The following is a 288358-nucleotide window of genomic DNA, read 5'->3' as shown; positions in this document are numbered from 1 at the left end:
ACATAAAGGTGATCAGCAGAGACATCACACCTGGGAGAGAGACTCTCATCCGCTTCAGCCCCATCTTCAGGACCCGTCCCCAGAGCCACGCTTGCAGTCACAGAACCACAGGTGAGCCGCATCCACGTGCTCCAGCCAGCCTTGCCTTTTAAGGGGATTACAGGAAGGAGAGGGGAGTGGGGAAACGTTGCAGTTATTTTTCCACAGTAGACTTACCGTCTGTTCGCCCCTTAGGTTTCCACAACACCCCATAGAACACACGTGACGCTAGTTCCGAACACTCCCAGGCCCCTTCCAACCTCACGGCCCCCTGGAGATTTTTCCTCCAGGCGACAGGTGAGGGAAGGCGTGGCTGGGACATACGACCGGGTGAAGGGGACCAGTAAGGGGGCCACTCTGCAGTACAGTCCGGACCAGGCACTCCTGCAGGGCACCATAGGTAAGCGTGACAGTTACTTCTCATTCCTTGACTCTCATTGACATTCTGTGTCACGATGTGCACACTCCGGCACAGCCTTGTCTACCTTCTCTGATTCATTCCTTCTCCCTGTGTCCTTCGCTGCGCCTTGGATTCTCCTTACCTCCTTCTTGGTCACTCTCTTATTCCCGATACTTCCACTGTGTCTGATGCTACCTTTTGGAGCGACATCCTTCTCTTCGTTTCGCCTGGAGGCTGGTTTTTCCTGCTAACCATTTGCCTATTCCACATAGGATCCTGCCTTCATCCTCTTCTTTACATCATCGTGGACAAGGGTTTTTCTTCCCTTTGCAGCAGGCCTGGCTCCAGCAGGAGGGCCATGGGGGCCAGACCCCCCCCAAGGCCACCCCCTGATCCCCCCTAGGAAGGTGGCCATGCCAGTAGTGTTGAACACCGCTGGAACCCAAAGGAATAGGGGTGTGGGGCGGTGAATTTCATCGCTAAACATGCTACAGAAACCTCAGAGACATCATTCTGAGAGGCTGCACTGCAGGAGGCCCGGGCAGGATTTGTTTGCTTGGCCTAGACAATGATTCATGCCCCATAACCATAAAATGACCAGGGAGATGGAGGGCAATTCACAACTATAACTGAGGTAGCACACTTATTCAAGCTGACTGTCTACTACTATGTTCTCAAAAATAAACTCACAATTTTGGTTTCTGTAAGTTAAAGTATATTTCTCTTTTGTGGGAATATAGCATCTTTTCATATCATGCTTAATAAAATAGTCAACCATATCAAACAATAAATGACAGTTGATGTTGCCTGAACATAGATTTCAGCAGAAGGTGCATCATCTAGCTGGGGGCCCTCACAAATTCCATTCAAATTATATTTTCTGCTGCATTAAATACTTAAGCATACGTGAAAACATAAGTGTTGCGTAGTACGCAATCTGTGTGGGCATGCACAAGCCTCGTTCCGGCTCGCACATGTGCTTTGTTAATAAAGGAGGCCCCAGTCGCCAGTTGCACACATCCCGTGTCTGTCCTTGACTGAATGCGTGTGCATGTGCTTGTATGTTCGTGGGCCCTGGGGGTCACACGCTGCATCCAACACTGGCATCCAACACTGGCAACGAGGATCCGCCATGGAGGGGAACGCGAAATTGCTCCGGCTGAATTTGTCGGAGAAAGTGTTTCTCCCCAAGCGGTCACGGACCTACGCAGTTGGCCGGCGGCCATCTTTGAAGCATGCGGATCACGGCGGTTGTGGCCCACATGGGTGCTTGTGCGCTGGCCGTGATCCAGCCTTCATAATTCAATTTCTGGACACTCCATGGCCCTAAAACAAAAGAGGCCGTGGTTTTTCAACTTGGGAAAACCCAAAGGCTTCCCCTGCTGCAGTTGCACACCCACTCCATCAGCAACCTGGGCCATCTGATCCTGTGCACCTCTCACATTCCAGAGAAGGTTAGTGAGGAACATCCCTGGGCTGACACACTCTCACCCCAAACACCACCAGGGGTGAAGAGGATGGAGAAGAGGGGGGCCCCCATGCCAGTCCCCCGCAGGATGCACAGCACCTTGGCACCCATGCCTGAGTTTGACACTTCAGGTCCGCTGTCCAAACTGGTGCCGAAGTGGCTACTGTGAAGAAACTGGAGATGTTCTTCAGGGCCTCGGTGAGACTGATGATGATGGGAAGGTGGCCACGATGGTGTACTCAGCTGGCACAGAGGTCCACCGGATTTTCGACTCGCTAGAGCTCCAGGTGGTCACCAACGATGCAGTGAAAATGGCCCTCCAGGACCACTTTCTCCCCATGGCGAATGTCTACTTCGACAGATTCGTGATGTGTGCCGAGAAGCAACAAGGGGAGGAATCTTTGGACCAGTTCTGTGCAAGGTTGAGGCACTTCGCAAGCACCTGCAGGTGGGTGAATGAGGAGGAGATGGTGCGGAACCAGTTAATACAGGGGTGCAGCTCTGGGAAATTGTGGAGGAAAGTGCTTAGGGAACCAGGCCTGACGCTGGCACAAATCCTGGACAATGGGCGTGCATATGAACTGGCGGAGTCTAGAGGCGCGAAGATGGATGTGGCGGTGCATCCTGGGAAAAGTGAGGATGCCTTTGCCATTGGGCGCTTTGCCCCAGGGAGGTCGCACTGGGGTCTCAAGAGAGCAGACGGTCCCTCGATGCCCGGGAACCCGCAGTCCTGCCCGTACTGTGGTTACGACCTGCCACATGCTGGGGACTGCCCTGCAAAGACAAGGATCTGCCGAAGGTGCAGTATGCCAGGACACTGCGCGAGGGTGTGTAGGGCCACAACCCCAGTAGCTGCATCCAGGGGGCCGGCAAGAGCAGGCAGGGGTAACCCCAAACGTTTGAGAAGTGAGTCTACGATTGGGCAAGGGGTGCAGGATTTGGACATTGCGGAAGAGGAAGATGAAGAGGAAATCTTTTTCATCTCTAGCATTTCCACTGGAGCGAAGCAGAGCAGGCAACCGACATGCACAGTGAACATTGGAGATGTGCCCACTCCCGCCTTGTTCGACACAGGAGCGTCGGTCTGCATCCTAGCAGCTGAACACTATGAGGCTCTCCCAGGCCCCCCCAAGCTGGAAGAGTCCAAAGCTTGGATATACTCCTTTGGTGGGGACACGCCCCTGCCAATTCAGGGGGTCTTCTTGGCCCCAGTGTCACATGGGCTGAACAAAATCAAGGACAGGTTCTTTGTGACTCGTGTAAGCCCACACTCCCTGCTGAGCTGTGCTGCCTCCGAAGCCCTGGACATTGTACATTTCACTCTGGCAGTATACCATACAGACATTGATCGCCTGCTGCATCGGTTCGAAAGCATCTTCCAGGGCGTGGGCAAGTTGAAAGGCGACCCTATTAGGCTCAACATTGATGGATCAGTGAGGCCGACGCCCCTCAAGCACCAAAGAATTCCATTTAATCTGAGGGCGCAGGTGGAAAAGGAACTCCAATCGCTCATGGACCTGGACATCATTGAGACAGTGGAGGGCCCAACTCCGTGGGTCTCCCCCAAAGTGGTAGCACCAAAGCCCAAGCAACCAGGGGCTGTCCGCATCTGTGTGGACATGAGACTGCTGAATGCTGCCATAAAGAGGGAGCATCACCTCACGCCTACGCTGGATGATATAGTGGGCGAGCTGCAGGGGGCGAAAGTCTTTTCCAAGCTTGATCTGAGGTCTGGGTACCACCAGCTGGAACTCCACCCGGAGTCACATTACATTACTACATTTACGACCCACGAAGTACCAGTTTAAAAGGCTCAGTTTTGGCATCTCGTCAGCGGCGGAAATTTTCCAGAATGTCATCTGTGGAGCCCTGGCGGGACTAAAAGGCTTCATTAATATGTCTGATGACATTCTGGTCTTTGCCCAGTCGGAGTCTGAGCACCTGAAGAAGCTGGAACGAGCGCTGGAAAGACTGAAAAGTCTAGGGCTGACACTACACCGAAAGAAATGTGAGTTCCTTAAGGACCGGATAGAGTTCTTCGAGTTTGTAATCCATGCAGGAGGCATCTCGCCCGACCTGGAGAAGGTGAGAGACATACGCAAGGCAGCCCCCCCTCCCCGTAGTCACCGGCCAAGAAAAGAAGCTTTCTTGGCATGGTGAACTACTGCGGGCGTTTCATTCGCGATTTGGCATCGCTGTTAGAGCCCTTGCGTGCACTGACTAGGAACAATGTGGCGTGGGCAAGGACACCCAAGGAATAAAGGGCATTCGTTGAGGTCAAGAATGCTCTGTCGGGTCAAGAAACCATGGCATATTTTAACCCAGACTGGGAGTCGGAGATAGTCGTGGATGCCAGCCCGGTCGGGCTAGGCGCAGTGCTGATGCAGGCGGACTCACAAGGACTTATGCGCCCGATAGCATATGCCAGCAAGGCGCTCACAGAAATGGAGAAAAGGTACTCACAGATTGAGCGGGAGGCCCTGGCCATTCTGTGGGGCTGCAAGCACTTTAGGATATACATCTTAGGAAAGCCTGTTGTGGTAATCACCGACCACAAGCCACTCATTCCGATCATGGCGGGCGCCTCCTCCAAACCACCTCCACGCATAAAACGGTGGATGCTGTCGCTGATTGAATATGGCGTCAAATTGCAGTATCGCCCGGGCACCCATAACCCGGCAGACTACTTGTCCAGACATCCAGGGGCCGGGCTCCCCAGGGACACCGCTGAAGTAGTGGACTGCATTGAGATGGTGCACAATGTTGTGGAGGCGGCCCTGCCAGTGGCCCTGGCACTCCAGGAAATTGTGGACACTTCAAAAGAAGACGACATTTTCCTGGTTATCATGGAAGCGATGGACAGCGGTGAATGGAGAGAAGTGCTCGCCAACAACGCCAGACGGGAGGCCGGAGCTCAAAAGGACCTCCAAGCGCTGTGGAAGGTGCGCAACGAGCTCTCGGTAACGGAGGACGGCCTTCTGTTGGTAAGCCGCCAGATCATCATACCGAGAACATTGGTGACCAAGGTGCTACATTTGGCGCACAAGGGACATCAGGCAGCCGCCAAGACTAAAGCGTGCCTAAGACTGAAGGTGTGGTTCCCTGACCTGGAGCAAAGGCTGGATGAATTTGTGCGCACATGCATTTCGTGCCAGGCGGCCAGTCCGGCAGAAAGGGGTCCACCAATCAGAGCCATGGAAAGGAGTGAGCAGCCGTGGGGCACTGTGCCCGCCGACTTTGGATCCACAGGTCGAGGCCTGTACTTTCTGGCGGTTGTGGATCAGTGGTCACGGTATCCAGGGGTCGAGCTGGTAGAGTCTACAGCCAGCGACCACACCATCTTGGCACTGGAGAAGATGTTTGCCACCTACGTGTTTCCCACAGAGATATGCTCAGACAATTGCCAGGTACTGTGAGGAGCGAGGGATCAAACACTGGAAAGTTACCCCGCTCTGGCCCAGGGTGAGCGGTGAGGCTGAGCGCTTCATGCGAACACTCAACAAGATCTTCAGAATCTCGCTGGATGGGGGAGGGGAACTGCGTCAGAACATCTTTGAGTTCCTGCGAGAGTATTGGGCAGCCTCCCATCAGTCCACTGGGGTTGCGCCGCCGAAGCACTTTTTAACCGGTGCCCCAGAGGGCTGCTGCCTGAGGTAGAGGGGCGCCGCCTCGGGGTGATTGACAACAACCGCGTACACTAAGAGCGAAGGATCAAGAACGAATGGGAAAGTGAACGCCGTAACCTGCAGGAGAAGATGATCAAAGTAGGGGGCACTGTACTGGTCCGAAACAGGCATCCGGAAGGAAGGTTATCCCTCACATATGAGGCGCAGCCACTAGGAGTGACACATGTCAAAGGGTCGATGGTTATGGCGGCCAATGAGAGGGGAACGATCACGAGAAACATATCCTACTTCAAGAGGATCGTGGCAGGCCCGCAGGAGGCCCCACCAGGGGCCCCGCCAGAGGCGTCCTCCCCAGGGCCACGACCAGCGGCACCGCCGGTGGATGAAGGGCCTCCAGAGGTCCTGGGGACACCGAGACCACCTCGAGAGGATGGCAGAAGGGACCCGAGCCGGGAGGGGCGCTATCACCCATCGAGGTTCCAAGACTTCATGGTGGACCCGGTCTCGTAAGAGGTCGAGAACTGTTCCTGTGCATCCAGGTTTTGTTTTTTTATGGTTCTGGTTTAAACATGTTCATTGTTTGGGGGAAAAGGAGGCATGTTGTGTAGTACGCAATCTGTGTGAGCATGCGCGAGCCTCGTTCCGGCTCGCGCATGCGCTTTGTTAATAAAGGAGGTCCCGGTCGCCAGTTGCAGCCGGAACCCCGTACCAGCAACACACGTCCCGTGTCTGTCCTTGACTGAATGCGTGTGCGTGTGTTTGTGTGTTCGGGGGTCACATGCCGCATCCAACAATAAGGACGGTAGTAACAAAAATGTAATTCAGGAGGGGAAGAGTGTAGTAAACTCAAATAGTGATAGATGTGAGGCTTTGAATTCAACATTACCACTACCGTTGCTCTACACAACATTCCATGCCATAATTCTCTAGTATGTCTGTGCCATTACAGAAGGGGACAAGCCATTAGGAAAATGACTGTTGGTGCTGCCACCAAAAGGTGCAGTCCAATCTCAATTGCTTGGCCATGTCCCCTCTGCACTGGAACACAAGCAACCACATGTGTGTTTAGGCCTTGTGGTCCAGCAGTTTGGGATTAGTGATCTGGCCAAGGCTGATTTGAAAACAATGGTAGGGATGGCTGGGCAGAGCAATGCAAGTGGTTATAATTTATTCAGAGACATTTGCCTATTAGGTGCCAGCCAGAACTCATGCAGTGGAACACGGATATGATGGAGATAACATTTGAGGAGAAACACACATCCTATGGGTGAGTTTGGTCATTTACCCAGCTAATGACTAGCCAGGTCTATGTTAATGCCTATGGCATTACTACCAACTGCATGCCCCTCACCACCAAAATGTAATTTTTCTGGAACTCTTTGAGCAAGCTCCATTACAAAGCAACACAAAACGTGCTGCAGTATAGTGCTGTCCAGTGTTCTAGCTAAGCATTCTTTTGAATGTTTAATTACTTAATTGCCTCTGTAAATGAGTTCCTGGTGTAGTAAAAATCTCTTAATGTGCGTCTTCAGCCAGTTGATTTTGTAAGCAATATCGTTGTCAATGCCTCTGTTCCTTGCACTGAAATCCTGTCTTAAACATGCAATCACAAAGCCAGCAGTTTTGGCTTGCATATAGGTATTAGACATTTGCCAAGAAATGCCATTATATGCCCTGGTACTCGCACTGTTTTCCAGCTTTTCCCATTTTACGACCATGTGGTTCTTGTGATGATTCACGGGTTGTCATCACTTCTCCCCAGAGGGTAGCCCGTCCCTATTAGGCTAGGGAGGCGAGGCTGCTACCCAATAGTCCCCCTAGAGGTGGTAAAAAGTGTGAGGACCTCATATAGAGAGTCACCCCTCATGGGGATGAGGACTCCCGTCCCGTAAAAAACTCCCTGGACCCTTGTTCCCTGCAGCCATGGCTCTATTAACTCTTTCTTCCTCGCAACCTGAATCTACTAATGTGTGTTATTGTGAAGGCTCTACCATTGCATCTCTAAGACCAGACAGGACTGAGATGAGGAAAAGACAAAGAAACACTCAGAACAACAGTAGCAGAAATTACCAAAGAGCCGTGATGAGGTGGCCACTGGGAGGCATGAAGGTAACTTCAAAGGCATTGACGACAAACATTGATGCTGCACTGGGGCAGGCCCAGCAATATAAAGTAAAGACCAAGGAAGGACTAAGTGTGTTCGGGAGTAGGAAGAGCAGTGAGGAAAGCTGGTGTCTGTCCTGAAGGGTCTGAGAAATTCAAACTCACGTTGCCCAAAGCGCCGAGAGACAGTCGGTCTCCAAAGAAGAAGCTGAAAGGAATTACGCGAGCCAGAGCAAATCCGACTCGGTGCTGAAGCAGGAAGAATCCAGCAGTGTTGTGACCTCTCCGACGTGGACTGTGTGGCCCATAAAACACATTGAGACTGCTGCAGTAACAGCTCAGCAGAACTACACAGACCAAAAAGGAGGAAAGGAGTAATATGTGTTGAACACATGCTAAACCGACAGTGACGTGAGACCCTGGGAAGAACCGGTTGCACTCCCAAGTCAAGATACAGGTAACGGGAGTTGAGAGAAAGGTGGGTGGGGTTCACTGAGCCCGAAGAGTCAAGTATTCCACAGGAGTTATCTCCCTAAGTACAGTAGTGATACCAAAAGAACCTAGAGTTAAGTACTCTTCAGGAGTGCTCTCCCTCGTCACAGTAGTGATACCCAAAGAACCAGCGGTCAAGTATTCCTCTGGAGTGATCTCCATCACACTGTGATGACATAAAGCATAAATCTCAAGAGTGCCTCGGGAGTGAACTCCCACTACCTTGTCACAGTTGGCAACTCAACACATGTGAAAAGTACCAAAAGGATCAAGAACTCGCAGGGAGTAATCTCCCCAATAGTCAAGATATAAAAAGTCCTGAAAAAGTGCCAGCAATAAGAAGAAGAGATGATAAAGTCTTAGCTCTGTTAATCAATTCTTGGGGGTTAGTAGACTTCTAAAGACTTGTACGTACAAAGAACTATCAAGGAACAATCTCCAAGGTTCTACCAGATAGACCAGGAAAAGGGAGTCATTCGTCTGGTCCTGTTATATTTGGTAAATCAGACCTTGATAAAAAAGAGACTGCGGTAAAGTCAACCTTTTTTTCTTGGTTTATTTGTTAGTGGTGGGGATAGAGTAGTTTGTTTGGACAGAGGATGGTATATTGGTTCCTTTTGACTTACATCCTGATGAGCACTCAATGTAGTTTGTGTTGAGGTAGGGAAAACCCTCTTGAAATAGGGAGAGACAGGTTCTTTTCTTTATTTGAATAAAAGTCTATAGCCTAAATGATACCACCTTGTCCAACTCCTTACTTCATCATGCCACATACCCTTATGGCAGTGTCTGGCAAATGCCTATCCATGCCTAATCAAACTCCACCAATGCATGTTGGCTTCAGTTTGTCTCCGTAAGTGAATGTGTATATGACCAGATATGGGTGCCATGCTTGCTACACCTAGGAAATCAAGCTGCACCTCACTGAGTTGGTCCAGCAAGGTCCTGCCTTCAAAGGATAAGGCTAGCATGGCAAGCATAGACTAGTCTCAGATTTTCTCATGATTACTTTCCAGTGGGGGTCTGACCTAAATAGAATGTATCTTTGTCTGTGTGGAAGCCTAGTCTACTTTGCCGGAATGTTTCATGATTCAAACTGACTTGAGATTGCATTCTAACAGAATACATCATGTGTATTGTGGGTCTTGATTGGAAAGTATGATGTAAATCCTGGGTGCTCAGTGTTTAGGTAGTGCCGGAAATTAAACATGAACACCTGTAAAATAAATTGAAAGAAGAGCGTTTCCTATATTGTTGCGGAAAAGTGTAAAATGTGTTCTTCTTATAAAGCTAAAAAGCAGTATTTAGGTGCAATCAGACATTTGGACACAGAACAAATGCCCATAGCCCCCTGCTTTGCCTCTCTCCCATCAAATACAAACAGCCAAGGCTTTGCAGTTCCTCCCAGTCAGGTGGTCTCTCTTTGACGTGTCTCAGAGGCAGATTATTTCCAACAGGAAGTGATCAGAGGTGACCAAAAGGTAACATCCAATGACCATTGCTGTGGCACTTTTTTCTTAAAATGATATAAAGGGTTTTAACAATCTATTTAAAGTGTGATTGTTGGGTGATTGGAAACTAAGGGAATACAGAACAAGCTGTGTGAAACAATTACCTTGATATGCTTTTAATTTCACTACGTGTCTGTAGGAGATGTTCTCATTAATTTCTAAGCTGGAGCTTGTAGGCTTCCATTCAGGATAGGGAAAATAAAGCTACAATCATAGGGGGTCATTTTCCAAGTCCAGCGGAGTCGAAGAAATGGTGCTCAATGCATTTATAGCCACTTCTTATGTGCTACAGGATTTTGAATGATCTGGCAGTGAATTTGGAGAGCAGATCAAAGTTAACAAGGTTCCCCTACCAAAGCCGATTGGCTTTCCACCAGCATGTATTTTTAAGTTGTCGGAAAACCAATGAATTACTATGGCACCACTGTGGCATTAACAACTGGTAAAAGCAGGCAGATTCCAAAGGAAATCATTGTGGATGACTCCCACAATCATTAATTGTGGAAGTGATTTACACTTTTCCAGACATGTAGTTGAAAAGTGAAGAGCAAAGGCGATCTTTACCTCTGTTTTACTCTTTGCCTTTCCAGTACTTGGTGGAAACATTAACATTAATGAAAGGTCCCTTTTGAAAAAAGTGGAAACCGGAGTGGTCCCTTCCTGTGCAATTTAGGATTCTAAATAAAATGGCTCCTTACTCTTTTCATCAACAAGTTTCTACAGTGATGAAAGCATTGTCAGGTTGGTTTATCATGTGACTTGTGCATTTTTAAAGTGATCTGTATCAAATGGAGTATTATTTTAGGCATTCCAAACCCAACTTCTACACATATTTGTACCAACTTGAGCTTGGAATATGTGTGGTCAAGAATCTAAATTTCAGGCGAGGCTCAAATGATCCTGGATAAATTATGTAATTTTACTATGCCTTGCCTGCTAAAAAATAGCTGCCCCTAGAAGTGATTCAGTTCGCATTACAAGCTAACCCAAAAAGTCTCACTCAAGGTTTAATAGATGGGCAGCACAGGCATTTGGACCCACCAAGAAAACACATCCACATCTTTCTTTGAAAACATCAGGCCACATTTATTGAGCAAAATTGTGTAATTCAATACCATATCGGAGTAAACACATCAAACACAAAGTAATCACGGACAATTGCATATTATAAACAGTATGTAAATAGTAGATAACAGACAATGATGTACAGGGGCATGGCAGGAGAGCAAGGCCCTCTCCTCCCTCCCACACCCACCAGGAGGGATATCAAGAGGCTGGACACCCCTCAACCTGCACCATCTGCCGGCTGATGCAGTTCTCCCAGCCCTAGCATTCTATCCTACATGCTAGCACTCTCTTGCATCCTCACCTTAATTAAAATGCGCTGCAAAAATGCAACAAAATATAAAATGTCTGTTTAAAATGTAATTTTGTAAGAAACAAAATCTCCTATTCCTTGCTTCCGTATTCTAGCAGGGGAGGCTCTATCTTTCACAACAAGATGGAGGGTGCACAGACACCTCATCCTGCGCCTGCTGGGAGTAGCCATAGTGTTCAGAAAAGCATTGTTGGGTGAACACCATCTGAGATGTTACAAAGACTGGGGGGCCACACTGCTCAGCCCTTTCAGAGGAGGAGGCATCCCCCCTCGATTTTCCCTGGCCAGACCAAGAAAGCCATGCTGGGGGCTGGTGGAAGTAGGGGGAGTGGAGGTAACTGGAAATGGTGGTTAGAGAAGCTGAAGGCAGGTGACCTGGGGGTGAAAGGTGAAGGAGAATCTGATATAATAGAAAGGGGAGAGCAGATGTGAAGGGAAGATAGGTAGATTGATGTTGCAACACTATTTTAGTTGCTGCTCTTTTTGCTCTGTACTGTTTTTTTATAGAGGGGTGCAAATGTATTTTTCCAGATTTTGCAATACATTTTCTGCTGGATGACGGATGTGGGAAATCTGGTACAGAACCAGCACTTTATTTAGGGAACTCCGAGACCCACACCGAACGGAATTTGGGCCTCCCTAGTCACAAACCGGGCCCACCCAGTTGAAAATTCCTGGAGCCGGGCCTGCTTTGCAGGGTTTTTCCCCTTTGGGGCTTGTCCCACGCAGCATCCCTTCTTGCCCTGTTCCCATAGGGCTCATAGGAGACTTTGTGGGCTTAGTCTTATTGCTGCTAACATCGGATTAAATAGTGGAGGAGTCATCACTGCTTGATCAGGTCAGACACAGATACTGAAACCTAATACTGCTTCCTAAAGTCTTCTGAAAGTTAGGAATAGCTTTGTTCATTGTAGCATAACCCTTCCTGACTCTTGGAACTTGTTTCACCCCTTCAGAATTCTGTCCCTAAATTTTTCCAACATTCTAAAAGGTACTTTGTGACTTTTACACGCGCATCGAACAATGAGCACAAGGCACCATTCATCATAGGGCTGGACTTGGAAAGTTAGGATTATCATTTCTGAAGTTTGTCTATGCTCTAAAGGTTATTCACCCTCTTCTCTTATATGAATTGGTGGAGTTATTAACTTTGTCGCATTGACTCCAGTGATTTAATATATTTTACAGAGTGTGTTGCTTGTGTGGTATTTTGCTAAGGCTTTTTGTTATTTATTTGTGTTGATTCTTGGGCCCCTAACAAATAGTATATTTTGGTATACACCCACAAAGGTTTCTCAATTAAAGAATCATAATTTGTTGATAACCTTCAAGTCATTGCTTCAGTATTACTACTTCTTGCTGCGTGCCTTCTCACTGATTCATCTTCAGAAAGGCGCTGCTGACCTTCAGCGGCCTCTAATGCCTGACTACACAATTCTGCATGCCTTTTTATAACCAGTGTCCTCCCACAGGAAATAAATAGCTGCACATCTCCACTTTTTCTTCTATGTGCTCAACTGGGTGCCCTCGCCCGGCAGGGACTCAAGAGCCCTCTCAACATGAGAGTAGACCAGCAGAGAGTTTCTCAACCATTGTGTTGTAACCATTGCCCCTCAAATGCCCAGCATTGAGAAGACCAACCGGAAAGGGGCCCCTAGGGGACCCTGACGTCTATGGAAACAAGGCGAGTCACCACACACGATAGATACGCCAGACATGAGGTTGTATTCTCAAAGCTAGGGTTTATTGCAAAGCAAAATTCTCAGTTGGCCAACTCGGTCTCACGCAGCGCGACGTGTATCTCTAGACATCGAGGGACGCAAGAGAGTGAATTACGTACATCAGTTACATATATACAAAATGCATATCAAACAATCAGCTATGACATGTTTAACACCCCCCTTTTATTGGGTTTCTTTGAACTTGGTGTGATGATGGACATCTCCGACAACTATGACACCTTCAAACATCTATTCTAGTAACAATTTACAATTTGTGAGTGCGAAGGCATCTTTCAGTTGTTGAATAGAACACAGCGCTTCTGTTCTTGGAAGCAAGCTTCATACGGGGGGAAGAGTTGCATTCTGGACCTTACTATCTATTAGGTGCTATTCGTGTCCTGGGAGCCGACACGCTCTAGCGGGCTCAGCAAAGGGGGGCCGTAAGAAAAGCATAATTCAAGCCTTTAGCGGTATTATTCTAACATATTCTACCATATAACGAGACTGGCTGGCAGCTGCGAAATGATTAAATGCCCTGCAGCTCTGCTTCAAGGCTACATTCGGGAGGGAGCCGGGCATTCTTCCTGGCGCTGCCTACTTTTATGTTTCAACGAACTCTTGTTATCCTCTCGGCCCTGCGGCCTTGTCCTTTTCACATACAGACAACAATGTTTTACAGTCGAGCAGTGTAAGTGGAAAATATACTGCGACGCAATAGGAACAGAAAGCAATGAGCAATGGTTAGAAAACAAAATGGCGATTCTTGTTACATCCAAATGGCCGTTCATTGGCATACTCGAAAACCTATATTCTGTCATATCGTGCATGAGACGTTGGCCCACAGCCACCAAAATACGTTTGCTGTCACAAAGTAGAGCTATCCATTTTTCTAGACTGACAAACCCTCCTTTGGCCGTATGCCAAACGTCTCATCTATTTATTGAAACCTCCTCTAGTGATGATGAATCTGAAGTACTTATGTCTGAATTTTGCATGCTATCATAAACATCATCGTCTTCATCAATATCTATTGCCATCAACTCTTTTACTGCTCCCATCTCATGTGGGTCTTGGTCAGTTCGACCATGAGGTTGTTTTTTCTTTGTCATCATATGCATACATCCTTCCGTACATCCCTCAGTTAGATCAGCGCAAACTATGGGTAGACAATGTATACAACAACAGCACGTTAGGAATATTCCAAACACCACTACTAATATTGAGATCAACTTCCATCCCCAAGAACGTAGTATTCCCCAAAACCAAGATCCTATTCCCCAGCTCCCTTCTCCAGTAGGGAGTTCAGAGCTTAGGACCTGCATTTTCTTTATTGCTTCAAAGATCGTGGGGGAATAGTCATCGACATAAACGCAACACTCTGATCCCACTATTTTGCTAATTCCCCCACGATCAACCAGGATCACATCGAGAGCCATTCTATTTTGCAGCGTCATTAACCTGATTCCTCTTTCTTCCAACGTCATGTTAAATAGTATATCTGCTGTTGTGTTTATTGTATTTTTTAGGATTCTGGACAGTTGCCTCATATTATAGGAGTTCACTATCTGCCCTAAGAATGGAATGAATGATTTTGCTACATCAGTTGCTATTACAACACCCTTGTCAGTCCTTTTGACTCTAGTTCTGGATAATCTGGCCATGGCTGCTGTTTCTAAGAGGAATACTCCTGGGAACAGTAGACCTAGGTAACATGTACCTCCCCAGATCCTGGGCAACCAAAGATATGCTTTCTCTCCACATATAAAATAAACTGGATCACCTACATATACTGGTTCTATTTCCCATTTTAATACCACTGTATTCATGCAACCAGTATATGTTCCGACTGAAAAAGAGCCTTTCTTTTTTAGACAAAAAGGGACAGTTCTTGGGCTATAATTCACTGTGTAAGATGGCGGAATTGCATCTTTGGCCCCTTCTGTTCTTACACGAAACGTCATTACAGATGTTTTTCTGGTGGGGACAATCTATCTCGTCTATTTTGTCGTGTTATCTTTCGTGTATTTTTCCTCGTGGGCTCTGGGGCTATTACTTGTGCTTTATGGAAAATGGAACAACCCACAGGCTTCATTATTATCTCCTCAAACCCATTCATGTTGGTTCTGTCTAATTGACCCGTATTACTCTCATTCCATTTCCCATAGAACATTGCACCTAAAGATGCACTACATGCAGAACTTAATGGTAGTGGCTGCACATACCACCCTATTCCTTTCCCAGCATGCTGTGGTAAATGGGCACATACCCAGCAATTTGTTTTCTTCAGAATTACATGTGTCATGTTCATGATCAATAGCAAAGTATTATTTCCAAAACCTTTCCTGTGTCTTTCTTCCATTTGAGGCAGGGTATAAGTGATCACCTGAACCGGGCTTTCAGTAGTGGATATATTAATTATTATTAAAAACATTTCTAATGGGTGTATTGCTTCCAAACGCCATAGTATTAGGGCTGTCGATATTGGTGCTACCACGCTCATAAAGCACATTATTATTGTCAGTACCAGCATACAATTTGTTTTACTATGCGTTTTTCTTAAGCTTACAGTCTTTATAATTGACCCATTCTCAGCGGTGGTGGTGCAGGAGGAGGCTGGAACTGGTCCCGGCATGTTTCTCGTCGTCGTCCTTCTTTCTTATCACAGTTCGTTGTGGATATCTCTCTTCGTCACGCTTGCTCTGATGTCAATAAGTTCAACGGAATTGTCACAGTTCAGTTCGGCCTGTCCTTTTTTAGCCTGGATTTGATTATTCGTTTTAGGCGAGATCACTTGTCCTTTCTTATACTGCTCAGAGGACCTTTGATCAGATATCTTATAGCCTTAGTATCATGTGCGCCCAGCTTGTCCGCTCTGGTTCCTGACACATGTACTTTTCATCAGTTATCTCATTTGCCATAGTACCATGTGCGCCCAGCTTGTCCGCTCTGGTTCCTGACACATGTACTTTTATGATCGCACCGAGGAGCCGCGAGTCTTGAATTGTCCGAATTGCACAATTCTCACGCTTCTCTCCTCTACACCTCTAGTTCCTTCTCCGTCCACGAGCTGAACCAGAGGTTGACATAAAGACCAAAAAGAACTGCGGATCACTTTGCCTTTCGAGGCCGCAAGTTGTATCGCCTTACTCCTGGTATCGTGTGATCCGTGTGATCCGTGAACATTGCTGGTGCACTTCCAGATTCAGGCTCAAAGTCAGCAATGAAGCAGATCCGTTCTTTGGCGTGCGAGCAAGTGCTGGTGGGCGCCAAAGGGGTACACGATTTGTTTCTGCTGGTATTTGCAAGGCAGATTTTGTGTCGGCCAGCAGTGATGTGGGCAACGTTGGGGCACTCTTTGCCCTTCACCCTCTTTGGCAATCGCCTCAGGCTTTGTTTCGAGTTTCACTTCTCGTTTTGGCAGATTAGGTGGCTGCTTACTGGCAACAGTTTCTTTTGTTTCTGGGACCGCTGTCTCTTTCCGGTCATCAGTGTTGGGCAAGTCTTTCAGTGCAGTTGGAATCTTCTTGGCATGGGTGGCATGGATCCACGACTTCCTTCCATCCACCCGTATTGCCGTCTGCGTCGCCAAGAGTACTTGATAAGGCCCGCGCCACCTGGGTGCTAATGATGACTTTCTTTCAAAAGTGTTTAGCAGCACCCAGTCGCCTGGCTCCAGCGCGTGCCCCGGACTGGTGTATCTCACTGGTAATGACTCCTGGACCTGCTGATGAATCAAACGCAATTTCTGCATTAAAAGGCCACAATAAGTACTAAGCACAGGATGTTCTACCTCACTAAGTCGTTTTGGCTGTGGTGCGCACCATACATTTGCCGGCCTCCCCATCACGATCTCGTACGGGGAGAGCCCTGTTTTAGCCTGTACAGACGTACGCATGCATAATAGTGCTATTGGTAATGCATCCACCCAATTCAACTTGCTCCCTGCACAAATCTTGCTAATCTTTTATTTAAGAATCTCGTTGTGCCTCTCCACAAGACCGGCAGAACTTGTATGCCTTGAACTATGGAATCTCTTATCAATCTGAAGACCAGCACATATATGTAATACCACAGCACCCACAAAATGTGGTCCATTATCAGACCATAGGACACGGGGCAAGCCAAATCTGGAAAAGTACTCCTTCAACATTACTTTTGCCGTGCTCATTGCTGTGCAGTCCTTCAAGGGATATGCCTCCACCCACTTACGGAATGCACAGATCACCACCAAGACGTATTTTAAGTTTTGGCACCTCTCCATCTCTATAAAATCAAAATGGATCACCTCAAATGGCATAGAGGGCGGGCCAAAACTGCTTGTTGGAGTCACTGTTCCCTTCCCTACATTGTGTTGCAAACACGTGATACAGTTCTGAACCAACCTCTCTGCATTCTTTTTTATGTTTACATTCTGCCAAACTGTAGAAAGGTGCTGTATTATCTTCTTCGCACAGATGTGCGTAGGGCTGTGGGCCATTGTGACCATTGCAGTCACATACGAATTTGGCAACATCCAGTTTCTAGTTCCCTTGTCCACCCAACAACCCTCCGGATCCAACTCAGCAGATCCCTTTGCCCACCCCTGTATTTCATCGGCCGTAGCTTCGGCCTGCATTTCTTTGACGGTGGCAACTCCACTGTCTATCATACAGGGTACTTCCTCCGTCTGAACCGTCATCATTTTGGTATTCAAATCAGTGGCAGTTTGTTTCGCAATTCTGTCTGCAAACGCGTTTCCCTCTCCTACTTTGCATGTTACTTTTTTATGTGCCTCGCATTTCAGTATTGCTAGGCGCTTTGGAAACGTGAGTGCAGACAGCAATCGTACAATCAAAGGGCCATGTTGAATTCTGGCGCCATGTGATGTCAGAAACCCTCTCTCAGCCCAGAGTCTACCAAAGATATGAACCACTCCAAAAGCATACTGACTATCAGTATATATATTCACATTCAAATTTTCAGAAATCTCGCAGGCTCTTGTTAATGCTATTATTTCTGCGGCTTGTGCTGAATTATAGGGAATTCTTTTGCTTTCTACAACGCTCTCTAGGGTGGTGATAGCATATGCGGCAGTTGTCGTGCCATCTGGTAATTTAAAACATGAGCCGTCACAAAATAACTCTCCATCTGGCTCTTTCTGTGGGATATCACTTAAATCAACTCTCCCCTTGGTTTCTTCCTCAGTGACCATTAAGCAATCGTGGGGGGGAGGGGGGGTTGATTCTTCCTTCCCAATTTCTTTTATGGTTGGTGGCATTAAGTCTGCAGGATTCAAAGCGCTACACCTCATAATTTGGATATGGGGCGCGAACAAGATAATCTCATATCTTGTCAATCTAGCAGAGGTGAGGTGTTGCGTCTGTGTCCTATTTAATAGAACGTCTATGGCATGTGGCACCATCAAAATGAAAGTGTGCCCCAATACCATCCCTTCGGTTTGTTTCACTGACGCAGCAGCCGCTGCGACAGATCGCAAACATCGTGGTAGTGCGCGCGTTACAGGATCCTGCGCAGAAGAAAAATAGCCGCACTGCCTATTTCTTCCACCTTGTTCCTGTGTCAAAACCGCCAATGCACATCCTTCACTTTCACACACAAATAGTCTAAAAATGTTCTTATAATTCGGCGTACCCAAAACTGGAGCCGAGCATAATGCAGTTTTCAATCCATCAAATGCTTTCTGACATTCCTCATCCCACTGCAAAGGCATAACCGCATCCTTTCTAGTTAAATTCACCAACAGCTTCACAATTAACGCAAAATTACCAATACATTGTCGGCAATATGAAGCAATGCCTATTATGGCTCTGACTCCTTTTTGTGTCTTTGGAATAGGCATACAAGAAATACTTTCTATGCGTTTTGGCGTTAGTCTTCTCCCTCCTTTCGAAAGTAGGTAGCCCAAATAAGCCACCTCCTTTCGATTATACTGACATTTCTTCAAACTAGCTTTATGGCCATGTGCCGCTAGATGTGACAGTAGTAATACAGTGCTTTCTTTACAAATCTCCACTGTGTCTGCAGCTAGCAATAGATCTTCTATGTATTGCAAGAGTACACAACCCATGAGTAATTTGAGCATGTCTAGCTGCTCTTTTAATGCTCTACTGTAAATACTTGGACTTTCCGTGTAACCTTGCGCAATCCGCGTAAATGTAAATGATCGTCCTCCTACTGTGAACGCAAACAAATATCTGCTGTCCTTGTCCACTGGAATACTGAAGAACGCGTTTTTCAAATCTACTACACTAAAATATTCTGCTGAAACAGGTATCATTGTCAATATTGTAGTGACATCTGGCACTAGAGGAAATTGTGGATCTACTACCTTATTCAATGCGCGCAAATCAATTATAAAACGGTATGGTACCTCATTGCCTCCTTTTTTATAAACCGGAAGATTCGGGCTGTTGCCTGTACTGCCTGTAATTTCCTCGATTACCCCTAATTGCACCAAATCTGTAACAATACTCTTCAATCCTTTCTCACCTTCAGCCGAAATTCTGTATTGGGGTATTCGCAGTAGGGTAACACCTTCTTTCAAGATGATCTTTACTGGCTCTATCTTTAAACATCCTACATCATTGTCATGCATTGCCCATATACAGGTTGGTACTTTACTTAGTTCCCCTGGTAACAATTCTGACACAGGGGCATCGTGTGGCCAAATCGTTAGAAACACTCCGTCTGCCCTGCAATGTATAACGGAACCTAGTTTCTTCAACAAATTTAATCCCAACAAATTCTCCCCACAATTTTCTGTTAAAAGGAAAGGAGAATGTTCAGTAAATGATCCTATAGTAATTGGGACTGGTTTGGACACTGGGTTTATGACTGGTGTACCTGTGAACCCTACAGAAACATTCTTTTGCCCTGACAGTGGTATATCCGGAACCAAGTGGTAGTCTATTGAACACTTCTGCGCTCCTTTATCTACAAGAAAGCGCTGCTCCTCATTCCCGACTCTCATTTCTACGTAGGGTCCTCTCTGATTCACGGGAATAGACACTGGTTTCGACCCCTGTCCTGGGCTGTCCTTTTGGGGAAATAACACATCGTCCGATGTGTAATCATTACTATTACTGTAATACATGTTTGGCTGTGTATCGAAAACGTTCCCACTCTCGCCTCTATTTCCCCCACTTTGGTTTCCATATTGTTGATTTTGCTGTCCCTGACTCTGGTTTGGGGCATTTTGGTTTTGGCCTTGGTTTTGATTACCTCCGTTATTGTGATGCTGCTGCATACTATTCCTATTTGGTCCATTCGCTCCTGGGTGTCCTCTATGCTGTCTCCTCTGACCAGACCCATTTCTATTCTGTAGATGCGGACACTGCGCTCGCTAATATCCTTCCTCCTTACAATACGCACACTGATTCGGTCCCACTGTTCCCCCATGCATATTCGAATTACTCCTTCCTTGTGTGTTCCCTCGCCCTCTATTATGTCCTACTACTTGCTGCATTAATACCCGTGTTTTCAGATTTACCCTATCCCTCTCTTCTTTTTCTTTTCCCGCAGTCACTCTGTGCTCATAATATTGGGCCATATGTAATACTTCGCCCAACATTTTTGCTTGCCATGCACTCTCTAATGTCATTATTAGATCCTGAATTGCAAGTTTTAACGCCCTCACATATTTGTCAAAAATAACCTCTTTCCCGCTTCCGAGCCCGCATCCAGCCCACTGAAGTCTGTGAATACTTCTTCAAATCTATTAAAATAATCTGTAGCCAACTCATCCTTGCCTTGTACACATGCAGTCAATTTGTCCCATTGAATTCTTTTCTCTGGGACAATTTCTTTTAACTTCTGCACTATACGTGCTGGTAATGCCACCAGGTTCGCTCCTGGTGTCCCTCCAACCGCTTTATTCCTGTCTTCTATTATCAAGTCCGCCCATGTGGCGCCAAAGGCCGTTGTGCCATCTACCTTCCTTATTTGTTTCCATATGTCTGCTGGCAGGATCACCGGGAATATTAGGTCTATATCACCCATGGTAAGCACTTGTAAAACCCTGCAGGATTCTTTCTTATATCAGGAATCGTCTGCTTTATGTTGTTCACCTCCTGTCTGGAAAAGGGGACATGCACATATTGGGCGGTGTAATGGGCTGGTGTTACCTGCGCCGCTGCACCGCCCACTGCGGGAACCTCCACCTTGGGCACAAAAGTAGGTGGGACCTCTCTCATAGGAAATGCCCCACTTACCGTCCCCCCCCCCTCTCTTAGATGTAACAATATTCCCAGATCCAACGATAGGGCTGTTTCTCCTGTCCCTCGCTCTAGTGCTCTTCTATATACTGCCATTATTTCGGGTGGGCTGGCCTTATCGTTTTTTATATCTTTCTCTAATAAATGTTCAGCCATCGACTGTAGTGCTTTTCTTTTCATGGGCATGGAATATTCATCAAATATCTCGTGTATCTCCATTGTGGGAATACTGGGATCCAACATCCATCTAAACGCTTCTCGTATACATACTTTTAATTTGTCGCCCCTTTGCACTGACGACATTGAATGTCGTCGTTGTATATATGGCTCTACCGTTTCCTTCCTATTTTTCCCGATATCCCTACTCCTGTACCCAGGTGTAGCAAACATTTCGGCATAATCATTATCTAATTCATCTTTGAGTTCAAAAAGTCCATATACATGTTCTCTCACTTCTTCATCTCTCTCCCTACAGCGTGCTAATGCATTCAAATCTAACAATCGCTGCGGTGGTAATTTCCCAATTAACTGTTTCCATTTCTCCACCAAATATTCACCCATGCATTCCAACACTACCTGCCTCTCGTTGCCCCTTCGGAAGTCATACATCGAAGCCAATGCTGCCGCCCCATCATTCCCGTCTATATACATCTCTGCCTGTTGCTGCAATTCCACCTTTCTTTCTTTGCTGATTGCGCTGCAAGTTACCCTCGTGCATCCCGCCTCTTGCCCCTGTGGTTTCAATTTCAACCCCAGGAGGAACAGACGGTACCGAGTCTGTGTCTGAGGCAGGAGGTGCGGAGGGGACAATGGGAACAGGGAGTGTCTGTTGTGGGCCTGGTTGGCTAATAGGAAGTGTTACATGTGTGGTCTGAGCCTGTGGGAGGGCTTGAGCTACCGGAGGGGGAGCTTGAGCTATGGGCGGGGTCTGGGCAATAGTTACTGACATGTCTGGTCTTACTTCTGATCTTGGGCCTTGTTTTGTATGGGCCAATATATTTTCTATTAATTCATCTGCTATATGTAATTCCCGTTGTGGCTATATCTTTTCTATATTCAACTGGTCTCGCCTACCTGCCCTTCTTAGACTCTCAGTCCACTCCTCCTCTTCTTTCTCGTCCGCTACTTCACCTTTCGATTTATGCTCTGCTTTTAAATCGGAGCATTGCTTCCTTTCTCCAGTCTTTAATAGTCTCAAATGCTGCAGGACGCGCTTTCTTTCTTATCAACACCCTTTCCAGGTTGTCAATCCTCGCTATCTCAAAACTACCATTAATCGGCCACTGATGGTCTTGTTGCTTTCTAGTTTGCCTATGCCAAGTCTCACAGAATATTATCGCACCCACTCCATACTTCACATACATCTAATACGCCGGCGTTCCCCCAGGTGGTACAATTTGGCCATCCTCCAAAGATTGTCTACCACACCGGAAAAACTCTGCTAAGGTGGACAATACCCCAAGCATGTTTCAACCTTCCCCCTGGTTAATCAACCTTACCTATGGCGTTTGATTTTGCAAAGTCAACTCTCAACCAATATCAGGATTACTTTGAATCGGGGAATGACTCACCTGATAAATCAAGTCGTCTGTATACTGACGCACCAAAGGACGTCGTGTCTGCGTCTCTTGGCTTCCGCCTCGTTTCGGGACCCTCGCCTCTTTGTTCTCTAGCCAGGCACGTCGATCAGGGATCAGATGTGTGCAGATCTGCAAAGGAGTCTCCCATCACTTTTACAGGGCGCCCCGAACACCTCTTGATCCCGGCTCGATCGCCCCGTCCTCGCTGTTCTCCGCCTTACTCAATTACAACGTTATGCGATGGAACAAGTGGGGGAGGGTCCCTATTCGGGCACCATCTTGAAAGGGGCCCCTAGGGGACCCTGACGTCTATGGAAACAAGGCGAGTCACCACACACGATAGATACGCCATTGATGCCAACGGCACCATCGACGCCAGCTGCACCATCGACGCCAGCCGCGCCATCTACACCTATGGCACCTTCGACACCATTGAAGCCTTGGTTGTATTCCCAAAGATAGGGTTTATTGCAAAGCAAAAGTCTCAGTTGGCCAACTCGGTCTCACGCAGCGCGACTTGTATCTCTAGACCTTGAGGGACGCAAGAGAGTGAATTACGTACAACAGTTACATATATACAAAATGCATATCAAACAATCAGCTATGACATGTTTAACACACCCCTTTTATTGGGTTTCTTTGAACTTGGTGTGATGATGGACATCTCCAACAACTATGACACCTTCAAACATCTATTCTAGTAACAATTTGCAATTTGTGAGTGTGAAGGCATCTTTCAGTTGTTGAATAGAACACAGCGCTTCTGTTCTTGGAAGCGAGCTTCAGACGGGGGGAAGAGTTGCATTCCGGACCTTGCTATATATTAGGTGCTATTCGTGTCCTGGGAGCCGACATGCTCTAGCGAGCTCAGCAAAGGGGGGCCGTAAGAAAAGCATAATTCAAGCCTTTAGCGGTATTATTCTAACATATTCTACCATATAACTAGACTGGCTGGCAGCTGCGAAATGATTAAATGCCCTGCAGCTCTGCTTCAAGGCTACATTCAGGAGGGAGCCGGGCATTCTTCCTGGCGCTGCCTACGTTTGTGTTTCAACGAACTCTTGTTATCCTCTCGGCCCTGCGGCCTTGTCCTTTTCATATACAGACTACAATGTTTTACAGTCGAGCAGTGTAAGCGGAAAATATATTGCGAAGCAATAGGAACAGAAAGCAATGAGCAATGGTTAGAAAACAAAATGGTGATTCTTGTTACATCAAAATGGCCGTTCATTGGCAAACTCGAAAACCTATATTCTGTCAGATCGTGCATGAGACGGTTGGCCCACGGCCACCAAAATACGTTTGCGGTCACAAAGTAGAGGTATCCATTTTTCTAGACTGACAAACCTAGCGGAGTTCTTCCCAGCAAAGCACACCAAAATCATCTGCCAGAAGGCAGGACATACGTAACTGCTGCATCATTGGAGGAAGAGAAATTTATACTACAGAGGGAAGTAAGGAATGGGGTTTAAAAAAAAGTTAAGAAAAGGGTTCAGTTCAGTGCCTCATAAATAAGTACTGTAACAAGGAAGGAGGGATGTGGGGTAATGCTAGTTAAGCCCTCATTTTTACTTTGCCTTCTTTCAAAATGTATTTCCAAAGCAGCTGAAGCTGGATATCTGTTTTTCTGAGTAAGCTTACGCTTTGAGAAACTACGGCGCGCTTCTTTTGTTCTATTCGCGTAAATATCTTCTTCCTCGACACCTACTACCCTGAAGACCGGGTTCAAGAGGTTTTTCTGAGTAAGCTTACGCTTTGAGAAACTACAGCAAGCTCCTTTTGTTCTATTCGTGAAAATGTCTTCTTCCTGGTCACCTACTACCCTAAAGACCGGTTCAAGAAGTGTCAGGACTGCGACTCCAAGATGTCAAAAACCGACCCACATCGAGTATGTCTGTGGTGTCTCGGTGTGGAGCACAGGACCTCGGCCTGCTCCAAATGCCAGTCAATAACCAGAAAGGCTCTGAAGGAGCAAAAAGGGAAATTGGCGCTAGGTAAAAAAAAACAAAAATCCCCATCGACTTCTTTGGACGAGCCGAGAGGCGACTCTCCACGAAGGAAGAAGGTTAAAAGAACCAGGTCGAGGAGTGGCTCCCAGCACTCCTCGCGTTCGACTTTATCATCAGACACCTCCCCTGAGAGGGTATCTTGTCCCACAAAGGCCTCCACACCAGCCGAATGGGAAGCATTTACGTCAGAAATGCTTAAATTATTTGAAAGGCAAAAACCCTCAGCAAGCCATGCTCCTTCTGTGCCTTCCAAAGAAGCTGCTAAGGAAAGAGCTGGAGTCAAATTCAGTGCACCCTTGAGCGTGGGACAAAGGCCAGATCCTCTTCGAGAGCCGTTGAGGCCTCGACGTGATGATAAATCATCGAAGGATCCTTCGAGCCGTAAATCGAAGCATAAATCGAGATTGAGGTCGTCGACACCATCGATGCCAGCTGCGCCCTCCACACTGGTGGCACCATTGATGCCAACGGCACCATCGACGCCAGCTGCACCATCGACGCCAGCCGCGCCATCTACACCTATGGCACCTTCGACACCATTGAAGCCTTCGAAGCCGAAGTCGACTTCAGTAAAAATATAGACGACTCCTCGAGATTAGAGTTCAACATTTCTGAAACCTGCAATGCCCATTCCAGATAAGACATATTATCCTTTACCAAGGAAAGATTACTTCAAATCACTAACCTTTGGGCTTCAATATGGTACACCAAACGTGCCTGGGAGTTTTATTTCAGAAGAATTAAGATTAAAAGATCTTTATGACAACCTGCAAACAGCCAGTGGGGTAGACACTTCACCAGAGCTAGAATTTGGTAGACCTGATGCTGGTGAGCATGCAGAGGCATCTTATAGACAGTTGATGTCTAAGGTTGCAGGCTACTTGGGATGAAGTAGGCCTAATCTTCCTTCGAGCAGGATGATCTGACGGACATCCTTGATAAGGTCCCACAAATGGATCCCATTTTACCATTTCAAAGAAGCCATGTACAAGTCTCTTCAGTCAGGTCTGGATTCTACTTGACAGCATCAGCAGAGCCATGGCAACTAGTACCGTAATATGCAGATTTGTGTTGTTGGAGAAGTCGGGATTTGTGCTGGATGTGCAGTCCAGACTTCCTAAAATGCCTTTTGACAGATCTCTCCTTTTTGGCAACAAAGCAGACGAAAGCCTTGCTGAGACTTTGCAGACCTCGAAGGTGGCAGCCAAATCCTTAGGTGCCGCTATTAGGCAGCACCAGCCCTTTCACCCAAGTGGACAGCATTGGAGGGGTAGATCATTTTGCTACTACTCCTCAGTTGGAAGAATGAGAGGAATGGCTGGTCAAAGAGGCCAAAGAAGATTCCCTCGTGGTGAACGAGGGAGAGGTGCAAAGCCCTCTCAAGCAGGGGCATCCTTACTAACAGCCACTGCATCAGCTGCCAAAAACCTTGCTGAGGTCTTGAGTCACGAAACACCAGTGGGAGGCAGGCTGCCTCAGCATCTGAAAGAATGGCGAGACATTACTTTGGATGCTTGGGCATTGGAAACCATAGCCCATGGATCCTACCTTCCCTTCATTCAAAAACCTCAGAACCATCCACTTGGGTGCCACTCTTTGAGAGTTCTAGATCCGCTCATTGTGTAGGAAATGTTGGCGCTGCTAGAAAAAGGTGCTATAGAACCAGTGCCTGTAGTGGAGAGGAACAAGGGATGGTACTCTCCATACTTCCTAATACCCAAGCAGGACGGAGGGCTGAGTGCCACCTTGGACTTGAGATACTTGAACATGTTCTTTAGGAAGGACAAATTCAAGATAGTCACACTTTCTCAGATCATTCAGGCCCTCCAACTCCAGGATTGGATGCTGTAATTGGACCTTCAGGATGCTTACTTTCATGTGGCAATACATCTCAAGCACAGAACGCACCTGATGTTTGCCGTTGGCGGTACTCATCATCAGTTTCGAGTTCTGTTTTTCGGGCTGACCTGCGCCCAAGGGTTTTCCCCAAGTTAATGGCGGTGGTGGCAGCAAGTCTCAGGAGAGGGGGGTTTCACGTCTACTCCTACCTGGACGATTGGCTGATCAGGGCACGTTCTCAAGAACAAGTCCTGGATCATCTCAACGTCACCTGCCACTCTCTTCACAGACTGGGCTTTTCCCTCAATTACAAGAAGTCCCATGTGACACTTTCTCAAAAGCTTTAGTTCATCTGGGCTGTACTCGATACATCCTTGGGAAAGAGCTTGCCAGCCAAGGTGAGGGCTCAAGACATTCTGTAGATGTTCTACAAATTTCAAAGTGCCCAGCGTCTCCCAGCCTTCAATTTTTTTGAGGTTGCTCGGCATCCTGCATTTTTCTGGTGCCAGAGGCTCGCCATGAGATCGCTTCAATGGGCTCTCAGAACACAATGGTCGCAATTCTCTGGAAACATGTCAGACCTACTTCAGGTTCCTAGCAGGGTCGCACAGGATCTCCTCTGGTGGGCCTGCGAGGACAAAATTCTGAAGGGAGAACCATTTTGGCAACCATAGCCGGAGATAACAATCATAACGAATGCCTCACTCATGGGGCGGGGAGCCCACGCCAACGATCTGACAATCAGCGGTTGTTGGTCTCCATCAGAGTCCAAAGTACACATCAATCTTTTGGAGCTGAGGGCAATCAGACTTGCGCTGAAGGCCTTTCTGCCCTCTGTACGGGGAAAGAATGTCCTGATAATGATGGACAACACAATGGCCATGTACTACCTCAACAAGAGAGGAGGCGTAGGGTCACTACCACTGTGCAGAGAAGCAATGCAGCTCTGGTACAGAGCAATTCAAGAAGGAATCTCTCTATCGGAAGTTCACTTAGCCCGAGAGGAGAACACAGCAGCGGATGCTCTAAGCAGGCAGAGCACAGTCTCCCACGAGCGGGAACTAGCTCAGGAAGTCCTTCAAGAGATATTCCCCCTTTGGGTAACTCCACAAGTGAATCTGTTCGCGAACAGTTTCAACTGAAAGTGCAAACTGTACTGCTCCAGGGAATTTCCTCGAAGCGGAGCTCTAGGAGACGCGTTTGTGGTGGACTGGGAATTTCCACTCCTGTACACGTTTCCTTCAGTCCCCGTCATTCCTCATGTGATCAGGAGGTTTAGAAAGTTTGGGAAACACATGATCCTAATTGCCCAGGATTGGTCCAAGAGGACGTGGTACCTGGACCTTCTGGACATGTCCATCTACCCTCCAATAAGTCTTCCACTAAGAGAGGACCTTCTCTTGCGAGAGGAGGGTCGGGTTCTCCAACCAGAACTCAATACACTGAGCCTTCACGCATGGTTTCTGAGAGGCTGAGATACAAGGATTTGGACCTCCCGGATGACGTAATGGAGATTTTGCTTTCAGCTAGAAGGCCAGCAACAAAGTCCTTGTACCGTTGCAGATGGAACAAATTCTGCAGCTGGTGCCAGTACAAGAATATAGACCCTTTACTATGCAAAACACCAGAAGTGTTATCTTTTCTACTATACCTAGCAAATCTGGGGCTCCAGATTGGAACAGTTAAGGACTATTTAGCAGCGCTATCCATCTATAAGCGCTTGTCAGAGGAATCTTCATATTTCAAGATACCACTGGTGACTCAATTTCTAAAGGGTCTCACGTATGTGTTTCCCCCATCTCCTTTCCAGGTTCCAGTTTGGGACCTTAATCTGGTATTAAAATTTCTTGTGTGCACCCTTTGAATCTCTATATTCATGTCAGCTATGGTTGCTAACATTTAAAACTATTCTCTTGGTAGCATTAACTTCAACCTGTAAAGTGAGTGAATTGCATGGGTTTAGGTGTGTTTGACCGTCTGAGAACTGATCGTGGCAAAATGTTAGAGAAAAAAAACAAAACAGCTGACATCCGATCAGTTCTCAGAGGATCTAACGCACCCACACCAAACCCCACCCGCACACCACTTCCCCACTTGCCTGATTCCTGTTGCCTGGTCCACTTCAGCCCTGCAGCGGCAGATCCGTCCCTCTAACGCTGGTGGCATCCGACGCCGCAAGGTCCCTTTTTTCTTTATGTTTTGTCCCCCGCCTCCTATATTGCAGAAGCGGGGGACACCCCTACAAGGCTAATACATACCAAACATGGGGAGCGGGGGACACACCCGCAACCCCCGCTCCACATGTTCGGTATGTATTAGCCTAATTGTTCTTTTTTTTTCCTCGATCAAATGGTACTTACCAAATTCGGTCAAAGGTATCATTTTATCAAAAACAAAACTGACAATTATGCTAATACCAATTGCAGGCACTATCATCCAAGCCACCCTTTACTATTTTCCACAAGGATATGGTTGTTCCGAGGGTTAAGCCTTCATTTTTACCTAAAATCATTTCAGATTTTCATGTAGGACAGAAAATGGTATTGCCCACTTTCTATCCTCCACCTGGCAAGGAGGAGGAGAGATTAGGCAGATTGGATCCACGTAGAGCTCCAAGCCTCTGCATATCTAGATTATCCAAACTTTGTATTGATGATCAGATTTGTATAGGCTATACAGGTCACAAACTTGGTCAGGCTGTGATTAAACAGACCTTATCCAGATGGATCATTCTGGCAATTTCAGAATGCTACAGGCTGGCGGGCAAGGATCCTCCCGAAGGCTTAAGGGCCCATTCCACCACGGACATGACTACTCCTATGGCTCTGCAAAGGGGTGTCCCGATAAAAAACATTTGTGAGGCCGCTATGTGGTCTACTATACACACGTTCACGAAGCATTACTGCCTTGAATCGTCCCTCCGTCAGGATGGAAGCTTTGGAAAGGCTGTCCTCCATTCGGTTCATGGAAACCATTAATAGCTAAATTGTTACTCCCCCCACCAAAACAAACACTGCTTTGGGAGTCTATCAAAGATGAGGCATACGTGGGCGGACACAATCCATTCAAAGAAAAAGTTACTTACCCCTGGTAACGTTCTTTCGACTGGATGATGCTCCCACGTATTCGTCATCGCGCTCCCAGCCTAACCCACAGTAGAATTCCCCATGCTATTACAGCTTTCACTCCTTCAAAGCTCAGTACAGTCAACCCTGTGGTTATGCAGGTAGTTTCTACTGTAAGAAAAACAGAACTGAAGCCAACGGGCGCTGTGTGTGCTATATAGACCTTCGATGACATCACCTATGCAATTATGAATTCAGGACTATGTGATAAGGTCAATACCCTGACCTTGTCAAGAGGGTATGGGAACCCCTCCCAGCCCAGGGTGAGAGGCCTTACAGGAAGAAATCCGGAGCCACATACCTGTGAGAGATCAGAAATGAGAGGCGGACACAAAGTGGTAGTGTTTTCAACATCAAATCATACACACTGCACTGGTGTCCAAAACATTAATCTGACCCTTGCAATAGAAGAAAACAACTAAGGGTATACGGACAGTGTCTCTGATGTAGGTTTAGTAAAAAATGTTAAAAAATAAATAGATAAATCCAACAAAAATAGTCTTTGGATCCAGAGGGTGGTTCCCTTCCCCTGATTATATCATGTAGGATGGCAAAAGTGTCTCTTTCAAACAATGATTCCTTAAAGATGACAAACAGTTCTCTTTCAAGCAACCACTTCTTAAGGATGGCACAAGAGTTTATTTCAAGCAGTAACCTCGTACGGAGTACCTCCTGGTATAATCTCCTGCCAGGAGGCCTTTAGAAAGTTCATCAGATCCCCTGGTATACTCTCCTGCCAGGTATCTGTACACAATGTCTTATTCCTCTGTGTATTTCAAATGGATTACCTGGTGTACTCCCCTGCCAGGAATCCCTTTCTGGGACTTGCAGATACCTTGGTATGCTTCTTTGCTAGCTATCTCCTGCCCGAATTCTCACTGCCTGATGTGTTTCTTTCCCCAGGGCTTCTTTTAATGTTCTCCCTGTCTTTCAGTATCGCACAATTGTATCCCTTTACTATCTATACTTTCTTGGCTTGTGGTACTACTTGTTCCAACTTTCCCCACACTGATATCTCATGTGTGAAGACATTTTCAAGTTCTGTCCTCTTAATTCCTTCACTGGTATTAATTGGCTTGTAGCAATACTTGTTCCAACCTTACAAAACTGACATCTCATACATGAGGATTTGGACAAAATCTGTTTTTATTTTCTACTTGGTCCGTATTTAAAATAAGTTCTTAATTACTTAAATGCCTGTCGGTATGCTCGGGGTACCAACATCTCTGGGCAGACTCACCGGTTTCTGGTAGAATTTCCAGACTGTGGCACGTTTCTGCAGTGAAACTTCCACTTCTGGACGGCGTTCTCTGCTTTGCAGACTTTCTCTCAGTTTTCCTCCCAGCTCTGTGTTCGCCCGCCAGTAAGCCTGCTGATTTTGGACACAACAGTGCTCCCGGTAGCTTTGCTATTGCTGCCTGCTCCCCAAGGTTCTCACCCAGTGCCTGCAGTGTCCCCTGTGGCATTGCTCCACGCCAGCATGTACTGCTTGCAAGCGGCAGTGTGAAAGCATCTGCTTTTTCCAGCATGGTCCGTTCCTGTGCTGTTGCCTACTCCTGTGGTTCTGCTTCCTTCGTCTTCCATTCTGCTTCTCTCTGTTCTTCTAATGCGGACACCACTTTTAAAGTGCCTACACAGTTGGGCCTCATTACAACAACTAACCTGCATGTTCAGCTTGGTGTTTCCTTTGATCCATGTTAACTCATTCTTCTTCTTCCTCGTCTCAGTACATGAGGCTTTATGGGAGTTGGAGTCCATAGGATTCATAGGACTTCTAAGGTGATTTTGTTTAGGATTTGTGGTTAGCACAAAAACATCAGAGACAGGAAATGTTATATGTGTGCTATCTATATATGAGGTGTGAATGGTATTCTGCTCAAAATTACAGTATGCCATCAGAATCCTAGGTGTCATAGGGTTTTCTTCATAAGGGGGAAGAATACTACTTCCCTCCTAATGGAGTCATCACATCTTCCCGGTAGTTTTCCACATGATCCTCCCTCATAATAGCACACCCAGCAGGGTCAGGATCAGGTAGCGGCTGCCGGCCCCAGGCCATGCGGGAGGAGAATCAGTGGTGATTCTGCAGGAATCATCACATACCCCTGAGGTGGACAGTGGCAGTTGGGAAGGCCCCAATTCCTGTCCCTCCCCATATGGCAGTTTGTTGATGTACAATACCAATTTGCATCACCTGTGGAGGATCAGAAGGAGAAGGACACTCTGAGGACATGTTCCATATGTTTCTATTAAAGAATAAGAATAAGGCCTAACTTTCCCTATTGCTATGGTATATTCCCTACCTATATATCTAACTAGGGTTCTTGTCAGTCGTCCGTAAATGTCCAAATGAATGAGCCCGCTGTCCAAAACGTATCTAACTGGCCTATTTTAAATAAAGCAAGGTCAGGAGAATGGCTCCCATCACCTGCCTGATGATACTTCTTGTATCAGACTTTGCATTTCTTCTTAATAGGTAATCTTTAGTCTTTAGTTACTTGCTGTATCTGTTCATGCAGTTATTTTGTGAGATTGTTAGCTTTTCTCTCATCCTGAAGAATATCTTTCTTTAACTTTCTGTACTTTCTTTGATCCTTTTAGAGGACTCAGAACAACCTGGAAGCGTACACTTTTTTCTGTAGTTCTGGCTTTCTAGACAATTGTGGTTGACCTTACTCTGACATTCTCAGTCTTGTTTATTGTTTACTTTCGTGGTCTCTCTGAGCTTCAATTTATAAGAGTCTCTGGGCCTCATTACGAGGCTGGCAGCCGCGGAATGAACGGTGCCGGTACGGGAGCGGCACCGTTCATTCCGGGCCGCCAGATTACGAGGTCTGCATCGGGTCCCGCTTTTCACACCTGGTCAGACCAGATGTGAAAAGCGGGAACCGCTAACAGGCCAGAATGCTAACGACGGGCCCGTCATTAACGGGCCCGTAGTTAGCTTCCTCCCCATTCCCATTGAGCCCTATAGGGGCTCAAATGGGAATGGGGATGTACCGGGACCAGGTCCCGCAAAAGGGATTTACCGGGCCCTCCAAGGTCGGAATGGCCCGGTAAGTCCCCTTTTGCGGGACCAGGACCCGGTTTGGGGGCAGCCATGCCCTTATTAAGGGCATGGCTGCCTCCAAACTCGTAATGAGGACCTCTTTCTAGCTTGCCTGCTTTCCCTCTTCACAGGGTATTGATATCAAACTTCTCTTGTTCTCCCTGTGAGAAACCAGACGGTGTCTCACCCACTAATCCCCGGGGATCTGTCATCCAGGTGGCCAGCACACAGCAAACGCTTTTGGATCTAGTTCCTGGGGGTAGACCAGTGCGGGAGCATCACCCCGGTGAGGGGTCTTTGGGAGTGGCAGTGGAACAGCAGATGGTGAGACGCAGTATCCCCTTCCTTATAACACCTTTACCCCATCCTACCAAGTATGATATTTAGGAACTCAACCCCCCTTTTACAACACAAACACTTTATCACAGACAGCTTGCTATGAGAGAAAACGGACTAACATTCGAGCTGTGTACCTGACGTGTCCCAATACCATGGTCAAGCAAGGTCAGACAATTACTAACCATCACACACCTGACTTCCATTACACTTTCCCACACAGATAAAAGGTGGAGTACGAGAGCACACTCTGAGTAAGGCAAAGCACACGAGGAAACAGTAGTTCCAAGATGGCATTTTGAGAATAGAAAGCATAAAACCAGGAAACCAGGCTGAAGAATCTTGCATTGTGTGTCAGAGGTACCCAGGGACCTCCTGCGTCGATAATAAAGGTGGGGATAATCGCCAGCTGCTGTGGTACTGTCCTGGGCACCAGCAACAAAGCAGCGTCAGTGAAATCAACAAAGCTGGTGAGACCGATACCAGACCAGTCTGTGTTGAAGCCAAGGTTGCAAGCGGAAACATTTTATGGTGAGCTCTGGAGGGAACAGTGTATGAGATGCATGTGAAAATCAACGTGAGAAAGGTTGACCTGTAGATGAGTGACTGAACTTTGAAACCAAGATATGATACCTTTGACAGAGTGGTTCGGCACCATGTGGGTGCTCATTCAAAGGTCTCTGTAAGGTATCCAACTGAGAGTTGACAAAAGTGAAAGCCTGGCAAAGAATTGTGAATCGAAGTGTTCCTCCGATGACTCAAGCTAAATCCTGTGCACAATCAAAAGTGTTTGATGTTGATACAGTAAAGAAGGTTGATGAAGATGTAGATAAAGTTGGTCTGAGCCTGGCAGAGGGAGATTAATTGAAAGCTTTATGTTAAAGCAAGTTTGTGTTAAAGCAGATACATTTGTCCGAGCCCGGCGGAGGGAGACTGATTGAACGTTTTGTGTCAAAACAGATTTGAGTCGGCAGAGGGGGATCCGGGGCGAACCGTGAATCACCAGAGAAACTGGATACGTGACAATCCTGAGAACATTGTGTTGAAGTGGATCTGAGCCCGGCGGAGGGGGGTCTGAGGTGAATAGTAAATCACCTAAGAAAATTGTGTATATGTGAAATACTAAGAGGAAAAGAACTTTATTGTTTGTTTGTTGCATCACGCCCTCTGAAAGAAGAGACTTTGAATGGCAAAGAAACATTGGCACAGAAGGCCATGATGTGCAAGTTTGGAACTGCTCCCTCGGGCTAGAGAAGCCAGAGACTGTACTAAGCTTGCGTGTGTCGCCTTGCCCCGTGATGAAAACGTGGGGAAGGGAAGCCAACAGCTTGAATATCCTGACATATAATTTTTTAACACTTTTCCTTTTACATAACATTGTTTCCCACACTATTTGTATTTCAAGGTAAGGATTGGCAATAGATTTATTAGTATAGGCCCTTTTATTTTGACAGACTCTACTAGGACTGCATTATTATTATTTGATGGTCACAGCTTGCTCCCATCTTTAGAATTAGGATTAGATAGGCGTTTTTCAAACATGATTGAAGTTCAATAAACACCCTTGAACTGTGGTCACTTGTGCCCGTCTTACTGTTGATACCATGCCATCCTTACATGTGATGTCAGGAGTGAGATGTGACTCAATTGAGACAAATTGGGGAACCCCAACAATTTTAGAAGCTTAGTCTTAGAGCCTCAAATCCCTCTTTCACCACGAAAGAATCCACATGCTTTGATATCTGTAGCAGCAGGGAAGCCACTATCCCTCCAGGGAAAAGAGGAATGATTCCCACAGACTTACTGCCTCATCACAAGTTTGGCGATAACCCTTAAATGCAGCTGTAATGCTATTATCGCCGCATTTAAGGGCCCGCCAAATCATGGGATTGGCTGGATTTACCCCCAGCCCTAAGCTGGGGGTAAATCCGCTGCGAAGTAGCCGATTTTTAGCGCTATTACCGCAAGGTAATACCGCTGACGGTAGTAGGGCTAAAAATTCCCCATTGGGCCCAATGGGCCATGAGGAATTCCCGAATGGGCCCAATGAGGAATGGGGAATTACCGTTCCGCCAAACCCACTATCCGGCGGGGATTTGGCAGCAACGCTAATAGCCCTGGCGGTAATACCACCGGGATACCGCCCAACTCATGATGAGGCCCTTAATCTTGATACCCCATCCTGGATATTATATAAGATTGGCTCCAAAATCTGGCCTGGCCTGGAAGTTTGGTCTATATGTTCTAGCCAGCGTCATAGATCCCGACTTCCGGGGAGACAAAAAGGTTCTCCAACAGAACCATGGTGAAATTCCATTTGAAGTACATTGTGGGGACAAGATTGCACAGGGAATTCTTGAAAGGGATCTATTTCCCCGTTTTATGGAGTGAGAACCAGAAGATACTGAGAGAGGTACCTTAGGCTTTGGGGGAGCTGATGAACCATCTACCACTGAAGCAAATAGGGAAGAAGAACCTACCATCTATCCTGACCTAGCCTTCACTCAGCAAAATGATCCAGCACTCGTAGAGGCTTTCTTGCAGGTGATTCCTGAAGGGGAAGGATCAGAGAAGGGAAGTCCCGTTTTCTTCCTAAGGCAAGGAATACTTACTGTACAGAAAAGAAACATCTACAGAAGGCCTAAGTAAAACTCAGCAATTCCCAAAACCCTGCGAAAGATTGTGCTAGAGATTGTACATTCTCATTTGAAAGGCAGACACTTAGGACAATCTAACACACAGGCGCACATCAGTGGGAAGTTTTACTGGCCAGGTATCCATGCTGATATACAGAACTTCATTCAGACATGTGAAATATGTCAGAAAACCAGTACACATATTCCCATGCCTGCCCCTCCGAACCCTTCACCAATAATAGAAGCCCCTTTCTCCCGGATTGGGAGGGATATCATTGGACCATTGGAAACCTCTAGACTGGGTAACAAATACGTCCTCGTAATCGTTGTTTATGCTACCAGATAGCCCGAGGCATTTCCTATGTGGAACAAGACAACCCATCAGATTTTCAAACATCTATCGCCGTATTTTTCCAGGGTTGGTTTTCCTAAGGAAATGCTAATGGATCAGGTATCCAATTATATGAGCAAACTCATGGGTGAGGTCAAAGAATTGCTCTATATTTCTACCTTAAGAACCTCATTTTACCACCCCAAACGGACGTATTGGTAGAAAGATTTAATAAGACACTTAAGGTGATCCTAAGAAAGTTGCTAGACAAGGACAGGAAATATTGGGATCGTATGATTCTCTGGGCCCTTTTTGCAGTGTTAAAGACCCCTCAGGTGTCTACAGGATTCTCTCCTTCCGAACTACTTTACGGTAGAGAGCCAAGCGATGTCCTAGACATGCTGCAGGAGACCTGGGAGGAAAGAAGAGGGGCACATATTTCCCTCTCACAGACAGCTGCCCGATTGCGAGAGCATATGAAACTTGTGTGAAATCTAGTCTATACTCATATGGAAAAACCCAAGCACAACAAAAGTGCACCTACAACAAAAAGGTAAACTTAAGATAATTTTCAATAGGAAAAAAAGTATTAGTCCTCTTACCTACTCTGAAAATAAACTTGTCTATAAGTGGCATGGCCCATATGAAATAATAGAACGAACAGGGACCTGTACCTATAAGATAGCCCAACCTGACAGGAAACAAAAGACCCATCTCTACCATGAAGATCTCTTAAAAGAGAGGAAGGAAAATCCTTCTGCTGCCATTGCCTCAATGCTGTCTTGTTTAGTACCAGAAGAAATAGATCATGTTGTATTAATTCCCGAAGAGCTATCTAGTCGACAACAAGAGGATTTAAAAGATTTAGTCTTAATATTCCATGGTGTATTCTGTGAGAAACCAGGAAGAGTGCACAGCACATATCATTATATCAGAACCCCAAAGGGAAAAGTGGTACATTTGAAACCATATAGACTTCCGGAGGCCCGTAGAAAGGTACTGATTGAAGAAGTGAACAAAATGCTACGGGCAAATATTATCAAACCCTCTTTAAGCCCATGGTCCTCCCCTATTGTGTTGGTCAAAAAAACCTGATAATTCCTGGAGGTTTCGCCTAGACTTCTGCCAAGTCAACGCCATCTCTGACTTCAATGCCTATCCTATACCACGCATCTACAAATTGATTGATAAACTACAAAATGTCACCTTCCTATCAACCCTAGATTTAACCAAGGGGTACTGGCAGGTCCCGGTACATGGACCTCATAAAGAAAAGACAGCTTTTTGACACCCCTGGGACTATTCCAGTTCAGAGTCCTCGCTTTTGGTTTACACGGGGCTCCTGCCACCTTCCAACGGCATATGGACAAGATATTATAGCTCTACTCCGATTTCTATGGGGCTTATATTGACGACATAGGCCCTCATTACGACCCTGGCGGAAAGTAACTGACCGGACCGCCATAGCGTAAATAGCGTTTCTGCCATTGCACGACGGAGTAAAGTGCGGCTAATTCTGACCCATCGGGCACGAGCACTACGCCATGGCGGAAGTGCAAAGTCCGCGATGGCGGAAATGTCCCCAAAACGCCCCTCACCGCCGTCCTACGGCGCCCTAGGTGCAATTCCGCCACCCATCATAGCGGTCACCGTAATGAGCGGTAATCGCAAAATACGGTGACCGTAAATATACGGAAACGGAAGTAAAAACATGGTCCCGGAACGGGAAACAGCACGCCGTACACCTATAAAATCAGAATCCCAACACAACCATCAAAAATCCTACCCTGAGACACATCCCAACCCGTTAGCCACCCTAGTGAAAACAATAAAAATGGGAAAAGTTGCGAAAAAAGCGTGCGATCGCAAGCGGCAGGTCCACTTCTCCCATGAGGAACTCACCGTGCTCACAGAGACCCTCCAGGAGAATGCTGCCGTCGTCTTCTCGACGCAAATGACCAGGACGGCACTTGCGAACAAGAAGGCCATATGGGCCCTGGTGGCACAGCGGGTAAGTGCGGTGGGGACCGCACCCCGCAACCCACAGCAATGCAGAAAGCGATGGGACGACTTGCGGATACGCGTACGGAGCATACTATCTGCCAACCGTAACATTGCCACAGCTACCGGGGGAGGATCGGAATCACCCATCAAGTTGAAACCCTGGGAAGAAATCTGTGCCTCCACCATTGGAATGGAGAGTATAGAGGGAGTCGGAGGGATGGAGAAAGGAGTGCAGACATCCGAAGAATCAGGTAGGTGGGCCAAATAAAACAATGCTAAATCCACAATGTCCAATCATGTGAAGTACCATGTGTCCACATAGTGCAACAGAAACACATGTCCAGGAGAACGTCCACATACATTGGCCTGATAGCGCACTTTAAAACTCACATTAAATACATAAATAATTAAAAATCCTAAAAACACCCTCTACACATGCAGCATGCACACCCTAACTGCAGGCTGCAAAACAACTGCATCCTCAATCCACACAAAAATGAAACCACCTCCAAGGCCCTGACCCAAATCACCCTCAGGTACCACCCCAATGCATGTGATACATTGCCATTCCAATTTCCACAGACCCATAAATAACGCTCGCCCTCCTTTACTCCACCACAGGGTCCGATTCAAACGACGAGCTCCAGGACACCCCTACCAGCACACCTGCAAAGAGGGCCAAGACCAACGGCCAAAGACCCTCCACCTCAGCTGCACGGATCAAGACACAGCAGCAGCACAAATCAAGTTGCAGCACACAGGAGGGGACTTCAACAGGCACCCCAGCAGCCAGCATGCCCACAACAGCAGCACCACAGGTCCCCCCAATGGATGCCACAGAAGGCACTGCTTCTGGTGGCAGCAGCACCATAGGTGACACTGCATTAATGGCAGCATGCTCCGACACAGAAAACGGTGCTGTCGATGTAGGATCCATCCATGACCTGTCTCAATCCCCCTGTTTGTTTCATCCCGTACACCATGAGGATACCACGCAGGGGCACCCACAAGACGACGGCTGGCCATCCCCCACAAACCCTGTGGCAAGGCAACATGAGGTGATCAGCCCCTCTGTGACACCACCGCAAATGGCCATGGCCCAGCAGAGGCAACAGTCCCTCGACCAGGTGATCGTGCAACAGCAGCAACTGGCCACGCTCCTCAAGGAGCATGCTGATGAATGTGGGGGTACTAAGGCAGCCATAGAAACATCAACTGAGACACTTAGGTCAGAAATGGAGAGAAGCACAGAGACACTAAGGGCACAAATGGAGAGAAGCACCGAGAGCCTGAGGGTACAAATGGAAAGAAGCACTGAGAGCCTGAGGGGGGAACTGCATGCGACGTCCAAAGACGTATGTGCTGAACTTGCCGCTGTGCGCCGTGTGCTCGCTGAGCTCTCACAAACCCTTAGGGACATGCATGGACGTGAGCAGGCAGAGACATCATCCGTTGCAAGTTCCGTCCAGGGCAGCCCCCAACGTAGATCTGGGAGGAACCTGCGCTCCACAGGCAGGGGTGCCCCTGATACCCGGAGAGGGGGCTTGCAATAGCGTCTGCCCACTGACAATGAGCATCTTTGGACACTGGTGTTCGGGGGGGAGGTAGGAGGGTGGAGGGGGTGTGTTGGGCTTTCTTGGGTGGCGGGTCGATGGGGTGTGTAACCTAATTTCACATATGCTATAAACATTTCACAATCATCCAATGAGATGTGTGGACATTGATCTTTGTGTACGAGGCCTTTATAGGCGTACAGTCCATATTGTGCATGTTCCAGACACACACAGTGCCACAAGTCCCGTGTCCATGTATCAGCCACCAGGCGTGAGTGCTAGAAGCATGAATCTATGAGAATCTGATGAATTTCACGGCCCTCCTGTGCCTCGCGGACTCCTTGAGGTGCTGCCACATCCCCACCCTCATCATGACCATCTTCAGGTGCTTGCAGTCCTGCGTCAGGGGGCATGGGCACATTTCTACGTACGCACATGTTGTGTAGCATGACACATGCCATGACCATCTTTGCAACCTTCTCATGGCGGTACAGGAGTGCCCCGCCAGACCTGCTGAGGCAGCGGAAACGAGTCTTCAGTAGGCCGAATGCCTGTTCTATGACTACACGGGTACGTGAGTGGGCATGGTTGTAGTCCTCCTCATGCTGGTTCTGTGGGTTCCGGAGTGGTGTAAGGAGCCATCTCTTCAGTGGATACCCGGCATCACCTGTATGTGGACAATAAAGGATGTTTGTGGAATGACATAGCTACGTACGCACCCCCCCCCCTTCCTGCCAGGTCATTGCCGCATCACATACCCCACATTATCATGCATGAAATGAGACTCACCGAGTAGCCAGGATCTGTTCCCTGCGTGTCGCTCCATGTAGCGTGGTATTGTAGAGTTCCTCAAGACCATAGAATCATGGGTTGATCCAGGAAATCAGGCACAACAATGTGTAATGATCCTGTTGGAGTCACACACCATTTGTACATTAAGAGAATGATATTGTTTTCGGTTGCGGTACTGGGCCTCCATGGCATGTGGCACAACCAATTCCACATGGGTGCAGTCGATGGCACCAATACAACCCGGTATGCCGGCAAGTGCATGGAATCCCACTTTCGTGTTCGTAATTTCCTGCTCCGAGCGTGGTAGAGAGATGTAGTGGTCTGCGTGCTTCAGGAGGGCATCGAGCACTTGCGATAGTGTCCGTGACAACAGTGGCTGTGAAATGCCATGCAACTGTCTGACTGTGTGCTGGTAGGTGCCTGTGGCCAGGAAGTGTAGTACAGACACCACCTTCAGTAGGGGTGGGATGGCGGTTGGGCTATCTATCATGCTGGCAAGGTCAGCGTGTGTCATGTCCACAATGGCGGTTATGGTGTCCCAGTCCAAACGGTAGAGGGTGTGGATCTGCTCATCAGTGAGGTTGAACGGATGAGCTCGGAGGCGTGGGATTGCGGGGTGCCTGCGTGGTGGTAGTGGCTGTGCTGGTGGGCCTTGCTGGCCCTGCCTCACCCTCCTCCTCCTCCTCCGTCTCCTCTGTGCGGCCGGTTGTTGTAGTAGTTGGTGTTCGTCTTCTTCTTGAAGTTGGAGTACTTGCAGTGCTATCAGGTCCCCCAGGGCCAACATCGCTAGTCCTGCCGGTAGCATTTTGGAGTGGGTGTGGTTGTGGGAGGGGGTTGGGTGTGCAATTTATGTGTTTTCAGGCTGTATAGCCTCCACCTGTGGTGATTCATTCCACCTGTGCAAGCTGCAATCCCCTTTGGGCGAGCACGTCCCGCACACAACGCTGCAATTCGACGCATGGCATCTTGCTATTACAATCATGTATTTAATCCCGATGGCAGTGGAATATTGGTTCATAGGTTCATTCTGCAATGGTCCCATTGTTTCACATACTATCTTTACAGTCGCGAACAAACTTGTGAAGGGTCAGTGGAATGTAGTACTCGATTAACGCTGGACCCTCATGCAGCACTGTACCGAGGTTCACCGACGGGCGGGGCGTCCCATTTGTGAGTGAAGCCAGTTGCCATTTTCACACACTGCCGCACTACATGGATGAATTTGTGATTTCAAGCGGTCACAGATGCCTTTTCGACGTGATGTTGCAAATGTGGAATTCGAAGGACAGCGCTTTCGGTTTTCAGCTAGCGGCGAGGAGACGCCCACAGGTCTGACTGCAGATATTAAGTTCTATTGTTTAATGTCCTTGGGACAGGGGCCATGGCGAGAATGCAATGATTGATATGAATAGTATGGGATGCGCAATAGCGTAGTGGACGATAAGGCAGGACGTTCCCAAATACATGTTACTTCACAACACTAGAATTCCGGGCTGGAGCACAGTGGATTTTGCAGACTGCATTACGCACAGACTCAATGGAAATTTCACATGTTATGTGAGTAAATAATCAGGCGTTTTCATACCGGGATGAGGGTATGATGTATGGATGCATGGACAGATGATTTAATTGAGAGTTTACCATGTACATGGCTTTTTGGAATCTATCCACTTCCCCTGCGCTATGTGATGCAGAGCTGCCATAGTGGGACCATCGTCTATCTGCCCTTGTTGAACCCTCCCTCTCTCGACGCGCCTTCAAACACTTGTGTCTATGCACGTTACTAATCCCATCTAATGGATTCTGTTTTAACAGACGCATGCACACAAACACTCGTTTGTAATAGTGTATTCACCTCGATTTATATAGTTATGATTCGCAAGTGATTTTTGGGTGTGAATGATCCTTTTGAGTGGGCTAACATGCATATGGCTGTAGATTTAGTGTGATCATTGAAGTGAGTAATTCAAATTAAGTTCTGATGCCCATACCATTCTTTTTCATTTCATTTGGGTGACAGGTATCTCCTCCCCTTTTGCCGCTGCCATCTGTATGCCACTCCTGCAGATGGCTTTTACTCCCGACACCTGCTGCTTCGTGTTAATCAGTGGAGCACCATTACGATCTTATGGGACGATCGCCAATGGGCCACATGCCCTTACGCAGTACTAGTGGCTAGGAGCAACATATCGACCTTTCAGCTGGACTAGTGCCTACCTAATGGGACGGCCCTGCGGTTCTAGGCGCTTCCATGTTGCCTTTTTGAACGTGTATGTAGCCCCTGTGTACCATGAAGGAACAGGGCGTCACACAAGCAGAAGCTGGTCATTTATTGCGGATGCAGCCCACAATACTGAAATGTATTTTGGAGTTCATGACCTAATGGCTGTATGGGCTTGGTGATTTTGTAGTGCATTAAATTTCTATTATGATATTAACCGTGTAGCGTTATTCTTTGCAAGTAATGTAGCATATTCCTATTTGTGGAGCGATGTATTGTGAGTAGATCTGCATTGGGTTCCGGCTTCTGGTTATAGTTGCGTGGTACTGTACTGGGCGCGTTTGCCTACGAAGCCCAGTGAGGTCAGGGATAGGGGCTGCCATTATGACTGTTTTAATGATGTCATGCTCAGGGGCGGGGGATTAGCTTTTGTCTAACAGATGCCGGTCAGCCAGGTGGATTGGTGGAATGATGTGATTATCAGAATATGGCTGGTCACAGGTGCCTGTGTTTGCGTGCGTTTCTTGGAGGGAGACTGAGGTCATGTCCATTGGGATAGCTTCTGTATTCGTGCCATCTGTGCCCTGCAGCTCCCATTGGCCCCTCTTGGGCCTGGCTGCTCAGTCACTCTGCCAACTTGTGTGGTACATGCTTATGCTGATGGTTGGTTTGTTTACTGGCAAGAGTACAGGGCTGGTGCAGTCTCCCTCAGGTTACTGCTTTGAATGTTGCCTTACACTGGTGTCAAGCGATGGGGGCCTGTTGTTGTTTTGTCTCATATTTCAGTTCATATTGCTGTACTTGACCCTTCACGTGCCTGTGCTGCATCAGTACGGCAATGGTGACATGGCAAATATGGATGGCCACTCACAAGGCACTTGGAGCCCCTACATTCATTTGTTCGTTGGCATGCATGGGTGACGTGTACATTTCACTGGTTGCATTGTGTGACTTCATTGCACCTACGAGGAGTTGTGCAATGTGGCCAGGGAGTGGTGTACAGGCACTCAGTAGGGCCATTTACGGTTGGTTCGCGTTGCCGTTCTTCTCACCATGGCGGAATGGTACTTTCCGCCATGCTTGATGGCGTTAGGTAAATATCCGCTAGGGTCAGAATTCGCGTACCGTTGCGCCATGGTGGTAATTACGGTTTCGCATGGCGCGCGTGCGCGTACTTGGTGCAGTTAGCGTTGGCGTTCACTACGGTGTCGCTAATGGCATCGTACTTTACGGTGACGGGTCATAATCGCACCGAGCGCTATTCGATGGCGGTATTGCATTTCCGCCATCGTTTTTCGATTTCCGCCAGGGTCGTAATGAGGGCCATAGTCATTTATTGTAAGACTTGGGAAGACCATCTTTTCCATCTCTTTACTATTATGAGAGGCCTCAGAGAAGCCAGCCTAACTGCCAATCCATCCAAATGTAAGTTGGCTCAATCAGCCGTGAAATACCTCAGCTTCTTTGTAGGGAATGGTAGGGTCCAGCCTCAACAAGAAAAAGTGAAAGTCGTTCGAGAGACCTCGGATCATTCTTAGGGTTAATCGCTTATTACTGTAGGTTTATCCCTAACTTCTTGGACAGAACCCCAGAAAATTCATTGGACGGACTAGGATGATGTATGTTACAACAACTTAAAAAAAAAAACCTGTGCCAGAACCCGATCCTAAATGTAGTCGATTTCTCGAAGGAGTTTGTGTTACAAATGGACGCCTCCCTTGCAGGGTTAGGAGCAGTTTTGTTACAAGTTTGTGATGGATTAGAACACCCTATCCTATTCACTAGTCACAAACTCTTCCCACGTGAAAGAAATGACTCCTTGTTGGAATTAGAGGCCCTTGCTATCAAGTGGGCCATCACCCACCTTAGATACTATGTCCTAGGAAGGAAGTTCACACTCATCAGGGATCATTCTCCATTAGTATGGATTAGTCAGCGAAAGGACTCTAACCCTCTGTTAGGCAGAAACCTGTGCAGTTCCCTTAGGGACCACTGCAAAAAGTTTAAGACCACAGGAGTAAGCAGTAAACACAATTGGTAGCAGTCTGCACCACTCAGATTTACCTGATAGCTGTGGCTGAGCAGTCAGACTTTTCTTAAGAAGAGTTAGGCAGTATCTAGAGTATACACAATAGGGCTAAAAACACAGTAGAACAAGCAAACACTGACCAGAGCTTTGGTATTAAAAGTATATAATTATTTATTTGAAACACACTTATAAAAATACACTGGCACTAATATATCAAGCAGGTTCAAACACAGTCACTATAAGTATATACACCTCCTTAGTTAATTATTTGACAAGTCTAGGTTAAGACACCACCTATTAGCAAAACAGAGGTGAGCGCGTGTGGTGTTCGAGCTAAAACATGGCGCTGGTGCGCAGTGCATTCTGGTGGAACTCAGAGCCATAATGGATATTTATCCATGCCTCAGTGGAAAGCTGCACTTGCTTTGCGAAACAACATGTTTTCAACGTTATTCGCTGATGGGTTTGGAATGCAGGCCTTCTCAGCCAAGGACACGGCGCTGGGAAAGCTAAGATCTGCAGGTGCCGGCTGGTACCTGATAACGAGGTTTGTTTTGGTTTGCTATGCTTGCGCCAAGGTTTTGAGATGAGTTATGGAATTGTTTTCCGTGGCGTTTAGGAGAGGGAAGCGCTTTGCTCCTTGAGGTTACTGTCGGTTGACCCAGCTGGCAACCAACGGTCACCCATCAATGCGCAAGCGCATTGCCAGAAGGTTCGAGAAGTTGCCACCCCTTGTTTAGGAGGGCATATATGCGGAAACCCTCAACGGTCAGACGGGATAAGCACAAAGACCTCAGTCGGAGGGGGGACGCCCTGGTCCGATATACCTGTGGGCTGTTGTGCTCTCGGCCTGGTTGTTATCGGGGTCTTTCAGCCGCTTCTGGCGAGATGAGGTTTCGTCAAGTTACGCCCATGGTGATGTATTCCTGCTAATTTACTGTCTTTCCTATGATTTATCTGATCTATGCTTGTATTGTATATATGCCTAACTATGAATAAATAGCCGTATAAGTGCTACTTACTCTCTAAGTGTGCGTGTGGTTGTAAGTCATTGCGTCGTCTACCTGCGTTCAAAGTATTGGCTCTGCAGCTGTACTGGTGATAAATTACTGTCCGTGCACTATTGGCGAGCAATACATTTTTGGTGACGAGGATGGGATATTTGTGATGAATTGTTCCAAATATTAAAGAATCCGTTTGAACGCAGATAGGTTTTGCTTACATTGCGAGCGAAAGGTTGTTTTCATTTGGCAGAGAGTGCTGGACTGTGTTAACCTGTTCTGTGTGTGTGTGCGTGTTTGCGCAAGTGACTGCGGTGTAGGAAGAAATATATATATATATATATATATATATATATATATATATATATATATATATATATATATATATATATATATATACAGAGGTTTTGTACATTATTGCAATGATGAATAGTTTGTTCAAGAAAAAGGGAGTTCCCACTGGCGGTGAATGTCCCGATGTGATGATTCCAGGGTGGGCGAAAAGCCCATATGATAAGTTGGCTCGGTTATGGGCATGCGGTGCGGGGCTGTGTGAAACATGGGATGATGGAGTGGGAGACGCTGATCCGTCAGAAGTAATGTCTTGTTTACAACAGATTTCAGTAGAGAGGGGAAAGGAATGCGCCGCGCTAGGCAGGCGGGTTTGGATTCTCCTGCATGCCTACCGAAAGATACATCAGAAAAATGTGGAAATGAAGGATAATATTTTGCGACTGGAAAAAGAGTTCGCTGCTGAGAAACAGATTGCGTTAATGCAGCAGATTCAGATGAAACTTTTCAAAGATAAAGCTGACAAATATCAGGCTGTGGCTGAAAGGGCAGCAGTCCGAGTAGCCCGATATAAGTATAGAAAAAGACGGGGAGTGGTCAACCAAAGAAAAGTGGCAGCGGTAATCGTTACCGCAGATGTAAATTGGGATCCCGATAAATGGGATGGAGACATCTTTGACTCAACAAGCCCAGAGAGTAGCTCGGCAAATGAGTCAGATTCCAAAGCAGAAATTAATCAAAAGGCAGTGGCAGCCAAGCCGGTCAGAAGACGCCATGCTGGGCCCCACCCGCAGGACCCTGAAGGCGGGGTTGTGGATTTAACCACGCTGGAAGATTACACTCAACAGGAGGTCGGAGAAATCATTACTCATTTGAGGCAAAAGTCAGGGGAACCTTTATTGACATGGAGGGTGAGATTGCTAGACGGGGGAGCCGCAGGGTTGTTCGTAGATGCTGCAGACTCACCGCGTTTTTTGCCTTTGTCCAATGACACTAATGTACAGGAGGTTTTAAGGGCAGGGCCGCCCCCTGACGAGAATGGCCAACTTTCACAAATGTCTTTGTTGAATTTAGCAGCCCATGCATGTAACCGCAAGTACCCCATTACCACAGATTGGCCTAGCGAGGAAACAAAGTGGTATACTTTGAAAGAGGCGATTCAAAAGGTCAGAGAGCATGCTATGAAAGAGGCAATTCATATAGATGCTCCAGGACACATGGGGGCTGTGTCGCTCTCAGTTTCAACTAGAAATATGGTGATCAGAACTGCACCGCCCGCATACAAAAGTGTCATTATGACTTTGCTCGTAGGTATGACGGGCAAACCCACAGATGAAGTAGTGGATGCCATTCGGCAACTGGCAGATTTAAGGCAGTGGGATAAGAGTGATAACAAGCCACGGGAGAGAGAGGGGCGTATGAGAGAAGAACTGAAGGCAGGAGGCCAGATAGTAGAGACTCCCGAGTGTCCAGAAAAGACATGTTTTTGGCCCTGTTAAAAGATGGTGTGCCACGGGAAGAAATTGATGGCATTGAAACCAGGGTCATGTACGAACTATACAAAAAGAGAGGGCTTGCAGCCAAGGAGCGCTACAAACAGGTTAAGAAACAGGTGGTGACTAAGCCACAGAGGGACACCACACCTTCTGCCCCTCCTGAGGAAGAACAGGAAGAGGGGTCTATGGGGACACCTTCCCCGTACCAACCGACATATGCTGATTTGAGGAAGGTGGTGAGTGCGATGTTAGAGGCAGAGTCAGGTTACACTCATTCAAAATTTGACTAGGGTTATGGCCAAGCTCCGGCAGCGTCTGCTCGCATAAAAGTGGATAGGCGGCCCCATGTTAATGTTAAGATTTTTTGGGGACCAGGAAATATGCAAGGGGTGCAAGCATTGATAGACACCGGGGCAGAGGCCTCTCTGATTCACGGAAACCCGACACGATTCAAAGGCAGACACTTTACTATTACAGGTCTAGGGGGGGAGGAGACCCCCGCAGTACAAACTGAAGTGGAAATGAAAATAGGCAGTTTGGCTATGCAAAACTACCAAGTGTTGATTGTCCCGATACCTGAGTACATAATTGGCTTTGACATTCTGGAAGGGTTGACTTTGGGACTTGGAGGTAAAACATACCAGTTTGGGGTGAGTGCATTGACCTGCACACCCATTATCGTAGGCAAATTGAAGATGCCCCCAGTACGGGTGCCTGTGGCGACCAAGCGGGTAGCAATGAATCAATACCGCATTCCTGGGGGGCACAAGGAAATTTCAGACACCATCAAAGAGTATGTAGAGGCGGGTGTCTTACGACCTATCACTACCGCATGGAGCAACCCCCTCTGGCCTGTCAAAAAAGGGGATGGGTCTTGGAGGATGACGGTGGATTACCGCGAGTTGAATAAACACACTCCTCCCTTGGTGCCCGCAGTCCCAGATGCCATTACCTTGATTGAAAATGTCCAAAAGTTTGAGGGGACTTGGTATGCAGTGGTAGATTTAGCCAATGCATTTTTCTCTGTGCCAATTGCTGAAGAGTGTCAAGAGCAGTTTGCATTTTCTTGGAGCGGGCGTCAGTACACCTTCACAAGGTTACCTATGGGGTACATACATAGCCCGACTATCTGTCACCGGCTGGTGGCAGAGCACTTAGACAAGATACAGTATAAACCTGACATACAAATCTCTCACTACATTGATGATATTTTGATTCAGGGCAAGGATGAGCGCAGTGTGCAAAACCAGTTAGAAGTCATTATGGAGGGATTGAAGAAGGAAGGGTGGGAGATTAACCCGAACAAGATTCAAGGCCCAGCTGAGGCAGTGATATTCCTAGGGATTCAGTGGCATAATGGGCATCGAGAGATGGTGCCGAAGGCCCGACAGAAAATACTTGAGTTTACCACTCCAATGAACAAAAAGCAAGCTCAGCAGTTCATAGGGCTGTTTGGGTTCTGGAGACAGCACATACCCCATTTAGGGCAGATACTGGCCCCCCTTTACAAAGTGACACGAAAGAAATACGAGTTTCAGTGGGGGGAAGAGCAGCAGAAAGCATTTGAGTTGGCGAAAGACACCGTGCAGAAGGTGCTCGATCTATGGCCATTAAAGGAAGGCGAAGTGGAATTGAATGTGTCTGTACAAGACAATTATGCTAACTGAAGCAAGACAGGAAACGTGTGCCATTGGGGTTTTGGAGTCGTAAGTTGCCCGATGCTGGTAACTCATACACACTGTTCGAGAAGCAGTTGCTGGCATGTTACTGGGCCTTGGTTGATACTGAGCAAATGACGGTGGGCCATGATGTTTTGATGAGGCCAGAAATACCGATCATGCAATGGGTGTTGAGTTCTCCTAAAACACACAGAATAGGACATGCCCAGGAAGCCAGCATAATTAAATGGAAATGGTACATTCAAGACAGAGCCAAATCAGGAAAGGGTGGGATTGCAAAATTACATGAGCAAGTAGCCAACATACCGCCCTCAGATTACATACCACCGGAAGTGTCCGAAAAACGCGAGTCTCCCGTGAAATGGGGAGTACCATATGGTGATTTGACCGTAGAGCAGACAGAGCATGCCTGGTTTACCGATGGCTCAGCCCGATATGTGGGAACAGAGCGATACTGGAAAGCGTTGTCATATAATCCCAATACAAAAAAGATTTTGACAACGTCAGGGAAAGGGAAGAGCAGTCAGTTTGCAGAGCTTTACGCAGTTTACCAAGCATTAAAACAAGAGACCCCTGGTTGATGTCATTTGTACACCGATTCATGGTCAGTGGCGAATGGGTTGGCGGTGTGGCTGCCAACCTGGCAAAAGAATGGGTGGAAGATTCATTCAAAAGAGTTGTGGGGAAAAGAACTGTGGCAAAATATTGCGGAAATGTTATCACAAAGTGAAGTCACGGTGTATCATGTGGATGCGCATTGTGCTACAGATTCATTAAAACGTTGGTTTAATTCTGTTGCAGATGAACACACCAAGATTTCATCTGTGGATGCGGAGGCTCAGGAAGACGATTTGGAGGGTTTGGCCAAGTGGGCTCACCAGAAATGTGGGCACCTTGGAGAAAAGGCTACTATCAGGTGGGCACAAGCTCGAGGAATTAGTATTCCTTTAGAGGTAGTGAAAACGGTCATCTTGCAATGTCCGGTGTGCCAACACCAACAGCATAGGCCTATCCCTCAGATTGTTGACGGCACGTTGCGAAGAGGAAAGTTACCAGGTCCAATTTGGCAGATCGATTATATCGGTCCTCTGCCAATCAGCAAAGGTTGTCAGTATGCATGCACCATTGTGGATACCTACTCGGGATACATGATGGTTTTGCCATACAAGCGTGCCACACAACTCAACACTATTAAGTTGTTAGATCAGATCACGTTGCATTACGGAGTGCCTTTGCAAATTCAAAGTGGCAATGGGTCACACTTCAAAGGTAGATTAATTCAGGACTATTGCCAGGAGAAGAGTATAGAATGGCTCTACCACGTGCCCTATCATCCGGAAGTGTCAGGGTTAATTGGAAGAATGAATGGGTTGTTGAAAGAACAGCTACGCAAATCTGGAGATGGCAGTTTGGCGTGACCGTGTGTTTGATGCGGTGCAAGTGTTGAATAATAGACCGGTGAACAATCATGAGACTCCATTGTTGCGACTGATGACTCCTGCTTTACAGATTCAACCTAACCTAGTTAGAGAGACTCTATTGTACTGGGAAATTACCCCGGCTCTCTAGCTCCCTATCGGGCGACTCCCGAGTCAGCAGGGGTAGACTTGCATTCTCATGAAGAAATCAGATTAGACACGAGAGGGATTGTTGTGGTTGAAACAGGGATTGGGGTACAAATCCCTCCAGAGCTTATGGAATGGATTGCCCCTAGATCTGGGCTAGCATTGAAGGGAGTTCAAGTGCTGGGAGGGGTCATTGATGCTGATTACCAAGGCGAGATCAAAGTCATCTTGATGAATAGTGGGGACCAGGTGTTACCGATTCATAAGGGTGATCGAGTGGCTCAGCTAATTATCATCCCTGTTAAGTTGTCCATGATTAAAAAGGGGGAGCCTCCCACAGTGTTAACTACCCGTGGGGATCGTGGTTTTGGCTCTTCAGACAGCATGATACCGGGTGCAAAGGTGTGGGTCGAAAGGCCAAGTGGTCCACCAGTGCCCGCAGATGTTATTGCATCAGGCAAAGACCAGGTGGTCTTGGTAATGGAACCTGGTAAAGACAAATTGCAGTATGTGCCCGCAGACAAATGTTACCTAAGGGAGTGATTTTCAACACTGATATCTCTTTTCTGGGTTTGCCTTGGAGATCCTGTGTCTCGCTGGTGTAATTGTGGAACTAAATGGACTCCATTTGGGAGAGTCAAACGGCATGATGCTCCGGATGAAAAATGTCAAATCTGTGCCAACGATCTATGGGAGACCGATGATGAGGAGCAATGATGTCCGAAAGCAGCTCGATACCGATGCCGAAAAGCCAGCCAGACCAACGACATGGATTCATGGAAGGCGACAAACACGTCAGGTGCAAGTGCAAACAACGTTGATGCCAGCTACGCAAGAGGCGTCTTTAGGACGGCGAGAATATTCCCCGATGATTACCCAAACGGAGAATATGTGGACATACTTGGCACAACAGGTACTCAACATTACGCACTTTTGCTTAACCGATGTGCCCAATGCTGAAGCTTTACTGACTACGTGTTTAGTTGCAGTGCCAACGCCAGTTCCGGTTCTAAAGCACATTTTTGGCGTCACGCACAATGATTCGTTAGTTCAAGATTCCGATATCAGACAATCCTTTTCCGTCTATGAGTACTGCAGGTTTTGCCAGGAAACGGATCGCAAATGGAGAAACTTGACACGTATTATAACCTATAATATAACTCAAGGCGATGTGTGCTACTTTATGACCTGCAATGCTAAAGAAATTGGCAAATGCCAACAGCTAAATTTGACCAAACAGAAAAATCAAACTGTGTTCGAGAAACAATTGTGTTCACGAGTTCCAAGCACCTGTACCAGTGTGAATAATACTATGTCTTGCAATCATACCGTGATAGCTGCCAGTCATCTGAATCATGTGAAACTTCCAACAGGATGGCTCTTTTCATGTGGCAACATCACATACACTTACATTCCAGCTAACATTTCTGGAGGTCCATGTGCCTTAACTCGATTAGGACTAATGATGTTCCCTTTACACCCAGCAATTTCTCAAAGTAAAAGATCAACTTTCGAATCTGTGGGTCTATCCCCCGATTGTGATTCACATGTGCATTTGCTATCAGAGGCTGAGGTTCTAGCACTAACCTTTTCATTAGTGGGAGTTTGGGGTTTAGCTGCTGGGGGGTATAAGTCTTTGATAAAATTAGCATGTTTAGTAGTAAAAGGACTCAATCATACTTCTCAAGCTTTAGAAGATTTACTCCTTGACAGCAAAGTTATTAGAAAAGCTACTTTGCAAAACAGAGCTGCTGTTGATTACTTATTGCTGAAGCATAATTTAGGTTGTAACGCAGTTGAAGGTATGTGTTGTTTCAATCTAAGTGACCATTCACGATCCATTGAAAGTTATATTCGAGGTTTGAGGGATCTCATTTCTCAAGTGTCCCAAGAGCATACTGGGAATTGGTGGGATTGGTTATTTTCATGGGTTCCTGATATTGGAGGTACACTGCATTATGCTTTTGCTTGCATTTGTATTATATTAGCTATCATAATAGCTTGTTGTTGTTGTTGTATTCAATGTATTCCCAACTTGGTTCTAATATTTCGGCGGTTTCAAAGACCGCCTCCTTTGCCACTGGGCTATGGAAGGAAAATATCCAAGGGTGGATTGTGGTGTTCGAGCTAAAACATGGCGCTGGTGCGCAGTGCATTCTGGGGGAACTCAGAGCCATAATGGATATTTATCCATGCCTCAGTGGAAAGCTGCACTTGCTTTGCGAAACAACATGTTTTCAACGTTATTCGCTGATGGGTTTGGAATGCAGGCCTTCTCAGCCAAGGACACGGCGCTGGGAAAGCTAAGATCTGCAGGTGCCGGCTGGTACCTGATAACGAGGTTTGTTTTGGTTTGCTATGCTTGCGCCAAGGTTTTGAGATGAGTTATGGAATTGTTTTCCGTGGCATTTAGGAAAGGAAAGCGCTTTGCTCCTTGAGGGTACTGTCGGTTGACCCAGCTGGCAACCAACGGTCACCCATCAATGCGCAAGCGCATTGCCAGAAGGTTCGAGAAGTTGCCACCCCTTGTTGAGGAGGGCATATATGCGGAAACACTCAACGGTCAGACGGGATAAGCACAAAGACCTCAGTCGGAGGGGGGACACCCTGGTCCGATATACCTGTGGGCTGTTGTGCTCTCGGCCTGGCTGTTATCGGGGTCTTTCAGCCGCTACTGGCGAGATGAGGTTTCATCAAGTTACGCCCCTGGTGATGTATTCCTGCTAATTTACTGTCTTTCCTATGATTTATCTGATCTATGCTTGTATTATATATATGCCTAACTATGAATAAATAGCCATATAAGTGCTACTTACTCTCTAAGTGTGCGTGTGGTTGTAAGTCATTGCGTCGTCTACCTGCGTTCAAAGTATTGGCTCTGCAGCTGTACTGGTGATAAATTACTGTCCGTGCACTATTGGCGAGCAATACAGCGCATAACCTTAGATGGCACTCCAATAATTTGTTAAAAAGGGAGAGAAAAGGCAGAGTATGGAAATAACACAGTACCAACACTTTTAAGAAACCACAGCAAGTCAAGAAAGGCAGGGTCTACTGTAGAGCCAAAGTTCATTGGCCAGGCCCACTCTTGGAGAGAGCGAGGCGGAATGTGCTCAAGATCATACAGTGGAAATGCACTCAAAGTCTTTGCAGAAAATGTCAAAAGGGGTTGGATCAGTTCAGAAAGGCAAAGTTAGCAGGTCTGAGGTCAACCCAGTTGGAAAGTCAAGGATTTACGGGACACCTTGGACAATCCGTTGCAAGGGAGACCAGGCGCGCCACAGTACCTGAAATGGTGAGAAAGCTCCAGCGGTGGCAGTTGTTCCTGGCAGCGGGTGCAAGTCGTGGCTTCGACCAGAGGAAGGGATGATCTCGACATGGAAGAAAGCTGGAGGTCGTTGCACTGCCAGGGATGAAACCAGCCGCTGAGTTCCCAATTAAAAGGTACAACCCTTTTATTCGCGGTCAGTGGTGAAGCGTGGCTATCCGGCCACTGGGGTGCTTGGCATGGGCGATTCGACCACGAGATGTCCTGGAAGGTGAAAAAGGCAAACTGGTTGGTCCCACCTGCTCAAAGGGAAGAAGACTCTCCTGGAATAAGATCTCCTCTGTCGTCGGGGAAATGGTGAGTTTGTACAGCAGGGCTCCACCGGTGGTGTCGTCGTTGTAGATGGCTCAGCTTCTCCCCTCTTCGGATTCTTTAGGCCCTGTGGCAACTTCTGAAGTTCCAGTCCCCAAAGCCCTGCTTTTATGCAGAAAAACCCCCATTCAACAGCCTAGCTGTCACTCACACATGCTAAGTGGTGAGCCGGGCGGCTCACCACTGGGCCAATCACACAAGAGTGCGACTTGAGTTGCCAAGGCAACTCAGTCCAAGGTGCCTAATCCCCCTCCCACACATCCTGTAGACCCCAGACAGAGTGGCACCATTTGGAGGGCTTCTGTGCAGAAGCCTGCCAAAAAGTGGAACAAAGGGCTCGACTTGGGTTAGAGTTTCAGAGGCGAACATAAACGCCATTTTAAAACCGAGTCCTGGTAAAAAGACCGAACTGGGAAATTAATATTAAATAAATAACCCGGCGGTATCTTTAACATTGCACCAAAAAGTGGTGCGTTTAAAATCAATGGGAAAATCCCATAAGAAATATTCTGGTGGAATATTTCACGTGGTATCCACTGCCACCAGCCAGAAACTCGACAAGGGGGGACTGGACAGTGCCCTCTTGGAAAACAGACCCAGGGGCAATCGAATTACCCCTACCAGTACATCCACAATATGATGGTTTGTACTGGTTCTGTTCACAATTTGAGACTAGTAAAGCCAATGGTGACTTTACATGCCCTGGGAGAGAGTAGTCAGTCCCAGGGTATGGAGTCTATGTCTGGGGGTCACTATGACACCCCTGTGTTACTGCACTGAGGGTGCTGTGTAACACACATACCAAATACACATGAAGCCCTATGGAGTAAAAGACCCCATAGCCCATAAAACACATTCAAGTCAAAGGACATTCTCAAATCCTAAGAGTGGGAGAAAAAGAGTCTCACTCTTAGCAGGAGAAAAAAATAAACCCCAAAAACTAGGTTTGGGAAATTAGCCTTAACTGAGAATTCTCCCTAATACTCGCTCTCCCCCCCTCCCCCGGACCAAGGGACAGGAGGATTTAATCCACTTCTGGATGAATCTCATACCTCTAGTCGATGACATACATCCTAGAGAGACCATCAGCATTTTGGTGGTGACACCCTGACCTGTGCTCAATGGTGAAATCAAACCCTTGAAGGCAGATTGACCATCTCAATACTTTTGGATTTTCCCCCTTCATTTGCATCAACCATCTCAAGGGTTGGTGGTCAGTCTGAATAACAAAAGTAGAACCAGACAAGTATGGCCTAAACGTCTTCAGAGCCCACACAATGGCAAAACACTCTCTTTCAATTGTTGCCCACCTTGTCTCAGGATCCTTCAGTTTTCTACTGATGAAGCAAATGGGGTGCTCCCTACCTTTCCCATCCAGTTGGCTAAAGACAGCACCTATACCTACATTTGAAGCATCTGTCTGTGCAATGAAAGTTTGGTGGTAGTCAGGAGCTCTCAGTACTGGAGCTTGGCAAAGAGCTTTCTTCAGGTTTTCAAAGGCCTGATTGCACTCCTCATTCCATCTGACCTTTTAAGGGAATTTTGGAGAGGAGATCACATTCAGTGGAGAACCTATGGTCCCACAGATATCAATGAAATTCCTGTAGTACCCAGTGAGGCCTAGGAAGGCTCTCACCCGGGTCTGAGTAGTAGGTGTTGTCCAATTTTGCACAGCTTCAATCTTACTGAGCAAAGGCCTTATTTCTCCACCTCCTACCTCATGCCCAAGGTAGACCACTTTGCTCTGTCCAATCTGGCATTTACTCGTCTTTATGGTCAGATTGGCCTTCTCAAGAGCCTGCAAAACATGTCCTAGGTGGTTAACATGCTCTTCCCCGGAGTGGCTGAACACTGCAATGTCATCCAAGTATGCCATGCAGAAGTCCTCCATCCCAGCCAGAACCTGATTTACCATCTTTTGGAATGTAGCAGGTGCATTTTTCAGTCCAAAAGGCATAACCTTAAATTGGTATACACCAACTGGGGTAGAAAATGCAGTTTTCTCCTTGACATGGTCTGTCAGGGCTATTTGCCAATAGCCTGACGTTAGATCAAATGTGCTGAGGAATTTGGCTGAACCAAGTCTATCCACCAACTCATCTGTCCTTGGTAAAGGGTGGGCATCAGTCTTAGTGACTGCATTAAGAGCTCTAGAGTCCACACATAATCTCAATTCTTTGGATCCTGCCTTTGGTACTAACACAACTGGGCTAGACCATGGACTAGTAGAGGGCTCTATTACCCTGAGGTCAAGCATCTTGCTGACCTCCCCTTTGATGTGGGTCCTTACATTCTCTGACATTCTGTATCCTCTGCTTATGACTGGCAGACAATCACCACTGAGTATTTCATGCTGGCCCCAAGGGGTCAAGCCTGGTCAAAATGAACAGGGAGGCAAACTGATTTAACATAGATTTGCATTCCTCTTGTTGCTCAGGTGTCAGATTTGAAGAGAGGTTAACTCCTTCAATCTTTTTATCCAAGGGTAAGCCTCTGAGAGATCAGGGAGAGCTCCACTCTCTTCTTCCTCTTCTGATGAAGCTAGAAGCAAGGCTCCTACTTCAGGCCTAGAGACATACGCCTTTAGTCTATTGGTATGGAAGACTCTGGGAGCCTCCTTAGGATTGCCCAAGTCCACCAGATAGTTCACCTCTCCAAGTTTTCCCACAACCTTGAAGGGTCCCATCCATTTGTCTTGCAAGGCCCTCTGCCTTGTTGGAATCATAACTAGAACTAGCTGGTCTTGAGTGAACTCAACCATGTTAGCATTTTGATCATGCCAATGCTTGACCAAAGCTTGTCCAGCTTTCAGGTTATCACTAGCTTCTGCCATCATGTGTGACATTCTCCTCTGGAGAGCAATCACATAGTCAGTCACTCTGACTGGCTTGGGGGAAGGAGCACTCTCCAACCACTCCTTAATCAGGGCCAATGGACCTCTGACTGGATGGCCATAAAGAAGCTCAAAGGGAGAATAACCTACTTCCTCCTGAGGGACTTCTCTATAAGCAAAGAGAAGGCATGGCAGTAGAAGGTCCCACTTTTTCTTAAAGGGTTCTTCTAAAGCACCTATCATGCTCTTCATGGTTCTGTTGAACCTTTCTACCAACCCATTTGTCTGAGGGTGGTATGCGGTTGAGAACTTGTAAGTAACTCCACAGTTTTTCCACATGGTCTTCATGTAGTGGGACATCAAATCTGACCCCCTGTCAGAGATTACTTTCTTAGGAAACCCAACCCTGGTAAAAATACCAAGGAGGGCCTTAGCCACAGCCTGAGCTGTAACAGTGCTCATAGGAATTGCCTCAGGGTATCTAGTAGCATGGTCTACTACAACAAGGATAAACCTGTTGCCTGAGGAGGTTGGAGGATCAAGGGGACCAACAATGTCAATGCCTACCCTCTCAAATGGGAATCCCACTACTGGGAGAGGCACTAAAGGTGCAACATTCTTGGAACCAACCTTACCAGAAGTTGGGCAGGTGTGGCAGCTCTCGCAAAACTTATCTACCTCAGCCCCCATTTTTGGCCAATAAAAGTAGAGTGAGAGCCTTTCCTTGGTCTTCTTGAAACTCAAGTGACCAGCCAAAGGAATCTCATGGGCTAGTTGCAAGAACTGTAGTCTGTTTTCTTGAGGCACTACAAGACGCTTGTAGTCTCTAGGCGCAGACTCAGTCGGTTCACTGCAGAAGAGGCCATCTTCCCAGTGCAACCTATACTTCCCAGGCTCTTGCCCATTAGCCTGAGGAGCTGCCTGGTGGCGAAGACCTTCCAGAGTTGGACATTCTCTTTGTCCTTTACTGAAGTCTGCCCTTTTGGGTCCACCTTCTGCCAGTAAAGACTGCAGCTCAGGATGGTCAACAGGATCCAGATCTCCAGTAAGTTCTTGGCCTTCTACTAGCTCTTCTTCAGCGTCTAGTTCAACCACACAGGGTTGTACCTCCCTCTCAGCCTCAGCTGGAGGTGGAGTTACAGGTGTAACTTTGGACAACCTAGGGGAAGTCCTTGTTGGAAGCACTGGAGTGCTTGCTGCTGGCTTCTTCTTAGAAGTCTTGGGTTGCCCCTTTGCTTCTGTTTGCTTAGAGATTGCAGTAAGTAGCTCCAGTGGAGAAGGAGTGATATCTTTCTTCATCATCTCCAGAGAAGAACCTCTCATGGTTTTCTCTCTTGCAGGTCGGGTTAGTGTCATACGCAGCCGGGCCGATTGGCGGGTACTTCCATTGGAGGCTCCGGCGCAGACCATAGTTCCAGCACGTTGCTTTCGCTTACGTGCAGCCACGGTCTAGTTCTGCGGCAACATGGCGGTCGCTGGAAGGTATTTCAGTCTCTCACTCCCAGCGATCGCTGCGTTGCAACCCCCGTAGTGTTTTGTTTCCTGCTTTGGGTGAGAACGCTAGTATTTGCCTTATCGCGGCTTGGTCCGTGCCTTTCCCTTCGCCTCTCCTAGCTTCTAGCGAGGCTTCTTCCTCTCCCTCTCCCTCTCCCTTCTCTCCTTTGCTTCTCTTTGGCTTTCTTTCAGCTCCCGCGGCTCTCTCTCGCCGCCGGCTCGACTCTCTCTCGCTACTCATTCTTGCGAGGCGAGGACTGCCTTGTTTCTGCCACCATCAGCGGTCGTCTACCTCCTCCAATCCTCAGTAGCCGACTACCTACTCTTCTGCAACCACTGGAGACGACGTACCATCTATCTCCTTGGAAGACTCCGGATTGGCTTCATTCCTTTCAAGGGTTTTTTCTGCCGTCAAGGCTTTTTCCCTTGTCACCTACTACGGGAGAGGAGTCCCAGGACTGCTTGTTTCAAGCATTCACTGTGGCTTCCTCTCGTGGTAGACAAGTATCTTCGACCACGAAGAGAGATTTCTGCTCACGTCGGCATCTCAATACAGAAGAGTTGGAGGATTACCGATCAGGTGAGGAGAGTGGGGAGGAGAGGGAGAAAAAATCGGACAGTTTGCAATGCCAGGAGAACACAATGTCAGCCGAAGAACAGATCCAGGAACTCTGGAAGGCGGTTCAGGGCCTGTCACAAGAATTACAGACGGTTAAAGCTGAAAACGTGGTTCTGCGACAACTTGCCACGACTCGGGAGGTTTTGCCTGCTGAACTAACGATAATGTCGCTTCCTTCGGGGAAGTTCGATGGTTCACCAAAGAAGATAAAAGAATTCATGGAGGCTTGTGTAGTGTACTTTACATTTCGGCCTCGTTCCTTTGCTACCGATCAATCCAAGGTAGGCTTTTTGATCTCAAACATGACTGGTAACGCCCTTTCTTGGGCCACGCCATTGGTGATCAGTGCCAACCCCATATTACATGACTTTGCCGGGTTTCAGGCCTTACTGCAACAGACATTTGAGAGACCGGAACTAACCTTCACTGCATGTGAAGATTTGTTGGATGTACGGCAAGAGTCCTCAGATGTTCTAACCTATATATCCCGATTCAAGACTCTGGCGGCAGGAGCAGGTTGGCCGGAACAAGCCCAGTACGCCATCTTCAGAAGGGGCCTAAGAGAAGAGATTAAGGACGAGCTTGCCAGGTCCTCTCGTCCACCGACTTTCGCCGATCTGCTATCCTCCACATTGCAGATTGAATATCGTCTTCAAGAACGCCGAGCAGAACGCCGCAAACATTGTGTAGCAACAAGCCCTCATACATCCAATACTTCTATGTCCTCTTCTCACGCCTCCTCCCACTCCCTCGAAGAGCCAATGTAGATCGGAGCTACCAGGGGTCCGCTTTCATTTGCTGAGCGAAGAAGGAGAAAGGAAAAGGGACTGTGTGCCTATTGTGGGTCTGAGCAGCACCAGCTCCAAGATTGTCAGGTGGTTCCAACCAGGTCACAGGGAAATGAACTTCCTCGGCGCCAGTAGGGACTTGGTTCCGAGGATCAACTTGCAACCCATTTAGTCCCTATGTTTCTCTCTCCATTTCAGCTCCCAACACTTTGAAGGATTCCAGGTTGATGGTTATTCCTGTACGAATTGAATCCCGGGGAAGGTCTATAGATCCCCTAGCCCTCCTGGATTGTGGGGCGGCCGGAAACTTTGTGGACACTCTCTGGGCAGAGAAGATGGGCCTTCATAGAGTAGCCCGCAAAGAGGATCAAAAGGTAGAGGGTGTGGACGGATCTCCCCTCTCGTCGGGTCTGATAACCCATACCACGGAAGAACTAGGAGTTACCATCTTCCAACATAGAGAAGTGCTCAAATTCGATATCATTTGAGCAGCGCACTTTCCTATAATTCTAGGAGTTACCTGGCTTCGTAAACACAACCCTCAGGTAAACTGGACTAGCAACCAGTTGAGTTTTTCATCTCTGTACTGCAGACAACATTGCCTCTCAGGACCATTCCATGGGGTGTCCCTTACTTCGACGGTGTTAACAAGTGATCATGTGGGAGTCCACGCATTACCACATTATTGTTTACCCTATCAGGAGGTCTTCAAGGAGACTATACCTGCGGATCTACCCCCACACAGGCCTGAGGATTGCTCTTTAGTGCTGGAACCTAATGCTGTAGTTCCTTTCGGCAGGATGTTTTCTTTAACCCAAACCGAGAGACAGGTATTAAGGAACTACTTGGACACCAATTTGCAAAACGGCCTTATTCAACCTTCCAAGTCTCCGGCAGGAGCTTCATTGTTTTTCATAAGAAAGAGGACTCCACCGATTTGCGTCCTTGCATTGATTACAGAGGACTTAATAAGGTTACAATCAGAGACCGCTATCCCATGCCGCTCATATCTGAGATCATAGAGGCCGTACAGGGGGCCCGCATTTTTACTAAACTGGACCTTCGGAACGCATACCATTTGCTTCGCATTGCCAAGGGAGATGAATGGAAGACGGCCTTTCGCACCCCGTTCGGATTATACGAATACAAAGTTATGCTGTTCGGATTAGTGAATGCCCCGGCCATTTTTCAGCGATTCATGGATTGTTTATTTTCCGATCTGTTACTGGTTACTGTCATCATCTACTTGGATGATATTTTGATTTACTCATCCGATTTGGAATCCCATATCATTCATGTGACTCAAGTGCTGGAGCGTCTTCAACGTTATAAACTTCTGGTCAAACCCGAGAAGTGCGTTTTTGCAGTCCCCTCTATTCACTACCTCGGATACGTTCTCTCGGAAGAAGGGATTTCCATGGATTCAGGCAAGGTCGCTGCTATACTCGATTGGTCCTCCCCGGAATTTGTAAAGGAGGTACAAAGATTTCTAGGTCTCGCAAATTTCTACAGGAGGTTCATCCCTAACTTCTCAGAGATAGTACTTCCCATTACGAGACTCTTAAGGAAAGATTCAGGGCCTTTCCTATGGTCACCCGAAGCTGAACATGGTTTTAGGGACTTAAAAAAAGATTGTTCTGTTCCGCTCCGATTCTTCGACATCCGGATCAAAACCGACAGTTCATCGTGGAGACTGATGCCTCTGCCTTGGCTATAGGGGCAGTTCTTTTACAAACCTACGATGGTGTGGAACATCCAGTAGCCTATCTCTCGAAGACTTTGTCTCCCAGCCAACTCAACTATTCGGTTTTAGAGAAGGAACTACTCGCCATGAAGCTGGCCTGTGACGATTGGCGACATTTACTGATGGGTGCGCGTCATCCTTTTCTCATTAGGACAGACCATAAGAATCTCAAGGCACTACAAAACATGGAGTGTGTTAATTCAAGGCAAGCCCGATTGGCTTATTTTTTCGCCCAATACGACTTTCATATTACCTATCTACCAGGTTCCTCGAATAAAGTCGCAGATGCCTTATCAAGAAAGGAGGTTCCTGGAGACTATACCCCTCATTCTCGAGAAGCTATGTTCAGAAGAAACAAGATCCTGGGACTTGTCAACGTTTTCTTTCAAGAAGTGAAGACCGGGTTGGCTTCCGAAAGGTTGAAACTTTCGAAGCTACGAGGAGGAAAATATACCGAGAAGGAAGGTTTAGTGTTTTACGAGAACCGACTGTACATTCCAGAAGGTCCTTGGCGTAAGAAGATCATTCATTTGGGCCATGATCCACTCACTGCGGGTCATAGAGGAGTGCAGAACACTACTGAACTTATTGCAAGAAGGTTCTTCTGGCCTGAATTGAAAGGAGAGGTTAAGGATTACATCAAGGCCTGTCCAATATGTGCCAGAGCTAAATATCCATCGGGCAAGCCCTTAGGTTTGCTGAACCAACCCGAGATGCCTACACGCCCTTGGAGTCTCATCTCTACCGATTTCATTGTGGATCTACCAGAGTCCGAATCCTGCACTTGCATTATGGTGACGATAGATACTTTCACGAAATTGGCACATTTTTCCCCGCTACCTGGCTTACCTACCGCCACTCAGATGGCGGAGACCTTCACACGAGATGTTTTTCGACTACATGGCTTACCTGACAAGATCATTTCCGATCGAGGTAGTCAGTTCATCTCAAACTTCTGGAAGGCTTTGTGCACTAGAGTGGGCATGGAGAGAGCACTGTCATCTGGTTTCCACCCTCAGTCGAATGGCCAGACAGAACGACTGAATGCCACCTTGGAGCAATATCTGAGATGTTATACCAACCGGCACCAAGACAACTGGGTGTCGTTGTTACCCACCGTGGAATTTACGTACAACAATTCTACACATTCCGCGATAGGTCTTACTCCTTTTTTTTGCACGTATGGAGTGCATCCTCGATCCATTTTTCCTGTGATTTCAGTTCCTACGAACTCTCCCACTGCGGAAGCAGTACTTCAGTCCGTTGCAGAGGCGCATAGTATTGCGGAATTCAGTCTGAAAAGGAGCAGAAGCCGGAACAAGGAACAGGCGGATAAAAGTCGGCAGGACTGTCCCGATTGGAAGGAGGGAGACAAGGTGTGGCTCTCTACTAAATTTCTGCCTCGATGGGTTCACCCTTCCAAACTTTCTTCTCGCTTTTTGGGACCCTTTTCTATTCTATCTAAGATCAACCCTGTCGCTTTCAGATTGAAATTGCCTCCCACTCTCAGTCGCATTCATCCTGTTTTTCACTCCTCCCTTCTCAAACCTTTTGTTCCGGATCCTCACCTAAGATCTCTTCCCCGTCTGCAAGTCCAAGGTTCTGGAAGTACGAAGGAATACAAAGTTTCGGCCATCCGTGACTCCAGATTCTACAGGGGACGATTGGAATACTTGGTCTCGTGGAAGGGTTACCCGGAGTCGGAGGACTCTTGGGAACCGGTCTCCCACATCCATGCCCCCCGGTTGTTGAGTGGTTTCCATTGATGTTTTCCGGGAAAGCCTGGGGGGGTTCGCTTTGTGAGGGGGCATACTGTCATACGCAGCCGGGCCGATTGGCGGGTACTTCCGCATTGGAGGCTCTGGCGCAGACCGTAGTTCCAGCACGTTGCTTTCGCTTACGTGCAGCCGCGGTCTAGTTCTGCGGCAACATGGCGGTCGCTGGGAGGTATTTCAGTCTCTCACTCCAAGCGATCGCTGCATTGTAACCCCCGTAGTGTTTTGTTTCCTGCTTTGGGTGAGAACGCTAGTATTTTCCTTATCGCGGCTTGGTCCGTGCCTTTCCCTTCGCCTCTCCTAGCTTCTAGCGAGGCTTCTTCCTTTCTCTCTCCCTCTCTCTTCTCTCCTTTGCTTCTCTTTGGCTTTCTTTCAGCTCCTGCGGCTCTCTCTCGGCGCCGGCTCGACTCTCTCTCGCTACTCATTCTTGCGAGGCGAGGACTGCCTTGTTTCTGCCACCATCAGCTGTCGTCTTCCTCCTCCAATCCTCAGTAGCCGACTACCTACTCTTCTGCAACCACTGGAGACGACGTACCATCTATCTCCTTGGAAGACTCCGGATTGGCTTCGTTCCTTTCAAGGGTTTTTTCTGCCGTCAAGGATTTTTCCCTTGTCACCTACTACGGGAGAGGAGTCCCAGGACTGCTTGTTTCAAGCATTCACTGTGGCTTCCTCTCGTGGTAGACAAGTATCTTCGACCACGAAGAGAGATTTCTGCTCACGTCGGCATATCAATATGGAAGAGTTGGAGGATTACCGATCAGGTGAGGAGAGTGGGGAGGAGAGGGAGACAAAATCGGACAGTTAGCTCCTGTAACCTTTTCCTACGCGGTCTGGGGGTGTGTGACACTACTCCAAGAGTGTTCAGGTCATTTCCCAACAGAACCCTTCCTGGTAGCTCACATTGTACACTGACAGGTATCTTCACAGTCATATCATTGCACTGGATGAGAACTGGTAATTGGGGAAGCATCTGCACAGGCCCTCCAGCTAACTTGGTGAGGTGTTTGGGTGCCTTAGCAACGTCCTCTGCCTTGAAAAATTATTCATCCACCACAGTTATGCTGGCCCCAGTGTCCCTAATGACAGGAGTCTCCTGACCATTCACCTGGACACTGTCCTTATAATACTCTTTAGTATTATCTGGGATAGAATTATACACATCTACATTCTGTTGTTCCCACAACCCCATGGGCACTAAAGAAACACTGGCTGAAACCCCAATGGGATCATCAGCCAGTAGAAGAAAGTTTCCACTGCCCATTTGTACTTCCTCCTTTGGAGCGAAGGCTAAGGAGACACTGTGGACCCCTGAAGGTTTACCCTTACATCTGGGATCCCCTTTCACATGATCAGTAGAGCTATAAACATAGCATTTACCAAATGCTTTTTGGAATGGTGGCCTGTTCTGACCTCCTTCTGGTTTGGCACCAGAAGGTACACTAGCCTGATTTGGTTTCCCTTGTGGTTTACCCTTATTGTTTTGTTTGGGGCCCTCTTTGGGATTGGAATTATTAGAATTCTCTTTGGAGTCCTTTTTAGGCTGTTTCCCCTCATCCTTCTTCTGAGTTGCCCCAGAGTCCTTGTGAGTAGCCCTATTGGCAACCCACAAGTCAGCAGCCTTAGCTAGCTTCCTGGAATCTAATTTCTTTGAATCAGACAAGTGCTGTCTGAGCTCAGGAGAGCAGGCATCATAAATTGACTCCAACATCACAAGATTCTTCATTCCCTCATAAGTGTTCACCCTGTAACCCTTAATCCATCCCTCTAAGTTCTTCAAACTTTCACTCACCCAGGTAGCCCAAGGGGTACCATCATGCTTTTTGAGGGTCCTAAACCTCTTCAGGTACTGGGAAGGGGTCTTCCCAAATCTAGCTATTAAAGCTAGCTTCACACATTCATAAACCTTCTTATCCACCTCCCCCAACTCGATTACCACATCAGATGCAACAGGGGGGAGCCTAGAGAAGAACCAAGGAAGTAACTCATTCCCTGAGATGTCCTGGAGCCCATGATTATACTCAAACATAGCCAACCAATCTAACACATCTAACTTAGGCTCATACATACCCACAATCTCTTTAGGCATCCAGGGTCTTTTGGGACTGGAACTGCTAGAGGATCCGGAGAAAGAAGCAGTTTCAACAGACAATTTCTACATCTCTAGCTCATGCTTGAGCTCCATTTCTCTGAGCCATAGTTTTTGGTTTAGTTCTTGGTGCCTTTGTTCTGCTTGAGCATTAAGCAGGCCTGGCTCCAGCAGGGTGGCCAGGCCCCCCCAGAGCCAGCCTCTGGCCCCCCCTAGAAAGGAGGCCATGTCAGTGATGTTTATGACCACCAGGTAACCGAGGGAGTGGGAGGGTGGATGTCACTCTTAACCACGGGTGCACAACATGGGGCCCAAGTGCGGCCCAGCATGTTGATTTTCTTGCAAGCAGCTACGGCCTTCCTCTATTAGGAAAGTCTTTTTTTGACTTGCCAATGGGAAATGCTGACCCTCTATTGGTGGACTGCATTCACTACGTGGCTCTTACTAGTCACATAGTGCATGGGCTATACCAACAGAGGGCCAACACTGTGGCTGGCATGGCGTGGAATGTTGCCGGAAGGCATTTCAGCCTTGCCACGCCAGCTGCAGCGCAAGCACATCCACAGTGCTGGTAAGTGGGGGCGCTCTCATGTTCTTTATCAGTGTTTGTGTGCTGGGAGTTTGGGGTGTGTGCAGGGGAGTATCCAGCATTGCAACAGTGTGTCGGGTGAGGGCAAAAAAAGTCCTGCTACTTTCCCCTCCAAATGCAGTGTGCGCAATTCCATACATACAGCCTCATTCACGCAGCTTCCCCTCCCATCAACTTTTTTTTGGTAACATTAGTGGCATATGGCATTTTAACACCTACACTTGCATATGGATTGCACCAACAGAAGTGACTTCACAGAAAAGGACTTTGCAAGGAGCATCATCAGTTTTTAGTACTTGCAGATACAATGGAAGTGACTTTAGAAAAGGTTGCCATAAGTAAGCCAAGTGGCAAATAACTTTGTGGTGCAAAATACCTAAATTGCACTGTTATTATATAACAACTCTATAGTCATTAGGATTTGTTTTTCTTAATGACTTTATAACAGCATGATATGCTAACATAAACTATGAAGTGAATCACTGCAGATAAGGCACAGTGCGATTACATGATTTGCCCAGGATCACACACTTTGGTTCGTAGTGAAACCGGGATGCAGACAGTCATTTGTTGATGCCAATTCTATTTAGCTCACTGTCTTTGTGAAAAGGCTCTTGCGCTGATGCAATCCACTGGTCACTCTGTTGTTTGGGGGTGTGTGAGCATAGTGTTTGGTTGGGGGTGGTGGCCATGGGGCATAGTGTGGGGGTGCAGGCCATTGGGCATAGTGTTTGGTTGGAGGGTGGGGGCCATTGGTCATAGAGTTTGGTTGAGGGGTGGGGGCCATTGGTCATAGAGTTTGGTTGAGGGGTGGGAGCCATTGGTCATAGAGTTTGGTTGGGGGCCATTGGGCATAGTGTTTGGTTGGGGTGGGGGCCATGGGGCATAGTGTTTGGTTGGGGGTGGGACCAATGTGGCAAGGTTTGGTTGGAGGGGTGGTGGCCATGGGGCATAGAGTGGGGGTGCGGGCCATGGGTCAGTGTTTTTAATTGTGGGATTGTAGCCATGGGGCATAGTGTTTGGTTGGGGGGCCATGGGGCATAGTGTGTGTTTGTGGGGTGGTTGCCATGGGGCATAGTGTCTGGTTGGAGGGTGGGAGCCATGGGGCATAGTGTTTGGTTGGGGGTGGGGGACATGTAGCAGAGTTTGGTGGCAATGGGGCATAGTGTGGGGATGCAGGTCATGGGACACAGTTTTTAATTGTGGGATTGTGGCCATGGGCATAGTGTTTGTTTGGGTGTGAGGGCCATGGGGCACAGTGTCTAGTTGGGGGTGGTAGCCATGAGACAAGGTTTGGTTGGAGGGGTGGTGGCCATGGGGCATAGTGTGGGGGTGCGGGCCATGGGTCCGAGTTTTTAATTGTGGGATTGTAGCCATGGGTCATAGTGTTTGGTTGGGGGGCCATGGGGCATAGTGTGTGTTTGTGGGGTGGTTGCCATGGGGCATAGTGTCTGGTTGGAGGGTGGGAGCCAAGGGGCATAGTGTTTGGTTGGGGGTGGGGGACATGTAGCAGAGTTTGGTGGCAATGGGGCATAGTGTGGGTGTGCAGGTCTTGGGACACAGTTTTTAATTGTGGGATTGTGGCCATGGGCATAGTGTTTGTTTGGGTGTGAGGGCCATGGGGCACAGTGTCTGGTTGGGGGTGGTAGCCATGGGGCATAGTGTTTGGTTGTGGGTGGTGGCCATGGGGCATAGTGTTTGGTTGGGGGTGGGGGCCATGTAGCAGAGTTTGGTTGGAGGGGTGGTGGCCATGGGGCATAGTGTGGGAGTGCGGGCCATGGGTCAGAGTTTTTAATTGTGGGATTGTAGCCATGGGGCATAGTGTTTGGTTGGGGGGCCATGGGGCATAGTGTGTGTTTGTGGGATGGTTGCCATGGGGCATAGTGTCTGGTTGGAGGGTGGGAGCCATGGGGCATAGTGTCTGTTTGGGGTTGGGGGACATGTAGCAGAGTTTGGTTGGAGGGTTGGTGGCAATAGGGCATAGTGTGGGGGTGCAGGTCATGGGACACAGTTTTTAATTGTGGGATTGTGGCCATGGGCCATGGGGCACAGTGTCTGGTTGGGGGTGGTAGCCATGGGGCATAGTGTTTGGTTGGGGGTGGGGGCCATGTAGCAGAGTTTGGTTGGAGGGGTGATGGCCATGGGGCATAGTGTGGGGGTGAGGGCCATTGGGCACAGTTTTTAGTTGTGGGATTGTGGCCATGAGGCATATTGTTCAGTACGGGGTTGGGGCCAATGGATATAGTGTCTGGTTGGGGGCCATGTGGCAGAGTTTGGTTCAGGGGGTGGTGGCCATGGGGCATAGTGTGGGGGTGCGGGCCTTGAGGCATAGTTTTTAGTTGTGGGATTATGGCCATGTGCCAGAGTTTGGTTGGAAGGTGGGTGGTATGGGGCATAGTGTCACATACAAGAGTGAACCCAATCATAAAGCTAAATTAGGCACAGTTAAGAGATGTACCTCCTTTGCCTTTTGTGGAAACCTGACACAACGAAGGCCATACTCCCAAGAGTATGACCAACTCAAACAGCAAAGTATAGCAGTCCAAATAGCAGTCCAAAATAATGAGCTTGTGTCTTGCAAATCTAAAGAGGCATAATGCATGAAATGTTTGAGCACAGTGTTTTTTCTCCTGAATGATTTGTCTACTTTGTCCACTATTGCCAATATATCCTTATGAAAGAAAAGAATTATAAAAATGGAAAATCTGTAGTACAAAATGTACGTTTGAAATACACAAAGACCGGCACACCTAAAAATTGATTTTTTCCATGTGTTTAATAATAAGTGAGGGTTGAAGAACACTCCTGTCACTCCTTCGCCTGCCGCTCCTCCCGCATTTAGTTTTCGGCCCACTATAGGCAGCATGGTGGGTACATTCGGCCCTCTGGCAAAATCAGTTGTACACCCCTGCTCTAAACATTCAGCAGCAACCTCAGAGACATCATTCTGAGAGGCTGAATTGCAGGAGGCCTGGCCAGGATTTGTTTTCTTACCCTAGACAATGATTTATGCCCCACAGCCATGAAAGTACAAACGACCAGGGAGATAGAGGGCCATTCACACCTCTAAGTTAGGTAGCACACTTATTCAAGCAGGCTGCCTACAACTATTTTCTGAAACCTAAAATCACAATTTTGGTTCTGTAATTTAAAGTATGTTTTTTGTGGGAATATATTGGTTTTTCACATCATGCTTAATAAAATGGTTAACTATATAAAACAATAAATGACAGCTAAAGTTGCTTTAACACAGATCTCTGCAGAAGGTGCGTAAACTGACGGGGGGGCTTACAAATTACATTCACAGTATATATTCTGCTGCATTAACTATTAACTACTTGAGTATAAGTGAAAAGATAAGGTTGGTAGTAACAAAAATGTAATTCTGGAGGGGAGTGTAGTAAAATCAAAAAGTGATAGATGCAAATCAATGTTTGAATTAAACATTATCACTACCGTTGCTCTGTGCAACATTCCATGCCATCAATCTGTAGTATGGCTGTGCGATTAGAGAAGGGGACAAGCCATTAACAAATGACCTTCGGTGCTGCCACCAAAAGGTGCAGTTCAATCTCAATTGCTATGTAGTGTTGCATCTGCACTGGAACACAAGCAACCACATTAATTTTTAGGCCCTGTGGTTTAGCAGTTTTGGAAGGGCTTCTGACATTAGTGACAGGGCCAAAGCTGATATGTAAACAATGCAATGGAAGGCTGGACAGAGCAATGATGGTGGTTCTAATTGATTCAGAGACTTTTTACCTATTGGGTACAAACAGAACTCATGCTGTGGAACACAGATTCAATGGCAATAAACTGTCAGGAGAAACACACATTCTATGGGCGTGTCTGGTCATTTACCCACATAATGACTAGCCATGGCAATGTTAATGCCTCGCCACCAAAACATAACCTTTGCAGAGCTCTTTGAGCAAGCTTTATCACAAAGTAACAACAAACGTGTTACTGTACAGGGCCTGCCAGTGTTATATCTAAGCATTCTTTTGAGTGTTTAATAACTTAATTGCCTCTGTAAATGAGCTCCTGTTGTAGTAAAATTCTCTTAATGTGTGTCTTCAGCAAGTTGATTTTATAAGCAATATATTTGTTAATGCCTCTGACTTGCACTGAAGTCCTGTCTTAAACAAGCAATCATAAAGCCAGCAGTTTTGCCTTGCTTATAGGTATTAGCAGACATTTGCGAGGCAGTGCCATCATATGCCCAGTTACTTGCAGCATTTTCCAGCTTTTCCCATCTTATGGCCAGGTGGTACCCTTATGGCAGTATCCATGCCTAATGAAAATCCCAAGCTGTTGGCTAGGCCAATGCATGTTGCCTTGAGTTAGTCTCCTTAAGTGAACGTGTATATGCCCAGATGTGGGTGTCTTGCTTGCTATGCCTAGGGAATCAAGCTGCACCTCACTGAGCTGGTTCAACAAGGCCCTACCTGAAAATGATAAGGCTAGGTTGGCAAGTATTGACCAATTTCAGATCTTCTCATGCATACTTACCAGTGGGGCTCTGACCTAAATAGAATGCATCTTAGTTTGGAAGCCTAGTCTACTCTGCCAGAACGTTTAATGATTCAAACTGATAAGTACTGACTTGATAACCTCATTCTGTTTGAGTAACTTTAAAGAGTTTGCATGCAAACAGAACAGGTCATGTGTTTTGTGGGATTTGTTTGGAAAGTATGATGCAAATCTTGGGTGCTGGGTGTTTAGGCAGTGCCAGTAATGAAACATGAACACCCCTAAAATAACAAAAAAGAATAGAGTTTTCTATAATGTTACGGACAAAGAATAAAAAGTGTACATCTTTTATACCTAAAAAGCAGTTTTTAAATATTTTCTAAAGAGTGCAATCAGAGGTGGATTTAACATTTGGAGAAGGGACAAATGCCAATGCCAACACCCCGCACCTCTGCTCTACTGCCTCCCCTCGAATAAGAACAGAAGGGCTAAACAGGCCCTACCAGTGAGATCTTATCTTTTTAACGTGTCTCAGAGGCAGATTATTTACAACAGGAAGTGATTAGAGATGAGAAAAGGTAAAAAGATAGTGACCATAGCTGTGGCACTTTAAAAAAAAGTAATATAGGGTTTTAAGAAGGTTTTTAAGTGTGATTGTTGGGTGATTAGTAATTAAGGAGATACAGAACAAGCTGTGTGAAACACTAACTTTTTCATGCATTTCATTTCACTTTGTGTCTGTATGAGATTTTGTGTAGGTTCACATTAATTGCTATGCTGGAGCTTGTAGGTTTCCATTCAGGATGGGGAAAATAAAGCTACAGTCATAGGGGATAATTTTCCAGGTCAAGCGGTGTCGAAGAAGTGGTGCTAAATGCATTTAGCTCCACTTTTTATGAGCTGCAGGATTTTGTATGATTTAACAGGCGAAGTTGGAGAGCATATCTGACTTAACAAGGTCCCCCTGCCAAAACCGATTGGTGTTCCACCAGCATTTATTTTTATGTTGGCGTAAAACCAATGGATTCCTATGGGATCTGCCTGATGTTTACACCTGGTATAAGCGGGCAGAGTCCAAAAGAATACGATGTGGATGGCTCCCACAATCGCTAATTGTGGAAGTGATTTACACTTTCCAGACACGTAGTGGTAAAGTAAGGAGCAAAGTCAATTTTCGCCTGTGTTTTACTCTTTATTTTTCCAGTACTTGGTGGAAACAATTAAAATTAATGAATGTGCAAACAGGAGAATAACACTCTGTGCAATATAGGATTCAAAACAAAACGCCCCCCTTAATCTTTTCATCAACATGTTTCTACAATGATGAATACATTGTGAGGTTGGTTTATCATGTGACTTGTGCATTTCTAAAGTAATCTGTATAACATTTAGTATTATTTTAGGTATACAAAGCCAAACTTCAACACATATTTGTACCAACTTGAGCTCGGAAGATGTGTGATCAAGTTTCTAAATTTCAGGCTAGACTCAAATTATGGCTTTACCACTTGATCAAAGTGTGTGATCCTTGGCATATTTTTAATTTCACTATGCCTTACCTGTTAAAATTAGGTGCCCCTAGAAGTGATTCAGTTCGCATTATAAGCTATTCCAAAAAGCCTCACTCATGGTTTAATAGATGGACAGCAAAGGCATTAGGACACACACATGCACATCTAACTTTGAAAATGTCCGGCCCACATTTATTGAACAAAATTGTGTCATTCAATAGCAAATCAAAGTAAACCCACCAAACAAAGAGTCATCATGGACAATTGCATTTATAACCAGTGTGTAAACAGTATGTACCAGACCATGATGTATAGGGGCACGCCCCACCAGGAGCGATACCAGGAGGCCACAAACCACTCAAACAGCACCATCTGCCGCCTGATGCAGCCCTTACAGCCCCAGGACCCCCTTGCACTCTCAACTCAATTAAATACATTTTGGGGCCGATTCATAGAATTCAGCGCACAAGTGGCGCACGCGGCTGGCGCACAGTGTGCGCGTGCGAATCCCTGCGCCAGCCGCGTGCGCTAAAATCCATTTCCGCGCACAGCGTATTCATGGATTCCAGCCACCAAAACCAGCCGTGGCGCACAGTTGCGCAGCGACCCTGCAGCAGCGCCAGTTACGCCTCCAAGAACGCCTCTCGCGCAGGGAAAAGCCATCAAAATCCCCAACCCAGCGCAAAGGGCAGCAGCAAACGCAGAGCTGGGAGCGTGTATTCCAGGGGTGTGCGGGTGTTTCCATACGCGGCTGGGCTGGGTACGTGTATTACAGGGGTGCGCGAGAAAGTCTACACGCGATTGGCCTGGGTACGTGGATTTCAGGGGTGCGCGAGAAAGTCTACACGCGATTGGCCTGGGTACGTGGATTACAGGGGTGCGCGAGAAAGACTACACGCGATTGGCCTGGGTACGTGGATTTCAGGGGTGCGCGAGAAAGTCTACACAGATTGGCCTGGGTACGTGGATTTCAGGGGTGCGCGAGAAAGACTACACGCGATTGGCCTGGGTACGTGGATTACAGGGGTGCGCGAGAAAGTCTACACGCGATTGGCCTGGGTACGTGGATTTCAGGGGTGCGCGAGAAAGTCTACACGCGATTGGCCTGGGTACGTGGATTTCAGGGGTGCGCGAGAAAGTCTACACAGATTGGCCTGGGTACGTGGATTTCAGGGGTGCGCGAGAAAGACTACACGCGATTGGCCTGGGTACGTGGATTACAGGGGTGCGCGAGAAAGTCTACACGCGATTGGCCTGGGTACGTGGATTTCAGGGGTGCGCGAGAAAGTCTACACGCGATTGGCCTGGGTACGTGGATTTCAGGGGTGCGCGAGAAAGTCTACACAGATTGGCCTGGGTACGTGGATTTCAGGGGTGCGCGAGAAAGACTACACGCGATTGGCCTGGGTACGTGGATTACAGGGGTGCGCGAGAAAGTCTACACGCGATTGGCCTGGGTACGTGGATTTCAGGGGTGCGCGAGAAAGTCTACACGCGATTGGCCTGGGTACGTGGATTTCAGGGGTGCGCGAGAAAGACTACACGCGATTGGCCTGGGTACGTGGATTTCAGGGGTGCGCGAGAAAGTCTACACACGATTGGCCTGGGTACGTGGATTTCAGGGGTGCGCGAGAAAGACTACACGCGATTGGCCATGGGTACGTGGATTTCAGGGTTGCGCGAGAAAGTCTACACGCGATTGGCCTGGGTACGTGGATTTCAGGGGTGCGCGAGAAAGTCTACACACGATTGGCCTGGGTACGTGGATTTCAGGGGTGCGCGAGAAAGACTACACGCGATTGGCCTGGGTACGTGGATTTCAGGGGTGCGCGAGAAAGACTACACGCGATTGGCCTGGGTACGTGGATTTCAGGGGTGCGCGAGAAAGTCTACACGCGATTGGCCTGGGTACGTGGATTACAGGGGTGCGCGAGAAAGTCTACACGCGATTGGCCTGGGTACGTGGATTTCAGGGGTGCGCGAGAAAGTCTACACGCGATTGGCCTGGGTACGTGGATTTCAGGGGTGCGCGGGTGGTGGGTGTGCGGGAAGTTCAAGACGTGAATTGGCAGTGTGGGTCCTCCCAGGTCTCCCCTCTACCCCCTCCACGACCTCTGCAGGCATCCCACACCACAGGGGACTACCCTGCACCCCATGTCATGTCCCACAGGCAGCCCATCCACCATGGCCATGCCCCCCAGCCAAGCCACATGTCCCCTTGCACCCCCACCCCCCAGCACTGTGGGGCACCTGCCAGCAGGCCCCCACCCATGTCTCCCAGCACCCCCACCCCCCAGCCACCAGGGGCACCCTCCACCAGGCCCCCACCCATGTCTCCCACCACCCCCACCCCCCAGCCACCAGGGGCAGCCTCCACCAGGCCCCCACCCATGTCTCCCAGCACCCCCACCCCCCAGCCACCAGGGGCAGCCTCCACCAGGCCCCCACCCATGTCCGACTCATGTCTCCCAGCACCCCCACCCCCCCAGCCACCAGGGGCAGCCTCCACCAGGCCCCCACCCATGTCTCCCAGCACCCCCACCCCCCAGCCACCAGGGGCACCCTCCACCAGGCCCCCACCCATGTCTCCCAGCACCCCCACCCCCACAGCCACCAGGGGCACCCTCCACCAGGCCCCCACCCATGTCTCCCAGCACCCCCACCCCCCAGCCACCAGGGGCACCCTCCACCAGGCCCCCACCCATGTCTCCCAGCACCCCCACCCCCCAGCCACCAGGGGCAGCCTCCACCAGGCCCCCACCCATGTCTCCCAGCACCCCCACCCACCAGCCACCAGGGGCAGCCTCCACCAGGCCCCCACCCATGTCTCCCAGCACCCCCACCCCCCAGCAGTGCAGGGGCAGCCTCCACCAGGCCCCCACCCATGTCTCCCAGCACCCCCACCCCCCAGCCACCAGGGGCACCCTCCACCAGGCCCCCACCCATGTCTCCCAGCACCCCCACCCCCCCGCCACCAGGGGCACCCTCCACCAGGCCCCCACCCATGTCTCCCAGCACCCCCACCCACCAGCCACCAGGGGCAGCCTCCACCAGGCCCCCACCCATGTCTCCCAGCACCCCCACCCCCCAGCAGTGCAGGGGCAGCCTCCACCAGGCCCCCACCCATGTCTCCCAGCACCCCCACCCCCCAGCCACCAGGGGCAGCCTCCACCAGGCCCCCACCCATGTCCGACTCATGTCTCCCAGCACCCCCACCCCCCGGCCACCAGGGGCAGCCTCCACCAGGCCCCCACCCATGTCTCCCAGCACCCCCACCCCCCAGCCACCAGGGGCAGCCTCCACCAGGCCCCCACCCATGTCCGACTCATGTCTCCCAGCACCCCCACCCCCCCAGCCACCAGGGGCAGCCTCCACCAGGCCCCCACCCATGTCTCCCAGCACCCCCACCCCCCAGCCACCAGGGGCAGCCTCCACCAGGCCCCCACCCATGTCCGACTCATGTCTCCCAGCACCCCCACCCCCCCAGCCACCAGGGGCAGCCTCCACCAGGCCCCCACCCATGTCTCCCAGCACCCCCACCCCCCAGCCACCAGGGGCACCCTCCACCAGGCCCCCACCCATGTCTCCCAGCACCCCCACCCCCCCGCCACCAGGGGCACCCTCCACCAGGCCCCCACCCATGTCCAGGAACAGAGACTTCCATGCTGTCATGTGTGCAATCTGCACAGGGCTCCCCATGTCACATTCAAACACATGCAACAACCATGCGGTTCACACATTACAGGTCGCACATGCATTACCATGATGTCCCTGCACACATACATGCGTACATGGCCTATGTCACACATGCAGGCAAGTATCAGACAACCAGCACACTGCAACATGCCCTGTCTCACACAGCAATGCTTGGCCACTTACCGCTCAACTCCAGACGGGTCTCCCTCTCAAGGACCTGGCTGTGGAGCGCTGGGTGTGCGCGTTCCAGGACCCTCAACTGGATGGAACTCATGCGGCCCCGGCCCCCCTCCACAAGGCGCCGGGCCTTCATGAGGGTCCTGGACCTCAAGTCCTCCCAGCGCTTCTTGACCTTCTGGATGGTGCGGGTTGCCACCCCCTCCGCGTCCTCTCCCGTCCTTCCCTGTTGGCGCGGGACGATCCGAAGAGGGCATCATACTGCCCCAGGACATGCTCCACCAGGACACCAACTTCGGTGGCAGTGAAGCTGGTGCCCCTCTGCCCCTCTGGCCGGGGGTTGCCACTGGTGTCAGATGTGGATGTGCTCGACATGGCAACCCCAGGGGCAGGAGTGGGTGACCAACTGGGTCCTGGGGCTGGGCTGTGGAGCGATGTCATTTGAGTCGGGACTCTTCTGTACCAGCAGGGGTGGACACAGCAACTGGAGCCCTGCAGATGGCTGATGTGCAGGCACCAAATGGCAGGGCACGGTGGCAGCAGGCAGGCAGGCAGGCAGGCAGGCAGCAGCAGATGGCATGTGGGAGGCTGCTTGGGGCACTGGGGGCCAGTGAATTGGCCTTCTGGGCAGGAGCGTGGTCTTCCGTGTGTTTTCGCGTGGCCAGCTTCATACGGAGTGAATAGGCACGTGAAAAATCTGCACGCTGCGTGTAATGCGCGTAAGCGCGCGTGAAAAACTGCACGTCCGCGTGTAATAGGAGGAAAGGGTCCATGCATAAGCGTGCGTGCGTGAAAAACTGCACGTCTGTGTGTAATGCGCGTAATCAAACGTGAAAAAGTGCACGTCCGCATGTGACGTGACGCGCGCGTGCGTTTCCCTCAGCACGGGTTAAAGGTGAGCGGGCCCAGCAGTTCGCTGTACGTGCCTTTCGTGGAGACCGACGTGTGTTGCTGCTTCCAGTCGTTTCGCGCGCCATCTACTTCACAGCTCTCAAGGACGTATCTCTTCTTTTGGCGGGGGTATTGGCTACGCGTGTTTTTCTGCATCGCGCTAATCAGATGGTGAGTCGCAAACGCTCCTTTTCCCACTGCGGGTGCCCCTGTGTATCGCACCCATTTTCGATGTCATCGTAGCCTGCGTGTCCCACGCGTACGCGTTATACGTGTTACTGGGTGCCACCGCGTACTGCGGGAGGTTTAATCCATGCACGTAGGCTGCAGGGTTGCGTGCACGGTTTTACTGCAGTTTTGGGGTGCCTGAGCGTTGCGTGACCCGTCAACACATCACCGGGGTCACATACAGCCTTGCAGGTGCAGGGGGGCTGTTAACATCTTGCTTCCCACCCCCTTCACCCCAATTGCCCAGGTCAATTGTGCTGTACACCTCCCATTGGCACCACTCCATCTGTGCCAGCACTATTACATCTGTGCCATGGTAGGGAGGCTACCAAAGGTGAGGGGCGCCTCAGCTGGGCGTCCTCCTCGTGGCGGGCGTGGTCGGGGACGTGGCCGTGGTGACCAGGGAGTAGGGGGACTCCAGGGTGTCCAGGGCAGCCACAGAGGGGGAAGAGGCAGGGGTGCGCCACTTGAGCACAATGTTGTGCCATGTGTTGGTGCAGCCATGCCACCACCCCCTGTGGTTCAGGGGGATGCAGCTCCTGCATCTGGCACTGGCACCCGTATGACCCGGCAGTCCGTTTCATCGACTGCCACGGGCCCAAGGGTAGCGGTAGCTGCAGGTGCAGTTGTGGACACCGCCACCCAGGCTCAGGGTCTGCCAGCGCAGGCTGCGTTGGCACTTGAAGAGCCCTTGGTAGATCTCCAACAGGCCAGGGGGGAAACCATTGGGGCAGGCCGGGCTGCTCAGACCAAGACACGTGTCCCTGGGGCAGTCATGTCATCTGCTGCCCCGAACAGCCGGGTGTTGGCAAGTGCAGGGGCAGATGCACCCAACAGCACCCCGGTTGTGAGCCTGCCAACCAGGACCGTTGCGGTCAATGACCCTGCCACAGCTGATGTTGCTGCGCAGGGTCCATTAGTGGGCACCCAGCTGCCACTGACACAAGTCAGGCCTTTGGTCATCCCTCCACCTGCCACTCCCTCGGCTCAATCCACCCAACCCACTGGCCATACTGGTCAGGGCGGCATTAGCCAGCCAGGGTCTGCGCCACAGTCCAAGAGGAGGAAGGTTGCATCTGCAGCACAGGCTGGGACCCCACACACAGCCACGACCTCCTGCACGTCGAGGAAGAAGCCTTTCTGTAAGCAGGAACTGGACTTCCTTGTGGACTACGTGCGGGGACACAGCCGTGACATGCTAGTGGGTGCCAATAGTCAGACTACGGCTGCCCAACGTGACACCCACTGGAAGCATGTGGCGGAACATGTCAGTTCATTCGGCCATGAGGTGCGCACGGCGCAGGAGTGCAAAAAGCGCTGGAATGACATCAAGCGCAGCACTAAGGCCAAGGGTGCCTCAAATTACAACTTGACTCTGGTGACTGGCGGTGGGCCTGCACCAGAGGAGGAAGAACTCACTCTGCATGAGGCTCTCGTTGCGGAGTTCATACCACCAGAATTGGTCGAAGGTGTGGGAGAGATGCTGGACTTTGATGCCCAGTCCAGTGAGTGTTGATGCGTAGTTGTTGAGGACGTGTGTGTTTCACTTGTGGGATGTGTTGTGCATGATTGCTGCTACATGTGACCTGTACATGGTTCTGATGTGTAAGTAATGCAATGCCACCGTCATGCGTGTCTCCTCTGCCTGCATGCGGGACTCCATGTGGCCATGCTCCCTTGCCCCCCCTCCGCCACTCTGCACCCCAGTTCCACCTTTGCACTGGTCTGCTACATTCTTGCCAATGTGTAGTTTCATGTTCATGTGTCCTGTGTAGATGCTAACATCCAGCTTAGAAACTGCCAGACATATGCCGTGTGGTACAGCCTTAGTACTCGATGCAGGGCATCCCACTTGTACTGTGCATGGGTCAGATGTCCCGCAGGGACATGAGTGCCCCTTCATGCTCCATGTGCATTGCACACATGCCCCTATGTGTCCTTGACTGGATGATCACTGTAATATGAGTCCTTGGTTACATACATTGCCTGCCATATCATCGGCCTCCCCATGTCAACTGTGGCTCAGTCCTGCGTTGCACACATGTTTAGGCTCTGACAATCTGTGTGGCTCACAGGCCTCAGCCTGTTCAATGGCCAATGACTCTGTCCAACTCTTGTCGTGTCTTCTTCACACGTGGCCGGCCTCCGGATCTTCCATCATGTGTCCTGCCCACTGTCCCAGCATCATTTGCAGTGTTGTAATTGAAATCACATTAAGCTGTTGATGCCAGTCAACACTGCTTGTCAATACACAGGTGTATGGTCAGCCTTTTGATACCATGCTAGGCATCCCTGCTTTGGTACTGGGGTGGAGGGGTGCTTGCCTTCTAGACATGGTACACATTGAATACACAATGCACGTGATGTCTGATTTTGAAATTGCACTGCCTTCACATTTCCTGGCACACACCATGGAGTGCTTGTACATGTAGGTAGTGAGTGGCGTACACATTTTCTGCACTGCTTAGACCCACTTCCATGCAAACTGCCACCTTCCAACAGGTCTGATCACAGAAGCTATTCTAAGTAGACCCAGCATGCATGCAAGGTCATATGTTGTGTGTCACATGTCTGCCAGATGCCTTTGCTGTCGGTGTGTGTGTGTGTGTTGTGTGCTTCTGACATGTGTACTGACCTTTTCCTCTCTATTTTTCAGGTGATGACGCAATGGATGCAGAGGATGGTGTTGTCATGCCAGACACAGGGTTGGTAAGACCACATCAACCCGGCACTAGTGGGGGTCGTGGGGTGGTAGGCCACGAAAACCCCCAAGTGCTGCAGTCCATCCTGTCTCTGGCTGCCTATGAGTCCAGCCTTGATGACGACTCTGACGTCCATGTTGAGTTGGATGACCATCAAGTCCATGTGTCAGGGGTGAGTGATTCTGATGTGGACACTCCTCTGTCTGCGACCCCTGCACTGAGGGATCAGACAGTCTTGGTTCCTCCGCCCGTGGTGGATCGGGACGCAGGGTCACCCTCCACACCAGTCACTGATGTGCCTGGGACATCACGTAGACGGGGGCATGTAGTCGTGCAGCCGCAGGCGGTGCCAACACAGCGAGGACCCCCGGTCCTTGGGTCCCGCAGGGGTCAAGCCCGGCAACGCGGTCGCCGCGCGCAACCGCTGTATACTGAGTGGGAGCAAGACATGACTGCCAATTCAGAACGGCAGGGGGCAGCAATGGAGAACATCGCTGACAGCATGGAGCGTGTGGCCCGATCTGTGCTCCCCCCTGCTAGGCAGGTGCTTCTCCAGCAGCAGGCGGCACGGTCCACGGCCCGCTCACTCAGGCTGGGCATGGCGGCCTCAGACAGGGCACGCCAGGCTGAAATGTCGTCTCTGCGTCAAGCAATTGCTGCTCACGCAGAGGCGCACATGGATGCCCTGAGGGAGGAGTATGCCTCCCTCAGATCCACTCTGGGTGTCCTTATGATGTCCCAGAGGCAGCAGGCAGAGGAGAGGTTTGCACAGCTTGAGCGCACCATCTCGGCTGAGCTACAGGCTTGCCGGGAGGTGCAGCGGTTGTCCAGCCAGGCCTTGCAGGAGGAACTCAGTGTTACACGTGCTACCTTGCAAGAGGAAGCACGTGTATCACGTGAGGTCCTGCATGCAGACCTATGTAACATCGCCACACAGAACCAGGCTCACCTGTCCGGCAGACTTGCTGCCAACGAGGGGCAAGCTGCGGCTAGGCGTGGCCAGGCTACTGTGCCACGTCCTCCTTATCAGGATGAGCCAGACTCGGACGACCATCTATCTCCCACATAGGTCGTGCTGTGCAGGCGTTGAGCCCATGGAGGTATTTTTTTTTGGCTCAGCATCATCGCATGTGGATGTTGAGCAGCACCCTGTACCTCCCCCCTCCTGGGTGCCTCCCCTCCCCCCGGGTCGTATGTGGCCATTTTTGATTTTTCTTTTAGTTTAGTTAGTTAAGTTTCTGTTTGATAGTTAGTTTAAATAGGTAATGTAGGTTTTCCATAGTTAGTGTAATTAGTTAATAGTTGAGTTAGTTTAAAATTTGTAGTCTATTGTGCTTACATGTGACAGTGCGGTGCCTTGTGGTTTTTGAAGGCATCCACTGTCTGTTCCAGCTGGGCCCTTCATGGTTGTCTTGTGTATGTGTTTGCTGCTTGGGTTCCTTGACTCACATATGCCACTCCTGCCTCCCTTATCCATGGGCTCGCAAGGATGGTTCGGTGTAACAGCATTTTACACAAGGGCTTTGGACTGTCATATCTGTGGCATGTCTGGTGCTTTTTGACTTGTGTTGACACCCCTAGTGGGGATGATTTAGGTGTAATTGTCCACTGTTCAGCTTTTGCTAGATGGGGCGTGTCATGATTAATGTGGACATTGATTGCTATGCATTGTGTATTATGTTTCATATCTTTCCTGTACACGTGCTTGTTGCAAATCATGCTGTAGATAGTGTTCCACATTTTGGAGGTGAAAGACGGACTGATGGTGTGATTTGTGATGTGACTCTCTGACATGGTCAAGTAATGAGATGCATGATGAGACACACACAGATCACTTTGATGCATTAATCATGTGTTTCATGCACTTTCTGCAGGGGGATGAGGCACCAGAGCACCTTTGCCAGCAGACATGGCCCATTGGACAACGTAATTCCTGACCCGTTTGTTGGTGCCCACATGCACATGTGTGCACATGCAGAGCCACAGTGATTGCAGACCCACATCCTAGAACTGCTGACATGTTCCAAGGAACTCCAGGCAAGGTGAGCATCACAGGGGGGCCACTAGACAGCAAAGCTTGCACCAGGCGAGTTGCACGTGCAGGCTTAGTCACAGCACTGAGGGTGAGCTTAGACAAATATTGGTGTTGAAGCACACAATGCAGCTCAGATGTGTTTGTGGACTGATGGCTGTTGATAGTAGGGTTGTCTGGGACACATGCGGGGGCAGTGGCACATACCCTGCGGTACACCAAGGTTCATTGAGGCACTTGTATCAACCATGTAGCCTTCCAAGACATGGAAAGGGGCAGCTCACAGGGACATACAGCAAGGGACATACTCGGGTGCAGTGCATGTCTATTCCACGTACTTCATGATAAATGCACTGGCAACTTTGTTTTGGTCATGGTGGTACGCAACTTGCTCTGTAGTCATGGCTTGCCATATGGGTCTGTCTGCTTACCCAGGGAACATTGCATGTTGTGTGAATTGTGACACATTGGTGTTCCATTTGCCACGCACCCACCAGCGGCTGACTTACTGCATTAACTGTGAATGACCCGTCACAGGGGTGATGTTATATATGGGTACGAAGCATGGAGCACAGATTGTCTGTTTGTAGAGTTGTATGTTGTTATGGGGCATGTTTTGTGTTGTGTTTTTGTGTAATTGGCACGTACAGGTTGCTGACTGTGTCTCTCTTTGCAGCATTGCAGTGCTCCTGTAACCGGACCTGAGAGTGCGCAGGCAGGAGGCCAGCACTCAAAACCAGAGCTAAGTGTCTTGTTGTATTTTCTTACAAACTGCCCTGCATAGGCTTGCTGGGGAGTGTACTGATGCATGGATGTATGTGTGGTCCTATTTGGTATGTTTATTACCCTAATCACCCGTGATCCTATGCAATTTCGAAACCTGTACCCTCTACCCGGTGTTCCTGCTTCCCATGCCTATCCAAGCAATGTTCCCTGACCCTCTTTCCCCACTGGGGTTGCGGATGCCTGTGTAAGCCCCGAACTTGCAGGCGCCAAAACCCTAGAGGGGGTGGTTGGTTCGTACCACTCCTGAGCCTGGACTACAGAAGGCCATGACAATGATGTCCAAGTTTGTTTGGATTGTGCATGTGTTCATGCAGGTTGTACATTTTCGTGCATTCCCTGGTTTCATGTGTCATTCCTACTCCCCTCACCTGCCACGCATTCCAGTCATCCAGTGTGTCTACACCTGTCCCGACTGCATATCCCTGAACCTCTTTCCCCACCAGGATCTCAGGGGCCTGTGTGAGTTTGACCTTGCAGGCACCCGGGACATGGTGTGGGTGGTTGTTTCATGAGACTCCAGCGCCTGTACAGGGGATCTGTGACAGTACACATCCATTCATGGTGCATCATCCTATGTCATGTACCACACATGTCTCACATCCTGTCGTGACATTGTTTTGCTGTGCTACCTTGGTTGTTGCATCATAGTGGTAGTACTTGGCCTTTGAGACGTACTGCTATGTCAAGTCATCTACTGGAGGGTGTTTGGGTTCCTTTTCATGCCTTGGATTTTGTGATTTTGGAAATGAGTGTGGATTCTGAGGGTTCAGGCATCTCTTTACACACAAGGTGGGAGATGGACACGAAGGGTAAAGGTGATCCTGTGGCCAGGTGGGAATGAGGGTTGGAGGCTCCATGACCCAGGTGCAGTTGTTCAGTGGGTCATGGTCATTTGCGAGGGGGGGGGGGTTGTTGTTGATAGTTGCGTTGCCCTGCAGTGTGATGGGAACTCTGACATTGTAATGTTGTTGTCCTATGTACATGTTGTGTTCTGCTGATCAATGCCTGTTCATGTGTTGTGTTTTCCTTTCAGGTGCGAGGGGATAGTAGTGGTTTGACATGCTGGGGTGTACACATGGTGGATGTTCACATGTGATGTGTAGGGAACACTGATGGTCACTTGAGTGCACATGCATATGTGGAGTGCATGTCCTTGCAGAACCACACACTTGCACTCGGATGCACTCCATGTCCTCCCACCCTTGCATATCCACGTGTACACTGTTTGCCTTCTGGTGCCCACTGTGTCCCGCCAGCACATGTTCTGTGACCGATTATGGTTCGAGTACATGCCTAATTTGATTTTTGATGTAGTCTGTCACTTAGATGTGATTCTCAGGGTGTGCATCACACGCAATGGCTGTTCACTGTGCTGTGCGCTGAGCAGTGTGATGCAGGAGTAGGACATTGCACACATGAGCTGCAGTGTTCATTTTGCAATGCATCATGTGCATATAGCCAGGCATTCATTGTGATGTTACGTCTACGACTGTTGTAATGCATTAGGAATCGACTTATTTTTGGTGGGACATTTTGTTGGTCTGTCATTTCATCGGATTCCGGGTCAGGCATCATTGTCCGATGCCACTGTACATTTAGGACATGGAAATGTGTACCTTATCGTTACTGGGTCGGTGTATGGGTATTGCTTGCCATGTCATGTTGATGTTTGGGAGGGTTTGACTGACATGACAGTGATGGCCATGGCCTGTTTTGCAGGTGTGTGTGATGCACACCTTGCATGTCCAGGTCATCCGCTTCTCAGAGCAACTAGCTGGGGGTAGGTTTCTCTCCGCAGCAGGGCCCTCCCCCTCGAACAGACTTCCTGACTTGAACTTGAGGGGAACCATCTCCAGTTCTGGAAGCACCTCAAGACCTTCCTCTTTGCTTCTGCTTACTCTCTGCCTCTCCCTTGCAGAATTGTTCACTGGAACTCCACAGGAGCTGCAACTGGGCCACTCTCACCAACCTCGGTCCCTGGCCCAGCCACTGTCCACTTGCACTGCCACCCTGGCAACCCCTGCACTGCAGTACTGTCTCTCTATCCCTACAGCCCTCCCTTCCCAGCACTCGTCTGCACTTACCTTAGCAGTTGCCACCAGGCGACCTATGTATAATTTTTTGGCCTACTTCCCCTGTACTGGACTCCCCCCCACCCTTGCACTTTTCCCTTCCCCCTACCCCTGCACTTGCACAATCACAATGACACCTGGCCTAGTAGTACCGTTCTCTGTGTTCCCTTGTTCCCCCCCCCTGCCTCATTGTGCCTTGTAATACTTGTGTATGGCTCATGTCATGTCACATGTCATGTGTGCATTTTGGTTGCACAGGATAGCTTGTGTTTAAGTAGCTAGGGATGCAGACGATGTGGCACTTCCATGGCAACTATCTCAGGGTGGTAGGGTTGTGACAGTTGACTGTCACTTTGTCATCATCGATTGTCACCTGGTATGTGCCAGGCCTGTGTGCACTCCGCAGGGGTTGGAGTTTAGGTGAAAAATGTGGCCACAAGCTGGGTCCGGGCTACCTCGCCACGTGCCCTGTCCCCTCCCATGGGCAGCGCCTGTGCCTGTGGTTGGGGATGTGGGGGCACCACCATGTCCACCGGGACGCCCTGCCGTGTTGCAACATTGTGCAGGACACATGCTGCCACAATGATCCTGCACACAACTGCTGGTGCATAGAGTAGTTGCCCACCAGAGCGGTCAAGGGAGCGGAAACGTGACTTGAGCACTCCGAATGTGCGCTCCACTATGCCCCTGGTTGCAATATGGGCAGCGTTGTATCTTACCTGGGGTGGTGTGGTGGGGTTCCGGATTGGCGTCATCATGTGGTTGCTCAGAGGGTAGGCACTGTCCCCTGGGGAGGTGATAATTGTTCAGATTATTAGGGTTGGTATATTTGTCTGTGTGTGACTTGCATGCATGTGCAAGGGCATTTGTACTCACCTAGGAGCCATGTGTCGCCATGCTGCCCAGCTTCCAGGGCCCGGCTCAGGGCGGACATTCTGTATATGAAACTGTCATGGGTGGAGCCAGGGTAGTTTGCATACACAGAGGTGATGATTCCCTTTGCATCGCATACCACCTGTACATTGATGGAATGCCAGTGCTTGCGGTTTCGGTAGATGTGCTCAGTGGCCCTAGGTGGACGTAGGGCCACATGGGTGCAATCTATGGCACCGAGCACTTTGGGGAAGTGTGCCACCCTGAAAAAATCCAGGACAACGGCCTGCCTTTCTGCGGGTGTTCTGGGCATGTATATGTGCCTGCGGACTGAGGGGCGCGCTGTCATGATTGCCAGTACCTGGTGTAGGCAGCGTGACTGCGTGGCCTGTGAGACCCCCCCCACTATGGCAGTGGTCCGCTGAAACGACCCAGTGGCCAAGAAATGCAAGACATTGAGCAGCTTCTCCAAGGGGCTCAATGCTTGGGAGCAAAGGGTGGGGGATGTGAGGTCATCTTCCCACTCCCTGACCAGGTCTAGGATGATATGGGGTGGAAACCTATACCTGCCGTAGACCTGGTCGTCAGGCATCCCAAAAAGGCCTGTCCGTGGTGCAAAAATGCGTGCCCTGGCTATTCTCCTCCTCCTGCGGTGTCCCACAATCACTGCAGCAACAAATGGGGCATTCATCGTCGCTGTATATACGCGTTTGTTGTTTGCGCGCACTTTTATGCTGTGCGCGGGCGCGGGACGCCTCCGTGTGGGCGGACTTGTTGGTTTCCCGTATTCGGGTGTCATCGCGTGTGGTCGGAGGGGAGCGAGCGTACACGCGATTGGCCTGGGTACGTGTGTTTCGGGGTGCGCGGGTAGTTCCACACGCGATTGGCCTGGGTACGTGTGTTTCGGGGTGCGCGGGAAGTTCCACACGCGATTGCCCTGGGTACGTGTGTTTCGGGGTGCGCGGGTAGTTCCACACGCGATTGGCCTGGGTACGTGTGTTTCGGGGTGCGCGGGAAGTTCCACACGCGATTGCCCTGGGTACGTGTGTTTCGGGGTGCACGGGTAGTTCCACACGCGATTGGCCTGGGTACGTGTGTTTCGGGGTGCGCGGGTAGTTCCACACGCGATTGGCCAGGGTACGTGTGTTTCGGGGTCCCGTGAACTTTCACACGCGATTGGTTGGGATCCACGTGTGTACTGTCATCACGTGCAATGAGGGATACTCCCTCGCACGTCACGTCACAGACGCGCTCACGCGCTGAGGGCCTTTGGTCCAATGAAAATGCGTATGCGTGCAGACGCGCTTACGCGCTAAGGGCCTTTCCTCGAATTACACGCTGACGTGCAGAATTTTCACGTGCCAAATCACTCCGTATCAAGCTGGCCACGCGTAAGCACACGGAAGACCACGCTCCTGCCCAGAAGGCCGAACTACTGCCCCCCAGAGCCCCGAGCACGCTCCCACCTGCCATCTGCTGCTGCCTGACTGCCTGCTGCCCACGTGCCCTGCCATTTGCTGCCTGCACATCAGCCAGGGGTGCTGTTGGTGTGACCACCCCTGCTGGAACCAAAGACTCCCGACTGGGATTCCATCGCTCCACAGCCCAGCCCCAGGACCCAGTTGCCCACCCACTCCTGCCTCTGGGGTTGTCATGTCGGGGCAAACTCCATCTGTGACCACTGACAACCCCCGGCCAGAGAGGCAGAGGGGAACCAGCTTCAGTGCCACCGAAGTTGGTGTCCTGGTGGAGCAAGTCCTGGGGCAGTATGATGCCCTCTTCGGAAGTTGCCGCGCCGACAAGGAAGGACGGACTCGGATCTGGACTGACATCGTGACTGCCATCAACGCGGAGGGGGTGGCAGTCCGCGACTTCCAACATGTCAAGAAGCGCTGGGAGGACTTCAGGTCCAGGACCCTGACCAAGGCCCGGCGCCTCTTGAAGGCAGCGGATGCCAAGGGGCACCGGGGCCACTTGTCGGAAGAACAGATGAGGGTCCTGGAACACATATCCCCAGCGCTCCACGTCCAGGTCCTTGAGAGGCAGACCCGTCTGGAGTCGAGCGGTGAGTGTACATGCATCCTGATTGTGAGCAGTGCGTGTGGTGATTGTTCAGTAGTGTGCAGGTTGCACATCTGTTTGTATGGGGTCGAGTATGGGTGCGGGTGTACAGGGCCGTGGGGCTGACACATGCGAGGGCTGTAATGTGTGAGACATGGATGGTGCCTGTGTGTGGGGGCTTGCATGCCAAATGCAGTTGTGTGGGCACACAAGTTTGTATGAATGTGTATGTGAGTAGACATGTCCGTGATGTCACGCATGTATGTTGTTTTCAGCTGATTGTATCAGCGCTGTGTACATGTGCATGTGTGTGTATTTGACAAGGGTGCAACAGTGATGCAACATGGATGCATGTGACAGCGGTATGTGGAAGCCTGATGGGCAGATGTGACATGGATGCCCGTCTGAACACTGCGACACTTAGCAGAGGTGTACACATGCATGCAAGTGTGGTGGTGTGTGTACATGTGTGGTGCACTTCCTGTGTTGCATGTGATGTCTGGCTCACCTTTGGCTGCTGATGCTGTTGTATGTGTATGGATGGTGTTGGCAGTTGCAACATGGCTGTGGTATGGCTCGTGTGTGCAAGTTGTAATGACATGTGTGTTGGGGATTGTGATGACATGTCAGAGGTTTGCCAATGCCACTCATGTACAACTGTCATGTGTGTATGTGTACATTGTACAGTGCCCTGATGCCTGTGTTTTGTTTCTCCCTGTCTGCAGCGTCAACTGATGAAGAGGGCGGAGAAGGTGCTGTGGAGCACAGCGGCGGGGATCCCACCGCCAGCCGGAGACGCAAGGCCCGGCTCCCCTCCCAGGTTGTCATCTCGTCGGGGAGTGAGGAGTCCGGTGCCGCGTCCCAGGCCGCAGCTGCCGGGGGGAGGTCCAAGAGGCGGAGGTTGCAGTTGGACTCCTCGGCAGCAGAAGGGGCAGCTGGGACCCCACAGGGCCCAACGGGGGAAGATGGCACAGAGTCATCCAGGTTGGTGGGGGGTTTGGTGGAGGAGGAGGCCGTGCAAGCACCGGAGACGGGGTCTGGGGGTGGGGATCCCACTGGTGCTAGTGGTGCAGTGCAGGACCAGGGACAGGAGGCAGCACAGGCCACCGCGGAGGTGCCTGTGTGCAATCCTGTCCCTGATCCTGTCCCTGCATCATCTTGCACCAGCAGGGATGCCCATGTCCAGACCAGTTTTCAGGCAGGGGATGAGCTGACGTCAACTGGCCTTCCTCTGCCTGCGGACGTGGCTATCCAGGCCCGGGTTGAGCCTGTCCTGGCTGGAGTGGCGTTGCGTCAACGGGCCATGCGAGGTGACCTGCAGTCTTTTCATGAAGAGACTGCAGGTCATCTCGAATGGCTCGTTGACCACGTCAGCCTGCTGGGACAGGTCACCCAGGCCGGATTCCTCCGTCTGATGGGGCTTGCCACGACCCCCTCCTCAGCTGGACCCCCTACGCGCCAGTCGTCCTCTGTGCCATCTTCCCACCCATCAGTCACCTGGGTGCCCTGTGGAGCTGCCTCTGACGGTGCGGCCAGGCTGGTGGAGGAGGCATCCCTGCCACAGTCGGGAGTCGGACGTCCAGCAGGGGTGGCCACGTCAACGACTGCACCCCAGCCGGCGGAGGATGTGCAGGCAGCAGGAGGCAGTGCAGGGGCAGAGGCACAGCAGCAGCAGCACCATGGTGGGAGCCATGAAGGCTCGGGGCCTTCGACATCGGAGGGGCAGGCATCGGCCGGAGGGCAGGAGGACCCAGGACAAAAAGTGTCTTCCGTGTGGCAGCGGTTGGGCCACGCCATAGATGCGGAGCGGCAGCGGGCGGAAGAGGCACGGCTCTCAATGGTCAGGGCGGAGAACTCCATGCAGAGGGCCCTGAGGCGGGTCGAGTGCCTCGAGGCAATCCGCAGGGCTTTGGAGGTGGACACGTCGACGGCCCTGCGGACCCTCGGGGCCATGGAGGAGGACCGCCTCCGGGACATTGAGGAGGAGTTCGATGATGCCCTGGCCCGGCACATCCAGAAGTGAGCCGTGGAACTAGCCCGCTGCCCTTGTACATAGTTATGTAGGTAGTGTTAAGTTTCATTTTTGTTTTTATTTCATTTGGACCTTTTGGACATTGGCCACATTTTTGTATATAGTTTTTTTTATTAGTTAGTGTAGTTAGTTAGGTTTCCTTTATTTTGTTGGGATGATGGACCCTGGCTTCTTGGATTGTACATAGTTGTGGACTTGTACATACTTTCTTTTTTAACATTATCCATGGATCAATGGCTTATAATTTTTTTTTCACATTGGATTTTGTTTGGTGGACTTTGACTTTGTACTACATTACTTTGGATTTCTATATTCTTTAATTGTTTTTTTATTTTGAACGGACATGCTTCTTTTCATTTTTTTCCATTCACATTTCTGTTTATTCATTTTTGTTTCTATTCATCTTTCCTTTAATACATTATTTATTTGTTGCACTTCAATGTGTGGTGTCTCATTGTTTTCATGCATTTCATGTTATGTGTTTTGAGAATCACTGACACCCATTGGGTGTATGTGAGGGACATGTGTTTGTTTTGGAACTTGCAATTGGTGTTCTGTGATGTAATTGCAGAATATGAGTGGGTGGATGCAATACTCGGGTGGGTGTTTTGCATTTGGTGGCTGACCATAGAGACCAGGGATCTGGACTGTGATGACATGTTGGGTGGGGAACATGAGTTGGACATGGGTGGGGGCCTGCTGGAGGGTGCCCCTGGATGCTGGGGGGTGAGGGTGCAGGGGGACATGTGTGGGGGCCTGGTGGAGGGTGCCCCTGCACTGCTGGGGGCTGGGGGTGGTGGGAGACATGTGTGGGGGCCTGGTGGAGGGTGCCCCTGGATGCTAGGGGGTGGGGGTGCAGGGGGACATGAGTGGGGGCCTGGTGGAGGGTGCCCCTGGATGCTGGGGGGTGGGGGTGGTGGGAGACATGAGTGGGGGCCTGGTGGAGGGTGCCCCTGGATGCTAGGGGGTGGGGGTGCAGGGGGACATGAGTGGGGGCCTGTTTGAGGCTGCCCCTGCACTGCTGGGGGGTGGGGGTGGGGGGAGACATGAGTGGGGGCCTGGTGGAGGGTGCCCCTGGATGCTAGGGGGTGGGGGTGCAGGGGGACATGAGTGGGGGCCTGGTGGAGTGTGCCCCTGGATGCTGGGGGGTGAGGGTGCAGGGGGACATGTGTGGGGGCCTGTTTGAGGCTGCCCCTGCACTGCTGGGGGGTGGGGGTGGGGGGAGACATGAGTGGGGGCCTGGTGGAGGGTGCCCCTGGATGCTAGGGGGTGGGGGTGCAGGGGGACATGAGTGGGGGCCTGTTTGAGGCTGCCCCTGCACTGCTGGGGGGTGGGGGTGGGGGGAGACATGAGTGGGGGCCTGGTGGAGGGTGCCCCTGGATGCTAGGGGGTGGGGGTGCAGGGGGACATGAGTGGGGGCCTGGTGGAGGGTGCCCCTGCACTGCTGGGGGGTGGGGGTGGTGGGAGACATGAGTGGGGGCCTGGTGGAGGGTGCCCCTGGATGCTAGGGGGTGGGGTTCAGGGGGACATGAGTGGGGGCCTGTTTGAGGCTGCCCCTGCACTGCTGGGGGGTGGGGGTGGGGGGAGACATGAGTGGGGGCCTGGTGGAGGGTGCCCCTGGATGCTAGGGGGTGGGGGTGCAGGGGGACATGAGTGGGGGCCTGGTGGAGGGTGCCCCTGGATGCTGGGGGTGGTGGGAGACATGAGTGGGGGCCTGGTGGAGGGTGCCCCTGGATGCTAGGGGGTGGGGGTGCAGGGGGACATGAGTGGGGGCCTGGTGGAGGGTGCCCCTGGATGCTGGGGGGTGGGGGTGGTGGGAGACATGAGTGGGGGCCTGGTGGAGGGTGCCCCTGGATGCTAGGGGGTGGGGGTGCAGGGGGACATGAGTGGGGGCCTGTTTGAGGCTGCCCCTGCACTGCTGGGGGGTGGGGGTAGGGGGAGACATGGGTGGGGGCCTGCTGGAGGCTGCCCCTGGTGGCTGGGGGTGCAGGGGGACATGCGTTGGTGGGCAGTAGTGCTAGTTGATATGTGGGTTGGCTGGTGGGCATGGCCATGGTGGATGGGGTGCCTGCAGGACATGTGCTGGGTAGGCCCCTGTGGTGTGAGCCACCTGCAGGGGCCGTGGAGGGTGTAGAGGGTACACCCGGGAGGACCCACACGTGCAATTCACGTGTGCTGCTCCCCGCGCACCCCCGGAATACACGTACCCCGCTCAATCGCGTGTGGAACTTCCCGCGCACCCCTGGAATCCACGTACCCGGCCAAATCGCGTGTGGAACTTCCCGCGCACCCCTGGAATCCACGTACACGGCCAAATCGCGTGTGGAACTTCCCGCGCACCCCTGGAATCCACGTACCCGGCCAAATCGCGTGTGGAACTTCCCGCGCACCCCTGGAATCCACGTGCCCGGCCAAATCGCGTGTGGAACTTCCCGCGCACCCCCGAAATACACGTACCCCGCTCAATCGCGTGTGGAACTTCCCGCGCACCCCTGGAATCCACGTACACGGCCAAATCGCGTGTGGAACTTCCCGCGCACCCCTGGAATCCACGTACCCGGCCAAATCGCGTGTGGAACTTCCCGCGCACCCCCGTAATACACGTACCCCGCTCATTCGCGTGTGTCACTTCCCGCGCACCCCCGAAATACACGTACCCCGCTCAATCGCGTGTGGAACTTCCCGCGCACCCCTGGAATCCACGTACACGGCCAAATCGCGTGTGGAACTTCCCGCGCACCCCTGGAATCCACATACCCGGCCAAATCGCGTGTGGAACTTCCCGCGCACCCCTGGAATCCACGTGCCCGGCCAAATCGCGTGTGGAACTTACCGCGCACCCCTGGAATCCACGTACCCGGCCAAATCGCGTGTGGAACTTCCCGCGCACCCCCGTAATACACGTACCCCGCTCATTCGCGTGTGTCACTTCCCGCGCACCCCCGAAATACACGTACCCCGCTCAATCGCGTGTGGAACTTCCCGCGCACCCCTGGAATCCACGTACACGGCCAAATCGCGTGTGGAACTTCCCGCACACCCCTGGAATCCACGTACCCGGCCAAATCGCGTGTGGAACTTCCCGCGCACCCCTGGAATCCACGTACCCGGCCAAATCGCGTGTGGAACTTCCCGCGCACCCCCGTAATACACGTACCCCGCTCATTCGCGTGTGTCACTTCCCGCGCACCCCCGAAATACACGTACCCCGCTCAATCGCGTGTGGAACTTCCCGCGCACCCCTGGAATCCACGTACACGGCCAAATCGCGTGTGGAACTTCCCGCGCACCCCTGGAATCCACGTACCCGGCCAAATCGCGTGTGGAACTTCCCGCGCACCCCTGGAATCCACGTGCCCGGCCAAATCGCGTGTGGAACTTCCCGCGCACCCCCGAAATACACATACCCCGCTCAATCGCGTGTGGAACTTCCCGCGCACCCCTGGAATCCACGTACACGGCCAAATCGCGTGTGGAACTTCCCGCGCACCCCTGGAATCCACGTACCCGGCCAAATCGCGTGTGGGACTTCCCACGCACCCCTGGAATCCACGTGCCCGGCCAAATCGCGTGTGGAACTTCCCGAGCACCCCCGAAATACACGTACCCCGCTCAATCGCGTGTGTCACTTCCCACGCACCCCTGGAATCCACGTACCCGGCCAAATCGCGTGTGGAACTTCCCGCGCACCCCCGAAATACACGTACCCCGCTCAATCGCGTGTGGAACTTCCCGCGCACCCCTGGAATCCACGTACACGGCCAAATCGCGTGTGGAACTTCCCGCGCACCCCTGGAATCCACGTACCCGGCCAAATCGCGTGTGGAACTTCCCGCGCACCCCTGGAATCCACGTGCCCGGCCAAATCGCGTGTGGAACTTCCCGCGCACCCCCGAAATACACATACCCCGCTCAATCGCGTGTGGAACTTCCCGCGCACCCCTGGAATCCACGTACACGGCCAAATCACGTGTGGAACTTCCCGCGCACCCCTGGAATCCACGTACCCGGCCAAATCGCGTGTGGGACTTCCCGCGCACCCCTGGAATCCACGTGCCCGGCCAAATCGCGTGTGGAACTTCCCGCGCACCCCCGAAATACACGTACCCCGCTCAATCGCGTGTGTCACTTCCCGCGCACCCCTGGAATCCACGTACCCGGCCAAATCGCGTGTGGAACTTCCCGCGCACCCCCGTAATACACGTACCCCGCTCATTCGCGTGTGTCACTTCCCGCGCACCCCCGAAATACACGTACCCCGCTCAATCGCGTGTGGAACTTCCCGCGCACACCCGGAATACACGTACCCCGCTCAATCGCGTATTTTACTTCCCGCGGCGCCACTTTTTTGATGCGCTGGGACTCTACCGCCTGCCTTCGTGTGGCGGACGTGTTTCAGCTTGTGCGCGGCTTTGGCTGTGCGTGGGTTTGCCCTATTCCATTCCATGAATACGTGTGGTTCGTGTGCGTGTGGGCGTTACCTCTGCTTCCGTGCAGTGCATCCCCAGTTACGCCCTTATTTTCGCGTGTTGTTCCCCATTCCGCGCGTTACGCCCCATGTCCCGCCCACTTTCTGCTGTGTGCGCTGAGGTTGTGCGCTTTCACTGTGCGCGTCGCGCACCGTCGCGCACGCCTTTCGCGATGTTGCAGTGACTTGTGCGCCATGCACGGGTTTGGCGCACATCCCGCGGTGAACACGCGCAGGGACTTCCATGAATCGCACGCGTGCGCGTGCGCCTGTTTTTTTCCGCTTGCGCCTGCTTGCGCCTACTTGCGCGTAGATTTTCGGCGCACGTTTGTTCCATGAATCGGCCCCTGAGTGTTTAAAATGTAATTTTGGACATGAACCATTGATAGGCAACATTCAGAATGGGACTACTGTAGTGTTTCAGTTGGAAAGGACGGGCAGGGGAGGTTGTGGAATGGGTGGGTAAAGGGAGGATTGCATATAAATGTGTATGTTATTGGAGGATATGTAGTTGTGCTCGAAATATTCTTAAGATCAAAAGACTACCTGTGTTGATTGGACATGGTATGTTCTGATCTTGAATTTAAAAGAAGTTTGAAAAGAAATGTAATTTTGTAGGAAACAAAATCTCCTATTCCTTGCTTCAGTATACTGGGGAGGCTCTATCTTTCACAACAAGATGAAGGGAGCACAAGCATCTCCTCCGGGGCATGCTGGGAGTAGCCACAGTGCTCAGGAAGGTATTGTTGGGCAGACACCATGTGAGATGGTACAAAGACTGGGGGCCTCACTGCTCAGTCCTCTCAGAGGTGGAAGAGGAGGCATCACCCTCAATTCTCCGAAGCCAGGCAAGGAAAGGCATGCTGGGTGTTGGTGTGAATAGGTGGGAGGGGAGGTAAATGGGAACCGTGGTTAGGGCAGCTAAGGGAAGGTGACTGGATGGTGAAAGGTGAAGGAGGATCAGATATAACAAAAAGGGGAGAGCAGATGGGAAGGGAAGATGGGTAGATTGATGTTGCAACACTATTTTCCTTGCTTCTCTTTTGCTATGTACTGTTTTTTATAGAGGGGTGCAACCATATTTTTGCAGATCTGGGAAGACATTTTTTGCTGGATCACGGATCTAGGAAATCTGGATCAATGCCAGCACTTTGTTTAGGGTACTCCTAGACCCACACCCAATGGAATGTGGGCCCCCCTGATCACAACCCTGGCCCACCCAGATGAAAATTCCTGGAGCCGGGCCTGGCATTAAGTCTCTTAAACTCCAATTCAAGCTTCATTTTCTCTGGTTCAATACATTGAGGACTAAATGTGGGACCTGGCAAAGGTCCAGTGGGTACAGCTGATAGAGCAGACAGAGGCCCAGGGGGGACAACTACAACAGCTTCACCCTCCTCTTCTGACTCTGCCTCAAGATTATCAATACTTTGATCAATATCAATATCATCACTGTTATCTACATTTGCTGGAGTGGTAGGCTCCTCTGAACCACTAACCAGACTTTGGTTTGCTAACAATCTTTCTATTAGCTCCATTTTCTTGCCTTTAGTCAGGTGATTCTTTTGCTTACAGAGAACTCTTAAACAATCAGCAGTTTTTGTAGCAAGGGACTCTTAACTATAACTTTCCATAGTTGACAGGTTAGAAAATAAACTTTTTAGTGCTAAGCTTTGTGGTTAGTTGCACTAAGGTATTTAAAAGCACACTAAAATGTATACTCAATACAAATCCCACCGCTGTACACCAGTGTTAGGCAGAAACCTGTGTAGTTCCCTTAGGGACCACTGCAAAAAGTTTAAGACCACAGGAGTAAGCAGTAAACCCAATTGGTAGCGGTCTGCACCACCCAGATTTACCTGGTAGCTGTGGCTGAGCAGTCAGACTTCTCTCAAGAAGAGTTAGGCAGTATATAGAGTATACACAATATGGCTAAAAACACAGTAGAACAAGCAAACACTGACCAGAGCTTTGGTATTAAAAGTATATCATTATTTATTTAAAACACACTTATAAAAATACACTGGCACTAATATATCAAGCAAGTTTACACACAGTCACTATAAGTATATACACCCCCTAGTTAATTATTTGACAAGGGTAGGTTAAGATACCACCTATTAGCAAAACAGAGGTGAGCGCGTAACCTTAGATGGCACTCCAATAATTTGTTAAAAAGGGAGAGAAAAGGCAGAGTATCGAAATAGTACAGTATTAACACTTTTAAGAAACCACAGCAAGTCAAGAAAAGCAGGGTCTACTGTAGAGCCGAAATTCATAGGCCAGGCCCACTCTTGGAGAGAGCAAGGCGGAATGTGCCCAAGATCATACAGTGGAAATGCACTCAGTCTTTGCAGAAAATATCAAAAGAGGTTGGATCAGTTCAGAAAGGCAAAGTTAGCAGGTCTGAGGTCAACCCAGTTGGAAAGTCAAGGATTTACGGGACACCTTGGACAATCCGTTGCAAGGGAGACCAGGCGCGACACAGTACCTAAAATGGTGAGAAAGCTCCAGCGGTGGCAGTTGTTCCTGGCAGCGGGTGCAAGTCGTGGCTTCGACCAGAGGAAGAGATGATCTCGACGAGGAAGAAAGCTGGAGGTCGTTGCACTGCCAGAGATGAAACCAGCCGCCGAGTTCCCGATTAAAAGGTACGACCCTTTTATTCGCGGTCAGTGGTGAAGCGTGGCTATCCGGCCGCCGGGGTGCTTGGCATGGGCGATTCGACCACTGGATGTCCTGGAAGGCGAAAAAGGCGAACTGGTTGGTCCCACAAGCTCAAAGGGAAGAAGACTCTCCTGGAAGAAGATCTCCTCTGTCGTCAGGGAAGTGGTGAGTTCGTACAGCAGGGCTCCACCGGTGGTGTCGTCGTTGTAGATGGCTCAGCTTCTCCCCTCTTCAGATTCTTTAGGTCCTGTGGCGACTTCTGAAGTTCCAGTCCCCAAAGCCCTGCTTTTATGCAGAAAAACCCCCATTCAAAAGTCGAGCTGTCACTCACACATGCTAAGTGGTGGGCCAATCACACAAGAGTGCGACTTGAGTTGCCAAGGCAACTCAGTCCAGGGTGCCTAATCCCCCTCCCACACATCCTGTAGACCCCAGACAGAGTGGCACCCTTTGGAGGGCTTCTGAGCCATTTTAAAACCGGGTCCTGGCAAAAAGAACCAACCGGTGAATTAATATTAAATAAATAACCCAGAGGTATCTTTAACATTGCACCAAAAAGTGGTGCATTTAAAATCAATGGGAAAATCCCATAAGAAATATTCTGGTGGAATATTTTGTGTGGTATCCACTGCCACCAGCCAGAAATTCGACAAGGGGGGACTGGACAATGCCCCCTTGGAAAACAGACCCAGGGGCAATCGAATTACCCCTACCAGTACTTCCACTATATGATGGTTTGTACTGGTTCTGTTCACAATTTGAGACTAGTAAAGCCAATGGTGACTTTACATGCCCTGGGATACAGTAGTCAGTCCCAGGGTATGGAGTCTATGTTTGGGGGTCACTATGACACCCCTGTGTTACTGCACTGAGGGTGCTGTGTAACACACATACCAAAACTCATGAAGCCCTATGGAGTAAAAGACCACATAGCCCATAAAACACATTCACAGTCAAACGACATTCTCAAATCATGCCTAAGAGTGGGAGAAAAAGAGTCTCACTCTTAGCAGGAGAAAGAAATAAACCCCCAAAATCCAGCAAAGCTGCTGGGGGACTCACTAGGTTTGGGAAATTAGCCTTAACAGAGAATTCTCCCTAACACCCTCGAGTCATGCTATGGTTCTTAGACCTGCAATTCTATTGTTTCACTGTGGAGCACCGAAAAGGCAAAGACCAAAGAAACGTCGATTTCCTTTCTGGGTTCCCTTGTGAAACAGATGCGGCTACATTGCATAGTGGAAGGGCATGTGGGAAGCCAGAAGGTGTCTCACCCACTAGTCCCCGGGGATCTGTCATCCAGGTGGCCAGGACATGGCCATCGCTTTTGGATACAGTTCCTGGGGGTGGACCAGCGCGGGAGGATCACCTGGGTGAGGGATCTTTGTGGGAGACCAGATAGTGAGACACGGTATCCCCTTCCCTTTAACACCTTTCTCCCATCTTACCAGGTAGGATATTTAGGAACTCACCCCCCACCCCTTTTACAATACAAACATTTTCTCACAGACAGCTCGCTATGAGAGAAAACGGACTAACACCCGAGCCGTATACCTGACGTGTCCCAATAACATGGTCAGGCAAGGTCTGGCAATTACTGATCATCACACATACCTGACTTCCATTACACTTCTCCACACAGATAAAAGGTGCAGCACGAGAGCACAATCTGAGCGAGGCAAAGCACACAAGAAAACAGCAGTTCCAAGATGGCAGTTTAACATGAGCAGAAAGACAGCGAAACAGAAGGGGATCGCAAGGAGGGAAGTTCCCTTGACCTTTTCAACAAGGAACCATTACTTTCATGAAGCTTCGAGAATAGAAAGCATAAGACCAGGAAACCATGCTGAAGAATCCTGCATTGTGTGTCAGAGGTACCCGAGGCTCTCCCACGTCGATAGTCAAGGTGGGGAGAATCGCTGGCTGCTGTGGTACTGTCCTTGTCACCAACAACAAAGCAGTGTCAGTGAAATCAACACAGCCAGTGAGTTGAGGAGACCGATACCAGACCGGTCTGTGTTGAAGGCAAGGTTGCAGGAGGCAACATTGTATGGTGAGCGCTGGAGCGAACAGTGTATGAAAAGCATGTGATAACCAACGTGAGAAAAGTTGAACTGCAGATGAGTGACTGAACTTTGAAACCAAGATACAATACCTTTGACAGAGTGGTCTGGCACTGCGTGGGTGCTCATTCAAAGGTCTCTGTAAGGAATCCAACTGAGAGTTGACAAAAGTAAAAGAGTGGCAAAGAATTGTTAATCGAAGAGGCCCTGTAACGGGTCACGCAAAATCCTGTGCACAATCAAAAGTGTTTGATGTTGATATAGTAATGAAGTTGATGAAGATTTAGATAAAGTTGGTACGAGACCGGCAGAGGGAGATTAATTGAAAGCTTTATGTTAAAGCAAGTTTGTGTTAAAGTAGATAAACTGGCTCAAGCCCAGCGGAGGGAGACTGATTGAAGGTTTTGTTTCAAAACGGATCTGAGCCCAGCGAAGCGGGATCCGTGGTAAACTGTGAATCACCCAAGAAATTGGATATGTGAAAATCCTGAGAACATTGTATTGAAGTGGATCTGAGCCCGGCAGAGCGGGATCGGAGGTGAATAGTAAATCACCTAAGAAAATTGTGCATATGTGAAATACTAAAAGGAAAGGATCTTTATTGTTTGTTTGTTCCATCAGGCCCTCTGAAAGAAGAGACTTTGAATGGCAAAGAGACTTTGGCACAGAAGGCCATGATGTGGAAGTTTTGAACTGCACCCTCATGCTAAAGAAGCATCAGACTGCTAAGCTTGAGTGTGCCGCCTTGCCCCGTGATGAAAACATGGGGAAGGGAAGCCACCATCTTGAATATCCTGACATATTTCTTGAACGCTTTTACTCCTACGTCCCGTCCCCTTTCCTCCATACTTATGGGACATCTCTCCGTCCTGTGGGAAGGGACCGGAGTACTTTGTAAAAAGCATCCAACTTTTTTCCAAATATTTTTCCTTCCTCTCTTTCTTGCGCGGGGCCCACCATGCGGCCATAACCCCGCCCATCTTGGCTCCGCCCCGCACATCGCCCATCAGTCCTTTACTCCGCTCAATCGGGGCCAGACGCACTTGCATCCTCGAAAGTTTTCTTTCCTTTTTTCCTCTCTGGCTCTCGCTAGCGTTCGTTTACTGGTCTGTCTATGTTGTTCAAGCTAGACTATCCAGATTGTTCATCGTGTCACCGTCGCTTCGCGAGAGCGGATCGCCATCCTCTTTGTTTAGAGTGTTTCGGTCTGGATCACCGTTGGGACTCTGTTTTTACTGTTACTCCCTTTCGGTCCGGGCACTTCAACGTCGGTTGGAGCGGTGGGAGGAGGTGTTCCGACAAACTCCTCCTTCACATTTTCAGGCGTTCATCGACGAGAAGAAGAAACGCCCGGTAAGTTCTTTACTTTTCAAAGCACCCCGGCCGGGGGATACCTTTCCGGGCTCCTCTCGGGCCGGGAGGGGCGTTGATCGCTCTGTCGCCGGGGTTCGCCCTGAGGTGCCCTTCGCGCCTAATAATTCTACCAGAGTTTTCTCCGAGGGTCTCCGTAAGGGGCCTGTGAATACCAGAGTACGCTCCGAGGCCTCTCCTGTGGGGGCTGTTTGTAGACCCAGTTCTACTGAGTCGTGGGGTACCAGAGCTCGCTCGGAGGCCTCTCTGTTGGCTTCCCTTGAAAGATAAGACCGGGGTTCGCCCTGATTCCTTGGCTGGGCTTGTTACCGAACGGATGTTCGAGGCCCGCGCAGATAAGGCTTTTACCGGGCCTGGGTCCGAGGTCCCTCGTTCAGAGGCTAAAGCTACCAACAGTTCTGATAGGCCGATCAAGGTTTTGTCGGAGAAAGCTGTTGCTCACCGTTCCCGCTCTTGTGGTGACACCAGACCTGTTGAGGGGGCAAAGAAGCAAAGTTCTTCTTTTACCCGCAGTGCCGAGGTCCTTTCTTCGAAGGCTCAGTTGGCAGTTGGTATGTCACAAAAACATTCCAGGCCTCATAGTACCGGCTCTGCTGAGGTTCCTTATGTTAAGGCTAAGATTAAGACCCCTGATCCATCGACGGGGACCCCTGCCTCACTACCTCACATGCCGCAGTTCCCATCAGATGAGGACAAAATGGCGCCTGTTCCCACCACGACCGCGGCGGCCATTTTTGGTGCTACCCCTACAACTATGCCATCGGCCTCTGGTGTAGGGCTTTGTCCCTTGGGTGAACCTAAGGTCCCTTGTGCGCATCCTTACCGGCCGGTTTATGATTGGAACGCCCGGATGCCTCTTCCGCACAATGTTTTGGTACCCGCGGGGGCGACACCTTTGATTTATGTGGATACGTCGGTGGAGGGGCTGGTGTGGCACCCTTGCCCGCTACGTCCTTCGATTTGTCCACCTCATGAGAGGCCTCCTCAGGTTCCGAAACAGTCTCCGGAGGACGCCTTTTTCTGTAAATTTCAAGCGCTTATGTGCACCGACCCCATGAGGGAATATTTCAAAGGGCTTTTCAGGGAGATATGTCCACCTATGCCTTCAGCTCCACCCGTTCCTCCGGTGGTTCCGCCGGGGCCTCCCTTGCCCGTGGTGCCTCCCCCGGCTCTTCCGCCTTTGCCTCCATTGTCCCCAGTGGACAAGGCAGTGCCTGACACGGCTCAGCAGGATCCTCACCTGTCAGATGACCCTCAAGGTGATCAGGACAACGAGGACCTTCCCCGCTCTATCAGAGCTTTTCATGACCAGGTACTGGACATGATGAGTTTCTTAGATGTTCTGGTGCCCGAGGCACTGCTCCGCAGGAGGGCGTGCTTTCTGGGGCGTTCACCCTGTCTCCCTTGGAGCGTACCGGCCTGTTCGAGCAGAAGGATGTTCTGGCCGAGGTCCGAAGAGTCTGGGAAAAGCCACACTCTGGACTTTTTGTCAATAAGAAGATTGACGCGAGGTACAGGCTACATTCTTCGGAAGAGGTGGCCCTGTCGTCTTGTGCGCCTCCCTCCTCCACAGTGGTGGCTGCGGCGACTTTGCAATCCAGACCTGCAGCATCCTCTTCCACGACGGCTAATCAGGTCCTGGGTAAGGAGGACAATCTCCTTGACTCCCTAGGGAGGAAAATCTTTGCCAACTCGGCTTTGCAGCTCAGGCAGGCCAATGCTGAGTTGATATTAGCAGGGGCTAATATGCGGTTGTGGAAAGGGCTGTCGGAGTTTGAGGAGCACATCCCGGTCGAGAAGTTGGAAGACTTCAAGGGTGGCCTATCCGACGCCAGGGTCTTGGCCCAGGATCTCCTGGAGGCTGTGGCTCATCACGTAGACACTTCGGCTCAAGGCCTTATGCTGGGAGTTGATACGTCACAGCAGGCGTGGCTGCATGCCACACAATTTTCAAAAGAAGTGCAGGACAAGGTGTTGGACCTTCCGTTTGATGGTAAGGAGCTCTTTCATTCTACAACAGATGTAGAGCTCACCAAGACGAAAGATAGCACTCAAACAGCTAAGTCATTGTCTGTCCTGGTTAAGGCTCCTTTCAAAACCCAGAGACCGTTGTCACAAAGTCGACCCTCCTCTGGCTTTAGGGGCTTCCTCGACCGTAAATCTCGCAGAGTGGATACCCCTGTGGGGAATAACCGCCGTAGGCAACAACGGACGCAGTTTTTTCCCGCTCTTCAGCCTCCTCCTCAGATTCAGGTGGCACTGCCACCGATAAACCTACTAAATGAGGGTTTTCCACGCTCGCACGAGACCCCGGTGGGAGGACGCATTGCGTCTCATTGGGAGGCGTGGCAGACCATCATAGAAGACAGATGGGTCTTGGCAGTCGCTCGAGCGGGCTTCCGCTTACCTCTACCCCCTACCCCACCCCGCAACTCTCCTTTTCAGCTCTCGGGCTCGCCCTCCCTCAAAGCCGAGGATCAGAAACTTCTGGACCTCAGAGCTGTGGAACCCGTTCTCCTTGGGGATCGAGGGGAGGGCTTCTACTCCCGGCTGTTTACGGTGCCCAAACCCAACCAGGCTGGCCTGCGCACCATCCTAGACCTTTCCAAGTTCAATCTTTTCCTACCCCAAGAGAAATTCAAGATGATTACGCCCAGCCAGATACGCTCCTCCTTGCAGACGGGCGACTGGCTCACCGTTGTGGATCTTCAGGACGGTACATGCATTTCCTGATTTGGAACCCACAGAGGAGATATCTCTGCTTCTCTTTGGGAGAGGAGCACTTCCAGTTTCGAGTGCTTCCTTTTGGCCTCAGCTCAGTGCCGCGTGTCTTTACGAAGATGATGTCAGTGGCTGCGGCCTATCTTCGTCTCCAGGGTATCCATGTGTATCCGTATTTGGACGACTGGCTCTTACGCAGCCCTTGTCCGCTAGCAGCAGCGGGCAATCTCCAGTCTCTCCTTCAGCTCCTGTTCCATCTTGGGCTGTCAGTGAACTGGCGGAAATCTTCCATGACGGTCTCGCAGGACCTGATTTTCCTGGGTTTTCGCTGGAACACGATCGACTGCAGAGTGTACCTGACCAAGGACAGAATGGCGGATCTGTTAGCCACGTGTCAGACGTTTGCGCAGTCGGAGAGCATGCCGGCCTGGTGGTTCCAGAGGCTTCTGGGCCTCATGGCCTCGTGCCTGCTGGCTCTTCCTCTTGCTCGTCTCAAGATGAGATGGACCCAGATGGCTCTTCGGAGTTCCTGGCGTCAGGCTGCGGACCCGGATTCCAATAGGATAATCATTCCGGATTCCATGAGAGTGGAGCTGGACTGGTGGTCATCTCTAATGCAACCTGTCGGTGGGTGTGGGGTTTCAGGACCCAGCCCCCACAGTGACGATCACGGCGGACTCCTTCCTTCTGGGGTGGGGTGCGATGTTAAATCTCCTTCAGGTCTCGGACCTCTGGTTGCCTCAGAACAAGCTCCTGCACATAAAGCATTTGGAGCTTCTGGCGATCTTTCTGGTGCTCAAGGCGGTTAGACCGCTCATTGCCAACAAGGTTGTCCGCATACGCACGGACAATATGGTGTCAATGTATTACATCAACAAGCAAGGGGGAACGAAGTCTCCCCCCCTCGTGGACCTGTCCATCCAGATATGGGTGTGGGCCGTGCTTCACGATGTCTGGCTGCTTGCAGTACACATCCCGGGCCAGCTGAATGTCACAGCGATGCCCCCAGCCGGCGGGCAGTGGTCAGCTACGAGTGGGAGTTGAAGGCGGAAGTCCTCTCATGGATTTTCTCGCGTTGGAGCACATCGGAGGTGGACCTCTTCGCTACGGCGGTAAACAAGAAGCTTCCTCAGTATGCCTCCAGAGGGGGGCTGGGAGCCTCCTGTCTGGGGGATGCTCTCGAGATTCCATGGCACAACATGAGAGCTTACGCCTTCCCGCCTCTGCATCTAGTTCACCGGGCAATTTGGAAGTTGAAGAATTCGGTGAACTGTTCCCTTCTACTCATAGCCCCGTGGTGGCCAGCCAGGGTTTGGTTCTCAGAGCTTCAACACCTGTCGGTGTATCCGCCGGACAGGTTATCAGTAACTCCCGATCTTCTTCACCAAGGGGAACAGCAGCTGTGTCACCCCTCCCCTCAATCGCTCAGCTTGGCGGCATGGTGCCTGAGTTCAAGTCTTTAGAGCATCTGAATTTGTCTACGGATAACATGCGTATTATCCAGGCAGCCAGGAAACCCTCGACCAGATCTCAGTACAAGAGTAAATGGCTCAGGTTCTGTCATTGGTGTTTGGAGAAGAAGTTGGATCCAAAGGTGGCCACGGTTGACACGATGCTGTCCTTCGTGTCCACCCTAGTCATGCAGGGCTTATCTCTCAGCGGTTTCCGCTTATCTTTCTACAGACCAGTGTTCTTATTCACTGACTCACCCAGTGGTGAAGAGGCATTTTGCTGGCTTGACACGCCTCTACCCTCCGGTTCGTAATCCGCACTCACCGTGGGACCTAAATGTGGTCCTGACGGCGCTGTGCCATAAACCCTTTGAACCAATGGCTACTGTGGACCTCAAGTACTTGTCCTGGAAAGTGTCCCTTTTGGTCGCCGTTACGTCAGCAAGGAGAGTGAGTGAGCTCCAGGCATTGTCGGTGGAGCATCCCTCCTTGGTCTTTCACAAGGACAAGGTAGTCCTTCGGACAAACCCGGCCTTTCTGCCGAAGGTTGTGACCGAATTCCATCTGAATCAGTCGATTTCCCTATCAGTCTTTTTTCCAAACCCTGCCTCTGAGGCTGAGAGGGTTCTATACTCTCTTGATGTCCGAAGAGCTCTTAAGTTCTACCCGGACAGGACTCCCGAGCTTAGGAGTTCTTCTCAACTTTTTGTGACCTTCGGTAACCCTCAGAGCAAGCAGGCATCTAAGGCAACTATTTCTCGGTGGATTGCCGCCTGCATCACAGAGTCTTTCACCGTCCAAGGGCTGAAACCTCCTAAGGGTATTCATGCACACCTGGTGCGGGGTAAGGCAGCCGCGGTTGCCTTTCAGAAGTATGTCCCCTGGGAGTCCATCGCTAGGGCAGCTACTTGGGCCTCCCCATCTGCTTTCTGTAAGCATTATTGTCTCGACATGAGCTCAAGGGCTGACGCTCAGTTTGGTCAGGCTGTGCTGAAGAACCTGTTTCAGTGAGGGGTATTTTCATCCACCCATAGTTTCCTGTAAGGAGTGCTTGGGAATCTCCCATAAGTATGGAGGAAAGGGGACGGGACGTAGGAGTATTACCAGGTTACTCACCGTAGTGACCACCTTACTCCTAGTCCATAGTCCCCTTACCTCCATACGCCCGCCCTCCGTCCCCTCTAATAAGGTTCCTCTGTTATTGCTAATGGGTCTTTGACCTGGCGATAGAAAAGGACTGATGGGCGATGCGCAGGGCGGAGCCAAGATGGGCAGGGTTATGGCCGCATGCCGGGCCCCACGAAAGAAAGAGAGGAAGGACACGTTTTTGGAAAAAATGTGTATGCTTTTTACAAAGTGCTCCGGTCCCGTCCCACAGGACGGAGAGATGTCCCATAAGTATGGAGGAAAGTGACTATGGACTAGGAGTAAGATGGTCACTACGGTGAGTAACCTGGTAATTCTTTTGCATAACATTGTTTCCCCACACTATGTATATTTAGAGGTAAGGATTGGCAATAGGTTTATTAGTATAGGCCCTTTTATTTTTACAGACTCGACTAGGACTGCGTTATTATTATGTGATGGCCGTAGCTTGCTCCCATCTTTAGATTTAGGATTAGATAGGCGTTTTTCAAACCCGATTGAAGTTCAATAAAACCCTTGAACTGTGGTCATTTGTGTCTGTTTTACTGTTGTTACCATGCCTTCCTTACATCCCACACATGGATTTCTATGAGCTTCCTTCTCACATTGATATTGTTCCTAAAGGTTTCTCTGTACTTCTGTTCATTATATTCTCTTTCTCCTATGTCCCCTTCGTCCTGTGATGAAGGCTTGGGTACTTTCCTCTTTTGCCAGGGTAATGATTTCTCTCCCTCTCAGGGACCTCAATGGTTCTCTTTCTCACATAAAAGCAATTTAAGTTCATCAGTTTTGTATTCAACTTTTCTTTACTTGTACTGCGATGGGTTTCTTGAACTGCATAACAATTCCCTTTTGGCCTCCTGGTCTTCATGTTCTCCCTGTTGCCTTCAACAATGTAGGGGTACATCTGCAGGCTCTGGGCCTGAGTGGGAGCTTCTCTCTCGATCCTCATTGCCGTCGGCTCCCTGTCACCAGCGTCCTTTTCCTGGGATTCTCTCTCATTCCCGCAGCGTCCCAATGTTCCTGTAGGTAACTAGTCGAATTGCTGCTTCGTTCTTAGGATGATATTGGCGTTGGTTTGTGGGCCGCCTGCCCACCGTATATCCTTTGTGGTTACGCCACCACGTTGTTTTGGGATCCAGCCTTCTTGGCTTCATCTATCTAGGAAACGCAGTATCTCTGGCATCTGTAAGGGAGGCATGGTATCACAAGTATTAGACTGAAACAATAGGTGCAATTTGTAAAAACCTTTATTGAAGTTTCTGGGGTTGGAAAAACTCCTACTTTGCCCTATAACTAAGATGAGAGTAGTCTCAACCATTAAACGATAAAGAAAACAGTCCTAGCGGAGTCGGTCAAATCCAAATGGCCTATGCTAAGAAAACCTAACGCCTGCAACGTCTCTTTTACAAAAAGTGTATAAAGGAGAAATGTATGTAAAGGAAAAATCAGTGTTCAAAAGAATAAATGTGGCTAAATCAGCTCTCCTTCCCACATTAGACCACACAGAGTAAGGCAGTCCATGAATTCCCTGTAGGCAGGATGACACACTCTGTCTCGGGTTTTCAACACAATAAAGAGTTCCAAAATGTGGATCGAGGCCTGCCTGGCCTTCCACGTTAAAGTCTCCCTTTCAAGACTTCCAACAAAAAGTTCACATAGGTCCTCCTCTGTCTGGCTCAGACCTCTTCAAAACAAAGTTCACGTGGGTCCCCCCATGCCGAGCAAAGACCTTTCACAACAAAGTTCACATAGGTCTCCCTCTGTCAGGCTCACACCTCTTCAGAACAAAGTTCAACAAAACCTGTAAGGGGCTCCCTTCCCCAAGCTTATTATACTTCAGGTCTCCCTCAGTCGGGCTCAGACCGCTTTCGGATGTCGAAGACTTTTGAATGTGCGTGGCTTTCTTTACAGACCTCTGCAGGACCACTACGACTCAAAGTTCAAGTTTCAACTTTCACTCTCCCCTTCTGTAGGAGTTAATTTTGCTTACTTCGCTTTTGCAGTTCATTCACTTTCTCGTCGCAAACAATGCACCTTTCACAGAGACTTTCAAGTGGGCGGCTTTCTTTTGCCGGACCACTCCATTACTCAGTATCGCTGATTCTTCATCTGTCCTTATTTCAAAGTTAATTCTCAGGTCTGCTTTTCTTTGCGTCTCATCCACACACATGCAGCCTTCACTTGCAATATAATGTTGATACTTACAACTTTCTTTAACACACACCGGTCCCTCAGGTCCCTTGCCAACTCACCGGCTGTGTGCGATTCTTTCTTGGTTTTAGGATTTCCAATTCATGAGTCAAGGTTAGTACCACACAGGTTTGGCTTCACCTCCCCAACACTGCCGTTCACCCGGGAGGATCGCTGGTGTTAGGGAGAATTCTCTGTTTAGGCTGAATTTCCTAACCTAGTGAGTCCCCCAGCAGCTTTGCTGGATTTCTGGGGTTTGTTTTTTCCATCCTGCCAAGAGTGTGACCCTTTTCCTCTCACTCTTGGACATGTATGTGTGGAATTCCTTTGAGGTGTCAATGTGTTCGATGGGCTATGGGGTCTTTTACTCCATAGGGTCTCATAAGTTTTTCTATGTGTGTCACTCTGCACCCTACGTGTCGTGACACGGGGGCGCCCTAGCAGGTCCCCCCACCATAGACTCCATACCCGGGGACTGACTACTGTCTCCCCGGGCATGTAAAGTCACCATTGGCTTTACTAGACCTAAATTTACTAACAGAACTAGTACCAACCATCTTATTGTGGACGTGCTAGTAGGGGTAATACGATTACTCCTGGATCTGTTACTCGAGGGGGCACTGTCCCGTCCCCCCTCGTCGAGTTTTGGCTGGTGGCAGTGGAAACTACTTGTTATGTTCGGCCCCGAGCATAACCCTATGGGATTCGTCCCATTGTTGAAGATTGATACTGTTTTTCGTTAATCTCCAACGTACCACCGATCTACTTATCTTAAATAAGTTTATCGAGTGGTATTTTCTGCCAGAACTCGGGTTGTAAAATGGCGTCTGTGTTTTTCTCTGTGACTCCGAAACCAAAGGTTGAGCCCTTTGTTCCACTTTTGGCGGGCCTCTGGACAGAGACCCGCGAAGGTGGCGCCATTCTGTCTGGGTTACCTCAGGGGTGTGGGAGGGGGTTTAGACACCCTGGACCGAGTTGCCTTGCCAACTCAGGTCGCACTCTGGAGTGATTGGCCCAGGTGGTGAGCCTTCCCGCTCACCACTTAGCATGTGTTGATTGACAAGCTAGGCTGAATGAATGGGGGACGTCTGCATAAAAGCAGGGCCTTTGGGACTGGATCTTCAGGAAGTCGCCACTGGACCTAAAGAATCCGACGAGGGTAACGCTGAGCCGACCTGCACGACAAAACCTCCGGTGGAGCCCTGCGGAATCGTCTCACAATCTCCCGACGACAGAAGAGATCTCCCTGCCGGAGAGGCTCTTTCCCTGGCTGGTGGGAACAACCAGTCTTCTTCTTCTTTGCGCTTTTTGGTCGCCCAGGACGCAGTGGTCGAATTGCCCGTGCAGAGCACCCGGCAACCGGATAGCCACTACTCCTGCATCGTGATCGAAAGGTGGTGCCTTGTGACGAAGCACTCCGCGGCTGGTTTCTTCCCTGGTGGTGCACCGGACATCTTCTCTTCGACGATGAGAGCATCTCTTCTCTTGGCCAAGACCCGTCGTGCATCCACCACCAGGAACAACTGCCCCCGTCGGAGCTGTCTTCCCCCACAAGGTACCGTAAACCGCCTGGCTTCCCTTTTTGATCGGTTCGTGTGAGGTATCTGATTCCTCTCCGTTCCGTTGGGTTGCCTCCAAGCTTTATTCACTCTTTGTTCTGAACTGGTTCAACCTGTCGCTAAACAATTTGCTAAACAAGACTTGAGTGCATCATCCGTAGAGACTTTCCAGGACATCGTGCCTTGCCTCTCACCGAGTGGGCCTGGCCGCCGAACTGTATGATCTAGTGTGATTAATGCTTTCTTGCCTTGCATTTTTACCCGCTTCAGTACGAACCGTGTTGACTTCGTTACCTGCCTTTCTCTTCTCTCGCTTCCTCACTAAAAATATTCGAGTGTCATCTGGGTTTAGGTATACACCTCTGTCTGAAAATAAGTGGTGCCGTAGAACCTAGAGTTGTCGATATAGTGTTTCGGGGGGTTGAGCTTTATTCCATCCTGCAGAGTAATTGTATTTTGATTTGTTTGCCGTGGTTCACTTTAGTATTTTTCGTAGACATTCTGTTATTAATAAATAACTTACTATCTTTATACTAAAGCCTGGTTGCGTGTTTACTCGTTTTGCTGCGAAGAATTACCCTATCTTGTATGCTCCCTATACTGACCAACTTTTCTTGAGAGAAGTCTGACTGCTCAGCCACAGCTACCAATTGGATCTGTGTGGTACAGACTGCTACCAAGCGGGTTCATCGCAACACCTGTAGTCCTAAATCTTTTGCAGTGGTCCCAGAGGGAACTGCACAGGTTTCCGCCTAACACTGGTGGCAGCGGTGGGATTAGTATCGAGTATACAGTTTAGAGTGTTTTTCGACGCTGTAGGACGACTAACCACAAAACGTTACAAAAGCAACTTTCAAAAAACATGTCTACAATGGAAATGTACAGCCAAGAGTCTTTGTCGGATAAAAATACTGAGAGTCTGCGAGCTCTCTGTAGACAAGAGAATCTTCCTGTAAAAGGCAAGAAGTTAGAACTGATAGAGAGATTGCTGGCGAACCAAAGTCTGGGTACTGGTTCAGAGGAACCAAACTCTCCAGCAACTGTAGATAACAGTAATGGTGTTAATCTGAATCGTAATTCTGATGATAGCGATGAAGAGGCTGACGAGGACGGCGAGGCTAACGAAACTGTCTCACCTGTTCCTCTACCTGCCTTACCAACTGTGCCTACGGGGCCAATACCAGGTCCCACAAGTAACCCTGCTTATTTTGAACTTGAAAAAATGAAGCTCGAATTAGAATATAAACGGTTCTTGGCTCAATCTGAACGAAACCAAGAGCTCGAGTTCAGACGAATGAATGCCCAGGCTGAGCAGAAACAAGCTGAGTTAAGACTCAGGGAAATAGAGCTTAATCATGAGTTACAAATGAAAAAGTTGTCTATGGAAAATGCTTCTCTCTCCTCTGGTTCCTCTAGGAGCTCCAGTCCCAAAAGACCCCGGATGCCGAAGGAATTAGTGGGTATGTACGAACCGAGATTGGATGTGTTGGATTGGTTGAAACTGTTTGAATACAATCATGGGCTCCAGGACATCACCGGGAATGCGTTGCTTCCCTGGTTGTTCTCTAGGCTTCCTCCTGTTGCGACTGATGTGGTAATGGAATTGGGGGAGGTGGATAAGACGGATTACGAAAGTGTGAAACTAGCTTTGATAGCTAGATTCGGGAAGACCCCTTCCCAGTATCTTAAGAGGTTTAGAACCCTCAAAAAGCATGATGGTACCCCTTGGGCTACCTGGGTGAGTGAAGGGTTGAAAAACTTAGAGGGATGGATTAGGGGTTACAAAGTTGACACTTACGAGGGTATGCGAAATCTTTTTATGTTGGAGTCGATTTATGATGCCTGTTCTCCTGAGCTCAGACAGCACTTGGCTGATTCGAAGGAATTAGATTCCAGGGCTCTAGCTAAGGCTGCTGACTTGTGGGTTGCCAACAGGGCTACTCACAAGGATTCTGGGGTAACTCAGAAAAAGGACGAGGGAAAACAGCCTAAAAAAGACTCAAAGGAGAATTCGAATAACTCACATTCCAAAGAGGGCCCCAAACAAAACCAGAAGGGTAAGCCACCGGGAAAACCACAGCAGAATAGTGTGTCTTCTGGTGCCAAACCGGAAGGAGGTCAGAACAAGCCACCATTCCAGAAAGCATTCGGGAAATGCTTTGTTTGTGGCTCGACTGATCACGTGAAAGGAGATCCCAGATGTAAGGGTAAACCTTCAGGGGTCCAGCTTGTCTCCTTAGCCTTCGCTCCAGAGGAGGAAGTCCAAATGGCAAGTGGAAACTTTCTACTGCTAGCTGACGAACCCATTGGAGTCTCAGCCAGCGTTTCTTTAGTATCTCTGGGGTTGTGGGAACAACAGAATTTAGACGTCTATAATTCTATCCCCGATAATACTAAAGAGTATTATAAGGACAGTGTCCAGGTGAATGGTCAGGAGACGCCTGCCATTAGGGACACTGGGGCCAGCATAACTGTGGTGGATAAATCGTTTTTTCAGGCTGAGGATGTTGCTAAGGCACCCAAACGCCTCACCAAGTTAGCTGGAGGGCCTGTGCAGATGCTTCCCCAATTACCAGTTCTCATCCAGTGTAACGACATGACTGTAAAGATACCTGTCAGCATACAGAGTGAGGTACCAGGACGCGTACTGTTGGGTAACGATTTGAAAACTCTCTGAGTTGTATCGCATACTCCCAGACCTCCTAGTAAACGGTTACAGGAGCTAACCAGACCTGCAAGAGAGAGGACCCTGCGCGGTACTCTCGGGGAGATGATGAAGAAAGAAATCACTCCTGCTCCATTGGAAATGGCGGCCGCTGTCTCTAGGAACACAGAAGTCAAAGGGAAACCTAAAACTTCTAAACCGAAACCAACAGCCCACATTCCGATGCAGCCGACACGGACTTCCCCGCGGTTGTCCAATGTCACACCCGTAACTCCACCTCCAGCTGAGGCTGAGGGGGAAGTACAACCCTGTATGGTAGAATTAGACTCTGAAGAAGAGCTAATGGAAGGCCCGGAACTCATTGGAGATCTGGATCCTGTTGACCATCCTGAGCTGCAGTCGTTACTGGCAGAAGGTGGACCCAGCAGGGCAGACTTCAGTAAGGGACAGAGAGAATGTCCAACTCTGGAAGGTCTTCGCCGTCAGGCAGAAACTCAGGCTGAAGGGCAAGAGCCTGGGAAACATAGGTTGCACTGGGAAGATGGCCTCTTCTATAGTGAACCGACCGAGTCTGCACCTGGAGACTACAAACGCCTTGTAGTACCCCAAGAGAACAGACCACAGTTCTTGCAGTTAGCCCACGAGATTCCTTTGGCTGGTCACTTGAGTTTCAAGAAGACTAAGGAAAGGCTCTCACTCTACTTCTATTGGCCAAAAATGGGGGCCGAAGTAGAAAAGCACTGCAGAAGCTGCCATACCTGCCAGATCTCTGGTAAGGTTGGGTCCAAGAATGTGGCACCGTTAGTGCCTCTTCCCGTTGTGGGAGTCCCATTTGAGAGAGTAGGGATTGATATCGTTGGTCCCCTTGATCCTCCAACCTCCTCAGGCAACAGGTTTATACTTGTTGTAGTAGACCATGCTACTAGGTATCCTGAGGCAATTCCTATGAGGACTGTTACAGCTCCGGCTGTGGCTAAGGCCCTCCTTGGTATTTTTACTAGGGTCGGATTTCCTAAGGAAGTTATCTCTGACAGGGGGTCAAATTTTATGTCCCACTACATGAAAGCCATGTGGAAAACCTGCGGAGTAACTTACAAGTTCTCAACGGCTTACCACCCACAAACCAATGGGTTGGTAGAACGGTTCAACCGAACCATGAAGAGCATGATAGGTGCTCTAGAAGAACCCCTTAAGCGTAAGTGGGACTTTCTATTGCCATGCCTTCTTTTTGCTTATAGAGAAGTCCCTCAGGAGGGAGTAGGCTACTCTCCCTTCGAACTGCTCTATGGTCATCCCGTCAGAGGTCCATTGGCCCTGATTAAGGAGGGGTTGGAGAGTGCTCCTTCCCCCAAGCCAGTCAGAGTGACTGACTACGTGATAGGTCTCCGGAGGAGAATGTCGCACCTGATGACAGAAGCAAGCGATAACTTGAAAGCTGGACAAGCATTGGTCAAGCACTGGCACGATCAAAAGGCTAACATGGTTGAGTTCGCTCAAAACCAGCTTGTTCTTGTTATGATCCCCACAAGGCAGAGGGCCTTGCAAGATAAATGGATGGGACCCTACCGAGTAGTGGGTAAGCTCGGTGAGGTTAACTATCTGGTGGACTTGGGCAACCCCAAGGAGGCTCCGACAGTCTTTCACACCAACCGACTTAAAGCGTATGTCTCACGACCTGACGTAGGAGCGTTGCTTCTAGCATCGGTCGAGGAAGAAGAAGAGAGTGAAGCTCTTCCAGATCTCCTCAGAGGCTTACCGTTAGATGAAAAAATTGAAGGAGTAAATCTCTCCTCCAATCTGACACCCGAGCAACAAGAAGAGTGCAAGTCTATGTTGAATCAGTTTGCCTCCCTGTTCTCGCTCTCACCAGGCTTGACCCCTTGGGGCCAACACGAGATACTCACTGGTGACTGTCTGCCTGTCAAAAGCAGAGGATATCGCATGTCAGAAAACGTAAGAACCCACATCAAAGGTGAGGTCAGCAAGATGCTTGATCTCGGGGTAATAGAGCCCTCTACTAGTCCATGGTCTAGCCCAGTTGTGTTAGTACCAAAGGCCGGATCTAAAGAACTTAGATTCTGCGTGGATTATAGAGCTCTTAACGCAGTCACCACGACTGATGCCCATCCTTTGCCAAGAACAGATGAGTTGGTGGATAAACTTGGCGCCGCCAAGTGCCTCAGCACATTTGACTTGACGTCAGGCTATTGGCAAATAGCCCTGACCAACCATGCCAAGGAGAAAACTGCATTTTCTACCCCCGTTGGTTTATACCAGTTTACGGTAATGCCTTTCGGACTAAAAAATGCACCTCCTACGTTTCAACGGATGGTAAACCAGGTTCTAACCGGGATGGAGGACTTCTGCATGGCGTACTTGGATGACATAGCAGTGTTCAGCAATTCCTGGGACGAACATGTAACCCACCTGAGAGATGTTTTGCAGGCTCTTGGACGAGCCAATCTGACCATAAAGGCGAGTAAATGCCAAATTGGACAGAGTAAGGTAGTCTACCTTGGGCATGAGGTAGGCGGTGGAGAAATAAGGCCTTTGCTCAGTAAGATTGAAGCTGTGCAAAATTGGACAACACCGACTACTCAGACTCAGGTGAGAGCCTTCCTAGGCCTCACCGGGTATTACAGGAATTTCATAGAGAACTATGGGACCATAGCTTCTCCACTGAATGTCATCTCCTCGCCCAAATTCCCTAAAAAGGTTAAATGGAACGAGGAGTGCAATCAGGCGTTTGAAAACCTGAAAAAGGCTCTTTGCCAAGCCCCAGTACTCAGAGCTCCTGATTACCGCCAACACTTCATTGTGCAGACAGACGCTTCCAATGTAGGGATAGGTGCCGTACTCAGTCAACTGGATGGGAAAGGTAGGGAGCACCCCGTTTGCTACATCAGCCGTAAGCTGAAGGATCCTGAAACAAGGTGGGCAACAATCGAAAGAGAATGCTTTGCTATCGTGTGGGCTCTGAAGAAGTTTAGGCCGTACTTGTATGGTTCTACTTTTGTTATTCAGACTGACCACCAACCCTTGAGATGGTTAATGCAAATGAAAGGGGAAAACCCAAAACTACTGAGATGGTCGATCTGCCTGCAAGGGTTCGATTTCACCATTGAGCACAGGTCAGGGTGTCACCACCAAAATGCTGATGGTCTCTCTAGGATGTATATCATCGACTAGAGGTATGAGATTCATCCAGGAGTGGATTAAATCCTCCTGTCCCTTAGTCTGGGGGGGGCGAGTGTTAGGGAGAATTCTCTGTTTAGGCTGAATTTCCTAACCTAGTGAGTCCCCCAGCAGCTTTGCTGGATTTCTGGGGTTTGTTTTTTCCATCCTGCCAAGAGTGTGACCCTTTTCCTCTCACTCTTGGACATGTATGTGTGGAATTCCTTTGAGGTGTCAATGTGTTCGATGGGCTATGGGGTCTTTTACTCCATAGGGTCTCATAAGTTTTTCTATGTGTGTCACTCTGCACCCTACGTGTCATGACACGGGGGCGCCCTAGCAGGTCCCCCCACCATAGACTCCATACCCGGGGACTGACTACTGTCTCCCCGGGCATGTAAAGTCACCATTGGCTTTACTAGACCTAAATTTACTAACAGAACTAGTACCAACCATCTTATTGTGGACGTGCTAGTAGGGGTAATACGATTACTCCTGGATCTGTTACTCGAGGGGGCACTGTCCCGTCCCCCCTCGTCGAGTTTTGGCTGGTGGCAGTGGAAACTACTTGTTATGTTCGGCCCCGAGCATAACCCTATGGGATTCGTCCCATTGTTGAAGATTGATACTGTTTTTCGTTAATCTCCAACGTACCACCGATCTACTTATCTTAAATAAGTTTATCGAGTGGTATTTTCTGCCAGAACTCGGGTTGTAAAATGGCGTCTGTGTTTTTCTCTGTGACTCCGAAACCAAAGGTTGAGCCCTTTGTTCCACTTTTGGCAGGCCTCTGGACAGAGACCCGCGAAGGTGGCGCCATTCTGTCTGGGTTACCTCAGGGGTGTGGGAGGGGGTTTAGACACCCTGGACCGAGTTGCCTTGCCAACTCAGGTCGCACTCTGGAGTGATTGGCCCAGGTGGTGAGCCTTCCCGCTCACCACTTAGCATGTGTTGATTGACAAGCTAGGCTGAATGAATGGGGGACGTCTGCATAAAAGCAGGGCCTTTGGGACTGGATCTTCAGGAAGTCGCCACTGGACCTAAAGAATCCGACGAGGGTAACGCTGAGCCGACCTGCACGACAAAACCTCCGGTGGAGCCCTGCGGAATCGTCTCACAATCTCCCGACGACAGAAGAGATCTCCCTGCCGGAGAGGCTCTTTCCCTGGCTGGTGGGAACAACCAGTCTTCTTCTTCTTTGCGCTTTTTGGTCGCCCAGGACGCAGTGGTCGAATTGCCCGTGCAGAGCACCCGGCAACCAGATAGCCACTACTCCTGCATCGTGATCGAAAGGTGGTGCCTTGTGACGAAGCACTCCGCGGCTGGTTTCTTCCCTGGTGGTGCACCGGACATCTTCTCTTCGACGACGAGAGCATCTCTTCTCTTGGCCAAGACCCGTCGTGCATCCACCACCAGGAACAACTGCCCCCGTCGGAGCTGTCTTCCCCCACAAGGTACCGTAAACCGCCTGGCTTCCCTTTTTGATCGGTTCGTGTGAGGTATCTGATTCCTCTCCGTTCCGTTGGGTTGCCTCCAAGCTTTATTCACTCTTTGTTCTGAACTGGTTCAACCTGTCGCTAAACAATTTGCTAAACAAGACTTGAGTGCATCATCCGTAGAGACTTTCCAGGACATCGTGCCTTGCCTCTCACCGAGTGGGCCTGGCCGCCGAACTGTATGATCTAGTGTGATTAATGCTTTCTTGCCTTGCATTTTTACCCGCTTCAGTACGAACCGTGTTGACTTCGTTACCTGCCTTTCTCTTCTCTCGCTTCCTCACTAAAAATATTCGAGTGTCATCTGGGTTTAGGTATACACCTCTGTCTGAAAATAAGTGGTGCCGTAGAACCTAGAGTTGTCGATATAGCGTTTCGGGGGGTTGAGCTTTATTCCATCCTGCAGAGTAATTGTATTTTGATTTGTTTGCCGTGGTTCACTTTAGTATTTTTCGTAGACATTCTGTTATTAATAAATAACTTACTATCTTTATACTAAAGCCTGGTTGCGTGTTTACTCGTTTTGCTGCGAAGAATTACCCTATCTTGTATACTCCCTATACTGACCAACTTTTCTTGAGAGAAGTCTGACTGCTCAGCCACAGCTACCAATTGGATCTGTGTGGTACAGACTGCTACCAAGCGGGTTCATCGCAACACCTGTAGTCCTAAATCTTTTGCAGTGGTCCCAGAGGGAACTGCACAGGTTTCCGCCTAACAGCTGGCATCCTTGAAACATAATGCAGCCTTCAGATGTGGGATCTGGCCTTCTCCACGTGTCTTTTGTGGCCTGGTGGAAGCAATGACCTTTTAGACCTGCTGCTCTTGTCCCGTGGTCCATCACTCTGCTCCAGTAGGTTTGCCTTCGCCACAGAGGTGTCATGATGGAAGCTGTGGGCAAGATGGAGGGTCGGCAGTAGATCGCCTTCAACCCCTCATTAACGGACTAGATGTCCGTGATCCAGCCTTACATATTGTAGCCACGCCCCCTGCTCGTAGTGTTGCAACTTTTCAGTTACCGACGCTCGAGCTGTATCCTGCTGGTTAGCGAGATTGCGTTCCTGTTCCTCATTTGTTTCTGCCCGTCCTCCCTCTTTGTTTTCTTTTTGCCCTTCTTGGCTCCCTTCTGCCGTTTGTTTCTCTTGTGCCCTGGCCCCGCAGCCTGCTCTGTTTTTGTCCACTTTCGTTTTCAGAGCCGACCTGTGGTTCCTCCTTATGGCGTGTCCCTCCTGGGTGGATACATTGTATTCTAGGCTTTCTCTGTGTCAACTCCTTTCAACAGGCAGTTCGGGAACTGCATTTCTCTCCATTGAGTGCTTACTGATATTCCTTAGTTCTCATTCTAGTTCTTCCTTTTTGTTATTATTTCCTATGCCAGATCTCTCTCTCTCTCTCTCTCCCTCTTTCCTTCTTTCTCTCTTGCTCGCTCTCTCTCTCCTTCCCCTTCTTTTTCCCTAGTCTTTCCGGCAGCCCTTCTCCTTTACACGGCATATTTCTCTGTGTCCTTACCGCATCAACCCAGTACACCTGAACTCCTTTTTTTCCACTGTTCCCTTTTTACCTCCCGGTCCTTGAGTCCTGCACTTCTCCTACGAACCCCGCTCCGGACCAGAGCTCTACATTGGTTCTACCGCCTCTACTTACCGCCTTACTAACTGCCGGCGGTACGGCGTCCTACAAGGCAGCGGAACAGGGTTTTTTCTGCCTATTTTGGCTTTTTCACTGTTAGGGGGCTGGCTCCTCTGGATACCCCTTTGGCTGTGTTCCTTTACGGTCAAGGTGGCTTCTGGGGGGGGCCTATCCCTACCTACACGAAAAGAAAAGAGAGAGGAGAACTAAGAAGAAGAGGAAGAGAAAGACTCTAAAAGGACAAGAAGAAAGAATAGGGTTGATCCTCCAGGCAGAGCTTCAGAGACTTCCGGTGAGGAGAGTTAGTGGGAGGAGTCCTCTGAAACTGAGGTTCTGCTCATACTCGTGTTTTGCCTTGCTCAGAGTGCATCTCTAGGGACTGCCTTTTATTCGTGTGAGGAGAGGTAATGGGTATCATGTGCATGCACTTAAAGTCAAGTGCCTGACTTTGCCTGACCCGATTAGCGGGACATGTTCAGTATGATGTATGAGTGTTTGTGTTACTCTGAGTCACCCTCTTCCTCAGCCCAGTCTTTGTGTAAAAAGGGGAGGGGGAAGTTGGGAGGTCAGAGAATCCTAAAAAATAGGATGGGTTCGATGAACAAAAAAAGGGGGAATACCGCATCTCACCATCAGGTTACCTCACCTCCACTCCCTGAAGACCCCTCACCCAGGTGAGCCTCCCACACTGGTCCACCCCTAGGATCTGGATCCAGAGGCGATGGCCATACCGTGGCCACCTGAGGGAGAAATCTCTGGGGACTAATGGATGAGACACCCTCTGGTTTCTCACGTGTCTCACCCTTCCATACAGTGGAATCTTCAATGTCGTAAACTTTGAGGATCGCTTCTGCTCCGCCTCCTTCAGGTGTTATGCAGGAAGGGGCTTATCCCTTGTCTGCATATGCGTTCCTCTCTCTCTCCGTTGTTCTGCATGTACTCGCTATTCAACATACTCATCTCATTTGATTGGACACTTGTATTTAAAGGCACAGGTTCTCTTTCTTCTTGATAAAGGTATAGATTTACTTTTTCTTCATCCAAATCTTGGGACTTGAAAGTCTTTGGTATTTTAGAGAGTCCCATGTATGCCCTTATGTGTAATGGTTTCAGGAGTTCCTCACAGGAACGAGAGCTCTTGTCCCCTAGGGGGGAGTGTCTCCCGGTGAGGTCTCACTTGCCTGGACCCCTAGGGTGTTGCGTAGCAGGCTCACCTCCCTAGCCTCAAAGGGGAATGGCTCCCTCTTAGGGAGAAGGGACTGTGAGGGGTCCAAATTGTGAGGCAGACAATTTTGGGAAGATTTTTCAAATTATGCCATTTTATTAACTCAAAAGGTTGGATAAATACTTCACTATACCACCCCCTGACAAGGATTTCCTTGCCTAAAATAAACTTAAGGAAACACTCTAACAAAAGGATTCTGTTCCTCACACTTGTATATACAACAACTCAATAAGGTAATCGGGGCCGGTGCAAGGAATTTTGCCACCCTAGGCAAACTGTCAGATTGGCACCCCCCCGGCTCCACCAACTCCACTCCAGATCCTAACCGTTCTCAACCAACCATCTTCACTTTGTTACCGATTGACAAAAACCCATTATCTCCACCTAACACATTTCTCATGTCTTCTTCTGTGGATGGATCCCATTGCACTTTCCTTACCCTCACATTTAGAGTGTTAGGTTTCAGAAGTGCCCCTGATTCATGGAATTATTTGTGCGTAAAACGCAGATTTGCGTGTCATTCTACCCTAAAATCCCCATACCTCAAACAGGGATTTTCAGGCAGAATGGCGTGCAAATCTGCGTTTTACGCGCAGATAATTCCATGAAGCACGCTGTATAGTAACAACAATTGTAATGCTGAGCATGTGGATCTAATCCTTTCTGTAAATTATATATCGACAATACAGGCAGTAGGAAAACGATTTTAGTAATACATACTAGACACCTTTGCACAGTTATGCCAGAGGGAGATTAAATTAGTCGTCCAGGATCACACACTTTGGGTAAACAGTGAAGCAGTGATTTTAACCCACTCTACTTTTTAAGCACTTGGCCACACACCTGCAAAGATTTATTTGGTGCAAATATTTTAGGTTTTCAATTTGTAGGTTCATATTTATTCCCGGAATGCTAATTAATACAAGCCTGAAACAATTCCTTTTAACACCAATGTACTTTCTCCACTTTCAGACACACACTGAAAGAAGTTGTGTAATAAACTAAGTTAGGTATGGAGATTGTGTCACAAACTTCCAGCTTCTTGTTATGCACTTTTGTTGCATATGTTAATGTTAAGAACATGTCACTATCTTCATCAAGATAACCCTTTTATTGTGTGTACCTCCACAGAATGAAAGTCCCAAAATATCTTTCGAAGTGATTGTGTCCTCCGACGTATTCCTTATGTTTGATAGATCATCTCCAGCTTGCTGGCCTCGGAATTTTTTTCAGTAGAGGCCGTTGCGTGTCAACGTCCCTCGAGCCGAAGTTCCTAGACAGCCTCCGTATCGGCGCCGACGTCATCACGCGTATAAATAGACTCGCACAGCGTCTGTTGCCTAGTTCCGTTTTTCCGCGCTTCGTGGGGCTTCGGAATATCGTTGCTCAGTTCTTCAGTACAATATACTTCATTATGCCTCGAGAATACCGACTCGTACTCAATGGCTTCCTCATCCGAACCGACGACTCCACGGTCCGGCTTCAAAAAATGTCGAGACTGTGGAAAGAAAATGTCGTTGACGGATCCTCACAGGATCTGTTTGTGGTGCCTGGGAGTCGAGCACCATTGTTCGGAGTGCGAGGACTGCATGTCTATGACGGCGAAAGCCTTGAAGGAGCGTAAGGGGAAGCTCGAGAGCTTCGAAGGTTTCCTCGACGAAGTCGAGACATTCGTCTCCTCGTCATCACAAAAGACATTGGGCCTCATTCCGAGTACGGCGCTAACCAATGGCGCTATTAACGCCTTGGTTGACGCCGTACCCGGACCGGCAGCACCTTGGTGGATGGCGGAATTACCGCCCCATTCCAAGGTTGGCGGGGCGGTAATTCCCCATTCACCAAGGCTCTTCCCCATTCCCAAATGAGCCCCCATAGGGCTCAATGGGAATGGGGAAGATGCAAATAACGGTGACCGTTCATTACGGTCACCGTTATTGGCTTGGAGGCCCCTTTGCGCCCTCGACTTTAACACCTGCTCAAAGCAGGCGTTAAGGGCGAGGGCGCAAAGGGAACTCGGAGTATGGCGGTAAGGGATCACTGCCACCGGTCTCGTTACCGGTGGCCGCTATCCCTTACCGCCATACTCGGAATGAGGCCCACTCTCGTTCTAGGTCTCGAAGCAGTTCCCATCACTCTTCGAGATCTAAGCATTCAAAAAAGAGACGTCGAAGATCCCCTTCCTCGTCGTCTTCTTCTTCCATTTCCCCGAAAAGGGTCTCCTGCCCCACTAAACATAGCTCTCAGGCTGAGTGGGAGGAATTCAGGAAAAAGGTGCTAAGCGTCTTCGAGAAAGCGGCCTCGACCCCCTTGAAGACTACTGAGGGTGATAGCCTGGGTGAAAAACCCGAAAAATCAAAATGCCGCGAGTCGCAGCACCCGGCGAAAGAAGCTACTGTAGAGCGTCACGAAACCTCGAGCAAAGGCAAGGTCGCGTCTTCGACGCCATCGTCGAAAGTCCCTTCGACGCATAGATCTGCGTCTTCAACGCCATTATCGAAGACTTCTTCGACGCATAGGTCAATGGATTCGACGCTGACGTCGATGCCGAGAAAGGACAAACCCACGACCACCTCACAGCCGGTGACCATACCCAGAGCCTCGATCACGAGAATGTCATCGACAACCTTGAGTAGAATTCCGATTCTCTCGAGTTCCTCGAGGCCTCTACTAACTTTCTCAATGTCTTTTTTGATGGCTTCGAAGCCTATAATGTCTGCGTCAACGTTTTCTCAGCCAATTATGACGAATTTGGCCCCTTCTGCTCTGGAAATGGGATTTACACCATTTTCAAGACCTGATCATTCCAGAGCCTTATCTTCTATTTATGAAGAAGGGGAGAATTTGGATCAGGAAAGACCTTTTGAGTTACAGGGATCTGCAACTCCTGTACCAGAGGAATTTACCTCTGAGGAAGGTAGGTTGAAAGACCTCCAAGAATCATTACATGAAGCAAGTGGGTTGGACACTTCCCCAGAAGTAGAATTTGCCAGACCAGACCCAGGGGAACATGCTGAAACCCCTTATAGAACCTTGATTGCAAGAATAATAGTTTATGGGGTGGTCCACACCCTCACCTGCTTTTCAGCAAGACGACCTCACAGACATTGTGGTTAAAGGTCCACAGGAGGATCCTGTGGTGCCATTTCATGCAGCATTACAAAGGAAAATATTGGCAAACTGGGAAACACCTGAGGTAATCCCGGCGGTTAACAAGAAATTATCAGCTAAATATAGGGTGTCTTCTGCTGACCCTGAATATTTATCTAGGCACCCAACTACGGAGAGTCTGGTTGTTCAGGCAGCTACTTCATCAGGTAGTAAATCGGCTTACCCTACTGTTCCACAGGACAGGGATGACAAGAGATATAACTCTATGGCCAAAAAAGTATTTTCTGCATGTAGCATGGCGTTGAAATCCATCAATGCTACTTGTACGCTCGCAAGGTTCAGCCACACACTTTGAGAGTGTGCTTCATCAGCGGCTGACTGCCTCCCGGAGGGAGAAGAAAGGGAAGCGTTCCGAAACATCATTAAGAATGGTAAAGACGCTATGTGCGAATCCCTTCAAACTGGCATCGATTCTGCTGACAGCATCAGCAGGGCCATGGCGGCAAGTACAACAACCTGGAGATATGCTTGGTTGCGAAAGTCTGGTTTTGCTCCAGATGTGCAAAGTAGACTCTTGAATATGCCCTTTGATGGCTCTTCTTTGTTTGGTAAGAAGGCGGATGACAGTTTAGAAAAGCTACAAACATCAAAGGCAGCAGCAAAATCCCTGGGAGCTGCAATCCGTCAGACACCATATCGCCCCTCAGGAACCTCTTGGAGAGGTAAGTCCTTTTGCTTCTATTCCGCATTCGGAAGAGGTAGAGGACAGTCGGTTCAAAGGGGTCAGAAAAAATTCACCCAAGGTGGACGGGTTAAAAATACAAAAGCCGCAGCAGCAGCAGGTGCCTCTTTACCCTCGGCATCTGCATCAGCCGCCTCCAAACTGCTCTGAGGACTCTCCTCACAAAACACCAGTAAGGGGCAGGTTAACTCAACATCTGACGGAATGGCAGGCTATTACGTCAGATGCTTGGGCATTGGAGACAGTTGCCCAAGGTTACTGCCTGCCTTTTCTACGCATCCCTCAGAGTCATCCACCGGAGAACAGCTCTCTGAAAGTTCCAGATCCGCTCCTCTTGCAGGAAATTGTAGACCTGCTAGAGAAAGGTGCCATAGAACCGGTACCTGTAGCGGAGAGGAACAAGGGCTGGTTCTCCCCCTACTTTCTCATACCGAAGAAAGACGGAGGACTGAGACATATCTTGGATTTACGATAATTGAACAAGTTCCTCAGGAAGGACAAGTTCAAGCTGGTAACTCTCGCTCAGATCCTTCAGGCCTTCCAGCTCCAGGACTGGCTGGTATCTGTGGACCTCCAGGATGCTTATTTCCATGTGCCAATCCATCTCAAACACAGGAAATACCTGAGGTTCGCAATTGGCGGCATTATCAATTTCGAGCTCTGCCATTTGGGCTGACCTCCGCCCCAAGGGTCTTCACCAAGCTAATGTCGGTGGTGGCTGCAAGTCTAAGGAGGGAAGGGATTCACGTCTACCCCTACCTGGACGATTGGCTGATCAGAGCTGTATCTCCGGAACAAGCTCAGATTCAGCTAGATTATGTCTGCCACTTCCTTCACAAACTGGGCTTCTCCCTCAATTTAAAGAAGTCACAGATGTTACCATCACAGAGACTCCAGTTCATTGGAGCGGTCTGGACACTTCCCTGGGAAAAGCCTCGCCACCAAAGATGAGGGCTCAAGATATTCTGCAGATGGTCACCAAGTTTCAAAATGCCCAACGTCTCCCAGCCTTCGACTTTTTGAGGTTACTAGGCCTCATGGCATCCTGCATCTTCCTTGTGCCACAGGCTCGCCTGAGAATGAGATCTCTTCAGTGGGCACTGAGAACTCAGTGGTCGCAATTCTCAGGGAGAATGACAGACCTCCTTCAGGTTCCGGACAAGGTGGCTCGAGACCTTCAGTGGTGGATCTGCCAGGAAAACATCTTGAAGGGAGAACTGTATTGGCAACCATGGCCCGAGATAACAGTAGTCACAGATGCCTCACTCACGGGGTGGGGAGCCCATACCAACGACTTGATCATCTGCGGTCATTGGTCTCCATCGGAGTCCAGACTACATATCAACCTGTTAGAGCTGAGAGCAATCAGACTAGCGCTGAAGGCTTTTCTGCCATCTGTACAGGGGAAAAATGTCCTGATAATGACGGACAACACAGTGGCCATGCGCTACCTCAACAAAAGAAGAGGTGTAGGATCACTGCCACTGTGCAGAGAGGCAATGCAGCTCTGGTTTTGGGCAATTCAAGAAGGAATCTCTCTATCAGCAGTTCACCTAGCCAGAGAGAAGAACTTGACGGCGGACGCTCTGAGCAGGCAGGGCACATTCTCCCACGAGTGGGAACTAGCTCAGGAAGTCCTTCAGGAGATCTTCGCCCTTTGGGGAACCCCTCAAGTGGATCTGTTCGCCACCAGTATCAACAGGAAGTGCGATCTGTTTTGTTCAAGGGAATTTCCCCCGAGAGGAGCTCTAGGGGACGCGTTCGTAGTGGACTGGGAGTTTCCACTCCTGTACGCGTTTCCACCAGTCCCTGTCATTCCTCAAATGATCAGGAGGTTGAGAAGATTCCGGAGGACCATGATCCTAATTGCCGCAGACTGGGCCAGGAGAACGTGGTACCCAGACCTTCTGGACATGTCCATCTGCCCTCCAATTCGTCTTCCACTCAAGGAGAATCTTCTCTCACAGAAGGGAGGTCAGGTTCTCCTTCCAGACATCAGAACCCTCAACCTTCATGCTTGGCTTCTGAAAGGTTGAGATACAAGGATTAGGACCTCCCTGATGACGTCATGGAGGTGCTGCTTTCGGCCAGAAGGCCAGCAACAAAGTCTTTATACCGCTGCCGTTAGAACACATTTTGCAGCTGGTGTAGAGAAGAGAATATCGACCTCTTTTAATGTGGTACACGAACGGTGTTATCCTTTCTACTCTACTTGGCAAATTCAGGCCTTCAAGTTGGCACTATCAATGGCTATCTCGCAGCGCTATCGATCTTCAAGCGCACTGCAGAGGAGCCATCGTATTTCAAATTACCCTTAGTAATACAATTTCTAAAGGGATTAACTAATGTCTATCCTCCAAGACCGTTCCAGGTTCCTTTATCCTTTTTACTCCCACCTCCAATTACACACCACTGCTATGGGAGTCTATCAAAGATAAGGAATACGTCGGAGGACACAATCCCTTCGAAGAACAAGTTACTTCTTACCTGGTAACGTTCTTTCGATGGGATGTTCCTCCGACGTATTCCTCATCACCCCTCCCATCCATCCCCGCAGTAATACTTCCCTTGTGGTTGCAGCTTACGCTCATTCAAGGTTAATAACCAATTCATGTAAAACAACTGGGAACGTCAAAACGGAACTGAGCAACGGACACTGCGTGAGTCTATTTATACGCGCGATGATGTCGGCGCCGATACTGAGGCTGTCGAGGGACATCGGCTCGAGTGACGTCGACGCGCAGTGCCCACTACTGTAAACATTTTCTGAGGCCAGCAAGCTGGAGTTGATCTATCAAAGATAAGGAATACGTTGGAGGAACATCCCATCGAAAGAACGTTACCAGGTAAGAAGTAACTTGTTCCTCTCCCTGGATCCCATCTCCTGTATCTCCCCTCCCCATGACGATAGTTGCAGCTCATAAGTGGCACTTTCAGTTCCACCTAATAGCCAAAACTAATGATGAGATGGTGGAGAGCTAACCAGGATGAACCTGGAGGCCCACCACCCTCAAGCCCTCCTTTTGAAGGATGTCCTCAGGTTGACCTACTCTGCCCTCACACTGGAATCTGTGCATTTATGAAACCTTTTCTAAATATCAGGTTACCCTTATTCGGTGTCCTACAGCTTTAATGATCCTTCTGTTAGAATGCATGTCTCGACATTTGCAGGACACTAAAATACCAGGGAACTGTCAGAATCCTTTACAGGCAAAGTTTCCAGAAGTGGCCTGTAAAGGTGACGCCAGCATGAAGCACAAGATCACTCATCTGTCTGTCCTCCAAGGTAAAGAAGAAATAATGTGTTGATGTCTGTGCTCAGTAGAACAAAGTCAGCTCCATAACTCTCTCATGTCAGGTACAGTGAAGTTGAGACCCAACACCTCATTTGCGTAGAATGCAGTGCCTTTGGTATAGGTCAGAACTATCAAGAGTCTGGCATAATAGCCACCCTATGAATTACAGCTGTTGCCACAGCATCTGAGGGGTCAGCCACCCACAAGCCAAAATCACCCAAGGCAATTCTGTGGGAAACATTCCTACATGAGAGGCATGGCCACACTGAATACCCTTGATTCCAAAGCGCTACGGTGAAGTCCAGAGCCTCGTGCCTGGCCATGGGACAGCCAATGAGTTTATAGTGGCCTGGTAAACAGGTAAGGCAATGGGTGCCAAAAGGAGGGAGGTAATTCCCAGCACAAGGTAGCATATTACCAATCTTCCCACCACGTGCAAGGGCCAGCACCCTCTATTGCATCCCTCGGACACCCCCGAAAAGATAAAAGTGACAGGCACAAGGGGGCACTATATTTGATTAAAGGTAGAGGAAAGATCAGAATATAACACACTTAAACACTCTAGCAACCAGCACCTCATCACAACAGTGGCTCAGTGGGAGCTGGCACCACGTTGATTATGGAGAGAGCCACCCTTGGCCAGTCCGACTCTGAGGCACCAGCCTGCTAATCTTTAATGGGCCACCATATATTGAATAGCAGCAGCATAAATGTATTAAAGGTATGTGTGATCAAGTGTCATCCCTGCTCCTGCCATTACACTGGGAAACCGACAGTGGAAAAATCAGGATTGCATTTATAATGCAATTGATGGAAACAGCTGATACAACACCACAGTGAATACTGTCATTGTGTAGCACACACCTCTAGTCTAGGCATGGACGGATGTGGACGGTGGTTCTGGATCTTGTGCTATCAAGCAGTGGCAGATCGAGAAGACGGGAAAATGGAGTGACATTTTCCCTAGAAGACACTCTGCACCAATGCACCAGAGTGCAAAAGCTGTTGAATTAGTTTAAATTGAGCTTATTTAGGCCACAGGGTTTGCTTATTGGTGTGCCTATAGAGAAGAAATTGGCATTTTTAGTTTTTCCTAGTAGGTGATCCTAAGCACCACCTATACACGGAAACTATTGCATCATAGTACAGCTAGGATGGTGATGGGATGTATTGAGAAACACAAAACGTGTAGGTGTTGTTTGGTTATTTGTTCACCCATTAACTGCCCATAGCCATGCTAATCCCCATGGCCATTCCACCCACTTTCTGTCTGTACTCGCTATAAGCACATTGTCTTGGGATTTCTTTGTGCTATCTTTATCAAGAAGTATCATTAACCTTTTGTTGAAATGCCTGTCAGAGATATTTCAATGGAGTCTTCTGCAAATTAATGGCTTTATTGGATCTTTATATGCACTACTGGTGTAATAAAAAAATGTCTTAACCAAATGTACCTTCAGCCACTTTATTTATATGCAGTGTGCATGTCCTTCACTGATGTTCTGTTAAAAGCAAGCATTGCCAAAACCAACAGGTTTGGCCTGCTTATAGATATTAAATAATCATTTGCCAGGCATTACTACTGTTATATGCCCAGGTACTCGCATCATTTTACAGCAGCTGAAAATAATGGCCAGTTAGTACCATTACAGCAGTACCTGGCAAATACCTATCCCTATCCTACACAAAAGTCAACGCCATTGTCTTGCCAATGCTTGTTCAGTGGTTGTAGTGGCTTTTTTGGAAAAGTAGACACTTTCCATTTAGCAAATGCCCTACTCACAAACTTATTTAGAAATTGCTACCAAACAAATCACCAGGCGACCGAGGACTTATGATCATTGCCGACTCTGTAACTCACCACCAAATCAATGAGCCTTGCAGTTCCCGACACTGCATGTATGGAAGGCTCGGCTCCCTGTAGTAATTTACGTCTTTTTAAGTTTATTTCGATTTGTGATGCTCCATAGGCAAGTACACACCATTTCAAGGCCACAAATGCAAACAATCTCACATGACAGCCCTCGGAGGTGCTGCTGGGCAGCTGTGGCTGTCCCCTAATACAGAATGAGGGGAAAAGTGTGAGCTCTATGACTTTAGCCAGACTTGCAGTGATTTCTTCACCTGTGGGTGGTCTTGCCAGTTCCTGTGTTCTGTGTATACTTACTCACTATGAGCAATGCAATACAGTTACTTCTTAATGGCCCAGAGACAAGCATCCCTGAACAGCCCACCAACAAACCATGTGAGTAGGCATTCATCTTTCAAAGCCAAAAAAGCCAGACTCATCTGTATTCTCAGCCAGTCTCTTACCTTCTCATGTATGTAAAATGTGTGATGTGCGAAGGCCGGATTAGCAACGCTGCCCTTGGTGTTTCGCCTAAGGTCAGAGATATGATGGACTGTGATTCCTGCTCTGCCGAGGATTTGGAATGTATCTGGTTAAGGATCAGCGCTGATGTTTCTACACAGTTTTAAGGCGCTTCATGGGGCGCTGGTTCGCTGCACACAAAAGGCCTAAAATACGATCAAATCAGAGGAGCCTGCCCAAGTACAGTGGCCAAGTCAACCACCACGCGGTCCTGGGGCACTAGCCAGAGGCGGGTAAACATGTACACACTGATGGGAGGGTTTGATGGGGGCGGGGAGATTCATTTTGATGGTCGGATAGATGCATTATTAAAAGTTACAGGTATGCACAGAAACTGCAGAGGCACCGTAGAGAGGGGTATCAACAGCAACAGGTACAAGGGCGTGACACAGAGCTGGGGAGAAAGGGCCGGGTTGTCTCACCTGATTAATCTGCTCCTTCTCCCAAGGCACTAGCCGGAAGCTTCTTGTTCAGCAGCTGCCTGCATCGCTTTCTCCACGACATCCCATTGAATATCGTGGGATGCCTGGTACTTACTTCTAATGACGCACAGAAGACAGACAGTCAGAGCAGAGGGGCACGTGGGGTGCTCTGTTCGTTATGCGCAGGTGCCAACCATAGCTGCCACACCCATGATGCAGCTTGTGACCGATGCATGACCCGACCCCAACCTTCACGGCGCCGCCTGGTCTCTGACTCTGCTGCTGCTGCCAGCCTGCAGACAGTGTTCAGGGTCAGGGCCGGTGCAATCACAGGCAAGTCAAGGCAGCAGAAACGTAGTGTGAGTTAAAGCAGCATTTTGCCACACTAACATTTTGCACATATAGGTAAGCGCCTAACCTTGCTCAGCTATAGCACCGGCCCTGCGTATAAACCTAAAAAAAAACAGAAGTACTAATCCTGGAAAAAAAAGCACACGGAAAAGCAGAAACCTTGTTTGCGTTTTTTTGTTGAAAATTAAATTTTATAGATGTCAAACACAACCAAGCATTGAACAACTCAATCCAACATGAGGGAAGGACCCTCTACAAGGAATACTGTTGTCATAGCATGCCCCAAGAATTGCCCTCCTCCCTCTCACTCCCCTCTCCCCCCATTGGCCTCCCCCCAAGAAAACCCATCACCTTGCATCTGGATTTTTAAAACTGCACACAAATAAATCAATCAATGTTCGACTGGTCTCAAGAGCTCAAATCACATCATACTGTGCTTTGTGATACGCCCCTATTGTCTATTGGTCACCCGGGGTGGGTCTCACTTTATAATCCATCTGCCCTCTTCAACCTCACTCAAAGGTGTTACAGAATTGTTGTCACTCCATCTCTATGGATGCAGTCCCTTCATGAATCGCTGCAGTGATCTTTTCCATCAAATATATATCTTTTGCTGTGTTTGACCACTCTTTCAAGGTAGGATGGGCTGCCCTCTTCTAGTACCTGGCACGACATGCACGTGCCACCAGAAGGAGAAAGTGCACCAGTGGTGAAAGAGATGCCACTGGTCCCCTGCCTCTCTAAACCATGATCCAACCTAGGACCTCAGGCATGATATCGATGTCCGAAAAGCTCTCCTACACATCTGTTGCCAGAGTTGTTCATCCAGCTCCTTCCCCAGGTCCCTCTCCCACCTCCTGCGAAGTCCATGTACTACCCCTCCCTTTGGTTCTAGCAGGGCCCCATAGAGATGCAAGATGAGACCTTTCTTTTCTGTGTAACGGGCATGAGATCCCTCTGAATTCGCTCCTTCCACTTTTCTGCTGTGAAGATTCCCTTTAGTCTAACGTACAGGAGCATCGATAATTTGCCTATGTCCAGGGCCTCTTCTAAGTCCTGAATGCTTATGAATTCCCCTCTCTTCCACAGTTGACCTTCCCTGGCTAGCCCTCCCTCAAACCATGACTCATATCTTGCAACCTCTGGTATGACATCTCGTACAGGGGGGGCCCAAATGTGGCTCATCTGGGAGGGCCATATAGTAATCTCGCCCACTCTCCCTCCCATGCTCAACACCTCCCAATGGACCCCGAGGATCGGGTGTTCTCGAATTCTCCTGGGGAACCTCTGCCTTGGGACCCAGAGCAATTACCCCACTGTTGCTGGGAGCATATGCTGATTTTCCAAGCATACCTACTGCCTCCGGAGTCCTCCCTCAGATGTGGGACCATTACCCTAAGTCGTGCCGCCCTGTAATACAGAATCAGGTCTGAGAGCCCCACGTCTCCACAATCCTTCAGCAGTATTAATGTCCTGTATCCCACCCTGGGTTTCTGATTTTTCCAAAGAAACCTTAAAATGTGTGACTTAGCTTCTTTTAGAAGGTTTTCCGGGGCAGGGACTGGCAGTATTTGCAACAGGTGCAGCACCCTCGAGAGGAGGTTAATCTTTATTGCATTGAGCCTCTCCATCCACGACAGCTGCCCCTAGACCCCAAGTCGTCATTTCCGCAAAAAGCTTGTCAAAGAGGGGGGGATAATTAGCCCAACCCAGGTCCTCCTCTGGTTTAACGATAGTGACAATTAGATATATGACACTGGCAAGCTGAATTTGTAACCCCAGGGGCCTAAGCACCTCCATGTCTCTAAGGCCGTCTGCAACAAAGGGTAAAAGTACTGATTTTCCTTTGTTGACCCCGAAGCCAGAGAATCACCCATACTCCTCAATTATTGCCAGAGTTGTGGGGACGGAGCTGGTGGGGTTCACCAGGTGGAACAGTTTGTCATCCGCATAAAGCCCCAATTTAAACTCCCTACTACCCACCCTGATGCCCTCCACCTGTGGGGTAATCCTCAGCCACTCAGCGAGCACCTCCATCGTTAATGCAAACAGGAGCGGCGAAATGGGACAACCCTTCCTCATCCCCCTCTGTAGTTCAAAGGGTCTTGACAATCGCCTGTTAACGGTAACCTGGGTCACTGGGGCTGTATAAACTCCCAGTATCCCTCTCAAGATCCGCTCACCAAACCCACATTTCTGTAATACCCCATATAGAAAGCTCCAGTCCACCCGATCGAAAGCCTTCTCGCCATCCAGGGCGACTAGCAACAGCTTTCCCTCCTTCCTTGCTGAGGCCTCCATTAGGTGTAATATTTTATGCAGGTTATCAGACCCCTGTTGATCCTGAATGAACACCACTTGATCTGAGTGGCTTCATTTTGGCATAAGACCCTCCATCCACGTGGCCAGCAATCTGGTAAAGCTTTTTGTGTCAACATTTAGTATGGAAATGGGACGGTACGACCGTTATTAGTGCTCTCCTAAAAGAGGGGGGGGACACCCTGTGGTCAAAATGTTGTTAAATAATTTTGCCAGATGTTGAGCAACGGTCTTGTAAAACCTGACTGTGTACCATTCGTCTCCCGGAGCCTTTCCCAGCTTAAGCCCACCAATTGCCTTTAGCACTTCCTCCTGAGTGATTTGTCTTTCCAGTTCGATCTTCTCGCTACTTCGGAGGCTCGGAAAGGGCACCCCCCAGGTATCTGCACAACTCTTCCTCCTCTGCTGCCCCCTCTCTCCCATAGAGATGCTCATAGAACGTGGCAAATTCTTACACCACCTCTCTTGCTAAGGAGAGTAAATGCCCTTCTGCGTCCCTAACCCCAGATACCCACCTCTCTGCCTGTTGACTCCGAAGCTTGGCTACCAATAGGGCATCGACCGTATGCCCCTTTTGATCGTATCTTTGTTTCAGAAACTGCAGGCTAGCAATCACCTTGCCCAGCACTAGGTCTCTCAACTTGTGACACTTCTCTCTTGCAAGCCTCAAATCCTCCTCCTCCTTCATCCCTTCCCCTTTGCCTTCCACCATCTCTAAGTTACGGATCTCCCCTCTAAGTTTCTCTGCCAGCAGGATCCTAGTTCTCTTTTTGGCAGCGCCTTCTTGAATAAGCAGTCACCTTAGCCCCGTCCCATGTCATGCCCAGTTCCACCTCCCGTGTGTAATTAAAGCGAAAGAACTCTTCAATCACTTCTTTCATTTCCCTCACAAAGACTGCATCCTTCAACAGGACGTTGTTACACCGCCACAGTGATTCTCGGGGCCCCAAATCTGTCAGTACTATGTCCATAACCACCAGATCATGAGCTGTCCAACTAATAGTGGTCTAGTCACTTGTGATGACTCTACTGACGTGTTGCTGATGTATGAACCAGTAATCGATCCTTGTTCGTGATCTGTGGATGGGGAGAAAAAAGTAAAGCCCTTTTTCCGCAGAGTGACATTCCCTCCATACATCTATCAGCCCCTGGTCGGACATATAGCCCATAATTCTCCCTTCCGATTGGCCACCTCCCACAGGAATCTGCCCCCCACTGTGGTGCATAACCCGGTCTGCCCACATGTTGAAGTCCCCCCCAATAGCAGTAAGATCTCCGTACGGCCAAGTATCTCTCCCATGGCTTCCCGTAGGAACTGAATCTGTCCCACGTTTGGGCAATATATCGAGGCAATGGTCAGTTGTATTCCCTCAAAGGTCTCAGAGAATAGAGCCCTCCCATCAGCTCTCCTCCAAACCAGTGGTTCAGCCATCCACGTTCTCTGGTTGAGAATAATACCTACCCCCCCTCACCCCACTCTTGGAGGGGCTAGAGCCCAGACAACCTGTCCAACATGAGCTCCTGGGACACATCTTTCCTCCCCCTGAACCAGCCTCGTGTCATGATGCCTACCCCCAGGCATCTGGACCCAGCCCATCAGCCCCGGGAGCAGGCATCTAGACATTTAGTAAAACCTCAGCAGCCCCGGCTAGGGGCTATCTGGGTTCAGTCCTGGCGCCTTAGGTGCCAGGCTCATAGTAGAAATCAGTCCTGGCGCCTAAGGCGCCAGGCTCATAGTCATTACTTACCTCAGGCAGACCATGCTGCAAATGACTCCAATCCAACATGAAGCCTGAAAGGGACTATTTTTCTACAGGGACTATTTTTTACTCGGGTGTGGTTCTAGGGACTTCTTACCTGGGACTACTTTTGAGGCTATTTAAACCACGCCCGACCAGCAACACACGCTTCACGTTATTCTGCATCCAGCAGCGTAACGCTCACCGTGCCTGCAGCCTGCATCCAGTCTTCTGCCACACCCGCCTCGAATCCGGAGCTCCTAAAACAAAGAGGAAAGAAAGGGACAAGGTTAGAAAACAAACTTATTTCTATTCCACACCTGATTCTGGATCCATCTAGTCTCCGGACCTGTAAAGAACATCATTTCTGCACACGCCGCACCTCCAGCTGCAGCGCCGCGCCATACTCACCAGTCTTCACAGCATCTTTCGGGTCGGCGCTGCCTCCATCATTTCTTTGCCGAACTTCGTCACCTAGGAGACAAAAGAAAACCACAAGGTGAGCCAAGGGAACCAACAAATATAATTCTTACCACCATGGACTTACCTGATTTAACACCGGAGGCATCCTTTTGTGACTCTCCATTTTTTCACGTGCCGCATCTGTAAAGAGAGACAAAACAACACGTTTTTCACGTGCAACATTTACCTGACAGCGCCGGGTAATACAGACTCTTACCTGAGCGCCACCAGCTGCCACAAGAGCATCTTTTCACGAGCCAGCTGCAAGACAAGAAAGGAAGGGGGTAACAAGAGTGAACATCGGACATATTGAACTCTATGAACTTAATACTTACTGGTCCTCACCAGGAACCTCAGAGTCAATACTCTCCGGAACTCTCCCGAGCCTTCAAACCAGTGAAGTGACTGGAATCGACATGCCCCTGCAAATCCACGCAGGATGGAGAGCTCATCTTTCAAGAATATAAGGTGAGATTGCTGCCAGGGCATTTCGGAGGTGATTAGTTGGGGAGGACTGTGGGGGTGCCATCCAGATCCAGTTAGTCATCGCTGCACTACGCATCACGTGGGTGGAGACCGCAGCTGTCCGGGTCCGACCGACACCCCTGTGGGACCCAGGTGAGCGTAACACCTCGTCTCTTGCTCCAAGATCACAATTTCGCATTTCCCTACCCAACAATGAGCATTTAGTGGGTGAGTTCAGTCCCTTAACATTCAGGGTCCCCATCCTGAGAACCTCAGCCGGGCCCCCATTCTCAAAGTGCACCATCTGGAAGCATGAGCACGCGTCCCGACCACTCAACCCCTCGCCAGAACTGTAAACAGTTCCCCTTCCGAAACGCCCACCATAAAATGGTCTACCATGGGCGACTGTCCGGCTCACCCGTAATCTCAAATATCCCCTCATCTCCCCCCGGTCTTATCTCTCTTACATGACATCATGCCCCACTCCACCATAACTTTGCTCGCCCCTTTCCTCTGTCAAGAGTCTCCAGGTTTCTTCTTAGGAGGGGTGCTGAGCTTCTTAAACTTCCTGCCACCCGCCATCTTCTTTTTTGCACTCTGTGGATCCACCGGCTCACGCTAAACTGATTGTTCTCCCTACCCTCCATTTTGTCCTCGAGTTTGTCTTCGTGGCCCTTAGGATCACAAATTGATGCCTGGATGTCCGTCTGGATTGCCTTGATCTCTTGAAATATGTCCGTTAGGTCTTCTCTGGTCAGGGCTGGCGCAGGCGTAACTCCTCCTGGCGCCATCCTGTTTTGGCTAGGGTAAGTTCCCCTCTGGCCGCTACCTGATCTTCTCCGAAAGCGTTGAAGTGACAGAACCCCTGTCTGAGCACCACCTTTATGTCCAGAGCGCCCATGAGGCTCCTCCAGCGTGACCGTGGAAGCTAATCGCGGGAATGTGGCACACCATGTGTATCCGCGGGTAAGCACTGAGGAGAAAGGGCTGGGAGCTGCTGTTTGGCGAGCGGCCGAGCAACTCACTTGAATCTTCAGTTGTGGCAGCAGTGATCGTGAACAGTAAACAAGACTAAAGAATATGGCAACTACCCATCTACGGACACAAGCACAGTGTAAACGCGACAAACTGCCTGAGGCTTCTGATTCGAGTGAGCGCTCATGTGAAGCACAGATAAGCTGCTATTTTTCCTGTGCATCGGCATCAGAAGATCGTGAGACGAATGCCTCGACTACTGTGTTGTTGCCTGCCATAGCAAAAAAAACTGTGCCCTTAAATAGACAGGAAGCTGATTTGTCTCCGACCCTACTGAAAGACCCGTCTGAGTCTATCAGTATATTCGGCACAAGGGTTATTGACAATTTGGATATTTCATGCACTCAACAAACTGTGAAGTGGTGTCCAACTAGACCCGATGCAAAGTTTACCGTCAGGCTCGATGACGCCTCCGATTGAATCTACATGTAATCCACCCAGTGGTCGTTCGGCAGCACGTCGCAGCATGTCTGGTCACTGTGTTTGTGTGCAGGATCTGAGCCGTGTTATGGGCGAACTGAGTCAGAGACAGCCCCCTCCCTTGCGAGTATTAGCATGGCGTGACTTCAAATGGGACGTTTCTGACAGCTGTGAAACTAACGCATTGGGAGGCACGCCCATAGAGACGTGGGAGCCTGACTCAACTGGGCCCCGCGAACATTCACATTGTAATCAGGAGTGCGGTAAATGCAAGGATACTGTAGCTTCAGAGAATACCTTTCCCCATAATTTTGAGTATAACTGGCCACCCTGTCACATGGTACCGAATGAGACGATGGAGTTTGATACTCAAGTGGGGTCTGTGAATATTGGAGGAAATCAAACTAATTTACACATCATCCCTTGCACTTTGGCTGACGAAGTAACAAATGATGACGCCTTTTGTATACCAACCGCTGCCGAGTCGGCTGAAATTGTTGTGGAATCATGTCCATTCACATTAAACAAAACTGAACAGAGCCACAGCAAGGCAGGGGGGCCCCTACTGAAAGCCTGTGTTGTATCCGACAGGCGCAATTCACTGGAGGTAGTAAACAAAGTGCTTCAAAATCTTGCACAGATCAATAAGACTTGTACCTTGCAGCTTCAGCAAACATGCAATATGGAAGACGCCACCCAAGAAAAAATAAACCTAAAGAGGAATAATCATCAATTATTAGATACAAGTGAAGATATTTGGGAGAGTGTCGCCTATAAATGAAGAAGATTGGAGGAAGCAAACCGCAACAACAATCTTGCGCATGACTTCCCCTGTTCACTACCAACGTCCCAAAAAATAATGGCTGACAAATTAAGGAACAGCATGGAAGTAGGCTCTGGGCTGAGGAGAAGGCTGCCCTTACACAATGAAGACATTTCAAACCCTGAGGACAGTTCAACGTCGGATTCCTCCTTTATGGAGAGGCCCTTCCCTAGGATTAGGAAAGACAAGGTTGCCACAGCAAGGAGCACTCGCTTCATAGAAGATTTGTCGTTCAATCTGGGTACATGCACTGTCGGCGAGGAGTTCGTCCGAATAAGCGACTTGCAAGCTGTCCTTATCTCATGGCGATTTCACTTACGCCTTGAACCAAAATATACAAACAGATTAATGACAGCTCGAAGGACCAAACCACTTTAGTGGCACTAATGAACTCCAAACTGTTGCAATTGGAGGAACTATTTGGCCGATGAAATTATAAACAAGAAGCAGCAATTAAAAGGGTTGAAGCAGCCCTGATGCTTTTGAGCGAACAAAGGCGAAATGATAATATAGACAAAAAATTGCTGGCTGACATAGCAAAAGAAGCTCTATCACTATTTAAGCATGGTAAGCCAGTGAAAGGAGATAGTTCTCAGTTACATCAAAGCTCTGAGATCCACGGCTCAAGAAGTGAGCCAGCAATTGACCCTAATTTAATGATCATAACTTCTGAAAAAAACAAACGTACTGAAACAACAAAGTCTCAGCCTTCTACTGCAACTAGTTCTCGAACTAGCCCTGTAAATAATAAAAGACAGGAGCTAGGGTTCATCCAACAAAATGTAAATCTTGCACAGCCTTCCGATCAAAGAAGGATACGTGGTGAACCCTTGCTCGCTAAAAACAATGTGAAAATGGAAACTAAAGTTTCACCCGTACCAAATGTGGCCGAGGTGTTCTTCAACACAGCATTTGAACAGGCTAGAAGCCATGAAAATCGGGCACTCTCCGATATCCAAATGGCTTCGTCCTCAAATAGCTCTGATCGGGATCCAGAGAAAGGCAGTGATGTGCTATCAATCATTGATCCCTTGAGAAAGGCAGCTGAAGTCTTTCGATTTTCAAAAGTGGCTCACAAACTTCTGATCAAGCTGTGAAATCTAAACAACCACCTATAAAACAATTAAAGAAATCCAAAAATGTTACTGCCTGCAAAAATGCCAAATCCACCGACTCGAGAAAGTTCTTGAGGAACATCAAAGTCGTAGACATTTTAGCAAAAGAGAATGACTATAGCCGACGCCCTCCATTGCAAAATGATACAAGTAAAATCAAACAAAGGGCCCCCATGGAAACCCCATGTAGTGAGGCGACACGGATTGCTGATTCCTATGTCAATTTACGATGACATTGACTCTGAAGACCAGAATGGGATTGTCACAGCATCAAAGCCGTCAAACGTCATTGATCCAAAACCGATCCCTAAGCTCCAGCCTGACGCTATCGCCAATGAACCAAATGAGGAGACAAGAACCCAGCTTCAAGTTGAAGGACAAGAGCATGGCGACAGGGCTCTGATGGCCATTTGAAGCAAGGTCAATTCAGGAAGATCATGTACCATTATCCACACTATTGACTTATGCTCCTCAGAGAATATGGCACCTTTGAGCCCAGTGTTTGTCACACTACATGAGAAAAGAGAGAAGTTATGCGAAAAAAAAATGCATATTGACTCCTGTAGCAGTCCGAGTAAAAATTATGAGAACTCAAATCTCACTATGACACAAGAAAAAGACATCTTGCAGTTACCTCAGGATGCATTAAATCAAAAGCAATCACGCCTACGGGACGAACCTCCTCATTTAAAATTCGCCAGCTGTGGCCAAAATACAGTTAACCGAGGAGAACAGAGAAGACATAATGGAAATCAATCGACATTTAAGCTTGTTATTGAGCGAGTGGATCCATGTGACAAACTGATCCTAAATAGACACAATGTGATAAAATTATTACATCATGTGCCAGGCTTACATCTAATTTATTCAAATGACGTGAAGATAGTGGAATTTCCAGAAGAAGAATGGACGGACAAAGTAGTGCTCCATTTGATATCGAATATAATCACGGCAGTAATTCTGGAAGCTTATGAAGCACTCCTATCTTTGGGCTTTGACGTCTATAAACAGCATGATGATCATCTACCTAGATTGGCAAATGAGACCGTGATCAACTCGGCCACATTGACGTCAGACACGGCACCACTGTCCTCAGCAGAGGTGACAAAGTGTGATCTACAACGTAAAACCTTGGGGAAAGAAATAAAGCCCCGAACAGTAGATGACGAAAACTTGACTGGTAAACCAGTGCTCGAAAAATTGAATGACACTCTTGGAGGTGACGATGTGTGACCAAGTCATGGCCCAAAAGATATAATCCAAATAACCATACAAGGTGTTAATAATGGTGTTCTTATGAATGACAAAGAGAACATAAACCCCTCTAAGCCGGATCAAAACCTTGAATGGCAATGGCTGGCATCTACCTTGAACTCTAATAGGAGTAAATAATGCCAGAAGGTGATTCTGGATAAAGGGTGCCTGATAGTTTCCTGGAACACACAGGGCTTTAGTCACTTGTTCAGCGCAAACTGGCTGGAAGGGATACACATTGCATGTCTGCAAGAAACTTGGATCTGTAAGGCCCCTTTAGTGGCAGAGTTCGAACTTGCCTTTAATCCAGCCATAAAACCTGACAAAGGGCGACCGATGGCAGGCCTAATAACTTTGGTTCGAAGATCAACTGGCTATCGAATAATAAAAACAACAAACCTTTCATCGTTTGTATAAGCAACTGTGATTAGAAAATGTAACTCATCATCGGTTCTGGAGGACCAGATAATAGTAGTGAATGTGTATTGGAACCATGAAAGAGTCAGCAAATACTCGTTCATAGATCAAATATCAACGATACTAGACAACACGTTGGAGGATGGCAATTGTGCAAATATAATTGTCTGTGGGGATCTGAACATTGATTGCTTTAAGAACACGCAACCTGATAAATCGAATTCCGTAAAAGAATGGCTCAACGAAATGGACGCAAGAAATATACAGATGCTGAATGGATGCACCAAAGGAGACATACCACCTGCTCCAACGTGGCGTCGTGCGGAACAAACTTCAATCATTGATTATTTGTTTGTTTCTGACCGCTCCATCCTAGAGTGAAATCCATGAAAGTAATACAAATGCAGCGCAGCGACTGTCACAAGTCTCTCCCCTTCTCACCTGTTTTTCTTTACATGCAACCTTCTTGGAAGTGACTTCCTTCCTTCGCACGGTCCGTGATTTATACAGGCCCGTGTGCGAGCCTTCAGATTCCAGCGTGAGGTTTGTAATGTTCTGTGCTGGGTAACGTTCAAACATCCAGGATCGGGAACCAGGAAGGGAACAATGTCCTGAGTCGGAGGTACAGGAGTATAGCAGGACCGAGTACAGAAAGGATCCAGGAAGGAAGCACGGAAATAGGAGGGTAAGGAAAGGGAACGAGCGGGAAAATATAATCAGGGAATTGGGAACAAGGACTAAAAAGGAAGCACCGAGCAGACTCCGGCAACACACGTCTGACTACTCCAAGCAGTAGCATTGAGACACGCAGAGCCGCGGGGGCGTCCCTGTTTAGTAGGAAGTTGCACGTAACGTGCAAAGGCTGGTAAGCAGTGTTTCGAAAGAGACGGCCACGTTGGAAGGAACACAGAGTTCAGACCTCGGTGCATCATGGACCACGAAGTCCTAAATGGACGTAATCGGCGGTTCATGACAGCATGTCTCCTCCGAAGCCCCGCACCTCCGGGTTTGCCTGCGTGGATATGATGATATCTTTGTATCAATCGGGGGGGCATTCATGTTAGAGACAGGTTCCCAGGTGCGCTCACTGGGAGGATATCCTTTCCATTCGACCAAATATTGGAGTTGACCTCTTCTGTACCTGGAGTCACATATGCTGGAAACCTCGAATTCGAGTTGGGCATTGACAATTACTGGAGTTGGTCTTGGAGCAGTTCGAGTGGATTGTACAAATGGTTTTAACAGAGAAGTGTGGAAGACTGGATGGATCCTTTTCCACAACTCTGGAAGTCGGAGTCGATAGGCCACTGGATTAACAATTTCCTTTATGGAGGAAGGTCCCTAATACCTGGGAGCCAACTTATTTGGTCGTAGATGTTGAGGAAGAAGTTTCGAAGACAACCAAACCTTATCTCCTACTGCAAAGGAAAGACAAGGCCTTCTCCTAGTGTCTGCATAGTGTTTCACACTTTCAGGTGTTCTTTGGCTTCCTTGTGCACATTGATCAGTGTTTCAATCCAGGAATCGACCGTAGGAACTGGGGTAGGATGTGAAAGAACGGAGGGTAGACTGAAGGGTGAAATCCTTGGTTGCAAAAGAACAGACTGATTTTGATAGCTAAATGATCTGAATTGTTGTAGGCAAATTCGGCCACAGGAATCAAGAGTGACCAATCATCCTGTACCTTGGTGGCAAAGCAACCAAGGTACTGTTCCAAGGTCTGGTTGACTCGTTCAGTTGCTCCATTGGTCTGTGGATGATACCCCGAGGACAATGTGCGCTGGATCCCCAAAATCCGACATAGTTGTTTCCAAAACTGGGTGTCAGGATCCGTCCCTGGAAGCTTTGGCATACGTGGAAGGTATCGTCACCAAGAACCTTCAGGTAGCGGGCTAGCCCTCATCCAAGATGGCTGACACCGTTATTTAAGTAAGCCCCGCCCACCTTCCAGCGCGTTGTATCTGTGTTTATCTCTTCGATACTTGTGCTCCGGCTAAACCCTCCGTTTAGCTTTTCCTGTGCCTTCTGCAGTTATTCGTCAACCCACCTGTCCTTGCTTGTTTCTCCCCTTTGCCTGTTCTCGGCACTCTGCCGCTTCGTACCCTCCGCACTTTCCTTTTACTTTGGGCTTCTTGCCGCTCCAACTCGCGGCTCCTGGTCCGCCTCCCTCGCGAGTCTTCGTGTTCCTACCTGTGCCTTTCGTGGATCAGCCATCCTCTGGTAAGTAGGGACTTTGCTAATCTACCCTTTCATTCTTTACCGCTTTTTGTTTCGGTACGGAACCTTTCTCTGTTCCGTGCTTCCTTCCTCTACTTTGCTTGCCTCCCGTCTCCGTCTGCATTTGCTCCTCACTCCTGTACTCGGCAACCACTACACGGTATTGGATCCAGTTTTCCTCAACCTCCGCTTCATTTCTTCATCGCTGTCTATAACACGGAATGGACTTACCTTAAACCGCTGCTTACCTTCACTCTAGCTGGATCTATAATCATCCGGTTCCTGCCGCTGAAGAAGCTCCTTCCAAGACCCACCTCCTGAACATTCCACAGGGTTTTTTGCCGTCCATCGGCCTTTTCCCTGTCGCGGGGGCTTGGCTCCTCGGGGCCCCCCAAGACAGGTTCCATTTCCTGTCGAGGTGGCCTCCGAGGGAGACAGTCCCTATTTACATGACAGGAAGTCCAGAGGAAAGCCTACCAAGGAAGAAACCAAGGCTCTCCGGAAGCATTCCAAACACTCTAAGGACAGACAAGAGGAAACATCAGGTGAGGAGCAGGGTGGTGAAAGGGAACAGTCTGACAGAATACAACGCCCGAACAGACTCATGGCTTCCCTAGAACAATATCAGGAGCTGGTAGCCGCATTACAGGGTCTAACCCTAGAAGTTCAATCTCTTAAAACGGAAAACGCAGCACTGCACCAACAAGTAGTCCTACATAGGGACGACCAAGGGGATTTACCACCCATGCCCTTAATACGATGGCTACCCGGGCGGTCTAAAGGAGTACTTAGACGCCTGTCATGTATACTTCGCCTTTCGACCTCACGCCTTTGAAACGGCCAGAGCTAAGGTGGGATTCCTCATAGCCAATCTCACTGGGAATGCCTTGCCCTGGGCCACCCCGTTGGTGACAAGAAACGATCCCGCATTGGCAAATTATGACCTGTTTGTGGATCTCTTTAAGGGAAGGTTTGATCGCCCAGAGGTTTTGTACACCTCATTGGAAGCGATTCTTGATGTAAAACAAGGGAATACCGACGTGCAGACCTATATATCTCGCTTCTTGAGACTAGCGGCAAAGACTGACTGGCCAGAATCGGCCAAACAGACAATCTTTCGGAGAGGACTCCATGACTAATTGAAGGATGAACTAGCCCGAGTGGCTCGACCTCCATCTTTCCAGGATCTTATGACTCTCACTCTACAGTTAGAGTACCGACTAAATGAATGCCGCCTTGAAAGAAGAAGACCTCATCCGAATTTATCATGATCTAGCCCAGCTCCTCACTCTTCCAGAGAAGTGTCTACCCAGGAGGAACCTATGCAGGTAGGGGCAGCCCGAGGCCCTCTAAAGCCTGCAGAACTCAAAAGACGCAGGGAATTAGGCCTCTGTTTATATTGCGGATCCTCAAAGCATCTACTCAGAGACTGTCCCGAAGTGCCCCCACGAAGGAAGGAAAACTTCAACCCATGGTCCTTTGCAAGGAAGGTCTCGGGGGAACAAGACACAGTCCTTGCAACCTTACCAGACCATCAGAAATAAAGGAGGATAATAGTCTGATAGTATTCCGAGTTAGACTCTGGACAACAGGGACCTCTCATGTAGAGGTTTTTGCCATGCTGGAGTGCGGAGCAGCAGGGAACTTTATGGATGAAGGATGGGCTAGGGAACAACGAATTCCTACTAGGCAAAAGGAAAGGCCCATTCCAGTTGAAGGGGTGGACGGAACACCCCTGTCCTCAGGTCCCATTCAATCCGAGACTATACCCTTACGTTTGGCCCTGGGAGAACATCACGAACTACTGGTATTCGATCTCATTGGAGCAGCTCATTTTCCCTTGGTTATAGGAATACTATGGCTAAGAAGACACAATCTGCAGATCAATTGGACTTCCAACTGCGTCCGATTTGATTCTTCCTATTGTGAACACAACTGCAGATCGATCCCTCAAGACAAGGAAGAGGACAAGGTGAAAGGACCCCCTCTCCTCAAGGTGGTCTCATCTGTTCCTCGTCAGTACCAGGAATATGCCGAGGTGTTTGAAGACACTATACCCAAACTCTTACCTCCTCATAGGCCAGAGGACTGTGCCATAGAACTCATCCCAGAGTCATTCTACCCATTCGGCAGGATGTATCCCCTGTCTCCTTCTGAGAAACAGGCTCTAAGAATGCATCTGGATGACAATCTGCAGAATGGACTCATTCAGGAATCAAGATCATCAGGGGGGGCTTCGTTGTTTTTTATTCCAAAGAAAGACACCACCGAACTACAACCCTGTATTGACTACAGAGGGCTGAATCGAATCACCATTCGAGATCGCTATCCCATGCCGCTTATTAGAGACATCCTAGAAGCGGTCAGAGGGGCTTCATACTTCACCAAACTGGACCTCAGAGGAGCCTACCATCTCCTCAGAGTGAGGAGAGGAGATGAATGGAAGACCGTGTTTCGAACCCCAGTCGGGTTATACGAATACAGGGTGATGTCCTTTGGCCTTGTGAATGCCCCCGCTGTCTTCCAGAGGTTCATTGACAAGATCTTCTCGGACATGCTGTTTGTGTCGGTAGTCATTTACCTGGATGACATTCTAATATACACTCAAGAGCTCCAGGAACATCGTGAACAGGTCAGAAGAGTGTTACACCGACCCCGAGCGAATCATCTCCTGGTTAAACCAGAGAAGTGCCAGTTCAAAGTGACTTCGGTCTCTTATCTGGGTTATATCCTCTCGAAGTAAGGAATCAAGATGGAACCTGGGAAGATAAAGGCCATTCTAGAATGGAAGGAGCCAAGAAGTGTTAAAGAGGTCCAGACTTTCTTAGGCCTGGCTAATTTCTACCGTCAATTCATCCCAAATTTTTCCAATCTGATGTTACCCATTACGGGTCTACTCCAGAAAGGAGTTAAATACATATTTGGTCCGGAACAGGAAGAAGCCTTCTTACTGCTGAAGGAGCTATTTACCTCAGCTCCCATATTGGTGCAACCTAATCAAGCAAGACCTTTTAAAGTGGAAACAGACGCCTCTGGGGGAGCGGTGGGAGTCATTCTCCTGCAAGAGGCGGAAGACGGCCTCACACATCCAGTAGCGTATTATTCAAAGACTTTGACTAAGAGTGAACGCAACTACTCGGTTCTAGAAAGAGAACTACTGGCCATTAAATTGGCATGCCAAGAGTGGAGACACTACCTTCAGGGAGCAGCTCACAAGTTTCAGGTACGAACGGATCACCGTAACCTCTGAGTGTTACAGCAGATGGAGTGTACCAATGCCCGACATGCTCGATGGGCCTATTTCTTCTCCCAATATGACTTCAACGTCTCCTACTTACCCGGATCAGAAAACAAGATGGCTGATGCCCTCTCTAGATGTCAGGGAGAGGAAGCTAACCATAATCAAGATCACAACCTCTTATTTCCCAACCTGAAGATCATGGCAAGTGTCACCTCCTTTTTGCAAGAACTTACCACCCAATACTATCTATTGCCCGCCATCCCAACCTCTGTTAATCTGGCCAACGATGGATTGTACTACCATGGAACCGGGTTATTTCTCCCCTCGAAGAAGCTTTAGGAACAGATCCTCTCATGGTGTCATGATGCCCCCCTCGCTGGACACCCCGGTACCAAGAAGACCCGGGATCTCATAAGCCGAAGGTTCTGGTGGGCTGAACTCCATAAGGATGTGGAAAGATATGTATCGTCTTGTCCGGTCTGTGCTGCGAACAAGTACCTAACGGGCAAACCACTGGGCAAACTGCAGCAACCTACTTTACCGACCCGGCCTTGGAAACACATTTCTATGGATTTTATCGTTGACCTACCAGAATCTGAGGGAAAGACTGCAATCATGGTAACTATCGATACGTGCAGTAAATTGGCTCATTTTTCAGCACTAGAAGGTCTCCCGTCTGCTCCAAGGATGGCTTCAGTCTTTCTCCGAGACGTGATACGCCTTCATGGACTACCCCGGACCATAATATCTGACAGAGGTACTCAATTTACCTCCAAATTCTGGACGTTGTTGTGTCAACAATTAGGGATTAACCGAGCACTTTCTTCCGGCTTTCACCCCCAAAGCAATGGTCAGACAGAGAGACTCAATGCCGGACTGGAGCAATACTTGAGATGCTTTTGTAGCAATAGACAGGAGAAGTGGTCTTCCTTCCTCGCACAGGCCGAGTTCGCTTATAATAAGAACTTTCACACTTCCATTCGAATGAGTCCTTTCTATTGCACGTATGGGTACCATCCACAACAGATGCCTTGGTCCGGAATGCAACCTAACAAATCTCCTGCCATAGATGACCGATTATCAGAACTAAGGAAGGTACATAAGATGGCTAGAGAAGCACTAGAGGACAGTCAACAAGCACAGAAGAAGTGGGCAGATAGAAGCCAAAGGTCCAATCCAGAATGGAAATCCGGACAAAAGGTCTGGTTATCTACAAGGTATCTACCTAGATGGATACACACCAGCAAATTTGCTCCACGATATCTGGGTCCTTATCCCATAGTGAGACAAATACATCCAGTAGCCTATGAATTACGCCTGCCTAAGAGCCTTCAGAGAGTACACCCAGTGTTCCACACATCACTACTCAAGGAATATAAGGAGGATCCCTTTCTACGCAAGACTCAGAAGACCAAGACACCGACTACAGAAGAACCACAGGAGTATAAGGTGGAATACTTGATGGATTCTCGTTATCGTCAAGGAAGTCTCCAATATCTAGTCCATTGGAAGGGTTACTCCATGCAAGAAAGAACTTGGGAACCCAGTCACCATCTTCCTGCCCCAATGTTGTTGAGAAGGTTTCATCTGAGATACCCGGGGAAGCCAGGGGGTTTCCGAAGGGAGAGAGGCTATACTGTCAGGATCCGTCCCTGGAAGCTTTGGCACACGTGGAAGGTATCGTCACGAAGAACCTTCAGGTAGCGGGCTAGCCCTCATCCAAGATGGCTGACATCGTTATTTAAGCAAGCCCCGCCCACCTTCCAGCGCGTTGTATCTGTGTTTATCTCTGCGATACTTGCGCTCCGGCTAAACCCCCGTTTAGCTTTTCCTGTGCCTTCTGCAGTTATTCGTCAACCCGCCTGTCCTTGCTTGTTTCTCCCCTTTGCCTGTTCTCGGCACTCTGCCGCTTCGTACCCTCCGCACTTTCCTTTTACTTTGGGCTTCTTGCCGCTCCAACTCGCGGCTCCTGGTCCGCCTCCCTCGCGAGTCTTCGTGTTCCTCCCTGTGCCTTTCGTGGATCAGCCATCCTCTGGTAAGTAGGGACTTTGCTAATCTACCCTTTCATTCTTTACCGCTTTTTGTTTTGGTACGGAACCTTTCTCTGTTCCGTGCTTCCTTCCTCTACTTTGCTTGCCTCACGTCTCCCTCTGCATTTGCTCCTCACTCCTGTACCCAGCAACCACTACACGGTATTGGATCCAGTTTTCCTCAACCTCTGCTTCATTTCTTCATTGCTGTCTATAACACGGAATGGAATTACCTTAAACCGCTGCTTACCTGCACTCTACTCTGGATCTACAATCATCCGGTTCCTGCCGCTGAAGAAGCTCCTTCCAAGACCCACCTCCTGAACATTCCACAGGGTTTTTTGCCGTCCATCTGCCTTTTCCCTGTCGCGGGGGCTTGGCTCCTCGGGGCCCCCCAAGACAGGTTCCATTTCCTGTCGAGGTGGCCTCCGAGGGAGACAGGCCCTATTTACATGACAGGAAGTCCAGAGGAAAGCCTACCAAGGAAGAAACCAAGGCTCTCCGGAAGCATTCCAAACACTCTAAGGACAGACAAGAGGAAACAGCAGGTGAGGAGCAGGGTGGTGAAAGGGAACAGTCTGACACTGGGATATATACTGGGGCCCTCTGTCGGAAATGATCTTGGAAGGTAGTCCATGGAGTCTGAATATGTGTTCCAGAAAAATCCCAGCCAATTCCGATGAAGATGGTAGCTTGTACAAAGGTGTAAAATGAGCCATGTGTGTAAACAAATCGATGGTAACCATTATGGTCGTGTAACCTCTGGATGGGGGTAATTCCACGATATAATCTGTGGTGATGATTTCCCAAGGTCTTGTTGGTATCGCTGGTTGGTGTAAGAGACCCGCTGGTCTTCTGTTATCATATTTATTCTGATTGCACACTGCACAGGATTGGACATAAGTTCTTACGTCGTCTTTCATCCTTGGCCACCAGAACTGTCTCTGTATAAGATAGAGAGTGTTGGTGATTCCATGGTGTCCGGAATGGAGGGTATCATGGCATAGATTTGTGATCTTATGTCTCAGCTCTTGTGTGGGAATAGCCTGCCGTGTTTCCTTGAATAGAAATCCATCCTTCTCTTGAGATTCCTTAAATTGCTTCCTTTAAACTCCTTCCAAAGTTCGGAAGACGGTGTCTTGGCTCGAATATCCTCCAGTAGTGTAATGGCTTGAGCAACGAACACTGTGTTAGGAAACATCTTGGGAAAAGCCCGGTCCTCAAAGGGCTCATAATCAGGACGCCTGGACAGGGCATCAGCTATGAGGCTATGTGCTCCAGGAAAATGGTGGATTTGGAATTGATATTGGGCAAAAAAGAAGGCCCAGAGGGCCTGACGGCTGTTTCTGCATTCCAGGGATTGTAAGACCTGTAAGTACCGATGGTCCGTACGGACTTGTACTGGGTGTTTGGCTCCCAGAAGGAGATGAGCCAGTCAGTGAAGGCTTGTCGGATGGCTAGCAACTCCTTCTCCAGGACGGAATAATGAGTTTCACTAGGAGTCAAAGTACGGGATAGATAGGCAATGGGTTATTGCATCTTGTCATCAAGTTCTTGTTTCAATACTGCTCCGATGGCGTAGTCGGATGCATCAGTTTCAACTAGGAAGGGTCGGTCTGTATCAGGTTGAGCTAGGATAGGGGCTCAAGTGAACTCCAATTTCAATCGTTGAAATGTTGACTCCTAAGCTGAGGACCACTGAAACAGAGTGTCTTTCATTAAAAGGGTGACAATAGGGTGTACAATCTCGGAAAACGTGGGTATGAATTTCCTGTAAAAGTTAGCTAGCCCCAGGAAGGATTGAATGTGTTTCACAGTGGTAGGAACAGGCCAGGTCAGGATGGAATCAACCTTGGAAGAATCCATTCCGATGCCTTTTGGGCTAAGAACAGATCCGAGGTAGTGAACGGTTGATACATGGAAAAGACATTTTTCAGGTTTGGCCAGGAGCTTATGTTCACGTAAACGCTGTAGAACTGCCTTGACGTGTTCTGGGTGTTTCCGAGGTTCCTTGGAGTAAATCAATATGTCGTCTAGGTATACAATGACGAAAAGGAACAACATGTCAGAAAAAACCCGATCCATGAAACGTTGGAATACAGCGGGGGCATTAGCAAGTCCAAAGGGCATCACCAGATACTCAAAGTGGCCAAAGGGAGTTCTGAAGGCTGTTTTCCACTCATCGCCTTCCTTTATACGAATGAGATGGTAGGCACCACTGAAATCGAGTTTAGTGAAGATGACTGCACCCCTCACTGCCTCTAGGATGTCCGAAATAAGAGGTAATGGGTAACGGTCCTTGAAGGTGCATTGGTTGAGGCCACGGTAATCCAAACATGGTCTAAGCTCCTTGGAATCTTTCTTAGGAACAAAGAAGAGAGAGGCTCCTGCTGGGGACTTGGAATAGTTCAGTTTGTTAGGTTGGTGTCCAGATATTCTCAGAGGGCCCTCTTTTCTGGCTCAGATAGAATGAACATTCTTCCAAAGGGAATCACTGCTGAAGGTTCAGTATCAATGGCACAATCTTCAGGCCTATGAGGTGGGAGAGATTGAACAATGGCCGTTGAAAACACATATGAGTATGTTTGGTAAGCCAGGGGAATCTGGACGATGTTGGAGACTGTTACCGAGGATTGCTGGGGTTCCTGGAGATTTTCTGAGGGGCTTGGCAAGGTGGTAAGAGATAAACAATGGGACATGCAGTTTTCTGATCCAAGAAACAAGGAGCCTGCTGCCCAAGTGATGTATGGATTGTGTTTCTGTAGCCACGGCATGCCTAAAACCATGGGATAGTGGGCATATCTTTGGATGTCAAATCTAATCATTTCTCGATGGTTGTTAATCGAAAGCAGAATCTCCTTGGTTTGATGAGTTATGGGTCCCGAAGACAAGGGTCTGCCATCAATGGCTTCAACAGGTTGCATTATCTCCTTTATTTCTCGGGGAATGTAATGGCTGAGGGCCCAATCATGATCTATGAAAATGCCCATGGCTCTGCAATCCACTAAGGCCAGGATGGGGTAGGATTCTTTTTTTGAAGGTGACAGAAATGTCTGTAAAATCATGAGATTGTTCTGTCCTGAGGAGTTCAAGGAAGGAATTGATGAGGAGCAAACATCTTTCTCCCGAAACTGTGCTCCATTTAGAATCGGGAGCTGGCGTTTCCCGAACACCGAAGCGGCGCAATAGGACACTCTCTTACAAGGTGTTTATGAGAGGCACAATACATGCACAGCCCTGTATTGATCCAACAGATCCTTTCTTGGGGGGGAATTGATCCTCGGAAGGCGCCTAGTTGCATGGGTTCTGGATCTGAGGCCTGTGATGCAATGGCTTCTTTTCTTGTAGGGGTGGTCTGTGACTGCCTTTGGGGATGTTGGCTTAGACTTCCTTTTCTCTGCCTTTCTTTCCTGGATCCAGAAATCAATCTGTAGGGAGAGGTCCATGAGAGCTTGGAAGGAGCTTGGACGAGCAACCCTAGCTAATGCGTCCTTTATCTCATCATTCAGACCTCTTCGAAAGAGGGTGAAGCTGGCTTCTTGGGACCAATTGGCCTCTTTTGCTAGTTGTTTAAAGCTAGTCACATATGTGAGAATAACCTGGGACCCTTGTTGGAATTCAAGCAGTCTTTCTTGTGCACTATACACGGGTTTTGGGCAATCAAACATGGCCTTAAGGGCGTCCACAAACCCATCGTTATCATCCCGGAGTGCATCATCCGCATTGACTAAGGGGGTTGCCCAGGTTAAGGCATTGCCCATGAGATGTGATATCATAAATCCCACCTTAGCTCCTGGGGTGGAAAAGTAGTTTGGTTTGAAGGTAAAATGTACCAAACAAGAATCAAGGAAGGAAAAGAGGGTTTTTGATGAGCCATCGCATTTGTCCACTATTCCTCCCAACAAGACACTTTCTTTGGCTCCAGAGTCACAAGATAAAACTAACTGCTTCAATGCCGCATTCTCTGCTTTAAGGTTCTGGACTTCAGTGGTTAATTCCTGCATATCTTGCATGAGGTCTTGAACTGCGGCTTCCATATCTGCCTTTGTATCAGGTTTGAGGTGTCTCAATCTGTCACAAGTCTCTCCCCTACCCACCTGTTTTTCTTTACTTGCGACTTTCTTGGAAGTGACTTCCTTTTTTCGCACGGTCCGGGATTTATACAGGCCCGTGTGTGAGCCTTCGGATTCAAGCGTGAGGTTTGCAATGTCCTATGCTGGGTAAGGTTCAAACATACAGGATCCTGAACCAGGAAGGGAACAATGTCCTGACTCGGAGGTACGGGAGTATAGTAGGACCGAGTATAGAAAGGATCCAGGAAGGAAGCCCGGAAGTAGGAGGGTAAGGAAAGGGAACGAGCAGAAAAATATAATCAGGGAATTGGGAACAAGGACTAAAAAGGAAGCGCCGAGTGGACTCCGGCAACACACGTCTGACTACTCCAAGCAGTAGCGTTGAGACGCGCAGAGCCGCGGGGCGTGGCTGTTTAGTAGGAAGTTGCACGTAACGCGCAATGGCTGGGAAGCAGTGTTTCGAAAGAGACGGCCATGTTTGAAGGAACACAGAGTTCAGACCTCAGTGCATCATGGACCACGAAGTCCAGAATGGACGTAATCGGCGGTTCATGACAGCGACCATGATATGTTGCAAGTAGAGCTATTGACATCAGACAGCCAGTCAAGCTCACTTTGGCCCATAAGGTCTCGGTACAAGCTAATAGAGTTCGACTCAGACTGGAACCTATGGAAATCGTTCAGATCTCTACACAGTTTGGCTTGAGAACTAAGTCAGTCGAATATGAAGACCTGTTATTTCAATTTAAGAGCAAAAAAACTGGCCTAAAACACTCGACTGACCATACACATCGCTTCAATGTGGACATATTAAAGCGAAAACATTCGATGAGAGCAGAGCTTCGACAAAATGAGAAGTGCGACTTACAAGAACAAACGTTGAAAAATCATATAGCCAAACAAAGTTATAAAAACTGGCTGAAATCACAGAAACATCAAATCCTGCAAAACGACGCTGAAAAAATGTTGGAAAGTTTAAGTAACAAAACTACTAGAGAATTTTGGACCCTGATTAACAACACACAAGCACCCCAAAGAGCTCTACAAACCAGCATGGTGTCACAGGCAGAGTGGATTCTGCACTTCACAGAGTTAAACAAACCCTATAAAAAGGCCATTATACCATTGGTCACCATAAACATGAGCTGGGATTTATCCTTTGCAAAAGATGACATCGAGAGGGTGATTAAAACCGCAAAAAATTCCAGAGCACCAGGCCCAGATGGCTTAACGAATTTCACGATGAAACAACATCCGGAAATCTGGGCAGAGGTGTGTCTGACACTATTTGAAAGAATAAAAGTCCAACATCAAACACTGAGGTCTTGGAAAACTGCGGCGATAGTGCCTATCTTTAAAAAAGGAGATAGAGCGTGCCCAAAAAATTATCGACCAATAGCGTTACTTGATGTAATGGGAAAAATATACGCTACCCTTTTACAACAAAAACGAGTAAATTGGGCTATGAAATCAAAACGTGTGGACATGCGTCAATCGGGATTTGTTAAAAACGTGGGATGCTCACTGAATTTGCTGCTCCTAAATTTTATCAAAATGGAGGCCAAGAGAACACACACGCAAGTCTACCTGGCCTTCATTGACTTTTCCTATGCTTTTGACACCATGGATCGTGAGATGTTGTGGGGAAAGCTACAAGAGTGGGGCTGCCCCTTGGACTTGATGGCGTCAATTCAAGAACTGCATTCTGAGACGTCCATCAGAATTCGGTTAGATCTATCTGGTGTCTTATCTGAGGAGATTAAAACATTTAAAGGTGTGAAGCAAGGCTGCCCTTTAGCGGCAGCAATCTTCAGTCTTTTTATTTCGGACATCGGAGTTAGTATAGATGCTGTTAAATCATTTCCTCCCAAGTTACATAAACACATCTCAGTTGGCTTTTATACGCGGATGATCTGATCCTGTTGGATGTAACGCCAATCGGGTTACAGAGAAAGATCAATGTGGTCCTGGATTATGTGACCTGTAATCACCTAAAGATCAACACAAAGAAATGCAAGATTCTTTTGCTTAAAAATTTGAAATCCACAAAGAAAATCAATTCGATAGTGTAAAATACTTGGAATGGTAATAAGCGCAAGCATCTATGACGGCCCTTGGATTCTCGAAATTAAAAGGAAATGTAAACAACTTGCAAGCCAAACGTGTGTGTTGGACAGAAAGTTCGACAAATTCTCCTTAAAACCGGCTCTAGTATTTTACCAACAGAAAGTAATCCTGATTGTAACCTATGGTGCAGAAAATGCTCTCGGATGTCCATGCGAATTGTGAGCCACTATAGAGAACACATATTGGTCGAAAGTCTTATGGCTTCCAAAGGGCACGTCAACGGTGTGTATTAGGTATGCGCTTTCTCTAATATCAATCCATGCCAGAATTTGTTGGAAGCTATTGTGTCTATACCGAAAAACTCGCCTGAGAGAACAAATCCCGCAATTCAAACTCCTTCATAGTGCAACTGCGAATGGCACTGACATCACCTCGATGTGGATAAAGCGCTGCGAAGACCTGTTGAATGGAGTATGATATCACTCTAGACCAGCTTCACGAGAATCCAAATACGGCTAAGCTCAAGATTTGGCGAGAAGATTGGGACCAGACCTCAATACAGCAAGCTTCCTCAAAGATGATGGCAGATGTACCAGCAGAAGCTAGGGGCTTCAATAATATACAAAGCTATATGGCTCGATTTCCCGACTCAAACGCGAGGAGACTTTTTATGCTGTTCCGATTAAACGGTTTCAGAACTAAAGAGCGTCTCTGTACATGGTCAGAGAATGCCGGTAAAGACGACTTTTGTAGGCTCTGTAAAAACGCAAAGGAGACCCTCAAACATTTGGTGTTGTTTTGTGGCGAATTAAGATCTGTGAGGACAATTCTCTTGGGACCTTGGCTTTCAACTCACCCCTCTTTGTGCGCAGACGAATGGTGGCATAGAATGTACAGTGGCATAGATATGAAATTGTTAACTCCTGTGACATTCTTGCTAGCAGAAATCGAAAAACGGCTGGAGCTGGAACCTTTCTAGGACGTTTCTCACAGCATATGAGTTGGGGAAGAGTGGGATGAAATATGAAAAGAGTGGAGGCTTAATGTTGAAAATGGGAAAGAGAGATGTGTTGGGTTGTATGTTTTGTTTGTTATATTTTAAAAGGTTTTTCTTTGTGAAAACTAATAAAATAAAAAAAAATAATGATGTATCCGCGGGGTACTAGAAGACCACCCCTCAAGCGCGCAAAGGCATGTGTCTTTCTGAGGCACCTCATCTCCAGCTGCTCCCAATATGCTTTTATGGAGGGATTTAACCGCTCAGGCCCGAATCCTATTAGTTCCAGCCCCTGTATTCCTCAATCCATGCCTGGGCCCCCTCCCTGCTGCACTCCTGGTCCTGCGGGGCCTCCAACAATCAAACACTCTGTGGGGTGGAGAGCGGGCCACCATGCCTCAGGTTCCCTGACTTGCTGCTCGGAACCTCAGTGATACTTCAGCACCCCCTGCGCGAGGGATCTCTCCGGCGCCACCTCCTTTTTTCCCTCTCACCTGAGGTTCCTCCGGGTTAACTTCTCCCTAGGTCGCTTCCCTCCACGCCTCTGGGTTTACACAGACTATTTCGGGATCCGGTCGCAGTCTTCAGCTCCAGTGTCCCTCCCCGCTCCAAGGAGCCCGCACCCACACCACTGCAGCTACACAGTGGGACAGCACGGAGCCACTGGGAGGGATGGGCCCGCTCCAGCTAACGACTCCGGCCCTCTGCCACAAGTGTGCACCCCCCGTTCACTGGGGGGGGCATCTGGAATCCTCCTCCGCTCACCTGCGAGGCCCTGTCTCGCACTCCCCATATGTTATGTGGGGCCGCCTCAGCGTTTCGCTCCTCAAGTCCCTCCAGGGGCAAAAAAAAAAATAGCAACGATAGTCCCTTCCTGGGTTCTGGGGGCTCTGGGATCTTGTGCAATGGCTCTTCCTTCACCGTGGGAAAAGCCACAATCACTAGTATGACAGTGTGTGGCAGAGTAGCTTCTTTACGTGGCCATCATGGTCTGTGGCCCATAGCGGTCTCCCGTGTTTGGCTTTTAAACAATCATTGCTTGCACCAAATTCCCACAAGTAAGTATCTAGGCACCATAATCAGTGCAAACGCAAATGAAGCTCAGTGGCATGATAATCTGGCCAGAAAAGTCACCCAACTATCAGCACAAGTCAAACTAATAGGGTACAAGTATGGGAAGTTCTCACTCCTCCCTATTATACGCTTCTACAACCAGAAAGTCGTCCCCACCCCGGCATAGGGAGCGGAGGCATGTCTTAGTCTTCTTTGGGACACATGGAACCAACTGGAAGGAAAAGTCTGGTTTTTGGTATTACAACTGCCGAATGCCGTTCCTGTAGCTGTCATCCGTCATGAGGTCGGCCTCCTTTCCTTGTATGCAAGAGTTAAATAAAACACGCTACAACTCTTCAATAAAATCAGACCTTTGTGCCTGCCACAATTGTCTATTTTAACATCTGAATCTGGAAGCTATACAGATTGGCCACTGGAGATCTGATCTAAAAAATGCCTCCAGACTCTAACCGACCTCGGTACATCGAAAGAGATCCTAGCAAACAACCCATGCCACATAAAGAAAATTGTGTGGACTCAGGACTGACAAGAGACTGAAACAAAAAGAGGCCTCTTGAAGACCCACACGCTCACAAAATCTTGTTTGATTCCTATAACAAAACTCCAGCCTATTTGACAAGGTTGCCAAGTGATAAACATCATCAATTGTTTATGAGATTCCGGCTGAACATTCTCCATAATAACACCACTCTTCATAGATATGGTCTAAGTGCACATTCAAAATGCAGACTTTCAGATTCACTGTAGGAGTCGTTAAAACATTTGATCCTGTTCTGCTCAAAACTTAGAAGTTTAAGATCCCTATACCCAAGTAACTTATTATCGGCGCTGTTGGGTCTAGATGCTGAAGCCTGGTGGGTGGCCCTTTATGCAGGGGAGAGGGCCAGTTGGTCATATGCGCTAACAAAATTCCTGAAAATAGTTTTAGAGAAATTATCGCTTGTTTCAATGAAGTAGGAATGTATCATGTAAAGTTTTGTAAAATGGTAAAAGTTTATGAAAAACTGTAAACCAAAAAAAAATAATAATAAGTTTCTATAAAGCATAGAAAACCTACGTGAGATTGTGCCTGGCTTAAGGGGAACATCTAAGTATACTTTCTATAAGGAGTTGGATTGTGATTGGGTCTCTATAGTCAGGTGGACAACTTATGCCCACCCCTAGTGCAAGTCATCTTCAACATTTATTAGATATACGGTTTATCATTGGCTCTCAAACTATAAGGTCCTTCATTATATGGCAATCTTCAATTGGTTGGCACACTTGTACCCTTGTGGAATACTCGACTCGCTAGCAGCACGTAAGTTGGTACCCCAGGTGTCAGTGGGTGGACTTGACGGTGTCTCCCCACCCAATTGGCCCAGTATCCCTCAACACCTGTGACTTCTGCCATGCAATTTGCCTTTCAACACGGCCTTGTAGAAGCTTCTTTTCTCTGGAAATTATACGGGAGTGTGAGCACATGCATATCAAGATTCCAGTCTGCATGCCCACTTCTATTTCCATCCTCGACTCACGTGACGGGAGACTGTGAATTGGTCCATGTTATAGCATTTAATTGTGTTTAATAAAGAAACTTGGCACTCATGGTGTTCTATCTTTGCAACTTAACAAGGGATGGGTCCTTTGTTCACTTTTCTCCGAGGACTGGTAGCCAGTTTTGGTTTGCTTCAGTCTTTGACACCAGGCCAGGCAGGCTTTCTTGCTCTTCCTTCAAGTTTCAGCTTATTTCTTTGCTGCAACACACTTACAGCTATTAATCCTTCTTTCTCCATGGGTTTGAGCTTACTAAATTGTGACAGCGAATATCCAGATTCTATATTTAGTGGCGGCACCGCCTGCAATCTATTAACTATGTACAGCCAGCCTTTACGATTACTTCGTCTACTCGCACATGAAAGCTTACTCGCTTCTTTACTTTGCCGTCAGATTCTATACAGACTATACATCCTCTCCTTTAGTCACTCTTCTCAGTGCACCATGCTCGCTTCTTGTGACGTCACCAATCTTCTCTTTCATCTATTTTCATATTCCTTCAGGGAGTTCCTCCAGCAGATTGTCAGTTCTTCAGGGATACATCGGATAGGGTTTTCTTAATGGATAGCTTGTTTCAAAGGCTTTTTGTGAAATAGGCACCATTACTGACATTGCGCATGTCGCAATTTCTGGCTTCCAACATACAGGTAGCAGGGGGCGCGACTTCCAGCAGAGCCATTCAGTTGCTCCTCTACACTACTCATAATGAGGGCCTATGTCTTTAAGGACCCGCTAAAGGAAAGAAGGGAGTAAAGACTCCAGATGCCGGGGTAAATCGTGCCAGGGACGGGAATCAGCCATCGAGAAAAGGAACTCCCCTCACCAAGACTCCAACATACATCTAGTTTAGAAGTAGAGAGTTCTGTTAGGACACTAGTTCTCCGTTTTTTTCACTAGCTATTTGGGGTCAAGTCCATGAATGCATTTAAATCACAGCATCTTAAATTGCATAGGCAGCCAATGAACATACTGTTTGTAAACTGGAGATGAGTGCGATTTCTTCAGCCCCTAAATGAGCCAAACAGCTGCACACCTGATCGGCTGCAGCTGATGTAGTTAGTAAGCAGGCATCTTTGGCTCACCGCATACATGGGGTATGCTCAGTCGCTTAAGGCAGCCCCTAGCTCCTTTAAGTGTGTACTTCAGCAGCCTGCAACACCACAGTAAACATCTTAATACCAACATCACAACACTATGTTATATAATGCGTACATAGTGGCTTTAGTTTAGTTCCTTGAGAATAACGCTAGGGTGTGTTGAAAGAGAACGCTGCATAATTAAAACAGCAGCCCCCGCTATCTGCCGTTGTGCTAATGGCACCACGCATCACGTAAGTGCATGATGATGTCATTGCGCTTTCTGGTTACTGGTGAGGTCAATTAACTCCATCCCTTTGAACGAAAATAAAGACTTTTAATACGTCAGCATTGATCCCTATAGGAATCCATTGTGTCTACAGACACAAGGTTGCTCATCATTTTCTAAAATTGTTTTTATTAATGCTTTTGGCTAATACAATTAAGCCTTTTGCATATACATCACAATACAAAAGAAAAAAATTACATTTTACATCTAAAATCATCAAGATATAAAATCATCAAAATATTCATAACATTATTTAAAAATTCACATTCAAATTCATGTCACTATAGCCGTAATAACAATAATCTTTCTCCATACATTCTGTTTGCAATTAGCAATGCCACCCCATAGAAGGTTCACATCAATTCAATATCTCTTATTTCTAAGTGTGGATTGTATGCTAATGCATTGTTGCAGCAGTTAGCGAAAGGGATTCTGCCCTCTCAATCGTGGACCAAAACTGGTTCGTTGTAATGCTGTTTAGTGAAGTGCAAAAACGCTCATATCCCCTGTGATAAAAATTATTACACTTGTCCCATGCAGTAGGTACAGTGAGCAAAAAGCGTGTGCTGCAAACTCTCATCTCAGAACAGGTTATCATGCCATGTTCTTTCTGGAGAGGAGCGCCTGCTACCTTTTGAAATATTTGCAAGGAACTTGGGGTTGGTCACCCTGAGTTACCTGGGGGCAACCAGACGTGGACTCCCTGCTCACTGTGCTCGGAGAGGCAAAGCTTCACCTCACTGATGAGGCCCAACAAGGATGAAACACGTGTATGGGGTTGCTTTTGGTACTCTTGTTCAGGGAGGAATTGCCATAGCCTTTCGGTGCTGGACTGCCCATGTGGGCGGGACAAAGACTGATATGCAAATGGATATTTCCCATCTGTGAAAGGTACAGTGAGCAAAAAGCGTGTGCTGCAAACTCTCATCTCAGAACAGGTTATCATGCCATGTTCTTTCTGGAGAGGAGCGCCTGCTACATTTTGAAATAGTTTCTATAGCGTTAGCACACATACGACATGTTCTTCTTTCACTGGGAATATTCTGCCACGCACCAGTGTATTCCTTAACTGGCAGAACATGTAAGCGCAAGTACATAATAAAGCGTCTTAATGCATCTGTACATGCCTTAGTCAGATATGTACAAGGCTTTAAATATTTAAAACTCTGACATACTCCATGTATCAGCGTTTTATTCTCAAATATCCCTATAGATCTCACTCTGTCCCATTCTAGTGGCTTAAGCTTAAGTTTGTGTAGATAATAGCCTATGTCGGCTCCCTCTGCCAGAGGTAGTCCAATATTCTCCAAATAGGTTTGTACAGAGTCGGCCAGTTCAAAATGCGCGCTATTGCCTCTCCGATAGTGTACATGAGTATTAGACACTGAGAATATGTCTGGCAAATCCACTATAGATGTAGCTTGACTTATTATTATGAATAACTTGCTGCAGGTCAATTTTCCAGTTGTATATAGTGACATAGTGCAAGTTCCATTCTCATGGCAGCAACAGATACTATTGTTGGTAAACCCAAAAGTGATCTGAGTATTTTTCCTTCTAATTTGTCTAGCCAGCCCACATGTTTTTCTGGAATAGTTTCTAACCCATATAAAATACATGGGACGATTGAGCTGGTGAACACTTCCCGTAGTCCCTCAACAGAATCACCTCCAACTCTTAATAAATCCCCTCAAAACCAACCATTGTCTCCTCGCGTTTGCTTTAATATAGGAATAATATTGGAGGCAAAAAGGGACACTATAGAATAGTAGGCCTTGTTAGGGAGAATTCTCTCTTTAGGCTGAATTTCCTAACCTAGTGAGTCCCCCAGCAGCTTTGCTGGATTTCTGGAGTTTGTTTTTTTCTCCTGCCAAGAGTGAGACTCTGTTTCTCCCACTCTTGGCCATGATTTATGGTGTTCCTTTGACTGTTAATGGGCCTCATTCTGGGTTTGGAGCTAACCATGGAGTAATTAGCTCCATGGTTGCCTCCGAAACCGTCCCAAATCCGGCATGGTGAATGGAGTAATTACCGGTCCATTCCAGGGTTGGAGGGACCGGTAATTCCCCATTCACCTTTAGCCCTTCCCCATTCCCATTTCTGCCCCATAGGGCTCAATGGGAATGGGGAAGGGGGTAATTACGGCACCGTAAATTACGGTACCGTAATTACCTCCGAAGTACCTTTGCGGGTCCCGTACTTTACTCCTGCTAAAAGCAGGAGGTAAGGAAGGACCCGCAAAGGGACCTCGGAATACGGAGGTAAGGGATTGCCGGCATCGGCACCCTTACCGGTGCCGGTAATTCCTTACCTCCAACCTCGGAATGACCCCCAATGGGCCTCATTCCAGTTTTGGAGCTAACCATGGAGTAATTAGCTCCATGGTTATCTCCGAAACCGTCCCAAATCCGGCATGGTGAATGGAGTAATTACCGGTCCATTCCAGGGTTGGAGGGACTGGTAATTCCCCATTCACCTTTTGCCCTTCCCCATTCCCATTTCTGCCCCATAGGGCTCAATGGGAATGGGGAAGGAGGTCATTACGGCACTGTAAATTACGGTACCGTAATTACCTCCGAAGTACCTTTGCGGGTCCCATACTTAACTCCTGCTAAAAGCAGGAGGTAAGGAAGGACCCGCAAAGGGACCTCGGAATATGGAGGTATGGGATTACCAGCATCGGCACCCTTACCGGTGCCGGTAATTCCTTACCTCCAACCTCGGAATGACCCCCAATGTGTTTTATGGGCTATGGGGTCCTTTACTCCATAGGGTCTCATGTGTTTTTCCTATGTGTGTTACACAGCACCCTCCGTGCAGTAACACAGCGGTGTCATAGTGACACCCCACCATAGACTCCATACCCTGGGACTGACTACTGTGTCCCAGGGCATGTAAAGTCACCATTGGCTTTACTAGTCCCAAATTATGAACAGAAACCAGTACAAACCATCATATTGTGGACGTACTGGTCGGGGCAATTCAATTGCCCCTGGGTCTGTTAGTCGAGGGGGCACGTCTCTGTCCCCCTGATCGAGTTTTGGCTGGTGGCAGTGGATACTACTTTTTATATTCGACCGCGAATATATCCCTATGGGATTTTCCCATTGTTCGAGGCTACCAACTTTATTTATTTAATTCTCATAGCCTCGAACATCCCGCCAGTTTATTTATTTAATATTAAATCGCCGGTTGGTATTTTTTGCCAGGACTCGATTCTAAAATGGCGTTTGTGTTCTCTTCTGTGATTCCAACCCAAGTCGAGCCCTTTGTTCCACTTTTTGGCGGGCTTCTCCACAGAAGCCTCCAAAAGTGGTGCCACTCTGTCTGGGTACCACAGGGGGTGTGGGAGGGGGTTTAGGCACCCTGGACTGAGTTACCTTGGTAACTCAAGTCGCACTCTTGTGTGATTGGCCCAAGTGGTGAGCCAGCCGGCTCACCACTTAGCATGTTTGATTGACAGCTAGGCTGAGTGAATGGGGGTGTGCTGCATAAAAGCAGGGCTTTGGGAACTGGAACTTCAGAAGTCACCACAGGACCTGAGAATCCGACGAGGGAGAAGCTGAGCCGACCTACCACGACGACACCACCGGTGGAGCCCTGCGGAACCGACTCACCACTTCCCGACGACAGAGAAGTTCTCCCGGCTGGAGAGGCTTCTTCCCCTGACTGGTGGGCACAACCAGTTTACCTTCTTCTCTTCGCATCCCAGGCCATCTTGTCGTCGAATTGCCCATGCCAAGCACCCCGGCAACCGGATAGCCACTTACCACTGGACCGCGAATAAAAGGACTGCTCCTTTTACCTGAGAACTCCGCGGCTGGTTTGTTCCCAGGCAGTGCAACGGACTCCTGTCTTCCTCCCCGACGAGATCCTCTCTTCCCCCGGACGAAGCACCGACTTGCATCCGCTGCCAAGAACAACTGCCCCCGCTGGAGTATTCTCACCACTTTAAGGTACCGTGTCCGCCAGGCCTCCCTTTCTAAAGATTGCTACAAGGTAATAATAATCCCTTAACCTTCTGGACTGGGCTGGCCGCCTTGACCTTCTAACTGGTCCCTTTCTTTGGTCCAACTCTTTTTGAACCTTTTCAAGACTTTTGTGCACTGCAACCGTGTGACCTTGGACACATTTCGTTTTGATCCTCTTAAAGTGGATCCGGCCTACTGAACTCTAAACTCACAGTTTTACTTTGCCTTCCTCTCTTGTTGTGATCTTGCAAAAGTGTTGGGATCTGTTTCAATTTATACTCTGCTTTTCTCTCCCTTTTAAAACGAATTATTAGAGTGCCATCTGCGTTAAGCGCTCACCGCTGTCTGAAAATAAGTGGGGCTTTACTAAAGAATTGTCTAATATTCTTTTAAGGGAGTGTATATCTTTTAGTGACCATGTTTTTGAATTGCTTACTATTAGTGCCTGTGTGTTTTTCTAGATGTGGTTTTAAATAAATAATGATATCTCTTTTACACCAAGCCCTGGTCAGTGTTTACTTGTTCTACTATGTTCTTTTGACCTATTGTGAATACTTTGTATACTGCCTAACTCTTCTTGAGGGAAGTCTGACTACTCAGCCACAGCTACCAAGTGAATCTGTGTGGTACAGACTGCTACCAAGTGGGTTTACTGCCAAACACCTGTAGTCTTAAATCTTTTGCAGTGGTCCCAGAGGGAACTGCACAGGTTTCTGCCTAACAGGCCTAAGTAGACATATGTATTGACCAACTCCAATTTAGTACCATTAATATACCAGCAAAACCTGGTGGTGCGATGCCCCTTGCCCCGAATGTGCATAACTTTGGTCTTTGCATATATGATCTTCAATCGGTTTGCCTTTGAAAACTGAGCTAGAGTGTCAATAGCTCTTTGCAAACCAAGTAGGGTGCAGTCAAGTAAAACCGTGTCATCAGCATAAGTGATTCACAGCACCGCAACCCCACCAACGCGTAGCAGAAAATGGGCTTCTCCCCCATGTTGGCCACATAGAGGTTGAATAGCAGGGGTACAAGATCACACCCCTGCTTCAATCCTCTATTGGTAGGCATGGGGGAAGAAATGTCCCCATCTTTGGAAAGGTGAACCAAAACAGTTGTGTCAGTGTATAATGCCTTTATGAAGTATAGAAGTTGTTTATCTATACCCCATCTTTCCAATTTAGACTATAACTAGGGCGATCAACACAATCAAACACTGTCGAAGAATAGACAAAGCATAATAAAAGATCTCTGTCTGTCCCATTTAATACATCAGCCACAGCAAGCACAAAATCCACATAGCTTGTATAGTGGAGTAGCCTTCCTAAATCCCAACTGGCGGGGTTTAAGTAGCTGTTTAGCGTTAATCCACTTATTCAGCAAATGTAATAATATCTTTGCAAAAATGTTGCTGCTAGTGTCTAGCATGGCTAATAATCTGTAATTATTAGGATCTACTTGTGAACCACGGTTATGTATGGGCACCAGTATAGAATTAAGCCAGCCCCGGAGGATGACTCCCCACATACTTATTTTAGTATACATTTCATACACAACTCTGGCCCAAAACTGTGGACTAGATTTATGTAAATCGTTATCTTGCCAGTATGTTTAAAATGTCACTGATTTCAAAATTCAACACTGGTCCTCCCATATAGACACAAGAGAACTCACCTTTCACGTTTAATTGGTCCCAATAAAGCCCACTTGCATATGTTTTCCTGGTTTATTCCACTATCGGACTTTTATCCCCACTTTCAGGGCCATTGCAGCCAGGTAAATCCGGTAAAGGTACAAATATTTCCGTGAGTCATGGGTACAAATCAATCCATACACCATTTTCCAGTTGGCGTATTCAAGGCTAGATTTATGACTATGTAGCCAGTTCCTGGGGCTGATTGATGGAATTATCTGCGCCGAAAAACGGGGATTTGTGCACCATTCTGCCCGCTAATCCCTGTTTAACAAATGGGGATTTGCGGGCTGAATGGCGCACAAATGGCCGTTTTTCGACGCAAATAATTCCATGAATCAGCCTTGTGTTTGGAAAACATGGACCCAATTTAAATGTGTTGTTCTTACATAGTCAGATGTTATTTTTCTTAATGGCCGTCACTTTCTTGTGTAACAGGTGCTTTTCAATATGGATTTTATAATAGAAAATTGGGGAATTATCCTTACCTTGTATGACCATCTTTCCTGCCAGGGCTTTATTCGTGCAAATAGTTCACCAAAGTCACCATTACAGTGATTTAATACTTCTGCCAGGGAATAAACCATCCCCACTATATACTCATTTTCCCTTTTTAAATTGGCCTCTGACTACACAATTCTATTGCCTTAGCAGTAGCTGACACTTTACCTCATTCAACATTTGTATTCCTCTGTGATCACACTCAAAATGTAGATTTCAAAAATGCGTGGTCACTTATTCATGGAATAATTAGCGCGGCGCAAGTGGGCAAAAACGTGCGATTCGCAGTGGAATAGCGAAAATCGCAGTGCAAGTGCGAAAATCGCACGAAAAGCAGCGCACATCGATTCATGGAAGTCCGTGCGCGAGAAAACCAGCGGATGTGCGATAAAAAAGTGCGCGGCGCACGTTGGCGCACAGGCCATCAAACAGCGTGCGCCAGGTCACAGCGAAAATCGCACAGGCCAGAGCGAAAATCGCACATAGGGCGGCGCACGCAACAAAAGTAGGCGGAACACGGGGCGTACCACTCGGAATGGGGAACAACTTGCCAAAATGTGGGCGTCACGGGGGAAGCACAGGGTACAAGTGCGCGGAACGCCCACACGCTCGCCTACAACACGTATTCATGGAATAGAATAGGGCAAAAAAGCGCACGCTCAAACCAGCGCACAGGCACAAACACGACCGCCACAAGAAAGCAGGCGGTAGCGTCTCTGCGCCTGGAAGAAATGTGCGCCAAAAGGTGCGCCAACAAATAGCACCTATATACAGCCATGATGAATGCCCAATACTGTGGCCCTCCAGGACAAATGACGTGCAAAGGGGTACCCACAAACACAGACACGCGCTGACAGAAAAAAAACGTGTGCGTGTATACCGGGGTGCGCGGGAAGTCTCACACGCGAATTGGCCGGGTACGTGGATTACAGGGGTGCGCGGGAAGTTCCACACGCGATTAGGCAGGGTACGTGGATTGCAGGGGTGCGCGGGAAGTTCCACACGCGATTAGGCAGGGTACGTGGATTTCAGGGGTGCGCGGGAAGTTCCACACGCGATTTGGCCGGGTACGTGGATTTCAGGGGTGCGCGGGAAGTTCCACACGCGATTAGGCAGGGTACGTGGATTGCAGGGGTGCGCGGGAAGTTCCACACGCGATTTGGCTGTGTACGTGGATTTCAGGGGTGCGCGGGAAGTACCACACGCGATTTGTCAGGGTACGTGGATTTCAGGGGTGCGCGGGAAGTTCCACACGCGATTTGGCCGGGTACGTGGATTTCAGGGGTGCGCGGGAAGTACCACACGCGATTTGGCCGGGTACGTGGATTTCAGGGGTGCGCGGGAAGTTCCACACGTGATTAGTCAGGGTACGTGGATTACAGGGGTGCGCGGGAAGTTCCACACGCAATTTGGCCGGGTACGTGGATTTCAGGGGTGCGCGGGAAGTTCCACACGCGATTAGGCAGGGTACGTGGATTGCAGGGGTGCGCGGGAAGTTCCACACGCGATTTGGCCGTGTACGTGGATTTCAGGGGTGCGCGGGAAGTACCACACGCGATTTGTCAGGGTACGTGGATTTCAGGGGTGCGCGGGAAGTACCACACGCGATTTGTCAGGGTACGTGGATTTCAGGGGTGCGCGGGAAGTTCCACACGCAATTTGGCCGGGTACGTGGATTTCAGGGGTGCGCGGGAAGTTCCACACGCGATTAGGCAGGGTACGTGGATTGCAGGGGTGCGCGGGAAGTTCCACACGCGATTTGGCTGTGTGCTCCCAGGTATTACCTGTACACCCTCCACGGCCCCTGCAGGCAGCACACACCACAGGGGACTACCCTGCACACCTGCTCATGTCACCCACCACCCCCACCCCCCAGCCACCAGGGGCACCCTCCACCAGGCCCCCACCCATGTCACCCACCACCCCCACCCCCCAGCACTGTGGGGCACCTGCCAGCAGGCCCCCACCCATGTCCAACCCATGTCTCCCACCACCCCCACCCCCCAGCACTGTGGGGCACCTGCCAGCAGGCCCCCACCCATGTCCAACCCATGTCTCCCACCACCCCCACCCCCCAGCCACCAGGGGCACCCTCCACCAGGCCCCCACCCATGTCACCCACCACCCCCACCCCCCAGCACTGTGGGGCACCTGCCAGCAGGCCCCCACCCATGTCCAACCCATGTCTCCCACCACCCCCACCCCCCAGCACTGTGGGGCACCTGCCAGCAGGCCCCCACCCATGTCCAACCCATGCCTCCCACCACCCCCACCCCCCAGCCACCAGGGGCACCCTCCACCAGGCCCCCACCCATGTCACCCACCAACCCCACCCCCCAGCAGTGCAGGGGCATCCTCCACCAGGCCTCCACCCATGTCTCCCACCACCCCCACCCCCCAGCCACCAGGGGCAGCCTCCACCAGGCCCCCACCCATGTCACCCACCACCCCCACCCCCCAGCAGTGCAGGGGCATCCTCCACCAGGCCCCCACCCATGTCTCCCACCACCCCCACCCCCCAGCCACCAGGGGCAGCCTCCACCAGGCCCCCACCCATGTCTCCCACCACCCCCACCCCCCAGCCACCAGGGGCACCCTCCACCAGGCCCCCACCCATGTCTCCCACCACCCCCACCCCCCAGCACTGTGGGGCACCTGCCAGCAGGCCCCCACCCATGTCCAACCCATGTCTCCCACCACCCCCACCCCCCAGCACTGTGGGGCACCTGCCAGCAGGCCCCCACCCATGTCCAACCCATGTCTCCCACCACCCCCACCCCCCAGCCACCAGGGGCACCCTCCACCAGGCCCCCACCCATGTCTCCCACCACCCCCACCCCCCAGCACTGTGGGGCACCTGCCAGCAGGCCCCCACCAATGTCCAACCCATGTCTCCCACCACCCCCACCCCCCAGCCACCAGGGGCACCCTCCACCAGGCCCTCACCCATGTCACCCACCACCCCCACCCCCCAGCAGTGCAGGGGCATCCTCCACCAGGCTCCCACCCATGTCTCCCACCACCCCCACCCCCCAGCCACCAGGAGCAGCCTCCACCAGGCCCCCACCCATGTCTCCCACCACCCCCACCCCCCAGCCACCAGGGGCACCCTCCACCAGGCCCCCACCCATGTCTCCCACCACCCCCACCCCCCAGCCACCAGGGGCACCCTCCACCAGGCCCCCACCCATGTCACCCACCACCGCCACCCCCCAACACTGTGGGGCACCTGCCAGCAGGCCCCCACCCATGTCCAACCCATGTCTCCCACCACCACCACCCCCCAGCCACCAGGGGCACCCTCCACCAGGCCCCCACCCATGTCACCCACCACCCCCACTCCCCAGCAGTGCAGGGGCATCCTCCACCAGGCCCCCACCCATGTCTCCCACCACCCCCACCCCCCAGCCACCAGGGGCAGCCTCCACCAGGCCCCCACCCATGTCTCCCACCACCCCCACCCCCCAGGGGCACCCTCCACCAGGCCCCCACCCATGTCTCCCACCACCCCACCCCCCAGCCACCAGGGGCACCCTCCTCCAGGCCCCCACCCATGTCACCCACCACCCCCACCCCCCAGCACTGTGGGGCACCTGCCAGCAGGCCCCCACCCATGTCCAACCCATGTCTCCCACCACCCCACCCCCCAGCCACCAGGGGCACCCTCCACCAGGCCCCCACCCATGTCACCCACCACCCCCACCCCCCAGCAGTGCAGGGGCATCCTCCACCAGGCCCCCACTCATGTCTCCCACCACCCCCACCCCCCAGCCACCAGGGGCACCCTCCACCAGGCCCCCACCCATGTCACCCACCACCCCCACCCCCCAGCCACCAGGGGCAGCCTCCACCAGGCCCCCACCCATGTCACCCACCACCCCCACCCCCCAGCAGTGCAGGGGCATCCTCCACCAGGCCCCCACCCATGTCTCCCACCACCCCCACCCCCCAGCCACCAGGGGCAGCCTCCACCAGGCCCCCACCAATGTCTCCCACCACCCCCACCCCCCAGCCACCAGGGGCACCCTCCACCAGGCCCCCACCCATGTCTCCCACCACCCCCACCCCCAAGCACTGTGGGGCACCTGCCAGCAGGCCCCCACCCATGTCCAACCCATGTCTCCCACCACTCCCACCCCCCAGCCACCAGGGGCACCCTCCACCAGGCCCCCACCCATGTCACCCACCACCCCCACCCCCCAGCAGTGCAGGGGCATCCTCCACCAGGCCCCCACCCATGTCTCCCACCAACTCCACCCCCCAGCCACCAGGGGCAGCCTCCACCAGGCCCCCACCCATGTCACCCACCACCCCCACCCCCCAGCAGTGCAGGGGCATCCTCCACCAGGCCCCCACCCATGTCTCCCACCACCCCCACCCCCCAGCCACCAGGGGCAGCCTCCACCAGGCCCCCACCCATGTCTCCCACCACCCCCACCCCCCAGCCACCAGGGGCACCCTCCACCAGGCCCCCACCCATGTCACCCACCACCCCCACCCCCCAGCAGTGCAGGGGCATCCTCCACCAGGCCCCCACCCATGTCTCCCACCACCCCCACCCCCCAGCCACCAGGGGCAGCCTCCACCAGGCCCCCACCCATGTCTCCCACCACCCCCACCCCCCAGCCACCAGGGGCACCCTCCACCAGGCCCCCACCCATGTCTCCCACCACCCCCTCCCCCCAGCAGTGCAGGGGCAGCCTCCACCAGGCACCCACACATGTCCCCCTGCCCCCAGGTCCTGACGATACTCAATCATGGCAGTAATGGGCAGCATACCCAGCACAAACACCCAGGCAAGGATTGCATCCACCCACATAGTGAATGCAATTACATGATACAACCCCAATGGCAAGTCTGTAAATGAACACATGTCCGTCACACACACATACACAATGGGTGCAAGTGAATGTCAAAACCCATATCATGACATGTATGAAACCAATGAGAAAATACCACAAGTTAAAAAAACATGTATTAAAGATGAAAAATAAGTAAACAAATCAAACATACAACAATGGGGATAACAAAATAAATGGTCCATGTCCGAGAACAAATGTAAAAATAAAAAAAACAAAGTAATCCAAAAACAAATGTTGTCCAAAGCAATATCATGTGGAAGGAAAATAATGAAAAACCATTTCCTCATGGTGAACACAATAATTAATAAAAAAAAAGTTTCTTCAAAAAGCAAACTATATACACGAATATTCCAGGGTCCATGAGCCCAACACCATAAATGAAACCTACTACTACCTAATGAAAATAATATATACAAAAAAGTGGCCAATGTCCGAGCGGTCCAAAAAAATAAAAATTAATAAAGGAAACCTAACACTAACTAACTAAATAACTATATACAAAGGCAGCGGGCAAGTCCTGCGGCTCACTCGGTGATGTTGCTGGCCAGGGCATCATCGAACTCCATGTCGATGTCCTGGAGGCGGGACTCTGTCCTGGCCCCGAGGTCTCGCAGGGATAACCCCATGTCCAGCTCAAACTCCCTGCGAGCTTCCTCGAGGCACTCAGCCCGCCTCAACGCCCGACGCCTGGAGAACTCCGCCCTGACCATGGTGAGCCGCTCCTCTTCCGCCCGCTGCCGCTCCGCACCTATCCGCTGGACCAACTGCTCCCACACGGAAGACACCACCATCCCAGGGTTGCCCTGCCCTCCGGCCGATTCCTGCCCCTCTGATCTTGATGGCCCCGAGCCATGATGCCTCCCACGTCGAGCCTGCTGCTGCCTCCGACGCCACTGCCTCTGTCAGCACGACAGCATCCAGGCTGATGGAAACCACCGACGCCGTCGTGCAGGTGCCCTGCCTGATGATGCTGTCACATCTTCCATCTGCTGGGGTCCAGTTGCTGTGTTGTCCACCCCTGCTGGACCTCCGACTCCCAACTGTGGCAGGGATGGGATCCCCACCGAGCTGGCTGCATTGGTCGGGGCAGGTCCACAGGGGGCCCTGGTGGCATCTGGGCCGGAAGACGGCAAGGAGAACGACTGGTGTATAGCCTGCACAGAGGAGGAGAGGGCCGCCAGATTGGACAACACATGCAGGAAACCCCCGAACATGGCCGATCCCAATTGGGCCACGTCGGCACGGTGCACTTCGTGATGACGTGCGTGCTCCTCCCGGGAAGCACGCACGGCATCACAAATCACAGCCGTGCGCATCGCGACCCCAATCAGGACCTTCTCCACACGGCCAGGGGTTCCCACGTCCGCAGGTGGAGGGGAGTCAGGTGACATGGACATCCCCTCTACCTGCGGACGGGCCTGGGACGGGGCATCCCTGCTGGTGCATGGTGGTGCACTCACAGGGTCAGGGACAGCGACATGCACAGGCCCCTCCACGGTGACCTGTGCTGCCTCCTGCCCCTGGCCCTGGACTGCACCACTTGCACCAGCAGGGATGCCCCCACCAGGCCCCATGTGTGCCCCAGTGGCGGCCTCCTCCTCCTCTGTGCAAACCACCAACCTGGATGGCTCCTCACCGTCTCCCACCGTAGCAGGCCCCTGTGGGGGCTCACCCACCCCTTCTGCTGCAGCCGTGGGGGCATCCCCGCCGCCTTGCTCCACAGCGCCGTCTCCGCCCTCTTCTTCACTAGCCGCTGCGTAGAGGGAGACAAAGAACACAAGCATCAGGGCACTGTACAATGGTCCCCTAGACAGGAAGCAATAGCAGATGAGCACCACTGTCAAAGTACACTTCCATCATGTCCCTCCACAACACATGGGTCAGTCCAGGCAAAACACACACAGTAACAGGCATGGTGCATGCCATGGACATTTCCATGCATGTCCAATGGACTCTTGAAACATTCAATGATATGTAACTCACATGCATCATGGCTCATGCCTATCACATGCACACACTTCACCTCAGTCACATCCATCTGGCCCCAAACACACCAAACACAGCGGATACAAGGGTAATTTGGCTGCTTCACTGAATCTGTGCATTGTCACACACATGTGTCATGCATCCATGGCATGCACAAGTCACAGACACGCAGGTCAGGCACACAGACATGGCTACCATATATGTACCTGGCATCAGCACCCATCCCTCACCCCCACCCATGTCCAGGTACAGAGACTGGCATGCTCTCATGTTCAAAATCTGCATAGGGCTCCCCATGCGGCATTTGAACACATGCAACAACCATGTGGGTCACACATCACTGGTCGCACATGCATTACCATGATGTGCCTGCACACATACATGCATACATGGCCTATGGCACACATACAGGCAAGTATCATAGAACCAGCACACCGCAACATGCCCTGTCTCACACAGTAATGCTTGGACACTTACCGCTCAACTCCAGACGGGCCTCCCTCTTAAGGATCTGGGCGTGGAGCGCTGGGCGTACGCGTTCCAGGACCCTCATCTGGATGGAACTCATGCGGCCCCGGCCCCCCTCCACGAGGCGCCGGGCCTTCACAAGGGTCCTGGACCTCAAGTCCTCCCAGCGCTTCTTGATCTTCAGGACGTTGCGGGTTGCCACCCCCTCCGCGTTGATGGCAACCACACAGTCGGCCCAGATCCTCTCCCGTCCTTCCTTGCTGGCGCGGGACGATCCAAAGAGGGCATCATACTGCCCCAGGACATGCTCCACCAGGACACCAACTTCGGTGGCAGTGAAGCTGGTGCCCCTCTGCCCCTCTGGCCTGGGGTTGCCACTGGTGCCAGATGTGGAAGTGCCCGACATGGCAACCCCAGAGGCAGGTGTGGGTGGGCAACTGGTCCTGGGGCTGGGCTGTGGAGCGATGTAATCCCAGTCGGGAGTCTTCAGTTCCAGCAGGGGTGGACACAGCAACTGGACCCCTGCAGATGGCTGATGTGCAGGCACCAAATGGCAGGGCACGGTGGCAGCAGGCAGGCAGGCAGGCAGCAGCAGATGGCACGTGGGAGGCTGCTCGGGGCACTGGGGGGCAGTAACTCGGCCTTCTGGGCAGGAGCGTGGTCTTCCGTGTGTTTTCGCGTGGCCAGCTTGATACGGAGTGATTTGGCACGTGAAAATCCTGCACGTCAGCGTGAAATCCGAGGAAAGGCCCTTAGCGCGTAAGCGCGTCAGCACCCATACGCGATTCTATTGGACCAGAGTCCCTCAGCGCGTAAGCGCGTCTGTGACGTGACCCGCACGGGTGTTCCCCACCCAGCACGTGATGACGGAGCACACGTGGAAATACTGCACGTCAGAGTGTCATCGCGTGTAATTGGACAAAAGTGCGCGTACACGCGATTCGCCTATGTACGTGTATTTCATGGGTGCGCGGGCACTTACACACGCAAGTACGTCAGCGCACCTGTATCCCGTGGTGCGTGGGAATTTCCACACGCTATTGGACTGGGAACTGGATTCCAGGGGTGCGCGGGTCACACGCTCGCCTAGAACACGCGCAAAGCATAAATTTGCGCACTTTAACAATAACAAGCTCAGACGCCAGGATGAACATACCGTTCCTAGCAGCAGTGGCAGTGGGCTACCAAAGGAGGAGGAGGAGGATAGTCAGGGCCAGAATATTCACACCCAGAACCAGCCTTTTCGGGATGCCTGATGACCAGGTGTATGGGAGGTACAGGTTTCCACCACACATAATACTGGACCTGGTGAGTGAGTGGGAGGATGACCTCACATCACCCACCCTGTGCTCCCAAGCACTCAGCCCCCTGGAGAAGGTCCTCAATGTACTGCACTTCTTAGCCACTGGATCATTTCAGCGGACAAGTGCCATAGTGGGTGGGGTGTCACAGGCCACCCAGTCACGCTGCCTACACCAGGTCTTGAACATCATCACTGCACGCCCATCAGTCCGCAGGCACATATACCTGCCCAGAACACCTGCAGAAAGGCATGCTGCCGCCCTGGATTTTTACGGTGTGGCACGATTCCCCAAAGTGCTAGGTGCCATCGACTGCACCCATGTGGCTCTACGTCCCCCCAGGGCATCTGAGCACATCTATAGGAACCGCAAGCACTGGCATTCCATCAACGTGCAGGTAGCATGTAATGCCAAGGGAATCATCACCTCAGTATATGCCAACTATCCCGGGTCCACCCACGACAGCTTCATTTACCGAATGTCCACCCTAAGCCGGGACCTAGAAGCTGGGCGGCATGGCGATACATGGCTGCTTGGTGAGTATGTATGCCACTGCACATGCATGCATGTTGGATACTGAGCAAGGTCACAACCCCACCAATGATACCAATCACCACCTCCACAGGGGACAGTGCCTACCCTCTCAGCCCCCACATGATGACGCCAATTCGGAACCCCACCACGCCACCCGAGGTAAGATATAACACAGCCCACATTACGACCCGGGGCATAGTGGAGCGCACATTCGGAGTGCTAAAGTCACGCTTTCGCTCCCTTGACCGTTCTGGCGGGCAGCTGTTATACGCTCCCCCAGTAGTGTGCAGGATCATAGTGGCAGCATGTGTCCTGCACAACGTTGCAACACGCCGGGGCCTGGCCGTGGACATGGTGGTGGCCCCACATCCCCAACCACATGCACAGCCGCTGCGCATGGGAGGGGAAAGGGCACGGGGGGAGGCAGCCCGTACACAGCTAGTGGCTAATTACTTCACATAGAAATCACACCCCTGTGGAGTGCACACTGCCCTGGCACATTCCATCTGACAATCAATGATGACTCAACCTGACACTGATCCTGAATGTCTGGAGAAAGAACCGTGAATACCATATCAGCCTGAGATTGTTCACCTGGAAGTGTCACAATGTGTGCATCCCTACCCACACAGACACCACCAATGCAGTTTTGTGAAGTTACACATTCAAGCAGCTAAAATGAATACCCACTTGCAAAATGCAACAAGAGGACAGTGCCATGTCAGCCAACCCCAGCACCGCCACACGACACACCGTGCCATGTCATGCTATTTGCAGGTAAACAAAGTAATCCCCACAACATGACACTAGTGTCACTATGTACAGTGTCCCTATTAGAAACCTGCAACACCTGAAATGCTCACAGCAATGCCGGACCAACAACATACTTGAGCACGTACTACCATTAACATGACATCACAAATGTTACATATTAGTAGTCTCACCACCTGGAAATGCCTGCACTCCCACCACTACCAACTGTGCAGTGTTGGCGCCATGTAGAGTTGTAGGTGCACCGCTGCCAACATGGGCCCCATCTCCAGACTAGAGGTCCTTGTGTAGACATGAGGAAGGGACCTGCAAATTGGGAGGTAGACACAGAAGATGAGTTACACATCAATGCAACATGCAGTGTACAACACAACAGCAATATGCACTAGGAATGTATACACAGTATTGACTACAGACTGCCCACACAGCTCATGGGAGTCCAACGTCACTGTGTAATTCACTGTCACTTGGGCACACCCTTTGCAAGCCCATGGAAACGGGAAGCAGGAGGGGTGTGTGTGACTCAAACCCAAGCATCTGAACCAAATACATTACAAGCCTGCATGTGCCCAGCCACAATGCAGCGTATGCCCACAGGAACCACGGAAGCCAACAAATCGTCCCAAAAAAATAGGGAATAAAATAAATAAAAATAAAAATAAGAAACAATCAAAAATGGCCATTGATGGGCCCGGGGGGGTTGGGGAGGCCACCCAGGAGGTCCGAGGACAGGATGCACACCAGAACCCACCTGCGTGGATCCTGGGAAAATAAAACACCTCCATGGGCTCATGGCCCACACGGCTACCCTATTGTGGGAGTATCACTGCTGTCGCTATTATCACCCTGTGCAGCTGCATCCGGAGGTGGTTGCACTATGGGAGGCAGCCCACGCAAGGCCCTAGTCTGCTCCTCCATGGCTGCAAGCATGCGGGTGTGGTAGGTCTGGTTCTGGAGGATGAGTGTGCGGAGGTCCCCATGCAACAACTCACGGGATGCCCGGACCTCCGCCCTCGTTGCCTGCATCTCAGCTGAGAGCGTACGGGTGAGACGCTCCAGCTGCTGTTCTGTCCTTTGGTGTGTTGAAGCCTCAAGCTCAACAAGAGTCGTCCTGAGGTGAAGGAGCTCCTGCCTCAGGGCTTCCCTGTGGCCCTGGGACTCAATGGAGATGGCCTCCTGCAGAGTCGCCAGTGCCGCCCGCATGTCCCTGTTGGACCCCAACATGTCCTCCCTGTGTGACTGGCAGATGGAGTCGGTTGCCTGCTCTAGTCGCTCCATCAGCCTTTCTGGGGGGACAATGGAAGTGGCCACCCTATCCATGGCCTGAGCCATCATCTCGGATGATGCAGCCTGTTGGGTTGCCATACCGTAAATGGATTGCTCCCATGCGGTATTGCCAGGTGGCGTACGGCCACCACGTCGGCGGGCACCACACCTGTCTGGGGCAAGGCGAACTGCGCCTTGCTGTGCCGGCACTGCCTGAGGCTGCAGGACTGCATTCCCCCTCTGATCTGCTGGCCCAGGAACAGGATCAGATGTCGCGGAGTGTGACCCTGCATCCGTAACCACCAAAGGCGTAGCTGCCAACACTGACATCCCCATTGAGGGTTCTGACCCTGGTGCAGGTGGGTGGGACAGAACAGAATCCCTCCCTGGAACACTCACCTGCGACGGCACGTAGGTCTCATCCGAATCAACACCTGAGTACAGCTCGGGGGAGGTGCAGCCAGAGACACCCCTTGAGAGCACGACCTGCAGCACTTGTGGGTTCTCCCCCACCACCACACCACGTCCCTCACTGGTGGTTGGTCGGCCCTCGGACCCCTCCTGGGTCTGCACCATCTCCACAACCCCAGCAGTATCAGGTGCGTCTTCCCCTGCAAAGACATGAAAACAAAGAAATGGAAACAGGCATTAGCACCATGGCACACAATGAGGGCTGAGAAGCAAGAGAACCAGTACTTGATTGACACATGTCCCACATGACTAAAACCCTCCCATGCATGCACCCTCACTGCGTATGAAGTGCAGGCAAATGGCACACACTGATGACACCAAGATGGAAGATGAACACATTTTCTGCATGCTGCCTGGCAGTGGCATCACACATTGGCCTGTGATTGCCAGGTGAAACACACATGCCATCACACAGATGGCATGTACCATTGCTATTGAGTGAAGATGGAGAGGAGGGCAGCACCTATTCATTCAGTCCAGTTCCCGCATGTAATCGCTTTTCTAATTCTAACAGGTCAGATTTTTCACCTGGAGCTGCCAGTCTGAAATGGTCCAATTGCACAGGGACATGTGTGTACAAATGATATCCAGGTAACAAAGTCACTCCACTTTACCATAGCCATGTCAGACATGTGACTAGTGGACAGCGACATGCCTAGTAAAAGTGGGGGAATGCAAACAATCTGACTGAATGAACAGTGAAAAATAAGCAACAATGTTGTGGCAAGGTGACACTTCAAGGGCAACTGGCGTGCAGTTGGGCTAGATGTCTACTGTTGGCAGAAGGGATACTGCTATGGCCAAATGCAGCTGCGCAGGAAGTATTGCATGAAGCACATGGCTGACCCATACGACTCAGGCTCACACACTCTCACCTGGCACACAAACAGAAGCCCTCACACACACACCATGCACATGGATGACACACACATGCATGTGCACTCACCGGACAATGCCTCGTAATCAGCCAGATCTCCCACGCATTGGATCTGTTCCTCCGTGACGTAGGTCCCAGCGACTGACTCATGTGGAGTGAGTTCCATGTCTACTACTGGAGACCCACCTCCAGTCACTAGAGTTGCGGCATGACTTGAGGCCAGCTTACTCTTTGCCCTGCGCTTTAGGTCATTCCAGCGCTTATAGCAATTATTGGCTGTGCGCCTCACGATTGCAAGGGCACTTACGATGTCCGCAACGGTCTGCCAGTGTGCCTGGCGTTGTGCAGGTGTGGTCTTGGATCCTGCAACAATGACCATCTCGTTGTCATGTCCGGACACATTCTCGACAAGTGCATTCAGTTCGTCATCCGTGAAGCTGGGCTTCCTGGACGGGCCGGACTGTGTAGCCGTGTCTGGGGCATCAGCCTGTGCCGGACGAGCACTCTTCCTCTTCCGCTTGGAAGGTGGTGGTGATCCTGAGTGTCCTGCGCCGCTCTGGACACTAGGGGCAGGAGCCCTGGTGGACTCTGTATCAGGAGTGTGGGATTGCACACTCAGCATGGGAGTTGGTGCAGGCATTGGCTCTAGTGTGATGGTGTCAGGGGGAATGTCAGCAGCAACGACTAGGACCGACACTGTCCTGGCTGGGTGTGTGAGGGCTGGGGTGGATGGAGCCGCAGCTGCCCCTGCAGCCTCTCCGCCCTGCCTCCTTGGTGCAGCAGATGACCTTGCTGGCCCAGATGCACGTGGCATGGTGACATCAACGTGCACCAGCGCACGTGTCATAGGCCTGCTGACCTAGAAGTCAGCCATGGAGTCAGCCAGATCTGGTGCCACAATGGGCTGGTCCAACAAGGGCTGAGCATGGATGGTGTCAGCCACATCAGCCTCAACGGGAGGGGGGGGGATTATGGGTGCCCTTGACTGGTCCTCCACACATGGGGGGACAGGCTCACCCTGCAAGTAACGACCACGTCCCCTACCGGATCCACCACGGCCACCACTTGTGGCTCTTCCACCTTTGCCACCCTTACGGAATCCTCGCCTCCCAGCCATGGCACTGATGTAAATGTGCGTATGGGAGTGGCTGTAAACTATTGTCCTGGGCAATTGGGGGTCAAAGGGGTTGGGTACCAGATGGTAATTGTACCCTAGTGCTCTTGCAAGGCTGATTGTAACCCCTGGGGAAAGATGACGGGTCACGCTACGCACAGGAGCCCCAAAAAAGGGAGATGACGTGCACGCAACCCCTCCTAGACCACGTGTGCAGAAAGAAAAACCTGCACTACGCTGTGGCACCCAGTAACACAAGAATGAACGTATGCGTGTCACACGCAGCCTAGAATGACCTCTGAAGGGGTAGGCTACACAGGGGGCAAGCACAGATGTTAGATACGTGCGTGACTCACCGTCTGCCTGGTAAACGAGCGTGTAAAAGGAGCACGTTTGGTTGGCAACACCCCCGCCAAAAGAAGATTTGTACGCTGTCTGAGGAGACAGGACAACAGTAGAAAGGAACACTGTTTGAGGGAACAGGCCCAGGTAAACCAGTAAAAGCGAAAAAAGAGAAAAAGCTGTCAGAGGTAACAGGGAATACGAACTTGAAACGCCGTGAAGTAAATCGCGTGTGAAACGACAAGAAGTACAGAATTCACCCACTCGCTCTCCACGAAAAGCACGTACAAGGAAAACGTGTTCTACACGTACCTTTTATACAGGCCCACACGTCCAGCGTCACTTACGCGGCGTGTACGCGCTAGGGCCATTTCCACCAATTACATGCTTTGTCACTTCTGCGTGTAGGGCCATTTCCACCAATTACACGCTTTGTCACTTCTGCGTGTAGGGCCATTTCCACCAATCACACGCTTTGTCACTTCTGCGTGTAGGGCCATTTCCACCAATCACACGCGATTACACTCTGACGTGCAGTCTTTCCACATGTGCTCTGTCATCACGTGCTGTGTGGGAAACACCCGTGCGGGTCACGTCACAGACGCGCTTACGCGCTGAGGGCCTTTCCTCGGGTTTCACGCTGACGTGCAGGATTTTCACGTGCCAAATCACTCCGTACCAAGCTGGCCACGCGTACGCACACGGAATACCACGCTCCTGCCCGGAAGGCCGAACTACTGCCCCCCAGAGCCCCGAGCACGCTCCCACCTGCTGCTGCCTGACTGCCTGCTGCCCCTGCACTGCTGGGGGGTGGGGGTGGTGGGAGACATGGGTGGGGGCCTGGTGGAGGCTGCCCCTGCACTGCTGGGGGGTGGGGGTGGTGGGAGACATGGATGGGGGCCTGGTGGAGGGTGCCCCTGGTGGTGGGGGGGTGGGGGTGATAGGGGACATGAGTGGGGGCCTGGTGGAGGGTGCCCCTGCACTGCTGGGGGTTGGGGGTGATAGGGGACATGGGTGGGGGCCTGGTGGAGGCTGCCCCTGCACTGCTGGGGGGTGGGGGTGGTGGGAGACATGGATGGGGGCCTGGTGGAGGGTGCCCCTGGTGGCTGGGGGGAGGGGGTGGTGGGAGACATGGATGGGGGCCTTGTGGAGGGTGCCCCTGGTGGCGGGGGGGGTGGGGGTGATAGGGGACATGAGTGGGGGCCTGGTGGAGGCTGCCCCTGCACTGCTGGGGGGTGGGGGTGGTGGGAGACATGGATGGGGGCCTGGTGGAGGGTGCCCCTGGTGGCTGGGGGGTGGGGGTGGTGGGAGACATGGATGGGGGCCTGGTGGAGGGTGCCCCTGGTGGCTGGGGGGTGGGGGTGGTGGGAGACATGGATGGGGGCCTTGTGGAGGGTGCCCCTGGTGGCGGGGGGGGGTGGGGGTGATAGGGGACATGAGTGGGGGCCTGGTGAAGGCTGCCCCTGCACTGCTGGGGGGTGGGGGTGGTGGGAGACATGGATGGGGGCCTGGTGGAGGGTGCCCCTGGTGGCTGGGGGGTGGGGGTGATAGGGGACATGAGTGGAGGCCTGGTGGAGGGTGCCCCTGCACTGCTGGGGGGTGGGGGTGATAGGGGACATGGGTGGGGGCCTGGAGGAGGGTGCCCCTGCACTGCTGGGGGGTGGGGGTGGTGGGAGACATGGATGGGGGCCTGGTGGAGGGTGCCCCTGGTGGCTGGGGGGTGGGAGACATGGATGGGGGCCTTGTGAAGGGTGCCCCTGGTGGCTGGGGGGTGGGGGTGGTGGTAGACATGTGTGGGGGCCTGGTGGAGGCTGCCCCTGCACTGTTGGGGGGTGGGGGTGGTGGGAGACATGGTTGGGGGCCTGGTGGAGGGTGCCCCTGGTGGCAGGGGGGTGGGGGTGATAGGGGACATGAGTGGGGGCCTGGTGGAGGGTGCCCCTGCACTGCTGGGGGGTGGGGGTGGTGGGAGACATGGATGGGGGCCTGGTGGAGGGTGCCCCTGTGGCTGGGGGGTGGGGGTGGTGGGAGACATGGATGGGGGCCTGGTGGAGGGTGCCCCTGCACTGCTGGGGGGTGGGGGTGATAGGGGACATGGGTGGGGACCTGGTGGAGGGTGCCCCTGCACTGCTGGGGGGTGGGGGTGGTGGGAGACATGGATGGGGGCCTGGTGGAGGGTGCCCCTGGTGGCTGGGGGGTGGGGGTGATAGGGGACATGGGTGGGGGCCTGGTGGAGGGTGCCCCTGCACTGCTGGGGGGTGGGGGTGGTGGGAGACATGGATGGGGGCCTGGTGGAGGGTGCCCCTGGTGGCTGGGGGGTGGGGGTGGTGGTAGACATGAGTGGGGGCCTGGTGGAGGGTGCCCCTGCACTGCTGGGGGGTGGGGGTGATAGGGGACATGAGTGGGGGCCTGGTGGAGGCTGCCCCTGCACTGCTGGGGGGTGGGGGTGGTGGGAGACATGGATGGGGGCCTGGTGGAGGGTGCCCCTGGTGGCTGGGGGTGTGGGTGATAGGGGACATGAGTGGGGGCCTGGTGGAGGGTGCCCCTGCACTGCTGGGGGGTGGGGGTGATAGGGGACATGGGTGGGGGCCTGGTGGAGGGTGCCCCTGCACTGCTGGGGGGTGGGGGTGGTGGGAGACATGGATGGGGGCCTGGTGGAGGGTGCCCCTGGTGGCTGGGGGGTGGGGGTGGTGGGAGACATGGATGGGGGCCTTGTGAAGGGTGCCCCTGGTGGCTGGGGGGTGGGGGTGGTGGTAGACATGAGTGGGGGCCTGGTGGAGGCTGCCCCTGCACTGCTGGGGGGTGGGGGTGGTGGGAGACATGGATGGGGGCCTGGTGGAGGGTGCCCCTGGTGGCGGGGGGTGGGGGTGATAGGGGACATGAGTGGGGGCCTGGTGGAGGGTGCCCCTGCACTGCTGGGGGGTGGGGGTGGTGGGAGACATGGATAGGGGCCTGGTGGAGGGTGCCCCTGGTGGCTGGGGGGTGGGGGTGGTGGGAGACATGGATGGGGGCCTGGTGGAGGGTGCCCCTGCACTGCTGGGGGGTGGGGGTGATAGGGGACATGGGTGGGGGCCTTGTGGAGGGTGCCCCTGGTGGCGGGGGGGTGGGGGTGATAGGGGACATGAGTGGGGGCCTGGTGGAGGCTGCCCCTGCACTGCTGGGGGGTGGGGGTGGTGGGAGACATGGGTGGGGGCCTGGTGGAGGGTGCCCCTGCACTGCTGGGGGGTGGGGGTGGTGGGAGACATGGATGGGGGCCTGGTGGAGGGTGCCCCTGGTGGCTGGGGGGTGGGGGTGATAGGGGACATGGATGGGGGCCTGGTGGAGGGTGTCCCTGCACTGCTGGGGGGTGGGGGTGGTGGGAGACATGGATGGGGGCCTGGTGGAGGGTGCCCCTGGTGGCTGGGGGGTGGGGGTGGTGGTAGACATGAGTGGGGGCCTGGTGGAGGGTGCCCCTGCACTGCTGGGGGGTGGGGGTGATAGGGGACATGGGTGGGGGCCTGGTGGAGGGTGCCCCTGCACTGCTGGGGGGTGGGGGTGGTAGGAGACATGGATGGGGGCCTGGTGGAGGGTGCCCCTGGTGGCTGGGGGGTGGGGGTGATAGGGGACATGGGTGGGGGCCAGGTGGAGGGTGCCCCTGCACTGCTGGGGGGTGGGGGTGATAGGGGACATGGGTGGGGGCCTGGTGGAGGGTGCCCCTGCACTGCTGGGGGGTGGGGGTGGTGGGAGACATGGATGGGGGCCTGGTGGAGGGTGCCCCTGGTGGCTGGGGGGTGGGGGTGGTGGTAGACATGAGTGGGGGCCTGGTGGAGGGTGCCCCTGCACTGCTGGGGGGTGGGGGTGGTGGGAGACATGGATGGGGGCCTGGTGGAGGGTGCCCCTGGTGGCTGGGGGTGGGGGTGGTGGGAGACATGGATGGGGGCCTGGTGGAGGGTGCCCCTGGTGGCGGGGGGGGGGGGGTGGGGGTGATAGGGGACATGAGTGGGGGCCTGGTGGAGGGTGCCCCTGCACTGCTGGGGGTGGGGGTGGTGGGAGACATGGATGGGGGCCTGGTGGAGGGTGCCCCTGGGGGCGGGGGGGTGGGGGTGATAGGGGACATGAGTGGGGGCCTGGTGGAGGCTGCCCCTGCACTGCTGGGGGGTGGGGGTGGTGGGAGACATGGATGGGGGCCTGGTGGAGGGTGCCCCTGGTGGCTGGGGGGTGGGGGTGATAGGGGACATGAGTGGGGGCCTGGTGGAGGGTGCCCCTGCACTGCTGGGGGGTGGGGGTGATAGGGGACATGGGTGGGGGCCTGGTGGAGGGTGCCCCTGCACTGCTGGGGGGTGGGGGTGGTGGGAGACATGGATGGGGGCCTGGTGGAGGGTGCCCCTGGTGGCTGGGGGGTGGGGGTGGTGGGAGACATGGATGGGGGCCTTGTGAAGGGTGCCCCTGGTGGCGGGGGGGTGGGGGTGATAGGGGACATGAGTGTGGGCCTGGTGGAGGCTGCCCCTGCACTGCTGGGGGGTGGGGGTGGTGGGAGACATGGATGGGGGCCTGGTGGAGGGTGCCCCTGGTGGCGGGGGGGTGGGGGTGATAGGGGACATGAGTGGGGGCCTGGTGGAGGCTGCCCCTGCACTGCTGGGGGGTGGGGGTGGTGGGAGACATGGATGGGGGCCTGGTGGAGGGTGCCCCTGGTGGCGGGGGCGTGGGGGTGATAGGGGACATGAGTGGGGGCCTGGTGGAGGGTGCCCCTGCACTGCTGGGGGGTGGGGGTGGTGGGAGACATGGATGGGGGCCTGGTGGAGGGTGCCCCTGCACTGCTGGGGGGTGGGGGTGGTGGGAGACATGGATGGGGGCCTGGTGGAGGGTGCCCCTGGTGGCTGGGGGGTGGGGGTGGTGGGAGACATGGATGGGGGCCTGGTGGAGGGTGCCCCTGCACTGCTGGGGGGTGGGGGTGATAGGGGACATGGGTGGGGGCCTGGTGGAGGGTGCCCCTGCACTGCTGGGGGGTGGGGGTGGTGGGAGACATGGATGGGGGCCTGGTGGAGGGTGCCCCTGGTGGCTGGGGGGTGGGGGTGGTGGGAGACATGGATGGGGGCCTGGTGGAGGGTGCCCCTGGTGGCTGGGGGGTGGGGGTGGTGGGAGACATGGATGGGGGCCTTGTGGAGGGTGCCCCTGGTGGCGGGGGGGGGTGGGGGTAATAGGGGACATGAGTGGGGGCCTGGTGGAGGCTGCCCCTGCACTGCTGGGGGGTGGGGGTGGTGGGAGACATGGATGGGGGCCTGGTGGAGGGTGCCCCTGGTGGCTGGGGGTGGGGGTGGTGGGAGACATGGATGGGGGCCTGGTGGAGGGTGCCCCTGGTGGCTGGGGGGTGGGCGTGGTGGGAGACATGGATGGGGGCCTTGTGGAGGGTGCCCCTGGTGGCGGGGGGTGGGGGTGATAGGGGACATGAGTGGGGGCCTGGTGGAGGCTGCCCCTGCACTGCTGGGGGGTGGGGGTGGTGGGAGACATGGATGGGGGCCTGGTGGAGGGTGCCCCTGGTGGCTGGGGGGTGGGGGTGATAGGGGACATGAGTGGGGGCCTGGTGGAGGGTGCCCCTGCACTGCTGGGGGGTGGGGGTGATAGGGGACATGGGTGGGGGCCTGGTGGAGGGTGCCCCTGCACTGCTGGGGGGTGGGGGTGGTGGGAGACATGGATGGGGGCCTGGTGGAGGGTGCCCCTGGTGGCTGGGGGGTGGGGGTGGTGGGAGACATGGATGGGGGCCTGGTGGAGGGTGCCCCTGGTGGCGGGGGGTGGGGGTGATAGGGGACATGAGTGGGGGCCTGGTGGAGGCTGCCCCTGCACTGCTGGGGGGTGGGGGTGGTGGGAGACATGGATGGGGGCCTGGTGGAGGGTGCCCCTGGTGGCTGGGGGGTGGGGGTGGTGGGAGACATGGATGGGGGCCTGGTGGAGGGTGCCCCTGGTGGCTGGGGGTGGGGGTGGTGGGAGACATGGATGGGGGCCTTGTGGAGGGTGCCCCTGGTGGCGGGGGTGGGGGTGATAGGGGACATGAGTGGGGGCCTGGTGGAGGCTGCCCCTGCACTGCTGGGGGGTGGGGGTGGTGGGAGACATGGATGGGGGCCTGGTGGAGGGCGCCCCTGGTGGCTGGGGGGTGGGGGTGATAGGGGACATGAGTGGGGGCCTGGTGGAGGGTGCCCCTGCACTGCTGGGGGTGGGGGTGATAGGGGACATGGGTGGGGGCCCGGTGGAGGGTGCCCCTGCACTGCTGGGGGGTGGGGGTGGTGGGAGACATGGATGGGGGCCTGGTGGAGGGTGCCCCTGGTGGCTGGGGGGTGGGGGTGGTGGGAGACATGGATGGGAGCCTTGTGAAGGGTGCCCCTGGTGGCGGGGGGGTGGGGGTGATAGGGGACATGAGTGGGGGCCTGGTGGAGGCTGCCCCTGCACTGCTGGGGGGTGGGGGTGGTGGGAGACATGGATGGGGGCCTGGTGGAGGGTGCCCCTGGTGGCGGGGGGGTGGGGGTGATAGGGGACATGAGTGGGGGCCTGGTGGAGGCTGCCCCTGCACTGCTGGGGGGTGGGGGTGGTGGGAGACATGAGTGGGGGCCTGGTGGAGGGTGCCCCTGGTGGCTGGGGGGTGGGGGTGGTGGGAGACATGGGTGGGAGCCTGGTGGAGGGTGCCCCTGGATGCTGGGGGGTGGGGGTGGTGGGAGACATGGGTGGCGGCCTGGTGGAAGGTGCCCCTGGATGCTGGGGGTGGGGGTGGTGGGAGACATGAGTGGGGGCCTGGTGGAGGGTGCCCCTGGTGGCTGGGGGTTGGGGGTGGTGGGAGACATGGGTGGGGGCCTGGTGGAGGGTGCCCCTGGATGCTGGGGGGTGGGGGTGGTGGGAGACATGAGTGGGGGCCTGGTGGAGGCTGCCCCTGCACTACTGGGGGGTGGGGGTGGTGGGAGACATGAGTGGGGGCCTGGTGGAGGTTGCCCCTGGTGGCTGGGGGGTGGGGGTGGTGAGAGACATGGGTGGGGGCCTGGTGGAGGGTGCCCCTGGATGCTGGGGGTGGGGGTGGTGGGAGACATGAGTGGGGGCCTGGTGGAGGCTGCCCCTGCACTGCTGGGGGGTGGGGGTGTTGGGAGACATGGGTGGGGGCCTGGTGGAGGCTGCCCCTGCACTGCTGGGGGGTGGGGGTGCAGGGGGACATGAGCAGGTGTGCAGGGTAGTCCCCTGTTTTGTGGGCTGCCTGCAGGGGCCGTGGAGGGTGTACAGGGAACACCTGTGAGGACCCACCCAGCCTAATCGCGTGTGATAATTCCCGCACACCCCTGCAATACACGTACCTGGCCAAATCGCATGTGAGAATTCCCGCGCACCCCTGTAATACACGTACCCAGCCGAATCACGTGTAGAACTTCCCGTGTACCCCTGTAATACACGTACCCAGCCAAATCGCGTGTGATAATTCCCACGTACCCCTGTAATACACGTACCCTGGCCAATCGCGTGTAGAACTTCCCACGCACCCCTGTAATACACGTACCAAGCCAAATCGCGTGTGAGAATTCCCGCGCACCCCTGTAATACACGTACCCAGCCGAATCGCGTGTAGAACTTCCCGTGTACCCCTGTAATACACGTACCCAGCCAAATCGCGTGTGATAATTCCTGCGTACCCCTGTGATACACGTGCCCTGGCTAATCGCGTGTAAAACTTCACGCGTACCCCTGTAATACACGTACCCTGGCCAATCGCGTGTAGAACTTCCCGCGTACCCCTGTAATACACGTACCCTGGCTAATCGCGTGTATAACTTCACGCGTACCCCTGATATGCACGTTACCCGCTTTGCGTTCCTTGTTTGGCAGCCCTGTAGACTGGTCCAAGGTTAGCGCAGCCCTTTGCGATGATTTAGCGATTTTGATGGCTTTTCCTTGCGCGAGGGCGTTCTTGGGGGCGTTACTGGCGCTGCTGCAGGGTCGCTGCGATACTCTGCGCCACGGCTGGTTTGGGAGCCTAAAATCCATGAATACGCTGTGCGCGGAAATCGGTTTTAGCGCACGTGCCTGGCGCAGACAATCGCACGCGGACACTCTGCGCCAGCCGCTTGCGACACTTTTCTGCGAAATTCTATGAATTACCCTGCTAGTGGTGTAATTATAGTTTCATACTTCACTTTTTTATCGTGTATAATGTCAGTAAGAAATATACAATCCAAACATGAGATACTATGCCCATTAGTCCATGTAACAATCTCCAATAATGTTTCACGCTTACTTGGTAAAAAAGGTACAAGATTAAATTCTAATAATGCTTCCGACCACTTCTGAACCTTCTGGATTAATACTTGAGAATTATCAGGCAGTTGCGTCCATTGATCTTCCACTATGAAATAACTTTCCACGATAATGCATTCGGCATTAAAATCACAAGCTATCATTAGGCATCCCTTCCGATTCTTTAACTTCCACACAGGTACGTCCTTTATGGGTCGCCAGGGCTCGCAACTGCGACTCCTGAGGTCTCCCTTGCTACCCCTAATGCATGTAATGCAAGCTCCTGGGCTGTGGCCAGAGCCATGTGGCTCTTTGCTTCTGGAGTGGCTGGCGTTCTTGTTCAGGCCTCTTGAAAAAAAAAATGGAAAAAAAAAAAAAACAGGGGTTCCGCAAGTCTAACACTTTCAGCACTGACCCTAAATCAGAAAGTAAAGGAATACCAAATAATGTGTCTTTCTGGAATTCTATACAATATTTACTAGACTCATTAAAGGTTATTTCAGGCACACTTCAGGGGGTGAGTCACTGGCCGTCATTACGAGTCCGGGGAAAACCGTTCCCGGAAAACCCGGCAGGTAGCCACTGGACCCGTAATGATTTACCGGCACCTGACTTGCCGGAATAACCGGGCCATTACAGCCCTGGCGGTGCGGTAAGTCAGGCACCAGTAATATGTTGGTCCCCATTCCCGTGGAGTCACATAGGACTCCACGGGAATGGGGAGTTAATAACAGTGCCGGTGCTTCCGTGAAAAGTCTGCTGGCGGGTGCCGTTCCACCCGCCAGGGTCAGACCTGGTGGGCAGAACGGCACGCGCCAGCAGACTCGTAGTTTGCCTGTCCGGAAACAGCAGTGCCGGTAAGCTCACCGGCACTGTTGTTTCCGGACCGGCAAACTTGGAATAAGGGCCACTGATTTAGTCTGTTCTTAAGCGCCTCAACTCAGCATTTCATCCATCTGAGGTCGATAACCAAGTACCAACACAGGCTGGGCGAAATTGACTGTATATAGTACTTAGGCATAAGTGCTATATAATAACACATCATTATTTGGCCATGGACGTCTGCTTGCATTCACAGTAATTTGGTAATATGTGCCTATACGCCTGATCTTAACGATACATATGGTGATCCATTCTTGTATGAAATGTACTTTACATTATAATGATTTCGTAGCCATATTTTTCGTATTGTACTTAGGAACAATGCTATCTGATGCCACTTCCTGTTTGGTCAACGGGTGAAAGGTCGTGTTCCATTGCTTCCTGCGATATCACTTTGGGGTGGGGTCAAATGACATCACTTCCTGTGATGTCATCAGATGTCAAGGGTCATGTAATGTCAATTCCGCTACCCCTGCCATTTTGGTGAAATTACGTCCCTGCTTCCACACAAAAATAGCTCTATAACCCATTTCCGGATACAGTCAGTATACGCTCCATCTGCTGGATCATACACAGTAAGTAATAAAGTGCTGACATTCCGATCAAGAAGATTCTTGATTTCCACTGCTAAGCCATTATCACATGCTACACCAATACTGTAACCAATTGCCTCATATCCTAGTCAAAGACCTATACATATGCTACCCTTGGGTCTCCCAACCTGCCCCCTCATTGCCGCCTGTAAAAATATTTGGCAGCCATCCAACGAAAAAGTCGTTGTCAGCCAAGTCTCTTGGAGGAAAAGATCTCCGACATGGTGAAAGTGGCGCATCCTATTCATTGTGAGGCAAACAATCTAAATCCCCTTGTATTCCATGATAGAATGGAGCACAGAGCAATATGGACCAGAGGTCAGTACGATGGCTCTTCTGCTGAAGGTGCCCAAAACTTATTGGACTGGTATCGCTTCGCTGCTTTAAATTGTTGTCCTTGATTATCCGCCCTCTTTTTTTGGCCTAGCAAATTTAGTTGTTACTTTGCCATCCATTGTATACATAGGGGACTTAATTCGCTCCTCATCGGCTCGGTCTTCATAAAGTTGTGTACAGTAGTTGTAGGGGATGCATGGTATCACAAGTATGACACTGACACAAAAAATAACATCTGTAAAACCTTTATTAACTTTGTGGGGTTTGGAAAAACGCCTAACTTGCCATATAACTAGGATGGGAGTCGTCGCAACCATCAAATAATAAAGAAAACAGTCTTAGTCGTGTCTGTCAAATCAAAATGGCCTATGCTAACAAAACCTAATGCGTGCCTTATCTCTTGTACAAAATAATGTGCAAAGGGGGTATGTATATGAAAGGAAAATCAGTGTTCGACAAAGAATAAATGTGGCTGAATCAGTTCTTCTCCCCAAGTTTAGACAGCATGGAATAAGGCATTCTTTATAGGCAGGATGACACACTCTGGCTCGGGATTTAACACTGAAACAGTTTGGAACGTGGATCGAGGCCCACCTGGCCTTCTACGTTAAAGGCTCTTGTTCCAGTCTTCCCCAAATAACATACCAAAAAGTTCACAACGGTCCTCCTCTGCCGGGCTCAGATCTCTTCAAAGAAAACAAAAGTTCAATGTTGGTCCCCCTCTGTCGGGCTCAGACCTTTCACAGTTCCACAACACTTGCCGGGGCTCCCTTCCCCAAGCTTTAACATTTCGGGTCTCCCTCAGTCGGGCTCAGACCGCTTTTCGGATGTCGAAGACTTTCAAATGTGCTGGACTTCTTTTACAGACCACCGCAGGACCCCTTCGACTCAGATTTCATTGATCAGCTTTTCCTCTCCCCTTCTCTCGGGGTTAACTTCATTCACATTCGCTTTACAGTTCATTTACTTTTATCACCTCAAACAATGCACTTTTCACACGTGCAGCCTTCACTTGTAATATATTGTTGCAAACTTCAATCTTTCTTAGCACACACAAGGTCGCTTGCCAACTCACCCACTGTGTGCAGTTCTCTCTTGCTTTTCATTTTCCAATTCACGAGTCAAGGTAAGTACCACAGGCTTGGCCTCGCCTCCCCAACTCTTGTCATTCACCGGGGAGGAACGCTGGCGCCCTTGGAACACAATGCATTCTTCGATATTGGGATCTAGCCTTCTCCACGTGTCTTTCATGGTCTTGTGGAGGAAATCAACCTCCTGTAGGGAACTCTTGGGGTTTTTTCGGCCCGCTGCTCTCATCCCTTTGTCGCTCTGCTCCAGTAGGTTCGCCTTCATCCCAGAAGTTCTGCTCGTAATCGTGTTCCACCTTGCTCAGAGTGTGTCTCTACGTCCGCCTTTTATCCGTGTGATAAAAGATTTGGAATCAGGTGTGTGCACTTGATGTCAAGTGCCATACTTTGCCTGACCCGATTAGCGGGACATGTTCAGCACGATGTATAAGAGTTAGTATTGTTACTCTCAGTCGCCTTCTTCCTTGGCCTAGTGTTTGTGCAAAAAGGGTGGGAGGGAGTTGGGTCATCAGATCCTACAAATAGAAGGGCTGGATGTACAAAAAAGGGGGGATACCACATCTCACCATCGGCTGATTCACCCCCACTCCCTGAAGATCCCTCACCCAGGTGATCCTCCCGCACTGGTTCACCCCCAGGAACTGGATCCAAACGTGATGGCCGTGTCCTGGCCACCTGGATGACAAATCCCGGAGGACTAGCGGGCAAGACACCTTTTGGTTTCTTACATAGCCCATAGTGTAGAATTCATTAGCGAATGTCATGAGCCTTTCCACGACCATACAGCTAACAAACTTAACCATCACCCAATTAGATTGGCTATGAAAAGAGGGTAGCTCTACTCTTACAATGTCTTGTGAAGTCATAATAGACAACTCTTCAATTTACTGAAACAATGTCATCACATTTCCTCTATTCAAAAATGGACTGTAACTGGTAGGCCCAATGTCCTCAATAGAAACACTTCAACACATTGTGGATAATGTGCCAGAGTTTTAGTTGACTTGCCACACTGCAAATTATAAGTATTTGCAGGGATCATCCCATTCTCTGGCGCAATCTTCAACATTTTCCTCAACTCACTATTCTCTGCTGTATTCTGAAGAGGTTCCCAGTTTGTAATCGAGACACGTTGTATACATAGGTCAGTTTTTATTTTAGTATATTTGTACCCTGCGTTTCAGCCAATGATAAAGAGCGCTCCTCAGGAAACTGTAATCATTCCTCTACGGTGCCACAATGGCACCTGAGCTGTTTAGATTTATGTACAATTTTCTGTGGATTAACATTAACACCATTCATGAGTGTTCCGGTCTTAATTGTATTTGTAATAACTCCCAGTGAAGATGAGCTAATGGGTGGTTTTGCCGGGACTTGTTTTTTACGAGCGATCTGGGGCTTGACTATATTTTTCCCATTTCTACGTTTCTGTGTCATTTTCGGCTGACTTGGGTAACGATACACTAGTTATAGGAGGTTCAATATCGGGCTGCTCCTGCCCATCCCTCCTTTGATTTGTGTCCATTAATAAAGTAGAGTGATCAGATATTGAGAGCGGAGCATTTAACATTCTTGGGTCACTTGATCTATCTTCACCCATTTCTTCTTCAAGTTCGCCGCTACAATTTCGCCCGTCCGTCTCTTTTCGACAATGCTCTTCACTATCACATCCACTACCTTAGCCAAAAACCTCTTTATAGCTCTCTGTTCATTGGATAAAGTAAAACATAGGCCGGAAATCGCATCCATAGTGACAGCAATGGTATTCACGCTATCAGCACAAAACGAATTGGTGGAGTTTTAACCATTCGTTAACTAAAGGAAAGTTTGAATTAAATTACAATTTGTAAAATAAAAGAACTTTGAAGCAACTTTATGGAAGATGGCTTTACTGTCATTTACAATCTAAATCATATGTTCTAACCCTATTGGGGTAATTTAGGTGTGCAGCCCACACCGAAGGCTAACTAGCCTAGGTCCTTTCTTCTTCAGCACACAAAGTGTGTCCCACACGGTGACACAGTATAATGGGCGGCACCCTTCGAAGTAAATCCAAGAGTATACTCAACAGATACTAATTCAATCAAAACCAAAGAAACAAGCTGTGCACCCTCTCCCATTCTTCAATCCTATTCACACTAGGCATAACATTTGAATCGTTAAAATTAACCTCATCTTGATCAGTGTTTTCTGAAGTGTCCAAACTTGAGTCTGCCACATCCACCAAATGGGTGTTCACTATATTTTCAAGATCAGGTGTTACTGATAGATTTGTGGGAGGAAGTCAAGGCAGAACTTCAATGTTGGATTACTTTCCTGCTAATGATGCACGTCTTAGGTTCAAACACATATTAAGCAATGAGTTATTATTATCAATATTAGTCAAAAAATTTGGTGAACTAGCAGCTACGGGGGAAATGCAGGTCTTGTCATAGGAAGTATTGGAAAAAACATAGTTATCTCCTCTTGTTCCCGTGGCAATCTGTCCACTGATCGGGTAAGCCTGACTCTGCTTGACCCTTTATGCAATGAGCTAGGTGGGGGGGTGCAATTCGTAGACTCAAGACTATTGTCACGCTCACCTGGTCTCCACAGGGGCGTGCTCGTGTCCGCAGGATGATGTCTGCACTGGTGTTGTTCTGCTTAAATGAGGGTGCTAGCTTGCGTCTTCCCTTCGTTCTTGCGTCAGGAGATGTTCGCCTGCAAGTCGAAACAAGATATTAGCCAACTGAATGGAGCTGGTTTTGGTTTTCACCTCCTTCCGATTTTCCTTCTCTTCCTCTGGCTCACCTTGGTTTTTTAATGGGTGAGCTCTCCGTCCTGCACACTCTGGCAGGGGCGCGGTTACACTGTCGTTCCAGGATCAAGTTACTTCACTGATCCGATGGAGGTTGCTGAAGTGGAAAGGACCGGAGTAAGCAGGTAAGTCTCTATTCCAATAACGCCTTGGAAAAGCTGCTTTAAGTCTTTCTGTTCAAGGTATCTAATGTTCGTTCTTGTCTTTCAGGTGCGGCATTAAGCGGCCTTCGGATGATGGGATGACTCTTCTGACAATGATGAGCAGGATTCCTGCCGGTAAGTATAGCACTGTGCGGGACGCGATAATTGTTTGCTTTATTTAGCTTTCCTTTGCTGTGTGCGACTAACCTGCTTTGTCTTTTCTGTTCGGCAGGTGCAGCGCAATTCCTGGAAGAAGATGGAAGAACCGTTTGACAGTGTCGAGTGGCGGCGCGATGCAGAATGATGGAGAACTGCTCGATGGAGTTCCTGGAGGTGGCCGATTCAGGTGAGTAGTTACCCGAGAGGGTACCTTCTGTTCGGTTCTTCTACACATGCTGAGGTCCGTGGGTAAGAAAAAGGCGAGGTCAGGATGTAAGCAGGTAAGGCCTTCAATGCGTGAATAACTCCTGTTATTCTCTTTTCACAGGGGCCGATGGATAGATGGATAGAAGACTGTGGACGGGAGTGGCAGAAGGGAAGCAAGAGCTGAACTGACACGGTGAGCGTTACGCTGCAGGAGTGCAGAATAACGCAAAGCGTGTTCAGTTTGCAGGGTGCGGTTTAAATAGCCTTGCAAGTAGTTCTAGGAAAATAGTCCCCTTAACTGTATCCTGCCTCTCAGGTAAAATAGTCCCAAGCCACGCCCTGTACTGAATGGCTTAGCATCTCAGAGCCAAGTATATGGACCATATGTTTAACACCTACCATGAGCCCGGCGCCCGCGACGCGAGAACTGAGTCCAGGTAAGCCTCGCTTGGGCCTGAGAAGCCCCCAAGGAAGCCAGAGGCAGGGATGGGCTCGCCAGTTTCAGGGTTTTGGGAGCATGCACCATGACAACTATTCCTCTGTAGTGCCAGATGGCTTGGCCCTCCTTCTGCACACGGCATCGCCTTACGAATATCAGCCATAGTGAGACCAGATTCCGTCAGCTCTTGTGTGCGGCAGGATTTTGGCATAATCTGGCTTCTTTTGTCTGTAGTCCGATTTCAATTCACTGGACTACGCAATGGGTAAGTGTTAGGAAAAGATTTCTCTTTACTGCACCTTTCCTTACATTTCTATGAACCCCAAAAGATTTTACTTTTATTTTTGTATCTGACCTGTTGGTTTTACAGTGCAATAAAGCCTTAAGCTTCACTATACTGGCTTTTGCTCATCTGGTATGGGGAAACTGACATGTCCACAGGCTGTCAATACTGGGAAACATTGTTTCCCTTAGTCTAGTTACTTTGTTGCTACTTTAAGTAAAGTTTTACCACTTGTGGTAGTTTTTTATCATTGTAAAATGCATTTTACAGTGCAGTACAATGGGGTACCATTTTTGTTTTGCCCTAGACTAATCCTAGAGGATTTTTGCTTACTCTAGGTGTGCTAAATGGTGGCAGCAGTGACTTTTTTACCATTTTCTGGTGCATTTCGTTTTAGCTTTTCCGCGTTTGGCTACTAATTGAGGCCATGCCACAAGGTTTTTCGCTTGTCTTTTGGCCATCTTGTCTTTTAGCCTTCTTCCTGGCCTGCGTGGCCAGGAAAATCCTTATATGGACTTCCAGTGCCCCGGAAAGCAGAGGCTTTTGGCGGGCTGCTAGAGGGCTATGTGTTTTTGCTGCCAGGAAGTGGGCTGAGAAGTCTGGTCCCAATCCACAAAATGGTGCCAGTGTGTCTGAGTGGTATGCATGTGTTTTTCCACCAGTGGTCCTGATTGGACCACTGATCGAGTGTGTCTGGGGGGCAGATCTGTCATTGGCTCGTGAGAGCAGCTTCTCTTACCTGGCTTTTAGGCTAAGAAGAGGACCCCTGCACCCACTCTAGGGAGAAACTGAAGGAGAGAAGACTCCTGTCCAGCTGCAAGACTTGCAAGGAGACCATGGACCCGTCGGCAGAAGGCTTGGCGACCAACTTCTGCTGCTGCCCTGGTACAGCCCTTTCCTGTGGAAGATCTCCAGCAGTCCTGCAAAAGAGCTGCAACCCTTGGAGTGGAGGGAAAATCCATTCTCAATGTCAGCTCCGAGTCCTACGAGGAAGAACCTTCGGAAGAGCCCCAAAACTGCCCTGTGGCTGACCAGCTATGAGTTTGGGGCAGTATGCTGCAGACATCGCCATTCCAAGTTGAGGTCTGGGACTTGGGGATCTTCAGTTTGTGCAACAAGACTTACCTCTGCATAATGTCATGGTCCTAGCATCAAGGGGACCCGGGATAGGAGGGAAAGTCTGACCGCACCAGGTGAATCCCTTTGCGTCGACCTTGCATCTGTGCCCATCATCCGAAATTGCTTACCTGCTTCCATTCCTGTCCTGAGAGGGGGCCTGCATTGTGTTCTGCTGCATTCTTCAACTGGGAGACCTTGCACCAGCAATAGACACCGACCAGAGAGCTGCTCGAGTCTACAACCCCTGGGAATCAAGGGCTGAGGCTGACAGCTGGAAAAGCGACCTTGGATTCTCTTCAATCGACCTGCCAAGTCCTGTGAAGAATTGGAGTATGGGGGTGAGCTGTAGCAATACTTACCTGAACCCCTTTGCTCCCTTTTAAAAGTTGGGTAAGTTTTAGATTACTTTGGCTTTGCCAGTGCTTGTTCACACTAGCACTCCGAATGTTGGGAAAACATTTGTTAGCTAGTTTTTTTTATTTTTTATTTATTGGATATTCACATTTTCAAACATACAACAAAATTAAAATCAAATTTTCCCCCGTAGAACTACCCCCCCTCCCTAACCCTCTTAACCCCTATCCCATGTCCCCCACCACCTTGGTACAATGGACAAGCACGCTTTTATACATTTATAAAATGTCCGACATTTGTAGATTCTGCTGGCAATATTGTTCCATATAGTCTCCATGTAAAAAGTTCAGAATCATAGCCCACTCCGATGAAATCTTAGCTTGTTCCCCTTGGATCGAGTAAGACACCCATTCCATAGACACAACATTCCAAAGCTTATAATACCAATCTTTGATGTGTGGTGGGTCCACTGATTTCCAGTTCCTAGCCAGAACCAGGAAGGCTGCTAATTGAAGAATGAAAAAGGCCTTCCTCTTATGCTTTAGCCACAATATATTGCCTGGTTGTGCCATGCCTAGCAGAGTTTCTTCAATGCTTCTCTCTGACTTAAAGGCAAACATATACTTAATATTCCCCTAAACCTCCCTGCAATATTGACTCAATTTAGGACAAAACCACCAGACATGTAATCAACCCCCCTTGCCACCACATCCTCACCAACTAAGAGCCGAAAACGAGGGGGCGATCTTATGTAAGCGTTCAGGAGTGTAGTGCCATTGGGACATTAGTTTGAACCAAAATTCCTTAATCTGTAAAGATCTGGTAATTTTTGGGATAGCCAACCACAATTGGGTCCATGCATCATTTGTTGGTGTATACCCGAGAGTCTTATCCCAGGCTTGTTAAGTAGATGCAATTGTCGGAGGTTCGTCCGTCAGAAACTTATGGCGTTTTGAGATCAGATGTGTATCTCCCGTGCTTGAGGTCAGAAATTGCTCAAAAGGAGTAGGTGTCCTTAAAGCCGCTAACTTATTAGATGGAGCCGTCATCCAATGGCGAATCTTAAATTATTTAAATCGCTGACTATCCTGAAGAGCAAGTTTCTCCTAGTACAGGGCAAAGGACTTAGGGCCTCATCATCTGCGCTATGGCAGTCGGGCGCTATCACAGCTAGCTGCAATAGCGCCAGCTGCAATAGCGCCGACAACCAAATGTGCTCTTACAGACCTATCACAAGTACAGCCTCAGTGCTCCTAGCGCCGGAAAACTGATGCTAATACTGCTGAAAATGCCCCGACCAAATGCTGGCGGTAAAATAACACACGTGTGAGTAACAAAGCCACAGGTGGAAACAATGCACACAAGAGGCCTACAAAAGACCCACCCATGCCCTGCACACCCTCCCCAACACACCATGTTGCCATTTGGACCAGGGAGGAGACAGCAACAAAGCCACATGTGGAAACAATGCACACAAGAGGCCTACAAAAGACCCACCCATGCCCCACACACTCTCCCCAACCCATTGTTGCCATTAGAAGCAGGGAGGAGACAGCAATAAAGCCACAGGTGGAAACGATGCACACAAGAGGCCTACAAAAGACCCACCCATGACCCACCACCCTTCCCAACACCATGTTGCCATTTGTAGCCGGGAGCCTTGATGTGGACCTCTACATGCTACGCCAGGAGCTACAAAGGCCTGACAATCAGCCGAGGGCAGAGAGAGCAGAGGAGGGGGAAACACTACACCAGGAGCTACAGAGGCCTGACAAACAGCCCAGGGCACAGGGAGCTGAGGGGTTGGGGGGGGGGAAGGAGGAGGATGAGACCAGGTCCAGCAAGGCGACCAGCCATCCCCAGGGTCAGGCCAACACCCTGGGCCCTGACTGATGGTCAGTTGGTATCCGAGTACAGGCTGGACAGGGCAAACATCAGCCAGTTGCTGAACACAATCCAAGTTGACATAGCTAGCAGGATTGCCATCAGCACCGCTGTGCCCTTACTCGTGAAGCTTGTGTCAGTCCTACAATTCCTTGGAACTGGCAGCTTCCAGCACACAGTTGCCATGATGCATGGTATGGCCCAGTCCACATTCAGTGCCATCCGAGGCCAGGTGCTGGCCGCACTGCTGCGACATGAGAATGAACACATAGCATTGCCCACCACCCAGGCACAGGTCAATGAACTAACTCAAGGCACAGTTCTATGCCATTACCCAAGTCGCAAACATTATTGCAGCCCTAGACTGAACACATGTTGCACTGGTAGCACCCCAAGGCCATGAGGCAGCCTACAGGAATTGGAAGCATTTACATTCTCTCAATGTGCAGGTGACCTGTAGCCCAGACCTGACTATCAGCCACTGCTGCGCTCGCTACCCAGGATCCACCAACCACTCCACAGTTCTGCGCAACAGCACACTGCCAGCCTACATGGAAAGGCACCGAGCCTAACGCACATGGATCGTGGGTGAGTACAAACCCTGCCTGAAATGCATGCCAAATTACACCAAATGTAGGGGGGGCAGACCCACAGGAAGCCTTGCATGCCATCAGGAGCCACAGCCAGCACCATCACAGTACCAGTTCCATGTATGTCTGGCACATAAGGAAACCTTCACATGGCCACCACGCCTGAACCCACAGAAGGTGATGGGCACACACTTGTCAAGACACCATAACACATGGGACCACAACAACCACAATGCACCTTGTCTGTATTGCAGTGCTGCTTCTCACCCTGACACACAACAGCAACCTCACCCAGGGCACCACACAGGAATGCAAAGTGAGAGGAATGCAATACCCATCCACAAAACCACTGTAGACGATCCGGAAAAAACACGAACATGAACATCCCTGAGAGAGTGACCCCTGAATGGCCATTTACATGTATGCAAAAATAAAAAAGAAACATTGTGCCATGTAGATAATGGCACACCAACCACTGAGACAGCCACAACCCAATACAAATGAACAGTGGCCGTGAACAGGCAGTCATGACGGGAGCCTCATGCTGACATAATGGATGCAGCACTGTGCCAATCAAACCCAGGGGGTGGTGCATTTAGAAAGTGGACTAAAAGGGACATGGTGCACATTGCTGATCAAACATGTGGCACATGAGTACAGCATACTCAAAGGCCAAGTGGTAACATCATGGTACTTGTTCGGCATGAGTGTCCCACACAATTCCATACACATAGGTCATCATCCATTACTGCAAGTCCATTAACACCAAGTGCATGCAAATGTAACCTGCCACAGAACACCTCACTCAATGACACAGGCTGCATGTATGGGTCATATTATGCATGTCCCTAAAGATGATGGGTGTATACCAATCAGGCAATCACATTGCATGTACCTGTTGCACGCATAGATGATCACAGTGCATAGTGTATTAATGCGTATACCTTGCACACCCAGTGAAGCAACCTAGGCCTCATGTACACATTTCATCCCATGCGGTTGATACCAGATACCCGCAGCTCACATGGCTGATGACCCCTGTGCGGAATCCACAAAGTTCGGCAGAGCTGGCATATAACAATGCCCGCAGTCATAGGTGAATATGGGTGGAAAGAACATTTGGTTTGTTGAAGGAACGTTTCCGGTGCCTAGACCATACTGGAGGGGCACAAATGTATGCGCCAGATAAAGTCTGAAAGATTGTACTCACCTGTGCCATGCTGCACAACATCTGCTGCCATCGGCAGGTACCCCTATCCCCTGATGCTGACGGGTAACACACAGGGGATGGGAGTGACGTTCACCATGTGCCCGTTGCCAGGGCTAATGCACACAGGGAGGGGAGGGTGTCCAGACAGGCGTTGGTGGACAATGTTTTTTGATTTGGTGGATGGGCACATGTCACGAAGAGCACTTGTAGAATAAATAACACTTGAACACAATCATGAATGTCTGAACTTTCTGTCATGTTTCAACAGGCTTTAATTTGCGTGGAACTAACCCCCTTCCCCCATCTCCCAAGCACATATGTGCCCCTTGCCTCCACCAACTCCCCAGCACACATGCCCCCCCCTCACCAACTCCTCAGCACACATTCCATTCTCCCCAACACAGTGCATATGGGTCCATGTGCCCGGCCCTCAGGCCAACAGTGCATTGTCCTTCTAATAAGGACGTTGTTGCTTTGAGCGCGGTTGCGAATACGGCAGTGAATGACGCCTGGGTGACCCTTTTGGGAGCCCTAGGTGGGGGGTTGGTGAGGTGAATGCATGGCATAGTTCACGTACTCTCGGGCCAGACCCTGTGAGTGCCGCAGTACATCCCTCCACAACTTTACGAGTGCGGGCATTGTCACGCACCATGGTTTTTGTAGCCTCCCGAATTGCATTGCTAATGGCCTTGATGTGGCGGTTGTGTTTGAAGGCCATGCCCTCAATCCTCATCTGGCATGGCTCAATCATGTCCAGCCATGCCATGACTGCAGCAACCGGACCTTTTACTTTGTTACGTGTGGGGCTGCTGTGCCTGGCAGGTCTACGCAGGGTAGTGGGGGTGCTGTTGCTTGTCATGGTGGCCTGTCTGGTGGGGCTGCCGTGGATGGAAGGGCTGCCAGCAGGTGACCCATATGAGGGTGTGTCCTCACCCGCCAATGGTGTGTGTGCGCGAAAGGCGGCATGCACAGAAGTGTAGACTGTGGCTTGGACTCTGAACATGCTCCGGAATTCCTTTGGATGTGTCCATTTGCTGCTTTGGACTGTGGATTGGTGTGAACACAGGTACAGCATGCTGCTCTTCACAGGATGAGTCGCCGTCCTCTGGTGTGGTTGCACTTGTGGCAACTTCTACATCCTGTGAGCTCCTGGTGGCTTGGGGCATTGAGCTTGTGAGCCCCTGGTGCTGTAGAATGGGGTGTGTTCTCTGCCTTTGCATATCCTGCCGGGCCTCTTCGCGGGGTGGTGGTGCTGGTGGAGGCGTGTCTGGGCAGAAGTTGGGATGGGCCTGCCTCCTCTTCATCCACATAACCCTCTGATGATGCCCGCATGCCTGTAGGGTACAGAGGGTATGGCATGAGGACAGTCAACCTTAGATCATTTCCATGCATTTCATGATGAACACAGGGTCATGGGGGGGAACAGGACAGTTTCAATCATGCTTGGCCCTGACCTGTTTAGTATTCACGTTGTTGATATTACTGGGGCATACTATGTGGGTGGGGGACACAGTTCGGACTTGTTGGGATAGCATTTTCATGTATATGATGCAAACACACAGCTGGCATGCTGCTGTCAGTGAGGGGTGGTTGGCACTACACACGCCCACCTGACGTTGCTGTGCCCACGCCGTGGATGTGTGTGCCATGGTGCTTTTATGTGTCCATTGGCTGCCCTACTCACTACTCTGGATACCTGGGGTTGCATGGGCGCACTGGTACAAAGGTGCAGTCGTGGGTGGCTGTGGTTGGTCACACGCACTGCACCCATTCACAGTGCCTGGCTGTCAGACATTCATACCGGAATGGAGTGGTGGCCTACTTACAATGCTATTTGCAAAGGGGGGCGACTCACCTACAACCTCCTGGTGCCGTTGCCTGCCTCTGCTCCTCCCACTCCCTCAATGGATGTCATGTCAATGAGGGTGGTGCAATGCTCCTCCCATGGTGTCAGCTCTGGTGGTGGTGGCCCCCTGCCAATCGCCATGACTCACTCCTATGCTGGGCCAGGAGGCACCGGACACAGACCCGCAGGTCATTGAATCGCTTGCAGCAGACCTCTTCATCCCTGGGGTCACGGCCCGCCGCAGTGACCTTTGGGTTGATGGATGTCCAAACCTGGGTGCGCTACTGTGAGCCCGTCTTTTTTTATTGTGGGACAAAGTGCTCATCCTGGTGGAAAATGACCCTCCTCCATCAGTATTGACAATTCTGAGTCAGAAAATGTGGGTTTCCGCAGCCTGTCTAGGGCAGACTTGCCCCTCACACGCTGATGAGACATTTTTCTAGGTTTTTTGGTGTGGATGGCTTCCAGGGTCTGCGATTTTGGGTGGATTGTGATTTCCAAAATGGCTGCCACTTTGTTTCCGGTTACGGTGGTGACGCAATTACCACGGTGCTATTAGCGCACGCTTATAGTGTGCAACGCCGACGGTAACGCAATGTGTGCTGAGTTTTCGGATTCTCAGCCAATATTACTGCCGGCCGCTAACCAACTCGCCAACTCGTCATGGGGTGTTTGTGCCACAACTCATGGCGTTAACACAAATACCGCTCAGCGTTATATGCGCCCAGACACCGCCAAACTCGTGATGAGGCCCTTAATGTCTTGTCCCTTAAACATATCTCGGAATTTAGTACAACCAGCAGTTTTTCATTAAGAAAAAGAGTTTGCCGTAGTCCCGGAGTAAATTGCTGCACGATAATATTCCCTAAAATTAGGGGGTCCTACTCCTCCCCTATTTGGGGGGAGCATTAACATTTTCAATGCAACCCGAGACGGTTTGTTATTCCATATAAACTTTGACATTATTTTGTAAAGAGTATGGAAAAAAGCAATTGGAACTCGAATCGGTAGGGCTTGAAACAAATATAATACCTTGGGTAAAATTACCATTTTAATCAAATTTATTCGACTTAACCATGAGATCATAGGAGACGTGCAAGACTAGAAGAGTTTCTGAATGTTCACCAATAGCGGATGAAAGTTGGCGGATTATAGTTCCCCTAATGAGTTTGTGATATTTACTCCCAACACCCGGATGCCTTCTGGTTTCCAACAGAGCTGTGACACTTCCATTGCTTTGGACAATTCAATTTGTGAAAGTCCGAGACTTAAAATGTCAGACTTTGTAACGTTGATTTTTTAGTCAGCTACTTTACCAACATTTTCTAATTGAGCCAGTGCTGCCGGTAAAGAGTCTTGCAGGTTAGAGAGCACAAGCAGCATTAAATCTGCATATGCCATCAATTTGTGGACATCCCCGCCAAAGGATATACCTTGTATAGAGTCGGAATGACGGATTTGCGACAATAAGGGTTCTAGGTGTATTGCGTACAGAAGAGGTGATGGGGGTACACCTGCTTCGTTCCTCTACATAGGGGGACCTGCGGGGACAGCTGACCGTTCATCAATAATCTAGCTAAGGGGTTTACATAATTGCCTTGTATCATCTTCAAAAACTTTGGGCCAAAACCCATGACAGTTATAGTGTTAAACAAAAAGGATCATTGGACGCGGTTGAATGCTTTTTCAGCATCTAATGAAACCAATTCAGCTTTATTCTTTTTTTTAGCCACCTTTTCAATTAGATGACAGATTCTGCGAATATTATTGTGGTTTTGCATGCCTTTTATAAATCCTGTCTGATCTAGGTGTATAATATTGGGCATAATGGTTTCAAGTTATTTAGCAAGAATTTTTGTGTGCAATTTTGTGTCAATATCAATAAGAGCAATCGGGCGGTACGATCCACATTTTACTGGGTCTTTCCCTGGTTTTGGAATGAATATTATTTTGGCCTCTTCCATTGAATTTGTTATTTTACCCGTTTTAGCAAAGGAATTATAAAGGTCAGTTAGTATCGGACAAGAGTCAGTTGAAATTCTTTCAAAAAGAGGCAACATATCCATTCGGGCCTGACGACTTATTAATAGGGAGATCAAGTATTACTCGGCGAACCTCCTCCCGGGTAATATCATTATCTAAAATCACTCTATCTTCTGACATTTTTTCCAAAGCGTTAGCTAACAAATATTTCTCTTGTTGAGATTGGTCTGGTGAGTCCGATTTATATAAGATTGTATAAAATGCCTGAAATGGAGCCATCATTTCTCTGTCGAGGTTACTGTTTTTCCTGACAAGTCTTCCACCCCTTGAATTGTTTGTGCCGCTAGTTTCTGTTTAAGTTGTCTAGCCAAAAATGTGTCCGCTTTATTACCTTTTATATATATCTTTTGCTTTAAATACAGTAAGCTTTTTGCTGCTTGTTTGGTGTGCATTAAGTCTAGCCTCCCCCTGGCACTCCGATATTGTCTTTGAAGTTTCATTGATGTATCTACCTCCATTTGTTTTAAAATGTCCTTTACCTCTCCCTCCAAGTCCATTTCAAATTTGTGCATTAACCTCTCCCTATATGCTTGTATTATGATAATCTCTCCTCTAAGGGTTGCCTTCAACGAATACCAAACTATATCCAAACTCGTTGAACCTCTCAAATTAGATCTAAAGTAGTCAGATATTTTACCATCGATTTCATTGCATAAAACTCGTTCTGGGAGAATCTCTCTCGGGAATTTCCAGCTCCATAATGTTGGAAAGAATTTAGGGAGACTAAGGTCCTTCGTCAACAGGGCATGAGTCTCCCCCGACGAGATTTCCAGACAAGTACGATCTATGAAAGTCTCGTCAAAACAGGTTCTTCCCTGTTCGTCCACAACCATCAAGGACCACATTGACACCCTTGCTTCGAATCTGCCCGACTTCTGTAAGCATTCCTTCGCCTCTGGTGTCTTCCCCCCTCATCTGAAGCACTTGCTTGTGCACCATCTTCTCAAAAAACCTACAGCCGACCCCTCTTGCCTGGCTAACTTTCGCCTGATTTCTATCACTCCTTTCCTGCGCAAACTCTTGGAAAAATCTGGCCATCTCCCAGCTTAATCTTCGCATTGACTCTGTTGGTTGTCTCTGTGACCATCAGTCTGGCTTCAGAGCTGCCAGTAGCACGGAAACTGCTCTCATGAACATCTGTGAAGACCTGCTCTCCAATCTTGATTCTAGCATCACTTCTGTCCTCATCCTACTCGATTTCTCTTCTGCCTTTGACATGGTCAACCATGTTATCCTGCTCAACCGTCTCCGTGATAACCTGGGTATCATCGATCAGGCCCTGGCATGGCTGACCTCTTTCCTCTCTGATCGACCCTCCCAGGTCCAACTTGGGTCCTTCCTTTCCTCCATCTTACTATCTACTTGTGATGTTCCCCAGGGGTCTAATCCCTCTCCCTGGCTGTTCTACCAATACCTGGCACCCCTTGCCCACCGCACTGTCGCTCTCTGCTCCAACTTTCAAAGCTATGCGGATGACACTCAGCTCGTTTTCAGACTTCCTTCCACCACCTCTTCTCCCTTCCTCATCTCTGACTGTCTGTCTGGCATCCAGGAATGGTGTGCCGCCAGTTATCTCTGCCTTAATGCCAGTAAGAGAGAGATTCTCCTCATTGGCACACATGCACCCTCCTTTCCTGTCACTCTCTGGCTGGCCTCCCTTGGCCCTCTGCCTGCTCCCACCTGTGAGGCTAAAAACCTCTGGGTCATCTTCGACTCCACACTCTCCTTTTCTCCTCACATCTTTGACGTCTCTAAGAAGTCAAACTATCAACTGCAACTCCTCAACGGTATTCTTCCTTTCCTCTCCTTCCCCCCAGAAGCTTACTGTCTCTAGAGCTCTGGTTCTCTCTAGGCTAGACTACTGCAACAGTGTCTTTCTAAATCTGCCTGCTTCTACTCTCTGCCCTCTGCAACTCACCCAGAACAGGACTGCAAGACTTGCCCTTGGCCTCAAGCCCGGAGATCGTATCTCTCCAGCCCTGAAATCTCTTTGTTGGCTCCCAGTGGCTGCAAGGATTACATTCAAGGCCCTTTGCATTGTCCACAATGCTTTCTGGGGCCTGGGTCTACAATGCCTTCAACTCTACCTCCGTAAATACATTTCTAATCGAGCTCTTCACTCAGTCACCTCCTCCGAGGTAGATCCCTTTCCTCGGCTGGGGCCACCCTCTGGAACAGCCTCCCTGCCACTCTTAAACTTGAGGAGAACCATCTCCGGTTTCAGAAGCTCCTCAAGATCTTCCTCTTTGCTTCTGCCTTCGCTCTCCTTCTACCCTGCTGATCTGTCTGCTTCAGGTCAGTGCACCTAGCTACCCTCTGATTTCGGGCCCACGTCCCTACTCACCTAGACACACACCCGCACTGGCTCCTGGCAACCCTTGCACTTGGGTCTGTATCTGTAACCCTAACGTCCCCTTACCTGCACTTATCAGACACCCCTTGTCTATGCTTTAAACCTCGCACTTGAAACCCTGCTGGCTGCACTACCATTTGTTGATGTTTTTATCCCTTGCTCAGCACTTTCCACCTCTCACCTCTCCCTTGTACTTTCCCCTTTCCTTCCCCACTGCCCTTGCGCATTTTCAATGTCACTGGGCCTAGTAAGATCGTTGTTTTGTCCTCCCTTGTTCCCCTCCCTTGCCTCGTCACGCTCTGAAACACGTGTGTTTCAAGGCTAGTGAAGGTGCAGGGCGCACCAATTTGATAACAGAGCCTCTATCTCGTACTGGATCCCATGCGATGTTCAGACCTCCCATCAAAATCAGTTCAACCTGGGTAAAATACTCTAATTCATCTAGTACTGATTTCAAGAAGCCCACCTGCCCGGTATTGGGGGCATATATGGAGACCTCAGTTCGAATCTGTAATCCTAACTGTACCACCAGAAAGAGGTACTGTCCGTCCTCATCAGCTTGTACTTTCTTGATAGTCAGTTGCGTATCCACCCAAAAGGCTGACTTGGTCTTTGCATTAGCCGGCCTAAGTATTGAGAAATGTTTTAACTTCAACTTATATTGATCTTGGAACTTAATATGTGTTTCCTGTAGAGCAATAAGATCAGGCTGATGCATGCATAGTACCCATTCCAGCTTCTTTCTCTTAACGGGGGAATTAAGCCCCCTAATATTAAGTGTTAAGCATCTGAATGTGACAATGTAGTGTTAGCAGTCTAGCATGGAAATCATTCTTTAAACCCAGCATTTTAAGCTTCAAATTGTCCTTCCATGTACCAGTCTTACCCCCCTAAATATTCCCCCCAGGTATTCCTTCACCCTCCCCTCCCCAACATGTTCCCAATAACCGTCCCCATTCCCTGGTGTAGCCCATCCTTGCTAGTCTCTCCTTGAACTTCGTCCTGAGAGATGGTCCACCATATGAGCCAGAGATATGTGTCGGGTATTCTAAAACCCTCAGGATGAGGCGATTATAGGTTCCAAAATGAGCATCAGCCGTGCCCCAGCATCAAAAATAGCTTTACCATTTTAAGATAGTGTACCTTATTTCACCTTAAGTACTTCTAAACGAATTATCCTCTCCTTATTCCATCACCATGGTAGGGGTTGTTTCTCTAAGGTGGGCAGGGTCTTTTATGGTTTTTGTTCAATTTCGTTGCACCGTTGTCCACTCACAATGTTGCGGCCCGCGAGGAGCCTTCACTCGGGATGGAGTAGGTTGCTCCGCCTGATCTTCCTGGTCGAGGTGTATAATACAGGCCCCCTCCTTTTTGTTAGTGATGCAATGTTGTTTCCCCTCCCAGGTAAAAAGAAGGCCAAATGGGAACCTCCATCTGTAGGGTATTTTCTGTAGTTGCAGATGTTGCAAAAAGTCACGCATGTCTCTTCTTTTTTGTGGCGCTAATGGAGATATATCCTGGTACAATTGTATTTTGTTTCCATTCAGTGTAATTTGTGTCGCTTTTCTGGCTTCCCATAGGATTTGTTCCTTCTGGGGGTAACACGCCAGTGCTACCAAAGTGTCTCTGGGTTGGGAAGCCAGGTCCTGCCGCTTCGGACCAACCCTGTGGATTCTATCAATAGGGAATGCTACCTTTGCTTCGTCGTTCAATAAGTCCTTGAAAACTCCTGTAACCTCTTCTTTTAAAAGTAAATCGTTCACTGACTCCGGAATGTTTCGTATACGAATGTTAGATTTTCTCGATCTATTCTCCAGATCCTCACATTGCAACTCGTGCCAAATGTTTAAGGAGCTATTCTGATTGCGTAGTCTCCTGAGCGAAGTCTTGTAGCGCTTTTTCATTACTATCTGTCCATTCTTCAAGAGAAACAATGTCCTTGCGTATGTCAACCAAAGCGGATTTAAATTCTGTTGTGAACTTGTTGAATTGCAGTTAAAGAGAGGAGGAGGATAGTTTATCCTGAAATGCTTGAAAGCTCCGTTCCATGTCCTCTTTCGAGGCCGCCATTTTGCTATGTGTAATGTACGTCGGTTCCTCTGGCACTTCAGTGGGGTATTCAGGGTGTTTCTGTGCATCTCCCGATCTTATCCAACAGGTCCTAATAGGGTTCTCATTGTGAGTGAGTGGAATCTTAGAGAGGCGTTCTTTCCTTTTTTTCCTTTAGGCCCTGGCATTGACCACCTACAACGCCTAATCAGCACTTAATGACAAGTTCCGATTGCACTCAGTTATGTAGCTTAATTTTAAGTGTGGGTTAGAGTTCAATCTCTCCTGAGTTTAGTCAATACTTCTCGTGTAGGGGGAATTTCCTCAATTGCCTCTTCTTATTCCTGGAAATCAGCACGAGATGCAATTCTACCTCCAGCTGTTAATGCGCAGTGCCTACGAAGAAATTGCATGTTCCTAGCAAACTATGCCCTGGGAATCCATGAAGAGTTGTTGTCAATGGCCTTCTGTGAGTAAAGCAAGCATTCCCTGCATTCAAAAGAAGCTGTTACAAAGTTTTGCCCATTGCTTTGTGCTCCCCTCTCAGTGATTCAGCACTCTATCATAGACAGTCTATAGCCGCCCAGCTGAGAATAACACATTACTACCGGTCTCTCAATCCAACAGGGAAACATTTAAATGTAAAATACTTTCTGCTGCTTTGCGGGATAACTGGTTACCTCTGCGATATATTTGCAGCTCTGTCTGCAATTCCCCACACAGCATTGTAAAGAGGAGGAGAATATAGGTATGGCACTTCTGTGGGTGGCCTCCCAACGTCTGCTCTCCCCAGTGTTCTCTGCACACCGCCCAAACAACTAGAGCAGGAGACTCGGGAGGTACAATTGCAATGAACATTTTTAACGGAGCCCCTCCCCCTCCTACCTGCACCTCGCGACTCAGGAAGGAGTCAACCCTTCAATAGAACTTCTCTAGCGTAACAACATAGGAGTCAAAATCTGCGTGCTTAATGCCTGAATTGAGCCGCTACCGATGCAGTCTTCGGGAGTCGTTTATAACGCTAAAGAGCATCGGGTGCCTTCCGAACCTCGGAGGGACACGTAGCAATGTTGACCAACATTGAACAGTCTTCCCACTCCAGAGGGTATCAGGGTTTCTTCCCTCCTGGTCGAAGCCAAAACAGGAAATAGCACGTTTCTTTTTTAAAATTTAATTTTTTATTGTATTTAGCGGGTTATCGGCTTTTTATGAAGTAAGACAAAATCAAATTAAATTCACATTAATTACAAAATAGAAATCCATGCTATTCAACACGTTATACAGATACAAAATGTTACATTTAAAGATAAAAAGTGCAAAAAAAGAGGAAAGACAAACCAAAACAATCCGCTAGATACACCCTACAGTCTTCAACGGTTTTAGGACCCCTAGAGTTAATTTGGTCTCATGGCCGGAAGCTGCTCTCTCCCAAAATGCAGCCGCCTGCAGCCAGTCTTCGCAGTGGGCAAATTGGGAGAGATATCTCACTCTCTTTTCTTTCAAAGCAACACATTTGATAACAACATTGTAATTCCCTTTTCCCACACAGTGAGCAAAGACCTGCTACAATTCGCAGGCTGTCTCTATAGGCCCTTTTCTCTCCCGTCGGGATTACATGAAGCTGGAACCTGAGAAAGTCAAGCCTCTTGCACCCCTAGGTTTATCGAGAAAGGAAAATTGTTAAGCGAGCTTCAGATTTTTAACTGAGTCGATTGTTTGGATCCAATCTTGGTCCAGAATCATTTTTTTAATGCCCTGAGGATTCCTCACCAGATCATTTGGTGCTCCATCCAAACGTACCAAGCTGTTCATGGCTCACTCCTTCAATCTCATCATTGAGGCAACTTGCCCTGGTTAATATGGTTAGCCACATCTTCATACTGAGAGCCCACCTTCGGAGCCAAGATGGATCAATATACAGAAACAATTTTCTGTTCCAGCAATGCCTCCAAAGAATACATGTCCAGTTCATATCTTATGCTAGAGACAGGAAGGGACTGTAGAAGATCTAAAACCTTCTTCCAGATTCTCCCCTCCAGTCTCACACAGTTACCTTCCCAGGCCTGAAAGTTTGAATCCAGACCGTAAAGAACTTTAGAAATCACCTTCCCTTTTGTAGGAACGAATCAAGGGCACCAAGGAGAATTTACAATACTTCATTAAAAGCTTTCTCATCTGACAAGTTAGCTGATCTATTAAACATTCCAAGTGCGCTGTCTCTTTCAAAACTGATGGATTGGCATACAGGATCAGGCCCAAATATCTTACCTCCGCCTTCACTGGAATACATAAGCCATTTAGATACCATTTAAAATTTGGGATGCGCCTTCCAGGATTAAAGAAACACACAATATTTGTTTTTGCAGGGTTATTTCTGAAATCATTAATTGCTGCATCTCAAGCCCCCTTATAAGGCGTTGCAGGCCTATTGCCTATTGGGGTGTAGTCCACAAGGACCACATCATCTGCGTATGCTAGCCAACTCAGAGGTTGACTCCCTATCTTTGGAGTGGCAAGCGCACAAACAGTTAATGCCTGTGAGATAGATGTTAAATAGGCAGGGAGTCAAGCTGAATCCCTGCCTAACTCCTCTGCCTGTTAATATTGAGCCACAGGGGGTACCGTTACCATCGAGTCTGACCTGACTCTTGGTGTCTGTGTGCAGTTGTTTAATGATGGTCAATAGGTGTGGAGGGAGACCCCATTGATGTAATTTAAGCCAGAGCCTATTTCGGTTAATCGTGTCGAAGGCCAAAGACAGATCGATGCAAACTCCATAAAGGACCGGCCCACCCTTTGACCATGATTTACCTATTAATGAATGCATTTTCACCCCGTTCAATGAGGTGGAGAGGCCTCTCCTAAACCCAGTCTGGTGTTTCTGCAGTATTCCGCTACCCTCTGCCCAAGCTTCCAGTTCACCCAGAATTACTGAGGCAAAGATCTTGCTATCTGCATCAAGAAGAGCAATCGGGCGATAGTTGACTGCTACTGCCTGATCGCTCCCCTTGAAGATAGGAAGAACAAAGGCGGAACTCCATGAATGGGTAGTTTCCTCAAACTGCAAGATGTTCTCGAACAGATTGTATAGGATCCTTGACCAAGCAGCAGCATTTGATTTCAAAATTGAGTTGGAGCGGCCATCTGGAGGACGATGCCCTTACTATCAAGTCCTCAATACGCTCCCTCGAAATAGTCAGGGACCACCGGGCCTGGAGAGGACAAACGATACTCTCAGAGGATAGCGGACCATACACAAGTGGGAACACCATGACTCCTCTGTAACGGTGTTGTCCTGGAGCCCCAATTGCAATCTCTTGCTTTGGATAATGATCTCCCAAAAGCTCCTAGAATTATTCTTAGATAGGGCCCTTAACATAATTTCTCCAGCATTGGATCTTTCATGGATTCACATGCTTAGAATATTCCCCATCGTCAGACTGGGAACCCTCAGTACGCTTATATAGCCGTTTTTCCATCAGAAAACTTCGACACTTTTGTGTCCTATCCAAGTCGTTTTTGGGCTGCTCACGTATGCCCCAATAGGATGTGGCGGTATAAATGCCCCGCCCCCGTGGCTCCCTTCAGATTTCAATCGTCTTCCAAAGTAGTGGGATCACCTCACGTCATCTACTATTTTGTCAAAGTTGTTTGTTGTGGTTTTTTCCTGATGTCTGGAAAAGCTCTGTTCTGCCCTTGCGCTACATGCGGGCTGAAAAAAGTGTATGAGGGGGATGGACATATGGACTGCATATATTGTCCACACTCTCACCACTCGGCAGACAAGTGCGATATATGTAAGGGTTTCTCCCAAAAGACTCCTAAAGACCGGAGTCGGCGGTTGGTGGCCTGGTTGAGCGATGGAGCGGGTGCGTACCTGCCTTTGGAGGTAGGCTCCACGCGCAGCGTGGCCTCAGCATCAATATCCTCAGGGGCCCCCAGCCGTTTGGCATCGGCTGAACCGCCGTTGAAGAAACCACATCCTGCGGAGAAGGGATCTTCAGGAAATCATTCCGCAAGGGAATCTTCACTGAAGAAAACCTCATCATCATCATCATCGTTGAAAAAGGAGAAAAAGAAAAAGTCGAGATCCTCCTCAGGTGATCACCATAGATCATCCTCAAGTCGAGAGTCTGAGAAACACAGGTCAAGTTAAAAAAAGGCGGGAATGCCTCAGGGAGCTGCACAGATACCACCGTCGTCGACGGCAGGGCAATCGTCGACTCCCTCACTACCAATGATGCAGTTGGCTTCATCTATTGTTATGCCGCAGGTGGTGGCTACGACGACGGCTGGCCCAACCTTAGCCTCGTCGACGGAGATCCCACGGGAGGCCTGGCGACCGGAGGTATTCGACCCGGTTTTACCGGAATCCTTGCTGCAACTTGAGGCGGCCTTGTCTGTGTCCTCTGTGGACGAGGAGTGTGAGAGGATAGCTGGGCCTGCAGAGCTCGCGTTACAAGGGGTTAGCAAGCTGACTCTTTCCAGCGGGTTTAATATCCCGGTTACAACCCCTCTTCTTAACCCGCAGTCTGTTCTATCACTGGAAGTTCTATCCATGTTGCAGACCTTGTTAAAGAAATTGGACGAGAAATTGCCTCAAGTGACAGCTCCGACCATATCGACCGTCGACGAACCTGGCCCTTCCCGTCGGCCAACTCCGACGATGCCGACGACTGTACCGGCACGTGAGGACCTCACAGGTGCACACCGGAGGAAGGAGAGCTGCTGGACTCAGACTCAGACAGAAGGTCCTTATCGGATGTTTCGTTATCCCCCTCTAGGGATCCAACCTGGGAGTCGGAGGCAGAATTCGAAGCCCCAAGGAGCCCAGCTCAGCCGTCTCCCCCAGACGACATTGGGTCGTTTCATGCCATGATGAGCAATGCGTGTACCGAATTCGGATTGGCTCAGGAGGAAGAGAAAAAAGACTGTTTTCTATTCGACCAAATGGGAGGTAGTGTTCTCAGTACCCATCCTGTATCATGTGTGGCAGGAGGGTTTACAGACGATGCGTCATCCTTTCTCGGAGCCCGCAATAAATGGTAGGCTAGAGAAGAAATGTAAGGCTCCAGAATCCACCCCCAAATGTCTGTCCTCCCAACCAGCCCCAGAGTCCGTGGTTTCAGCGGCTGCGGAGAGAAAAGCAAGGTCCCAGCACAAATGCACGACTCCTCCGGAGAACGAGGCCAGGAGACAAGATGCCTTTGGAAAGAAGGTGTTGTCAGTGGGTGCAACGACGGTGAAGGTGGCCAACTCTCTGGCTATAATGGCCAGGTATGATAGAGAGATGTGGCACCGGTTGGCACCCATACTAGAACATCTCCAAGAAGAACACAGGAAAGTGGCGATGTTACTCGTCCGAGAGGGTGAAGAGGCCTCAAATCATTCTATAAACATCGCTGTGGACCTTGCAGAATCAGGATTTAAGCAAGTCAACGGGGTGGTTCTACGGAGACAAGCGTGGCTTAAATGCACCAACTTTAGGCCTGAGGTGCAATACAGGTGCTGGATATGCCCTTTGAGGGAGACCTTCTGTTCGGCGAAAAGGTGGATGAGGCCTTAAAGGGCATGAAGGAGGACTCTGACACAGCGCATTCTTTGGGTGCCCTCCAGAGTGGAAGGAATTTTCGTTCTTTTCGCCCCTTTAGGGGAGCATCAGGGAACCCCCGATTCTCAACATCAAGGGACAGGTCTTTCAATAGACCGGCGTACTCCTCACAGGGCTACAGACAGGCTTCTCAAGCCGCGAAACGACGCCGGGACTACCAGACCTCCAAGAAGAGGACGGGCTACTCGTCATCTTCGAGAGATAAGCAGGCCAAAGACCAGCAATGACGGGCGTCAGAACGTCCTGGGAGGCAGGGTATCGCATTGTGTCAACGAATGGGAGCAAATAACCACGGATCAGTGGGTGCTGGACACTGTAAGGTTTGAGCATTCCCTGCAATTCAAAAGCAACCCTCCGCATGTTCCACCAGCGTTTTTGGCTCAACCCCACCTGAGCATGTTGCAACAGGAGGTGGTGCTTATGCTACAAAAAGGGGCTATAGAATTGGTTCCTGCATCACAGAGGGGTCAAGGGGTTTATTCCCGATACTTCGTAGTGAAAAAGCCAAACGGAAAATGGCGTCCCATTCTCGACCTTCGCGACCTAAACAAAGCGTTGAAAAGCCTAAAATTAAAGATGCTCACACTTCAGGAAGTGATACGGTCTGCCCAAGAAGGGGATTTTCTGGCGTTGCTGGACCTTCAAGATGCGTACTTCCACATACCAATGGGTCGAGGACACAGAAAGTTCCTAAGGTTTGTGGTAGGACGGACTCACTACCAGTTCACAGTGCTTCCTTTTGGGCTACAATCCTCTCCCAGGACGTTCAAGAAATGTTTAGCTCCAGTTGCAGCATGGTTGAGAAAGCAAGGCCATCACGTGTACCCATATCTCAACGACTGGTTGGTAAGGGGATCCTCCCCTATGGCAACTCAAACAAGTTTGCAAGCCACCATGCAACTTTTACGATGGCTGGGATGTGCAGTAAACTTCGAGAAGTCTTTGTTGAATCCGTCAAGAAGCTTAGTGTTCTTGGGTGCACAATTCGAAACCCAGTCAGGATTGGTGAGGCCATCCGTCGACAGAATCCACAGACTCAATCAGCTAGCAAGTCAGTGGAGGATCAATACCAGAGTATCGGTGAGGAAATATATGTCGATACTGGGCACTATGGTGTTGTGCATTCCTCTGATGAACAACTGCCGCCTTTTCATGAGGCCAATTCAGGAGTTCCTCACGGACCGGTGGACCCAGACCCAAGGACTCTGGTCGGACAAACTGGTCGTCGACGACGACAAGCTCCTACGAGCTCTTCGATTGTGGCAGAGCTTTCAGAACATATCCAGGGGGGTACCCCTGCAGGAACCGGAATGTTGCGTGACCATAGTGACGGACGCGTCGCTGACGGGCTGGGGAGCACATATGGGCACTCTCCAGACGCAAGTTCGATGATCTCCGAGGGAGTCGCTCCTGCACATCAACATTCTGGAGTTGAGGGCAGTGCGCTGGGCCCTAAAATCTTTCCTACCACACATAAAGGGCTTGGTAGTGAGAATACTGACAGACAACACAACAGCAATGTTTTACTTGAGAAAACAAGGAGGCACGCGGTCCAGAACCCTTTCCACCGAGGCTCAGAAAGTATGGCAACGGGCGCTGAAGCACGATATAACCATCACCATCTCCCTGGAGTAAGGAACGAGCAAGCGGACTTCCCCAGCAGGAAAATGAACCAAATACAAGAATGGGAGATAGACAGTCTTCAGTTATCGAAGATCTTCAAGAAGTGGGGGCAACCTCCTCTGGATCTCTTTGCAACAAAGGAGAACAAGAAGTGCGAACTGTACGCCAGCAGGTAGCCACAGAGGGGCTCGCTGGGGGAGGCGTTCTCCTTCGCGTGGACGGACAACTTTCTCTATGCCTTTCCCCCGTTCCCTCTCATACGGAGAACCCTGCAATGGATTCGCAGATACAGGTGTCAAGTCATCCTAGTGGTTCCGTATTGGTCGAGGCAGGCGTGGTTTTCCGACCTGCTTCAACTGTCAATAGAGCAGCCGATAACATTTCGGAAAGCCCCGAACCTCCTGTCCCGGGAAAAAGGGACAGTGTGGCATCACGACCCGGACAGTCTCAATCTCACAGCTTGGCTCCTGACTTTTCGGAGTTTGGTACCCTGAGTATTTCGTCAGATTGTCAGAGAATCCTGCAGGCCGTACAGGCCCCTTCCACGAACTCGTTGTATGCATGCAAGTGGAGGAGATTCTGTGGGTGGTGTCAAAGCCAGCTGGGATTGCACCCCTTGAATATAACTCCGGAACAACTTCTCCCATATCTGCTGCATTTGGCGGAGAGCGGATTGTCTTTTTCGTCGATAAAGGTACACCTGGCGGCCATCTCAAGGTTCACGAGGAAAAGGCAGTCGTCTCCCTTGTTTAGTGATAGGCTGATAAAGCACTTCATGAGGGGTCTATTCCGTACATTCCCGCCGATTAAGCGCTTTCCACCGACATGGAGTCTTAACTTGGTGTTAGCGGGGCTAATGAAAGCTCCCTTTGAGCCAATGGCTTCCTCGTCTATGAAGTTTTTATCGTGGAAGTTGGCTTTTCTAATAGCTATTACGTCAGCTCGACGGCTCTCGGAGATGCAAGCATTGGTCATAGATCTGCTGTACTTGAGGTTCTTTAAGGACAAAGTGGTGCTGTCGACTAATCCTCATTTTATTCCAAAAGTTCCTACTGTTTATCATAAACATTCATCAATTGTTCTACCTACCTTTTTCACAACTCCTTCATCGGCTGCGGAAAAGGCCCTCCATACTTTGGACGTGAAGAGAGCTCTGAAATGTTACCTTCATCGGTCTCAGCAAATCAGGACTACGCAACAACTGTTTCTGGCTTATGGTCCGACGACGAGAGGAAAGGCAATCTCAAAACAAGGACTAGCTAGATGGGTCTCGTCGACGATTGCTTTTTGTCACTCCAAGGCGGGAAAACCACTAGAAGGTCGTCCGAGAGTTCATTCCATGAGATCAACTTCGTCCTCGGCGGCGCTGTGGGCAGGGATTCCGCTGACAGACATTTGCCAAGCGGCGTCCTGGTTGGTGCCATACATGTTTACCCGCCATTACTGCCTTGAACGGCAACATGCGGACGATGTGCAGATGGGAAGAGCAGTCTTGCGCCATCAGTTTCAGTGAGGTAAGCCCTGTCCAGGGGAAATGACCTTATATATATATATATATATATATATATATATATACATATATATACTTGTACCTAAGCGCATATAGTGATTATGATGGTTACTGGTGTGGTCGTTCTGTCAACTGGCCGGACATATATATATATATATATATATGCACACATATTGGTATAGAAAGTGTGTGCTCATAATAATGTTGATTACATTCACACCGCCATATCAGAGTTACTGCTGTGCAATCTATTCTAAGCACGTGAATCCATGAAAGATCCAATGCTGGAGAAGGGAATAGTTTCTTACTTGTAACTCCATTTCCCCAGCATTGGTATCTTTCATGGATTCACATGCGCCCGCCGGCCTCCCCTGAATGCAATGTACATGCTGTATCCCCCCCCATGCTACTTTGGAGGGGTTAAAATCTAAAGGGAGCCGCGGGGGCAGGGCATTTATACCGCCAAGTCCTATTGGGGCATACGTGAGCAGCCCAAAAACGACGTGGATAGGACACAAAAGTCTCAAAGTTTTCCGATGGAAAAACGGCTATATAAGTGTACCGAGGGTTCCCAGTCTGACGACGGGGAATATTCTAAGCGTGTGAATCCATGAAAGATACCAATGCTGGAGAGATGGAGTTACAGGTAAGAAACTATTCCCTTCCCGATCCCGTTGTGATCTCAAGGCCTGTTGGGCTTTGGACAAGTACTTATAGCCATATAACAGAGATTTACGCTTGGAAGCTATTACCTGCGCCCCTCCCTGCTCATTCTTAAGGGCTCTAATAGCTCTTCTCAGATCCTTTTTCTTCCCTTGAGTAGATTCATTAAATTCGTGTTTGTGTCAGGCTGCACCCTTTGAGCTCATCAGATTTAGGGTTTCCAATTCCTAAATAAGATCAGTATAATTAAAAGGGTTACAAGCCCAAAATAGATCTGTTTCATCCACTTGCTTCAAATAGCGCTCAAGTTTTAAATTTAAAGATGCACCATCCCTTCGAAACTTCATAGCCCTATTTCCCCCCTGATTCACTTCTAAGGGGATTTTATATTTCTCAGGCGAACAGCGTGTTCCAAGCTCAAAACTAGTTGTCAAAATGCTGTGATCGCTTTAATCCGTCTCAATGATTTCAAATTTGTCACAGCATGCTAATAAAGCCCCTACCAAGAACAGATAATCTATCATTGAGCTATAGCGATCATTAGTCCACGTTGAATTCACAACAAATGCTCCCCTGATACATCCGTTTCCCATATGTAAATTCCATTCAGTCAAAGATTCCAACCATTTCTCACCTTTCATCAACGAGACCCTGTTTACATTATTATCCGTAGCATAAATACAGGAAGAATTCAAATCTCCACCCAGTATTATTTCTATGTTCTTACTGTCTTTCATTACTGTAAAGAGGAGCGAAGATAGATCTTCAAAAAATACTGATAAGCAGGATCCAGTACACGTTAATTAAGACTAAAGATCTCAATAGCCCCTTCACCATTATTTGTACTCGGTCAGCAGAAATTCCCCGATTTTCAACTGGATTGAAATAGCACGTTTCAAGCCGAATATGAGAGGGTCGGGCATGGCACGTGTGGCACTCTGGCAATAATCCTACTGAGGATCCTCCTCTGAGCGTTTTTAGAGAGTTCTTCTCTAACACCACGTTGTCACACACCTCTGATGCAGGTTTCTGGTGATTTCATGTTCAAATAGTGGATTTTCACATAACCACGCTGCTAAAGGGGCACAGAACTCTCACTAACCTGCCTTCACTGCGTGGCTGCCATCTTGGATCTTGTTAGCTGGTTTAACTCGTCCCCTGACACTTGGAACGGTTCAGTGGACCACAGAGATCCTACTTTCATTTTTAACAGCTTCCAAAACTGTATGGAACTTTGTTGAACTTTTGGGCACAAGGCCCCATACATTTTAGGGATGGACTTCTGAAGTTAGAATTTAATCTCTGTGGACTAGTAGTGTTAATACTAATCTGTACCTTCCTTTTCAGGGGTTTGATATGTATTTTGCCCTACTCCAGACTTCTATGGGCCTCATTAGGAGATGGGCGGTATCCCGGCTGTAATTCCGCTCAACTGGCACAATTCCCACGCGCTAATACCGCCGGCGGTAATTGCCCCAGAAATTGGCATTTTTTTCAGCATATTTGCCTCAGTTTAGAGCTGGGGGTAAATAAGCCAGACTCTTGATAGGGAGCCCTTAAATGCAGCAGTAATACCATTACCGCCGCATTTAAGGGGTACTGCCCAACTCTTGATGAGGCCCTTAATGGGATTTTCACCTCCAGAAAAAAGATGCAGGTAAAACAACCCATTTAGCACCGGCCAGCACTTAAATACGGCAGAAATTATGTTGCCGCCACATTTACGGACTATCCCCCAATGAAAGAATTCTCAGCAACTCCCACCACGCTCCGCTGTGGGGGGTGGGAGGCTCTAGGGGGGTTGTTACACCTTCAGATACAAGTTATAAAAACCGATTCTTCAGCCCCTTCAATAGCGCTCTCAACAATCTCGATACTTGCACCAAAAAAGAAACACCCACCGCACTGCGCCGTGTTTACAATTCCTTACCTCGCTGTGGGAATGCGGCAACCTGGCGGCCGTAGGAGGCGGTGCAGTGTTCTGTCCCGACCTGCCCGAGGTCCCGCGGATCCCGCGGCTGCAGCGCGGCGCTACTCCAGCTAATCCGGCTCCGAGAGCGGCGGCACTCAAATTGCTGCAGGCTGAGGCAAAGCTGCGCTTGCTAGCTTCGCTCCGCAAAACGTCACTTCCCACTTCCCATTTTACAAATTATTCAAAATAATTGTTTGAGAAGAAAACTCGGGCACCAATGAAAAAGTGGCCCACAGTTGCAAATGACTATTCATTCCTTTTGTGACACTGAAGAGCAACGAAGTTTTTTTTAAATGTAATAAAGTGTGATGCAAATTGTGCATTTTAAAGAACATGTTGTATTCAGCTACACTGGTCAAAACTACAAGCCACAGAGTGAATTAACTCATCAGACTGGCCCAAACTGGCAACACCAGCATTTTGTGTTTTTGGTTTGGCCTGATTATGCATTAGTTGTCTTTCTAATATTAGTAGAATGGTATCCCTCCCAGGGGCGTCATTTCGCCAAAATGCCAGGAGTAGCGGAAGTGACATCACATGACCCCCCAAGTGACATCACAGGAAGCAATGGAACACGATCGTTTACACCTTGACAAAACAGGAAGTGGCATCACATAGCATTTTTTCTAACTACACTATGAAAAATATGGTTACAATAGTAATGTAACGTGATATACATTTCATACAGGAATGGATCACCATATGTAGTGGCAGAAAAAAACATGCCATAACTGCAACTTGCGAAAAGCAAAATGCATATTCCGAAATGGATGCTTATTCCATACATGCCAACATTCTGTGACCAAAAATCTGTAGGAATCTTAAAGTTTCAAAAATAGTCAGTCGAGGAGGTAATGATAGGAATAGGGCGCGTCAGCAGCCCATTGTCATTGAATGAGCCCGCCGCCGCGGGTGCATTCAATGACAATGAGGCGCCTGCCACGCCTTCTGCCATCACGCCAGCTCGGGGGAGCCCTTGAAAGACTCACCAGAGTTGACGTGGTGGGGGGGCTAATGGCGCCTTTTGTGAAAGGCACTCGCGGCGGAGGGGCGCCTTTAGCCCACCGCAGTGGACGCCTTTTACATCAAAGGCCTGCATGCTGCGCCTTCTCCCGCTACGGCAGCTCGGGGAAGTCCTTGAAAGACTCCCCCGAGCTGGCGTGGTGGGGGGCTAATGGCGCCTTTGACCAAAAGGCACCCGCGGTGGAGGGGCGCTTTTAGCCCACCGCCGTGGGTGCCTTTGACATTAAAAGCCTGCATGCTGCGCCTTCTCCCGCTACGCCAGCTCGGGGGAAGTCCTTGAAAGACTCCCCGAGCTGGCGTGGTGGGGGGCTAATGGCGCCTTTTGCCAAAGGCACCCGCGGGGGAAGGGCGCTTTTAGCCCACCGCCGTGGGTGCCTTTGACATTAACAGCCTGCATGCCGCGCCTTCTCCCGCTACACCAGCTCGGGGAAGTCCTTGAAAGACTCCCCGAGTTGGCGTGGTGGGGGGCTAATGGCGCCTTTTGCCAAAGGCACCCGCGGCGGAAGGGCGCTTTTAGCCCACCGCCGTGGGTGCCTTTGACATTAAAAGCCTGCATGCCGCGCCTTCTCCCGCTACGCCAGCTCGGGGAAGTCCTTGAAAGACTCCCCGAGTTGGCGTGGTGGGGGGTTAATGGCGCCTTTTGCCAAAGGCACCCGCGGCGGAAGGGCGCTTTTAGCCCACCGCCGTGGGTGCCTTTGACATTAAAAGCCTGCATGCCTGGCATTCTCCCGGTACGCCAGCTCGGGGGAGCCCTTGAAAGACTCCCCGAGCTGGTATGGGCAAAAAAAAAAAATGTAAAAAAAAAAAAATTTTTTTTTTTTTTTTTTTTTTTTTTTACAAAAAAAAATCGGTATTTGATGTCAAAAAATCGGTAGGCGGTAGGACTGCTTAAAAAGCGGTATCCTACCGCCTAAATCGGTAGGGTTGGCAAGTATGCTTATTCTACTCTATATGCTTTTTGGAGCATGTTGTCTGCATTGTGAATTTGAGGTGTTCAAGAACAGACTAAAGGGCCTCATTCTGAGTTGGGCAGTAAGGGTTAACGGTCACCGATAAGGAGACCGGTGCCGTTAAACACTTACCGCCCAATTCCGAGGTCCCTTAGCGGGACCCGCAAAGGACGTGTGGTCTGACCACACGTTCTTTATGGGACCCGTTAAGGGACCTTCGAGCTAATAACAGGCCCGCAACTAGCGGGCCCGTTATTAGCGCCTTCCCCGTTCCCATTGAGCCCTATGGTGGCTCAAATGGTAATGGGGAGTGGCATTTGGAATGGGGATTTACCGGGTTCGCCAAGGTCGTAATGTCCCGGTAAGTCCCCATTCCACCAGACCGGACCCGGTTTTGGAGACAGCCATGGTGCTAATTAGCGCCATGGCTTCCTCTAAACTCGGAATGAGGCCCTAAATCAGTGTGCCTGAAATAAACCTTTAATGAGTCTAGCAGTTATTGGCCCTCATTACGACCTTGGCGGAGAACCATGGTGCTATTAGCACAATGGTCCATGGCGCTAAGCTGCCAACTCCGCCATGGTGGTTGGCGGACTTACCGCCCCATTCCGACCTTGGCGGGGCGGTAAGTCCCCAATCCCCATTTACCCTTCCCCATTCCCATTTTTGCCCCATAGGGCATAATGGGAGTGGGGAAGGCGTTAATTACGCCACCGTAAATTACGGTGGCGTAATTAACAACGAGGTCCCTTAGCGCCATGGATTTTAACACCTCCTAAAAGCAGGTGTTAAATCCGCCATGGCGCTGAGGGAACTCGTACTCAGGCGGTAAGGGTCGGCGAAGTTTACGCCGGCGTAAACCCCTTACCGCCTGGGTCGTAATGAGGGCCATTGTATGGAATTCCAGAAAGACAAATAGCTCAAATAGCCACATGGCATTGGCCACAGCCCAGGAGCTTCAATTTGTAAAAAAAAAAAAAAAACGTTTTTTTAAATTCTTTTTTTTTTAGGGGTAGCAAGGGAGACCACAGAGGTAGCAAGGGAGACCTAAATGACGTCCCTGATCCCTCCTTTAGGTCCTACTCGTTCTGTTTTTCTTGTGTGTTGTAGATGTTTGTAGGCTATGACAGGATCAGGGACATGTCCCTGTCAAGATGGGATAGGGACCCCTCTCAACCTCCGACAGGGAGGCATACCAGGGTACTTGCAAGAGGCAGTCCTGCTCCAGAAGCAGGGTGTGGGAGCTGGTGCAGCCCAAGTCTCTGTCCCTTCTACATGTGCCTGTTTAAAAAAAGACCACTTTTGCTTGTGCAGCCGCCAGAGCCAAGTTCCAAAAGGGGGAGGGGTTACAAGGAGCTTTATGGTTTCTGATGTCTGTAACCCTGCCCTGGTAGGGGAGAGAAAGTCAGCAATTGGCCTGTGGAACGAGCCGAGGTGGGTAGCCAATGGAAGGGAAAAGGGGAGGATAAAGGAGGTTAGGAAGGTCAAATCAGTGTTGGTTGTTTGGTGAGGTCTAGGGAGGAGAAGGCCGACTAAGAGACCAGGCAGAGTAAGGACAGTGAAGAAGAGCGTGGAGCAGGGTCGGACAGGGACAAGAAATAGACCCGGACACGCAAAAAAAAGTGGCCCACCCCTCGCCTCAAAAAAGTGGCCCACCCCTTGCCTCAAAAAAGTTGCCCACACCTCGCCTCAAAAAAGTGGCCCTCAAACCATCACCCGTGAATCGCGTCAAATCAGAACTTTACAGAAAATGCTACTTATGGAGGGTTCATGTTTCTGTTACATCAAAACACAACTCATAAAATAACATAACTTTGCATACAGTTCTGTGACAGGATCCACAGCTCTGAGGCGCAGGAGTGGCATGAACCAAACACCCTCACTGCGGTTTTGGGACCTGCTGCAAGTAGATGCTTATACAGGGCTCCACAACCCCAGCAGGGAAGGAGGGTAAGGGTGACGCTGGTTGGATAGGAAGGGGGAAGTAGGGAAACTGGAAAGAGGTTTAGGGAGAGGTTATGGATAGGTTGGGGATGTTAGGGTAAGGTTTTGATCACTGTGCACGCTTCCAACGAGCTGATACACTCATAGAAATATGTTATTGTATAGCACATACGCTTAAGCTCTACTTTATAGAACAAATATGCATACAATATCAACCAACCTGTGTTGGCACTCATTCATCGACCTCAGAAGTATGAAAGGCTGAGGTGGCCTTGCTGGGATTCGAACTTACACATCACACTTGCATCGCAGCAGTGAGCGCTAAACCCACTGAGCTATCATAAAGGCTATAGTAAAAGTAGCAATTATTCTGTAGTGGAACCATTAAGATGCCGATTCATGGAATCAATGTGCGCTGAAATTTTCAGCGCAAGTGTGCTAAAGTGTGCGATTCGCAGTGCCAGTGCGAAAATCGCAGCGAAACCCGCGCACAGCGATTCATGGAAGTCCGTGCGCGTGTAAATCCCAGGATGTGCGCCAAAATTCTGCGTGGCGCACGCTGGCGCACACGTCTCCAAACAGCGTGCGCTATGCACACAGCGAAATCGCACATAGCGCGGCGCACATAACAAAAGTAGGAGGAACAGGGGGCGTGACACGCGGAATGGGGAACAACTCGTGAAAATGTGGGCGTCACGGGGGAAGTACAGGAGGCAAGTGCACGGAACGCCCACACGCACGTTCAAAACACGTATTCATGGAATTGAACGGGGTTAATGCAGGAAGCAGGCGTACATGGACCCGCGCAGCATAAAAGTGCGCACAAACAACAAACAAGCACAGACGCCAGGATGAATATACTGTTCCTAGCAGCAGTGGTTGTTGGATACCGCAGGAGGAGGAGGAGGATAGTCAGGCCCAGAATTTTTACACCCAGAACCAGCCTTTTTGGGATGCCTGATGACCAGCTGTATGGGAGGTACAGGTTTCCACCTCACATAATACTCGACCTGGTCAGTGAGTGGGAGGATGACCTCAGATCACCCACCCTGTGCTCCCAAGCACTCAGCCCCCTGCATAAGGTCCTCAATGTACTGCACTTTTTGGCCACTGGATCATTTTAGCAGACAACTGCTATAGTGGGCGGGGGTGTCACAGGCCACGCAGTCACGCTGCCTACACCAGGTCTTGGCCATCATGACTGCACGCCCATCAGTCCGCAGGCACATATACCTGCCCAGAACACCTGCAGAAAGGCAGGCTGTCGTCCAGGATTTTTACGGGGTGGCACACTTTCCCAAAGTGCTAAGTGCCATTGACTGCACCCATGTGGCTCTACGTTCTCCCAGGGCATCTGAGCACATCTATAGAAACCGCAAGCACTGGCATTCCATCAACGTCCAGGTAGTATGTGATGCCAAGGAAATCATCACCTTAGTATATGCCAACTATCCAGGGTCCACCCACGACAGTTTTATTTACAGAATGTCAACCCTAAACCGGGACCTAGAAGCTCGTCGGCATGGCGATACATGGCTGCTCGGTGAGTATAAATGCCACAGCACATGCATGCATGTCAGATACTGAGCAATGTCACAACCCCAATAATGATACCCATCACCACCTCCCCAGGGCACAGTGCCTACCTTCTGAGCACCCACATGATGACGCCAATTCGGAACCCCACCACGCCACCCGAGGTAAGATACAACACATCCCACATTGCAACCCGGGGCATAGTGGAGTGCACATTCGGAGTGCTCAAGTCACGCTTTCGCTCCCTTGACCGTTCTGGCGGGCAGCTGTTATACGCTCCCCCAGTAGTGTGCAGAATCATAGTGGCAGCATGTGTCCTGCACAACGTTGCAACACGCCGGGGCCTGCCCGTGGACATGGTGGTGCCCCCACATCCCCAACCACATGCACGGCCGCTGCGCATGGGAGGGGAAAGGGCACGGGGTGAGGCAGCCCGTACACAGCTGGTGGCTAATTACTTCACCTAAAATCACACTCCTGTGATGGTGGTCTGGAGGGTTGCCCAGAGCATTGCCAGTGCTTAAGATTAATTCTAAACCTTCCAGCCATCACCTCTTTGTTTTTGCTATGTCACCCCGAGTGGGACGGGTATGCCCAGACGTGGGTCCCGTGCCTGCTGGGCCTAGAGACCCAAGCTACTCCACACTGATGAGCCCCAACAAGGGCGAAACATGTTTGGGGATGCTTGTGGTCTCGTGCAGAAGGGATGTGGCCTAGCAGTTTGGGCTGGACCGCCCCTTTTGGGGTGGGGCCAAGCCTGATTTGCATATGGTCTTTCCCTTCTGTAATGACTTGGCAGGCGAAGAACGGTGGTCTGGAGGGTTGCCCAGAGCATTGCCAGTGGTTAAGATTAATTCTAAACCTTCCAGCCATCACCTCTTTGTTTTTGCTATGTCACCCCGAGTGGGACGGGTATGCCCAGACGTGGGTCCCGTGCCTGCTGGGCCTAGAGACCCAAGCTACTCCTCACTGATGAGCCCCAACAAGGGCGAAACATGTTTGGGGATGCTTGTGGTTCTCGTGCAGAAGGGATGTGGCCTAGCAGTTCGGGCTGGACCGCCCCTTTTGGTGTGGGGCCAAGCCTGATTTGCATATGGTCTTTTCCTTCTGTAATGGCTTGGCAGGCGAAGAACGGTGGTCTGGAGGGTTGCCCAGAGCATTGGCAGTGGTAAAGATTAATTCTAAACCTTCCAGCCATCACCTCTTTGTTTTTGCTGTGATCAGGCCAATACTCAATCAGCCTGAATGGTCTAAGCATTCACCTAACAAGGTAACACATGTGGGCCAATGTGGGGTTCATCAATGACAGAAGCATGTCACAAATGTGACAATAGGGCTGAGGAATGCGTAGCAAAAGTGGTAGAATTGAAACAAACAGCCTGAACGAACACTGAAAAATACGAACAATGTTGTTGCAAGATGCCACTTCAAGGGCAACTGCCGTAATGTTGCGCAAAATTACTAATGTGGGCAGAAGGGATACTGTCACACCCAAATCCAAGGCCGCTGAATGTTTTGGATGAAGCACATGGGTGACCCATACCATTCAGGCACACACACCCTCACCTGGCACTCAATCAGAACCTGTCACCCAAACAACATACACATGCATTACACACACATGCATGGGCACTCACCGGACAATGCATCATAATCAGGTAGTCCTCCGACACCTTGGATCTGTTCCTCTGTGACGAAGGCCCCAGCAACAGACTCATGTTCAGTGAGTTTGTTGTCCTCTTGTGGAAACCCACCGCAAGTCACCAGAGTAGCGGCATGATTTGAGGCCAGCTTGTGCTTTGCTCTGCGTTTCAGGTCATTGCACCACTTGTAGCAATCATCAGCTGTGCGCCTCACAAATCCAAGGGCACTTATGCGGTCGGCGATGGTCTGCCAGTGTGCCTTACGTTGACCAGGTGTGGTCTTGCACCCTGCAGTCACCAGCATTTCGTGGCTATGTGCCGACACATAGGCCACAAGTGCATCAAGTTCCAGATCATTAAAGCAAGGCTTCCTTGAGGTACCAGAGTGTGTAGGCGTGTCTGGAGTTTCCGCCTGTCGTGCCAGAGCACCCTTCTTCCTCTTCTTTAAAGGTGGAGCAGAGCCAGAGTGGCTTACGCCGCTCTGGTCAGTAGGGACAGAATCACTGGTGGACTGGGTAGTAGGAGTGTGGGAATGCACAATGACCATAGGTCTTGATGCAGGCATTGGTTGCAGGGTAATGTTGGCAGGGGGAACGTCAGTTTGATGGACCGGGACTGACACTGTCCAGGCTGGGAGAGTCAGAGCTGGGGCAGATGGAGCTGCAGCTGCCCCTGCAGCCTCCCCACCCTGCATACTTGGGGCAGCAGATGACATAGCTGCCCCAGATCTACGTGGCTTGGTGACAACAACTTGCACCGCCACACGTGGCCTAGGCTTGCTGACCTGGAAGTCAGCCAGGGAGTCATCCTGTGCCAGGTCAGGTGCCACAATGGGCTGGTCCAACTGGGGCTGAGTTTGGATGGTGTCAGCCACGTTTCCCTCAACCATGGAGGGAGGGGGGTTGGGTGTCCCTGATTGTTCCTCCACACATGGGGTTATAGGGGCACCCTGCAAATCCCGGCCACGTCCCCTACCGCGTCCACCACGCCAACCTTTTGAGGGTCGGCCACCTTTGCCTCCCTTACCGCTTGGTCGCCTCCCAACCATGGCACTGATGTTGTTGTGCGTATGGGAGTTGCAGTAAACTATTGTCCTGGGCAATTGGGGGTCAAAGGGGTAGGATACCAGATGGAATTCGTACCCTAGTGCTCTAACAAGGCTGTCTGTGACCCCTTGGGGAAGATGATGGGTCACGCAACGCACAGGCAGCCCAAAATCAAAAATGAATGTGCACGCAACCCCTCGTAGACCATGTGCGTGAAAAAAAGGAACCCGCACTACGCTGTGGCACCCAGAAACACAAAAATAAGTGTACGCGTAATACACGCAGCCTACAATGACCTCTGAAGGGGAACGCGACACACGGGGCAAGCACAGTTGCTAAGTACATGTGGAACACACCGTCTGGCTGGAAAAAGAACGTGAAAAATACGCGCGTGTGCGTGTTGGCAACACCCCCGCCAAAAGAAGAAGTGTACGCTGTCTGAGGAGACAGGACAAAAGGAGAAGTGAACTCTGTTTGAGGAAACAGGCCCAACAAAAATTCAGAAAAGAGCTGTCAGAGGTAACAGGAAGTACGAACTAGAATTGCTGTGAAGTTATCGCGTGTGAACCGACAAGAAGTACAGATTTCACACACTCGCTCTCCACGAAAAGCACGTACAAGGAAATGGCGTCCTACACGTAGCTTTTAAACCGGCCCACACGTACACATCAGATACGCGTGTACGCGGGTGCTTTCCTCCAATTACACGCAATGACACTCGGACGTGCAGTTTTTCCACGTGTGCTCTGTCATCACCTGCTATGAGGGAAACGCCCGCGCGCGTAATGTAACTTGCGCACTTATGCGCTAAGGGCCTTTGGTCCAATGGAATCGCGTGTGTGTGCTGACGCACTTATGCGCTAAGGCCCTTTCCTCGAATTACACGCTGACGTGCAATTTTTCATGTGCCAAATCACTCCGTATCAAGCTGGCCACGCAAAAACACACGGAAGACCACGCTCCTGTCCTGAAGGCCGAATTACTGCCCCCCAGAGCCCCGAGCACGCTTCCACCTGCCATCTGCTGCTGCCTGACTGCCTGCTGCCCACGTGCCCTGCCATTTGCTGCCTGCACGTCAGCCAGGGGTGTAGTTGCTGTGACCACCCCTGCTGGAACTGAAGACTCCCGACTGGGATTCCATCGCTCCACAGCCAGCCCCAGGACCCAGTTGCCCACCCACTCCTGCCTCTGGGGTTGCCATGTCCGTCACAACACCATCTGGCAGCACTGGCAACCCCCAGCCAGAGAGGCAGAGGGCCACCAGCTTCACTGCCACCGAAGTTGGTGTCCTGGTGGAGCAAGTCCTGGGGCAGTATGATGCCTTCTTTGGAAGTTCGTGCGCCGATAATGAAGGACGGACCAGGATCTGGATGTACATCGTGACTGCCATCAACGCGGAGGGGGTGGCAGTCCGCGACTTACATCATGTCAAGAAGCGCTGGGAGGACTTCAGGTCCAGGACCAGGTGCCTCGCTAAGGCAGCGGATGCCAAGGGGCGCCGGGGGCAGCTGTCGAACCATCAAATGAGGGTCCTGGAACGCATATGCCCAGCGCTCTACGTCCAGATCCTTGAGAGGCAGACCCATCTGGAGTCGAGCGGTAAGTGTACATGCATGTTGATAGTACACTGTGCGTGTCGTGGGGTGCCAGTAGTGTGCAGGTTGCACATGTGTTTATGTAGGGGCATGTAGGGATGTGTATGAACATGGGCGTGAGGCTGCCACATGTGAGTCCTCTCAGTTGTGAGACACATTGATGGTGTATGTGTTGGTAAGCATGCTGGGCAAATGCAGGTGTGGGAGCACACATGTTTGAATTTCTGTGTATGTACATTGGCATGGTTGTGGCATGGATGGTGGTTCATAATGCATGTATCTGCACTGTGTACATGTGCATGTATGTGTATCTGACAAGTGTGCAACTGTGATGCAACAAGGATGCACGTGACACTGATATGTAGAAGGATGAATGGGAGATGTGACATGTATGGCGATCTCATAACTGCAACAGCTGGAGGAGATGTAGACATGCATGTAAGTGTGGTGGCATGTGTGCATGTCTAGTGCACTCCTTGTGTTTCTTGTGATGTCAGGCTCACCTTTGGCTGTTTGTGCTGTTGTATGTGTATGGATGGTGCTGCCTGGTGCAATGTTGCTGTTGAAATGTTCATGTGTGTGAGTTAAAATGACATGTGTGTCGTGGAGTGTGATGCTGTGTCTGTAGTTAAACAATGCCACTCATGTGCAACTGTCATGTGTGTATCAGTCCATTGTACAGTGCCCTGATGCCTGTGTTTTATCTCTCCCTATCTGCAGCGTCAACTGAAGAAGAGGGCGGAGAGGGTGCTGTGAAGCACAGCGGCAGGGATCATCCCGCCAGTCGGAGACGCAAGGCCCGGCTCCCCTCCCAGGTTGTCATCTTGTCGGGGAGTGAGGAGTCCAGTGCCGCGTCCCAGGCCGCAGCTGCCGAGGGAAGGTCCAAGAGGCGGAGGTCGGATTTGGACTCCTCGGCAGCAGAAGGGGCAGCTGAGACCCCACAGGGTCCGACGGAGGAAGATGGCACGGAGCCATCCAGGTTGGTGGGGGGTTTGGTGGAGGAGGAGGCCGTGCAAGGGACAGACACAGGGTCTGGAGGTGGGGATTCCACTGGTGCTAGTGGTGCAGTGTAGGGGCAGGGACAGGAGGCAGCACAGGCCACCGCGGAGGTGCCTGTGTGTAATCCTGTCCCCGATCCTGTGACTGCATCATCCCGCACCAGCAGGGATGCCTACGTCCAGACCCGTTTTCAGGGAGGGGATCCGCTTACAACAACTGGCCTTCCTCTCCCTGCGGACGTGGCTATCCGGGACCGGGTTGAGCCTGTCCTGAGTGGGATGGCGTTGTGTCAATGGGGCATGCGAGGTGACCTGCAGTGTTTTCGTGAGGACAGCTCACCAGAGCCGTATTCCTCCGTTTGCCGGACCTTGTTCCGACCCCCTCCTCACCTGAACCCCCTATGCGCCAGTCGTCCTCCATGCCACCTTCCCACCCCTGTATCACCTGGGTACCCTGTGGAGCTGCCTCTGACCCTGCGGCCAGGCTGGTGGAGGACACATCCCTGCCACAGTCGGGAGTCGGACGTCCAGCACGGGTGGCCACATCAACAACTGCACCCCAGCCGGAGGAGGATGTGCAGGCAGCAAGAGCCAGGGCACAGGCAGAGGCACAGCAGCAGCAGCAGCAACAAGGTGGGAGCCATGATGGCTCGGGGCCTTCAACATCGGAGGGGCAGGCATCGGCCAGAGGGCAGGAGGACCTAGGTCTGCAAGTGTCTTCCATGTGGCAGCGGTTAGGCCATGCTATAGATGCGGAGCGGCAGCGGGCAGAAGAGGCACGGCTCACGATGGTCAGGGCGCAGAACTCCATGCGTAGGGCTCTGAGGCGGGCCGAGTGCCTCGAGGCAATTCGCAGGGACCTGGAGGTCCAGATGTCATCGTCCCTGCGAACCCTCGGGGCCATGGAAGAGGACCGCCTCTGGGACATCGAGCAGGAGTTCGATGATGCCCTGGCCCGGGACATCCAAAAGTGAGCCGTCGGACTAGCCCGCTGCCCTTGTAAATAGTTTTTAGAGTTAGGTTTCCTTTTCGTTTTCCTTTTATTTGTGGTCAATGGACAATGCCACCCAAATTTGTATATAGTTATATTTTTAGGTAGTTAGGTAGGTAGGTTTCATTTGTTAGGTTGGGATCATGGACCCTTTACATCCTTGGATAATGGATTGTATATAGTTTCATCATGTATTCATTTTTGTTTTTTTTGCATTATGGACATGGAGCAATGGATTGATTTTTTTCCAGACAATGGATTGTAAATAGTTGGACTATGGATTGATTTCTCTTTTTTTTTATTATGAACATGAAGCAATGGAGATTTTATTAAACGTTTCCTTTGGATTTGCGTTGTTGGAGGGTGACTTTGGACTGTTTTTCTTTCAAATTATTTTGGATTGGTTATCATTTTCATTCAATCATCTTTTTCACATGCTTTTCATTTCATGTTTCATATTTTGGTATGCTTTCATTTCATTTTTGATATCATGTACATAATACATTTTCATTTTTTAGTTCCATGTGTGGGATTCGCTCATTGGGTTGATGCATGTGAAAATGTGGGTTTACACAAGCGTGTGACGGACATGTGTTGATGTACATAGTTGACTTTTGGTTTGTGTCATGACATCAGCATTTCACTGCTGGGGTGTGGGGTTCAGGGGGACATGAGTGGGTCATGAGTGGGGGCCTGGTGGCAGGTGCCCTGCACTGCTGGGGGGTGGGGGTGCCAGGGGACATGAGTGGGGGCCTGCTGGCAGGTCCCCTGAACAGCTGGGGGGTGGGGGTGCAGGGGTTCATGCGTTGGTGATCAGTAGTGCAAGGTGACATGTGGCTTGGCTGGGGGGCATGCCCATAGTGGTTGGGTTGCCTGCGGGACATGACCAGGGGTGCAGGGTAGTGCCGTGGTGAGCCGCGCCTCTTCTGCCCGCCGCCGCTCCGCACCTATCTGCTGGACCAACCGGTGCCACACGGAAGACACTACCATTCCTGAGTCCTCCTGCCCTCTGGCCGATGCCTGCCCCTCCGATGTTGATGTCCCCGAGCCATCATTGCTCCCACCTAGAGCCTGCTCCTGATGCTGCTGTCCATGTGCTGTGTCTGATGGTGCCTGCACATCCTCCATCAGCTGGTCTCCAGTTGTGGTGTCCACCCCTGCTGGGCCGCCGACTCCCGACTGTGGCAGGGATGTGAGCTCCACCAAGCTGGCTGTGTTGGTCGGGCCAGGTCCACAGGGGGCCCTGGTGGAATCTGGGCCTGAAGACGGTGTGGAGAACGACTGGCGCATAGTCTCCACAGAGGAGGAGAGGTCCGCCAGAGTGCGCAACACATGTAGGAACCCACCAACCAGGGCCCCTCCCAGCAGGACCACGTCACGTCGCTGCTCTCCATGATGGCGTGCGTTCTCCGCCCAGGAAGAACGCACGTCATCACGAATGACACGCGTGCGCAACGCAACACCAACCAGGACGGAGCCCATACGTTCGTGGGAACCCTCGTCCGCAGGTAGTGGGGAGGCAGATGACATGGCACTCTCCCCTACCTGCGGACGGGCCTGGGACGGGGCCTCCCTGCTGGTGCATGGTGGTGCAGTCACAGGGTCAGGGACAGCGACATGCACAGGCCGCTCCGTGGTGACCTGTGATGCCTCCTGACCCTGGCCCTGGACTGCACCACTTGCACCAGTGGTACTACCCCCACCAGGCCCCATGTGCGGCTCAGTAGCGGGCTCCTCCTCCTCTGTGGAGACCACCAACCTGGATGTCTCCACACCGCCTTCCGCCATTGGAAGCCCCTGTGGGGGCTCACCCGGCCCTTCCGCCACAGCCGTTGTGGCAGACGCAGCACCAGCCCCCTCGGTCCCGGATGATGGTAATTCCTGGGAGGGTGGCTGGGCCTTGCGTCGCCGCCCAGTGGAGGCATCCCCGCCGCTTGGCTCCACAGCGCCATCTCCGCCCTCTTCTTCACTTGACGCTGCGTAGAGGGAGACATAGAACACAAGCATCAGGGTACAGTACAAAATACCCTAGACAGGAAGCAATAACACATGAGTGGCACTGTCAAATGTCACTTGCATCCTGTCATTCCACAACACATGGGTGAATGCACACAATACACATGCAGAAACAGTCCTGGCGCCTCCAATCAACATCAACATCCATGTAGAAGGGCCCCTGTAAACCAGGATGTTGCCTTCAAAGTCACATGCATCCATGGCGTTTCAAAGGCACACACACACTTCTCAGGCACACACACCCACACATGTGCACCATACATGTACATGACATCAGCACCTATTCCTCATCCCCCCTTCATGTCCAGGAACAGAGACAGCCATGCTTTCATGTGTGCATTCCGCATAGAGCTCCCCATGTTGCATTAAAACACATGCACCAACCATGTGGTTCACACATAACTGGTCTCACATGCATGACCATGATGTCCCTGCACACGCACATCCATACATGGCCTATGTCACACATACAGGCAAGCATCAGACTACCAGCACACTGCAACATGCCCTGTCTTACACAGCAATGCTTGGCCACTTACCGCTCAACTCCAGACGGGTCTGCCTCCGAAGGATCTGGGCGTGGAGCGCTGGGCCTAAGCATTCCAGGACCCTCATCTGGATGTTACTCATGCATGCCCGGCCCCCCTACGCGAGGTGCCGGGCCTTGTGGAGTGTCCTGGACCTGAAGTCCTCCCAGCACTTATTGACGTGCTTGATGTCTCGGGTTGCCACCCCCTCCGCGTTGATGGCAACCACTACGTCATCCCAGATCCTCTCCCCTCCTTCCTTGTTGGCGCGTGATGTTCCAAAGAGGGCATCATAATGCCCCAGGACATGCTGCACCAGGACACCAACTTCGGTTGCAGTGAAGGTGGTGGCCCTCTGCCTCTCTGGCGGGGGTTGCCAGTGGTGCCAGATGGAGATGTGCCCGACATGGCAACCCCAGAGGCAGGAGTGGGTGGGCAACTGGGTCCTGGGGCTGGGCTGTGGAGCGATGGTATCCCAGTCGGGAATCTTCTGTTCCAGCAGGGGTGGACACAGCAACTGGACCCCTGCAGGTGGCTGATGTGCAGGCACCAAATAGCAGTGCACGTGGGCAGCAGACAGTCAGGCAGCAGCAGATGGCAGGTGGGAGCGTGCTCGGGGCACCGGGGGGCAGGAAAATGGCCTTCAGGGCAGGAGCATGGTCTTCCGTGTGTGTATGCGTGGCCAGCTTGATACGGAGTGATTTGGCACGTGAAAAATGTGCACGTCAGCGTGTAATTCGAGGAAAGGCCCTTAGCGCGTAAGCGGGTCAGCACACGTACGTGATTTCATTGAACCAAAGGCCCTTAGCGCGTAAGGCGTCTGTGACGTATCGTGCACGGGCGTAGCCCTTTCGCGTGTAAAACTTCACGCGAACCCCAGGAATACACATACCCCACTCGCACTGGGCCCTTTCGCGTGTAAAACTTCACTCGAACCCAAGAAATACACGTACCCCACTCGCACAAGCCCTTTTGTGTGTGAAACTTCCAGCGCAATCCCGAAATACACGTACCCGGATCCAATCGCGTGTGTGACTTCCCGCGAACCCCCGTAATACACGTACCCTGTTGAAATCGCGTGTGAAACTTCCCGCGAACCCCAGTTATACACGTACCCCACTAGCACAGTCCCTTTCGCGTGTGAGACTTCCCGTGCACCCCCGAAATACACGTACCCGGATCCAATCACGTGTGAGACTTCCCGCGAACCCCCGTAATACACATACCCTGCTGAAATCGCGTGTGAAACTTCTTGTGAACCCCAGTTATACACATACCCCACTTGCACAGGCCCTTTCGCGTGTGAAACTTCTTGCGAACCCCGTAATACACGTACCCTGCTCCAATCGCGTGTGAAACTTCACGCGAACCCCAGTTATACACGTATCCCACTCGCACAGGCCCTTTCGCGTGTGAAACTTTACGCGAACCCCAGTAATACACGTTCCCCGCTTGGCTTTGCTGTTTGGCAGCCCTGTAAACTGGTCCAGGGTTAGCGCAGCCCTTTGCGCTGGATTGGGGATTTTGATGGCTTTTCCTTGCACGAGGGCGTTCTTGGGGGTGTAACTGGCACTGCTGCAGGGTCGCTGCGCCACTCTGCGCCACGGCTAGTTTTGGAGGCTAAAATCCATGAATTCGCTGTGCGCGGAAATCCATTTTAGCGCACGCGGCTGGCGCAGACATTCGCACGCGAACACTGTGTGCCAGCCGCGTGCACCACTTTTGTGCGAAATTCTATGAATTACCCTGTAAACTGGTAACTGAGATTTAACAGCAGACCAGTTAAGTTCATCTGCAGGTCTGGTGCAAAGTTGACCACATGTCAATCCTGCGTGCATCTTCTTTCAGGCTTCAGAGGTTGGCAAAATATGGAAAGCAGTGCACTCACAGGACATCCCATACTCTGAGCACTCGTTACCTCATACATGCAAATAAACATCCTGAACATCATGCCAGGAAGATTGGAAATATAGACACATTACAACAAAGCATTCATTTTGGCACAATGAAGTCAATGGCCACTTGATGTGCTTTGGTTATTGCAGAACTTAGGGCAAGAATCTGCAACGATGCGCCGTATAGGAAGTGATCGCATTATGAAATATACAAAAGGCAAACATTCACAGGAGGACTATGCATTTCGCGTAGGTTTAGAATGGGGAATGCTTGCTACACTAAAACATATGGACTGTGTTTTTGGCAACCATTCATCCATATAGTGCCTAAATCAGTGGGGGCACATGTGAATTAGTGTGTCATTGTCTCTCCTCAGCATGTAGCTTGATGCAGCCTCACGTTGCAATCACCAGCCATTCGCTCCTCTTAAGGGCAATGCCCAGGACCATGGCCAATGACACAGCCCTGCCATTACCTGCCAACACCTCTGTGCCTATACAAGCTCCCCTGCGCCCACAGCAATTCCCAGATTGCTGCCCGACTGCTTGGGAATGGACTTCGTGTGCAAGCAGTCCTTTGAAATAAACACAGCTTAGCCAGCACTTTAGAGTAAGCATAATGAGGTTTAACAGATGGTTGTTATGGGGCAGAGCCCAGGTTCACATCCCCAGCAGGGGGGAAATTATAGAACAAAAAAACAAGTGGTCATTCCTACCGTCCTGGGACTGTATACCAGGTCACATACAGTAAGGGAATGAAGGTAGATTTCCCTGAGAAGTAATGGAAAGTCCTGTACCCTTTAGTTCAATCCCACTTTGCAAACGGGGGAAGCGTCATTTCACAAGCACAGGAATATTTAGGAGCGAGGCTCCAGCGTTGCGTCCAAGTTGCTACACTTTTATCAGTTCCACAGTAAATTTTGTCATGCAATTTGATAATTCATTCGCCTTGCAATTGGGGTTTGTCTCATTTCTAATTTGCTTGGAGAGAAACGTATATTTAACTGTTGAGTGTGCAGCACGCACAATGCAGCATTCCTCTCTGACTGCGCAACCCTGCCATCTCCCCTCCTCCCACCCTTGGAGCCATGTGCTTGTTCTGGAGTTTTGTTGATGCAGACTTTTGCTCAATGGCCATGGACAACAAAAGGATCTTAGCTTGGGCAAAAAAGCATTTCTGTTGCTCAGTGTATTGAGCGATATGATGAAAAACATTTCACATTTTGTTGTTCCATAAAGACCATGCATGTTTTTCTGAATAATTAGTGTGACTGGTGGCCAGCAGAGAAAGATTAAAACATCAGATGTCTTTGTAGCAACCAGCACCCTGGAGCTTTCCCAAGACCCTGCCTCCATACCCACCTGCACAGCACTCAGGCCACCCACCGTTACTCACCTCTTTCTGGCAGGAGGAGGGGTGTCCACGGTCAGGTGACGAGGGCTGTGTCTCCATGCACCACAGCCAGGTCCTCCACCAGCACGGCTTCTGGCAACGCTTCATCAGTGGCAATCTCGATCACCTGAAGGCCCACCTTTTGGTGCAGGATGCCTGTGTAGACGCCATACTGCTGGTGGGCCTTGGCAAGATCCACTGGCTCCTGTGCAGCCCTCCTGTGTGTCGGTGATGTGGGTGACCCTGTTTCACCCACTGGTGCAGATTTCTGGCACAGAGATTCCGGGATGGCCCTCTCCTTTCTTTCAGGAAACCCCTCTTTTCTCCTTTGCACAGCAGTGGGAGTAGCTGGTCTGCTCTCTCTCCAAAGTACTGATGGCATTGGGCAGCAGGCTCTGGCGCAGAGGGCACGGACATCAAAGGCAGGAAGGGGTCGCAGGGCAGCCGCTAGCCGGGGACTCCCTGCAGGAAAGGGGCTGCAGCAGGTGGAGAGAGGAAACGAGAAAGGAATAGGGCACGGGCCTGCAAAGGCAATGAATCAACAAAAGGAGCGGCTCCCCCAGGAGCGGCTCCTTTTGTTTTGATTCATTGCATTTGCAACAACTGACATCACGCCGGCGCCGGATCAGCTCAGGCCCCATGGCACTGCCAGGCCAGCAGGCCTACGGCTACGTGATACATTCATTAAAGAAAGGTAACACTTGTGTGTTACCTTTCTTTAATGAATGCAATCTGATGTGGCGGGAGATGGCTGCTGAGCGGGCTGCAGGCAGCCCGCAGGCAAGCCAGCCAGTGCCCTGAGCCAAGGTAACCTGGCACACTGGCCCACATTAGAAGACCGGCCCCCAGGGCCTCAGATCGCATCGGCCATGGGCCGATTGGCCGACGGGGCCAGTCCAATCCTGGCGTGGAGGAGGATTTCAGAAAGCATGTGAGGTATTGACTGGTGAGAGAAAGCGGTAATTGGATGTGAGAGTGCGTTAACACAAAAACAGGACACTTCATTGGACAGTGAATTGGGGCCAGAACAAGCCAAATCAAGGACTTTGTAAGATACTTTTCTTTTGCTCACCATATAATTGTTACTTCCTTTTTGGTTATGTAAATACATCTCGCCGTTTGAGAACTGTATCCTTGTGTCAGCCTCTTTGTGCTACCCTCTTGTGTCCACATGACATGTGTCTGCATGACATACATTTTTCAAATTAAAAAAGGGACAAAGGTTTGTGTAGGTGGTGTCTGTGACCAACCCAACCACCTAAATGTCTATCAAGGTAGTAGTCAACACCACTGAGATGGCCCTAATAGCATCACTGTGTTGAATGTTGCATCTTGAATTTAGAAAGTGCGCCGAAAATCATTGAGTGTGCCCTATTAGCGTCACAGTGTTGAATCTTGCATCTAGATTGTGTTAAATCCATCCTGTCGCTATATATATGTATGTCACTATGTACGTCCCCACTGTCCTGCTCACATGCCTGGTCTCAGGCGCTTATACTGATAGTCACCTTATCACACCACTATGATTACTCTCTTCTATACACCATCATTCAACTAGAACACAGCTATACCCCTGATAATTCGGCCTAGCTGTTCACATATGAACACAACCTCATGATCACCTCATCACCCTAATAAAACACTGCTAGCTGATGCGCATTCCGGCTAGCATAGGCGTTCCTCAGGCCTAAAGCAGCCAAAACCCAGTCTATCATCCAACAACTACACCAGCTGCACACATATCTAGTGCATCCACGCATCATACAACACTCTCTCTCGCTACTGACTTGAACTACGGTTCCCGAGGGCGTTCAACCTACCAGCACTTTGAGGTCATACCAATGATATAAGGCGCTATATAAATGCCAAGTAACATAACATAACATTTAGTTCAATGTTTGGGCACTCTGTTGTTGCAATCACCTTCCTGAAATAGAAATAAGGGAGAGAACCGACAGAGACATGTGTCCTGCATGCTCAATGCATCTGAAATGAGATGGGTATAAACCTCCCCGAGCCACGACAAGGCAGTCTTCCCAGAGCAGCTAATCAAACAGTCTGTGGATAAACCTTAAACTCTGGTATCCTAGGCCTTGCCATCATTTTGCTAGATGAGTGGTAGGACCAGATGCATTTACTATGGACCAAGCGGGAGAGAAAGCACACTCAATAGCTTCCGTGAACTGCTCAGCCTTGGTATCTCTAGCAACTCATTGTCCGGCCTTGATTTCTTTCATGCTACGCGCTAGTGTCTCTTCCAGTGTCTCCCATCACTCTCTCCTGCCCTCCCTGCCTTCCTCTCTACTCCCTTCCTTCAGCACTTCGAGGAAGTATGAGGATGGCTTAAGATGTGTGACAGAGTCCCCTGTCTGAACTTGCTGGTGGATGGGCAGTTGTGGGGGGCTGGGTGCAGCCACAAGCCACGTGAAGCTGGACCCTGCGGCGGTTTGGGAGGGATGGTACCCCTGCCATGCCACACACAGGAGGCATTGGCTTGTTGCATTGCCACCTTAGACTCTCCTGACCCTTTAAAGGAATTAAAGAGCATTGATGCTGTAGAGCTAGCAAAGCCCGCATGCTCAACTCCCCTCGTACAGGTGCAGAAATCTATATATACATAAAAGTGAAAATGTGTGGGTTTGTGGCTTCGCCTATGTTCCCTATACAATTCCACACTGTTTCACAAATCTGCACCAAATTGCGCACAGTCACCTGTTAGGACCCTCCAGACATTACTGGCTACATGACATCTGGAAACTCCACACTTTTACCCGGATTTCAGCAAAAGTGCAAATTTGGGTGTGGGTTTGTGGCTTTGCGTATGTTCCCTATGCAATTCCACACTGTTTCAACAATCTGCACCAAATTCTGTACATTCACCTGTTCGGACCCTGCAGACATTACTGGCTACATGACATTTGGACACCCCACCCCTTTCCCTGGATTTCTGCTTATTTGGGTTTGTGGCTTCGCGTATGTTCCCTATACAATTCCACACCGTTTCTCCAATCTGCACCAACTTTTGCTCAGTCACCTGTTAGGGCCCTCAGGACATTACTGGCTACATGACATCTGGACACCGCACCCCTTTCCCCGGATTTCAGCAAAAGTGCAAATTTGGGTGTGGGTCTCTGGCGTCACATATGTTCCCTATATAATTCTGCACTGTTTCACCAATCTGCACCACATATTGCAGAGTCACCCGTTAGGACCTTCCGGACATTACTGGATACATGACATTTGGCCACCCTACCCCTTTCCCCCGGATTTCAACAAAAGTAAAAATGTGTTTGTGGGTTTGATATGATATGATATTTTATTTATAGCGCGCCCATACACAAGTGTTTCAAATGCGACAAGGCAGGGGAGGGGAACAAAGGAGAGACGCGACAACGATCTTAATAGGCGCAGTGACTTTGAGATCGCGCAAGTGCAGGGGAGAGGAAAGGGGCAAATGTGATGAGGGGAGGAGAGGAGGAGCAAGTGCAGGACATAGAATCTCAACATCAAGAAACAAGAAGTGCAGCCAACAGGTGGCAGTGCAAGGTTAAGTGCAGAGGAGCAAGTGAAAGATAACGCAGGTAGGGGGACTGTAGGGTTACAGATACAGCCCCAAGTGCAGGGTTGCCAGGAGGCAGCACAGGTGTGCAGCTGGTGGGGCTTGGACCTGGGCCCGTGGTTCAGAGTCTAGCCAAATAACCAGTGCAGTATCAGACAGGAGATCAGCAGGGAAGAGGAAGAGAGAAGGCAGAAGCAAAGAGGAGAGTCTTGAGCAGCTTCTGGAACCGGAGATGGTTCTGCTCACGTTTCAGAGAGGCAGGGAGGCTGTTCCAGTGGGAGGCGCCTGCAGAAGAGAGAGATCTGCCCCCAGCTTGTTGCTTGGAAAAGCACCTGACCCTCAAGGAGTTGGAGGTGGAAGAGCGAAGGGATCGAGTAGGGGGATACTTCAGAAGAGAAAGCTGGAGATAGTTTGGTTCAGGCCGCAGAAGGCCTTGTAGACAATGCAAAGAGTCTTGAATTTGATCCTTTCAGCCACAGTGAGCCAATGGTGTGATTTCAGTGCTGGAGAGATACAATCCCTGGGCTTGAGGCCGAGGACAAGTCTCGCAGTCTGTTCTGGATGAGTTGCAGAGGGCAGAGAGTAGAGGCAGGCAGATTAAAAAAGAGGCTGCTATAGTAGTCAAGCCTAGAAAGAACTAGGGATCAAGAAACAGTGAGCTTCTGGGGTAAGGAGAGGAGAGGGAGAATACCTCTGAGGACTGAGGAGGTGCAGTTGGTAGTTTGACTTCTTAAAGACGTCAGAGATGTGAGGAGAGAAGGAGAGCGAGGAGTCGAAGATAACCCCAAGGTTCTTAGCCTCGCAGGTGGTAGGAGGAGGGCCAAGGGAGGCCGGCCAGAGAGAGATGGGAAAGATGTGTGCTGGTGTATCAATGAGGAGGATCTCGGTCTTGCTGGCATTTAGGCAGAGATCATTGGCGGCGCACCACTATTGGATTGCAGAGAGCGGCAGTGGGGAGCCTCAAAGCGAGCTGGGTGTCATCTGCAAAACACTGGAAGTTGGTGCAGAAAGCAGCAATGCAGTGGGCGACAGGTGCCAGGAATCAGGTATCAGTGATACCCAGGTTATCACGGAGCCGGTTGAGCAGGATGGCATGTCAAAGGCAGAGGAGAGATCAAGTAGGATGAGGACAGAGTGGATGTTAGAATCAAGGTTAGATAGCAGGTCTTCACAGGTGTTCAGGAGAGCAGTTCCCATGCTTCTGTCTGCTCTGAAGCCTGACCGATGGTCATGGATTCAGCCAACAGAATCAGTGTGAAGATAGAGCCGGGTGGCTGGCCAGCTTTTCCAGGAGTTTGCCCAGGAAAGGAGTGATAGAGATTGGGTGATAGTTAGCCGGAAGGGAGGGGTCGGCAGAGGGGTTCTTGAGAAGAGGGTGCACAAGAGGGTGTTTCATGGGGGAGGGGAAGGGGCCAGAGGAGAAAGATTGATTGCAGAAGTGAGCCAAGGCTGGTGCGGGGGTGTCAAAGCAGTCCTTGATGGTTTTGGAAGAACAGGGAAGAACCTTTTTTGATGAGGTTTTCATAGATTGGACTTGTCTAGAGATATTGTCAGGAGAAGAGATTAAAGGCAGAGAAGCAGGGGTGGCCACAAGAGGGCTGGAGGAAGAAGGGAGACTGGACGGTGAAGCAGGAGAAGCTGAGAGGGTGGTCAGGATGTCTTGGATTTTTGAGATGAAGTGGGAAGCCAGGGCCGTGCAGGGGGCCTGGAGTCAGCCAAGGATGGAGCGACAGTGTCAGCTGAGAGGGTGGACAGGATGTCCTGGGTTTTGTGGCTTGGCGAAACATTGTTCCTTATAGAATTCCATGCTGTTTCACCAATCTGCACCAAAATTTGCACAGTTACCTGTACCTACGAGGGAATGAAAGCCTGCGCAATGCTGGGTATATCAGCCAGTCCTATATAAAAAACTACAGAGGGAAAGAGCAAGACTTAAACCAGGAGCCAGAACTTAAACAATTGACCAGTCACAGCACAAGGACGCCACACTAGACTGGTTAGGCTAAAGGAATCCACACCTAGGGCAGGGCCACGGTGTGGCAAGCAGAGAGAAGGAGCCGGCCAAGCGAAGAGCTTAGCACACCCCTATTTCTCCATCAGAATCGTAAACCATCCACAGGGGCAGGGCCCATCAGCCAAACCCCATACAAGCTGCAGAGGGAGACACAGCTGAGTGAGGCTGGAAGGCGCACCAAGTCTCTAGAAAAGGAAACGCATGTTGCAGAAGGAGCTAGCAGTCCAGAATGGAGCACATTTGGAGAGGACTGGCGAAGAGTGCAGACAGAGCTGGAGCAGGGGACAGGAGACCAGAGAGGACATTCAGGAGGCTGAGCCAGAAGGATCCCGGAGGCTGGGGAAGAGAACTAGTTTAGTCCCAGAATGCTGGGGGAAAGTAGAGACAGGACGTTTGGGAGCAGAAGACCCAACAGGCTTGGAGGAGGAGTCATTGATAAAAGGAGCTGCGAAGGAGAGGAGGGTCTCAAAGCAAATGAGGAGCTGCAGAGTAAATGGAGGTTCTCAGGAGAGGGCTGAGATAAAGCACAATATGCCCCAAGGAGCTGAGAAAAAGGAGAAAAGGGGGGGAGGTGGTCGGTGGACCTGGGTAGAGGAGGTGACACGATGCAGAGAAAGAGGCACTGGGTGCAGAGGTGCCTATGCAGGAGGTGATGGTAGAGTCAATAAGGATTTGGCAAAAGAAAGACAAAAGTCAAAGGTGGCCGGAAGGGAGCGGTGGAGAGTAAAATTAACAAAATGTGAGGACACGCAGAATGAGAAAAGAGTATGTAAAAAGGATCACTGTTAGGAGGTGGAGAAAGGGACAGTTGGAGAGAAGACATGAAAAAAGGTGGAAAGAGGAGGAGAATGGGAGGGCACATCAGACACTAACAAAGTTAAGGTGACTATGTGGATAGAGGCACGCTCTGAAGCTGAAAGTGGGGTGCCAGTAGTGTAGAGGGGGGAGAAACAAACTCGTAGCAAGACATCAAGGAGAAGAGAGGGATTGGATTGATAGAGCATAGAACTAGTACCCTGAGAAATGGAGTGGGAGAGACACCTAGTCTGACACCTTTAGACATCCTAGGAAGACCTCCTGTCCACTCATTCTTCTGGCCTAGGAAAGGCCCTCTCCCCAGCAAGGCTGAATGCAGAACCTACCAATAGACTCCACTCGAGACCTGGGAGATGGACTCCCCACCATCTCTGGCTACACAAGAGCTCTGACAGCTACCTTGCAGACACACACCAAAGATCAATACTTTGTTTAACCCCTTAAGTGCTAAGGGTGTGTATGTTCATCCTGAATTCGCATAAGGAATCATTGTAGGCTCTACCCACTCCCTTAAAGACCCGTATTGAGGAATAGGGAACCTGGGAAGTCGCAAGAGGAATCATGAGAGACATTTCTCTTGGATCTACATGTGTTTGTGTGGATCAAGAGAAATCATAAAATGTATTTCATTTGGAAAACTTTGGGGCTTGTTTAGAACACCCTGCACGCCCCGTTCACATCTTAATTGTTACTTTAAGCTGCCTGAAGAAATCAGGATCTAGACTTAATCACAACTGAATAACTTTGCTTTAGAACGCTTTTGTACGCCTGCAAGAGGCACCTACATTTGAGTTGACCCTAAGAACCAACCACATTCTGCCAAATGACCACCATGACTCTGAAAATGTTAGTTGTATGCACCCTCCTAGCTCGAAGGGAATTGGTTTGCTTTTCTCCCATAAGCAGGGCCAGTTTAAGCACTTTTGGGACCCGGACACTTTTGGGGGTCCCCTCCACCAAACCAAAGGAATTAAGGAATCCATAATATCTTCTTGTGGACCCCTTGTCGCGATCACAACCAAAAACTTGTTATGCTACCTCGCAGCGATTAAAATAAGCATCAATATTCACTTTCAGTCCCATTGCCCTCTTCATTACAGCTGTAATCAGAATGATAAATACATAACATTTTAAGGCCAATATAAGCAGTCCACGACATGGGTACTTGTGTTCTAGGTGCACAGCACTTTTCATCAATAGCAGCCGCAAGGAAGGTATACTGGCCGTAGTATAAATGCAGGACACTGATCGTATGAAAAAAAGGTGCACACAATCCACAATAGACAGGTGACCAAAATGAGCTGTCTCACAGAACACAAAGTGCTCAAGCATGGATACAGGAGACCACTGGAAGCAATGAGAAAGATACATACCATAGCATAGATAGTGGATGAAGATTAGAAGCTACCAGGAAGGTCGTACACAGACGGTCTGAGATTAAAAGAGGGACATGGTTTTCAAGTGGTGTTGCCATTAGAGAGCAAAATAAACAAGTGGCTGTGGTGTGCAATCTATCAATGCTTATTATTATAGAGGAAGCAACACTGTAGGCAGTGAAACCATGAGTAAGGCTTTTTTGAAGATCATACTCTGAGAATGAAATCACTCTAAAGGGCGACAATTCTGAAAGGTTTTGTGACTGGCAATTTTGACAAGTTAGGCAATACGAGATAAAATGTGATGCCCAGGACCACACATTAGTAAAAAGGTGAAGCTGGGATTTGCGCCCACTCTACAATTTATACTCTTTGCTGACGTGATCTTATCACCTCTATCTCAAGAACCTTTTCTCCACCCCCAGGGGATTGTCTTAGACCTGCACCAGCAGGGGCTGTGGTAGGAATAGGGATAGCGAAAAGCATATACCTGTCACTGTGCATCAGTAAAAAGAGCAGGCGATCAACCCCCTGCAGTAGGTAGCTGCGTCTCATTCATCCGCACAGGAGTGGCTCACTAACATGATATATAGTTTTATTGATAGTCCAATGCTCAAACCTTCCAGTAACCTATTCATGTGTATTAACGACATGCACCATTTACAACATAGCAATACACAATATGTCAAATAGATGCCCCACTCTTAAAGTTCATTTTAAAATGCTTCTGACAAATGTCTCTGTGATGAACACTCAATTAATGCATTTTACACTCTCATGTAAATCTTTTAATTATGAGAAAAAATAATAAAGAAACATTGCTACCATTATGATCACTATACACAATGCACTTAAAATGCAAAAAGTCATTAATGAATAAGCAGCCATCATTGGCATTGTCGCTATGTCTACTCACGATCAAGACTAATCAACTACCTACCATACCAGGTCTTACTAGACAACCTCAAATCTTGCTAAGCAATATTCATAGAAGCACTTGCCCTTTCAATGCATTTCTCATTGTGATATCAATGATGGGTAAAACCTCTCAGACTATATGTAGAAGGTAGGGAGAGGAGGTCTGGAGAATATTGGAAGCCTTGCGTGGTCTGAAATGCAAGAAAAGTGACATAAAATATCAAATCCCTGCTATCAAATCACCATGATCTTTTCTATCAGAAAGCAGACAAATAGAAAAGATGCTTCAAAAAGAGTAAATGTCAATTGGGATCAACTATGTGGCCAGCATCAGCCAATTACGAATAAGATCTATTCATAGGTGGTGAGCTTATTTGCCTTGGGTGGAAATGTAAATATATTCCCCATACAGCTCAGTTAAGAATAATAGTTCTGCTCAAAAGCCAATAGCCAGAGTCCTTTGGAGACACAAATGCCTCAAAAAAGCAAAAAATCCAATTTAGTGGCTTTAAAATCAAGCAAGGAAAGAATGAGGGACTTTGACCCCTCCGTTCAGCCCCAGTGCTTCTCCCTCTGGATGGTCCTTCCAGACGTCCGTCAGCCTCCTGTCTTCGTCTGCCAACTCCCTTCTGGTCTGCGCACAGCGAATCTCCTGCCCTGCCCTCTGGATTCATCCCTTTTATACTTTTCTCAGCATAAGCTGTGCACTCCACTTATTAGCATAATATCTAACAGAAAACACTGTTTAGACCATTGATCCGAAAAGCTGTTCAGTTTACCGGCTCCGTATCAGTGTTCAGCATCTTTTCAGGGAAGAAAAAAGATTGTTTCTGTCAAAAGCAAGGCTGAAACCTTTCAGCTAATTATACTAGCTGCTGTTTTTATCGCACAGCAGCTACAAACTTCATACGAAGTGCTGTAGTTCCGGTAGTTCTCTCAGTTATTGCTGTTTAAGTTTTATTTACTATTACCGTGGCACTTGGAACCCTTCCCAGAAAGTCGGGAATACAGTCAGTGGCTTGGTTTACGCAATGTACCCGCAAGTATCATAACAAAGATAAGGTCTAGCGAAGAGCACGGAAATCCGAACCCAACGTTATTCTCTGCATTTAATTTTGAATCGTACTCGTTGCCTGAATGTATCAAATGCATTATATTAGGTGCTCATGTTAATGACTAAATGACTGGGAATTATGCTCAGACAGTATACCCCAACCATGGTTAAACCTAAAAATACATAACAGCCTACTCCCCCATGAGATATAAAACAAGTCCTAGAGGCATTTTAGGAGTCATGGAACTAAAAGTGAAGAGACAAAAGAACATGAAGAACATCACATACTACTTAGTTGCTGAATATTGTTCACTCAGGATCTTCACTGATTACTAAACATTAAAATATAAACATATATCTTCTTGAGAAGAGCCAGCTGCAGCAGGAGTTGGTCAGTGGAGAACTTCCAGTCGGAATCAGAGATGGGTAGTTGTTTGTCACACGGAAATGGCCCAAACAGTCCTCATCTGTCAATCAGGAGACGGCTTAGGTGCCTTGAACAAGTTCTTTGTTATTTGTCACGACAAAATAAAAAGTTGTCCAGGATCAGGATAAACCCAGCTGCAAGGGTGTAGAATACATGTGTGATCTCTCAGCCTATGTTCCCAAAGAAGTCCAATATGCCTTTCAGTTGGTTGAAAGAAAAGACTGTTTTCAACAGCCAGTCAGTAATGGATCCCAGGATGGAGCTCCCATTTGTTGGTGTGGAGCTTTCCAGTAGGGCTTGAGTCTCTTTTGGCTAGTTTGGTGTTTTCTCCATCAGGTTTCTGGCCACTTGCAGTGCTCTGTTTGATGCTTCCACAATGATTTCTGTGGTGCTAGTGATGTGTACCTTCATATCCAGGAGATATGCCAGCTTTAATGATAACTGTGGGAACTTCAGAGCTGATAGCTTGACATCAGGCCAATTTAATAGCACTAGTTCAGTCCACAATGCGGGGTGAAGGATAATGTCACAGCATTTCACCACCTTCAAGACAGTGATCAGGCTGGTAGGCTCCATAGACACAACACAGCATGAAGCATTGCAGTGCACAATGAAGGATCCATTTGGAAGTAGTACAGCTTTGCTATTAGAAGTTTCCATTTGATTTGCAATCAATATACATTTGGTGGAGTTCGAATTCGGCTCATATGGACTGGTCTCAGCGATGTCCTGGCAGCTCGCATGAAACGTTCTCACACAACCTTTTAGGGAGTATAGATGAACTGTAGAGTCATCATGCATCACACAGGTATGGGTATAGGGCACTCATAGATGGTTTGTATCCATTGATTTTCTACTTGGTGTACGGTGCCCCAGGACTGCAATTCTTCACACAACAGTTGGGATCTTGCTGGTACGGGAATGTTCAGGATCCCATGGAGTGTCCAGTACTTTGTCCCGCGCCGATATTCCATAGACATATTTTCTAATTACACTCATCAGAGTGTAGATGGACTCTGAAATGGCTCTGAGCTTCTCTTGATAGGCTCAGTTCTGTCAGTGGCTCTGGCCATGTGATGGTAATCCAGTCTGGAACACCTGTAGTCAGGGTGTCCAAGAAGTCTGTGACTTTCAGAAGTTCAACCATTGCTTGTTGTTCATCTCGTAAAGTTTCCAAGTCTTCTTGGATGATATGCATCATGTCCACTACCACATCTCTCAGCTTGCAGATTCCCTGCTGCAATGCAATGAAATGATCATCAGCAGCAAGAAGGCTCTTCTCTATGGATTGTTGAGCCATTTATCTGGATTTCCAGGAACACTTATTTCCAGGTATAACATATGTCTGTTTTTTTACTGCTCATTTGGTCCTAGCCCTTCCTAGTTCACTATCCTATTTATGATTGCTGACCAATTACATGACCTTCCCCATGTGTCCATCTCGCTAACAACCTCTTTTAAAGGTACTTGTTTTGCCATTAATTGATATGCTTTGCCTATTGTGAAGGCATCATAAAGTAGACACAGACAACAGGTTCAAGATTGGTACTCAATAGCTTTTATTAATTTAAAATGCAGGATGGAGTAAGGCATAACTTGCCCTATGCTAAGGTGGGATTTTCCTACCTAAAGAAAACTAAGGATAGTCTGTGTCAGGAAGTCCAAATCAAATGACTGTCTGTGTCCAAGTGGCCAAAACGTATACTTGCCCTCACAACTAACTGTATACAATGTGTAGGGATGCTAGCATCAAAATGAATAGTGTTCAAAATAAAGTTCAGAGCTTCTTCCAGCTCCTGGCTTGTAATCGGCTCCCCTTCCACAAGTTCAAAGCAGTTAACAATATATCAGGGTTCCCTTCCCCAAGAGTTCAAATCTTCCAGCTTTTCAAACTAACACAATTCCTTGGGACACTTCCAAGCTCTTTTAACATCAGCACATTTTCGCTGGTTCACATAAGTAGTTATTTCTCTTGACTGCAAAATCACATAAGAGGTTGTTGCAAAACACAAGCTTCTTTATGGATACTTTCATTGGCTGTTCCATAAAGGGGGGCACTCGGTCTAGGCGCAGTTGTCAGACCACACCGTCCACTCATTATAGGTCATGCACCCGATACCCGTTCTTGACTGCTTTTCATCAACAATTTCCACTGCTTTCCTATGACAATGAAGCTTGTTTCTTTCATCAGTGCCACACTCTTCTAACACTTCACTGTGACTTGATTGGCCACCATGCACTTTGTACACACTTTCTGTATTCTTCTGGCTCTTGCCAATACAGATTTCCTCTTAACCTACAATTCTTTGAACTCTTTTAGCTTCATCACTACTTGTTTTCTCAGCTCATACCCTTATTGGTCTTCTCTTGGCTTTGCCAACACTTGTACCTCAGAAAATTCATTCCGTGGGATCTGCTGCATGCAATACCTTTTTTTCACTCCACTCACGTGTGCTAAAAACGTTCTTTTTCTCTGTGTGGCATTCAAAAGTGCTTATAATGCCAGTTCAATTAGTCCCATATTCAAAAATGCTTGTTTTGGCATTCAAAAGTGCTTATAACAACTTTCAGTTTGCTCGTTATTTAAAAATACTTGTTTCGGCATTCAAAAGTGCTTATTTCAACTTTCAGCTCGTTCGGTATTCAAAGGTGCTTCTTTCTGGTTCCCGGAGCGAATGGTATGAGTGTTTCCCTGTTTCCACTCACCAGTTACATATGGCAGATCCCTTCGGTTTCTTTCCACTCCTCACTCTGCTTTTTGGCTTCCACTGGCTCCGCTCTTCCCTTGTGGCAGCCACAGAGCGCACTGCTTGCTCTCCTTCTGTGTGGCGGTGGCTGGAGTACTTCTGCGCCCCACAGCTCCCACTGTGTGAACCCGACAAGGAGGGCTGTAGGACTTAGACCCTCTTGCGGCCAGCTTCAGCCTTGGTATCCAAGCTCCTTTCTCTCCAGCCCGTTCCTTCTCTTCAGCCCATTCCTTCTCTCCAAGCCATCTCCAATTGTGCTGTGCTGCGAGGATTTTTATATCCATTGGGATTGTTAAATGATCGCAGGTGTGGGTCATTAAGTACAATTGCCTGACCATAGTGACACCTATTAGCTGGACAAGCCTAGCTGTTCCACAGGCACACCGCCAAAGCTCTCTTCTTCGTCTCAGTACCAGAGAGGTGTTTGGGGCTGTCTGAACTAATAAAGGAGGTGTGTATAACTCTGTATTGTCTCCTCCTCATCTTGGTATCTGATTGATGTATTTCTGCATTAACAATATAAGGCTGCTATGTGTTTATCAAACCCAAATGAGGATGTGTCCTCCTAGTTAGTCTCTTACTCGTCCTAGTGTTGAGGTGGTGTTTTTGGGGGAGCTTTCAGAGGAAAGAAAGGGGAAAGGGTTGACAGTAGCCTACAAAGGCTCGAGAGATCAAGGGTTCATTCTGAAAAGGGAATGAGGGATGCCATGTGTCAGCTAAGGGTGTCCTCTCCCCACTCCCCAAGTTCCCTCCACCCAGGTGATGCTCCCTCGCATATCCACCCCTAGGGTCAGGATACAAAAGTGATGGCCTTTCCCTGGCCACCTGAGATGAGGATCCAGGGGGCAACGAAGTGAGAACGTCCTCAGATTCCTCACACTATGGAAATGCATATGTTTTGTAAATGTATTGTAAAACCCAATCTTTGTATGGACCTACGCCTATAACTTTGTGCCTTTTATAACATTTATTGGTGCCATTGTTCCAACCTGTTTGATTGCCTGAGACATTTGTAATGTGTTCATATTTGGTTTCCTGCTTTGCTTTGTTACACTTCTTTTGTGTCCACCAAACGTTACTCTCTTTGGCCACCCAATCTGGATAGTTGAGTAAATGGGCTGAACTACACATTATCGCATAATGAGTGTGATTGAGGAAATACATCAAATGTGGATTCCTACATGCTAAAGCTAGAGTGTCTGTTCCATGTGCTTGCCAATGTTCACCCCCCTGTGACATGTTAAAAGGGACACTGTCTTGCCACGCTTTCTTCATTATTGTGCCATAGAAGGTTTTATCATACACCACAGAATGTGTAGACCACACATACTGGCCATTTGTAGGAGGTGGGGAGAATGTATATCCATTTATTGCTCTACGCCTTCCTTCTATCGCGAGTTTTGGTGCATATGGAAATTGTGGTGGTGAATTCACAAGTGGAACAGGACAATGCTCTCACTATGTTTGGTCTAGCTACTGCACTGGTCTTTGCTTGTAGAAAAGCAAGGTGTCAAAATAAATCCCAGCGGCCCAGGATGTCAGGCGGCAGAAACTGTAGTCACCATTCCCGTGGAGTCCCATAGGACTTCACAAGAATGGAATGGGGACACGGGAGCACCGGCGTTGTTAACGGTGCCGGTGCTTCCGTAAAAACCATGCCTACAGGGGCTGGTGCTCCTGGCCGGTCACACCCGTTTGGACCCATCTGGAGTGTAGTTCCTTCACATTTACAATACTAGAGTGTGTAGCTGTTTCTAACTGCACTAACGGTGTGTTTATGTGCATAATTATGTTTGCAGCCAAGGTGCATTCCTTCTGCACTATCATTTGTACCGCAGCCAAAATCTGTTCTTCTGGAGCAAATTTCAGCTCTGGAATTGTATAGACATGTAAATGGTATGCTATGGTTTTGCCTCTCCATGTTACATACTACATATGTAAAAGCTTTTGGACCACAAAATAATGTCACCTCTAAATCCATATCTGTGTTTCGGTGCTGAAGAGGACCACTTTGAGTAATCTGTTGGTAGACATGTTGCAGAATGCGTGTGTGCTCTGTGAAGAATCCTGAGGATCCTTCACTGAAATCCTGCCTAACGTCTCCTCCCAGGTACCCAGGGGAAGACAGACACTTCCTGATCCCAACCCTGTGGGTGGTGTACTGCAAGAGGATCGCCTGGGCGGAGAAATGGCCCAAGGTAGTGAGGAGACTCCATGGAATGAGACACAGGGCCTCATTATAAGTTTGCTGGTCTGGAAACAACAGTACCGTTAAGCTTGCCGGTACCATTGTTTCCGGACCGGCAAACTACAAGTTCTGCAAGCGGGTGCCTTTCAGCCCGCCAGGCCTGACCTGGTGGGCGGAACGGCACCCATGCGCAGTCCTCGACGGATACACCAGCACCATTCATGAATGGTGCCCGTGCATCCGACCTCCCCATTCCCATTGAGTCCAAATGCACTCAATGGGAATGGGGACTCATATTTTCCGGTTCCCAGGAATGGGCATTTACTGGGACCGCCGGGGCTGTAATGCCCCGGCAATTGCCCATTCCCAGGTGCTGGAAAATTCATATCTCCGTCAGTAGTCGTGCTGGTATTTACTGGCACAGCTACCGCCAGAGTCATAATGAGGCCCACAATATTTATCCTCTGATAGGGAGATTATTTCCACTGTGCCAAAAGGGACAATGGCCCTCATTAGGACCCTGGCGGATTTTTTCCGCCGTCGGCGGACTTTTCCGCCATGGCGCAAAGTCCCTTTACGCCATGGCGGATGGCGGACTTACCGCCCCATTCCGAGGTCGGCGGGGCGGTAAGTCCCCATTGACCCATTTACCCTTCCCCATTCCCATTTCGGCCCCATAGGGCTCAATGGGAGTGGGGAAGGCGTTAATTACGCCACCGTAAATTACGGTGGCGTAATTAACACCAAGGTCCCATAGCGCCATGGATTTTTACGCCCGCAAAAAGCGGGCGGAAAAATGACCATGGGGCTATGGGAACTCGTAGTTGGCGGTAAGGGGTCGGCGCAGCTAACGCTGGCGCAAACCCCTTACCGCCAGGGTCCTAATGAGGGCCAATGTCTTATTGTCATTTTAATGTCTCTCAACCTCTCATAAAATCTAAGGTTGTGAACCCTAAGGTTGTGACATCAAAGCCCACGATATCAAAAGAAAGACCCTTTTTGCCATCTTAAACTAAATGCCCTCCTCAATTCCAAGGGTACACTACAAAGGATTGTGGAAATGTTGCCTTCTCTCAACCATCTTCCTCTGTAAAAGTTATAACTCACAGCCCCTCCATTAATAATATGAAGGGAATTAAATCTACCCTTAAAAATAATCGAGGGGCAGAAAAAACGAACTTTGTTAAAATAAACTACATGTCCCAGAATCCTAGAGGGACTGAGATGAGAACAAGGGTTGACGAGGCATGTAGGTGTAGTGGTCAGGCAATTAAGCATAATAGCCATGGCTGGAGCCAGGGAATTGAAACTAATGGCTCACGCCTGAAGTCAATTGTCAGATCTGTGAGGCATAAATGGCCCCAGCAGGAAAGCAGAGGACGAAGGAGCTCCAGTAGGTGTTTGGAAGGCTGACAATAGCAGCAGCAGAGGATTAGTACAAGGCTAGCAATTCACGAGGGAGTGGGAGCACAGAAGGGACGCCAGAACGTGGAGACAGAAGATTTCACTTGCAAATTCTAAGAGGGTCCTGTGTTTCTAAAACATGTATTGCAGAGGCTGCACAGAAGAAGATGTGCTGAAAGTGAAGTTTTCCCCATGTGAGCCGAGTGGCTGTGATTGCAGAGCCAAGAGCATGCAGAAGCCCAAGGTCAGAAGCAGAGGGCAAGCCAAGGGTCTCTGGAGTGGAAGAGACTCCAAATTAAGGTGACCAGACCAGAGACGCCCGTGCTGGAGAAGGGTGTGGGAGACACCAATGCTGGAGAAGGGTGTGCGTTCCAAGTAATCCAAAGTAGTAGCATGAGTCAAGTCGAGCAACCCACAACCACAGTGTCCCTGAAGCCGGTGAAGCCGGTGAGTGAAGCACTGTGTTCAGATTCACTCAACAAGCCTTGCTGGTAACTGTAATCAGCTCCAGAGGCTTGCGTATAGTTAAAAGCGAGTAGAAGTTGTTTTTTATTCTTAATCAAACTGTTAACACTGGAAATTATACTGAAAGCTGCAGTGTTCACATCAGAAGTAAAAGCTATTACCTCCATTGTTGAACTCTTTTGTATTACCGGAGTGGTTGCATGTCCTTAATTGGTCAGAAGGAACGTTTACTGAATCCATTCCAAAAACCTGACATTAACATTTAACTAGAGTTACAAAAGCTAGAAGTGAAAACTGCATCAGAGAAAGGTGGTGTGTGACCAATTCTGTTTTCCAAGGGAAGTCAGACGTAATCTCATTGAGATTACACAGGAATACAATTACAACCAATAGTTTAAGTTTAAAAATCTACCTTAAAGAGTGGTCGCCTGTGGCTAATTCTGTTTATTGTGGAAATAGAAATTGTATGGTAAAATGGTAATCTAAGATTGCCCTGGCATTTGAGGGACACATGGCAGTACTTTTCGTAGACAACGATATTCCTTTGGTGGCGCCCGGGGGTTTTGGTCATTCAGTGGTTGCCTCACTGGTTGCCTTGGTGCCAGCAAGGCATCTGGAACGGGGAGCCAAACAGTGGGGTTATCTCTCACATGCTTTTGACATTAAGTTGCTGGACCATAAAAAACAACTGAGGGCCACAGTAAAAAGTATCCTCTTAGGGACCCAGGGTCGATGTCGCTTCTGCCTAAGTGAGGACGAATCATTAAAACATCTCTGTTTATTGTGCCCAGCCCTTGCTCAAATGCAAAGGTTCAAGAAGATAATTATTAATAAGCCAGGGCGTGAAGATGAGCTCTGGTGCAGTATTTTAAATACAAACGAAATGTCCTTACTGCTAAAGGCTTTAGACATTTTAGCAACCATTGGATTTTAATTTTCTAGAACTAGTCTGTGCTTATTGGAAAATTGTTAATTATTTCTATTGATGTTTACTGATGAAATTGTGGTGCTAATTAATGTTTTGCTGTTTTGTAATGTGTCAGATGCACACACGTTGAACCAGTCTGTCTTTACTGAAATTTGGGAAAACATTTATGATGTCATTAAGGTGCTATTTGATGTTTTTTTTCTTTTGTCGTGTAAATGTGTGAAAAGTACAAATATTGAACCATAAAACCCAATAAATAAATACAAAAATTTAAAAGAATTTGTTTTTCACTTTGAAGCCTAAACCTTGTATTATCCAAAATGTACATTTCTTTATTTCAAGAAGTTACTATACTGAAGAGGAGAACAAGGATTATCCAAGCCAAGAGGTGAAACCCTTTTATAGTGAAACAAGCCTTGTTAAAACCCCTCCACCTAAACTGTGAAGTTGTCAACTGTCCAGTGACCTTAGATATAAGTGTGGCATTATTACCCGAAGCAGAAAGAGTGGCACTATGTCTTCTGGGTAATTACTTGGCAGAAAAGGTGTGCAAAAGCTGGGGAAGGGGAACTGGGTGCTTGTAATGAATTTACAGAAGTTAACCTGTAATGTTAAAAGACTGCTGAAGCTTAAAGGAAGTAAGTCTTGTGGGATGAGGCAAGTTAGCTTTGTAGCAGTCAGACAGATGGAAGAGGCAAAGAGGATGTCCCCTTTTGTGAGTCATAAAAGGGAAGAGTGTCTTGCCTACCTGAAGAGATCAAAGTGCCTTGTCAGATTTGCCTGATAATTACAAAGTACAAAGCAGTGGTAGAAGAACCTGAACTGTGGTGGTATATAGAGTTGCCAGTGGATGTAACGTTGAAGTGGTTTGAAGTAGTGGCATACTATGGGGCAAAAGCGATTGTTCTCATGGTAACAAGAGTGGAAGTGTGTTTGTTAAAAGAGAAGCAACAACTCAAAGAGAAGCATCCTGACAAATATACCAAATGTACTGCAGAGGTTGTAACCAATTGTAAAGTTGTAGATGGAGAAGTTCTGAAAGTGACTAACACCTATTCCTTAGAACTGTGGCAAATAATCCTGAAGAAGACAACTAGGATTACCATTGGTACTATTTTCTCTGCTTGAATCTTTTCCACCAAACCAGAGAATTGTAACCAGTGGATTTTTTTTAATGAACTTTTGTTTGGACATGGAACTGATAAGAACTGGTTCAAGACGTTTCCTTTCCTTTGAACATTTTGAAACTGACTTTAAAACCTAGGGAATAGGAACTTCCCCAGGACAGGAGAAGGTCATCTAAATAGTGTTCAATAGGATTTATTATCATATGTTGCTTTATATTTTTCTTTGAATGTTTAGATTGAGGGCCAGTTTACCCATGCTGGAGGTTGTTCCCTGAGCCTTTAGACCAGGTAGGTAATTCCTTGATAGAGTAGGGCAAGCAAGGCTTTGTTTCAAAACTTTTACTTTAGTAAAATGTCTTACTTTGAGAAAACAACAAGCATGTGTCCGCCTCGAATTACTGATCCCTCACAGCTCCATGTAACGAATCCCCGGATGCCGTCACTTCTTTCCTAGAAGGAGGCCCTTCCCATGAGGCCAGGGAGGTGAGGCCGCTAGCCGAAAGCCCTTCTGGGGGTGGTACTCAGTGGGTGAATCTCATGGGGAGGGAAGCCCCGTATGGGATTAGTGATGACCTGGGTATAACATGGTATCCCCATTGCCCACTTAACCCTGACACACCTTCCTACCTCCCTTCCACCAGCATTTTCCCTAGTGTTCCTATATGTCTTTGACATACCACCAATATAGGAGGCACTGGGACCAGGAAGAGCATGGACTCCCCAAGGGACAGGTATCCCATAAATACTGAAACAAGGGAGAGACCAATTGACTCCCTGGATTACCTCACGGTCAATACTGGGACAAAGAAGAAGTACTGAAGCATAGCAAGCACTTATGAGAATGTGAATGAACAGTCTAGTTTCTCTCGAAACCTGATTGGGGACAGCCCATTCAAGACTGAAGAGGGAATCCAGGAAGTAGAGGAAATCCCTCCGTGGAGGAACTACGAGATGGGAAGCAGACCGGAGCAGAGAACAGGGAGGGTTGTTACTGGGGACGCTGTCCTCCAGGCAGAGCTTTCCCTATCCAGTCCGCGGTGGCGAAATTGACCAGAGCCATGGAGAGGCAGGCGTCCAGTCACGAGAAGAAGCTGGAACTTGCGGTCGACAGAAGACGAGCAACCTGCAAGGAATCAAATGTGTCATAACTCGCAGGAGAATGCCTCGCCTGCAGCGTAAACAGCGTTATGCTCTGTTCCTTTACTGTCAATATTTGCAGTTGCCATGGCACTTACAACAATGCCAGGGAGCATGCGCAATGCACGCCTCCTGCTGCAGGTTCACGCTATGGTGTATCCTACATTGCCATGGATACCTGACGTGCGGCTATATACAAAAGACTGCCCTTCTATGGCGCGGCGCTTCTTATCGAAGTAACTCCCTTGGTGCTTTGATCTTGCTGTAGTTATCTGATGATGTCTGAATTGTTTTTGAATTGGCGTTGTCTTTGGATTGCCTTCCTTGATAATGTAACCTTACAAGAAACAGACACTGAATTCTGACTCACAGACTGGTTTTTGAATTGGCGTTGTCTTTGGATTGCCTTCCTTGATAATGTAACCTTACAAGAAACAGACACTGAATTCTGACTCACAGACTGGTTTTTGGATATCCATTTGAAACAGAATCCTGCCTTGGGTTTTGGATTTTGTGGCTAACGTCTGCTGTTCTTGTCTTTTTGGAGGAGGTGGAGGCTTTTTGGTTCCCTGGAAAACATTGTGTACTGGACTATGGACGCTATTCGTCATTGAAGATAACTGTAGACACCATTCCATTGTTAGTGTGTCCTCGTGCCGCCCTGGGGTAGGTCCCTCTAACTCTCTAACCCTACTAACTTTCCGTCCCTTTTCCTGACTTGTTTCTTAACTCCTATATGCTGCTACTTAATTAATATATTAATAAACCTTCTCTGTGGGTACAAGTTGAGCATTATACTATAGAACACACCTTATGTATCCTTTCCTACTACACTATTCACAATATTGTTCTGTTCTACAGATTACGGAACAGAATGACAGAACTTTCTGACCACAAGTTGAATTCCAAAAAACACCAGTCTAGCGTCCAGTCTACCCAGGTTAGTGATACTTTAGTATATGCATACATTGATTTCTGAGGTATAACCTTAATTAAAACTATTTCCTTGAATTTACAGTCTGGCATTTTACCTGGTGGTATTTTTTGCTCTTTCATCTGAATCATAGTCTCACCTGTATATTACAACTGGTGAGATTTTGCTTCATAGGACAGGTCACCCTCATAGAGGAGACCCCTTAGGGGCTTGTTCCAGTGAAGACAAGTCTAATAGATCCTAGGTTGACTTGTACGTTACTGACAAAATGCTGTGGAGCCGCTCAGCACACCAGAAAGCAGCCGGGGCAGCAAGAGGCCTGAAAGGACGCACAAGAGAGCCTGCGACAGACTGAAGGACACTGGCAAGCCCCCCTCATCTACCTGAGTTGCCGGGACAGTTGGTGTGTCTCCAGAAGGGCTGACAAGCATCCGAACAGGGATCAGGGACCTGCAACCTTTTATGAAGAGTAATCTAAGTCATCTTCATAGTCACAGTACCTGTCAGGATAGTGAAACAGGTCTGCAACGCCAAGAGTGGCGTACCCCACGGGTCTGGGACCTGCACCCTTTTATGAAGATCAACCCAAGCCATCTTCATAGTCACAGTACCTGGCATGATAGTGAACCAGGATAACTGCACCAAGAGAGGAAGAATACACAGGTCTGGGACCACACCCATAGGTCTGGGAACTCATGTGAAGTGTGAACTTTTGAAGTGCAAAGTAAACCAGGGGAAGAGAGGCATTTCGCCTGGTAATATTGAACTGTGAATTGTGAAAGTCAAAAGGGGCAACGAAGCCAGGAGAAGGGAGGCATTCCTGCTGAAAGTGTGAACTGTATGCTAAATCTAAAGAAACACCCCAGGAGAAGGAAGCAACGCCTCCTGGTGGTTTTCCCAAAGATTGTGAATCGTGAAGCCAATCGGAAGCAAGGTCCGGGGAAGGGGGACATTACCCTGGCACTGTGCGAACATTGAGTTTAGAATACCTGGAGAAGGCAGACCTTCTCCAGGACCCCAAATTGCGAATCGAGAACCACAAAGTCAACCCGAAGGAAGGCCTGGGAAGGAACTCATTCCCTGGGCACTGTGGAGACATTGAGAACCAAAGACCCGGAGAAGAGGCATTCTCCAGAAATCCAATAACGACACAAAACTATGGTCAATAAGGAATGATGTTTGAGTTGGAACTTTTTCTTTTGAATTGGAACTGAAACCTTACAGCACCACGAGCTGGAACTTCTTTTTCATCAGAAAGAAACTGAGACCTTGAGAAGGGAGTCCTTCTCACAGGCGAAAGTCCCCCTATGATTGGAACAGTAGCTAATTTTCCAGAAGAAGGGAGTCATTCTTCTGGACCAAGAAGATCTATTACCCTTTTCTTATTAGTGTGAGGGATAGGAATAGGCATTTTGACAGGACCGTGGACTCTTTTTATTTACTTGGGAATTCTGACCAATTCCTTAGATCATTAGTAGAGGCTGCAAAACTCTTCTTAGAATTAGGGAGAGATAGGTTTCTACTTTATATTTTCACAAATAAAAGTCATTGCCAATCACCATGCCACCACTGTGTCAGACTCTTACTTCAGCACTCTTACATCTCCCTTCCAGTCTGTTGGACGGAAGTTGGGCTTCAATAAGTCATATAGTGGTTTCACTAATGCTGCATAATCTGCTACGTATGAGTGACCTAAATTTAAAAGGCCAAGTAAATGCTTGAGTGTGCGTGGGCTTTGCAAGTGTGCAAATTTCTCTAGGAATTGTGGGGCATGTCCCCTTCCTTCATAAGTGAATGAAAACCCCAGAAATGTGATTTCTTTCTCTATGGGCTATTTTAGGTTTCTTGAAGTTGAAAATATAGCCTTTAGCTGCTAGTATCCTAAGGATTAGGTCCACCTTCTCTAAGTGTTCATTCAAGTCCTCGTCAGCGCAGTATGTCATCCAAATATGTCCAGCATTTCTGTATGCCTTCTAAGAGCGATTGTATTCTACTAGAGAATAGCCCATGACTATTTATGTACCCCTGTGAGAGTCTCGTGAAGCACAGTTTTTTCCCCCTAAATGTTATAGCTGTGTATGTACAGTTCTCTGAATCCAAAGGCTGTGTGAAAAATCCATTCCCCAAATCCAAAACAGTATTTTTGTATCTCTGTACGTAACTCAGAAGGCCTGAACTTTACAACCTCTATGCGTGTATTGGCATTTAAAATCCTACGGTCAATTAGCAACCAATACAAACCATCTGGCTTAGAAACTGGAAGTAATGCTGTATTGTGGGGCCTGACCGTTGTATCAGAACTCTTTGGTCTAATAACTGATCCACAATTATTTTCAAATGTGGTATAGCCTGTGCTTTGGTTGGATATTGTCTCTGAGGCTTTGGTGTTGCACATACTGGCATTCTATCTGGAAGGCAGTCTATGTCATGTCTTACATGATTCTTGTATAACTGTGCTACACTTAAATCAGCCCATGAGGCTGCATAGGTATTTACAGCATGTTCCTCAACTACGTCTTTTCCCTAGCATACATCATGGACCCATCATGTGCTATATGCAAATTAGATGAAAATAGTGCCTCTATTTACTTTGGATGTTCCTCTTCAAGTTTAATTGTAACCATATACACATTATTGTCCTCAACCACTTCTACTGTAGGATTAATAACCTCTACTTTTTGATTAATAGAAATGTGATGCAAAAGATTCTTGTGTTTTTCTTTAAATATGGAGACTTGCATACCAGAATCCAATTGTACCACTAGCTAATCCTGTGGATCTTTAGTCAGTGGTATTATCCTGTGAGTCTGGTTTAGAGCTTCTGCCATTGTCCACTCTTAAAGCTGCAGTTTGCTTCCTTTCTCCTTCCTTCTCCTCCCTTCTGGTGGGTTTCTGCTCTCCCTTGTGTGCCAAGTCCTGTTTCTTCCCTTTCTGTTTCTATTAGCAAATCGTATGCCTTTGTAAATGCTAGCCAAGCTATTTCTAAATTGTTTGTTAGAAACCTTTTGCAGTGTATCCTAGAACACTGTACTGCTAGGTGAACTGAAGGCGTCTCCCGCACTACAATTCCCAAGCATTCTGTAGTTTTTACTGGGTATTTATTTCCCATCGTGCGCGACAGCACTGGCGCGACATCTTTTAGCTTGTCTGTGGCGGCATATATAGCCCGGCATTTGTGAATCTGTTGATTCACTAGATTACCGTGCTGTTATTCACACTACGTGTGTTGTGCCACAAATCCTCATATTTTAGACGCTTGAATCTATTTTAAAAACCTTTCTATGTGATGCTAGTACACTTGTGTTATTTTAAAAATATACTGAAACTGATTTGACTATTTAGTAAATTGCAAGTATAGTATATGAAATCAATTTTACTATTGGCAAATTTGATGCCTTTGTAAATTGCTAGCCAAGCTATTGCTAAATTGCTTGTTAGAAACCTATTTTGTTAGAAACCTATTGTGGTGTATCCTAGAACACCGTACTGCTAGGTGAACTGAAGGCGTCTCCCACATCACAATTCCCAAGCATTCTGTAGTTTTTACTGGGTATTTATTTCCCAATGGGTGCGTCAGCGCCGGCATGACTTTGCATAGTGTCTGTGGCGGTATATATAGCGTGGCACTTGTGGATCTGTTGATTCACCAGATTACCATGCTGTTATTCACGCTACATGTGTTGTGCCACAAATCCTTATATTTTAGATGCTTCAATCTATTTTAATTTTACTATTAGTAAATTTGATGCCTTTGTAAATTGCTAGCCAAGCTATTGCTAAATTGCTTGTTAGAAACCTATTGCTTACTGAGACTTGGTTTACTGACATGTGCCAATCCCATTTCTACAGTTTGGAGCCTGACAATTATCAAATAAACTGGTGTAATAGAGAGAATAGAAGGAGAGGTGGCATTGCCATGATTTATAGGGAATGTATTGTGTTTCAAAATGCATGCACCCTGGATTGGGATAATGTGTTATAAATACAGATTTATACATATCCATTTTTGTCTAATGAATCCTTAAGGATTATTGTGTGTTACAGACCCCCTGGAGCAGCCTCAGCCTTTCTAAATATGCTGGATATCTATTTGGGGGCTGAGGCTAGTAACTAAACTAATACTTTAAAATTCTGGCAGACCTGAATATATGGTGCAATAAGCCGGAAAATATGGACTGTACACCACTGATGGACATTATAGACTCACATGATCTCCAATTGCTTTCTGATCTTCCAACTCATATTAATGGACACTGCCTGGACCCTATAGTATTCAGAGGGTTTAAACTTAAGGAAGTAGAAACGCAACAGGTTCATTGGTCTGATCATTATATGGTCCGGTTCAATTGGAGCTTGACAGCCAACGCAATCACTATTATAGTTTCAGGCAACATAGAATACCGGCATAGGAAAAAGGACCTGGATCAAATATCAGATGAAGATCTGATGCTTAATATGCCTAGGGCAAAGGATATGACAGATGTAGCTGAAGGCTATATTAGCTTAATGCAACAATTACATACTAACTATGATCTCATGGCACCTATGAAAAAGATTTGAGGTATGATAAGGAGAGGAAATCAGTGGTTCGGCAATGAATTGAAACAATGCCAAAGCCATTATCGAAAAACTGAAAAGAAATGGCGTATAATGCAAATGGCTGAAGACTGTCTGAAGGCGAAGATAGCCCTAAAAAAATATAAAGCCGACATTATTCAGGCTAAAGCACGAATTGTACAGAACGATATAAATGTGGCAGCGAACAGACCTAGAAAACAGTTTAAACGTATTAGGAATTTTACAAATCCAGATTGTTTAAATACATGTTTGGATCCTAGCCTATTACTTGTAAACGAATTTAATGAATTCTTTGCCAACAAGACGGGTCAGATCAGAACAAACATTGACACCCAATCCACTATGGCGGTGGGCTCAATTAATGCTGACCTAGGACCTAAGAAAAAGGCCCAGGATCCTGAGTTTAATTTCACCCCAGTGGACAGGGATACTATTGAGAAACGTCTTGGGGCACTCAAACCAAAAAATGTTATGTATGATCCCATTCCAGCCTACTTAGCTAAACAACGCGCTGAGGTCCTTAGCAAACCCATTGAAAGGTTTGTAAATGCCTCCTTGAACCATGGCTATTTACCAGAAGAACTAAAATAGTCTTATCTTACTCCATTGTTAAAAAAAACACCCTGGACCATAAGATTATGGCAAAGTATCGTCTGATGGCTGGGTTACTATGGCCTACTAAGATACTAGAGAAAGTTGTCACAATGCAGCTACAAGAACATCTAGAAGTGAATAGAAACTTCGATACACATCAATCTGGCTTTAGGCCCGGTCATGGGACCAAGACTGCATTGCTTACAGTCTGGGACGATATCCTTGAAAATGCTGACAATGGGGACATCAGCATGTTAATCATGCTAGACCTGTCAGCCGCGTTCGACACAGTGGATTTTACTATCCTTAAAGCTAGATTAAGAACAGTGGCACGGGTATCAGAGAATGCATCTAAATGGTTCGATTCCTTTCTGATCGATAGAAAGCAGCAGGTGAAACTGGGCTCCTTTCTGTCAGAAATGTTGAAAATATCCTGCGGAGTCCCACAGGGTTCTTCACTGTCACTGTTTACTCTGTATATTTGTCCCCTGTTGGAGATTTTTTCCCGATTTAACTTGCAATTTCACTCATATGCGGACGATACACAGATTTATGTCAGTTTGAGACAACCGATGGAGGCAGTGGAGCGCATCATGAAGTGCGCAGAGGAGATCAGGATCTGGATGCTTGGAAACAAGTTACAACTAAACCCTAATAAGACTGAGATTATTGTATTTGGGTGAAAGCAAAAACTGAAAACTTTTTTCTCTATGACCCCATGTCCTTCTCTCTTTGGAACCACATCCAAGTACTCAGACTCAGTTAAAAATCTGTCTTGCATCTGGCAATCGAATATGGGTTAAATCTCCATATAAACCAGATAATAAAATCAGTGTATTTTCACTAAAAACATTAAAACCTCTTCTTCCCCTTATTTTGGAAGGGGATCGATCAACTGTGATTGGTACTATGGTCAATGCCAGGCATGCTGGATTATTACAATGGGCTTTTGGTGGGCTGCCCAAAATATCAGCTGCAACGTCTTGTAGTGACCCAAAATTCTGCAGTCCCATTGATCTTCTCACTACCTTGGAAAGGATCAGTTTCAGAATCTCGTAGGAAGCTTTACTGGCTGCCAATCAACCAACGTATCAGGTTTAAACTTCCATGCTCAAGATAGCTCAGCGGCAACTTGTTCGCCTTGGAAGCAAGACAACACAGAGCAACACAGGTTCGATCCACGGGTCTGCACTTAAAAACCTGTGGGTATTAAGTGCGTTATACATAACCTATCATATCATGCCTGGTCTTTAAGTGCCTACAAGTTTTGGCAACGTATATTTAACTGACAAAATGTAAAACTATAATCCTTCAAGAGCATTAAGGTCATCAGATCAAGACCTTTTGGTAGTACCGCTGTCAAAATCCACCATGGGTGACAGAAGGTTTTCAACGGCTGGGCCCGGGGCTTGGAATGAGCTGCTGCTTTATTTGAGGAAAACTGAATCGTTGGCTCTGTTTAGAAAACAGCTTAAAACACACTTATTTGAATAAATTGTGACATGAACTGCATCCGTGTTTGACATCTTATTTCTGACAAAATCTGCACCTAGATGTGGCTTGCCACTTGGTTCCTTCGGGGTATGCGCTATACACATTTTCAATTCAATTCAGGAGAAGAAGGATAGTCTTTATCTTTGTATCTTTGTGGTTGCCTAAACTGTGCTCTATCCCTTAACTGATAGGTACTCTTTTCAGCACTTATGCCCTTGTAGAGCCCCCTAACCCAACCAGCGTCTTGTCTGGGGCTTGTACTGTCGCGTTCTACAGATATTGTCCTGCTACGAAAAGGTCTCCCTTTCTTCTTTGGCAGGGGGCATACTGGAAGCCTGTGTCCTTCCCTTTCTGCCTCTAGCTGAGAAGGCATTTCTTCCTGGTTCCTGTCTGATACCAGTGGTACTAGTAGGTGGGGCTCTTTTAGGGTGCTTACTCTCACCTAATTCCTTCCTTTGCCCTTCCCTGTGGGTTCTACCCAGGTGATCTCTGCCTAGGGACTTGTAAGTAGATGTCACAATATGACCACACTGGAGCTTCCTTACTTGGTCACTGGGCAATACTGCTAGGTGTCTGAAGACTTCTTGACTCACTGATTCACCTTTTATGATGGGCATGAATACTCCCTCTATCATGGAATAATTTCCCCCAGCTATTGCCAGTCATAAGCTCATTGCTGCTTCTACTCCCCGGGTGCTCAATATCTCACCCAGGATGGAGGTTAGTGCTGTAATTGAAGGAGTCTCAATTAACTGAAGGTATAACCAACTATACACTGAAACCCAACTATCACAGTGTTCCATAGGTGGAAAACAACCTGTGGCATTATAATTGCTACATCCCTCTGCCTCTGCTGAGGAGTGACTTGAGGGTAGGCCACCTCTAGCTAGCTCATTTTATTGGAATACCATCTAGGGATTTCCTCCTGCCTTGTGGGACAGATGCCCAATAAGGCTTTGAGGGTCTGGAATGGAAGTGTTCCTTCCTCCCCTGCTATTACTGGTCTGGGTACTGCTGTTGCAGCTCCCAAAGCTCTTATTCTACAGCTTTAGCATGGACAGTGTCTCAGCAGAATGGCATAGTGCTTCCTAGTATATGGGTCATTTGCCTCCCTATTTGGTTGGAACCTAAGCATGTGTTCTAAGGTTAACCCTTCTATGACAAAAGGGCCATATTTAGCCTTGTAGTGCGATATCTCAAGCCCCCTTGAAACATGTTCTGGTGGTCTACCTGCTGCAAATCTAACTCAGGATACCCATAGGGTGTGTACAGTATTTGGTCTAGATCCTTCCTAATGTGTAGGGTTTCAAACACATCCCCTGACTTGACACATGGTACACGCTGTTGAAGAAATGTATACATTTTACAAATAGTCCCCTGAAGAATGTTCTCCCTACATTGGGCTTGATGAACAGAAACATGTCGGGATTGATATTTTAATGACACATTGAGAAAGTTGTATGCTGTGATGTGATATATTTTGTGTCTTGTTTACATACATACCTGTTTTTGTCATGCTGTTTTAAATGTAGTTTCTATGTTGTAGTTTCCACTGTGTTATGTCAGGGTCTTTCATATGTTTTCGATACTTGAATTTAATTTGAATAAATATATTTGATGAAAAGGTGTTTGTTATTGACGCACACAGTCCATTTTTTCAGGACTTAGAGTGCCGATTGATCTAGCGGACTGCTATGTCTTGGTGATGAGGTGTGAGTGTAGATAGAAATCATCTGACCCCTTATTTATATATATAGTCTTCAAATATAGTCTTCATATATAGTCTTCAAAATAAACAGCAGGGGGCACACAAGCTGGGCTGCCTGAACCGGCACCCCTCTCCTCAGGCTGAATCTTTTAAAAATAAATCAATAACTACAGCAATTTACTACCCTACCTCCTTCCGATCCTGCTTCTGGAGTCCGTGGGCTCCTCCGACATCACTCTCATTGAAAATCGGAGCTGCACTCACCTGATCCCGGACCGGTCCCTCGGCGAGGCCTCCTCCTGCACCGTTGTTGGCGAGTCTTTCCTGGTTCTCCGTGCCTGCCCGCCTTCTGTGTGCTGCGGCTGTGGCGTGGGCCCACTTCTGCCTCTCCGCTCCTGGCGGACCCGATGACTCATTTGCTGCCAGATTTCACACAGCTGCGGGCCATCCGTCGGAGGACTCGGCCTGTCCCTGCAGCGGCATCTTCCTGCTCGGTGCCTACCCACCTTGGCCTCCTCCAGATCAGTGGCCATCCCCCGCTGCGGCCAATATAGCCTCCAGGACCACAGTGCCCTCCCACACACCACTGCAGGCCATCCATTGGAGGATTCCGGCCTGTCCCTGCAGTGGCCTCTTCTTGCTCTGTGGCCATCCCCGCTGCGGCCGACACAACCTCCGGGACTGCGGTGCCCTCCCGCCAATTGCTGCAGGCCGTCCTTGGAGGGTTCCAGCCTGTCCTGGCTGTGGCCTCTTCCAACTTGTGGCCATCCCCCCAGTGGGACCACAGTGCCCTCCCGCTCTCCGCTTCAGGCCATCCATTGGAGGATCCAGCCTGTCTCTGCCGCGGCCTCTTCCCACTTGGTGTCCATCCCCCGCTGTGGCCAACACGGCCTCCAGGATTGCGGTGTCCTCCCGCACTCCAACACCTCCATCCGCGGCAGTGGACTGCTGACATTGGACCGCATATGTTCCCCGGCATTCCAATCTATTGCTGAGGACCACTTGCTGGCAGAAAGCATCTGAAACGTCGGGCACCAACTGTCGGCAGCTCCAGCTCTTCCCCCTGCCGCGGCCTCCTATCCTGCACCCCGGCACTCTACATCCTGGCATTTCCATACTCGAGTGGGTCACTGGCTGGCAGACAACGCCCACTCCGCCGCGCACCTCCTACCAGACACTCCAGCTCTACCCCCACAGTGGCCTCCTTCTGATGTGGGCCTGCATTGCCTTCGGGATCGCTGAGTCTGGCGGTCTGCACCTGAACCACTGCGCATCCTGGCACCATCTCCTGCAGTAGTCTGCTGACCACCATTGATAACGGTGTACTTCACTGCTGTGCAGCCCGACACCTTGACGGTCTGCATCTGCACCACTGCGCAGCCTGGCACCATCTCCTGCAGTAGTCCACTGACCACCACTGATTACTTCACTGCTCTGTAGCCGGACACCTCCATCTGCTGCATCGGGCCACTGCCTACGAACTGCATCTGCTCCACTGCACAGTCTGCCCTGCACTTCCATCTGCTGCAGAGGACTGCTGGTCAACTGATCGCTTCCGGAACTGCTGTACAACCCGACACTACCATCTACTTCAGCGGCCCACTGTTCTACGGTTTCCATCTACACCGCTGCGCACCCCCCTGCCAGCAGCTCCAGCTCTACCCGCACCGCAGGGTAGCTTCCCTACCCTCCACACAGTCTCTACTGCCTAACCCTCCACCACCTTGGGTCCAACTTGCACACACTAAGTGCTCCAGATCTCACCTTTCCCTCTCCTTGCCTGACACACCTTTCACTCTCCACACCTGAGCCTCCTCCCTCCTCCTTTCCAGCCCGGACCCAACCAATACTACTCACTCCTTGACTTCTACCTACCACACTTTCCTGCAGTCTGACCTTCCTCCCTCCTTCCTAGCTCGGGCTCAACCACTCCTCATTACCTGCTCCTGCTCTAACTCACCCTGACTCTCAACCACCTTCCTTACAATCTCTACAGCTGAGCCTCCTCCAACCTCCTCCCAACTCGGTCCCTACCTATTGACCACTTGCCCAACCACTCCTCATTACCTGCTCCTGTTCCAATTCCGCCCTGGGTCTCAGCCACCTCCACACAGCCTATATAGCTGAGCCTCCTCCAACTTCCTCCAACTTCCTCCCAACTTGGTTCCTATTGCCTGCCCCTGATCTTGTACGTCCCGACTCTCTTCTTTCTACCCTCCAAACTGTGCAGCATCCTGTATAGCAACTGGTACACCAATCAGTGCCTTCTCATCTTCTACGCCAGCACGGACTCAACTACATCTGCTACATTGATCCCTGTCTCACCATTATAAGACTTTTCAGCAAAGGATCATCATAGCCCCTCGTCTCACTTGCTCCTTCTGTTATGCGTTCTGCCAAATCTCCTCTTCTCCGTCCTCTACTCCCTCCTCTCCCTTTTCACTCACCCCTCCTCTCCCTTTCCCTCCTACTCTCCTTTTTCCTTCTCCTCATGCCCTGTCCCTTCTCCAATCCCCTCCCCAATTCCTCCTATCCTAAACCCACCCTCTCTTCCCGCCCTAATCTTCTCTACCCCCCCTACTGCTCATCACTCCAGCCTCATGAACATTGCTCTCTGGAACGCCAGATCCATCTGCAACAAGACCGCAGCAGTCCTAGACATGTTCTTCCGTCTCAACCTTCATTTCCTATATCTTACTGAAACCTGGATCACCCCCCACAACACCTCTGTACCCGCTTCTCTAACCACCTCCTCATCCTCCTTCTCTCACATCTCTGGTGCTACTGGCTGTGGTGTAGGTATTGGTCTCCTCTACCACCCTAAATACCTTTCCTCTACCTCTTCACCATCTCTTCCTTCCTTCCTTCCTTTCCTTCCTTCGGATTTCTCAACAAATCTTTCTCCTCTCCTCACCTCATCTCCTTTCTAATCATCTATCGACCTCCTGGTCCTCTTTCTTCCTTCTATGAAGACCTTGACCACCTCCTTTCGCTTATCTCTCCCTGCCCCTCTCCTCTAAATGTACTCGGTGACTTTAACCTTCACTTATCTTCTTCCCCTCATTCCTCATCCCTCTTCTCCATCCTTGACTCTTACCTCCTTTCCCCTCTTCCTTCTTCTCCTACTCACTCCTCTGGCTCCACTCTAGACCTCATCTTCAATTCTTCCTACCCGTCTTCTCCTGTCTCTAATCTTCCTATCTACCTCTCCGATTATGCCTTACTCTCCTTCTCCCTTACCCCCCTTCCACACCCACTCGCCGCTAGGCCCTCTCCTCCCATCTTCTCATGGCGTGACCTTCGCAACTTTGATCCCTCCTTCTTCATTGACACCTGCTCTTCTTCTCTTCCCTTTCTCCAAGATGTATCTTTACTATCAGCCAATGATGCTCTATCCTCTCTCTCCTCTTCTATTTCTTCTTCCCTTGATCAACTCTACGCCCTTTCTTTCTTCCGTCCAACCCGGAAACCCTCTCAACCATGGCTCACACCTCAACTTCTCTCTATGCGGCGTCTCCTCAGACGTCCTGAGAGACTGTGGCTCAAATCTCCTTCTCTTTCCAACCAAACCTCTTCTTTCTCGTACCACTCTCTTTATGAATCTTGTCTTGCCTCGGCTAAATGATCCTACTACTCTAACCTTCTTCACTCCTAAGCCTCTCACCCTCGCCGCATCTTCCAAACTCTCTCACGACTTCTCTCCCCTCCTACCCCTGATCCCTCTTCCTCCTCTACCCTTTCTCCCTCTGACTTTTCTAACTTCTTCTCCAAGATGCTTGCCCTTGGGCAAAAAATCAGCTGTTCCTCTTTTCCCCCCTCTTCTCTTCTGCCTCCCCCATCTACCTGTATGTCCGTCTTCTCACCTGTTTCCCCCTCTGAAGTCTCCACCCTCCTTTCCAAAGCCCACCCTACATCTGCCCCTACTGACCGTCTCCCAACCCTTCTTATCCCCAAGATCTACCCTCTTTTCATCCCCTACCTTACTTCCTGTCATGATGCCTACCTCCAAGGAGCCAGGTCCGACCCAGCAACCCCAGAGGCAGGCATCATTCCCCCCAGGGAAGTGCCAGCTGGCCCAAGCTGGGGCCCTTTGGACACAGTCCTGGCGCCTTAGGCGCCAGGCTCATGTTGGACCCCTGTCCTGGTGCCTTAGGCGCCAGGCTCATAAAGCTAGACATGTGTTCAAGTGTTTTAATGTGCACTTACCTGATGCAGACCATGCTGCTACATCCAGGCCCTCTTGAGGCCTGAATGGAACTACTTTACCTGTGGGACTACTTTCCACCTGGGTGTGGTCGGGGAAGGATACATACCTGATCGGTGGAAAGATACATGCCTGGAACTTCTTCCAAAGCTATTTAAACCACGCCCGATCAGCAACTCACGCTTCGCGTTGTTCTGCTCCTCGCAGCTGGACGCTCACCGTGTCAGCTCCTGCATCTGGACTTCAGCCACGCCTGTCAGCATCCTGGGTCGCCTGCAAAGGGAGATAAGAGAGAATTGGTGAGAAAGAAGACCTTACCTGCTAAAGCTGCATCACGGAGACATCACACCGCCGATCCTGAAAGGGAAGACATAATTTTAAAAGCATTTCGCTTCGATCGCTGCAGCGCTGCATTTCACTCACCTTTCCTGGGCTCCTCCATCTTCAGCAGCGATCATCCGGATCCGCACCCACTTCCCAGAGCCTAGAGAGAAAAGACAAGAAAACAAGGTGAGAGAAGGAAGGGAATTAGGAAAAGATCAGTTTCCTTCTAAGACTTACCTGTTGGGTCATTCCCATTTCATTTCGGGTCCTGCCGCTTCCTGGCATTCCAGACCCCGGCCCCAATGGGGAAAAAAGACAAAGACATTGAATGAGCGAATGCAAAGACATTACCTGAACGCTCATCCGGAACTTACACTTCGGGTCGGCGCCATATCTCCGGCATTCCGAACACCAGCCCCTAAGGGGAAAAAGACATAAGCATTAGCGCTTGCTGCAATAAGACAATGAACATTATTATTAAGCTTGAACTTTTGAACTTGCAACAGAACTCTTACAGCGCCTCACCTGAATAGTCAAGCTTATTTTGAACTCCCATCAAACCTCAATCCAGTGAAGTAACTGTCTTTCAACGCGCCCCTGCATCAGAAGCAGGATGGAGAACTCATCCTTCCAGACCCTAAGGTGAGACTTCACGGGGAATCGTGGAAGGGTATCGAGGAGGGTTGGAAGGGAGTGGGAGGCTTGAGCATTATTCCGTCAGTAGTTAATACTCCCTTTTCATGCACAGGGGAATATTCCTGTGAGCCAGAAAAGCCAGAGTAGAGGGGCCCTTCCTGTCCATCATCAGAGTCCTGCGCTTCACCATTGAAGAAGCATCAGCACTCGAAGCAGACCTGCGCCTCCATGGGAATCAGGTGAACGTGACAGAACGCGAAGCCTACCCACAATTTCCCACCCGGGCGCTATGGAGACTTCCGAGACAGATCAGCTGGCCCAGCTTTTGGGGGAATTACGGGCAGAAGTGCACTCAGCCCGCCAGGAGACTAACGCTCTCAAAAGAGAACTGATCCTATCCAAGGAAAGAACGGATGACCTGGCCAAAAGGTTATTGCAGGCCCAGGCAGGGCACACTCATTTACCTAATTCCGGAGGTACTTCCACATCAATGGGTTTGAATAACCCGGTACAAATCAATCTACCTGGACACATGCCTTTGGCCCCGCCTGAACGTTTTGCAGGGGATCCCAAGAAATATGCCGTCTTTATGAACCAATGTCGTTTACACTTTCTATGCAGACCCGGGGCCTTCCCTAACGACCAGACCAAGGTAGCCTTTATACTATCTTACCTCAGTGGCATTGCTGCCGATTGGTCTATTCCATTGGTAAATCAGGATGATCCCATTCTCCAGGATTTTCGGGGCTTCCAGGCCAGCTTGGAAAGATTGTTTGCTCGACACTCTCAAGGACAGGCCCTTGATAACGAACTGCTATCCTTACGACAAGGTAATCAGGATCTCCTGTCCTACGTTGCCACCTTTAATAGACTGGTTGTGGAAACTGGATGGCCAGAAAACAAAAGGATCACATTGTTTCATCGAGGCCTGCGCGGAGAGCTTAAGGATGTTCTAGCTCAGATAGTAGATCCACCCCAGGTCTGCGCAGACTACATAGACTTGGTGGTTCAACTTGATCACAGACTTCAAAATAGAAAAGCAGATCGGTTCAAGTACGAAACCCGAGTACCGATCAAAACCCACGCTAACTCAAAGAGTACCGACGTATCTGAACCTATGCAAATCGGCGGTGTTAAAGGACCATTATCGCAGAAGGAACGAGAGAGAAGGCGGCAAATGCAACTTTGTCTGTATTGCGGGACTTCCGGTCACTTTCTTCGAAATTGTCCGGTTAAACCACCTAAGAAGGTGGTTGGAGCCACTGATAACGATTTATTGACACCTGCTTCGGGAAACGACCTAGCCCGACAAGCGTAGGGGTCCGCTTGCCGAGCTTGAAAACAAACTCTTTGACCTCGCATTTTGTCATGCCAATGGTGCTCGTGGACCCAAAACAGCCTCAGCAGTTGCATGCTGTAAAAGCATTCATCGACAGTGGAGCTATTGGAAACTACATAGACCGTGAATTGGCTTCCAGGATTAAGCTCCCTCTCTGCCCGAAAGTAACCCAAGATGTCATTACTACAGTAGATGGAACCGAAATAGCCTCAAGGCCTGTAACGCATTCCACTGTTGAAATCACACTGGTGGGTCAGGATGGTCATCGGGAAGCAATCGTGTTTGATGTGATCAAGGCCCCACAATTTCAAGTAATTCTTGGAATTCCTTGGTTAGAAACACATAATCCCAGAATCGACTGGCAAGCAAAGAAGATAAGTTTTCCTGATTGTGAACCAACTTGTTATCCAAGAAATCCAGTTATGGGTCTAGCCTCAGCATCTTCCACCCCTGTACAGCTACCGTCAGAATACCAAGAATTCCAAGACGTTTTTCAGAAGGAACAGGCTAACACGTTACCTCCCCATCGGTCTTATGATTGCCAAATCGATCTGGTACCTAATGCTCAACTACCTTGTAGTAGGATTTATGCTCTTACGGAACCTGAGAACCTGCATTTGCATCAGTATTCAGATCAGTACCTAGCCAATGGTTTTATTCGCCCGTCCAAGTCTCCTGTCTCCTCACCTCTGTTCTTCGTGCCGAAAAAAGAGGGCGACCTTAGAACATGTATAGACTATCGCGCCCTAAATCAAATAACGATTAAGAATCGTTATCCTCTGCCCCTGATCCCTGAGCTTATCGACCAGGTGAAAGACGCTTGTGTGTACACCAAGTTAGATCTCTGAGGAGCTTATCACCTGGTGCGTATAAAAGAAGGCGACGAATGGAAGACTGCATTCCGCACCAAATTTGGGCTCTTCGAATACCAGGTGATGCCCTTCGGTTTGTGCAATGCACCTGCCGCCTTTCAGTACTTTATGAATGATATTCTTTGGGAACTTATCGATGTCTGTGTCATTGTTTATATTGACGACATCCTGGTGTACTCTTCTTCAGAATCCGATCACAGAAAACATCTTAGGGCAGTTCTTGAGAAATTGCGCCAGCACAGACTATTTGCAAAGCTCGAAAAATGTGTTTTTCATACCACAGAAGTTGAGTTTCTCGGATTCATCCTGACACCTCAAGGAGTCCGAATGGACTCGCGAAAGGTGGACGCCATCCTCAAATGGCCATCTCCTAGCTCGGTGAAGGGAGTTCAGAGCATGCTCGGGTTCGCCATTTTCTATCGAAGATTCATTCCGGAATTTTCCCGAACAGTCCAACCCATCACAGCTCTCCTAAAGAAAAACAAACACTTTGAATGGACTCTTGAGGCCGAACAAGCCTTTCAGGACCTGAAAACCAAATTCACCTCTGCACCTGTATTGAAGCACCCGCACCCAGATCTCCCTTACATTGTGGAAACCGACACATCCAGTTCGGCCATGGGAGCTGTCCTGTCGCAAAGAGACCCAGAAACTAACCAACTACACCCTGTGGCCTTTTGGTCCAGGAAATGTTCTCCTCCTGAAATCAACTACGCAATTACCGACAAGGAGTTACTGGCTATTAAATCTGCTTTCAAGGCTTGGCGTCACTACATTCTCGGGGCAAGACACACCATCACCGTAATTACGGACCACAGAAATTTACAATATTTAAAGACGGCCAAAGCTCAATCTTCACGACAACTCCGATGGGCTCTATTCTTTGCGGAATTTGATTTCGTAATTACCTATCGCCCTGGCTGCAAGAATGGTAAAGCGGACGCCTTATCCCGGATTGGCATGGAAGAACCCAATTCGAGTTTAGAACCTGTGCCAATCATACCTGGACAAAGAATCTTAGGCCTAACTTCATTGCAAACTATTGGGGACATCCAAACGCAAGTAAAACAACTTCTAGACTCTTCAGCCTTACTGGAATGGAGTCAAAAGGGTCCTCATTACACCGTTAAGGATGATTTACCCTACTTCCAGGAGCGGTTGTTTCTGCCAAGTAAAGAATTGCAAGAACTTGTTATTGCCCATCATCATGAATCGTTAATGGAAGGACACCCTGGTATAGCTAAAACAGAGGAAAAAATCAAACGCTACTTCTGGTGGCCTTCTTGGAGAAAAGACATAAAGTCTTTCGTATTGTCTTGCGGAATTTGCGCCCAAAACAAGGGTCAAAAGAAAAGGCCAGCCGGCCTACTTCAACCCTTGGATATTCCACCGGCACCATGGCACACCTTGTCAATGGACTTTATAACTGACCTCCCTCCTTGTGCTGGTTACAACACTAAGGATTGTGGATCTATTCTCCAAAATGGCCCACTTTATCCCTTTAAAAGGTTTGCCTTCAGCTTCCACCTTGGCCAAGGAATTTCTGGAGAATATAGTTTGCATACATGGTTTTCCTTCCATATTAGTCTCGGATCGTGGAAGTCAATTTATCTCCCATTTTTGGAAGAAATGTTGCCAACTAGCACAAATAGATGTGCGGTTATCCACCAGCCACCACCCCCAGACCGACAGACAAACCGAGAGAACCAATCAGACTCTCGAGCAATATCTTCGGTGCATGTTACACCAATCCGAGTTGAATTGGAAAGACATCCTTTGGATCGCAGAATATGCATACAACAATTCAGTGCATTCTGGAACCGGACAAACTCCTTTTTATACTTTGTATGGTCACCATCCTCGGACCTCTGACCTAGATCCACCTCTGACCCTGGAAATGCCCGCAGTAAATCATCTGCATTCCACAATAACCCGAGCCTTCAAAGAAGCTGCAACTCATTTACAGCAAGCCAAGAAAAAGTATAAAGAAAATGCTGATTTGCACCGAAGTAAAACTCCTCCTTACCAAGTAGGAGACCAGATATGGCTAGCAATGAAACATTTACCCCTCAAGGGCCCGCGAACCTTCAATCCCAGATTCATAGGACCTTATCCCATCAAGGTTATAATCAATCCTGTGGCCTTTAAACTGGATTTACCGTCTAACATGCGTATTCATCCAGTTTTTCATGCATCACTTTTGAAGCCAGTACAACCAGGGACCCGACTGTCCAAGCCTCCAGACCCAGTTCAAATTGAAGGGGAATTAGAATTCGAAGTTAAAGACATTTTAGACTCCAAGGTGTTAAAGTCAAAACTCTTCTATCTTGTTGACTGGAAGGGATATGGACCTCAGGAGAGATCGTGGGAGCCTAGTAACCATGTTCATGCACCTCGATTAATACAAAGGTTCCACCGGAGATTTCCGAACAAGCCAAAACCCCCGGAGGGAACAACCTTGGGAGGGGCCTTGAGGGGGGGTACTGACATGATGCCTACCTCCAAGGAGCCAGGTCGGACCCAGCAACCCCAGAGGCAGGCAACATTCCCCCCAGGGAAGTGCCAGCGGGCCCAAGCTGGGGCCCTTTGGACACAGTCCTGGCGCCTTAGGCGCCAGGCTCATGTTGGACCCCTGTCCTGCCTGGTGCCTTAGGCGCCAGGCTCATAAAGCTAGACATGTGTTCAAGTGTTTTAATGTGCACTTACCTGATGCAGACCATGCTGCTACATCCAGGCCCTCTTGAGGCCTGAATGGAACTACTTTACCTGTGGGACTACTTTCCACCTGGGTGTGGTCGGGCAAGGATACATACCTGATCGGTGGAAAGATACATGCCTGGAACTTCTTCCAAAGCTATTTAAACCACGCCCGATCAGCAACTCACGCTTCGCGTTGTTCTGCTCCTCGCAGCTGGACGCTCACCGTGTCAGCTCCTGCATCTGGACTTCAGCCACGCCTGTCAGCATCCTGGGTCGCCTGCAAAGGGAGATAAGAGAGAATTGGAGAGAAAGAAGACCTTACCTGCTAAAGCTGCATCACGGAGACATCACACCGCCGATCCTGAAAGGGAAGACATAATTTTAAAAGCATTTCGCTTCGATCGCTGCAGCGCTGCATTTCACTCACCTTTCCTGGGCTCCTCCATCTTCAGCAGCGATCATCCGGATCCGCACCCACTTCCCAGAGCCTAGAGAGAAAAGACAAGAAAACAAGGTGAGAGAAGGAAGGGAATTAGGAAAAGCTCAGTTTCCTTCTAAGACTTACCTGTTGGGTCATTCCCATTTCATTTCGGGTCCTGCCGCTTCCTGGCATTCCGGACCCCGGCCCCAATGGGGAAAAAAGACAAAGACATTGAATGAGCGAATGCAAAGACATTACCTGAACGCTCATCCAGAACTTACACTTCGGGTCGGCGCCATATCTCCGGCATTCCGAACCCCGGCCCCTAAGGGGAAAAAGACATAAGCATTAGCGCTTGCTGCAATAAGACAATGAACATTATTATTAAGCTTGAACTTTTGAACTTGCAACAGAACTCTTACAGCGCCTCACCTGAATAGTCAAGCTTATTTTGAACTCCCATCAAACCTCAATCCAGTGAAGTAACTGGGTTTAAACGCGCCCCTGCATCAGAAGCAGGATGGAGAACTCATCCTTCCAGACCCTAAGGTGAGACTTCACGGGGAATCGTGGAAGGGTATCGAGGAGGGTTGGAAGGGAGTGGGAGGCTTGAGCATTATTCCGTCAGTAGGTAATACTCCCTTTTCACGCACAGGGGAATATTCCTGCGAGCCAGAAAAGCCAGAGTAGAGGGGCCCTTCCTGTCCATCATCAGAGTCCTGCGCTTCACCGTTGAAGAAGCATCAGCACTCGAAGCAGACCTGCACCTCCGTGGGAATCAGGTGAGCGTGACACTTCCTTCTTCAACACCTGCCTTTCATCGGCCACCTTCCCCTCTGCTTTCAAACATGCCACTATCATCCCTATTTTGAAGAAACCTTCAGCCGATCCCCTTCTCACCTCTAACTTCCGCCCTTCCATTCCTCTCTAAGCTGCTAGAGCGCATTGCCTACTCCCAGCTCTCAACATTTGTCACCAATCTCTCCCTCCTACCCCCCTCCCAATCTGGCTTCTGTCCTAAACACTCTCCTGAAACTGCTCTTACCTATATCCTTAACTCTCTCCTCGCTGCTCGACACTCTAAGCAATCCTCAGTCCTCATTCTTCTTGACCTCTCTGCTGCATTCGACACTGTCGATCACCCCCTCCTTCTTAACACCATCTCCTCCTTTGGATTCACAGGCTCTGTCCTTAACTGGCTATCCTCGTACCTCTCCTCCCGCTCTTTCACTGTTTCCTGGGGTGGCCGGTCCTCTCCATCCCAACCTCTTGAGTACGGCGTACCTCAGGGTTCAGTGCTTGGTCCTTTCCTTTTCTCACTCTACACCTCCCTCCTTGCCCCTGTTAACTCCTCGTTTGGAATTTCCCACCATTTCTATGCCGACGACACCCAACTCTTCCTTTCTTTTTCTTCCTTCTCATCCGACCTCCACCTGAAACTCTTTTCCTGCCTTACTGCCATAAAGAACTGGATGTCTTCCTGCTTTCTCTCCCTCAACACTGACAAGACTGAAGTCATCTTTTTCCCTTCCAACTCTCTTCCCCCTTCTTCGCCTCCCCCTTTCATTCACTTCCCTCCCACTAATCTCCCTATCTCTCTCCACGCTCGTAACTTAGGCGTCCACTTTGACTCCTCACTCTCTTTCTCCCACCATATCTCTCTCACTTCTCGTGCCTGTCGCTGCCACCTCTTCAATATTCGCAAAATCCGCCCTTCTCTCACCTTTCATGCTACTAAACTTCTAATCTCCTCTCTTATTTTCTCTCGCCTCTTCTACTGCTCCTCTTTACACTTTGGCCTACCTACTTCTCATCTCGACCCCCTCAAGTCTATCTACCAATCTGTTATCCGTACCCTCTGTCTCCTTACTTCCCGCGACTCTATCTCAGCTTCCCTCTGCTCCCTTGGTTGGCTTCCGTTTCACTCTCAACTTAAATTTCACTTTCTCTGCCTTGTCTTCAAATCTCTCCATGGACTCTCTCCCCCCTACCTCTCCTCCCTCCTCGCTTTCTACACTCCCTCCCGCTCCCTTCGTTCAACTGATCACTTCCTTCTGACTGTGCCTCCGTCCCCTTGTGCTTCCGTCCCGTTTCCGCTCCTTCCAGCTCCTAGCTCCCCTGCACTGGAACTCCCTACCTCTCTCAATTCGTTCTATTCCTACTTCCTCCTCATTTTGCACCTCCCTTAAATCTCTCCTTCTCCACCCTCTGCCTTGAAACTCCCTCCCCTTCTCGCTCCCCCTCCTTTCTTTCTCCTTCCCTTGATTCCCTCCCTCCACTCCCCACTACCCCATTCTCACCCTTTCCCTTCTCTCCTCCTTCTCCTCCCCTCCTCTCCTCTCCCTCACATTCCCACTGCTTTTCTCTCCCTATTCCCTCCAGTTTAATTGCTCTTCTTACTGGTTTATTGATTGATTGATTCATACTGTAATTTGCTTTTACCGTTATATTGTTTATGTTTTTTGTATCAAGTTGTTCAATTGTGCAGGGCTTTGGCATAAAACGCTATATAAACTAATAAATACAAATACAAATATTTGTAAACAGGGGTTCCCATGGTAATCCTCCAGGCACAGCCGCTGCCACTGTAAAGTTTGTGTTGACATCTGTAACACCTCCTTCTTGTAACCACCTGCTTACTGCATCAACATGTGGGTTAGCCATTCTAATATCTCTTGGACAGATAGATGTTAAGAGTACTTGTTTAAAGGACACCTTGCTCTTCACTAGAGTGTAAATTATTCTATGTAACGCCAGGCCTGTAGCAACCATCTTAACCCCTCTTCAGTAGCTGAGTAGGGAGAGTATTTTTAAGGTTTAGGAGAGGGTGAGCAATGTCCTGCCACAGTCGCCAAAGTGATGTGATTCTTATCACCTCTATCTCAAGAGCCTTTCCTCCACCCCCATGGGAGTGTCCTAGACCCTACCAGCTGGGGCTGCGGTAGGAATAGAGATAGAGAAAAGCATATACCGGTCACTGTCTTCCTGCTCCTCCCAGTCCTTCGCCTAAACTTTAAAAAATCCAGCGTTTCTGGGGCAAGGTCCATCTACCTGCTGTGACAAATCATCTGCTGGTTAGCACTAACCATTTTGCTGTAACAGGGGGCAGAACCCTGGCACTGCTTTACTCAATGCTCTGAATGATGTGGCTGACACTCTTGCCCCGAGTGAGACACGACTCGTCATTCTAAACCCTCGGCACCCTGGTTTAACTCAAATCTGCAGGCCTGTGAGTAGGCCTGTCGCTGTGTGGAACGCAGATGGCATATTAATGATGACCCTGAAGCCAAACGACTATAAACAGACATTGCATTCTTATCATGGTGCGATTAAAGAAGCAAAGTCTCTTTTCTTGGCTAGTCGCATCACTTCTGCATCCTGCTTTTCACAGGAGCATTTTAGAGTTGCGAAAGAGTTATTCTCATTACTCCCATCAGGAAGTTATTACGCTGGCTCCAAAACTCAATGCAATTTAATCAGTGCATTTTGTACGAACAAAATATGTAATATCCAACAATCTATCTCTAATGAGATCCGGAATTGCTCTGAGCCTATACAAAAGGCAACTCTGCCCTTACGGACTAGCCCTACTGAAACTTTTCAATTTGAACTGGTGACTGATGAGGCAGTTATGGTGGTGCTCAACAAACTTAAGTCAGCGTCTCCTATGAACCCTATTCATCTTCACATCCTTCAGGCCCTTCCTCAAAAAAGCATACCTCTGTTTACCGCTGCTCTTCAATACTCTTTTTTAATCGGGCACTATTTCTGCCTCTTTGAAACATGCACTTATAAACACACTCTTAAAGAAACCGCATTTAGATCCATCCTTAGAAGTCAATGATCACTCCTTTTCCTTCCTACCAGCCCTTATGAAGCTTATGGAGGCGATTGTGACTTCCCAACTCTCTCGCTTCCTGGAAGTTAATAATCTTTTACACTCTTTTCAGTTTGGCTTTAGACCATGGCCGGGGATGGAATCTCTCATGATCTCCCTTTTAGACGATCTTGCGCTGCTTCTGGACCATGGGGAGGTAGGAGTACTGATTCTCCTAGACACTTTTCTTCCATACGACTGCCGGGTAAATGTAGTCACGTCATCCATTATGGGGTCGTTGGACTACTTCAATGGAGTATACCTTGGACAACAGCCTACCAGATCCACCGACTACAAAACCCATCAAATTTCAGCAGCTCGATTGGCTTTGGAGGCCCCTCATTTGACTTCTTCGCTGGCCTTGCTATGCTGGCTTCACTGGTTGCCTGTGAGTGCTCAAATTAAATGTAAGATTTTGTGTATTACTCACCAAACAATCCATAACATAGGCACAGAGTATGTATTAGTAAAAGTGAAGTGTTATCTTCCCACTAGGTGACTATGCTCTGCTTCTGAGAAAACCTACTAAAAGTCCCACGTTATCAGAAAGTGCATGCAGAGGGCACTCTTTTTCGGTTCTTGCCCCCTCTCTCTGTGGAATTCTCTCCCCCCCGCCCCCTGTGAGGTATCAATGAGCACACACAGTTTCGTAGGGTTCTGTAACCCATCTGTTTTAACTCACAGTTCTCTTGGTGTCAGGAATTTGGGTTGAGGCAGGAAAAGGCATGGGATACAGAGGAAACGTTGGGCTCAGAGAACTACATTTCCTAGCAGCCTGCGGAAAATCAGTAGTCCTGAGCTTCGCGCACGGCGCAGGTGATGGAAGGGAGAGACTACTTAATACGCTGGCTGCCCGTGCTCAGGTGCGGATTATTGGCATTGATGCAGGACTGACCGATGAGTGCTTCGCCTCATAACTTTGAGTCCAGTTGTCCCGCGGGGTCCTGGACACATAGATAAGTGCTGCCAAATTGTATTCTGACTGGTTATGTGCATTTGCTGAAGGTGCGTTGCCCGCACCTTTAGCAAACTAGGCCTCAGGACCGTACGAACCTTCACGGGGGCAGACGTTTGCTGATGCTACTAGAGAGACTGTAAGCTGCAGTGAAACGCGGGCCCCGCTAAGAGAGCAACAAAAGAAGGGGCTGTTTTGAGTTTGCTGTCATTACATGAGGAGAAAGGGATCATGCAGCAGCAACATGTCTATACTAGAAACCCTTGAATGTAATGTACTGTTCGTTTGCTTTTTGGCTTGCCCAATGGGCCATGTGCTTGTTTTGCCATGAAGGGGGAAAAACCCCTGTATGTGTCATAACGCTTGCTCTTGTGTTCACATGTGTTCCAAATGCTGCAAAAGCTCTATGTCTTGTGTTGGAAAGCCGCACTAAGTCTTATGTTATGTGCTCTTATGTAGCTTTAAGATCCATGTTATGTGCTTTCATGTTATGTGCTAGTCTGCTACATGTATGTTCCATGTTGTAAGAGTCTTACCTTCCGTAGCAGGTATGAGGTCCAGGTAGGAGTTTTTAGGTTAGGGAATCAGGTGCTGATTACAGGCAGGTCTTTTGGTGAGAGTAGGTCAGGAGTGTTGGTATATGTGTATGCTTGCTTTTCCTAACTTCCCCCAAACCTATCCAACTATGCTACCCTTACCCTCTTTCCGGTTTCCCTTATTTCCCCTTACCCATCCACAACCTCTCCCTAATCCATCTCCCCCCCCCCCATTGGCTGCCACTTAGTTACCTGTTACACTGAAAATCAGGCGCTCGTGCCAACCACGGTGGGAGGGTCAATCTATTCGGCTTCTGTGGTTCGGGGGAGAGTGTCGATAGCCTCTCCTTCCTTGGTTCTTGACACTTGGCTCATCAGTTTATCTGTCTCTACCGCCTAGATGCCTTTGGCCCTTAGCTTGTGCTGTACAAGTATCATACCATACCATACTGTGCAGACAATCAACTCCCTGCAGTGGATGGCTGCTTCTCATTCATCAGCATAGGAGTGGCTCACAAATGTCACATACATTGTTATTGAGAGTTCACTGCTCAAAACTTCCAGTAACCCTTTATATATGTATTAACCCCTTAACTGCTGAGGGTTTTTCCTCCTAGTGCTTAAGCCTTTTTTGTACATTTTGGTATAACTTTTTTGTTACAAGTGATATCCTGGCCAAATGTGCATCCATTTCTTCCCACGTGTAGGCGGTTCTAACACCACCAATAATTTGTGTTTTGCTGTAGTGGGGTGCGAGAATATAACAGAAAAGTGACAACATTTTGTGTTTTATTTTTATTTTTTATTTTTTAGCAAATGCCTATAAAATGATATACAAAGAAGCCAGTGGTTTTATTTTCTTATAAGAGCTATGAACACAAGGCTTGCAGTTCTGAATTTGCCAACTGCCAAGCTTCCAAGAACAGGTTGAGTGGAAACAAAAGAAATATTGTTCATAAGTGTACAGTGACAAATCTAACAAGCTCATCACTACTTGCCCAGGGGAAAGCTCCCCTCATGTGGCCAGGGAAAGACTGAAGCTACCTGACTCTGACCCTGGGGGTGGCTATCTGTGGGAGGACCACATGGGGAGGACAACCCTCGGGGAGGCGAATTGAGACCATTCGGTCGGAACAGGTCTTTACCTGCACTCCTTGGTAATACCAATTTATTTTTACCCCATTCATGTATGGCATATTGCAGTGTGGATAAAGAATCTCCACTATTTACTTAACACCAACCATATGTACATCCCTTCCCCTTTAATAACACTGAAACAACAAGTACTGGGACTTATGTACATTCCCCCCTTTTATAACACTCAGATGAGGAAGAGGAATGGAGTGATAAAGATCACTAGGAGCGGCAAGTCAACGCCACATTCTAGTCGTTGGAAGATGTTAACAGGTGCTGGGACATTCAAATATGGAATACCTGAACAAGATGAGAGAGTCAGCCCTCCCGACACCGGTTGGGAACCGGGAGGAAAGTGAACTACAGACAGGAGTGAAGAAGCTGATGAAGAAAGCGTTCAAGGAAGTCAGCCAGAAGAGTATTTGCGGCACTGTAATCCCAAACATCAGGAGCTGCTGAGAGAAGGAGAATGCCAGGTGGAACCGAGAAGCAGACGAAACATGCTCCCAGGCAGCAGACGAACAGAGGAGGAAACAGTGAGACACGATGGACGCTGAAGCTGCCAGAGAAGAGCGGTAAGCCCAGAGAAGGAGATTGGGATATTGGGGCACTTCATAGCAGATGCTGCATACCGTTAGTAAAGAGCATAAACCCGCACAAGGGAGCTGGGACACATTTAACACAGTAGGAGAAGGGTTGGTGGCCAGACATATGAAAGATTACCTGGAAACAGAAGTGAGTGAATGCTAATGTAGAGTGTGAACCTGGGATTTGCACTTGAATATTGAGAGGACTCAAAAAGCTCTGGCAGGAGAGTAAACCAGGCACGCAGCAAGTCTGGGACTTGCATGCAAGTGAAAAGACAAAAAGCCCTGGCAGGAGAGTAAATGAGGCATACAGTGAGTCTGGGACTCGCACCCAAGTAACAAAATTAAAACCTGGCGGGAGAGTAACCCAGAGAATAGAGAAATGGGACAGAGGGCCCCATGAACTGCTAAGAAAGCAGTGGAAGAAACCCCTCCATTTGAATTGTGGACTAAAAGGAAATACCCATATGCCTTTCTGAAAAAGGCATCAGGGATCTAGATAATAAAACTGTACAGTGTTGTGTAAATGGAGAAACCTCAAGGGAAGAGCCATCCCCTTTGGGATTGTGGAATATATGAGAAGTGACACTTTGAATAACCAGAAAGGCTCTAGGGGGAGGGAAGGCCATTCTCTAGTGGAACTTTATTTCATTTTTCTTTATTTTCTGCACCTTGGGGACTTTATACTTGGAACTTTGGAAGGATGCTGCAAGTGTTCAGCCAAAAGACATTCCCCATTTCATATTATATGGAGCTTAGTGTGTGAGGCTCAGCTTAGAATTTTGGATAAAGGTCAGAGAACTCTTTTTGCTTTAGACATCCTGATACAGACGTTCCTTAGCTTTGTTGAGGCAGGGAAACCCCTCTTAGAGCCAGGGATAGGTCGGATTTCCCCAACCCCTCTTTATCTATTGATAATAAAAGTCTCTGATAAAATCCGAAAATGCCACTGTGTCCGAATCTTACTCTGGATCCCTCAGACATCGTGTCAGAGGTGGGATCCAGCTCAGCTGACACAAACGGGGGGACTCTCGAGTTTGTAAAACTTAGTAAGCAAGCTACCAGTCCATCGATAGCCACTAAAGAGTCCATTGGCTTTGGCCTAGCCAGTAGCCAAGAGGAAATATTACAGCCAGAAGACCAATTGTTGCTCCCCATGGATCTAGTCTTAATGCCCCTGAAAGGAACCTATATAAGATAAACATCTAAGTCTAGTTTTGCTTGGATGCATTGTTTAGATGTCATGGCAGTGGTGGTAGATCCCGACTGCAGGAGTGATGTTAATATCCTACTTCAGAACAACCAGAAAAACCGCTACACTATCAAAGTGGGAGAAAGGATAGTGCCGGGGATTTTGGAACAGGCCCTATTCCCTCAAAGTTGTGGAAAAGACTCAAGCCAATAAGACTGAAAGAGGTGACAATGGGTTTGGGGAGGCAGATGAAGAACGTATACCATCAGCTGAGGTGTTGAAACCCAATCCACAGAGTGATGAACCCGAAATGATCCCTGACCTAGCGTTTTCCAAATGCTTCCAATATCTTCACTATCTCCACTATATTTCAACATTTACCAGACTCCGGTCATCAAAATCTTCAAAAAATACATTACATGTTACAACTACGCAGATGATACTCAAATCATCTACAAAATTGAAGATACCAATGCTGATCATTCAACCCTAATCGATTGTCTAAAAGAAGTCTTCAACTGGATGAATGCCAACAACCTGAAAATCAACCCAGGAAAGACAGAAATCATGATCGTATCCAAAGACCAAGGGAACAAAACCACCATCCCATGGCCTACGAAAATGGGAAACGCACCAACACCATCGAAGGTAGTAAAAAATCTGGGAGTCCTAATGGGCAATACCCTAACCTTAGAACCACAAATAAATGCAACAGTGAAGAAATGTTTCTTCCTCCTCCACACAGCAAGAAGAATTCTACCTTTCCTCTCCTTCACGTACAAAACACTCACTATCGTCGCCCTAATCATGTCAAGAATCGACTATGCTAACAGCCTCTACCTCGGAATACCAGAATACCTCCTGAAGAAACTACAACGGATCCAAAATGCAGCAGCAAGACTACTCCTAAAACTATACAGAAGAGACCAAATCACTCCTGCCCTAAAAACACTACACTGGCTCCCAGTGAAACATCGCATCACCTTCAAAACAATGTGCATAACACAAAGGGCAATCAGCGGACAAGGAGCAGAATTCCTACAAAAGAAAATAACAATCTACAAACCAACGAGACCCCTCCGATCAAGCAAAGAAGTCTGCCTGGAACTCAAACCATACCTTAAGAAAAAACCTGGAGGCACCTCCTTCTACCTCCTAGCCACAAAAACCTGGAACAACATCCCAAAAGAAATAAGAAACACCAAAGATCACCTAAAATTTAGGAAATCACTAAAAACCTGGCTCTTCAACACCTCAGACTCAAACTGAAAACAAAAAAGAGAAAAAGGATGACTAAACTGAAAAGGACAAACAGCCCCAGAAATGACAAGGAAGCTCCCACGGCACCTGGACGGGTGACACCGGATAGACTGGAACACAGGCGACACGCACGGAGAACGAGTCGACTACCCCAGCCAATCCCACCTAACATCTCCACCTGCCCCTTAGTTACCACCAGATACCACAGTGTTGTGTAATGGTCAAGATATTGGCAATTCACCACACTACCTGACTTCTGGATATCGACATTTGCACTGGCCACAGGAGTATGTAGGAAGGACAGGGGGGGATATGAGTGAGCCGGATAGTGGTAGGGGCCAGAGAAGTAAGGAACCTCGGAATGTCAGATGGACCCAGATCAGGACAGAGCCTAATCGGGGGAGACTATGCAAGCCTAGTGCTTCAATTCAGGATAGAGATGCCAACTCCACTAACAATTTCCCCTCTGCATACACCTCTCAAACTCCAAACCAAACACAACCAAACCTACAGCACAACAAACCGCACAAACTTCACTACATTGCAACAACAAAACAAAAAGGCACATAGACTCGCACAACAATACACAATGGCTACCGGCCGCAAACACCCCAGGCCCAGCCAACAGACCCACCGGGCTGAGGCCGCCAACAGGACATTACTGCTCTCTTGCACTTTTCCTGCTTCCTCCCACTAACTCAACCTCCCCTCCTCTTTCAAAGCTGCCAGAGTGCCAGGGGACCACTCCGGTGGTGATAGTGCGCGGTACAAATGTCCTTTAACATATATTGGCTGAGGCCTTCCTACATACCATCTTAGAGAAGAGGGGAGGAAGAAAGAGGGTCCATTCTCCTTTATTAGACTGCGTCTCCTGTATCGAGGTGAAACTAGCCCGGAAGGTTCACCCCGATCCCAGATTGTAGTCCGCAAAACTCATCAAAGGATGGTATTGGAGATTGCCTACTTACATCTGATGGGAAGACACCTGGGAACGGCCGAGAGACAAGGACAGGTGATAAACAGATTCTATTGGACAGGTATATACACTGAGATAAAGAACTTTGTTCGCACCTGTGCCTTGTGTCAGAAGACCAGTAATCATACACCACCCCCAGCTCCACTCCAACTTGTGCCCATCATTGACATCAATTTTTCTCGCATTGGTATGGCTATATCGGGACCCCTGCACCCTCTAGGTTGGGAAATCAGTATATCCATGTCATTTTAGACTACTCTACAAGATAGCTTGAGACCTTCCCCCTTAGGAAATAACACATCCCAACAGATATTAAAACATCTGATACCATTCATTTCTCGAGTTGGGTTCCTTCCCTAAGGAGATCTTTACAGACCAAGGAATTACCTTTATGAGTAAGTTAATGGCTGAAACAAAACACATTCTTCAAATTAAAATGCTCTGAACCTCAGTATACCATGCTCAGACTGATAGCTTAGTCGAGCGTTTTAACAAGATGTTAAAGAGTGTACTGATAAAGTTGGTGGAAGCCGATGAGAGAAATTGGGACGTAATGATACCCCGGCCCTCTTTGTTACACGGAAGACCCCCAATCCTCCCTAGGTTTCTTACCCTTTGCACTCTTACATTGTCGGAAAACCCAGAGATGTGTTAAACATGTTAAGGGAGAAGTGGGAGGAAAGGGATAACGCTTTATTACAGCTATCTCAGACCACCCAACATCTGAAATAACACATGACCACAGTACAATCGATAGTTAATTCCTATCGACTGAAAGCTCAGGAGGAACAAAAATCCCTCAATGATAAGAAAGCTACCCTCGGATAATTCTCCATTGAGCAAAATATCCTTTTCATGCTACCAACCTCTGAGGATAAAAGGATATCTAAATGGCATGGACACTATGATATATTTGAGCAAAAAGGTCCCTGTGATTACTGGTTTTCTCAACCAGACAGGTGAACGAAAACTCAAATATGTCATATTAACCTTCTGAAAGAATGGAGTGAGGACCAAGTTCAAGCTAAGTCGGTAGTAATGGCTAGTCTCTTAACAGAAGATCCAGGGGAGAACAGCTTAATAGCTGATCTTTCTCAAAGCCAAAAACAGGATCTTCAAGACCTGTTTGAACAATTTGCATCTGTCTTCTGTAATGGGCCGCGAAGAGTAAAGGTGGTCTTTCATTATATTCAAACTGCTCCAAGGAAGATGGTCAATCTGAAACCTTATGGAATCCATGAGGCTCGAAGAGATGTGATCAGATGAGAACTAGAGATAAAGTTAGCTTCGGACATAATCAAATCTTCCCAAAGTCCCTGGTCCTCCCCAATAGTTCTTGTTGGAAAGCCTGACAACACCTGGAGGTTTTGTATAGACTTGTAAAATGTAAACACTATTTCACAATTTGACAACTATCCCATGCCACGGATCGACGATTTAATCGATCGATTGGGTTCTGCTGGCATTCCACAATTGACTTAACCAACAGGTAGGTCCCAGTAAACCCAGAAGATAAAGAAAAAAACAGCATTCTCCACTCCTGTAGGATTATGCCAATTTAAAGTACTTCCTTTCAGGCTACATGGGGAACCTGCCACGTTCCAAAGACTTATGGACCGAGAACTCAGCCTATTTTTGGAATTCTCTGGGGCATACATCGATGACATAGTCATCCATAGTAAGATCTGGAATTAACATATGTATCATCTCTACCAGGTGACAAAAGCCCTGAGGAAAGCGGATCTCACTGCTAACCCTAAAAAGTGTCCTCTTGCTCAATCAGCAGTGAAATACCTGGGGTTCCTGTAGGAAATG

Source organism: Ambystoma mexicanum, chromosome 11 (assembly GCF_040938575.1).
Source record: "Ambystoma mexicanum isolate Mex_15411 chromosome 11, UKY_AmexF1_1, whole genome shotgun sequence".
Classification (NCBI taxonomy): Eukaryota; Metazoa; Chordata; class Amphibia; order Caudata; family Ambystomatidae; genus Ambystoma; species Ambystoma mexicanum.
This window is presented reverse-complemented; position numbering follows the sequence as displayed.